We start from the raw sequence: 274,913 nt of genomic DNA on the forward strand, positions 1-274,913 counted from the left end.
TGGCTGCTCTCAAAATGGGGAGCAGCAGCACTGTGTCCTGGGGGTGGCAGGAGTGCCTCACCCCCAGGCTATGGGTGAAGCTCACATCCTGCCTCAGTAACACAGTTTGACAACTTTCCTTCCTCTAAAGAGCAGCTGAAGCCTGTCTGCTCCTGGGGCTGTTGAAGCATAACCAGTGCTGTCCCTGGAGCCTGGGAAGGAGCACTTCAGGACCAAGCACCATCTGACTCTGGCAAGGAGCCTGGGAGCAAGTAAATAGGGCCAGATTAATGAAAGTGGGACTGACCCCTAAAGAAGACCCTGTCCCTCACTTATTACTTAAACCTGGACTTTATATCAGCTGTGCCTGAAGAGAACATAAAAGCTCCATGTTTTGGGATACCCACCAGCCTTCACCAACTGGGTTTTGGCCAACCAACTTTACTTATACAAATTTCCTGGTGTTCTCCATGGCATCATCTGATGGGCAGATAAACTTGTGGCCAAGGGCTGTACCTTTCTAAGCACTTTTCTTGTCCTCTTCTGTTGCTATCAGCACCTAAATCCAAATGCCAACATGCAGGCATTACTGTTGATTGGACAATTCTGTGTTCCTATCCCATCGCTAGTCAACAGCACTGTGTCATCCTACATCCTTAATATTTTAAAATATAAAGAAATTGGGCCTTCTTCCACAACTAGAACTGGTCAGGAGGCAAACTCAAATCCAGAGAATAAATATAAGTTGATGAATATGATGTGAATCGCAGCTTCTCAAGAGCAATGGAGAGAGGGCTCTTCAAACTCCAAAGGCACTACAGCAGTGATTTTCCACCATGGTATGGAGGGAAAACTCCTTTTTTGGCTTATCTTTCCCCCCTGCCTCAGTACTTATTTCTGACAGATGCTTGGGAGTTTGGCCATGTAAACAATCAAGCTCAGGGCATTAGGAAAACATTCACGCATAAACACAAACTTTAATGTGCTTTAATATGCAGGGCAGAGTGTCCTGTTATTGTTTGGGCTGGTCTCAGGAGGTGTCTGTGATGGGGCTTCCTGCCCCTTCCCCGTCACTGCTCCCGAACATTGATGCAGTTGTAAGTGGCCCAACAAGTCCTGAGGATTCACTGCCTCCAACTCCTCATTGTTTTTTTTTTTAAATTTTCTTGCCTAATATCTAGCCAAATTCTGGGATGCCAAATCTTAAAAGCCAGCCTGGGCTTAGAGGTGCTTGTTTTTTCTACATTTCTCTGGAAGAAGAGGAGCAAAACTAGGAGGGAAAAGGGGCTTGTGGATGCCTCAGGCACCCACAGTGGGCTCTACAGTGGCAGTGCTCACTGCTGAGTGGCAGGAGCTGAATTATAGACCAACCAACAGCACCAAGACTTTAAGGGAGGTAGAGGGAATTGTGACAATAAATCAGATACTGCCTCTGTGTTAGTTTTGTGCAGAGTTAGGTAGCTTGGAGGAAGTGAGTTGGGCTTGTGACTGCACTCCTGCTTGCTACAGAAATGAGCTGTGTGTGAGCAGCCCAAAGAGATTTTTAGTTTTATAAGAAGCAAAAGAAAGTGTTCCTTCATGAATTTCCCACTTATGCCACATGAGTTGCTGCTGCCAGATATCCTGGGACACCCGAAACATGTGAAAGTGTTCAGGAGGCAAATAGAAAATATTTGCAGGATGGTCCATGAGGAAGTGAAGCAAAAATGCTTCTGACTTAGGAAATTTGGTCTTGTTACAGACAATGCTTTGAAAATCAGATGATGCCAGTGGGGGTCAGGCCTGCTGCTAAACAGGGGTGCCTGCTCAGAAGGTGCCATTGCAAACTGGGTAACTGAGGACAGAGGCTGTGAGCCAGCCTCCCTTGCTGACCAGTCCCTGGATCAGGCCGAACGTCACCGTCCAGCTCAGTGCAAAGGCCATCAGAACCCCTGAAACCACGCTGATGAGGACTGTGACCAGAAGGCAGAGTTTGTGCCCCCAAACTTGTGGATGGAAAAAAAAGAGAAAAAAGAGGCTCAGCTCCTGGAAGGGTAGGGGGCAAGCCAAAGAGTTTAAAGAGGCTGGAGAGGATGTCTGTTAATTTTGAATAGGAGTCTCTATCTGCTCTTCCCTTTGCAACATTAACCACTTCTATGGAATTTCAGGGAACTGCCCTGCCTTGTGTTTTCAGGTCATTGCTCACTTTTGGTTAAGGACTTGGCCAATGAATTCAAGATTGCTTTGATGTGGCTTCCCAACCCATCTTTCAAAGTTGCCATAGCTTTTTCATGGAGATTTGTTTGCTGTCTGTGATCTTTTCATATTTTCTTATCAACCCTGGCTGACTATTGAGCTCTTCTTGAGTAAGGTTTTGTACATCGCTGTCATTTGTCATTCCCTTTATCACTGTGACTCACTGGTAGTCAGAAATAGAGGGTTTCCAAAACAAACAAGCTGACTGGAACACTGGAAAGGCATTTGATTTCTAGCTGACAGAGATACGTATTCAGTTAGAAGTATGAATTATAAAAGCCATTAAATTAGTCAGCATCCACTAACAAAAACAGCATGATAATAAGTACCAGCCAAAAATAAGTCTTTGGTTTTTCACAGTAACATCAGCAGATCCCATCACTCAAACTCCATCCTCTCATGAGCCCAACATAAAGACATTTTTGACTTGCCTTAAAGTTTAGCCCATGAGAGCCTCATCAGACCACATTTGAGACTTCTGGTTTTGTGTTTACTGAGCACAATACATCCTGGTTATGGCATTTCGTGTTGCTCTTGGGTGCTCTCAGTGCAGGAGCAGCAGTGAGCTGGGACAGGGTGGTGTGAGCAGAGTGAAGACTCCTTATCACTCTAACATGTACGTGTTTTATCTTAGGAGGAATTATATCCTACTCCCTCATGTCTTTTCATACTCCTGCTTCACAAAAAGCTTTTGCAAAAAGATCCTTCAGTATTTTGACAGAGAGAGAGAGAGACAGAAGAGCATTTCAGCTATAAATGGCTATGAATTTGGAAGCTCTGGTTTCTGTTGGCTCTCACCATCATGAGGTGGTAAGAAATGCCTTTGCTAGGGAACATGATTGCTTGGAAAGGTGATCTGAAGAGTGGTGCTTCTGACAACCATGGAATGAATCTACTCTCTGCTGTTACATGTCCTGTTATGCCTGGATGTGGGTGCATCACCACCCAAGCCTCAGTTCTGGGAAAAAAAAGATGGACTGCTTTCAAGTTTACTAGGAGATTAGTCAGAAAACAAGAACTTGGATTTAAGAGAATGAGAGGATGAGAGAGGCAACAAATGTTTCTGATTAAAACAAAAAACAAAACAAAGATTTTCCAAAATGCATGTGAAGAAAAGCCAAAATTGTTGTAAATCTGTCCACTTTTGTCCTTGAAATTGGACAGAGGACTCCATCTCAAGATGGAGGACTGGATGTAGGATTTTTGTGGTACTGCTGTAGCCATTTGAAGTCTTTCACCTGAGAATTCCTTTTGCCAAAGGTGTAGCCACACGCAAGACGTGGCCACAAAGAGTTACTTCAGTAAATCACTATCTATGGATGAAAAATCCATTTAAGCAAAAAGCTTATAAAAAAGCTGGTCTGGTTCACTGGCAGTATGGTAAAGATTTAATGAGGATGGGAAAGCGATCTGTCCAATCTGCGCATAGATGAGCTTCTTCACAAGCAGATTCATCTGCGCAACCTAACTGATGGCCTGTTTGCCTGCACTGAAACCAGGGAGCAGGGACCAATGAGACACAGTCTTATCCTAATTTTGTGATGCTGCAGAAGTACTACAGGGGATGGCTATGCCTCTTCCCATAGATCTTCCCCCTTGGAGGAGTGTGACAGTGAAAAGAAGGGAACAATAGCAGTATCTGTTTAACAGAGACAATATTAGGGCAGTCTTGGGAGGAAAATGCTACTGAGAATACAAAGTTAAAAAAAAAATCGAGACAGACTGGATCTCCAGAACAATTGTTCGCTCCCGTTACCTCCATTTCTTCAAATTCCAGTCTCATCCTCCCTTGTTATTTTTGGTAAATATGCAGAGACAGATCAGCTACAAAGTACTGAATTTGTTCAGTCTAACCTAAAAACCCAATCCACTGGGGAGATATATAGCACAATGATAATTGTGATGGAAAAGAGAAAATGAAGGACAATAATGTCTAGAACTGGCTAAATACAGACTCAGCTGAAAAAAAGGAGGGTAAAATAAAATTTAGGAAGAAACAACTGCTTCTGTTTCTGTATCTGAGAAAAACTCTCCTAGTTTGAAACTGATTTATGGCCATCTGGCTACTGTTAAAATTAATGTGAAACAAATTTATCGCAAAGATGAGCAAATAGTTCTTGGTGCAAGAATTAAAATTTCATCTTGGACTCTGAGCTTGTGTTGCAGCTTGCACCTGTGAGAGAAAACAACATGTCTCCACTTGTGTTAATTCCTCAGGGTTGTAAAAGTGGAGTCATACCTTGGTATTTTTGTGAATTTTTGGGTCACAACAGCTGTTGAAAGTAGTATCTTAGAAACCACCACCCATCTCCCTTTTAAGTGACACACAGATCTTTTCAAGCAGGTTTTGGTTGCATCTACTTTCTTTCTGAATTGTGAATGTTGTTCAGCAACAGAAAGCCAATAACCAGAGGAAAGAGTTCATCCCATACCTGTCTACACACCACCCACCTGTCTGCTATGTAGCCAATGCTCATGGAGCCAATAAAATCCCAGCATTCACACACCACTGGAAGAGGTCCAGCTTCCAGGAGTCCTTGCACACCAGATTAAACTGTAAGGGCAAACACAGTTAGAAGCTCAGGGGCATTCCCCACAAACCAATGGCATCAACTAGAAAGCAGAGGGAAAGAAATCCTCTATCCTCTTAAGCTGACATCTGCAATACATTTTGTTTGGATTTTCCCCAACCTTGTGAAAGTTACACCCCGGAAAATGGTTGCATAATGACACATAAGGAGAGTGAAAAAGGGAGGAAAACTCTGAAAGAACAAATAAAAAGTTCAGGAAAATCTCATCCTCTTGTCATCACCTATCTGCTTGAAATTTAGAGGACACTTGGAGCATTTGTTTCTTAAATGCCGTTTCTAAACACACTTTGACTCTTCTTTTTGGCTTCTGTTGTTAATTTGTTTTATATGTGACATACTTGAAATGCAAGATCTGGAGTCTTAGCTTATGGCCATTTCAATCTATGTCTGACAATTTGCCCATGCACAGTATGGGGCAGGTGGTAATTACTCTGTCCAGTATTTTCAGAGGCCATAAATACTATTAAAGCAATATGATCCTTTTCCTCACGTGCATATACAAATGGAGAATCTTAAAATTACAGTGGACATAGATAATTGCTTGTATGCTCTTTTGAGGGAATAGGAGAATACAATACAGCAAAAACACAACAGAGCAAATTTCTTTTAGATACTTAGTGGTTAAAGAATAGTGTTGTGCCTCAAATGGGAATCAGACCAGTCACTGCAGTATGAGCTGGGGTCTCTGAGTGACCAAACTGAACTTACTGGGGTTCACATGCAACTGACCCACACTCAGGGAACTGAGAGTGGCCCTGAGATTGATCACCAGCCCTTGCATGCCCATCCTGCCCTCTGCCTCCTGCCCTGACCTGCACCCTGGGGAGGCAGAGGACAGAGGCTGCTGCAAGATACAGCCCTGTCTCACAGTTTGCAGCTCTTTAATGAGAATTTATTAGACAATGCTAATGTGTAAATGTGTGATTAAGCAATGGAGACATCCTCAGCCTCCTTTACTTGAGCGGGTGATTAATGTCATGTTCCCACGACCATGATTGCATAAGGTCCTTTTATGTTGTTCCCCATTTCCGCCAATGATGGAGGATTGGAAGAGGTTCAGTGCAGCTGAACATCAAAAATGTGGATTTGGACAAAAATCATTTAAGGGCAATAATATCTGCCTGAAAAATTGCTGCCATCTTTCTGTCTGCAAATCTTTCTAAGCCAGACAAAGACTCTGTAGCTTGGTTAGTGCTTCTGAACAGAGCCTCTGAGCAGGCTGCTGTCCCTGGGTTAATTTTCCCCTGAGGAGCACTCAGTGCCCTCTCTGAGTTTTATGAAGCACAAAACTAAATAATGAGGAAAACAGAGGTGATAAGTAATATAATATTTAAAAGAGCTATTACAAACAAGCACTCTTGAATTACAATGACCAGCATTCCTAGGAAATGTTACAGATCACAAACGGGACTGCCCCTTTGCAATAAACATCTTTTGCAGCTAAGAAAAGATCAGCCCTTTGACTGTGTACAACTGAAGAGTTTACCTATCTCTGTTCAGTCTGGTTTCATTAGAAGCAGAGAAGGGACTATTTCCCCTGCTAATGCTCAAGGAGCTCACGGCACCAGCAGCCTTTAAACCTTGCACCCTCCTGCACACAGACTACTTAGCAGTGCACATATTTGATGCAGTGGTTAACAGCTAAAGACTATCCCAGCCAAAATTGAACTAAGTGCAACAGGAAGTGCATAAACTCTAGAAATCTGCTTTACTCCCTTTCCTGATTCTGCCTACTGTAGTTTCATGCTGGAGAAAGCAAGAAGAGAGCTGCCAGTGTGGTGTTCACATGACAGAAGGTTGTATCTCTGATTATGATTAATGTTATTTCTTCTGGAAAACCTTCACTGTCACCGAGTATTCTCTTTTATTGCCAGGAGGAAAAGTGTTGTCCTACAGTGGGAGTGACCATGAGTAGCTTTATATTTTGCAGGATGTCCAGAGGTTTTGGCTACTGTAATCCAAGCTGTCCTTGAATAATCCTGGCCAGACTCTCTCCTGTGTATGATCTCACCAGTCTTGAGGGAACTGAGTGGTCCATCCCACCAATATAAAGGCAGGTGACTCTTGTCACCTGGATATCCCTGAGTACGATGTCTTTAAGATGTTTTTAGTGTGGCTTTTTCCACTTTGCTAGGGACAGAGCAGGCAGTGAGCATGCATGCAGTTCTGCTGGTGGATCTGAGTGCATGTGAATGGAGGCAGCATGAGAGCTTGCCAGACTGACATCTGTACTGAAAAACTAAACATGACTGTGCAGGGGCTCAAGCACTGTCTCTTAGCCACTGTGTTTCATCTTTACCACCATCCCGAGTACTGTTTTGCCTGATTCCTGTTAGCACCTCACAACACCCAGGCAGGTCTGGGGAGGTGATGCCAGCCAGGCTGTTTCTGGTAGTCAGGAGGGAAAAAATCCCTGACTGGGGATGGTGTGTACAGAGGTGAGCCATTGCCTCCAGCCTTCCCATTTATTAGCACAGATGCAGCACAGCACCAGTCAGCATATAGCAGGTAATTCAGCCAGACGAGAAAAGGGAAGAAAGTTGGAGCAGCTCTGTTAGCAGAGGGCATCTGTGTCCCTGACAGAAGACCCATATCACTCTGCAGTGGCAGGTTCATGAAACACTGTCAAGTGTGACAGGTTTGCTGGGTATAATCAGTAATCCCTTCAGTCTGCAGTAGTGAAGTATTACCATGACTGCTTTAAAACAAGTCAGCCTCCAAAATCTGGGGTAAACGTTCCTGTACTCTGACCTTCATGAGCTTTAGATGTAGGCTTGAAGGGTTGGTGAAATGTGAACAAAGCCAAGCCTACCACACTCCTGTAAAAAAAATTACAGATGAAAGGCATACTGATAATGATTGTATAAATAGCTGATGGCTGCCAAATAATAGCCCCAGTTTAAAGATCTGAAAGCATCATCTCATGAAATCACTCATGAAGACTGAGAACCTGAGGCAAAGAGATCTAGCAGGTTAGCTTTTCAGAGAAACTGGTTTTCAGATCTTTGAGAATTTAGGCTAAAACAGTTTGCTAGAGGTGTCTTAGACAGACTTTCCCATTCAGACTCTCCCACCATGAGCATGCTGACATGTTGGCCTACAAACCTTCTTGCATGAGTAAATACTTCTGCATTGATGTCCTCCTAGTGAGTCATTCTTTCATCTTTGCCACTTAGTGATGGTTTTGGTTCAGTACTTCCCTGTGTATTTGGATCTTATCATAGTTCTGTTTCCTGTGAATACATCAAGAACACAGGCTTTTAACAGGGAGCTCTGAGCATGCTGTCTGTCATAATCATATGCTACTATGTACCTGAGCAGGACTTGTATAATTCAGAGGAATGTGATGGAGAATCACTGGAAACATCCAAGGAAGTTTATAATGTACCCACTGAGATGCACTGCCTGTGCATTGGGGTGCAGGTACATCAGCCAGGCTGAGCCAATCTGGTTTCTTGGTGCAAAGCTCCATCCCCTTTCCTACAGCCTGTTGTGGCACTTGTTAATCCTGTACACCATAAATTGGCTCAACTTGCTACGAGGACAGAGGCCGATCCTATCTGCAGTAGTAGGTTGTAGGGTTCAGTGAAGGGATGAGGAAAATTCAGCACAAAGGAAGGCACAGGATCACATGGCTCAATCTGCTGGGAGAAGGAAGCTGGAAAGAAGAGGGAAGAAGCAGGATGTCCCTGTGGTGATGGAAAAAACATCCATCTTGTAGTTTTTGGTAGGGTTTCACCTGGGCTAACATCAGCCATGTAAAAGTTGAACAGCAGCATCTAGTTACCCCTGGATGTATATCCACATGTGAAGCCTATACTGGTGCTAAATGGCAGATCTGTGCACCCAGAGCTGCTAATAACAGCTGGAGCTTGGGTCATGGGATCTCAGTTCTTCAGGTCAGCACTGAGAGCTGGATATCTGAGAACTGACTGTAGAGGGAGCCTATGCACCTTGTTTTTAGGCTGCTCAAGTTATTTCAAAAGGCTCATGTTTGCACTTGGTATTTATTTGCACCATGAGAACTTATTTTATAACCGAGAGAAACAAAGTGTACTTTATGGTTGGCTCACATACTACTAACACATTTTTCTTAGATGATAATCACACTATATTTGGCAAAACCCTCTAGTTTAAGATTATTTGCATCTAGATCCAAAAGTCACAGCTTGAGCTCATTTCTTCCTTGCACATTAATTACCACTTAGTATTGTGCAACCTAGGAATATCTCCCTTGGTGACAAAGACATCTCAGTGCACAGTTCTTACTCCTCAGCTTTCACCATGGCACAGAGCACAACGTGTTCATGGAGTTTGTCCTCTGAAGGTTTCATTTCTGCAGTCATGAGGTGGCATGGCTTTTGCCAAGACCAGGAGCATGCTGAGCTGCTGTACCACTGGCATTTGGCCTTGTGGGCTGCTGGAGTGCTGTGTGAGCACTCTTTGGCTAGGATGAGGATGCTTGTGCTGCCCAGGGAGAGGGAATTGGCCCTGGGACAGCTTGGCTTGTTGTGAACCTGTGTTATGGTCCCTAGGGTCCTGTTGCTTTGCTCTGACTTCCCAAGGAGATGGCAAGGTCACCCTACAGTACACTTGGGGTTTGTAGAGCCGCTCTTATCAAAGGGTGCACTGATAGCAGGTTACCAAAGTGAGCAGAGGAGTCCAGGCAGCCCTGTAACTCCTGGCACAGAGCCTGGAGGGTGTGCTAGGCACTTCAGGAAAAACACACAGGTTTTTTTAAATGCTGATCAGAGAATTTTCCTGAGCCCACCCACCCATCCACTTCAAAAAACTCCTCCAAGAGCTGTCTGGAAGGGGTAACTACATCTATCAGCAGAGTCAAGGATGGAGCTGGGCAGACCAGCCTTCCCAGCTCTGGGTACAGCACTTGCCGTCCATGGTTAGCCCTGTGTCTCTACCCAGCCTGACACCACAGCCACCTGAACGGGGAAGCCCATGGCTTTTGTTGAGCAGCCCAGTGTGACTGTAAAGAACAAGCCTCATCCCCAAAGGGCTTGCACTCTAAGCCTTAGGTTTGTTATTTCTTTTGCACAGTTGAACTGTTGATACCTGCTGTGATACCTGAGACAAGCAGTGCAAACAGTGTGGGTATTACAAGGCTAGATCCTGCTCAGAGGACTTGAGCCTGGGGAGAACTGAGGCTGGGGTGAGCTGGGGACTGAGGCTGCATCATAACATACATTTCTGCTGCTGGTGAAGGCAGGCCTTGCTGTCATGACACACTGGGTAACTGCACCCAAAGCTACCTGTCAGGGGCTGAGGTGGTGGTGCCTATTTCACTGTTCTCTGCCTGGACACGGTCACTCCTGAGTTGGTTTCAGCACACTGGCTCCTTCTGTCCCATGTGTAGAAGCTTCTTTTGGACCACCAGCTCTGCAGGAATGGGAACTGCTTCATGCCCATATAAGAAGGAAGAGGCAAGTTAAGTAGGTGTCATGTGAAGCAAAGCTCAAAGAAAGCTTGCAAATTCAAAAGGGAAGAAAGAAAAAAAATAGGAGAAAGCAAACCTGCAAGTAGCAAGCAGGTTTGCAATTTGGAAATGTCCCTTTTCCAAGACTTTAAAATGTAGTTAATTACAAGCATTTAATTTTGCAGTAAGGTCTTGGCAGTGTGATTGCTTAATAGGTTCCTAGATTAGACATATCAATCACGTACTTACTGCTGTGCTCAGACAGGGTATCACAGCTGCACAGCTCGAGGTGAAGCATGGGGACACCCCTGGCACCTCACCAGGCTCAGAGCAGGACCAAAAGTGGTGGCAGGGGTTGAGGCTGTCCTGCAGGGATCAGAGCAGGGTTGTCCTCTTCCCACCTCTGCAGGTCTCTGCTCCCGGTGCTGCTGCTCTGAGCAGCCTAGGAGGGAAGGTGACAAGGGAGCAGCACCTCTTATAACTGTTTCCATCATCAGGGGGCTCCAGATCCCTGCTTTCTGGAGCTCTGTCCTGGACCACACCTTTCCCCACTTCCACAGTGGGAACGGCAGCTATGCAAGGTGCCCCACTGGGAGGGGGAGACAGGGGTGCTTCTCTGAGGCGTGGGTGGCTGTCTGAAGAAGATGGTGACCCTCTGTCTCATCAGACAAGACTGCTCTGGAGCAAAGTGTCCTGGCCATGGGAAGATGGATAGGAACAGGGGGGCACAAGGAGAGACTGCTTTTGTCCTTCGAGACCAATTGCTCCCTGTCAAAGTTCTCACCTCTCTGCCCCAATCTGTGACAATCCCCTTTGACTCCCCCTGCCGTTCCTGTTTTTGGCCCAACCCCTTCAGAAATCCTGTTTGATCCTTGAGGCAGCAAAATGCCATCAACCAGAGGACTGGGTTGTCTAAACCCAGCCCTAATAGAATAAAAGATGGTATAATATTACAAGAACTGATTTTTCTGAATTTCTGACAGCCTTGTTCCTTGCATATCACCAAGCAGCTGTTAGGATCACTGGTGCGAATGTGGTCTAATGAGAGGCAGGCAATTACAGAATTCCCCCAACTACACCTTGGCAGAAGACTTCAACTTCAGAGTCATTATGAACAATATTCTTGGATTTTCCACATGGTCCTCAGCTAAATCATCGTTCTAGCACTTTTGTGAAATAAGTGAACACACCTATCTCTCTTGGCATCATAAATTGCTCTTTAAATGACAGAAAACTTGGAAACAAACACAAAACACTTATTAAAAAGAACAATAAAGCAGTTAATATTGACCTATGAAAATTATAATTGGGGATCAATCCTAATTAAGCAACAGATTTAAGGAAAGGCTTCTTGACTCTGGGTTTGAATATTTTTTTCTGACTGCAAAAGGAGTTCAAATGTATTTCGCAAGCTTGAATCTTTGGGGAGTTAAGTATCATAAACACACAGCTGTGATGAAGTTTGTCAGTGTTTGTTTACACAATTGTTATTAGACTGGACATTTATGTTTCTAAAAGAGCTTTCTGCTCAGCAGGAAATGAAGCTATTTCTTCTGCTCAAATTGCTTTAAAAAACAGTCCTTTTGTAGCTGAGAAATGGCACATTGGTCTGTGAGATTTTGTGTTCAAGCCTGATGCCTCTGACATCCAGAGGCATCCAGGTGCTTGGAAGTGATGTGCTGCCCCAGCAGAGGAGGAGGTATCCAACACTACTTGTCATGTCAGGTGCTCCAAAGTCTTCCTTCAGAACAGGCTAAGAGTTCTTGCTCTCAACTTTTATTTCCATTTCTTAGCCTGTGTTGTAAATGTTTGGGTTTTGATAGATTGTAATTTGGTTTTGTGAACATTTGGGCATCTGTCTACACATCTGAGAGATAATTAAATATACTGATGACACAAATCCACTTGCAGCTACAAGTGAGGTAATACAAACACAATAAACACAGTTTCCCAGGGTCTTCAAGGGTAAAGAAAACCATCAAGGAGCAATGGCAAGAAGGTGTCATAGTTTAAGTCCAAAGGGAGCATTTGGACCCAACATTCGTAGACAGACAGTCAACCTCTGCTAGGGAATTTGGACTGAACTCTACCAGCCTATCATGAATGCAGACAGCCCCGCTTCACTTCAGTCCCAGGACTGGTGAAATTTCAGTGGGACTAGCTAGAAGTACACTAAAAGAGGCTGGTCAGGGAAGAGGGGGAGTCAAGTATAAGGACACTAGCTAGCAGGCAAGTTTGAAGCCAAACACATACCACATGAAATAAGAAACAGAGAGCAATGTTTTCTGGTTGAGTCTTCCTATGCTAATTGCCTGTCTGTGCTGCCCAGTGGGCTTTGGTGCTCCCTTCCTGCTGCAATAAGTGCCTTCATAATGGTCTCCAGGGTAAGAAATGAGCCAGTGGGTGGACCTTAGTGGTGGAAGAAGCAGTGAGACAGTGATAGTCACCACCAGATATCCTGTTTGGAGCAGTGGTAATTTGCCCATGTGCTTCAGTGAGATGTTACCCTCGAGCACCATAGGGTTGGTCGGCTCTTCAGCAAGCATCTTTTGAAGTGAAATATCCATGGGAAAACGGAGCCACTTTACAGCTAAGGGAGTGGGTGGAATGAGATCATTGCATGTGGCACTTTGTACGGATGAAATATAAACCCAGCACGGGGATACTGCTGAGCCAGAGCAGGTCCACTTTTGACTCGGGAGGAATTGGCTAAGTGAAGGCAGGGGAGCTCCCTGTGGAGGAACCATTCTCAGTGGACTGAAACTAAGGCATGAATTCAAGCAAGTTAGGTGACTGAAGCTCAGCCTGTTAATCAGATCTAGGTAAAAACAAGGACAAAGTGTAGGCAGCATTCACAGAAGGAGCCACAGTGGAACAGCAGCATGTCCCTCTGCGTGTGTACATGAGGGCAGTGTTTGTGCAGGGGGGGTCTTGCATTTCCCAGCAGGTGATGGCCAAACAGACTCCCCGTGACCTGCATGCCAGGGGCCAGGGGCCAGCCATGCCCACAGCACTGGTCCCACTCTGCTTTCCCGAGACTGAGGCTGCAGAGCTGGCAGCACAGGCAGTTTTACAAAGCACAGGCTGCTCTCAAGGGAGGTATTTCAGAATGAATGACCTTGTAAAATGTATGTCCTGACTCTCCTATGGAGCAAGCTGCCCATTCAGTCAGGAGATTACTGATAACTTCTGAATTATTGGGCTGCTCCCATAAATACAAGAGTAAGTGGACTATGATTGTACTAAGAAATTGTGAGCCTAAATTGTCATTCAATTATCTCTCTGAGTCCCTAAGGTTGAAAGTGTGTGGGCAGGGTGGTTAGTCATACCTGTGGAGACCACCCAGGTGAATGTCTATTCTTAGACACACATGCAACAAAGTATGTAAAACACAATGTATGTAATACACATACATAACACACAATGTATGTAACACCGTTGGGCCAGGTCATAGCTGTATCACAGCCATGTTAATATTTAACTGCATCTGCCCCTTGGTTAGAGCAGAAGATATATTGAGATCTCAACTTTCCCTCCTAATTTCAGGGTGTGTTTCCTCTGTGATCTGCAGCAGAATTGTCCTGTACCAGTGACACCAGTGCTGGTTCCCTGTTCATACAGCATTCAAAACTGGCCTGGAGCCAACTCACGTTTCCATCAAATGAGTCCACATGACACAGGATCTGTGCCAGCTCTGCCTTTACATCGGTTTTAAGGCCAGCCCCAGCATGACAGGTCATAGCCAGCCTGCAGACAGAGAAGGACCTCAGCCAGCACAGATACTATTAGGTCCCTTCAATACTTTTACTCAGCACTAGAAACCTTACAGCCACACTGACCAGAGTCTCTCTGCCTGATATTGCTGCTGGTGGTACATGGACAATCCTGTGCATCATGCACTTCTGGCATGTGGGATATGTGTGGCTTCACTTCTTGTTTTCTTGAATGCCACAGGCCAAAGGGAGTAGCAGATAGAAATACAATTGTCAAGGACAATACCCAGCAGGAGTTTCAGTGAGTTTGGGATGGTAGAGCTCAGCAGAGACTCCTTTCCCAGGGTGGATGTACTTTGTGGTGGTTCACACACAGGTGCTCTGCTGGGCTGATCTATGCTTCCGACAGACAGCAGAGGCATGCCCAAAGCAAAATTAATCTGACAGCTACTGAGCAGGGAGAAATACACCGCAGACTCCCAAACTCTGACCTTATCAAGAACATCCTATAACAATTGTGTGTGCTCTGAGATAATTAAAGGTGGCAATGGTTAAGAGGAAAGCTTTCAAGTAAGTCATATGATAGCACATAACAACTTTGTTTAAACTTCTGTTTGCACTCTGGTTTTCTTGGAGTTCACAGGAACAGGGAAATCTGTGAAAAAGTAATTTTAAGAAATAGCCCCTAAATGAAACTGCTGCATAGCAAGTGAGAAGCTGAAACATGTCTGAAAATTTTCAGAAGTTCCAAAATAATGAGCCAAGGTTTTCAAAGACACCAGGAGTGATCAGAGACAGAGGCTGAATGAGAGGGTGCAGGAATGTCATGTCCCTATAGATGACATATGGTGGAAGTATTAATTTTGCTGTAACAGTCAGTAATGCTGAGTTTCAATATAATTTATCTGTACTTGAAAGTGACAACCACTGGATGAGCAATCATGCTCACTTCTCATTTCTGTGACCTCCTTAGTCCCCTCCTGCTATTTGGCAGTAACATAGACTGCAGTTGCTTGGAGCTTTGCAAGGAAAAAGAAACACAGAATCATCACAGATTGAAAGGCACTTGTGAAGATCACCTGCTCCAGTCCCCCACTGCTCAAGCAGGGCCACTAGAATAGGTTGCCCAGGATCACTCCCAGATGGCTTTTGAGTATCTCCAAGGATGGAGACTCCACAACCTCTCTGGGCCACTTGTTCTAGTGCCACTAGGTGCTCTAGTCACCCTCACGCTAGAAAGGTATATCCTGGTGTTCAAAGGGAACAGTTCAGCCTGTTCCTATTGCCTCTTAAAACATACTTCTTAAGAATGTGTTTTAATTCTCTCCTGGCAAAAATTCTGCAGTCTCCATACACAGAAGTCTGGACATAGCCTGAGTCAATGAATCTCCAGAAAATCTTAGCACAGTATAAACTATCAGGGATCACAGCTGGGACTGTGGTTGCAAGGCCTGAGGCTTCCTTATGTTGGTCACAAGGCTAGAGTTTCCTCCTGGATTGTTGGCTTTATGGAACAGGAGAGAAATGGGAGGGGGGATTTCTTATATTATACACAGAGGTTTTCAAGTTTCTGGTTTTGTCAAGGAGCAAATAGGACTTTCCTGAAAGGTTCATTCTCAGAGGAAGGAAAATTGAAGTGGAGCAGAATCATATATGAACAAAACATTATGTGATGGGAAAACCAGGAGAGAAACTTCCTTGGATATAGAAAAGTCAGTGAATGACTGGCTGGGAACACCTTAGAATTCCAGAAAATAAAGAAGGATCTTCCTTGTTGAAAGCTGACAAATTATTTAGCAGTGCCACCTGTCTGAGCAAGAGCTGTTACGAGGAAGAAAGTGAATGAGGCATTCCTGGTACTTTAGTATAAATTGCCATTTTAATCATGCTGCTGAAAGGAAGGAAGAAGAATGATTTTGAAGTGGAAGGAGGTTGGTGAAGTTGCCTTTAAACCTCCCCCATGCTGGGATGAAGGCTGGGAGAGTGACAGCCAGGGCCTGCCAAGCATGAGGTATGTGAGAGACAGCCTTTCTCAGCTGCACAAACTGCTCCAACTTGTGTATCACCTTGCATCCCTGCTCTGCCACCCTATGCTGGATGGGCAGTGAGTCTGGGATAGGCTCTGCCCTCTCACCCCACGGGAAGGTGGTGAGGTCAGCAGTCCGGCTGCAGATGAGGAGAGGATGAGGTCCATGCTACTGCCTGCTTGATATGCAGGAGCATAAACGTCTCCTTGGCTCCGCTGGCCCAGGAGCAGTTCGCTGTTGTAACACAGGACTGGAGGAGGACAGTAATTTGAGGGGTCAGGAGGGTGCCAGCTGCTGTACTGATGCATAAATGGAAATTATACAGTAATGTTGCTATTTTCATTTCTTAAGCAAACCCAAAGTAAATCCTTTTGCTTGTCTTCAGCTATCATTTTGCTAAAAATACCATATGAACTAATCCTCTAAATAATATTTTCACAAAGTTCATCTCTGAATCAGTCTTCTAAATCTAAGTTTCAAGGAGCTGGCAGTTAGTCCAGGAACTTCTTGTTTACTGAAATTGGTCCAGTCCCCATCTCCTCATCTCAGTGCAGTGGAGCAGACATGTGGGACTGGAAACACTGGCTCCCCTGAAGGATGAATAGTGGGCCTGCATCCAAGGAATGCTACCCACCCTGGCAGCAAATGGCACCATCCCAGACTTTACAAGACATCCCACTTTCCCCTTTCTATGGCAGCTTGCCAGCATGAAGCTGGGGGAGCAGCAGTGCCATCCCTTGTCTGTGGTCAATAATGTCCCTTCATCAACCAGCAGCCTCAGCTCTTGGCTACTGCGTGTCTGCAAGGGCTGAGTCAAGGGTTGCACTCCTGCTGACACCAGCTGCCAGTGGGAGGTGGCAACCTTGCAGCAGGAAGAACAGTCTTTTGCAGATGATGCCTTCCAGCTCCCAGTGCCGAGGGCTTTCTGCCTGCTGCATCATGGTGACACTGCCAGGGACCAACTGTCCAAGTTTCCTGGTCACTGCAAGCCCCTCACTCAGGGTCTTCTGTGAAGACCTGGGTTTGGTGACTGAAAGCTCAGCCTAGAAATACAGCATTCATCTCAGGGACTTCCTTTGCCAGCCACATTATTTTACCTGGGCCAGCTCCACATGATTCAGGTGTTACACTTTCCAGTCGCTGCATGGGAAAATGGAGACAACTATTGCATCCTTTTCACATACACTTAGCTTGAGCAGCCTTTGTTTCATCTCATCTATTTACTCAAGATTTGGGGATTTTAGACCAATGTAAACAATTTCTTGATTTTTGAATTTGTTGAATCATTCTTGCTTTGCATCTTCACATCAGATATGTACATCTTTATGTTTTTTTCTTAAATACACTCAGATACACTCAGGAACATTTGCTAGGGAAAGGAAAATAAAATAAATCCTGTGTAATAAATACACTGACATTTAAAATCAAATAAATGTTAAAACAACTGAGTAACTGAAGTACCCTGTGGTAGGGCCACATACCCAAAAATGTCCATTTTAAGTAGTGTGCTAAGAGCTGGATCATGAACAGAGAGCATTTTCATCCAGCCAAGCGGCCTCATGAGAGTAGTCTCGTCCCTCTTCCTATTAATAAAGCAACCTAATAAAGCAGGAGGTGAGAACCCAGCTGTGAAGAATTCCTTTGGGTTGATATTGTGCAGTCAGGACAAAAAACACGATGTTACAGCAGAGATAAACTACAAAAACTGAGTGAACTATAAATAGATTGCAACTGCTAAGGGTTTCCAAAAACCACGACAGGGAGAATAGAGAAAGACACTGAGAAATTACCAGTTCCCATCCATCCTTCCAGGGTGACTTGAACTTTCGCTGGTCCATTTGGAGTGTGCTGGATCTCTGCTGCTGCTCTGAACTCACCCTGATCCTGCAGCTCTTTTTAGTTTCTGCAGAGCTGTTTCTTGTTTCTTTTTCAATGGCATTAAAAATAATTTGCTATTGTCTTGTAAAGACAGAAACAAGAAGTCTGTTGAGATTAGGTAATTTTTCACATAAATATGAAGCATATATTTATTCTCCCACGTGGACTTTGATCAACTAGATGTTAAGGCTCAGGGGGTATTTTGAACCTGAATTCTCTTCTCCATCAGATCATACGGCTTCTATCCAAAGCTGCCCATAAGATGGGCAGCAGCAGTCTAGGGGAATTTCTCTTTTACTTTCTTCTCATGTATATAAATGCTGGCATTTTTGTTATGCTGGCCACCTTAGTGGTCTTTTACATTCCTGAAAGTTCCCAGCCAAAAAAAAAAATGCAATAGAAAGGCCAAAAAAAGAGGCTTGTTGGGAATACTGAATATAAAAGTAAAACTGAGAAACAGTATGAAAGTAAATAATGGAGTCCACTGTTAAAAACCCTGCAAGGGGATTTCATGTGGGGTTTTTTTTCCTCCTTTTTTTTTTTTTTTTTTTTTTTTTTTTAATGGAATTCCCCCTTCAGAAATAGCTAGGGAAGTATATAGGTAGAGAGGGGACACTCTCAGACCTCTTCATTGCACTAGCACTATCACTGAGAAGATTTAAAAGTTTCATCTTATTCTCATAAAATGGATCTATAAACTTAAGGTCCTTTTATTAGTATTTAGAAATGTTGGCTTCCAAGCTTAGTGGAAACTGAGTCATAGGGGAGGGATGTGCAACAATGAGGAAATCGCAAACAGAACCGATGTGATTTTTTTATGACTTTCCAAGCAGAACTTGAGGCATGTGCTGCTGAGAGAGGAAGCAACCTTGTGATTTACATCTGTCTGATAATGTGAGAGGGAACATTTTCATTTTATTAAGCCTTTACACCCATCTCTGGAAATATACCTTGTTTGTTCCAGTGTGTAAAATATCCTCTGGTGAACTTGGCTTGTCTTATCTTATGGCTGAAATGCTTGCTTATTCTGAGTCATGAGCAAGGATCCTGATAAACATGCTGTGGAATTATGGCATATTTATCTGAACAGGAAGGTAGAGCCTGGTGTAACCTCCTCATTGGCCTCTAGGGCGGCTGAGTGCAAAGAAAAATGATGAGGGAAGCCACATATAGACTGTGAAAATAGGTGTAGAGGAATCCTTTTTCCTCTGGCTGCCTTTTCTTCAGCTGGCCTTGAGGAAGCTGGTGAGCCCTTTCGGTCCCTGAGCCTGTCTCAGATCCTGAGCTGAAATCCTGGTGTTCCCACACCTGTGTGCAGAGACATATTTCTGCTGCTTTCCCTCAGTATGCTGAGAGTCAGGCTATCATCTGCAACTATCCAAATGTGTGGTACCTGATATTCTCCAACAGGCAAAGATGAGTGGTATGCAACCACCCTGGGGGTGAAACAGCACTGGGTTTGGGCAATAAAGCACAGGCCCAGCAGGATCCCATTGGCCTTGAACAGAGACTGCTACACCCCAAGAAAGAGCCTGTGCAAGGAAAGATGTGGGGTGTCAGGGAGGGAGACCTGGTGGCTGTGGAAGGGAGGAGCCTGGGGGAGCCCCAGGAGCTGTTGGCATTTAAACCCCATGTGACACCCACCTTCTATACCTTGGCAGTGGGAGGAAAAGCTGAGGGTGTGAGAATGAGCACAGGCTGCTCATTTAGGATGAGCAGATATAGGATGGCTTCCTCAAAATGACAGATACAGGCTGTCTTCAAAATGGTAACTATTGGTCTGATTATTCCTGTCCTGTGAGGAGAGGAAACAGGAACCTCTTTGCTACTGTTTTATTTCTCCTTTCACTCTCCATGTTTTTTTTTCCCCTCATTTTGATTTTTCCTTCTTTCCCCATGTCTCTATTTTCCTCTGCTGTTTCAGCTGCTGTCTTAGCAATGAGTACAGATTCCCCTGGTTGCTGTGTTCTACAGTTCCAAGTACTACATTTATTTATATTTGCTCCCGGGATCAAGATGGTAAAAATAGCTTACAGTCCATGGAAATACTGAGAGAGGGGAGTTAAATGTTTTGTGTATTGCTTTAATGAATTGCCAAAAGGTGGAAACCCTGTTGGTTGGAATTGACTTTTCCCATATCTCAAATTCAGCCTACAGCTCACTAAGTTGTTCTGGAGGTCTGGGAAAGGACATATTTTGTTGTGTATATTTGCCACCTTTTAGAAAGAAAAAGTGGAAATCTGGAAGAGGAAGAGTGGGATGAAAGAAGAAGATGAAAGTGGGTGTGGGAGGAAGAAGAAAGATTAATAAAGTGAAGGAAAAAAAAGCCAACAGCAACAAAAGCTAAAATACAGGAACTGTCAGAGACAAAGCTACATGTAATTTAGTGTCCTGACTTGGAATGAAACTGTACCATGTGTGGGAGAGGGGAGCCTCAGCAACTCTAACTGCCCCAGAAAGTGGTGTCCCTCTGATCTTAAAAAAATCCACTATTTATTGAATCTCCAAAACTGAGCTCTCTAAAACTGAGCCTTTCTAATTCTTGCCATCTTCTGCTGTGAACCAAGCCCTGCCATTAACATCTGTGCAATGTGCTTTGAGCTGCCACTGCCTGGGTCCCTGTTGCAGTCTCTCCTGTGGGGTCTCCAGTGAGCAGAGGCTCAAGTAGTCCCCAAATGCAGGGCTGTGGAGATCCCCACCCCTTCTCCTGGCATGGAGAGTGGAAGAAAAGGCTGGTGTAGGCAGTCTCCTGGCCCTAGGTGTGAAGCTGACTGATTTGCACCCTTGCTGCTTAGGGCTATCTAATCTTCGCAGTTTTGTCTGGGGGACAAATATTTGGTACAATATGATGCTGCATCAAGTGAGATAACAAGCAAGGTGGATGATTGCTGCCCAAGATTGTTCACAGGCACTCTTTTATTCAGCAAGGGGTGTGTGTCTGTACGGATCTTAAACCCAGGTTGTGGTTTTCTGCATAACTTTATCATGCAACTGCATAACTTTATCAGTGCTGTTTTGTAGGATGGTGCCCTCAAGTGCCTGCAAACTGGGTGATGTCACCGCCCTACTGCTCACAGTGTTCCAAGAAGGATTTTGAGATTTATCAGTGACTATCTGATGCACTGGCAGAGGTTATCCAGGGTGTTGCAGTAAAGTTTTAACTGTCCAGGATTCAGTCAGAGTAGGTATTCAGCAAAATGTCTCACGCTGTCATCCAGGCATGGATAAATGGTAGTCTAGTGCCACATATGTACAGGGACTGTATGTGCTTTCCTCTCTAGACTATATGGTTTTCCTTCCATGTCCAAAATAACTGTGACATTTAGGCTGCTAAACAGAGTTCCAAATGAAGATGCCTGTAATTGTAATTTACTTGTACTTCTCTACCTCTATTTTCTATGCTCCCCTTTCATCACCACTTCTGCATCTGCTCTTTCTCTGGCTTGCTGTCTTTACACTTTCCTGTTCTCTGCATCTATTTTTACTGTTTCTGCTCTTCTCATCAGTCAGCATCTTCCTTGGCTTTTCCCAGTAACAAAGAGCATCATCTTTTTACTGTATGCATAGGATAGAATGTTTAAAATGATGACCCAGAGATCTGTTCTCAAAAATTTAAAGGCATTCTTTCATGAGGTTACAGTTACAGGTTTTAGGTACAAACCCATCATCTTCCTGTCCTTAGATGTGCTCCGCTCTCACAGCACATGAAGCTGAAGTTCCAGGAAAAGAATGCAGAAGCCAAGAATTACTTGCTGTAGAATAAATGCAGTAATGCACACTCTCATGCATCTGTCACTGTGATATTTTACATTTCTTTGACAAACTGGAGTCTTGCAATACACTGATATGATGGGCTGTTTTTGGACAGAGAACTTAAAATACAGGTTAACACTGAGAAACCAAGGTTATCATAACATCACGTATGCCAGGTGGTGGAAATGATTTTACTGAATGGATCCTTGCCTCTATGACCAGCAGTGTAGCTGCAGGGAATGTTAGAGAGAATACCAGAAGTCCTCTGCCTTGACCTTAGTGCTGGTCTCTTTCAGGCTTTCTGGCTTCTGGTCTGACACACTGCAATGCACGTGCTGGTCAAGACCAGAGCATAATGGACTGGGATGTGTGAAATATTGACAGTGGGCTACTAGACCATGCTTTCTTTTAGGGAAGAAAGTAACTCCAGAAGCAAGGTTGCAACAGTGGACTGAATTCTCCCTCAACTGAATCTAGCTCCACTGATTAGCAAAGAGGTGGCCCAGTAATTACACCAATGAGTTTCTGAAACAGGAGGAATGCTGGGCACAGCTATGTTGGTGCATGGCATTCAGGGTGCTAACCCTCATGACTCTGAGTTGAGCTAATATTCTGTAGTGTAATAGTGGAAGGTGTCCCTGCCCATGGCAGCAGGGATGGAACAAGATGATCTCCAAGGTCCCTTCCAACCCAAACCTTTCTATGATTCCATGATAATATTCAACGGGACAGAACCAATATTTTTTAATTGGGGTAAGGCTTGAAGAGCAGTGGGTGTTTAATACACCCTTGGTCTGATCTGTGAGAGCAGCACACAGTCTGATTATCAGGGTCTGTCCCTGTTTCTTGTCTTTATGGTATTCCTTACAAGACAATCTCCTCCCCAGTCCCTGGAAGCTGTTGGAATAAACATCACCTTTGATAACTCAGCATGACTGAATTCCCAGTTAGCCCTGCTGGGATAAAATAACTTCTCTTGTTTGAAACCAGCCATCAGAGTGTTCCTCATATCCTCCTGGACCCAAAGGTAATACATTCATGGCCTCTCAGCTTGAGTACTACAAAATAGCATAACCAGGCTAATCCAAATTCCCTCAAAAGCATATTCTGATGTAAGCACAGGAGTGCACCTACCTAGAAATCTGCATCTTTGCGGAGCTCACACCACAGCATCACTTTTCACGTCAGCTAGACTGTATAGTAATCAAAGCCTTCCTTGATTTGCACCTGTTTTTAAAATTGTACTTCATTTCAAAACCGTAGACACCCATAGTCAAGCCTGTAGGTAACCGAAGACAAGGGATTGCAGGAGACATCTTTGATAGATGCTGTCTCTCTGCTCCTTCTCCCAGGAGAATACCATGGAGATGATAATACCCAAGAGAATACTTGGACTCTCCCAAGAGTCACCATGGATCCTGAGGTTCAGAAAACCCCACTATTGAATCTCTGATTTGATTGATGGCGTTCTGCACAAGATATGCTCACATGCACACAAAATGCACCCTGGTCCTGGCTCCCTTTTCCCTTCTCCCCTTTCCACAAACAGCTGAGTAGAAAAGTGACATAACTTGTTTTCCATTCATTTTTGAGAAAGAAACACTGCCATTTATCTTTTAATTTTTTGAGAGATTTTGTGGAATTAAATATAACAAGGTCATATAAAAGTCTGCTTGAAGAGGTAGATCAAACTTTAAGAAAAAAAACCCTTGGTTTTTGGTCTGTTGCACTTTGTGACCCTCACTTTATTTATGCTACAGAAGGAAAAGGCCCATGTGAATTAGGTGTGTACAAATGCCGAAGTAGTGCCTTAAAGAAGTAATTAAACTTTGCCAGAGTACTAATTTCTATTTCTGGAAGGAAAGACTATAGGTCTTTTGAAACAACTTTCTTTCTGCCCCTGCCATCCTGCAGAGAACCTGCATCACTCACTGATGCTTTTTGCAACAGCTCCTGGGCTCTTTCCCTTTTAACTCCGCTTTACATACTAATTTATCGCAGCCGCGTCGGGAGCTGCCCTTTGCGGCTCGCCCGTCCCGAAGGAGTTAACCCTGTTTATTACATAATCTGTTTAACATTCGGGATGAATAGGAAACGCATGCCCCTCCTCTCCTACAGTCTGTGAGTTGGCTTCAGCCCGCACTCCTCCCCGGCTGTGTGTGAGCCCGGTGCCACTGGCGGTGCCCGCAGCCCCGCGGTGTGTGCCCGGCTGTGCGCCTGCATGTCCGCCCGCAGCCCTGCCCTGCTCCGCCTCCGCTCATGCCCCCGGCGGCATCGCACGCCCGCGTGTCTGTCTGTCTGTCTGTCTGTCTGTGAGTCTGTACGCGCGCATGAGAAGAGTGGAGCGAGGGGAGGCGAGACCGTCACGCTTGTAGGAAGTGCCGGCAGCCGGTGCGAAGTGTGAACGAAAACTCTGCCATCTCTCGGGCTGCTGCAAGTGGACAGACCACCTCACATAATGCCATCTTTTGATGAGGTTTTGAAGGAGGCTGGGGAATTTGGAAGATTTCAAAAGAGGGTATTTTTCCTCCTTAGCCAGACAGGTATAACTTTTTCTTCCCTGTTTGCCAGTGTAGTTTTCCTTGGGTCAGCACCAGACAGCTTCTGGTGCAGGATCCCTGGGGCAGCTGAATTGAGCGAACGATGTGGCTGGACACTGGAAGAGGAACGAAACTTCACGGTACTTCCCCTGCACCTGGGGAACGAGTCCGTCACTGGGGAGTGCGAGAGGCTGGATGTCGCTTGGGACACTTCTGTCAGCTGCACCAGCCCGCTCGCCCGCCATGGCAATCACAGCACAGGCAACCTGCCACTCGCCCCTTGCCACGATGACTGGGTCTACGAAGAGCCCCGCTCATCCATTGTCAGCAAGGTAAGGAAAACACCCACTCTCTAATCAGTGGTGCCTATCCTGCTGTGGAATTGCAGCAGTAAAATGGGTTGCCAATGCAAGGCATTACTTTGCCAATGCATGTTACTTTGCTGTCTGGTTTTCCTTTCCAGATTTATTTAATTCTGAGTCACAAACAAATCCAGACAATGACTATGATCTAGTGCTGGCACCAAGCTTTTAGGGAAAGGTGAGCTGATATGAAAGGTGGCTGTTCAAAGCCAAGTGCCCACGCAAAGTCGAATACCCTGCCGAGATATTGCTCTGTCTGTAGAGGAATGTCAGATTAAAACAAAGAGTTAAGTCCTTGCAGCTGAGGCTTCGGGTGCTCAATTTCAGGCAAACAGCTCTGGTAGTGTGAACTCCAAGTGTACTCTATGACCAGGATCAATGTAGATTATCTCTTCTCTGTATTTCCAGTATTGAACATGTAAGTTTGCAGGTAATAAAAAAACAACAGGTGGCAGACTGCCTATCTGAGATCTGTCAGGAGTCAGCAGAAGTGATTGCGCTTACTAAAGAAAAAAAACCAAAAAGACAAACACACGTTTTTGTGCAAAGCTAATATTCAGCTTTTCCTGAATATCCGTGTCAGAGAACAGCAGGTTATTATCGCTAGTGGTAAGCACTGGCAAATGCAGTGATTTTTTTATGAGGCTGCAAAAGGCCAGTGAAGATGCTTTCCTAGGAGACCCTTTGTGTAATCTGTACCATGGGTTTGCTGTGGTCTGGCTCCAAAATACCATCTGCACACTAGGAGTGTGTATTTTAGAGTCATTCTGATAGCAATTGTCACTCATGCAGTGATGAAAAATCCAAAGTGTGCTTAGAGGGATTGGCTCAGAAATAATCAAGGTGCACTGCAAAATGTGTCAACACTGTTGAGGGCTCTGCTTCCTCTCTGTCTCATGAGCCTCCTGCTGTGCTTTTTATTTTGGCGCTTGCACTGGAGCCGTGTGCTCCAAAACAGGGAGCAGGGCACAGCAGGCAAAGCCCTGAGCGAACACTGACAGGAGACACTTATCCTGTCCTTCCAATTCATCATCCTTCTCCCATCCAGCTAAGACTGCTGTATCCACTGTCAGGCCTCGGGCTGTCCCGAGCAGCAGCTTTGTTCCCTGAGTGCCACGTGCAACCTGAGCAGCTTTAGCCAGGGTCTATATCAGGAGAAAAGAAACCAGAGCAACCCAGTGGCCCTCGAGCAAAGGTTCAGATCTGGCTTTTGTGTATGATCTGTGAAATCAAGGCTGCTCAGAGAGCTGCAAATGACATGCAGCGAGTTGGTGTCAAACTTTGGTCCCTAATAATGATGTGTCTCTGCCCACGTTGGCAGTGGAAGGCAGGGCTGGGTGGGCAGGGAGGGAGGACAAATGATGCCTTGGAGCTGCAGCCTGGCTCTGGAACAATCCATAGGACATGGACATGGTGGGAAGTTTATACTGCTGCCTCTGAGGTACCTCTGCTGGGGGACTGCAAGGAGTTAGGCCTTAAAAATAAAAATATAGAGATTCCTTTTCTGTTGTTGTCCCTTTTTTTTCCCCTTCAGCCTTGCTATAGGCGAAGGCATGTGGGCTGTGTCCATGCTCAGAGTCTGTTTATGGCAGCACTTTGTGTATCTAACAGAGCCACTGTGATTTTCCAGCAGCAATGGGCACAGCTATGGGAAAAGGAAGCCACTGTTTGTCTTGCAGCAATAAATGGGAGTGAAAGGTTCAATGTTCTCGGGCAAATACCTCATCCATCTTCACTTTCTTGCTCTTCTCTGCTGAGGAGACCTTTCAGGGCCAGGAGGGATGAAGGGATGATTGGGCAAGCACTCCCACCCGTGCTCCCAAAAGTGCATATTGGGAAAACCCTGGAGTAACAGTCTGCAAGTTTGGGACTGTCTCTCCCCTGTGCTGGGGCAGCAGGTCCCACCATTGGTGTCACTGTGACTCCTAGAGACATTCTTTCTGGCTCAGTCCATCTCAGATGGAGTCTGCTGGGCTGTGACCTGTGCCACTTGGAACCTTTTCCCAGTTTTGCAACATTTTCTGGATAAATCATATCCCATGAGGCTCAATTTCTTCTAAAAAGGAGGCTTGTGATATGCATGTCCTGACTCAATTGCTCTGAGATCAGCTACTAAAAGGGGCTTGATATCTTGTTAATGAGTTATATATCCAGCAAAGACAATTTATTTCCCAGATTTAATTTAGTCTCCTTTTGCCCAGCTGAGTTTCTAACAAAGTGTGACTTAATTTAGGTTCTGTTTAATTAGCTCACCAAAGACTTCTTTTCTTACCCACCTACTTGTAAATGCTTCATTTTGTCCATGGGTGCAGAAATGTTTCTTTCAGCTAAAGATTTCTGCCATGTCTTGTTGAATCAGCAGTGGAAGTGAGCAGGAAGACAAAATTAAAAGGATGAGTTACAAAACAGTCTCAGGATGTGTGTTCAGGGAGAAGTGGGGGGGAAGTCAGTGTACTGAAGGAGTTCTTCCAGGCCTATGGCAAGCACAGGTGCAGTGTGGATTTGCAGTGTGACAGGGGATTCAGGGGGAAAAAGCAGGCATATAAAGCCTTCTCTTTGGATAGATGTCATATCACACAGGAGGTCTGGCGGCTAAAACACAGGCTATTGCAATAAGTTCACCTTATTTAGCACCCTTCAGAAGCTAAATCACGTGACTGATTTGTGAGGACTTGTGAAACAAATAGCACTGTGGTACCTGACTTCACTGCTCATGCTGCTCACTGGCCATTCTCTCATCTTAGATAGTTGTCTTATGCAAAGTGTTCACAGTAGCATCACCAGAAGGAAGCAAATGAAAAAAGGGAGCTGTGGATTGATACAAAGCACACACTTTGTAAGTACTACCTGGGGTGCCTGCTGCATCACCTGCTGCTGCAGGACTCCCAAGTCTCAGTGCTGGGGTACAGTGAGACTCTGGGAGAACATACAGGACTTCCCTCCTTCAGCATTTGAGGAGAAGAGCAAATTGTGTTAAGAAATCATCACAGGAGCAACACATGGAAAAGCCAGTTACCTTGTTCTCATGATGGTCAATGCAGTACTACTAAAGATTCCCCCTTAAGATCTTCTGGTGTCCAATGGACTCTGAGAATAGGTCCCTACTTCTGCAGTGACATGGCCAAGGGTCTCTGTGCTCCATTGCTCTAGGTCAGGCTTTTCTGTGAGGACAAGCCCGATTTGAGAAAGTTGTCACTGGTGCTGCACACATAAACTGCACTGTGTTAGAGTTGAGCAAACAAGACCTGGGTTCACATAAAGGTTTCAAGATATCATTTTGAGACACATCTGTGACGAGGTGGTGGAGCTATGCAGAGGACCTTGGCCCAGTGCAATCAGCTCTGGTTTAATTCAGTGTGTCTTGCATATCTCCCTGTGAATCTGTGTCAGCAGCAGCATGGGAATGCAGTGGCTATTCAAATTTTTCTTGGAGAGTGAAGCTGACAGGGTAAATTATCAAGGTAAATCAATTCCTGACTCATGCCAGCTGTTGCCATCTAAAATGATGCTGGTCCCAGCCTGTGGCTGGCACTGCTCAGGAGGGGGGGTTGGTAAGAGCAGCAGTTCCTCAGAGCGAAGGGAAGCATTGTGTTTCTGTGCAGCAGATGGAGATGGAGAAACCACTGATGTGCTGGGAGGTTGCAGTGGACTGGGGGGTCACAGCCTCGTGCTCTGGCCAAGGGGTCTGGAGGGGAGCCCAGGTCATGCCCTGATCTCTGTAGCACTTGAAATAGAAAATGTTTGGCCTGCCAAGTCCTGCTGGGTGAGCCTTGTGAAGGGCCCATGTATCCAGGACATACAGAAGTCAATAAACCTAAGTGTGCTGAAGATGGGGTCACTGATCTTTAAGACTGCTGGGCTTCGGCACTATGCAATATTATCCCTGAGAGACAAATCTAGCAATTTGTGACAGGGTGGCTGGAAATAGTGTGCAAAGGGAGAACCATTTTCTTCAGACATTTTTGTCATTGGTGACTCCTCAAGGCATGGGCATGTGACTGCAGTGAAATGGCCTGAGGTGGTGGAGAAAAGGAAGAGGGAGGTCTGTGTGGTCATCAGCAGCTACAGCATGGATGGACATATTTTAGGCAGCATTGATTTCAGCCTTTGTTGGCAGGAGTTGAGCAGAAGGGGCAGATTTCAATATGTCCTGGTTGCAGCAAATCTTCACACTGTAGATGATGCCATTTTGAGACCTAACAATACTTTGTTGCCGAAGTGTGAGGTCTGAGGTGGACAAATGATTATCTGAACATAGCCTATTGCTCCTGTGCTGGGAATCAATCTTCTTACTTCTCTGCTCACCAGCCATCCCAGATAATAGCAGTCAACATTTACAGAAAAACCTGGAAGGAAAAAAATGATGTTTGTCTCATGGTTTTTAGTCCCTCAGAGAAGGAGATAACACGTCAGTCAAATTCAGGGTGGAAAAAGCACAGCTGGGCCTTATGCTATCCTCCTCCAAGGGAATAAACAACTCAATTTACTCTCAAATTGTTGATCTAGTGTGACTGTTGTTATTGGCATGGCAGTATATTCTGTCTTATTTTCACTGTCATGGTGGGATTAATATTAATTAGGGGAGGGAGGGGAATTAATATTAATTAGGGGAGGGGAAAGGGAAAAGGGCACAGAAGGAGCAGAGGAAGCAGCAACTGCTGAATTTCTTATGAAATTCTGACTAAGATTTCTCTGTATGAGAGGGGCTGGAGCAGGTGCTTGCAGGTGTTATGCCAGTGGGGTGTATTTCTTCCACTGCCATCAAACTCACTGGTATTAGTTGAGGGTTCAATTTTTTTATTATTTTGAGGACAGCTGCTGCTTTTTCCCCATTAGGAGATGAAGAGTTTCTCTACCTCCCTCTTGCTTTGTCCCTGAAGAGACAGAGAAAAAGGGGAAGTACAGAACAGGCCTTTTGTGCTAGGACACTCAACAGGTGATGCCAGTGGCAGGGACACAAAGTTAATGGGCTTTTGGTCGTGCACAGGAGGGGAACTTACAAAGCTTTCAAAACTAACCTGTCCCTCAGGCCCTGAACCCCAGTGCCCTGGCAGCAGGGTAGTGGCTGACTGTGGTATTCACATGTCCTCTGAACAGAGAGAGACAGCTTTCTCAGGATTTCTCCTGAGAGAAGCTGTGAGAGAAGCAGAGAAAAGAATGATCAAAACAATTCTTATTTCACTTGCTACTACTTGTTGTGCACATGTGGAATGTGTTATAAAAATTTGTTTACCAAGGAGTAATTTCTTAATTAAACACTAGATAGTGTTTAAATTAATTAACTGATTAAGTCAAAGCTATATCAAACTAACTGTAAGAGTTACCGAGTTTCTTAATAAGTATAGAATAATATAATATAAGATAATATAATAAAACAATCAGCCTTCTGCAATCATAAAGTCAATACTAATACTTTTAATACTAAAGTCTGCCAGAAGCTTTAACAGAAAGCGAAAAAAAAGATAATTTCTCCCTTTCCACCACATGCATTTGCAGAGGGGTTTGTTGCAGTAAGGATGTGGGAAAGATAGCAGTTTGAAAGGCCAGTGGACAAGAGAAGAGAAGAACTTCCCAGCAACAACTAAGGAACATGTAGCAACAGTCAGCATCTCCCGGGTTTCCTTAAACTATGAATATCTCACCGAACCATTTATCACTGGCAGTGCAAGGGTAAACCAAACTCTTTATGTTCACTTGTATGAATGCCATTTAAAATGTGTGTCTGGGCTCTGGACATGCTGCTGCAATTGAGCTGGAGAATCACGGTAAAATTCTTTATTGACCATAGAGTTTAATCCATTGCCTTGTAATTTAATTGTAACAGGCAGTAAAGCTCTTCAAAACCCCTCCCCAAGGCTGCGACATTTTGAGAAGCTTTTAATGGTATGTTGTGATTTAAAACAATGTATTTTTACAGGGATATGTGTGCTGAAGTGAATAAAGGTCTCTCAAGTACCAGGAATGACAAGTTTGTGGTTAGTCAGTAGGTCAAACTGAAATGGAATGTTTGCCTTGTTCCCAAGCCATGAAGAAATGAGAAGTTGCCACAGTCCCGTATTTCCCAGTCATTAGTCATGTACAAGCTCATCCTTACAGTGATTACACCACTAATGAGCTACAGGGAGCCAGTGAAAAGCCTCTTCCTTCTCCCAGAGAGATCTCACTTAGGTGGTTTGCTGCTCCTTTATAGATCAATGAAGCACCCAGCGCTGTTCCTTCCAGTCACACCACTGCTCCTGTAAATCTGAGCATCTCGTTGGTGTCTAAGCCTCAGCACATGTGCAGACATTCATGACAGGCGTGTATTTCCAACCAGCAGTGGCTGGCTGCATGGACTGCAAGGCTGGCAGGGAGAACAGAACTGTTTTCCCCATCTGTTAAGGACACTGCAGAGGAATGTCTGGAAGGAGCTGGTTCCTGCTGCCTGTCTGTCTTGGCAGCACCTCATTTCTGCTTACAATGGCAGCTCATCGTCAAGGCTAAGAGAGAAACAGTGGGGAAGTGGATTGTTTCCCAATTTGGGCAGTTTTTTAGTCAGCTGTCTAAATGGAAAGGGTCTCTGTTCAGGTGCACAGGGGTTTGTGTCCTAGAGTAGATAGAAATCTTGTAGGTGGGGCCAGGACTGAATGCAGTGGTGAGTTGCAGGGCTGTGCTGGGTGCCTGCACTAGTGCAGTGAGGGCTTGGCTGAGAGCACAGCAAAGCCAGGAAGAGGACGTGCCCTGAGCTGGAGCTGGCCAGCTGAGCTAGGTCACTTGCTTTGTGATTGCCTTGAGGAGCCAGCTCGCTGGTTTCTAACAGGGTCTGTTGGGGTGTAGCCAGTGCTGTACGGAACAACAAATAGGGTTAAGATCAGGGGAAGAAAACCCTAAGGCTTTGATTTACTTTACATTTTCATATCTTTCTCTCCCCACCCTCTGGCACTGCAATAAATGCTTTAGCATTTTTAGAAGTGTAAATGTCAGCCCATGCATGGACAGGTGCATGAATGTTCAGAAACAGAGAGGAGGCACCACACCACTACCTTTTGTGGAGGCTGCTAGCAAGGAACGTGGGAGGTGTTTGGGAGGGATGTCATACAGGCGGACTAAGGACTAACTGGAGGCAGTCTGAAAGTGTGGGTAAACTGTTGCAGATGATTTTTGTCCAAAGGATGCATATAGGGATAACTTTCATATACAACCAAACCAGGTCACAGCTGGAGCAGTGAAGTGGGTCTGACAGGTGGCTTGGATAAAGAAAAGGTTTCTGCAGGGTGTTCAATTCTCTTTTAAAGGTTACATTCCCCTCTAAAGGTTATGTTTGCAAATGAAAAACAAGACATTAGCAGCATGATGACTTCATTGCTAGGTGCTATGTCAAGCAAACAGAAGTGCTTATCTATATCAGAATTTATTTAAATACTTAAAAAATGACAAAGTTCAGGGCTACCTTCAGAGAACAGTTAGTGTATTGTCACCAATCTTCAGAAAGATCCCCCAGCTCCTTAGAAGTTTCCTGTATGGTACTATTTCCCAGAATATATACAATATTTGACTATACTGTTAGTGTAGAGATGGTTTCAGCTGCTGCATAAATCATAGGAAATTGGTGTACAGATGAAAGAATCCTCTCTGTTGCCTTCCCCTTCCTTTCTGGCATGCAATTGTTCTCCTGCCTTCTTTCATGATAATTTATTCCTTGCTTGTTTACAGTAAAGAGAGGTAAAATCATTTAAAAAAATACTAGTTTTGAAAAGGGGTCAAGGAGAGTCCCAGCCTCTGGCATCAGCACAGGCAATTGCATTGTGATTTTTAAAAATCTTCTTTTAAAGGTCATTCTCATAAATCCCCACTGTTTTCCAAAGATACATCTTTTGATACCATTTGCTAGCATTGTCATAGCTTCAAAAAGCAAGAGGTTAAGCAGCATTTGAAATCTGAAAATGCTGCTCCATGTTCAGTCTAATTTAGGAAAGCATTTCTATTGTCCTTGAGTATGACAGCTGAGAGCAGGTTTTATTCCTCTCAGAGGTTTCTGCAGCCCTTGCTCAAGATTTACATAAGTGGAAGCCAAGTGCTCATAGCTTAACTTGGCTGACAGGTGGCCAGTCAGGCTCCCTGGAGTAGCGGGGTTGACATCAAAACCATTACTTTGTTTAAAGTCAGTGGAGGTGGGATATCTGTCAGGTTGGAGACCTGTGAGGTGCCCCTTGCATGTCCTGTGTAGGCACCTCTGAGATCTCAGGCCCAGATAATTCTCTGGGCATTACAGCAGGCAAATGAGCTGGGATGGATCTTGGGCACATGACACAAAATTTTAGGATCTGGAGAACTGTGAATAGCTGAAGAGGCTGCTGTCTCTCTAGCCCACCCTGTGCCCACTCTGCTCAAGCAGAGCGCTTGAGCATTGGTGTTGTCATGTGCTGGTGAGCACAAATGTGGCACATTGTGTGTGCTTCAGTGACCAGCACCTTATTGACAATTTAAAAATTTCTTATAGCTCACATCTGAAAGCAAAAGGGTCTCTCTAGGTAAATGCTGGCACCTGCTGCTGTCTGTGGCTTCCTTTGGTCCTGAGGTCTCATTGTTGCAAAGATTACCCCAGGTATGGATTGAAACCTCCCAAATCCCATATGGTCTGCAGTGGTTAAATTTCTTTATTCTTCATGAACAACTAAAGTAATTTCCAATGCCATGCTGCCTATAGAATTACTTCAGTTTTAGTTTAATTCTAATTTTAGTTCCTAGTCCCTTCCTTCCTCTCAACCACTTTCCCCTTCTCTTTGCCTCCACTCATCCCCACCCCCATCCCTGCTAGTAGTGCTAGGGAGTTACAGATACTGCAGTATAAGGAATAGAAAAGTCTGGGAAAGCTACACCAAGAAAATACATATTCAGTGTGTCTGCAATTGACCTGAGATCTGTTTTCAGTTTCCTCGGAGACTACATGTTTTTGCTTTTATCTAGAAGGCACTAAGAAGAATAACTAAACTAATAGATTTCTATAAGATGCTGTTTTCACTGGCAATAGCTGTGGACCCTTATTCTGCAGCAAACAAAGTCAGGACTTTGCCTTGGCACCATATTTAACGGTGATGTTTGCAGAAGAGTGATTTACTTTCCAAATCTGGACAATTGATGTATGAAAGGCAGCATCCTCTTGGCAAGGAGCTCTCCCTGTTCATGAGCACTTTAAGAGTGCTTGCTGTGGGCCCACTGGTGCTCTGGTTATTGAGCAAGCAAATAACTGGTGCAATTGGTTATTGAGCGAGCAAATGTGAGCTTCCCCTTCCCCTTCCTTTCCCTCTTCCCGTGTGGATCTATGCAGTTCTGTAATGTTTTACCCTGAGGGTGACACCTGGGTGTTTATGCCTCTCCCTTGTTCCCACAGTATGATCTTGTGTGTGGCAATGCCTGGATGCTGGATCTCTCACAGGCTATCCTCAATCTGGGGTTCCTGGCTGGCGCATTCATTTTGGGCTATGCTGCTGACAGGTACAGTATGAGCTCATACTTTGATTTATTGGGAGGAGAAACCACTCTCAGTATCACCTGCAATAGGCATGTGTCAGCATTTTGCAGGTTTAATTCTCTTGGGATAAACATCCCCAAACGGAGTTAACAAAACCCAGCCAATGTAATCTTTGCTTTGATTTGGGCTGGAAACTATATGCAATTGTACTTACTGGTCCTGTTTGGAGCTTAAAATGCCATGAAATGAGCTTTTCTTGTGGTTTCCAAACTTTTCTGTGCACATCTGGACACAGAAAGGGCAAAAGGACACAGAAACAAAAAGGAAGCATTCAGAGGAGCTTTCTGACTGATGTTTTCTGAAGGATATTTAATAGGCACCATTGATTATTTCCACTTTCTTTTCCTTTTTCAACAGATACGGCAGAATCCTCACCTACCTGCTCTCCTGCCTGGGGGTTGGAATATGTGGTATCATAGTGGCATTTTCACCAAATTTTACTGTATTTTTGATCTTCCGGTTTCTCCAAGGCATGTTTGGCAAGGGAAGTTGGATGACATGCTACGTGATTGGTGAGAGCTGTTACCTTCTTTTTTCTTGGTTAGGGGAAGTGAGGGATTTTTGAAAGACAAAGACTCTAGCTGCATCTGCTTGTCATAATATTTTTTCTTGGGAACAAAGCACTGGCCCTGGAGTCAGCAGACAAAGAGTAACCCAAATCCATCCTGGTTAATGCATTTGTCCTCCAATGATTAAGAGGTGAGCGAATGGATTATTCATATATAAAGGTTTTGTTATTACATAGAAGATCACCAGGATGATAAAAAATCTACAGAGCAAGCCCCAAATAAACCGGATACACAAACAGGGACATGGTTTATTTTGGCAATCTGAATGTCTTACACAGATGCTCAGAGGAGTTAGCTGTTTCTCCTCACTGGGAGGACAGCTTGGCTGGCTGCTTTCATTCTTTAGCTAGGAGGCTTTGCTTAGTGTCAGGCTGGACACCAGAGTTCATATTAGGATTATTATTTTCCTGAAATGGGAAAAGACAGGGAAGCGTTGTTATAAATAGCATCAAAGCAGCGGGGATACAGAATCTTTGGTAGATTATAATTTATCAATCTATAGGAATGAAGCTCCTTGCACAGCAAGCTTCCTTTTGACGAGGAAAGGATATTGTTGTGGTGTCTTGAATGACTGCCAGGTTCAGTAAGGCAGTCATAAAGAATGAAAAAGCCAAACATTGAGCAAGGCATCCTGCAAGAGATGTGATGTCAGATTTACTTAAAAATAAAACCAGTCATGTGGTGATCTACTGTTATAAAACAAAACATAGTGATAACATCATTATATAGGGCAAAAGCTTGTATCATTGCTCTTGTCTATGAGGCCTGTGACAAGTGTTTGAAATTCCTGGTGGAATTTAGATGAATGGGAATGGAATTGCAACCAGACATGAACACTTACAATGAGACCTGTGAGCACTGTGGTGATGTACATGCAAACATACCAGTCTAGCCCTTTTAGTACCTAAAGCCCAAAATAACCTTGTTTTTCTGGGCTAAGTTACACTGCTGAGCAGCTCCTGTCCAAGATCCAGGGGAAGGACCAGAAGCTGCTTTTCCTCTTACTTCCATGCACATGGCTTAATTTTAAACTGAGATCTTGAAACTTTGGCAAGTGCTCTAACCAACAATATGTTTTATGACAGACCCAGGGCTTCCTTAAAATGACCAAGCTTTAACAGAAGGGAATATTTTTCAATGCTCAGATCAGGCTGCCTGACTTTAGGGAAAGATTCAGAGATCCTGAGAATCTCAGGTACACTGTATTACTGCAGACCTAAGCAAGGTGCCTAACTCTTGGATAGAGTGATTCCTTCCAAATCCCTTCAGGGATCGCCTCTTATCTCCTGGGATCTCTCAGAGTATTTGCCATCCTAGTATCTTTTAAGAAACATACATATACAGATCATAGGTAGGTTTGTACCAGGATGGTGGTCACTATTAATACATTCCCAAAGCTCTTGATCTGTGCTTCAGGCTGCCCCAATAACTTCCCTTTGCTTTTACTTACAATCCAGCTCTTTTGGAGGCAGTGCTAATCAGATATCTTTAGGCAACAGAGTTGCCCCTAGCTATGCAGACATGATGGATAGCCAATAAAAATGGTCATGCTGTCATATCTCTCTGGATTGCCAGACAAAACAAGCCATTGTTACTTGTAAATTTGTGCCTCCTTTAGCAAAATAAATAAATAAATTTAAAATAAAATGTTTTCTGTGTGTTGCAAACCAAAGTAAAATCCTCTGCTTTTACTCTGAAGGTGTTGTAGTGGAGATAGTTTTGGAACAAACAGGAGACACTTCATGCAATTCAATTGTGGATGTCATGGCCATGGGATATTGCCTGAAAAATGAGCATAGATTTCAGAGCTATTAGACACATTCACAAAATTAAAAATCCACCAAATTATTTTTAAAAACACCAAACAACAAAAGCTAAAACTTTCTTAATAAATAAACAAAGCAGACTGGATCATACCTTACCCTCAGAACAAACAGCATGTTATGGTTAAATTCTCTTCCTCATAGATGTCTTGTCCATATTACCTGCTGTGAGCAGCCTCTGCCTGAAGGATCCCCTTGTCTGGGGCATGTGCCAGAAGTGCACCAGGGAGAGTGCTAAGGATTTCCCACCAAGCATGATCATGATGCAGTCTCAAACCCCTGTTGTGGCCCTATGTGATTCAGTAGCAAACGTGAGTCAGAAGCCCCTCTGGCTGAAGAAGGGTGGGTGAGTTGATGAGGAGATGTCACTTGTGTTTGCCCTGGACAGCCTCAGTGACATGCCTACACTGCTGAAGACAAGATGCTGTGCTAGACAGACCTGTGGCCTCATACAGCATAGCCTTCCTTGTATTTCACCTCTAATAATTTATTTTCAAATTGGGTTTGTTTCTGTGTTATTTATTGTGGCTTTGTCTCTGCTTAGTGACGGAGATCGTTGGTTCCGATCAGCGGATGGTTGGAATTGTGATTCAGATATTCTTTACCCTGGGAATTATAATTCTCCCTGGAATTGCATACTTGATTCCCACCTGGCAGGGGATCCAGCTGGCCATTTCACTGCCCAACTTCCTCTTCCTGCTCTACTATTGGTAATGTTGCAGTCATTGCTCTTGTCATTATTGCTATTGCTATTTGAGCACCTTGAGAGTCTTGCTGTGGCTCCAAGTCCCACAAGTGGAAGATGTAGGTTAGGAAGAAGATATTTGCATATTGTTGACTGTGTAATTTGTAATTACTTTGTAGTGAATCAGAGACATACATTACTCTAGTTTTTCTGACCAGTTTGCCTCTCTGGTCAGCCACAACTGGCCTTTCACAGAACTCTGCTCTGTTTATAAGGTTAACTTGACCAAAGTTGTTTTTTCCCATCAGCCATGAGACCCCACTTCTGCCTCACATTATCTTAGTTAAAACTTAGTTAAAGTTTGACCTTGCCCTCAGGCCCCTGAGCTGGGCAGTACAGCTGATGAGAAAGCAGAGCTCTAAGCTGTGGTAAACACCTGTCTCAGTGCAGCCATCCAGTGGGATGGATCCCAAGAGACTAACCCACAGAGACTCCTCCTGAACACTGCTTCCTTAAACACTGCCTGCTGTGAACTTTAAAAGAGCGAATCATCTTAACCCTAGGCTAGCAGAAACTGAAGCACCCATCATATTGCTTGGTGTTCAGTTTATAAAAGAAGCATACCTTTGTGTGTTTGTGTATCTTATAGCGATACAGCCAGAAGCTTCCTGATCTGCCTCTATATGTTACTCTGTGAGTCTAGTGTTGGCTTTCATTGTTGCTGTTCTACAGGAACATTCTTTGCTTGTTGGTTATACTTTTGACAACCATTGTGCAGATACAATATTAAGATTTCTGATTTTTCAGCTTTGCAGAGTATTGATGTAGTCTTTTTTCTTCTTTCTTGCCCACTAGGATCAAATATTTTACAGAAGGCTGACTGGAAAAGCAGTCCTCAAAAGAGTTTTTGTGTACCAAAGACTGAAAAATCTGTGTTTTGTGTTAACACAGGGTAAAAGATAAAAGACTTTTGTTTACTTATGATGTTACAAGGTAAAAGCCTTATTCAAAACTTTTGTGTTCTTACAGGGTGGTTCCTGAATCTCCACGTTGGCTCCTGACACGCAAAAAGGGAGAGAAGGCATTGAAAATCATGCGCAACATTGCAAAACACAATGGGAAATTTCTCTCACCCCATTACTCAGAGGTACAGTCATATGTTTGAGCTAGAGGTTTTTTCTAAGCTTTCTTAAGCTTTGGAAGTTTCAGTGGTGTTAAAATGCATTCTCTCTAAGGGATAGACAACACTTGAAGAGTCACACCCGAACAGTTTGCTGTCAGCCACACAGCTACTTTGTTAATTGCAAGATGGGAAAAGTGAACTGTCTGGAAATATACAGGCTGAAAAAAAAGGGTTTGCAAAACAAGGAATCAGGTCTTTCTTTTGTAACACTCCTACTTTAAAAACTTGTGGAAAATATCATAAAACAACATGAGAAGCAATGGTATTTCATAGCAGTTGCCATTTTATCTGACAGAGAGAGTGGAGATAGCATTATCCACTTTCCTGGCTCCTTTTCTAGAAGTTCCTTTTACATCTAAGAGAAATAGATTTTCAGTATAAATTTGCTTCCATCCCAACAGGGAGAAAACACAATGCAAACTTCACAAATGAGGAAGCTCTGTCTGAGATCACTATTCAGAAAGTAGGATGATAAGTGTTACAGTCCTTTGGCCAGCAGTTGTGAGAGAACTTGAAAGGACTGATGCATTTAATGCAAATAATGCTGTTGTGACATTGCAACATTTGGCTTGTTCTTTTGGTAGCAAGTGTCTGGCTCTCAGACCATGACTACTGCAGCATTGGACTTACGGTTCACTAAGAACAGATGTGGTTAACTGGAGTGATCACTAAAGTCCCTTTCAACCCAAAACATTCTATGATTCTTGTACTGGGTGCAGCACTCCAGGTGTGGTCTCACAAGGGCAAAGCAGAGGTGCAGAATTCCCTCCCTTGCCCTGCTGGCCACACTGCTTTGGATGCAGCCCAGGATACAATTGTCTCTTTGGGATCCAAGTGTACATTGCTGGGTCATGTCCAACCTCTCATCCACCAGAACTCTCAAGTCCTTCTGGGCATGGCTGCTCTCAGTCTGTTCATTCCCAGCCTGTGCTGATACCAGGGGTTGCCTGGACCCAGGTGCAGCACCTTGTTAAACCTCTTGTTAAACCACATGAGATTATGAAAGGACCTAGAGCTGTTGGAGTGAGTCCAGAGGAGGGCTGTGAAATGATCAGAGGGCTGGAGCACCTCTTCACCTCTCCAGAGGGAAGGCTGAGAGAGCTGGGGTTGTTCAGCTCAGAGAAGTGAAGTTTTGAGGGAGGTCTTAGAGCTGCCTTCCAGTACCTAAGGGAGAGTTACAAAAGAGCTGGAAATGGACTTTTGTCAAGGACACGAAGGAACAGAACAAGGGGGAATGGCTTCAAACTGAAAGAGGGCAGCTTTAGATTAGATATTAAGAAGAAAATCTGCACTGTGAGAGTGATGAGGCACTGGAACAGATTTCCCAGAGAAGCTGTAAATGCCCCATCCTGAATGGTGTTCAAGGCCAGGCTGGGCAAGGCTTTGAGCAATCTGGCCTAATAGACAGTGTCCCTGCTCATGGCAAGGGAGCTGGAACTAGATGAACTTTAGTGTCCCTTCCAACCCAAACCATTCTGTGATTCTATGAATCTATAGTCTTTTGCTGGGGCATATACACCAGTGTGATTCCCACATCCAGGTCAGAAAGTAGTAGGAAGTTTGTGCTTCTGCAGCTTCTGCAGCTTCCCCTCCATGTTCAGCCCTGCATTCCTACACCCACTTCCTCTCTAAACATCAGCATTTTCAAAGCATCATGTCAGAAAGATGTGTCTTCCCTTGCTTTTTGTTTAAAGTTGTATTTATTTTTTTTTCAAAAGTATGCATGCTCATGACCTTAAGCCACTCACAGCTGCAACAGATTAACCTCCACACATCCACAACAGATTAACCTCCACACATCCAGATTTGTACTGGATCTGTTCCTAGGACCTTTTTAATATAAAATCTCTGTCATCCTTTTGCTGTGCCCAGAGGAAAGCGAGCATCTCCAGAAAGTGCATGGGTAATGGATCAAGGGTATTTCTCACATTAACTGATATCAGACTTCTCTTTCATGAAGCAGCTCCAGAATTTCAGGCTAAGGGCTGCAGGCGTGGAGGCTCAGGAAGAAGTGAGAGGCATTATCCCTCAATGCACTTGGGCTCAGATTTTCCACTATGTCTGTATCAATTTCATCAGCCAAGTCCCTTACACAGCTCTGGATGTTGCAGCTTTGGGTTTTTGTTGGCATGCAGAAACCACAGATGACTTTTATATGAAAAAGGATAAACATTTGCTGCTTTTGCTTTGTGAGTTATGACACTGGTGTAGGTCAACCCCAACCAGAACTTATTAAATTAATTCTAAATTATAAACTCTTTTTTTTTTTTACAGTTGCTCATATTTATCCTATCATGGAGAGTTTTTTTCAAACTAATTTTCTAATTCTTGATCTCTGTCCAAAACCAGAATGAACTGCAACCCTCTAAGTAGAACTGCTTCATAAGAGAATTGTGGATCAAAACCTGTCCCTTTATCTACAGATTTTTTCCTACCCTATAGAACATATCTAGACATATATATTTCTCGCATACATTAACTTACATATGTAAATGTTATATACAACCATGTATGTACAAACCTGCATGGCCCATGAAGAATTAAGCATGTGTAGAACTACGTACATAAAAATAATTGTGGGCAGATCAATATGTAATTTTGCTGGAACATGAAAATGTGAGGGAAGTTATAAAAGATTCATCCAGGGTTTTCAAATAGTGTATCTTTGGAAACATGGGCCCTGTCACTGAATTCCTGACTGCACTGGTGTGAATAGCAAAGCTCTCCTTGACTTCAAAGAACAAAAAGAGGATTTTTACCCTTGCAAAGTGTTGACTCTCCATAGTGCTTCTTTTCTTCATCTATAAAAAAGTGCTCAGTCATGCTTGGGTTATTTTGACTTTATTAAGACATAAAAATACAAGTGGCAGTTGTACTGAATTTATCTTTAGTCCTCTAGAAATCTAAAACCATATTTGCACAAAGTCACAACTGATGGCTGGCAGCCTGTTCTTATAAACAACAGACATGGCAGCTTTATAACCATATTATGAGAGAGTCCAAGAGCAGTGCAGAAACCCAGCAACCTCAGCCTGCCTCACTAAGGACTCTGGCATGCAGCACAAGTGGCAGTGCTTTGAAGAAAACTTTTGGCTCTGGTTACAGAAGAAAAGTGAGAGGGAGTAGAAAGGAAGTTCAAATAAGTGTGGAGATTCTCTGTCTTACTTACAAAGCTTTGTGTCAGTCAGTTATGAAAAAGTCATATGTAAATACATCCAGCCAAATCTCACTCAAAAGCAGGTGTGCTACCTTATGATATAATAAAACAAATAAAGGGTGAAAGCTTTGGGCTCAGCCCTGGCTGAGCTGATGAGACCCTTGGGCAATGCCTTTGGCTTTACCTGAGTTCTCATCATGGATCTGCATGTTACCTCGAGCTTCTCTGTCTTTTCACTCCTGTCTCCCCTCTGGCCTGGGCTCCTGCACCTCTGTGAGCAGCAAGTGCTGTGGTAATAAAGAGGGGTTTGCTCTTCTCTTTGCCCTCTTAGGCCTCCTCTCAGGAGGGGTCAATAGCGGAGAGTTAAAGCAGCAAGGCTGCCTAAAATCCTTCTAAAAATGGCACAGCAGGTTTAACCCCATGTTCCCCACAGCTGCTTTGAGAACTGATAGCAATCCCAGCTGTGGCTGCCAGTTCTTGGGCAGTATCATGTTTGATCCCTGCCTAAAACTGCCTCTGCCTTATCTTCCTTGTGTCTTCCTCACTCGCCAAATGACCATATGAATGAAGGGTTTTCACCTGGCTTGGTTAAAAACTGCTGGCCAGAGTTACAAACAGTCTAGATCAATGTAACTAGTCCCTTTTTGGCCCTGCTTGTATTCTGCCTCTGTAATATCTACAGCAGTGAACTTCAACGGGTAAACACAGGACTGTGTGAAATCCTGCTCTTTTGTTAGTGTTAAACCTTCTAACCAGTAATTGCATGGAGTGTCTCATTGTGATTGTATTGGAGGCAGCTGAGAACAGATTTATTATACTTTGTAGGCAGTATGAGGACCATTAATTCATACTTAGCAGGTTATTTTTTTCAGGGTAAAAGCCACGTTCAGCACAGTGCGTGTGTATTTTAGGACCCTCTGAATTTCACTGGTTGAATATTTCATAGCATTCAAGCACTTTTACAGATCTGCTCTTTCTCTCACTCCCCTTTTCTTCCTGCTGCCCAGCTGTGCTGCCAGTGATGTTCCCAAGCCCATTGCCTGCTGCTCAGCCCCTCTCTCCCTGCTTCCCTCAGCCCATTGCTTTGCCCTGTCTCCTCCTCCCTGCCACCCCTGGCAGAAGGCAATTCTGTGCCCAAAGGCCCTGATGTGACAATGACTGCTTGTTACCTTCCAAGAAAATCCAGGTCAACAAGGAGGAAATAATTTTTCTGTTCTCAAGTTACGATAGGGGATTTTCAAATTGATTTTTGCACAATCATCTCATTAAGGAAAGTCCACAACCATATCCAGTTATTAGCTATTCCAACACCTGTGCACTGCTCTGGAATGCTATGAGCAGTAAAATGGCTTGTCAGCACCTTTGCTCGCTGGACTGGAATATTGCTGATCACTGTATTTACACAGAAACTCTGTCCCAGTGCCTGCCTGACTCCTGATAGCTGACTACTGCTCACTTGTCTCCTCAGATCACTGTTAGCAATGAGGAGGTCACCAACCCCTCCTTTCTGGACCTGGTGAGGACTCCCCAGATGAGAAGGAACACACTCATCCTGATGTATGCCTGGTGAGTGCCCATATCATCCAGCTTGTTACCTGGGCGGTGGGTTTTGAGGAAAGATTTCCTTGTGACTTTTAGGGTTTCTCCAGCTGCCTGCAATCATTTGTTTGCCTCTCAACACTCTTTTCCCTCTGCTGTTTAGGTTCACAAGTGCCCTTATCTACCAAGGGCTTGTCATGCGCCTGGGAATTATTGGAGGAAACCTCTACCTAGACTTTTTCATCTCAGGAGCTGTGGAGCTGCCCTCTGCTTTCCTAATTATAGTGACAATTGATCGCATTGGCCGGCGCCTGCCCTTCGCCGTGGGCAACATTGTGGCGAGCATCTCATGTCTCATCACTGCCTTCCTGCCAGAAGGTAATTCCCTTCCCTGGGTCAGGCTCTTCAGGTCAATGGCTTCCCTCTGGCACCTCCTGAGCAAGGACAGTGAGCCACATAGAGCTGCAGGTAAAAGTAAAACCATCTGGTGATATAGGCAGCACCCAGTCACGGAACAGCACACTTTATTTGCATGTAGATGGCCCTGGCACATGGAATAGCCATATCTTTGATGGGTTGTGAACAACAGCTGGGAGTAGTCTTAGAGAAAATGTATATAAAGGCCCTGCACTCTCTGTAAAGGCAAATGCAAGGGAAGAATATACAAACATAATGGGAAAATACATTCCCTGACATGGAACACACTTAGTGATGTAAGAAATCAGTGATTTTGGTGAGTCATCTTGGTAAGTCTTTGCCTTTACAAATAAAACAATGGAAACCACAACACAATGTAAGGGCTGTGGTAGGCATCACAGAGCTTGTTGCCTTGCCCTCACTCTCCCATGGGTTTGGACAATGCTAAGAGGCTGGGAGAAAGATATGGCTTTTGATTAAGCCATTCTTATCTGGTTTCAAGGACAGAGAAAAGGTCTGGTATTGCACAAAGGATTCCCAGCACTTCTCTCCTTGCTTTAAATTGTTTTCCCTACCACAGTTTTTGGAGGGTTTTTTTTGTTGTTGTTATTGGATTTTTGTTTGGTTTTTGTTTGTTTGTTGGTTTTGGTTTGTTTGTTTGTTTTTTATCCCTAGGGAGGCATTTGAGGTGCTTTGAAATGTACATAACTATAGGATTATGCTTTGTCTTACTGTAGCTGGGGACCAGCAGCTCAATGGACATCAGAAAGGCTTATTCCTCCCCAGAACTGTTCCTATCAAAGTGAGGGACAGTCCTGGACATCCTAAGAGTTTTTAGTTTCTCAAGGTATATCATGGGGCTGCCAACAGCCTTCTCTCAGTAGGAGAGGACAGCCTTGGGATTAAGATACTTTCAGTTGGACACTTGAGGTCTAAGTCCTGCTTTAAAGAAGTCTATTTACACAGATGGAAAAAACTGCAGCTCTCAGCTGTGAGCCCCATCACTCTGTGTTGCTCACACAATTCCAGTCCCCTGGCAGAGGGAGGATCCACATGGACGTCACCATCACCTTGGGAGTCTGATGGACTGAAGGGATGCCATGGAGATGATGTGGAATTGTTTTGTTCTTTCCAGCCTTTGTTTCTCTTATATGTTTTTGAAAACAGATCTCTTCAGGGCATAAGTAGTGTCTTGCAACATGGGATGAAGTTTGATGGTGATTTGTTTGGTTGTTTTGGAAGGAAAATAAACCCAAGTGTCTCATTTTTGGTTCAGAGAAAACTGAAATGTTTTCTTGTTCTTCCACTGAAGGTTTGAAAAAACACAATCACTGCCAGAGCCCTCTCCAGTAGCAGAGCTCCCCTTTGTGCCAAGTTCAGGCTTGTTGTTTCACTTGCCTCCCTGTCTGCCTAGTCATGGTTAGACCATGCAGGAGACTGTCCTCTCCCAAGAGCATGACAGAAGTGCTTGTCACATTCCTTGTCATGCACTTCCAGAGAGCCCCAGATCTCCAGAGAGGGGTTGCTCAAAATGAGAGGGGCAGCTCTGCTCTGCTGTGTGTGGATGACCACTGCATCCCTGCTGATGTACAAGGGCTTCCTGTTGATGTACTCAGGGCAGTGGCTGCTCACCAGAGCTTGAGTGGAGCTAGGAGAGCTGGGCAGAGCCAGCGGGGCAGTGCCAGGTACAGCCTATGCCAGGCGTGCCAGGTATGATGGGAGGGAAGGGGAGGATGACCAGGACTAGCATAATTAGGAGTTTGTCTAATGTGGAGTGGCTAGAAAAATCACAAAGGGTAGGTGGACTGCTCTAGGGAATATTATTTTACTGCAGCCTCCCTGGACATTTCTAAGAGATGTGTAGATGTGGCACTTAAGGGGCATGGTTTAGTGGTGGAATAGCAGGGTTGAGTTAATGGTTGGACTCAATGGTCCTAAAAGTCTTTTCCAACCTAAATGATTCTATGAGTCTATGCAGCTTTAGAGGTACTTTCCTTGTGGCCAGAAGGCTTTGGGGGGTGACTCAACAGTGTTTCTTACAACATAACATCTCTGTATAGAAAATTACTCCTTTCTGGAACGCAATTCGGATGCCGTCATGGAAGCTTATGATGGTTATTCTCCCACCCATGCTGTTATGTCCCACTAGCATCTTGAATCAATCAACTCTAGTGATTTCTAACTCTCCAAAGCAGTCTCACGTGATGTTTGAAAGCAATAAATGCCAGTATAGATTGATACCTACAGCCGTGGTCTTTCAGTCTGATTTGCAGTGTTCCTGTGGTATAATTTCTGCTGAAAGGGTCTGGGGCTCTCAGAAATGCTCTGCAGGTGTGGCAGAGCACACTTCATGCAGAAGTGTTTCTTTTTGTATGAACAGATATCCCATGGCTCAAAACAACAGCTGCCATGCTGGGAAGACTGAGCATCACAGTAGCTTTTGAAGTTGTCTATCTAGTGAACAGCGAATTATACCCTACAACACTGAGGTACGTAAAAAGATCCAGGAATCTTTTAGCTTTTCCCTGTGCTTTTCTCCATTACCTGTTTCACTGTCCTTTGGTTAAACTTGGTTTTCTCCAGAGTTTCCCACTCTGAATAGCCACTGCTTAATGTGGATGGTATAAACTGAAGAGATAATTTTGGAGCTAAGTCTACATTCTACTCCTTAAACTGCTGGTTATGCTGTTTGGTAGCACCTCTCTAATATCTGGTACTTTTTGTCTTTTGCAGAAACTTTGGTGTTTCCCTGTGTTCAAGTCTGTGTGATCTTGGTGGGATCATAGCCCCATTCCTGCTTTTCCGACTAGCAGCCATTTGGTTGGAGCTACCTCTAGTTATTTTCAGTAAGATTTAATTTACAATATACTTTTGTTTTAAATATCCTTCTCCTAACAGAGCTTTTCTTTTGGGGTAAAAGTAGTATGTGGCCTTATGTCCCTGCAGAGCAGCGTTTCTCCACCCTTATGCCTAGAGCAAGAGGCTGAGTAGCAAATGGGTGAAACATGATTTCTCTGTACAAGTGTGGAGGAGCTCAGGTCTGCTTAGGTAACTGCTGAAAGAGCAGAAATTAAACTGGATGAAGTGCTTTAAGGCTGAGAAACCTTTCAGCTAGGCTCTGTAATTGCATGGGAGTCTGTGGCTAAACCAGACTTCTAGGAGGTAGATGTGATTGGAAAAAATCAGAATGAAAAGAATAGAATAAGAAGGGAAATTTGCAGTGACAAACTTTAGCTGAAAACAAAATTAGAAACACAAAAGATGTTTTAAAAGACTAGCATTATTTCAAGAAAAACATAGATAGAAGTACAGTGTTCACATTATCTAATTATTAAATTCTGCTGCTTCTGAGGGATATATGAATTCCCTCTGTCTTAAGTAAACAGCTACAAAATCAGAGTGAACTGTGGAACAGTCAGGGAACATTTGATTTTTTGCTCCAGCCCTTCTATTTTTGACTTAATACATTATGTAAATTATATCTATGCAGGAAATTATTCCAAAATATCCATTCCTAATTCAGATTTTGAATGCTGTTCCCCAAGGAGGAGTTTTTATTCTGAGCCACATAATTTACTTTGACCATGGATAAAAGAAGAGAGTATTTGGGAAAATCTCAGTGGTTTCAGGAAACACAGATGCATCTACATGACAGAGCCCTTTGAGAAAGGGCAGATTTGTTCTACATGAGAAATAACACCCTGTTTCCCGTGCTTTTTTTATACATTTGCCCATATGTACTTATCTCAGGTTTTTGACTTCTAAGATCTCCCTTTGGGGAGATCAGGCTGTAAATGAGCTCCTAGCCCTCAAGTGATTTTGTAATAGGCTAAATTAATGTAACATAGAGGTATTTGATTAGAATAGGTTAATCAGAAATCACTTCAAACTCAATTTGAACAAACTTTTCTCAGTGGATAAATGCTGAAAATACAAGTAACAATGTTCTTATTGCTTTTGTGTTTCTTCAATGTCCATTGTAGGTATTCTTGCAGCTGTCTGTGGCGTCCTAGTATTGCTTTTACCAGAGACAAAGGGAATCTCATTACCAGAGACAGTGGAGGATGTGGAGCAGCTTCTAAGGTATGAGATACTTACACTTGGGTGAAACCTGAACTTTGCAATATCACTAAGGAAGACTACTGAAAAATGTATGGTGATAAAATCTGTATTTTTCTCATAGAGACACAAAACTGTCCTATGCATCTCTGGAAGCAGAAAGCAGCAACATTGCACAAGAGAGGTGCTGCATATCCTGCAACTCTCTGCTTGAGAAAACCAGCCATTACCTCAGTCAAAGCATCCTGTGAAGAAGGGCCCCTTATCATGGATGCAATCCCACAATTTGTGAAGTCATGTAAAAATCACATATGAGATGGATTTAAGCTGAAGAGTTGTAGGCACAGCTTTCCCACTCCTGGCACACAGCCAGCCAGACTGCCTTGCAGATATGCAGGGAATATTTACTCCTTGGCTAAATAATTTGAAGTCCTAGTGCCATAAATTATTTTCAAGGAGAGGCTTTGAATATTGCATTAACAACTTTTACCTGATTCAATGTACAAACTAAAGAAGCAGAAAATTTTCAAAAAAAAAAAAAAAAAATAAAGAATGTTTCATTACAGCAGCTTGGACTACAACTTGAACAACATATTTTCCTGTTTTTTCACACTTATATTCCTCTCCCCTTCTGTTTCAACAGTCATTTTGGAAAATGTGGCAAGAAACGGAAACACCGGGACACAAATTCTTATATTTGACTTTTGAAGGACAACACTGAGCTAAGAACTTTGTTCCCATACTGGGAATTTGGTCTCCACCTGTTACAACTTCAAAATTTGCTGCAGAATATGGATTAAACTTCATGTTTTCCTTCTAAGCACAAGGACATTTAACACAAGTAGTGTATTTTTCTATGAATATTGAATAAATACTTTTTTTTTCTGAGTACACTGTTTGCAAGAAGGGACTGTGATTCTTAACAGAACAGAACAGCTTTAAAAATATGGAATGTCCAGCTTAGTGACCTTGTATTTATTTCTGTATCTATTTGAGACTTTTGTTTATTATTTTGTTAGGGTTTACATTTGTGTGGGAATGATTTAAATGGTAGTTCTTGTTTAGATGACCTTGAGGAGGAGAGGATGACTATTTTAACTGGTCCCTCTGAAGAATCTGGACCAATATAAGGTATGATGGCTGAAGAAAGAGGGCACTGATTAGGGTGACACTTTCCCTGGTTGAGAGGGATGGAAATCAGCAGTGTGCATCAGCAGAACCTCTCTCTGGTCTGATTGTCATCCACAGGGACCCTTTTCAACAAAAGCCCTTCTTCCCTCCTTGTTCAAGGGCTTTCTCAAATGTGGAAGCAGTCCTCCTCACCTTTCCAGGGCTTTATGTAGGTGTCATTCCCTGCACAGAGCATTAGCTCTGCAGGACAGATTGTCCTGCTGCCCATTAGTGCCTTTCCCCAGACACAGCTGGGGTTCATATGACACCCCGCATCCCTCCAAGGGAAGGGCTTCTGCCGGCTCTCCTCTGTTGAGTGCTTTTTCAAACACCTCTTTCAAGAGCATGCTGATTTTTTCCTTTGCAAATCATGCTCTCTGCCCATCCCTACAAACTAAATTCCTTCACCCTCACCACTGCCAAGATGACCTGCAATTTCTGCATTCTGTTCATTATCACTATTTGACATCTTTCTGTCTTGGGGATAATTTTTTTGGGTTGTTGACAGAGATTTCAAGCTGTCTTGGGCAGGGATGAGCCAGAAGCTTTGGTTATGAAGGGAAGTAAGTGTCAATTGGTCCGCTGAAGCTGACATGTAACAGAATAACTCTGGCTCTGTAAGTAGATTCCAGGGACAGACTGCCTTTCCTTTCTCCTGTATGACCTTCATCAAGAATTGTGTCCTGGCCACTGACTGGTGAACAATACAGTCCTTACAGGGAAGGACTTGAAAATATGTGGCATTTGAAAGGTATCCTGTTACCAACAGAGAAATAAATAAAAGAAAGTCAGTGAGATACTGTAAAGGACCTTATAAGCTCACAAAAAAAATACATGTTTGGCACAGGCAAACAAAGGGCTGAGTTTGGAAGGTTCATACCACAGATCTGTAGTACTATGGTACAGTCAGTGAAAATGAATGACCACTGCTCCAGTCTCACCATCCTAGGAGCACAGGAGGGTTTCCTATGGTGAAGAATATGCTGTGCTTTTCAGCAATTCCCAACTCTCCCTGCCTTTTCCCAGCAACTGTTTTTATCACCAGCCCTTCTGGGGGAAAACAGGACCTTTAACAATAATCCCAGCCTAATGTTTGCACACTTCAGGCAGTTAGTGATAAAGGCCTGTCTTTCAAGGCTGTTTCTAACTCACTCTGAGACACAGTAAAGGTCAAAGGTATGCTTAGCAAAAGTCAGTAATGACTTAGAGATATGAAACTAAATTAACATCTCACAATATATACAGCTAATCTAGAAGACACCACACAAAACTGGAGCTACTGCTACAAGGAGAAAACTTCTCCTAGACCAATACAATCTTCTGTAGATAGCCGAAGACGATAGCCCAAGGCTGGCTGGCAGACACCAGCCCTGAACTGGAAATTCTGGGCTTGCACTGGCCAGGTGCTGTGTCTCAGTGCAGGCCCCCAGCCACAAAACCCAGCCCAGCCAGCCCCTACTGAAGGCATCTTGGAGAACCAGGGTGAAGTGATCACATGTGATGCTGGATGAGCTGAACCACCCTCTTCCATTTAGTATTTCTTCTTTGTGTTTTTTTTTTTTTTAATTGGTGTCTTAAACACTTCAGCATCTTGAGAAAGATTGCAGAGATCTTTTAAAACTACGACTTTCCAAATAAATCTGAATAATATTTGACAGCTTCTTCAGTTTGTGGACAACTAAAACATGTTGAGAAATGAGAGATGCAAAGACTTGTTTCCCCTTTTCAGATTATGCTTTGTTTTGCATGTGTTGCTCACAAGATAATGTAAGTGATAAATTTCAGTAGGTAAAATGGCTTGGGGCAGTGTCAGAAGTTTGAATATATTTATTTCTTAAAATTTTGTTCTGTAAACGACAGCAGAAAAAAACCTGTGCATATGTTTTGACTTCTAATCTAGTAGTACTAAGCAACTTCAGCTGGAGTTTGTATTTGGTAATTGCTCCTCTGCTAACTCATCCCTAAGAGGGATTTTTTAAATTGAAAAATCCTTCCATCTCTGTGACACTTTGTGTTCCTCCTGAAGGTGTAGTGGGTACGTAATGTGGTACATCACCAGCAGTCTGGTAATGGTGGGGTTCCACTCTTGTGGGTGAGAGATGACAGATGAGGTGGTAGTACCAGATGAAGAGCTTCAGCAAGGGAGAACCCCAAGCAAAACCAGTTGCGTGGAGGTGGATGCAGATGGGCATGCAGACCACAGGAAAGGCTGTTTGTTTAAAAAAAATAGTTATTCTAAATTCATATGTGCCTCCAACTGCTTCATACTTACAGGAGAGTCCTACAAGCTTCTCAGGAGACACAGCACTGTTCTCCTAAGATGCACGTGTTGACACCAAAATGGCTGTTGTGGCCCAGCTCACTCAGTGAGAGGCACCTCTTCAATGAGGGCCTGAACTCTGTCAGCTAGAATTGTCCTGCACGTGTATCCTCCAGAGGCACAGTGAGAGATGTGAGGTACACAAGAGACAAAGGGTCACCATACCATCACCAAAGGCACACGAACAATGTCACCTCAGAAACCCAGCTGTGTTTTTCCTGCTGGCAAAGAGGCTTCTTGGAACAACAAACAGATGGAAGTGCTATTTTGAGTCAAATGTGCCACTGCCACCACATGTGCTGGGTTACTTTATCCAGTCTGTGCAAATGGTTACCACAAAAAGTGGCAATTTTTATTGCCCCTGACAGTCTTGCAGAAGGAAAAGATCACAACTGGCACTGTTTGAAGGGTTATGAGGTGGGACTTTCATGGCCACTCAGGCATGTCCAGGCATTTCTAGCCAGTTTGGTAAGGAGAGCAGGGCCAATGGTATTCTGTCTACAAGCCAGGTATTAACCATGCTGTCAAGAGTTCACATCTGAAGAGCTTAACGAATCAAAAGCTGCAACACAGAATTTCTGTTGTCAGGGAAGAATTGTACAAATCTCTTGGCTGGCTTAATGACCAATGTGGATATATACAGAAAATATGCAGGAGGGTATTTGTGCTCAGTGGATCCCTCTGACAGACAGGTGGGTGGTGTCTGCTTTATCAGAGCTGCTCCTGCTCAGGAAGGCAACGCCCTGAGATGATTTCATCTCCCACAGTCAGACTCCAGATGTAGAAGCTTCAGAAATCACCCTGCTACCTAACTATGCTTAATAGTTCTCTAGTTCTCCTCTCCCTTTTTAAGGCACTGGGGGAACAAAAACAAACCAAACCAAAACTCCTAGCATGAAAAAAAAAAAAAAAAAAAAAAAAAAAGAAAAAAAAAAGAAAAGACAACTTCAAAATGGCATGCACTTTGGCTTGTCTGGGAGTGCAGAAAATGGACAGAACAAAGCCGACCCCAGGAAGTAGCTGTTTTACTTGGAATAGACTCTGCACACCCTGGGGATGCCAGAAGGAACCTGTGCAGAGCTGGGGGTCTCCAGATGCCTGTGGGGAGCTCCCTGCTTTATCTACCAGAGAGGCAGGATGTGAGCGGGAGTTCATGGTCAGCAATTGTTTCACTTTGGCAAGCATGTGTCAAGCTTTTCCTGGGAAGCATTTTGAAAGGTTTGAGCTTACACTCCCTATAACCACATGTGTACATCATCTTCTTTTAGAGGAGAAAAATGTACACCTAGCAATTATGTAGTCAGATAATGTTATACAAAGAAATAAATGGGTACTATGGGTACACAATTTTATAATATGTAGATGCATTGTCACTATTTGTGGTACCTATTGATAGCTATTTTCTTTTCTTTACTAGGGACTAACTTCAGGGTGAGGCGAGGCTGGTTTTTTATTCATTGTTTTATATCTTTGATAGACCATTTATACTTTTGCGACACATGTATTTCCATGACGATAAAAAATATGAAAACACAAACCAAATGTGTTTTCTTCCTTTTTTCCCCCATCCCATTTATTTAATGCTATCAGATATATCCAATAAAACTTCACAGGCATATAAGATATGTACTGTGAGATTCTTTGGTTTGTAGCATCAAATTGGTAATAGGTTCAGACAACTCATAGAAAATAAAAAGTATTCTCATTTCTTCATATGTTAGAAGCAGAACATCTTGAAAATGATAACCTTAAAAGAAAATGTCATTGTAGAGCTAACAAAAAATTAAAATGCATGTGTCCAGTTACAGTAAAGGTTGGAATTTTCAACATGTTTTTCAGAGGTGGGTAAGTCTATCATCAGACATAGCAAACAAACTATAGAACATATAGAAAGAGGGTGACAGACTGTCAGCTGGGCTTCTTGGCAATGACTATAAATTTATAGCAATTTAAAATGGATGATCATATTTATTTTGCTTTCTTATGAATGATTGTAGCTTTAATATTGCACTTGGAATCTTAAATTTCTGACGTGCATGCTGCTTTCCAGGAGAGGGCAGTCCATACCCAGGATTAGTTGCTTTCCATCACGCTTTTAATCCAAGGAATATAGTTGGAGACTCGAACATAAACACCAGGTTTCATGGGTTGGGCACAGCCAAGGCCCCAAGAGGTGACTCCATGTTGGACAAATTTATCTTGGTCCAGACAGACTAGAGGTCCTCCACTGTCCCCCTAAACAGCAAAAGAACAGGATGATTCCTTCTTTTCAGACCCATGAGGCCTTCCCACAGGAGGCACAGAAATAGAAGTACCTCCTACATGCAAAGGACACAGTAGTTATAAAGAAACACTGGAATTCCAGCAAGGCAAGAGTTTTCCATGCATTTTGTTGAACACTTTTATAATAAAAGCCCTCTTCATGTCACCCAGGCATTACATTTATTTTTGAAGTAAGGGGATTTATTGAAAAAGAATCTGCCCCGTTAACTTAAACTGTGCTTCCTCCCCCAGTCTCTTTTCTGAGTTTTTCATGGGTTTCTGTTGTTACTAGATGATCCAGTGGCACTGATACTTGGAAGTTCATAGTTCCTCTGGCCCTTGTTTTGCCTGCATGGCAGGCTCCACTGCATCCTTCCTCGACTGCTAACTGAGATATTGTTAACTGAGCCAGCTTGGACATTGGAGGTAGTCTGGTTGAGGCTAGCAAGGGGGACTGGGTAAAGAAAATCTGACCTTTTGTCATTCTAAGTTGGTTTCCACACACATGACTTGTGCAGCTGTGTGTTACCATGTGCTCTGGAGTTCAGGCTTATCTGAAAAATTGCCCCACTTCCCAGCAGCAGACAAAGGAGCAAGGAAAGAGAATACATGGGCATTTTTCAGCTCAGATACATCCTGAGGATAATTTTGGGCCTCTAAAGCCCAAAAAGCAATGCCCTATTTGATTTGAATGTGCTTACAACTGACTCTCATGCTCACAGACTTTCTTACCTGGCAGGTATCTGTACCACCATGAATATTCCCAGCACAGAGCTCGTGCTTTTTAACTCTACCATTCAAAAATTCAGGGCGGTTGCATATTTTATTCTCGATTACAGGAAAACCAGTTTCCTTTAAGTAGCCAGCACCAGGAGTACCTTTGCAAATAAAAATAAGGCAAAAAAAGAATGAATGACAAAGGTAATAATCATATTCACAACACACAAGTATCAGGATATGGATAAGCAGTAAAATCAGCATAGTGTGCACTGTGCATATACTTCCCAGGCCCAATATGAAGATATACCAAAATCAGTAAGCATTATCAGTATTATGGTACTTATCACCTTCTACCACCCACCACTGACCTTCCTGTTCTCACAGTACATCCGTGTGGATCCAGTACCCACAGATACTTGTGGAAGCCATTTTATTTCTCTATATCTGAATTTTGTGTGGAAGAAATTAGGTAGGAAGCAAACAGTTGAAAATGTCATGATGGGCAAGGAGGCAGAAAAAGTACCCAATGCGCTTCTTTACCAAGACAGAGTGAGGGGTTTTGAAAATGAGGGTTTTATTTGTGTGAGATGCAAACCAGCCTGGTTGGGAGGAAGAATCACTCAAGAGGATGAGAAAACTCACATTTATGTGATTAAGAAATAACCTAAATCTAGAAAAACTTTCCATCAATTGGGCAAAAGCCCACTTTGGGGAAAAGCATATGGACTGAGAGAGAGAAGTGACTCCTTAGCTCTGCTTCTCCTCTTATAGCAGCTATTTAGAGGGTTTCAGTTTACATGGCATTGAACAATTTAGGAGAATCAGTGTCAGAGAGATAGTGGGAAGCTTGGCAGCACATGATGAATTTTGATGAAATAAGTTTTTCATCATAAGTTTTTCTCTTGTGTGAGGCACAAGAGAGGGCACACTTTGGATACCAGTCTGCAAACATGGAGCTTTTAAATGTATTAATGCTGTCTCACCTTTTGTATCCCCCCAGCCCGTCACATAACAGTCCTCTCTTCCTCCTAACACAGAGTTTTCTTTTGGTAAACAAACTGGGATTACATGATTATTAATGACTGCTGGTCTGAAATGAACAGAAGAACAATCATTAGCACAATTATACTTAATACTAGGTTCTAATTTAGGTTTCTAAAAAGATTCTATATATATTTAGCCTTTTATCATTTAAATCCTTAGTTTCAGTTGAGGTTTTTTTCTGACATACAAAATTGCTTTTTAGGCTCTAAACCCACATAAAGTGATACATAAAAGTGAAAAGTCTGAAACATAAAAAGAACCAACATTAATCCAGGAGAATGTTTTGACTTAGTCTAATGCATAGCCAACAGAACCTAATTACAAAACAATTACAAAGGGTATAATTTAGTGGCATTTAACACCTAGGTGTTAGCTTGCTCTTTCTGCATCCAGTCTGATTTTAAATCACTTTCTGTCAGGACGCTTAGCACACAGCAGAACCTAAGTCCATTTGACTTGCCTTTGGGTGCAGCAAAAGCTCATTTAGAAGACCACATTTTTAAGCTGACCCTGCATCTGTTTCGGACATGCACTGCAGCCACAGCACTGAAAGCCCAAGCACCACACATTCACATCTGCTTGCAGCTGCATGGACAAATTCCTTTGGATTGCACAGTTCCACAAAGGGCATTTCCGATGAATGAAAATGGATGCAAAAAGGGTCATACTGGGCATTACATCAAACTCTTTGCCTGCCCACTGGCCAGCCTTGCTGGAAGAGAAAATCTCCCCACCACAGCATGGAAACAGCATCATGCTAATGTTGCAGGTTTCAATCATCATTACCTTACAAAGGTACAAGCATGTAGAAACACAGACTGAAAGCTCCTCTAGGCATTACCTCCTCCTATTCTGCTGCCACTGCCTCACCTTCCAGCAGCTGACACCCAGTGCATTTCCAGCCTGGCTAACTGTTCCTAGCCCTCCTCCCCTCCCAAAGGCAGCCTTTCCCCTTCTGAAACCCTGGAGCCTCTGCAGAAAGGGAAGAAAGAGGGGGTCTCAAATCACTAACTGAACACACAGTATACAGAAACACTCATTTCTACAACACCAGCAACCACTTTTTAGTCATCTTGTCCCACTGGAACAAAGGAGTGCTTCAGGTAAGAAGGTACCTGCTCAGTTTGAGCAGAGCAATATCTGCTCTGCGTGGCTCCTTGAACAGCTTCTCTACATCACGTATTTGTACTGATGGCTCTGTTGCTAGTTCTCTGTGTAATCCAAGGTATACTTTATATGCAGCTGGTCGTGAGGACCTATTGGAAATGATTGCACATGGTGAGCTGATGAATACACAACCAGAACAAAGACCATTTACAATGTTATTGAGCACCTTGTTCTATCAAAGCCAGATAGCCAGCTTTGGAGTAAACTTAATCCCTTATAATGGCACATGAAATCAAATTGGCAGGAGTTATCACTTTCAGTCTGTTTTACAGTCAAAATTCAGCTTTAATGAATGACAAATAGACTTAGCTCAATTCTCAGCTGCTTGCAAGCTGTTTGCAACCAGCTTGGGTTAGTTATTGGGTCTCTTGGGTTAGTTATTGGTTCTCTTGTCTCTCCTGTTATTTTCCATCCTGTGTAAGAAGTTGCTGGCAGAGATTATAACAGATACTTACTTTTCTAAGCAGTGGGCAGCAGTAAGAACCCACTGAGGATCTATCAGAGTTCCCCCACAGAAATGCATGCCATAACTGTAATAGAGAAAAAATTCATGAAAAGGGCAGTCGTTTAATATGGGGAAGTTAATCCTACTTGAATTTATCAGGTAATATTTTTAACATGTGTGCCTTTACAAACTAAAAATATTATTCCACAATTTAATTAAGAAATGTTTTGCTTTCCTTGAACAGTGTTTCTTACAATAACAGTAAGGTTCTGTGTACATTTTTAGGAAGCCTTGTATGAAAACACCTAGATGTTAATTCTTAGTCAGCGTTTCTATTACTGGAAAACCCTGTGTGCAGTGAGATTCACCATTTTAGAGATTTTGACTTTTTCTAGTCCTTATCACAGTCATAAAGCTCTGCAAATGGCCTTTATTCCTTCTAGTTTTATTAATAATTTTGCCAGTAGGATCAAATGTTTACATGGAAGGACTCATCAAGACATGTACTAGCCATCCTGTTGCTTTTATTCACTGGAAATTGATTCTATTGTAGAATATAGCAACAGATTTAAAGTAATTTTGCCTTCTACTGAAAATGTTTTTGAAATTAACAATTAACAACTGATTTGACGCAAAATAAAGTGTTCTTGGTTGTCTAAATGACCTTCTTTAAGAATAGCACACACAATGTTTAGCCTTGAGCTATTTTTAAATTAAAATCAAGTTTAGAATGCCTGAACCACTTACTATAGCATTGTATGAGAGGCAAGGGTTTTTTGCATGTAGAGTCTAATGTAATGGGGAATAACCATACCTGGTACGGAGACTGATCTGCCAGGGCCAGGAGTGTGGATGCGAAACACACCCTGCGACAATCCTTTGAGCACACAATTTTGGTCTGAACTTGGATTTCCCACATTCATACTGAGGAGGAGCTTCAGAATAAGAAAAAAAAACATCACTATAAGGAACTGTGATTTAGTGATTTGCTATACATTCACTATGAACTCAGTGAACCAGAAGGTGAACCTGTTACATTTGTCACTTCAGCTTCTGATTTTCTTCAAGTAATTCTATACCATACATCACATATATTTTGTTAGGTTACCTTCCTCTGGAACACCTAAAAAAGCCTAGTAATTTTTTTTTTTCACATACAGTTCTCAATGGCCAGCAAATTACACACAAGTAGCTCTACAGTCAGATAGAAAAAAACCAACCAAACAAACCCAAAACAAAAACAGAAGGGGAAGGAGAAGAAAAGAGAGAGAAAAAAGAAATAAATTCTTCCAACATTTTAAAATGGACTCTTATGGATGTCAGCAGTGCTGAAGTTGCACTGGCAGATGTTTTAAACTAATCTTGGTGGTACAGCACATGAAAATCTAATGCTGTCTCTGAGGAACAAAATTTTGTCAATTCTTATCTTTGGATCATTTGGCACTTCAGATGTCTCTGAGTTATTAAAAATGTAGTTCTTATTTGGCCTCGGTGAACTGAGTCTTATCAACACAGAATTTAGAATTTTGTCAGCAAAAAGAGTGAATTAATGAAATTTAAAGCCATGTTTCCTCTGTTCTTCAGATTACCTTCTCAGCAAAAAAAAAAAAAACCCAGTACTAATTTAAAGAAGAAATTGATCATCAAAATAGAATACAATGTGAAAATGTGTGTTTTTTTCCTTAAGAGTTCCAGCCCAACACATTCACTGCAGTACAATTTTCACAGGTCCAGTGTGTATACAACAATGTTCTTTTTCTTGTTTGCTCCATTTTTGGGTTTTGATCTGAGCACATTTTCTTCTGCTTACCGCTGAGGGGATAAAGCAGCAAGAAAGTCATCCTTCTTTTGAGAACTACCTCTCTTCCTACCATAGTTTTGGTTGTTGATAGATATGAAAGGACTGGAAACCAAAATGTTATAAAACTTCATCATTGTACACTTTGTTGCACTGCCTCATTCAGAGCTTGATTACTACTAACAAAGACAAAGGGCATTTGGTTAAATATTTAGGGTCAGATGCCTTTTGCAGATGTCAGATATGGTACAATATCAGAGGAGGGACAGTCTGGTTGTCATCCAGAACTGAACCAGATCCACATGAGCAGGGAGTGTAAAGATTTTGCTGGTATAAGAGCATGCCTTGTTCAGCAAGGCCACACACAGAATTATGCCAGGAGATTGGGCTGGAGCAGGGAAAATTTCTGCTGGAACTGCCCATTTTGAATCACATGGCAAAACCCCATGAGCTTCAGTGGCCTCTATAGCTTGTGGTGCATTTGGGGCTTTCAAGGAAGATCAATCTTAAGTCTTCAGACCGAGACCTTGAACATCACTTCCCAGGAGCCTTAATTTTTAATCTAAATCTACTGTACTTAGATCAGTCTTTCAGACTAAACACCAAATATTCTCCAGCTGCTATAAAAAGGTACAGGAAAGGGAGACACTAGAATTTAAGGGAAAGGGAGACAGTAGTCTTTAAAGGAATAATTACGGCACTTGGGAATGTCACAGTACTCCCAGGCTTTTCTCGGGTCTGTTGTGTAGCACCAAGGTCCATTCACATCTCCATCAGGATTCCTGCAATACTGTAACAAAGAATAAAGGCACCAGTTATTAACCAGGGAATAAAAAGGCCAAACAATTAAAGTTTCAAAATAAAATTAAATTAAATTTGGGATATATTTTTTTAATTTCCATTCTTATAAGTGATTTCCAATTCCTTTTTTCAAAATTTATTTCATTTTTCCATTTGCTCTGTGAGTTTGGAAAAGGATAATAAAAGTCAGACTTCTTCAACTGTCTTTAGACATTAAGCTTCACTAGGGCAGCCTTGGATCTCTGAGATCTCAAAAATTAGGAGATCTGGACTTCGGATGAAGCTTTCTAAAGCACAGAAAATATTTACTCCTGCTTTCCCTGCAGTTAATAGGAGCAGTAGGATCAGTCCTGAGGTCTTTCCACATCCACTCTGGCTGCATGACTCAGGGACAAGTGGGTGTTGTGTAAGCTGTTCTTGCTCAACCTGATGATGCCTGCCTCTGGTGATGCAGGGCTGCAGTGTTCCCCCTCATGCAGGAACTGGTTAGCTGAATCACTCTCTGGGTTTTCCCTGGGCATACTGACTGATCTCTGCTCAGCACAGACACCTCACACAATTGCATGCTACCAGGTATCTTTTCTAGTTCCCTTCCCTATCCCAAAACATATCCCATGTCTTAGAAAAAAGGAGAAAATATTTGCTACCAAGAGCCCTTGAGAAATACAAGAACCAAGAATTTATGACAGGCAGCTTTTTAGAGGGAGTTTGCCCAGTATGGAATTCAATACAGGGTGTGTGATGCCATCAAAGAATTGACTAAAGCAAGTTAGTCATCTACCTGGTAAAAAGATAGTTCAAGCTGTCAACATCAAACAAGCTCTTTATATCACATAAAAAGCTTGTCACAAATCAGGCAAATACTGTAAAAGGGCTGTTACAAATCTAAAGAACTGGTGATGAGTACATTTGTTAGGACTAGGGAGATGAAGGTTAGAAAGGGCGATTGCCTTCCAGGACAGTCAGGTACACCTATAGCCCTGAATAATGGGCTGTGGCAGAAGCTGGAGGGCTGAAGGGGAATTACTGGGGCATGGGGGACTACAATTCATCAGCTACATGTCTCAAGGAACCTGCACCAAACATTGGATCCATCACCATCTCACCTGTCCCTGGTACTACTGAGACCTATGACCCCAGGTGCTCTTTCTGTCAGAGGCACTGCCCACAGACTAACTCTGGTTAGTCCTCAGCAGCGAGGAGAAGCAAAAGCCCATCTGAAGCCCTTTGGATGTGCTGCAGAAGCACTCAGTAGAGCTTCTGGGCATCTCTGTGTCCCACAATGACCACACTGGTCATGTCAACAAGAATTATCATGATCAGGTTTTTGGAATGAACCGATGAAAATAATTTAACAAAGACCTGTCACCAAATGCTCACTGAGGGACCCTGAAAAAGACAGGCAAAACTCAATGACAACAAGTATTAAATGAACAGTTGTTTACATTTTTTTCCAGGCCTGCTCTTGGATGAGTTGTGGGAGTGAAATAGTCATGTCTGTGAGGTCTCTGAGAACTCCACTCCTGACAAGTCCTGCCCCTTGCAGTTTTTGCCACTGTGCCACGGTAGTCTACACCATTTTCAATAATGCATTCTGTGAAAAATGAAGGAAAGGAAATGGTTGTTAGCTGTGAGCTGTTGGGCCACTTCCATATTTGATGGTGGTGAAGCAGAGATAAATTTGAGGACATACTACTACAATTTACATGTCCTACATATTATGTAGATGAGGAAAGAAGGGCTACATAGTGTCAAGGATGACTAACAATGATATTTTAATTGCCTTGCATCTTAAAAATTTTCTTCATGATCACAAAAGTCATAAATCAAAGAAGCTTACTTTCAGTCAATCCTTCAAGACTCCAGAAATCTGGACTACAAAGACCATGCACTCATAAAGTATTTTCCTTGCAGACACTGATATCTGTCCAATGCCACATTTACAGTAGGTAAACCGCAGTAACACGTCTTCAGCCAAAAATTATCAACCTTCTAACCAGTGAAACGTGTCATAGCAAAAAAAAAAGTTAAAAAAAGAAAGCTGCAGTAGTCTAGTAATCTAACCATCTACTGCATAACAGTGTTGCATCTAAACTGAATAAAAAAAAAGACAGCTGTCCTCTGATGGTAAATGGAACCCTAGAAATGTGAAAATATGGCGCAGGAAAAGACTTTTTGGAGCAGATGTCAGCAAAATGCCATCACTACTCCATTTTCTGTCATTGCTAGTTGTCCTCCCACAGTAGTATGAAGACTAGTAGTCATCTGCTTCCTCGTGTTTCCTATATTGCCAGATGTAGCAAGTAAAAGATGTGATATTAGCCTAAAATTTAATGCAGAAACCCTGCTATAAAATTCTACAAAAGTGCTCAGAAAATTAAGAGTGTGGATACAATACTGTATTAAATTCTGTATTTATTTAGAGTTTCTTGTATTTCATCCTCATTAAATTCTTGAAGTTGTTTCCATAAAAACCAGCTTCCTGGTTATGAGCATTTCTGGGGAAGCTGAAAGTATTCTCACCAGGGTTTGTTTCCTCTGTTGTCTGAGGAGGCTTAGGTACAGTCTGTAGCCCTTGGCCATCACACTTCTTCAGGTCACAATACTCCCACCTCACACTGGGGTCGGTGGTGTAGCACCATGGACGGCTGTCGGCATCTGGGTTTCTGCAGTAATTTTGGCTCAGGCCCCTACAAATGCAAACATATTATATTCCTATCCATGCCACTGCCCTGGGGAGAGCTCAAAAGAACATTTTAGAAAGCAGATCTGCTTCAGAGTTAGCATATATCATTTATCATGTACACTCTGTCATGGCCAGTTGAAATAGTTTTTACAGCAGAAAGAAATCAGGATACATACATTAAATATTTAAATATACCAAATACTTATTCACTGATTAACACTTATAGCAGAATATAATTTAAAAATCCAGATAAGTAAATGCATACATGTAGAGCAAAGATAGAATTAATTTTATTTTTTTCAAATGTGGTAATAGCTTTTAAAAAGGAATAGTTTTTTGCATTTCGGAAAAAATAAGTGATAAATATTAGAAATAAAAAAAAAATCTACCCCCTTCTCAAAGTTTTAATGACTTGCAGACTAGGAAGCAAAGACTTAAACTCATGAATAAATTAATGCATAGAAACAGCTCATTTCAGCATAAGAGAAAATTTATTATTACTATTAATTGTCTTAGAAGCAATGTAGAAACACACAGTTAATTAGTCTAAAGTATAATAGTGACGCCTGTGGTTTCTTTCAAGATGAAGTTAATAAATGTTTCCATGATAAAAAAAGAAGAAAAGGAAGGGATTATTTTTATCTAGTACACTCCCTTCCCAGCTTTATAATCATTGTTGTGCAATGATGATGCAAATCAAAACAAGTTCATAAATGACCATTGCCCAATGAAACCTGAAAATGGGAAATACACATACGCATTTGGGAAGTTCTCTGCCGTTTTGTTGTGCCGGTGAGGTGACATTGAGCTCCAGGCTTGGCATTTCTTCCCCGAGAGAGTGAAAGAAGCTGTACCACGATAAGTCACCCCATTGCCCTGATAGCACTCCTCAGTAACTTCAGCCTGCTCAGGCACATCAACAGCTGTAGTGAATAAAGAAACCAATCTCTTGCATCTTGATACTTTATGACATTTATACTTGAGCATAGAAAGACAAGAGAAAACAGCAAGCCAGAGTATTTAATTGACCACCACAGCATGCTCTCTGTAACAGAATCCTTTTCAGACTGTAGATCAAAAGGAAGATTTCAAAAGATGTTTGCAAAAATTTCATTATATGCTAGATTAAAAGCACTTGTACTTAATTTTACTGTCACACATGCGGTTTTATTTCAGATAACAAGCCAAATAGTTAACATACAGATCAAATTTTTTTCAGGATGGGGACTGTCTGTGTCTTTGCCATACACCTATGTGTGGAACAAGACTACCTTGTGTAAGGAGAGTTTTCTTCTCATTGTTTTCTATGGAGTTTTGGTTCAATGCTCCTAAATTATCTTAGGTATTGCTACAGATTCAGTTTTTAAGGAACTGGCATGTAAAGCTAACTAACTTTTCCATGGAATATTTAAAAATATATCAGTGAAGGTAACCACCACTGGGCAAAGTGAAAAGACTTCTTTTACTGCAATTATTTCCTGATCTGAGTCAGGAAATCCTTACTTAAAACCTTTTGCACTTAGCCACCAGACTGAACACACCAGCCTGGGCTCCACATCAGACCCAGGAGTTCAACTAGGCATGGCAATGCCAGCAGTGAGAGTAACAATGCAACTGAGCAGAGTCACACAAGATTTTTCAAAATAAACAATGATGACCCTTCACTTCCACTTGTCTCCTGTTCTTACCAGGGTCCTCTGGCTTGGTACTATCACAGGAGGGGATGTTGCAATATTCCCACCGAGCAGATGTGTTGGTGGTGTAACACCATGGCATCTTCTCACCATCGGGATTTCTGCAGTAGTTTTCATCTAGGCTCCTAAAACAGAAAACTTGACTGATAAAAGTCTCTCGTGGAAATCTATTAAAGATTATGAACAAATGGAGAATCTCTTGCGGCCTAGTTTACGGTTGTATTTACTGATGCCATCTGTTACATGAATAATTGTAATTCACCGGTGTTTTGGATGTGCTAAACCAGATACCTGCACAACTGATGGATGAATTAAGAGACGGTAATGCTTTGAGGTCAAGAGTAGCACAGCAGAAAGAATCTATGGTGAAAGAATCTAGTCCCAAGGAAATATCATAATTGTACCATTCTTACTCCACATGGTTTCATCTGAGCAACCATACAGTAAAAGAATGAAATGGAGAGGGAAAAAGTCAGTCAAGAAGAGCTTGAAAGTTGGAAGAGAAGACACCTGTATTCAAGAACAAAGAAATGTAAAAAGAAATGTATGAAAAAATTGAAAATATGAGATCCAGCAGGTGATAAATGCTGGTGTAACTGAAGAACTTTGCAATATAGATGAAGAAAACTGAAGTAATTTTGAGACTTGGTATTTCTCATGGACACTGAATAACAGAGGAGTTTCACTTACTGGCAGGGATAGTTTTCAGGAGTGCGAGCATGTCTGTGGGGAGACTGAGAGCTCCAGTGCTGACAGGTATTTCCTGATTCAGTAACAGATACTGTGCCTCGATAGTCTTCTCCTCTTCCTGAGAGACACTGGCGTCCTGGTGCAGGAGGTGGTGGGGGTGTTGCTGTTACAGAAAAGGAACTGAAATTAATCAGTGCCTTCTATATATAGTAAAAAACTAAACCAACAAACCACGCTGATCTTTATAATTAGGTGGGCTTCTTAGATTTCTTTGCAGGTAAATATCAAAATATTTGAAAAGTCCGAAAGGCAGAGAAAAGATCTAATGATACCTTTCTTAACTTTTCTTTCTCCCATTTTGAGTTCTTCACAAGCAGTCAGGCTGCCAGAAGGGCATTTGCATCTGCCCCTTTACAGCAGCCAGGATACAATACAGGATACAAAAGTCAGGATATGAAAATGCTAGCAGCCTCATCAGAACAGAGATGGAAAGTGAGCAAGTGGTAACACTGTGAAGAAAACTGGGGTGAAAGTGTCTGGCCCATCAGTGACACAGACAGATGCACATGTAAAATAGACATACTCTGACTGGTGAGAGACAGCAAGGATGAGGTCTAGAGAGAAATTCCAAGGAAAAGTATAATGGCAAGGACAGGTCTTTAGGGGAAAAGAAAACTGGGAAGGTGGAGAATTGATCTGGAAGAGCAAAACAAAAGCCGAAGGATTTTCAGGAAGAGTGAAACTTCTTGGTATCAAAAGAGGAACATCAGAAGAAACACCAGAAATGCTTGGTCATAGGAAAACACATCAAGGAAGGGAGATGAGCTCCAGACAAAACCATTAGAAATGCCTATGACAGAAATGTCTAGCCTCAATAAAGCTATCAGAGGTTCATTTTAAGGTGATTTTTTTTTCTTTGAGGTAAAATTCAGCTGTCTTTTATGCTTTTCTTTATATTTGGGACCTCTTCTGTTTGTTCTAGATCCTCACACCACTCTGACAGGAAGAAGCTTAGAAGCCAGACTCACTGCAACGAGGAATGTCACAATATTCCCAGCGTTTAGTTGGACTGGTAGTGAAACACCAGGGCCGAGGTTCTCCATCAGGATTACGACAATAATTATTCTTCAGATCCTTCTCTGGAAAACTGAACCAGAATATAAGATTTTAAAGTTTTAATATATGCTACTAATAGCTGTAACAATTATCCTGTCTGGTGTAGGGTGGTCTTCAGCCCACCACTGACGATAAAGAGACCATCACAGGACCTGACTCACTTTTCCGGGAGGTATCCATGAGAATGAGGTTGCTGGGAGTCCCAGCGCTGGCACTCAAGTCCAGATTCTGTTGTTGCAACTACTCCATGGTAGTTTTCTCCACTGCAGTGCATGCACTCTACTGTAGGAACAAGGCAGAATAAGGACGAGAGAGACAGAAAGTCCCCGATGAACTGGTCCAGAAACATTCCCACTCGTCTCACACAAAGCACAAGAGCCTGATCAGAGCACAAGGCTGAAGTACAGTCATTTTTTTTTGGCAAAGTAAAAGCTTATTTTCCTTGGTAAGATGACTTTAACTAGTTGATTACATGTGTAGTATTCCATTGAAAGAAACCCCAAACCAACATTACAGACTACAGGCTTTAAAATAGATAAATTGAATCTATTAGGATATAATTTAAAATCTGTTCTTTGCTGCTGTCACATTTTACTGAGTTTTGCACTAGCATATGTCATTTGGTTCAATTTTAATTTTATGATATGAATACAACTATGTGCCTTTTTTTATCTAGGGGGAAAAAAAAAGACACTGCATTGCTGCTTTCAGGGTCTTTTGATATCTTCCTTGTTGATGTTGAAAATGTTTTGGAAAGTTTTGTGTTGAACTAAATTCAAGTTTGAAACAAATGCTCAATTGAAAAAAAAAAATGTCTGTATAACTTCACATTCTTGAACATGTATTGTGAAAATTGGAAAGAAGTCAGTATGTGTATCCTGACCTTCACACTCAGGGATGTTACAGTAGTCAAATCTGGTATCAGGATCTGTTGTGTAACACCAGGGTCCCTTTTCATCCTGATCAGGATTTCTGCAGTAGTTTTCCTCCAGTCCTGCTTTGGGATATTTTTCAGGTGTGTAACTGGAACAGAATTAAATGGGATTAAAGAATAAGGAAAGTGTCCCAATTATTCAGCTGAGGACTCTAAAAATTAGATCTTTATCTGAGGACAATTTCGTAGATGTTGGTCTTTAGGGGGCCCCTAATAGTTACTGTGTGCCGTTGCTGAAGTATTAGAAGTGCTACAATGATAGACTTCAGGAAATACAGTGCCTCTATGGCCAGCTATGCCCTTAATACTTGCATTTTCTTTAGCTATTGTTTTCCAGCTCAGGCAGGGTACCATGTTATTGCTCAGGCAGGGTACCATGTGGCATGTAGTGAACTGCTTCTTCTGGGAGATGCAATGAGAATGTATTTGCTGAAATGTGAGAGTCCTCTGTAACCTGAATGCTATAGCATCTGAATAGAAGGTTACTAAATAAACCGTTAGGTGTTTCTTATTAAATACAAGAAATACTACCTTGTTAATTGTGGATTCACTGATAAAATTATGCACTTCTATCTCATCTGCCACATGTTATACCTTTGGGCAAGAGAAGAAGTTCTTGCTCTGGTGAGATTACTGAAAAATTCTAATTTCAGCAGAACCAGATATTTCCCTGTCTAGTGTTTTGCTCATGTAAAGCTCATAAAATGTAAATGCAACTGTCAAGGCTGACAGTGTCTCTATTGTTCATGTAGCACCACTTAGAGGTCTCTGAGTAACAACTCAGATTAGAGAATTGTTTTATTCTAGATAGGTATAGAAAAATATTTTATAAGGAGATTTCTAACACCAAATATTGCTTACAAGACAAATTTGCACATATGTATGGCTTAACAAAATTTCAGAAAAACATAGAAACAGATATGAAAAGACCTTACTTTGGTTTATGTGGGGCATTATCAGCCCACTTCTGGCACCTCACACCTTTCTGAGTTTTGGCTTCTGTTCCTCTGTAATCCACTCCTTTTCCCTCCTTGCATTCTAGAAGATAAACTGAAATGATATGTGCTTAATCAGTATCATGGCATATCCATTGGATTCTAACATACACAAAATCTATTTTCATGCCAGCACACTTAAATATGTTTGATCATATTTTGACTTATGTTATCAAAGCTAGACATTTTACATTGTGAAAACCTTCTAGATAGATGATGTCTAATTTGACTTAATTTGGGACTGAAAAATGTATGTGAAAGCAAAAGAAGTTCTACACCAGAATTCCGGAGAAATAAGTGTAACACAACCCAGTTATTTTGGGAACATGCCTTTGTTGATTTAAATAATAAAATACACTCTAAACATTTAAATAGATACTATAACAAAATAGAAACACATTCTCTTTTTCTTACTTCCTATGAGATTATTATAGTTTTGCACAGTAATTAAAATCAAATCTTTAAAGACAGTCACCTGAATTCAGCTGAAGATAAGACAGCTGCAGTTTAGGGACAGTCATTGTCAGGCAACGTGTCCTCTGGCTCAGAAAACCAAGTAGGAAACTCATTTACCATTTCCCTGGGGAAGCAATCTGCCTTTTAGGTTGTGACCTGGTTTGTCTCAGTGTCTTTAAGTAGTGTCCAAATCGAATACTTGTAGAGACTGAGTTTTGCAACAGTTTTTCTCAGCATCAAAGTTATAACAAAGCTGACATACAAGCAGATGATTAATAGAAATCTGGAGAAATAATGCCATTTTACACAGACCTGTCTTGCCCACAGTGAAAAGAACTAATATTTGTCAGCATATGATGCCAAAATATGGTTCAGCTTTTCTGAAGGTTGGTATTTTAGATCTGAATTTATAGATGAACCCTTAGGAATGCTTTTATTTCAATGTATATATAGAGGCAAGTTTACTCTAGAAATTTTAGCTGGAAGCCATTTGGATCCCTCAAACAATTTTGCAATAAAATAACATTAAGCCCCTCAATCACTGAACATTGAATCAGTCAAGTGCTGACTCTTCTTGTTTGTGTAAACTTTTGACCGTTTATATAACCTTTAGGGCTTTTCCTTTCTGATGACAAATTACTAACTTTGATCCCCAAACTCAACCCGTGTCCCTTGGATTAACTATTTCCAAACAGATAGGTAGGTAACAATTCTCAAATGCAGCTTTAATTCTTGTTACTTTTACTGTACGTCAGAGAAGATTAACTTTCTCTTTTATAGCACATACTATAGAAAAAATAACTTCTGAAATTGTCAGTTTTACAGTAATTGTCATCCATTTCATTGAACACAATGATAAATAGCAACTAGGCCTCATCAAGTAATTGCTTTGACTGAAAAAAATACTGCAAATACAAAAATTAGCAACACAGACACCATCTGAAACATACACAGTAGGTTGTGTTTTTGATGTTTATGATACCAAGGTCCATCTTTTGGTTTCTACAGAGAGAGGTGCAGTTTTCAGAAATTTTGTTTTTGTCAAACAACAGTTTTTCACACCTTTATTGGTGTGGTTCTGTTATTTCAAGAAACTAAAACACATGTCTATGGCCCCAAAACATGTAGTAACAAATCCCCAATGAGTATTCCAGTACCAGATTCTAACTTCAGTCAAACCAAGGGATGTCTCAAAAATAAATCAAAATTGCAATCTAGCTCCTGATTACAGTAAGAAAAACCAATACAATTATTTACATATAACTTAGTCATTTGGTTTTTTAGCTTTGTTACTTGCTAGTTGATTCACTCAGTTTTCCTTCTAAATAAGAACTGCAGAAGACTTCTTAGTGTTAGTTAATTGTGATGTATGGAAATTCCCGCCTGATTCTGTGTATAATGAAAGAACTAATGTTCTAAACATTTCTACAGAAAAAATGCAGCTGGCCAAAGGCTTCAGTAAATATTAGGTTGAAAAGGACCCTCAGTTGTCTTTGGTCCATAGCCCCAGAAATAGCACATTCAGGTTCTAAAGTGAGTGAGACTGCTCAGAGCTGTGTCCAGCCAATATCTGCAAGGGTGAAGGCTCCACAGCCTCTCTGGGAAATGTGGCCCAGTACTTACACACCAAAAATTACTTCCTTGTATCCACAGTGCCTGAACAAAATCTCATTTGGATGTTTGGCTGCAATCCAGCTAAAGCTGTTGAACTACCATCTAAAATCTCCTTGCAGCTGCAATACACACAGCATTGTCTTATCCCACAGGAGGGATAAGCCATCAAGGTCAACACAGAAGTAAAGATGAATTTCTCTGGAGCTCATGGGTATTTACTGTCAATTTATTGAGATTCTTGCCTTTTGCTTAGAAACTGGCCCATTAAAACCACTTCATGATTTTCAGCAACTGAGAATCTGGTTCATTTTAGTTTTTGATGCACCTTTCTTTGTTGAAGGAGATCAAAGTTTTGAGATAATATAGTTTCCAATTTCTGAATATTTTCAAATTAATTAGTACTTTTTTCAAAGCTACAGATCAGCAAATGGTCAAACACAATGTTCATTAAGTCATTTAACACAGAACAGAAGTAATTCTCAATCACACCATCTTATATCTGAATGATCCCTAAGGAGATCTTTTCTCCCTTATGTATTACTAAAGTCAGGGGACAGCACAATGAAATTTATGTTACATTAAAAATAAACCACATTCATTCTTCCCTGTATACAGCAAGAGCTCCATCCTCAATAATGTAATTCAAAAATAGTCTTAAAACTCAATTGTTTCCTTGCATCTGGCATAAGGTGATAATTTTTGAAAAATAATAAAAAAATGGATAGCTGCCATTCCTCAGAGACACACTTCCTATTTTTGGAAAGAATTAGAGACCATTTCTGTCAAATAATCCTCATCTACGACAAAATATTCATAAAATATGTACAAAAGGGGAACACAAAAATTCACCACGTCAATTAATTATGCCATAAAAATAAGAATAGAATAAAAATATCAACATAAAAATAAGAATAGAATAAAAATGTCACCAAATTAATTAACTGAAGAGTACAAACATCAGACAACAATATACAAATACTATAAAAATAGATAATTTTTATCTGAACCACAGTCCAATAGTACAAAAAAGATATAGACATACTTCTTTTCTCGTAAAGAACTGCATTTGCTCTTCTGAATATCATTGCTGTTTTGGTGTTCTCAGTCAATGTTAAACACTGTTGGTCTTTACTGGTGAATAAGAAGGCCCTGTTAAATTTAAGAGGAGAGAGCAATGTAAGAAACAATACTGAATATTTGCTTATTTTCTTGAAAACATTTTTGTGTATTCAGTTGTCATTTTATTAAACACTACAGTTCAGTGGTATTTAAGACTGAAAAATGTGTTCAAATCACTGAGTATTGCAGCTCACATTTTCAGTAATGATTTTCACTTCTAAGTGTTCATATTAAACCTAAGTTGAAAGGGAGCTACAAGAATAAATTATAACAAGGGATTTATAACTTGCCAGAGGTTCAAGAGACCATATTGAAGGGGATATATACATAAGGCACCTTGACATTATTTCAAAAATATTAGTGGCCATTCAAGGCATTAGACACTCCACAGTATGCAGCAGTTACCAAGGAGCAGATAAAACACAGTCCAGGACCTTAAATTATCTCGTGGTAACTCTTTTGAGAGCAAGCACTTTATAAGTCTTTTGTCTTTTCAGCAGAAAAGGCTGCAAACTGCAAAACTGAAGCAGATGGTGTAGCCTCTAGAATAGCATCTAAGGAAACCTTCTGACAGGCTAAATAATTCCTACAGCTGGCTCTTCTGAACAAAAAAAAAAAAAAAAGAGCAATAGCAGCATAGCATCCAGTGGGTAGATCCATGCCAAGAAAGTTGTTACCACCAAGTAAGCCAATTTAGCTGTCAGTAATGTTAAGTTTGTAAGTAGGAAAGTAACTAAAGAGCACGGCCCAATTCACCTCTAAAGTGGGATAGCAAGTTTGAAGTATTGACCTGAACAGATTGCTCTGAAGCATTAATGTGAGGATGCTGCAGTGCTGGCCTGGTCTTAAGCTCTAATTAACATTTATCTTTCTTCCCTCAAATCCTTCCTGCCAGACAACACCTGTTCTTGCTAGATTGTAATAGATCTCACGTAGCTAATTAAGGTAGCATTAACTTGATGTCCTTCCAGTGCCAAGAGATGGCAGGCTTAGACCCCAGGGCAGAAGCTAAGGAATGATACTGTGTCTGAATATGCCTCAAAAGGGAACATTAATTCCCTGCAAACTGTAAATGCGTAATCTGAATATACAGACTTGCCCTCTCTGCCTTCCTCCTCTCCTGAACCACGTGCTACTGCAGCTCTGCCCTCTTTGTGCTTTTCAGAGTGAAGCTGGATCAAAGGGAATTGCTGGTATTTCATACAGTCAGCAGACCCCTGTCATCCTTCAGGGTTGTACCTTTTTAAAATAAGTCTAATTTTCTCTTTAGAGTTAAAACACAAAGTTACAAAACACATTTAAGAAGCCAGTACCAGTGTATCCCTGCCTTGATAGAAGCATTAAGTAGAACCAAGTGCTTGAAACAGCACTGCAGGCAATCACTCTGCTGAGTTCAAGAAGGCGTGCTGCAGAAGTGGTAGACTGGGAGAGGAAACCCTTCTGCCCTGTATGTGTGGACTGCCTCCAACCGCATTAATGGACATCTCTCCTCACTGCCTCAGTTTCCTGCTGTACTGCTAGAGCTCAATGGGCTGCAAGGCTTTGGCACAGGAGATCCAGAAGCCTCAGGCTCAGAGCAATAGGTTCCAGTGGGGCAGAAGCCTGAGGAAAGACCAATAATACAGGTTCATCAACACCTTTCATGCTTTCCAGCCCCTTGAGCCTGGTTAATGCAAGTGCAGGGAGAGGACTTGGCTGAAAGAAGGGTTTAGAATCATGAAGGTTTGGGTGGCCATCTCTTTCTCAAAGTAAATAGAAGTTACCGAAGTCCAAATTCTAGTAAAATTCTGAATAATGGATATATCTGCAATACAACCAATGCAATGAAAATAAGCAATGCTATTATTGCTGTCCTAAATTTCCAAGAAATTAATTACGACTCCTTGTTGCAGAAGGAGTGCAAGAGTCTTGATAAAACCATGTCAAGTTGGTTTGCAGCATGTCAAGCTGTGCACCAAGATATTGTAATATTTTTCAATAAAAATTCAACATAACTTTGTTAATTTCTCTATTTTTCTATCTTCATCTATATGTTCATCTATATGCAGAACAGGCATTCTGTTTCTGCGCATTTTTGTTTTTCCAGCAAACCTCAAACTCCCACATAGTCATAAAGAAACCCTTGAAAGTTCAGACTGCAGATAAAAAAGGCGTATTGTTCCATCACCTGCAATGAAAGACATGTAGGAACCAGTGGTAATTACCTGCAAGGAAACTTTTCTTCATTTTCACATTTCTCTGCACATTCTTCATCACTATTTGCTCTATAAACTTGCTTCATTGGGTTGAGCAACCAAGCTCCCTCTGTTTTCACATAGCGGTCTAGGATGCTTCCTTGTACTAAGTGGAAAAAGAGAGAAAGGAGTGAAAATGGGAATGATGATTTGATTTATTTCAAACTCCCATGTTAAATTCTTTGTCACCTAGTCATGTGACATCATAATTTAATTACTGGAATAATTGGGTTAATTGTGACAAAATATGGGTAAATCTAAAATGCCTTCCTGGTATGGCAAAAGGTAGCATCACTGAAAACCCAGTGTAAGGCAGGACAGAGAAATGGCTTGAACAGTGATAACACAAAGCTATGGGATAAAGTAATGGGAGGGAGCACAGAAGATGACCCAAGGAGCAAAAAAAAAGTGAGGTGTTTCAGAAAGAAAATATTTGCCATGCATACTTTGGACAAAGCAGAGAAATGGCGCTCAAGAAAGATGTGAAACAGTGTTTGTCCATTGCTGTCCGTCCATCCACATGCAATGACTTGAGATTCATCAGTCACCTCCTTTCAAAGGCTCCTACTCTTAAAAGAAACAAACCACCCTCAGTCACTGGGGTTGTCAGATGTTCAGTTTGCAATAACCCTGTACTGAACTTAATAATCAAGGCAGCAGTTGTTGCCTTCCATTGCAATGAATAAAACTGGTAAATAAATTCACCTAACAACCTCTGGGCTACAGCTGCTTGTCAAATGTATAGGATACTAAAAAGTACAGCTATTTTTAATGATAAACTCAAAAAGTGTTCCAGAACAGTCCTCCTTGTAAAGGACTTTGGCATTTAGCATTTTCTTGTTACATCTCTGCATTCTCAGAATTAGTGCATAGCACAGTGACTTTCATGACTTCCAGCTGCAGGGTCATGGAGTTGCATGAGTCCTGTGATTTTTACAGTTTCTTTATCAGTGGCACATATGACTCTTCTGACAACTGGCCCTGGGAGTTACCTGTTCTGTAGGGTTTCAACCCCAAACAGACACCCTGGCCCCTGGTCACTGCAGGACATCTCAGTCCTGCTCTGTGCTTTTGTGCCTGGCCTTACGCAATTGCTGAATAGAAGGCAGACAGGGGATGAACCAGACCATGACTGGAATCTCAGGAATAACAGCCAGGCTGCAGAGAGGAACTTCTTCACTTTCTCTGACCCCTGTCTGTCTCAGCCATAGCCCAATGTCAGCAGGAGGGACAAAAAACTCCTTGTCCCACTCAGACCCATGCCTGTGAGCACTGGGTTGTTTAGTGATGTCTTTCGAACTGAGAAAGGCAACAGCCCCTACCTTTCCTGAGTAACACTCTTAAGTGTGAAGCAGGCTCATAAGTGTCCTGGTATTAAATTCTTTCACCTGAGAGATAGCTCAGTCTGCAACTGGGTATTTTCTTAAAGAACATTTTGCATCTACAAGTTGAAGCCGGTAAAGTAGGGATAAAAGCCAACTTATGCTTCCTCACATTCAAATGCAAAAGCACAGAAGTTACTGCAAGGTTTTTTCTGCATTTAGACAAGGGGAGAGTTCGTCCCTAAGGGTTGGCAGTTACTTTAACAGTATGCATGGAAGAAAAGGATAGCTGCTGGAAAACAAAAGAATAAGTGAAAAAATAGTCCAATGACATTTCCACTAGTTATTTCAAAACAAAAACATTGAGAAGAAATGAGTTTTGAGACAAAACATTAAACTAGGTTAAGACAATATGATAGAGATGCTGCAATGCTCTCCACAAGGGAAAGAAAAACAAGCAAAGAATTCCTATTATGGTACAGCTTTCATGCAAAGTTAATTCTGTTCTGTTTTGACATTTTGCAACAATATTGTCATTATTAATACAACATTTGATTTTAGAACTATTGACAGGGTCATAATTGATTTGGGTCATAAAAATATTTTCCCCTTTTTATGGCAGGGCATTATTGTAGGGAAAATAAAAAGGAAAATATGCAATCAATAAAAAAGCAGTAAATTTTCATGCTACCATTTTCCCTATATGATGTTTTACAGTCTCAGAAAGATGTATTGCTATCTTATTCAGAAATGTAATATTTACTACCATTTGATAAAAGATTTGCAAACAAGAGTATAGTATTTCAGATAAAAGCCCAAATTGTATATTTTTCTCCCTCATATAAAATTCCTACTTAATTGAGGAAAGTATTTGATTTTACAGAGGCTGTTCTTTTGCAGCTTAGAAACTAGAATTTAAACCAAGAAAAAAATTCTTAGCATTAAATAACAGATGTTTTTTACACTGAGGCATGTCTCTAATATTTCCAACTGAAATCTACCCATATATTTTCCTAACTGTTACTTTTTTTTATGTTTTAAAACTGTACATGTAAAATTTATTGTAATGTATTGTATTGTATTGCACATTTAATTTACTGTATCTTTATATATGCATTAGCACACTCATAACTGTATTTTTTACTACAATAACAACATATTGTGTGGTTATACAGATGCCTGCAAGAAGCTGTGTGGTCTGAATCTCACAGTTCACTGGAGTTTAAGGTTTTCAGGACAGAGAATATTCATATGTATGAAACCCATATAAATATATCTAAAGAGCCCAATTCAGTTCTTGTGTATCCCAACATTTTTGTACCATCTTCCACAAACATATCTTTCTGTACCAAAAATATTCCAGAAACTAACGGTGATCAGATTTGGTCTCCCTATCGCATGGAATAGGATAGGGATGTTAAGAATGTGGTTATGAAGAAGACTGAAACTGCAGTGTGTAGAACAAGCTTTCCTTTCCTGTATGATTCTGTTTCGCACAAGCATTAACAAACTTTAAAGCAATCAGAATAAGGATCACAGTAGCTGGCAACAACATAGGAAAAAAAAAATCCCCAAACCTAAGATAAAAGGCTGCTGAAACCAGAGGGAGCCATGCCTTTGGACAAGCCTTTGACAGGCTGCTTCCCAAGGGTGCCCCTTTCTCTGGCCATGGGAAACGTTTGCTGGGAGCCATTAGCTGCCCATGCAGACACCAAGGCTGCTCCTTTTCTGGTGTCTCTAATGAACATAACCCAGGAGCAATGACAGCTCTCACTCTATTCAGCAGCAGCTCTTGCTGCCCAGCAAGCCCCAAATCCATCATGGTCCAGGGGAGTTGTGACACAGGGATTTGGGGACCTACCTTCATCACATGGAGCTTGCAACTGGCTGGCCCCAGTCTCACCTAGGCAAGCAGAAGGCAAAGGACTCTTACCTGAGCTGAGAAAGAACAGAAGGAGAAAGGCAGCTTTGCTAATTCCCATTTTGGGCCAGCTTGGAGGGTGCTGGAAGTTGTGTGTGGCGGTGCTCAAAGTTTTATTGACTTGCACTGGAGTGAGGCAGCATCAAACAAACAAGGCAGGAGGATTAAGTTAATCATTCTCCCATGCTGCTCCCCCCTTGCCGTGGTGTGGCTGTTCAAACAACCTTGAATTGGATGGATTACCAAATCAGATTCAATCATTCCTACTGGATGCTATTAAATGCAAAGGCACTTTCTTGTTTTGCAGGATATGGTTTGTTCTCAAATGGTTAGGTCTTTCTCTACTAGAGAAAAGACAGGAATAATATTGCTGGAAATCATGTGTCCAGGCAGGATCTGAATTTCTCTTCACATTAGAGTCCCAATAGTAAATTCAGCCATGCATACCTGTATTGATTTATAAGGAACAACTTCTATTTAATCTCATGGCAAGCATGATTATAAGATTCAGATATTAATTCTGTAAAATAGTTTAATTTTACTTCTTTATTAAAGAATTCCTTTTCTGCTGTCTCCTTGACTTAGAGTTTTCTTTTTTTATTTTTCTATTTTGGAGTAGGACTTAATTTTAATTTCATTTAAACTTTAGATTTAAGAGGATACTCTAAACCTTAAACATTAGGTTTAAGAATCATAGATAGCAATTTAGTGTTCTTCCTTACCAGACATTAAACCTCACACTGCATGCACAAACTCATCCAGTGAGGGTGTCAGACTTTGTTCATCTGTGTGTTATCCTGATTTCAACATCAGCTCACTCTGCATTTCCCAAGCAGCCTTTACCTTGGAAAAGTTGCACTGCAGAACCATTTCATGGCTTCTCTTGCTTGTTAACTCTCTGGTGTTGCTTCCAAACAACTTACTGAATCAAATGTGCTAGTGACTCATCAGAGGCAGGAGCAGGATGAATACTGGATGGGGAGAACAGACTTGAATGCACACTGCTGGATCATGCAATTCAATCTTCTGCAACTGGAGGCCAAAAGTTTACAGAATCATTAATTGCTTCTAAAAACTAATGAGGCTGTCCACTTCTATGTCATCCTGCCTGCTTTAAGTAGAAGTTACACAGTATTGAGGGCTTGGGATAAAGCTAGGAGTGCAGGAGTAAATATGTGAGAGAGGCATGAACATGAGAACCAGATTAACTTATATTTTACTGATTATGTGAAAAATTTAAAGCTGATCCTGCTTGTGGTCCTAAGCAGTTTTTCTCTGGTTGGATAGTATAATACCATGCTATTTGGCTGTTTACTGTGCTTGAATCTGTTTTAATGCAACTTGTGAACAACGGCAAAGCATGGGATATCTCTAGAGGCTTGGGATATCACTGATGTTAGTCCAGGGAAACAAAGCAGATGAGCCAAGGAGAGGAGCTGATTGGAGCTGGACTCAGCTCAGGGAAACATTTGAAGGGTGACAGGGATAATGGGTTGGATATAATGCAATCACACGTGGGATCAGGCTTATCACATTTTAGGGCCAGTTACTCATTGGGAAAGAAGGGTAAAACAAAGGAGCAGAACACCAAGTAGGCTTTACTAGCTAGCAGGCTTTTGAGAGCTATTTAAGCCTGGTTTAGCTGCACATTTTTAACAATCAACCTCATTTTCAATTCTAGCTCCAGATCTGGTTTGCATCTCTTCTGCTCTGTACCCCCTGACTCCCTGGCTACAAACAGCATCTGCTCACCAATCTCTGTGCCTCCTTCCCATCAGATATTATCACATAGTGGGTCTTTTCCTTATTCCAGTGCAAAATTGGTTTTCTGCTCAGCCCTGCCCTCTCCAGCATCTTCAGCACCTTCCTCATTTTTCTGTATCTCCCATTTCCACTGAGGTAGTCATTGGGTTACTGTGTTATGGTGCACATCTGGTGGTAAAAGTCGAAGAAAAAAAAAACTGCAAAAGTGGGTGAGTGCAGCTGTTTCTGCTGCATGGAGAGGTTAGAAAAGCTGTGAGTCTTAACTGAGTTTGTAAAATTCATCAATAAACACTATGTGTTAGAGATTTAAATCAGATTATCTTTTCCTACTGGTTTTCAAAACCAAAGAAGCTAATTGTGGTAGCCAAAGGTTTGTTAACACAAGCCCAGGATAGTTTGGGGAAATTTGCATGCATCAGATCAGCAAACTCTTTTGCAAGCTTTCCTCATGTTAAAAGTCTATATATACTCCTTCACAATCTATACTCCTACCTTATAGGTGTTGCCAGTTTTAGGCTTGGCTCTGGTTCTTCTCTCAATCTAATTGTCTCAAATCTGATTAAAATGGACCTACATTGGTGTGAATGCTCTGAAGAAAACAAAGAACACTCATATTGCCATTTCATTCAAAGATGGCAATGAAGATTTGAAGAAATCTTATTAATCTCTGTCTAAATGGATCTGATCCTGGAAAACTGGACTTGGGGATATTGTTAGCAATTGTTTCTGGTACAAAAACAGTCATTCTGCAAGTTTTGCACAAGAAAATGACAAAACAGAGGTGTCTTTCATCTGCCACACTGGCACTCCTCACTGTTGTCTTGTGACAAGGATGTGACTTGTCAAGGCATTATGTTTGACAGGATCCTTGTAAACTGTTGATTTATCCTTTTGTGCCTTTCCTTCTTTCCTCTTTCCCCTCATAGATGCACGCAGTATCTAAATCTCTCTCCAGTTCTAATCTTGTGGTGTTTGTTCTCATTTATTTGATCACTGTGAGGATCACCCATAGGTGGAAGTTTATCAGATCTTATTTCAGAGTCAGGGTACATTGGTTAGCACAATGGTTAAAATATAAACAACAGTAGGAGGTTTTTTAAATAGAAGTTGACCCTTGAAATTGGGTTTACTGTAAGTTCAGAAAAATACCCCCACAAAAGTAATTGCAAACAATGTCAGAACACAGAGCACTTTTTTTTAAAAAAAAAAATTCCCTTAAACATAAATTCTCTACATTTCAAAATCAGGAAACATCAGAAAACAGACACTGAGATATCACTTACTTGCTAAGAGGAAAGAATCAAAGGAAAGATTTCATTATCTTTAAATATCTTCAAAGGAAGGGAAAATTTCAAAAGGTATCTCTAAGGTACTGTACATCCACAAGACCGGGATGAGCATGAAGTAAAGGAGTTCATGTAATTGCTCCAAATAGTAAAGCCATGGCATAGAGCCATGAGCAGCTGGGAAATAAGGAAGGTACTTCTACTTTCTTTTCAAATGCCAACAAAAAAAGTAACAAAAGTAAGACCTATATAGCCCTGATCCAGAGGGAGCCAGAGGGAACTTTGGGCAGCAACCCCAGATGGATAATGTGGATGGCTTCTAACAGCAGGTGCTGCTGAACATAAGGTAGGGAGGAGTTTGAGAGGAGCAAAGGTAGCCAAGTTAAAAATAAATTCTCTTCTTGTTCTGCACATGAAAGAACACAGAGGGTAGAACATCTGGTAGATAAACTCATCTCTGTGATTTCTGGTCACAGATGCTAATGGATCCAAGGTAAGGAAAATTACAATAAGGAGATACAGAGAGGATGTTTTTCCAGTAGTGAAAGCTTCTGTCTCTAAAATGTTCATTTGTTCTGGCTGCTGCCAAATGTAAGAAACCAGAAGAATAAAGTCAGACAAATGAGAAGCTAGAAGTGAGCCAACTGAGTGTCACCTTTATAGCAGAAAGATCTAAAAAATTAATTAGGAGGTTTCTGTACTGCTGAAAACGTATCTGGAAATACAGGGACTGTGCAATTACCTTTAACAGAGGTGTGCAGAGCATTAAAGCCATAGAAAATCTGACAGCCAGCACTTAGCACACAGTGTGCTACAGGTCTTTGCACATGGGCGACAACTGCATCATGCTGCTGCTAGACAAGAGGGTAAAATCATTCTTCATTTCCTAGATAGAGAACATCAGAGAAACCATAGCTAAGCTAAAGAATTACAGACAGCAGAGGGATTGTGCAGCTTTGAGTCCTGATTGAGTATCCCAGCCTGTAACATCCAGCACTAGCACTACTTTGGAAAGTGGTTCAGCAAAACTGCTGTGGTGATCTGCTGTAGCCTGCTCCATGTTTCTGTCGGGGGAGCACAAGTCCTGCATCCAAACTTGTCCTTCCGTGATTTTGTTATTCTCCTGCTGTACTGCTGTCACCACCCTGCCTAAAGAGTGCTACCCACTCTTTACATGTGGGGCTGCAAAACACAAACAGGGAAGCAGCATGTAATAGGGCCTGAAATGCAACACATATGTCTGATTGTCTTTTTAGTTCTGCTCTTCTTGGAAGAGTCTGTAAGAAAGTGAGAATCTTTTTGTATTCAGGCTCCTCAAAGACTGGTGCACGCCGGGTCATTGCTGCAGTTCTTTGTGTTTAGCAGGCGAGCAGTTCCTGTCTCTGCTGTTCCAAGTCACAGGACTCAGCTGTGAGCTGTGCTCTGGAGCCCATGCAGAGGGAGGGTTGTTGAACTCTTTATCAGTCCTTCCTCTGACACCTAATGGTGCAACTTAACCCTTTCACCACTCTGTTCAAAATGTTTAGAGTCACTGGGGACTCCTTGGATGAGGATAAGGACAATTTGGCAGCAGAATGGGGAAGAGAAAATGAAGAAGCATAACTATTATTTCTCTTCTGGTTAAAAAAAGCAGACAACAGACTGTGTGGAGAAATTTTGCATTTTACCCAACAGTTGTTCAAGTGCTTCCAAAGACCCCTGCAATTACCTGTTATTTTTAAGGCGCTGTTCTGGTCTTTTTCTACACACTTAGGCAGTTTTATAAAATGATCAGTGCTGCAGTGTTTTGCTAACTGATGGTTCCAGTTAGTGATGAAATCAACTGTCTAGAAATGTCATTGAAATAAGATGAATGTTTATAGTTCTTTACTTCTCTGACAGTTTCAGAAAGGAGGGACAAGCCACCTCCATTTTCCACACAAAGTGTATAATGAAATTTCCAAGTGCATTTTCTGCTTGTCACTTACATATAGGTTTATTTCCATGCTTATTCTTGGGTCATTAACTTGCATAAAGGAGGGATGTTCTAACCAGTTTAATCTTATTGAAAGTAAGCGTTAAAAGGGTACAGCAGAAAATAATGTTAATGTTCCATTCATGGCTGTTTGGAATGGGATCAGTTCAAGACCCTTGAGTCACAGAGATTTTCAACAATATGTCAGCAAGGTGAGAATATTACCTTCAGGTTTAGTTTAATATTTTACAAATTGCATGTGTGGGGGGGGGCATGCATATGTGTGAGTGTGTTTATGTGTGTGAATATAACCTACTATAACATCTTTGTATACAAACAGTTAATAAAAGTGTTAATGCCACTTCTAGTTTAATAGATTTTGCATAAAACTCCTCGATTCTTTAATCATGTTTGCGTTCCTATGCAAAAAGACCTTGTCATTATATTCCGCAGCCTGCATTTGCTGAAGACAACATTAGAAAAATTGATTGGTTCTTTTTTTTCTGACTGTCATGTAAACTCCCAAGTTGAGATCAGGAAATTTTGCATGAGAAATAATGGAAAATTTGCTGATCAGCTTTATGATCTGCTCCTATTATATTTTAATTCAAAGTAAACTACTGAAAGATATACCATTTACATGTGCTGTGTGTCCCACAGACTGTAGCATACCATGTTCTATTTTGGCATAGAAAGTGCAGAAATACGAGTCATCACAAACAGTGGGGTAGAAGGTGGATGAAAGTGGGGTAAAAATTTAAACAGATGATGCTGTCAGCAACTGGATTATCTTAATAACTTTTTCCAAACTTGTTTTTCAAACTCCGCAAGACCTTCCCTAGTTACAAACTGCCCATTAGTCTTCTGACATCTTGTGTAAGATACCTTCTTGGAAAAAAAAAAAGGCTTTTCTAGCACTCAGAAGCTTTGAAGTGTTGCAGTTGTCTACAGGGTTAAGATACAGGAAAACAAAAAAAATCTAGTGGAACTACATTTGAGAACATGACAGAATAAGGACATACAGATCACCAAAGCAGACCCAGACAGATGAAATGAGAAGGACAGTACTCGTGTACCAAGGATGCAGAGTCCCATCCAGTGACAAAGTGCTGTAGGGTCCAAATTCCTACATTCTATGACAATATATTGACACAGTCCTAGTATTCAACTGTAAATATGAAAAAAAGATTTATTCTTTAGGCACATCAAAGACTGGAAAATGCAGGAAATCTTGCCAGAAGTATCACCTGAATAGGTGCTTGAATTAGGACATATGACTGACAGTAAATCAAGAATTCCCAGGCTGCTAGAGAACAGATAAAACTGCAACCATTTTCTCAGCTGGAGAAAATAATGCAAGATATCCAGGCTGTATTCTCACAAAAGCCGAAAAAATATCCCAAGTCACAAAACGACACACAGAAAAGACTCAAATAACTGTGGAATCAAGTCAAAGAAGATTCACAGAATATTGCAAAGTGAAGGCCTGATGGTCTTTAGCTCCTGAGAGCATCCTATAGCAAGAGGATGGGCTGTTAATGAGTCACACAGATTTCTGGGCAAGAAACCTGATTTTCAAATATGAAATAATAACATGAAAATTGTTATTCTGACAGTCACTCCAAATCTAACCAAAGTGCACTGAGGTACAGTGACAAAAGTGTCCAAGAAGAGTAGCCTTTTTTAAACTTTAAAATCAAGAGCAATAGCCTTTGGTTTACATGAAACAGCAGCAGCATTTCAGTGACACAGTGCTGCTTGGTTCCATGGGGAGTTCACTGCACATCTGTCCTGCTGTGATCTGTGCCCTACAGGCAGACTGTGCAAGGCCTCTGCAGGCAACAGCATCATCTAGGGGGTAGATCACCAGCAGGCACAGTTCAGCATCTGCTAGCAAAAGACAGTATCAAATACCAGAAATTTCCATTAGACTGTGCCCACAGGACCTGCAGAATGTCTCACAGAAACCAAAAGAAACAGGAACAATTTTTGGGCCTGGGCAGTTATTACAGAGAATTGGTGCCAATGTTTTTTTAAAGAACAGCACTTCTGGCAGAGCTTTCAAAGACAGCAGTGCAGAAAGCACTGGGGGATAGAAAGCAAGTGCCAGATGGCAGCAAGCCTTGTGTGTGCTCTGGGAAATGGTGTGCTAACAGGTTCTGAAAGCATCCAGTTTTACTGAGCATGAAGCTTAAGAAAAGCCCTTGGGGCTGTAGTACAACAGAAGAACTAGGCAGAGACACACTAGTATTGTACCTGAGCAAGGGGAGTTGGTTTTGAGTTCACATTTCAGGTTTTTCTCTGACCTTGTCCCACTGGTTGAATGGTAACAGCAGGCTGCAGAAGTGGCTGCAGGCTGAACCATGGTCCCCTGTACCGGCCTGTTCAGATGTTCACACAGGAGAAAGTGGAGGAGAGCCACCACCATTTCCAGCATCCCTGGATGAGATTAAAGGGATCTGTGGTACTGTGAGAAACTCCACACTAAGGGCCACATGCTTGGAAAAGGTAGCCGGCTCTTATGGCCGTGGTGGGGATACAGAACTAAGGGCAGACCGACTGGGAGAGCAGGAGCTTGGAGAGAGGAACAATATTCAGGACTTGGAAGGAATCCAAGGAAAAGGTGCTGTCAAGAAAGACTGTTATAGAAGAGCTATTCAAACAAAAGAGATTGATGAATGGGTCAGAATGGAAGCCATAAATTATTAATGAAGATTATTAAGGAGTAAGCAGAGAGTCTGCAAATAATTTTTTTTTTTGGATGTAGCTTTTTTAAAAATCCAAAAATGAGTTTTTGCAGAGCCTGATCTCTGTAGGGTTCTTTATAGCAATAATAAAATACCTAAATATTAGATATAGATTTATAATATACTTTATATCAGGCGATCAACGGGAAGACTTAAAAAACATAGCTATCCTTGTGCAGATTTAGAGGTCCATTTCTATTAGGCAAGTGTACATTTTTTTCATATGTAAGTCAATACATATTCTGTTTGGAAGTGGTATGTTTTTAAATTATACACAGAAAACTAGAACAACAGTTGAAAATTCTGGAATTAGCTTTGGTTACTGACTGGGAGTCTAGGGGTCAGGTGTATTTCTGTTGATTTTTGTTGCTGGTGGGACATGCCCCACTCAATTTCCTTTGGTCACTGCAGTACTTCTTGAAGTATCCCGGACTTTCCTGACACTTCCATTTGCAATCCTTTTCCATTACTCTGGGTGCCATCCAGGCCCAATTCCATGGCTGTGGGAGGCTTGACTAACCTTTGGTTGCTTCTTTCTCCATTTCCTGCAGGAGAGTTAGCCTAGATTTACATAGATTTGAACTCTTTCAAACTTAAGGTATTTTCCAGACAAGTAAGATTTTGTGAAACCAAGGTTGAATTTTCCCAAAATATAGTTTATTTAGATGTGGACTTCTGTCTCTGCTCCCCCTCCATGCTGATTTTGTAACCAAGCTGCATGACATAGCAGGACACTCCTTCCCACTGCTTAAATGCAAAAAATGGTGTGTTGATTTTCCCATCCTAATAGACTTCAGAAGAAATCAAGCCTGTAGTATTATTTTTGGCTGTGATCACAGGAAGCTAGGAAGTAGCTGCCACCTTGTGGCAAGCTAAACGTAAAAAAAAAAAAAAAAAAAAAAAAAAAAAAGAGAGAGAAAAGCCAATAATTACTGTCTATGCTAGAAAAAAGCACTTCTTAATAATCCTGATGATTTACACTAGTATTAAGAGTGACTATTCTTATATTTATTTCATAACATCAATTTTGTCACTAAATGACATGAGAAGGGGAAGAAAGTACAGCAGCAGTAAGATTTATGGTGAAACTCAGAGACAGGAAGAGGTTTTATTCTTTTTTTTTTCATATTCTACGGATGCACATACAAAGAAGAATCCTTGGCTTTGTTTTACAGGTGGAATATTAAAAAGGTGGGTTTGGCAAATGGGGTGGGAAAGGGCATCCCTTGCATATTGCTCAGCAAGGCCAAGTGTGCTTGTGGGAGTTGGGACTGAATGAGGACAGATACCAGCATCACTGTTGGAAGCTGCAGGGATGAGGAATTACCTCCTGCTGCAGCAAAGGCCAGTCAAAGACAACTGGGTATTATTCTCAACCCTCAGCACAGGTACAGTGAGAGCTGGGCACCAGGACACCACTGCGTTGATTTTTAATGCTAGACTGTGAACAAGACTTGTGAACAGCATATTTGCAACAGAACTCTTAAAGTATTTCCCAAGTTAAAAAATGGCCACTTGTTTGCTGACAATAGTGATTCTCACTCAATAGGTCAGTGGAAGCAGGGAAAGAAATTAACCTTTATAAAATACTGAAGAATAAAATATCCCAGAGAGATAAACAATAATGTTTAAAAATATAGGCTTGAAGACTTAGAAAAAAAGATTTATAAGAACATGTTGAAGGACTACAAACTAATGTCTCCAAACGGACTTGATTAAAAAAACAAGCCATTAGAAGAAAGAAAAGATATCTGATGAACCACATCAACAATTACATTCTGAAACAAAACAAGTACATTTTAAAGAATAAATACCTTTCTTAAAAAAAAGATTTTGGAAATTTGTCTACAAATAAAATACTGTTAACCACAGGATATGATAGGGATATTCAGGAGATCTGTTACTCTTTATTAAAGCTTATTGTATAGCTAATAAATAGCACAAAAGGAAAATAATTAAAATACATGCAAAGATGCACTAACTGTACAAGGGGAACAACTGTATTTTGAAAAGTTAAAAAGCAACAATGCTGCAGTTAGTTACAGACAAATTCTAGCTCCAATATCCAACACTTCCAGAACACTTCACAAAAATTAGACTGAATGACATGCTGTTACACTGCCATCCTGTGGCAAAGTTCCTGAGAACACAAGGGTTTTCCAAATGATAACCTGCTTTCAAAAAGACTTAGCGTTCTTGTTCGGAGGACAGGAAAACATCAGCAGAGATTTAGCTATACTTCAGGAGATGTTGCTCAAGAAACACTAATACAGAAAACACAATAAAATTTGTCTTCAGAGGATTTGTGACCTCAGTGTCTGGACACACAATTTGAACCTGTGGCTTCTGAAACCTAGTTTTCTGGTAGTGAAATAAAATGTGGTTACCTTCTTTTCCTCGTGTTGCAAAGTAAATAGACATTCTAGTAAGTTAAACATATTGAAATATGAGGGACTGTTCATGTAACTCTCCTAATAACTTCAGCCAATTTAAAATGAAAAGTAAAATTACTTATTAAAAATTTAGGTCTGTTACATTCGCTGTTAATACCAGATCCCTAGGATTGTGCCACTTCATAATTCCAGCCTTGCTTCAAATCTCTGCATTAATATGATGACTGACTTGATTTCTTTGAAACATTTTAAAGTCTTAAACTGAAAACAAGTTCAAAAAAGAAAGAAGAAACTAGGTTTCTTTAAATGTTTTGCTGAATTTTAATGTAAGATTTTTTTGCTTTTGGCCTATAAATAAAAACTGTAGTACACAGTGAAAAAAACTTTTCTGTATTACAGAATTTTAGCTTTGGGAGAACTGCCACTCACAAGAAGTTGACAATACACAACAAAAACAAAATCCGTGGTCACAATTGGTCTTGTATCTACTCTGGAGAGAACTTTGTGAAGGTAAATGTGGCTCAACAAAGTCAGTGAGGACAAAAAACATTCTTAAACTCTCTTCTGAAAAAAGACTGCTTACTTGCCCCCATGAACTAAGGGCACCCACTTCAGGACTAGAAGACAAGTCAAGGACAGAACTAACAGTGAAATCTTTTTAGTTCAAAGACTTGCAGATCTCTGAGAAGCAGCCACAGAAATTTGGACTGCCAAATAAACACATACAGGCATTTCTACTGCCAGTATTGGGACACACCAACTTTCCAGCATAGCTAGTCCTTATGACTTGCATTCATAGCACTAGAAATTTAGCATGCAAGATGCAATCATCTCAGGATGCAGAACATCTTGCACAATTGTTCTCTAATTATTAAAGAAATTGATTATTGACTTTAAAGTTTTGACCCTTCTTTTTTATTATCAGTATAATATATGTAAATTTCTTCTTTCTGTTGCCCCAACTCAAGCTTCACCTTATGTCAAATCAGATCATTTGCTCAGATACCAAATAGCAGAAACCCGATTATGTTTTGCTATCAAGAGAAAATTACCCAGTGATCAGTTAAACAATTAACTTCTGCCAACATATCACTGCACATTTAGCACTCTCTGAGTTATCCAACCCCAAATCTTGTTTCCATTTTATGCACTCGAGTGACACTTTGAGGCTGTCCCTGCATGTGAACAGATTTTACCTTTTGCTGAAAGTTAGGCTCTGACAAGAACCTTGATCCATTCTTCATCATCCTGGAATTCCTGCAATATTTTCAGAATGCATCTGGTATCTACAAACTGTTCACATGTAACCCACAATATGCCACCTTAGTTCGTGTCCCTTTCTACTTCCCACACATCCCAAATGTAAGATAATGGAAAGCTTTCTCTGTACAAGCCCCTGCAACTGAAATACCAGGTGAACACAGGGAGGACATGCTTTTGAAGCCATTGAAAAACTCCATGCATACATGTTCAATTTTTTTCAAAAGTCTTGGTTTTCTGCTTCTAGCAGAACAGAATTGCACACTTGTCTCTGCTTAAGAGCAGGATGCGTTGTGTTTGTAGTACGCTTTCTTTTCTTTGGTCTGTTCCACAGGCCATCAAAGTACAGACAAAACTCATCCTGTTATTTTAGGGGCTGTACAAGTTCCCCTGCATTCTTTAGGTGCCGCTCCTGACTTGCATTGCTTTTGTAATCATGAGCAAAGTCCAAATATTTTTTTTTTAAATTTCACGGTCAGGAAATGGAAAAAAAATATTTGTGACACTGACACAGGAATACACATTGCAACATCTTTAGCTGTAATAAAAGTGTGATTAGCAGCCTCAGGAACTGCTTAGTATCAGCAGGTCATGTTTTGCACTATGCAAAGTACATCAGAAAAACTGTAAGACATAGGACCTTGTACGAAGTAACATGAGGTGAAAAAGTCTTCTTTACATCAGCATGTCAATCCTTGGCTTACAGTAGCTATCTATATGGAACATTCTTAACTCCAGAATAGTGATTTTTAACTAGTCCAGGTTGAAAGGAGCAAATTTAACATAGACTGTGGAAACCCAGGGCACTGGGAATATTTCTCTGTCTGCTCTGGGGTGTCCTGATCCCCAGGGGAGCACTGACTTTGACCCTCATTCATGGAGAAAACTTCCAAAGCCTCAAGGTAAACTAGAAACCAAAAAAAGTGTGAAATAGAGTGTAGAGATTGTAAAGCGTAGTGTAGTACGTCACATGGGTGAGAAATTTAGGGTTTAGGATTTTTAATATGTTATAGATGCGTTCAAGATGGAGGATATAGGGTGTTGTCTTGAGTTCCTTTCTTCTTTCTTCTTCTTTCTTCTTCTTGGGTTTAGGTGGTATCCTGTAATTGGGTAGAAAAATCCCCATTGCAGGTCTTTAGGGGTCAGTTATTGGGTTAGAAAGGAAAATAATTTAGGTGTCTCTTCTTAATTGGGTAGCTTAGTTTTTGATTAGACTTAAAAGGCCTTGTAACAAGAGATTGTTAGCCATTTCTGTGCTGGTTTTCCTGCACACAGAGTCTGGTGCAGACAGTGTGCTGAAGTTTTGGTAACATAACAATAAACAGAAGCTGAAGACTGAAAAAGTTCAATGCATCTCTCATTCGTGACACAGAACTGCTCCGGGAGGGTCTCCCCTGCCAGGGGATCCCCCAGGGAGTTGCCCAACTTGGGGCCCACAAACTCACAACAGACTTGTTTTATCTATTATTTATGAGTAAGAACTGCAGCGTTGTCATCTGTCTCTACCCCCCAAGAACCCAACTAAACAAGTCAGCTACAGAGGTCAGATTTATTCTCTCCTGACACGGAAAATGGCCCTGACCACTACTTGCTTATAGATGTCAGATGGCACAAATACCTCATGTTTGTCAAAGGTGTAATGGTCACAGAAATGTTAAACACATTGTTTTGAAACAACTGTTCCTGGAAACGTGGCACAAGCTTTTGGTAGTAATAGAAAACCTGTCGATGTCTCCTGCCAGGCTTATTTACAAGGCTTTATAGCCCATTACTGCTGGTCAAAGTAGACAATATCAAATCTGCTTTCCATGACAATGATTAAAAATGACTGGTTTTGAGTTTGCCATAACTGAGCCTCTCAGCTGCCAGGATGTTAATTAGGAAGGAATATCTATCTGCATTTCTGGTCCAATCTCTTGTTCAATGCAAGGCCAACCTAAAAGTGAGATCAGGTTGTTCAAGGCCATTATTTCACGGACTTTGGGGCACTACAAAGGACAGAGAGATAAAAGAATGGAGATTCACTAAGGATAAAAGGAAGAACACCAATGCTGAGGAGTTGGGTTTTGTTTGTGTTATGCCAAGGCAACCCAGGACACCTGCCTAACAAAACCAGAAATATCCCTACCTATCAGCTGAGTGCATGTAAGCATTTGAGAAAGCAGAGGACTGTTAAGTACAAAAAGAGATAGTAGTGACTGTCACTAACAACACATAAGGAAGGAACAGGCAAGCCAGGTTTCCGAAGGTGCATTCTTTTGGAAGCCAGTGTAATTCATTGACAGAACTTGAGGGATGCAATGCTTGGGAACTATGTCACAAACTCAGGATCACAAGCATTTGCTCACCTCTAGTTTCTGCAAATTGCCATCAAATGAAGGCTAATTTTACTCAACTTTACTTCTGAAAAAAACTAACCATGTTCATTGAAAACCTTGCACTGATTTTTCAAACCTTACAGCGCATGAGGGACCTTTGACATCTATATTTTAATCAATTTTTACACAGAAGAAACGAATATACAGGTTTTCAATGACAAATATGCTTAAGTTTATTAGGTAATTATGCCTAAGAGGGAAGGAAAAAAAATATCCCCAAAACACTGCTTAAATCAACTATTAAATCATGCAACAAATAAAAGTTTCTCCCGTATCTGCATAGCTCGAGGACATCCATTTGTGCTGCTTTTTGCAGAAAGCTTGTGTGCATTCCAAACACTTGCCACTTGCCCTCCTGAGCCCAACAGAGCCCATTACCCAGGGACTTTATTCTTCCGCAAGCTACTTTTGTTCGTCTGACCTCTGAGAGCTAATATGTACTTTCGACACTTTTTTTTTTTTTTTAATGGACCATGAAATACCCGTGGGAGGGCTCCCGTTTCTAAGGCTTTGCATCGCTTTTTGTTTGTTTGTTTGTTTTTCTGTTGTTTTGTTTTTTCCCCTTCCCCGCGCCTCCCTGCGCGCGCCGTTTCCTTGGCAGCCGGGATTGTTTTGGGCGGAACCACCGGCGCGGCGCTGCGGAGGGGGGAGCGGGGCCAAGGAAGAGCCCACTGGCGGAGGGAAGGGGGGGAGGCGGGGCGGCCGCAGCAGCCGCCGGGCCACGTCGCGGCCGCCGCGGGAGCGGACGGGGCCGGGTGAGTGATGTCCTCGGCGGGGAGCGGGGCCGCGCCCCGGGCCGGGCCCCTCCGGCCGTACTTCGCCGCTCGTCGCAGCGCACGGCGCCGGGGGCGGGTAGGGCTGGGTAACGCCTCCCCGCCGCTGTTCCCTCCCCCGGCTCCCCTTCCCGCCCCGGGGCGGGGGGCTCAGCCCGGGGCTGGGCACGGCTGCAGCCGCTCGGGGACCGCGGCAGTTGGCGCGCGCGGGCGGGGAGCGGGATCGGGATCGGGGCTGGGGAGCGGGAGCAGGGGCGGGAGCGTGGTCGGGCCGGGCGGCGGCCAGCGCGGGCCGGGGCGCGCGGGCGGGCTCGGCGCGCTCCGGGAGGGAGCGGGAGCGGCCGGCGCACCTGGCGAGCGTGCCCGGAGTGGCCCCGCAGTGACTCTGCCGGGCAGGCGGCACCGGCGGCCTAGGGCGACCTGCGCGCTGTGGCTGTCTGCTCCCGGCGCGGCCGTACGGGGCAGTGCCGCGGGAAGCCCTAATCCCCAGATGGGTGTTGTTTCGCTCCCCCGGCACCCCACCCCCGCTTTTCACGAACTTCATAGGTCACTGGGGTGACATGCGTGGGCAGTTGCAGTGAACATGCAGTGCTTCTCCATGCCTGACACCTTGGGCTCCAAAGCGGGGATGCCTCCCCCGCATGCGGAACGCGCATCTGGATGCGCATCACATCCTCGTTGAATAATTCCGTCGGTTAGTCCAGTTGTGTGGGGTCGGAATGTCCCTTTATATCTTTTAAATCTCACACTACTCTTTCAGGCAAAGCAGAATGCCACATTGAAAATTAAAATAGTTAGGGTGGTCTCTTGCTGAGAACACTTTTTCATAATTAGCATTCTAAGATAAAGCAGAAACTTAAAGCCTAAAAAACAATAAAAGTTGTCTAGATTTCCTTACATAGAACTGAAGTCAGTAATTTTGCCATCAGAGTCTGTTTGCAACTTTCTCTGCACTGAAGGTGCCAAATTTCTGGGGTGAAACCCACAACCTAACAGTTCCTATGAAGCAAAAACTTTCTGATATGTTACTACTAGAAAACTGAGGGTAGCACCAGCTTTTGAAAACATCTTTTCTTATTAGTATGAGTGTAAGGTTTTTACAGGCACATCTAAACTGGTAGAAAACTACTGCACTTTTACTAGGTTTTACATAGGTGTTTATTTTGTCTGTCAGGACTTAAATACTGAATTTTCGTTAATAAAACTAGATTGCTTTTTGATGTCAGATTTTTCAATAGTGAAGAGGAACAGATTCATCTCAGTGTAATTTTGCTGTATGATTCTGAGCTGAAGCTCTTTCATGTCTCAGAGTAATGATCCCTACGTGTAGCTTAATTAGGTGCCTACTAGTAAAACCCAGGATTTCCCTCTATGATCTAAAAGATGAGAAATAAAGAAGGCCTGATGTTCTACTTGTTTTCAGACACTGAAGTTTATGCTCACTTATTGCGACGAAAGAAAAACAAGGAATTTTGTTCAGGAAAATCCTAAGTGTGCAATTATATTTTGTCAGCTCAGTTTACTAAACGGTTATAATTGGGTAGGAAATTTTTCACTTCCCATTGCGTAGTGCAAATTCTGTATGTCCTGCTCATTGTAGTATGAGTTTGATTTATGTATTTTATTAGTGGTCAATAAAAGCGGGTTTTGTGTATGGAGACCCTCGTGGCATGTTTAGCATGGAATCCCTGTATTACAGATGTAGAATATAGCAACTCAATGATCATTGTGAAATACTGTGAAAAGAGCAAGAGGTTAATGTAGAATCACTTTATAAATAGAAATAGAATGTTGGAGAAGAGCTAACTAGGTTATTTTCAGGAAAGTATAGTAATTGTAAGTTTAGGCTTTATGAATTTGTTTTGCTGTTTTTTCCTGCTGGCTGGAATGTCACTTTCCAGGTATGTGTTTTTGTCGGTCTTGGATTGTCTTATATTTACTAACATGGAAGAGCTCCAGTCTGATCAGGCAAAAATGCATTTTACAAAATTAATGATAGCTGAGCTTACTCAGACTGAGGCACGGTGGTTGCTGAACTTTGATGTACAATTAAATCTCTCCTATTCTAAGGTGAGATTACTCTAAGTAAACAGCCTTGTTCTTATCCTTGTTGATTAATGATCTATATTTACACAAGCCTGATAGTTGCTTTAATGCAGCATGTCAAAGACCACAAAGCTCTAAATTGGAAATTACTATTAAACAATACTGCTGTCATTAGAGAACTTTATCTCTGAGTTTTATTGCCACAACAGGGTAGACACTGAATAAATAAACAGTGATGCACTCATTGGTGAATTTTGCTGATTCTTCATTTTACAGAGCCTGCTTGTAGACATGAGGCGACCCTAGCCTTTGGTAAGATGTTTGTTCCATTAGAATCAAAAAAATATCTGTAAGACTAGTATTTTAACCAACCTATAGGTTGCTTGGGTTTTTTGGTGGACTGATTTATTTAACCTTTGACCAGAAACTTATTTCTGTACTTAGAATACGTATGCACTTACTTCATTTTGCTTTTGTGTACTATATTGTCTCTCATATTTTTTGCTTTAATTTTAAGAGCCCTTCAGTATTTCATTTCGTGTTTCTAATTTGTTTTAGAGGGCTTGTTGAAATTATTCAGCTAATTATAAGAGACTTTTTCCATGTTTCTGTGGTCCTCAGTCAGTGATTAAAGTGATAGAATCTGCTGTATTTTTTGAATTAATTTAGTTTTCTGCTCTTCTAAATTATGTACTTTCTAGCCAATTGTGAATTGACTACTTGGAAAGCAGCACTTAGTAACTGTAGTACTTTTAAAATGCCCATTAGATTTAACCAAGTATAAATTGCAAAATCAGTTTTATCTTTCAATGGTGTTTTCTCTTTTAATTTATTGTAAGAAGTGTTATTTTTAAGAGTTGCTGGTTTAGTTGAGACAGTAAAGCTTTGCTGTCAGGAGTCAGAACATGTTTCAGATAGTGAAAATATTGCAACCTCATCAGTGTCAATTTCAGGCATAGTTTGGGTGAATGTTAGGTGGCTTGGACCAAAATGGTGTGAGAATAGTGCAACCACACATCCTGGCAGTGTTTAATGCTATGTGTAATTTGTTGGGATCGGTGCAGTCTGGCTGTGCAGTGAATGTGAGTTACTGGTGTCTAACAGGGGCTGTACCTAGGGAGAACTTGGAGCTGTTACCTGGTGGGCTGTGGGGGACATAGGTACCAGAGTTCCCTGCGCGGAAGGCTAAGGGGAACATCACACCTTCATAGGAACCTACACTTCATTAGTTCTGCTGTTTACAAAACAGCTCTTTGTATTAAAGTTTTTTGTAGAACAGTCTGAATTTTCTTGATGAAAAGATAAACCTGTGTGATATTTTTATTTGCCTTCAAGCTTAGTTTGGATTGCATTTGCAGGCTTTTTTCCACAACTAGGAGGGCCTAAATTTTTTTTTCTTTAGAGAAATGAGTTTCATGTAGTTGCTTGTCTGGTTTATAAAAATACAAATCCTTTATATAAACATAAATATTTAGGGATTTGTAATAAAGTTAGATATGCTGGCAGATACTAACCTTTCTATTGAAAACTCTCAGCCTGCTTCCTCAATGATGCTGTCGGGAGAGGAATCTGATTAGAATGGCTTCAACATAAATGGTTTCATGGGTCATTATTATTTAAATAAACTGTTGGATTTTTTAGAAGGCTGGAGGACTAAAGTCCTGAAAAAATTTGGCTACCACCCAGAAATAGCCAAATAGGTAATTAAATTAATGTTGTTTTTTATTTACCCTCAAGTAATAAGTATCAGAGCTGGGATTTGATAGCAGAAAATTTCTAATAATTTAGGCAAATAGGGAAATACTTTTTTCTAAATAAAATGTAATCCCTAATACTAATTAGCACAGATTTAATTATTAATTTGAAGTCTATGGACCACTTATGTTAATGACAGTTGTTAAATACTTTAAATAGAATGGTGAATTCTGAGGAAGAAGCAGCTGTTGAGTTGAGCCACTTCTAACTGAGGACTGAAAATGCGAGCAGGTAAGGATACGTTGTGTTTGATTTCCTGTACATATTTTATAATTAGAACTAGGTGCAAATGAGAGAAATTATTTCTGTCCTATATAAATCCCTAATGTTCCATTGTCACCTTTTTGAGTTCATGATTATGGCTAATTTTCGAAGTGGTGTTATTTTTTAATTTTAAATTCAGGGACTTTTACAAAAAGTTGTAATGACAGTGGTAAATATGCTGTAGCTGAAGATTCAACAGCCTTTTTCAGTGGTGTTCCAGGTGCATTTTGAATTCTTGGTTACAAATTAAGCATTACCTAAGGGGAACTAGAACACCTACTGCTTCAAGGGTTGAAGTGCTGCTGATGGCAGTATCATGATTCACAGAAAAGCAAGAGTGCCAGCTCCTAGCTCTTACAGGTCTGTCTAAGGGTGGTGCTGCTCTGGTTTCCAGGCCCAATAAGAACCCAGAGCTGCTACTTCTCCTGGAAGACAGCGTGTCACCTCTGCTCATAAACAGGGAGGGCAGTAATCTGTCCTCTGCTTTGGCTAGCCCAAGTTTTGTGCTGATCCTGGTGCATGTGCTCTTCAAAATGTGTTTTCTTCAGGAGACAGGTTAGATGGTGCTGACTTCAGCAACAAGTGAAAGACTTGTGTGTGTCTGTGCAAAGCTGCTGAGTTATCCTTGTATGGGTTATGTTGCCAGTGGAAATTCTTAACTGAATACAAAGTGAATTTTTTGGTAAAATTTCCCCGATAAATAATTCTCATCCTTTGCAATTTTAGAGCATGATTATTCACTTTTTTTAGCAATGGTGATTAATGAGATGGCAAATCATACTCTCGATTTCTTTTTGCAGTTGAAAGTGAGGCGAAGGCAAAAACCAAAGTCCGCTTTGAGGAAATCTTCAGACACCATGCTAGCCTAGCAGACACAAAGAAATCAAAGAAAAAGAAGTTTGACTCTCAAGAGAGTATTGTGGTGAGTTACAACACATGCGGGCTTTGTTTGATTGCCTTCCTTAACAGAAAAAAAGATCAGGAAAATATATTGCAGAAAGGAGATGTAAGCATTAAAAAAAATGGAAGTGTAAAGTATGTTTCTGTGTGTCCCCCTTGGTTTTGGTGTGGCTTTTATTTTCTTCTTTGTGTACCAGCAAAGTATCCTTGTAACTTGGAGGTATGCCAAAATGATGTAGACTATAATGGTGGTGAAAAGAAAGTGTCACATGCAGGCATGCACTTGTTTAATGTCCACCAGTACTTGTTTTTCCATACCCCATTTTCATAAAATTTTTCAAATTCAGTACTGACTTTACTGGGAGTTAATGAAATGTTTGAGGGCTAGTAGAATTACATCTGTGAAAGTATTTAATTTTGAGAGGACTACATCTGTGTAATACAGGTGTATCTGTCTAATACAGCTGTGAATTGAAAAGTGATGAGAAAATATAGTAATATTAAGAGATAATAATTAATGATTCCATTTTCTACTTTTTTTAATCTCAGTAATCAGTGAATTTCTGCATGTGCTGAGCTTTATGTCTTGAGTGGTTCCTTGTTCACATGTCAACTTTTTTTTTAAAGATTTTGACCTTTGCTTGCGACTTGCAGATTAGGAAGGATTCTATCACCCTTTTATAGTTAGATGACATTTTTGTTTGTGGCATATCTGTCTCTAAAGGAGCCTCAGAAATCCCTCTGAGTTATGGTTTATATTGTAGTCTTTTTCCTGAAGAGGAGAATAAAAGTTCAATATGAACTTGTTCTAATATACCTGATTATTGACTTAGAAAATTTGTTATTTGGAAAGAAAGTAAATAGGTTAGAAGACAAATGTTCTGGTTTTTTATTTTCCTCCTGATAGGTTTTATATTTTTAGTCATTTTTCTTACAATTGTGTCCATATCAGATTCTGGAAATGAATGTTCCTTCATTAATACTCATTTAAGACAAATGGGTGGTATTTCATGTAATATCATAAATGTTACGTGTAGTTATATATATTAAGTATATTCAGAATAGATACATCAAACTTAGTATTACTAAATCTTTGGTCTTAGGTTGACAGTTTGAAGTTGGATTTTGTATGGGCTTTTAAAAAATTTATATTCCTTGATGTATATGCTATTTAGTCAATAGTCTATACAAAGAATCAACTTGATGTCTAAAAATAGGACAGAGAGTTAGAAGGTGGGTTTTTTTCCCCTTATTTACTGGTATGTATGTAAATAAAAGGCTAAGTTCTTCCTCAGTTAAGTTTACTATTTTATGAAATGTGAATTTTTAATTCTGTAATATGTAAGTATTTTTGAACACGTAATTGTATGTTCATATACAACTACATATTACTCAAAAATATTTTAAACTTGCTTTGGTTTTAGAATTGGTTTCCATTCCAGAAGTCTCTGATATGAAACACTAGTGTTTTGGAGTTATGTAGAAACACTTAAAGTCACCGGGACCAGAATCAAAACTCAGTGGTATGCAAGCAAATTAAGAAGCATTTTTAGGATCAGTGTGGAAATTCAAATTTCTGGCTTTGTTGAAGCTATAAATGTTACAAATGAAATCACTTAAAAATTAAGGACTTGAGGAGAGCTTGTATTGAAACCTATTACTGACCATTTGGAGTATTTCGTTAAAGCGTGACAAAGTTGCAGGAGCTCAGGCTGGTATTTTCCGTGCTGGTTGTGTTCAAGTAGAAATTTCTGTAAAAGCTTCAGCAAATAAACAGTCATTTCTCTGTGAAAAATAAATGTGTGTGGGAGTGGAAGAGTAGGTAGATGGACAAGGTTGGCTGGTTTTGTTCCCATTTTCTTCAGTTCATGTGATTTAACTGTACAGAGTTTCACATATCTTGAAATAATGTGAAATTTGTCAGTGATGGTTGCCTTCATGTCATGCACTTGCCATAAATGGTCTCCCAGCTTTGATCAAAAACAGGTCATGGTTCAGAGCCTATTTCCACTTGAAATGTTCCAGTCTGTTTCCTTCCTTTGTCTTTGCTCTAGCCTCTCTTAGAGATTAATAAGACTTTTCCCCTTATCGTCCACTGTTTCTTTGAAACCTGAGTTCTGGAGATGCAGGGCCTTGCTCTGGTTTTAAATTACAGAAGTGAGGATAAGGAGAGTGCCTGCCTACTTGCCTGCTCTGCTTTGTGTGCCCGTTGCCTGGAGAGCCTGCCTGGACAACAGGGAAGCAGTCTGCTTGGAAGAGGAAAGATTGATGTCTGTAGGGCAGGATGAGTTTGAAGCCACAACTGATAGGAATGAAGAGCTTGTAATGGAGATGGAAATACGCATCAGCTGTGGCCAGTGAAAGTTCTGCTTTGCTGTTCAGTAAATAGCTGCTAGAACAGTGGCTGTGAAGTCTGAAGGCACTGTGGAAAAAACAAGCAATTGAGACAGAGTCAGAAAGTGAATTTGCTAATAACCCTTCTAGGACAGCCTCCATATTTATTTTTTACCATTTGTGCCTCCTATTACAGGCACAAATCATTCATTGTTTGAATGAGGCAAGCCACAGATCAGACAAAGTCCAGGTACATTAATCTGTCTAAAGTCAGCATGAAAATGAATGAATTTATTTTGTTCAATCTAAATTCTGTGGTTGAAAAGAGGATGTTTAAAAACATTCTACCAGATGAAAAGGTTAGAACACTGTATGGAGGCAAAAATTTCTTTCTTAGACTGTAATCTGATCAGATTACAATATTGGGATGGACTGGCATTGGTAACTTGGGTTTTGTGTTCAAGGCAGGGCTGCAGCAGATTTATCTGGCTAGTAGGCTGAAAGGCACTGAATAATTCTTGAGATTTCCACTGGATTTTACACCTTTGTTTCTTGTGCATAAAATAGGAGAACTGATAATAGTTGACTATATAATTGATCCATACATTCTCTCAATGTTTTCTGTTGCAATTTGGTGGGAAAATTCCAAGCCCATCATCTTATCTGTAAATTAAAGTTCTTCTAGCTTTGAGTGTCTATATTTTATAGCCTTACACAAGCAATGGCAGTAAAATTGGTTTCCTAGTACATTAAGGTTTTTTTAAACATCCCACCCAACAAGCCATCATCACAAGTACATTCAGTAACAATTCAACTGTAGGTTAATGGTCTTGTACAACCAGTACATATCAGCGCTTCAGTGGGCTGGCAGTGTCCATCCCCAGTTTTTCAAGGTGTGCCGGTGTTTTTATGGGCGGAAATTCAGGTACCTCTGTAAATCAGGTTACACAAGTTTCCAAACACCCATGACAAACTCACTCTATATGATGCCAGTTTCCACTCGTGCATGTTTGAGAAGTCCTTGTGAAAAGGTGTAAGTCCTTTGAAAAGTCATTGTCCCTGCTAACACCTCTGGGGCACAAATGGCAGTGATGTGACCTGTGATTGACTAATTGTGGTGTGAGCCTTGAGTGTCAGCCCATGTGTGTGCACCTTGGCTGTCATCCATCCCCTGCTCCTCTCAAGCCAGTAGTGCAAGCAAGGCTGTTTCCAGGGGGGAGTGCTTCCTCTGCCCTGGTGTAATGTGGCCACAGAGCTGCTGTGAAAAAAAAGCCTTATTTGTTCCATATTTTAAGCTGAGAAAGCCAGGTTCAGGTGAGCAGCCCTCTGGAGTTACTCCAGAGAGAGGCCTGTCTTACTGAGCTGCTTTTCCAACCTAACTCCTTTCTCTAATTCAGTTCAGCGTTTATGTATTGATGATTGCTCTTAGTTGATGTCTCTTAGTCCTGTGTTTCAGAGAATCTATACCAGTATTCCCACTTCTGCCAGAATCCTAATCTGAAGGTTTTTATGAACCTCTTGGCTTTTACTTCTTTGTTTTGTAACTTCTTTGCATCTTTCCTCGCTGTTTAATTATGTCATGTAATTGCAGCATGTGGGAGAGGTGGCCTGAATTGAGGTCATACAGGCTATTTATCAGAGGAATTTACGTTTGAACTGTTGGAGCAGCTTTGTGCCTGCAGTATCCGTTAATGTTCCTGAAATTTGCTGTAGTTCGAGATTGCGGTTTGTTTTCATTATGGGGAAATGGCCTCAAGTTGTACCAGAGGAGGTTTAGATATTAGGAAAAACTTTTCCATTGAAAGGATAGTCAGACATTGACTGCCCAAGGAAATGATGGAGGTACCATCCCTAGAGCTGTTCAAAAGGCATGTGGATGTGGCACTTGGGGATATGGTGTAGTGGTGCTGGATTAATGGTTGGGCTTCATGATTTTAGAAGTCTTTTCCAACCTAAGTGGTTCTATGAATCTATGATTTTTTGTTTGTAGGCAATAATAAATAACAAGTTCTAGTAAGTATTTCAAGCCAGTTTTTGCATCAGGTAGATTCCTTTAAGGAGATTATTCTTGAGTATCAGAGTTATTTTATAAACTCTTGACCAGGTCATAGATGAGGGCTTTTTGTTTAGGATTTCTCAAATAATTCTACTTCTTGAACTTAGTGGATTGATGTTTTATCAAAGACAAAAATCAGCAAGACCTTAGTTACTGGCCACTGTTGGGTTTTAATTGTCAGTGTATTTTAATCTTCATTTCTCCTACTTTACAGTTGAAGTTATTCACAGAAATAAAGGTAAGGAAGTGAACAATCTATTAGGAACATTATTCTGTTTTGGGGGTTTTTCTTAGTTTATACAAAGCTTGCTCTTTAATACTTTTATTTTCCTTACTCTGTTCTGTATTTCAAGTTATTTCTATTAAATTTTCCACATCCTCTTGAATCATTGACTTAGAAATAAATATGATGTTAGTAGTTTCTTTGAGCATGTATAAGATGAAAATGAAAGGTCAGTTTTTTCATACTTATTACACATATTGTCCCTGTTTATAAATGTTTGAGACAAACATGATTCTATGACTGGGAGTTGTATCCTGACAAGAAGGGAATAATGTCTTTGTTTATTGAGGAAGAAGGTCTTAGCAAATAAAACTTTGTAGGTAGATATGTATATTTTCTCCAAACTTTTAAATTTGCTTTTGTTGTGTTTTAAAGCCCTTTCTAGACCTCAGTTACTTGCTGTATTCTTTGACATTATCATAGAATCATAGTTTGGATTGAAAGGAACTTTAAAGGTGATCTAACCCAAGTGCCTTGCCATGATCAGGTACATTTTGAACTAGATCAAGATGCTCAGAGCTCCTTCCAACCTGAACTTGAACATATCCAAGGAGGCAGGGAAGTGGCATTATAACGTTTTGTAACCAGAAATAGAAACTTGAAGGAGAGAGGAAAGTTTAAAGTGAGTTTTCTATAAAACCATCAAGAAGTGCTTAAACAAATGGACTAGCTGAAATTTAGTTCTGACAAGCAGCTTTCAGTGGAAGACACTGCAAACAACCAAGCCTGAAATCTGTCTCTAACTTGGATTTTCAGTGGATGAAAGTATTTGTTTTTGTGGTGCATGTAGTCTTCTCATCCTCCACAGTGTAAAACACTGGCATCTGTTTATGGAGTAGACTTGTTGGTTTTCTTTTTTAACTGGATATGTGTAAAAGTCATGTGAAAACATACTGTAACATTGAGGATGAGGTGCCTGAATACCAAATTTATTTTTTTTTTTCAGTGTGAATTTTCTGTTGACTTCCAATCTGTTGCTTGTCAAATTGAAACAACAAAATAACTAGATCTTTGATTTAATTTTACTTTGAGTAATGTTGCTGAAGGAATAACATGAAGTGCGGTGTTTATCCTTGGAACATGATTTTTAGTACAAATGTTTTATGTTCTTTTCATTTATAGCTTGATACCTTTAGAAATAATATTGATCTATCTAAGGAAAGTGTGAATGATGAAGCAATTATAAACAACACCTATAATCCTGAAGAAGAGAGCCCAAGATTTACAAAAAATAAATTGAGAGAGAAAGCGTCAATTGCAAAGAAAATAAACAATGATGTTGTTAGTGGAGAAGAGAACAAGCAGCCAAAGTTGAACAGGAAGAAAAAGAAATCACTCTTACAAGAACGATTTAATGAGGAGGAAGATTTATATGAAGCTAAATTGGGGAGTTTTGAAGAAAAGACTAATGATTTTCCAAAGAAGAAAACAAAAAGTAAATCACAAACAGATGTACCTGATCAAGAAGGTGATAGTAAGATCAAAAATTTCTTGACTGAAGTGAGAAATGTAACTGAATTAGAAGAGGAAGAACAGCTTATTCAAGCCTATCAGCTGCATGTGGCTGAGGAAGAGGCAAATGCAATTAAAACGAAAATGAGAAAGAAACTTAAAGAACAGATGTCTGAATCTACCTCCACTGTTCAAAGGCATGAAGTTGCATTGAATAATGAAGTGGGCAAAAAGAAGAAAAAGAAGAAAGAGCAAGCAATTTTAACTGAAGCTGAAACAAGGTAACGTGGCAAACCCTACATGGTGTGTCTGTGAATCTTACACAAAATGTTTCATTTTAAGATAGGCAGCAGCTTTCTGATAAATTGTTCATATTTTCTAAGTGATTAACTGGATGATTCTGTTACGGAGAAGCAGTACTAAATCTTTTCTCAAAAGGCTGTCACGATTAATATTTAGCTCATGGATTCTTTTCAACTTTTTAAAAAATATTCTTCATTGCTATTTGATATTTGTATACTGTGGAATTCACTCTTAACTAAATTAAGATTGTTTTGGGCATGATTTTTTTTTTAGTGATAAGTGATGCCCCTGATCCAGCAAAAAAGTATTTGTTTACCTCTTCACATAAATGGTTCTGCAGTTCTCTGGTAATTAGGGGAAAAGGAAGAGGGGAGAGCACTGAAAAAGGCAAGACACTAATGGGGCTGGGGGCTGTTATGTTTTCAAGATACACAGATGATGAGTTGGAGAATTTCAAGCGGATTAATAATGGCAATGAGTAATTGTATCAGTATATGCAGTGGACTACAGTTGCTTACAGTGATCTATTACCTTGCAGTGCAATGTCCCTTTCTGAGCTGCAGCATCATCATCCAGAAGCAGGTGGCAATGAAAGTCAGTCACCTCAAAGACTATTTACATCAGAAGGACAGAAACTGGAGGCAAGCATGGAAAAGCAGAAGCCTAAAGCCAAGAAGGTTAAGAAGAAAAGCAGAAAAGGTCTGCCAACAAAACGTTATAATACTGTACTACTTAGCTGCACATTTTTTTGTGCTGCTACAGAAATACTTGTCCATAGTAGTAGCACAGAAGTGATTGAGCTGTTTGAGTTACTTATATTTGTTACTCAGTTGTACCTCTGTTCTTCCAATTCTGAAGCTCATTTGTGAGTGTTTATTTGATAAATCAATCTAAAATCTTGAAAATTCATTTACTATAAGTAGTTTTGAGTTGAGACGGAAATTAGTATGTTCCACTAGTGACAGTTTGTTTACTTTGCTCCATTTTCTAGAAGAAACCACGGATGTTGCTGCAGAAAATGATGAGGAAATGAAGAATTCAGAAATTTTAACTCAGTCTAAATTTGGTTTTGGCGATGATCTTGTTTTGGGAGTTTATATCCATCGATCGGATCAACTTAAAATTGATCACTTGGTATCTCATCCTGTGGTCAAAATCCATATTGTTGATCAGAGAAGTGGCTTATATGTGAAGAAGGATTATAGGTGACGTTTAGTAAACTGTTTCTATTATCACTGATTACAATTAATAGGTATAGTCTTCCCTACAAAATTAAATATGAAAATGAAAACAAGGGGGTATTTTAAGCTTGGGTAGTTGTTCATCAGTTTCTGCATCTATGATATGTGTATATATGCATACCATAAATGAGGGTGATATTTTTTTTTTTCCTTTTGGCACTTCTAAATGCTCTGCACTGCTGTATTGCTTTTGAGACTCCCCAGGGCAGTGGTCACAACATGAAGCCTGACAGAGTTCAAGAAGCGTTTGGACAATGCTCTCAGGCACATGGTGTGACTCTTGGGGATGGTGCTGTGCAGGGTGAGGAGTTGGACTTGATGATCCTTGTGGATCCCTTCCAACTCAGCATATTCTGTGAATCTGTGATATTTCCAACATAGTCCATTCTGTATTCTTCCCAGAGGCAAAATTTCTTAAGTGTCAAAAATATGTAAAAGCCAAGAACATGCAATCAAAATTCTTGTAGTATAAATAGTATCTGCCGTTTATATTAAGAACTTTAAAAATCCTTAAATCAAGTCTAGTTCTTTATATTTTTAATTACTTCAGTTGCTTGTCTCCATTGTCATTATCCATAATTTTCCTGAAACCAGGTTTTTCTGGGGCTTAAACAGTAGACTCCACCGTGATCATCATGCATTAATTTGCTAACAGTAACTTAATTGTTAGGATTTTCAACTTCAGCCTGTAGTTTTTCTATATACATTGCAAATTGTCTTAAATTTTTGGTGGGTTTAGAAAATTTTTTCTAGAATCAGACAAACAGTATCTTACATGTTTCTTAGCTTTCAGTAATTGAAAATACTGTTTTGTTCAAGGTTGTTTTTTAAATGCTCTAACAATTGTAATTCTTTGGAAATCTTCTAACAGCATGAAGGAAGATTCTTCTTATGAACAAGGAGAAATAGAGCACATTCTTCCTATAATGACACAACCATGTGATTTTAGAAAGTCTAAATCAACAATTCCAGAGTGGGAAGAGCAAGTAATATTTAATGAACGTTTTACTTACTTTATTCAAAACACTGAGGAAAACCCTCAGGTTATCTTGTTTTTTGAGGTAAGATGAAATATTTTGCATCCAATTTATTCACATTCTGCTTTTTTGTTTGTTTTTTCATCAGTATCTATTTGACTGAATTGGGTGTTTTATTTCAGTTAAATTGGGTTAGTACCATAGCTTTAAGGTACAAAGTCAAGTGGAGATACCAAAAGTGGGATTTTTTTATAGGAAAGGATCCTGTTTTAATAGTAACAAGGAGCAAAAAGCTTTCTTAGAAAATCAGCTCTCAAACTTCTGGGGAAGGCTGGTAAGATACGGTGGATATCACTATTTTCAATTTCTTGAAATTTGAAAAGAGGTTTAAGTACAAGAAACTCAAAGGTAGAATTTGTCTGCATGTAGCAGCACCTCATTTTACCAATGAGCAAACCGTTGCATTATTTCCATTAACATTTTACACATCCACCTCTCCTGTCCTAGTTTGCATAAAGTAATTATTAATTTGTCCTCCAATACAATTATGTTTAAAGGAAAAAATTTAGGTTATGTATTCAACATAATTTTTAGCTTAGGCATTTCAATATTTGTACAGAGAGATCCTGTACAATTGGAAACTTAATACAATAAATATTTTTTGTTCCTTGTTTTTTTTTCCTCTTTCAAATAGGTTTGACTATAATTTATTGCCATATTGAATTATAATTAATTGAATATAATTTATTGCCATATGTTTCTTAAGGTTTTGTGATGCTTGTAAATGAACATGTTTATAGAATTAAGAATACTTAATTGCTTACCACAAAACTAATTACGTTTGTATGTGAAGATTCTTCATGGAAATAATGTTGGAACCAAAAGTATGATTCCACTAAAAAAAGGCTGTTTAACTTCAGTGTGGTTTATGAAATACAACTTTGAAAAAATCATTATATTATTCTAAGGGCTTTTTGTATACCACATAAACTTCCAGGAGTATCAAAATATGGGAAAATTCATGTCCCTGACAGAAAAATGAAGACTCATAGGCATCCCTGTAAGTGTTCAAGGCCAGGTTGGATGGGGCTTTGACCAGCCTCATTTAGTAGAAGATGTCCAAGCCTATGGCTCACAACTCTGGGATCTTTGAAGGCTTCTTCCAACCCTAATTGTTCTATGACTGATTCAATGACAAAACTGATAAAGCTATTAAAGAAAAACTAACTTTTTGACTGCCATTTTCTGTCTAGATTAAAATGCAGCTGTTTTCTACTGTCAGATTTGTGATCTAAATGATTTCTGAATTTTTAAGAAAATTACACATTATTATTTTTTCTCTTTTATTGAGACGTAAGGGGAACAAGAATAAGTTTTTTTAAGACTAGACTTCTTTTTTAATGGAAGTTATAGTCATCAGGTAAATGCACAAGGACCTGTTATTTCTAATTTTATACTTGTGTGGAAGAAACTCTGTTTTTGTAATTTCTTAAAATTTAAATCTGTTTAATTTAGTGAATTGACCAAGCATATTTTCAGCAGTTTTTTTTTACCATGACATATACATTCATTAGAAATACGTTTATATTCCTGCTGATACTTCTAGGTCCTTGATTCTCCGAGTATGCGTGAAGTGAGAGCCAGCTCTGATGTAAAAATTCAGGAAGGTCGTTACCGAAAAATTTGTTGGGCATTTCTAAAGGTACTGTAAATATTTAAATTAAGAAAAAAAATTCATAAATCCTTTTACCTGAAAATCTCTAACAGTACTAAGGAGGAAAGCATTTAAAAATATTTTCAGCAACAGAGATGGAAGAAAAAAAAGTCCTTGTTTGCTTGGCTGTTCTCTTCTTTTCGTCTTCTTCCACTCCATGAAATCAACACAGTAACAGGCTTGACATTAAAGTATATGTCTTTTTCAAGAAAAGAATGTGTAGAATTTTTGTAGAATGTAGAATGTCTAAAAGTTTTTTGTTTGTTCATAAAGTACAGAAGGTTGTTTTCTTTTGGAGTTTTCTTTGCGTTTATGTGATTGTGAAGAAAATGGCAAATCCACTAATTTCTGTACCTCAGCTGTTCTGTATTCTAGTGACATTTTCATTTGTCCAGTCTTTGAAAAGACTCCCTTAATTATAGAATGCTTTTCATTTTCATTTGCAGAGTTTGAAATGCTGTGGCAATTGAGATACAAATGTGCCAAATGTGAGATACGGTTAATTTAGACTGCACATGTACATTTCTACCCTTTTAAGAGAAACTTGAATGTGTCAGTTAGTTCTTTGAGAGCTGACAAACTTCCGTTTCCCTGAGGATTGTTTATTTACACCTACCCCTGTGTGTGATAGTCATTGACAATCATTGAGCAGTCCACAACATAGAGGAAATGTGAGAAATACAGGAGAAGATAATGGACTGCAAGTATAGGTGAAGGGATGGGAGCCTCTATAGCAATTCCCCACAGAGATTCTTCTGAGCTCTGCCCAAGATAAATCTAGGGGAATCAGGGGTCTGCTATCCCATGTCTGTTAGCAGAGCTCTGGTAGGAACTGTGCATCCAGGCATTCAGTACAGCTTACTCCTGAAGAGAGGGAAGAACAAATTTTCAGCTCATAAATATGAATAAAATTGTTGCCTGTTCTTCATTCATTCTGCATCTGCCTGCATTATCCTTTTAGCTGTATCAGTCAAAGTAGAAATGTCTCAATTCAACACTGATCAGTGTTAATGGCAGTAGGTACTTCTGTTATTCTTCAGTTCAGTAGGGCTGACTCTGTCTCCTCTGAAGTTGGAGAGGTTACTACATTGCTCTATCTTCTGCTCTGAACCAAAGCCTTACCCAATGCACTCAAAGAAGACAGATTTGGAAAAAGCTGTTTGTGGATTGGCAGTTCTTTGAGATTTGGTTGATTTTAGCAAGTAGTAGTTAAAAAAAAAAAAAAAAAAAAGTCTTCCCACTTTCAAGATATTACTGCTGTGAAGCATCTTTTGAAACTAGGCGGCCATCTAAGATTTAGTCTTCATGATTTGATTCTGAGGGGATTAAATACATGCTTAGTTCAGCATCACTTTTAGAGTTAATATATTCCTGCAATGGGAAGTGGATTTCAAGAGTTTATACTGTTAAGTAAGATATTAAAAATTATCAATTACTTTTGTGTTCATCTTTCTTCCTTTTTCCTCTTTTTAATCAACCTTCCAGCTTGTAGGTGCAAATGGAGTTCTAAACGTTGGTGGAAAACTTCGTCTGCAATTGTATTACCCACCTTCAAGGACCAAGTCACATTCAAATGTAGTTGAGGTTTATGACTGGTGGGCAAAATGTCCTAGAAATCGTTACCCATCAACTTTATATGTATCTGTAAAAGGCCTGAAACTGCCAGATCTTGTAAGTTAAATATATAATATATAAATATATTCACAAATACGCAGACTTTTCTGTAGGAACTAGTACCTAGGTAGAGCATGTGAGTCTGTGTTTGTAGGCATGTATATAAAAGCTGTGCTTACATGCAGTATATAAAATACATAATAAGAATGTTACATCTCAAGATAGGTGTTTCAAACTCAGTCCTTCATAGGTATCTTTGAAAAATAGGCATACTTTTCTACCTACAACTTTGAATATTTTGCCACTGGCAATCTGAAAACTTTCAGAGTACTTTCTTGAAGATTAATGTTCCTTCTAATTAGCAGAAGTGCCATTTTTAAGTCACTGATCTCATGCAGGTATAAAAATTCTTTGAGAAAAGATGCAAGTTACTTAACTTTGCATTTAAGATAAGTATGGCGTTTTCTTTTCTCTGATGCAAGTACAATATTGTTGTATTATATAATTTCCCATTTGTATTTAGAGCTGTAATAATACTTTCTTCTGCTCATGTTTGTACTATGAAGGGTAGTCTGTGGAAGCCTGGTGAGATATGCACCCTCTCAGTAGTACAATACAATACGATAGCGGAGTAATTCTAATTTTCAATGACCTTGAGAGTTACTGAAAATAGGAGATAATTGAGTATTTGAAAAAATTGTGATACCATTGGATTGACAAAACTTTGGAAGCTTGGATTACTTTTTGACTCCTGGTTACTTTAAATGACATTTTGCAATGCAGTTTTCATGTATTAGGCTTTTCCAATCTCTGTGTTCCAAATACAAAAATGCAAGACATTTAAATTAAAAGTACCTTTTAACCTTTTTAGAAATTACATTGTTCACTTTAAAATATTTTTTCCCTGATATTTAGTTTTGTTTGCCTTAAGGTTGGTCCTTCTTTTCACTCTATGGCAGCTGTTCAACAGGAACAAAGTAATGCAGCACTGTCGGAGCTGCAGAGAGAAGGATGTGAGCCTTCTTTAGAGGAGAAAAAGGAGCCATTTAAATGGTCAAGATTGCCTGGACAGGTGAAGCATTTTTCTTTGAATTTTAAATGAAAATAATTGAAATATTTACTATATTTTATAAGTATTATGAAGCAAGTAATTAATTTTAAAAAATAACAAAGATATTAAACAAAACATAAAAAAACTTTCATAGATAGTAGAGGAGGCTTAACCTTAACCTCCTCAAATATGGTTGATTTAACCATTTTTTTTACCAGAAGAATCAGGTATTTCTATCTGCAGAATTTGCTAAGAAATTGAAAGAGTAAGAAGTAAGACAGGAAGCCAATTCTCAGACTTCAACTTGATTAGAAATATATTTTCTTGACTTTTCTTTTTGTTTCTTGAAGACATTTTTAAACTATGAAAAAAGAAAGAGCTTACATTGAGGAACCACATAGCTGCTGTGGATATTGCCCTTTACCTTAAACTTTGAATTTAGTTTTGGAGAAAAAGCCATTGGGTCAAAAAGAGGTAATATTCTGGGAGAAAGGAAAGGAGTCTAAAATACCAGTTAAATTTTTTGAGATGTTTCATCTCTGGTTCTGTCTTTAAAAGTCAGATATTTAAGTACAGGTGAGGAATGTTAAAATTATTTGGTAGGAGACCAAAGGTTTGAGTGCCTGTGGTTGGGTTTCTGAGTTCACACTGCAGTCATTAGGTTACTAAAAGGTGTGCTTAGGCTCCTTAAACAGCCTTGACTTACAGTTTAACTCCACAGCTTACATCACTGATGCATTATTAAGCATTACTTAAGATTTAGGAGTTTGTTTCAATTTAAATTTTTTTTAGGTTTTTTTAAATGTGCTAGTTGTTTGCAATAATGGGGCAGAAAGAGATACACATTCATGGGGCCTAGGCCTGCAAGGCTGTCTCTGTTTATAATACATTGAATTTTACTTTGGAATGCCATTAAGATGTTACTAGCCTTTTAGAGCTTCTGCATGTCAGGAGCTAAGAGTGTGCTCCACACATTGGATAATTAATATTCCTCCCACTTGTTCCCTGAAAAGCCAGGCTTGCCGCATACCCAACAAGCACCTGCTTTCCCTGCGAGGTGGAGATATGGGCTGCTTCTGTATCCGCTTCTCTCGTGACGGGAGAACGCTGGCAGCAGCATGTGCAGGAAGGAATGGCTATCCCATTGCTTGTAAGTTTAAATACATTTTGGATTTTTTCTCATAATCCATGTATTTGGAAATTGAAGATTAAGGAAGTTAATTTTTAAATTGTGCATTTTTAGAGTTTCTGGTTTGTAGTTGTGATTAGACGCTTGTTCTGTGCATTAAAGAGCATTGAGGAAAATGCTCTTTCTGTGTTGGTAGGGCTGGAAATGGCTTTTCTTACATGGTTACATATACACAGTTCAATGGAATGAAATGACAGCATTTCTGCCCAGAGGCCTAATGGAAATATTATATCAGTTTGCAGAAGGAACATAGTTTCTGATGATAACATTTTAAGGGAAATAACATTTTAAGTCTCCACCTCACACACTTTTCATGTAAATTTTTCTCCTAACCTGTCTTGAAAGTTAGATACCAGAATGTTAACATCTCCAGACAGAATACCGGAAGCTGCTCTTCCATAGTCCAGTTCAGTCGAAGTACAAACATTCCTTGTAACTCAAATTTTTGACTGCTTCATCACGGTAGCTTCAACTGCATAGTTCTTAAATCTTGCATAAAAGTTTTGAGATTTAGAGAGAGCAGTATTTTAAATGTACACAAAGTAAGTGTTTAAATGCAAGGAACAGTAAATCTAGATTCCTTTATTACACAGCCCCATAAAATTATCTCAGGGTTAAAATATTTCTGATTGGTCAATTCGTTTTCAAAATTTAAGGAAACCCAACATAATCCTATTCTGGTTCTAATAATTCCATGCAAATAAAGTGTTTCTTAAGGGGTAAGACATTTGTGACATCTGTGAACCACTAGATGGAGGTAAATACTTGCTGTCTGTTCATATCTAACAATTATTTCATCCAGTTACCTCAAAATGAAAAGATAAAATGAGTTGATTTATGCTAGCAGAAAATCAGCCTAAGATTAGACTAAACTTTGGCTCTAGTAGGTACATCTGTTTGACTGCAAATACTTACAAAACTTATTTTTCTATTTCTACTTCCCTAGTGTATGAAATTCCTTCTGGACAGTTCCTGAGAGAATTTTATGGTCATCTTAACATAGTGTATGATCTTTGTTGGTCAAAAGACAATCAATACCTTCTTACTGCTTCCTCTGATGGCACTGTCAGGTCAGTATGATGAGATGTTCTGGCAGATACCATCAGAAGTTGAAAAGAAAGTGGTTTAATTCAGTGTTTTACTACAAACTGTGCTATATAATGTTTTAATTAAAGATTTGGTTACCATGTGACTAAAAAAATTGTGACTGGGTTAATCACTTACACTGTATTTAATATTTCTAATGTATTTGTATTTGAAATGAAAGCTTTCCCAAAAACCCTAGTGTCTAAATCTACAGTGCAGTAAAAAGCTAAAGAGCTTTTATTTCAAGAAGACACTGAGACAGTTGTAAAATTCTGTTCCTGGAGAAATTGCCATACTATGAATGCGGTATTAAGTTTGCAGATTTGAACACTAGGCAGTAAATTGAAAGTTTAAGATTCAAGTTATGTGTGTAAATTTACCACACTGCATATATGTATGTTGGTGGTGTTCTTTTGGTTTTTTACACTTAGTAAAGTAATTCAGCTTAAATTGCTGTAAATTTTAATACTGTTATTTCTTAAATTGAATCCTCTACAATTACAGTGTTCTTCTCTACAATGTTAATGTTAAAATATTGATCTGCTCAGATTTAAAAACCAAAACCCTCAAAGCTGTAGATACACATGGCAGTATCACTGGAACACTGTAGTTTTATTGTGAGCAACTTAATTGGTTTTCATAGAGCTTTTTGGGTTTTTTTAGCCCTTCAGATCCCTATCTATTATTTCTGTTATGCAGCTCAGTAATGGTAGAGGCAGTTGCATAACTGAAATGCCAGAAGAATTGTTAAATGATGTGTTGTTGTTGTACGTGTGGAACTGTTTTAGGGTTTTTTTGCTGCTTGTATGTGGGCATAAAAAGAGTGTGTTGAGAGTTCAGCACTTCTTTTTTTTTTAATTTGGGAGTGGATTAAGTAAGTATTTTTTATATTGAGGTTAATATCATTTTCAGTCATTTATGTTGCCTATAAGAAGGCTGAGCTGTTCCTCACAAGTTCTTGAATTTGTGGCAACAAGTTGAAACTGCAGTGGTCTGCCTCCTTTTCTGTGTACTATGTGCAGTCACTGTATGAGTTATTTGTTCCTGTATTTGTTGTGAGTTGCCTTCAGCTCCTTAAAAAGTCTCAGCGCCCCACTGCTTTAAAGTCACTATCAGTTTATTATTTGGATTATCTCATACTGAGTTCTAAGGTAACATAAAGGTAAATTCATGAACTTCTGTGAATTCTTCTTCATATAGTGTTCAGTGTTATCCTTCCCAAGGATATGTAAGCCTTCCCAAGGTTTAGTCCCAGATTATTTGTGAGCAATAAGTGAATTTTTATTTTGTTAGATTAAAACCATTCTAAAAGATAGGTAAATTCCTTGTAACATTTCTGCATCAAATTGCAAATTAAGTGTTGTATTCTAAAGGGTTGCAATTTTTTAATTAATTCACCTCTGAATAAGCTTAGAATTCTTCAATAGCCACCAGATGTAGTTGCCTCACCAGAAGTGGGTGCCACTAAAACAATTCAATAACAGTTTGTAACTGAATACTGTGTGTAATGTGCTGCTCACCTGTATTTAGTGATCCGGGTACTGTTTTATTCTTTGTGGACTCATCTTTGGGGAAGGCTCACTAATAAAATGCATACCATCAAATAGAAAACACTAACAAAATTCTGATCTTACAGCTATGGTTGGCAAAGGATAGGAAATAGATGAATAGTAAGAAGTGAATTTATGTGGTGTAAACATCCTCGAGATCATGATCACTGTGTGGCTGGTAATCATTATTCTAAAATTTTCTGGGATTTTATTTATATTTATTGGCCCTAAATGTTCCTTTATGACTTTTCTTGTTCTAATATTGTTTTAAGTGAATGATACCCCAGAAGAGCTTAATTTGTTTATAACTCCTGAAAGAAAGAAACCAATTCATTTCATGGAATTCTTTATGAGTATTTTAAAATGAGAAATATATCCATTAAGTGAGTAAGTAGTCATTAATTTGCTTTGAAGACCAAATGTTGTGTAAAGTAGTAAATTTTTCTTAATTCTTGTTAGAAAGTACCATAATAAAGTATTAAATAGTAGTGGAACAAATTGGCGGGATACACAAGTATTGCTAAGTGTTTGCAAGCATTTGCCTCTAGAACCAGTAACCCAAAATATGGGCATCAGTTATACCTGTGTGTGTGACTACTTTATACAGTAAAAGTTGTAACTTTGTTTCCTATTAGAATGTGGAAAATAGAAATGAAGGCAGCATCTGCAGTGAGAGTTTTCCCTCATCCTTCATTTGTCTACACTGCCAAGTACCACCCAGTTGCTGACTCGTTGGTTGTGACAGGATGTTACGACTCCGTGATTAGAATCTGGGATGCAAATGTGAAAGAAATCCATGGGCAACTGCTACAGGAGCTTGATGGCCATAAAAGTTTCATCAACACACTTTGTTTTGATGCAGAAGGTATGTACTTAATATTGCTTTTACAAAGAGTTGTCTTTCCAATTGAAGACCAACTTGAGTATTACTAGTTTTCTTTACTTCATGGACGCAGTGTATTCTTCTTAGGAAGAAATTATTTACTGGGAGAGTGCTGAGACACTGGGACAGGAGAAATTGTGGATGCCCCATCCCTGGAGGTGTTCAAGGCCATATTGGTATAGGCTTTTTTCTAGTGGAAGGTGTCCCTCCCCATTTCAGGGAGGTCAGAACTAGATGGTTTTTAAGGGCGCTTTCAACCCAAATCAATCTATGACTCTTTGATAAAGAAAATGAGGTAGTAGTAATTAGATTGTGAGAATTTTAGCTCTAGTCTGAAGAAGTGGGAATGTGATGAATTTTCAATATTGACAGAGAATAGGAAACACAGAGAGAAAAGGACAGAGGTTTGACCATTGTAAGTCATGTTAATTGGTAGGTTGACAGCTGAAAATGTATGTTCTACTGGCATGTACTAGTGGAGGAAGAGTTGAAGATGGGTTAAAATTAAAGTTTGACTTTTTTTCTAGTATTAGTGACATCATTAATAGTTAGGTGCTTCATTTTAGTCACTGGAGTAGGTACTACAAAGAGGAAAGCTGTATTTTTATAAAGAATAAATGTTTGTGCTTAAAGAACAAGTATTGGAAAACACTATTTGTTCTAGTTCAAGATTCTCTTAGTGAATGTATAAGTAAGCATTGAGCTATCATGTGAAGCTCGTTGAGCTGTAAATGTTCACTTTTTGCTGTATTTAGAATGCGAATAAAAATGAAAAAATTAAAAAAAATGTTCTGCATCTCAGTATTTAATGTATATGCTACATCCAGATTTATGGTATCAGCTTATGTCATGCAATATGAGCAAAATGCATTTGCAATGAGTATATTATAGCAAAAGAGATGGAAGAATTGGTATTTGCCTATTCACAAAAATGAGAGAACAAAAGGTTGTTTCTTGTTTTCTGTATTATTGTTTGGTGGGTGGTCTTTTACTTACAAGACATTATTTCTCAGGACACCACATGTTCTCAGGAGATAGCTCAGGACTGATAATAGTTTGGGATACACCTGTCAAAGGAAGGTCTCCACATCTTTTTCAACACTGGAAGGTCAATAAGGTAAACAGGATTCTTAACTAGCATTGTAATTTTTATGTGAACTGTTCCAAATCTAGTAATCTGATTTGAATTGAGTTTTTTTAATACATAACCTTTTGTTAAACTGCAGAGGTGTATTTTCTTTAAAAACTGGTACAGAAGAACTGATACAATGTGCAGTGATTCACTGACTTAATTTTTTTAAGTTGTTTTGCAACTTAATTGGGTTGGGCACTGGAACAGGCTCCCCAGGCAAGTGATCACACCACCAAGCCTGAGAAAATTCAAGAAGTATTTTGACTCTCAAGGCACATGGTGTAATTCTTGGTGCTGTCCTGTGTAGGGCCAGGAGTTTGTCTTTGATGTTCATAGTGGGGCCCTTGTAACTAAGGATATTCTAAGATTCTGTGGTTCTGTAATATTTTTTTTCTATATAAAACATGAAAATACTTGAGGTTTGAAAATACTTGAGGTTTGATAGCACTGTTTTAACAGGTAAATGCTTTGCTCTCTATAGACAAAAATAAAATATATAGGCTTTAAAAACCAGATTTGTTCATATTTTAGAGCCCTAATGTTCAGTCAGCATTTCTGTCATCAGCTTATTTTTTTTTAGAAATTCAGAAATTTAAAAATTCAGTCACAACAGAATCTGCCTCATGGTTGTAAAAAGTTCATGTCTAGGATGTAATGCCTTAATATAGGAACAATCGTTTTCCTTAACCAAATAAAATGAAATGAAAAGTAGTAATGCAAGACAAAAATGGGCAATAATGTGTAAAAACATGAGTTTTAAAAGAGAAAGTTATATAATTTTCTTTATTTTTCCATCCTTCTGTAGGAAATAAAAGAAAACGATATTAAAGGAACACCAGTAAATCATTTGGAAGTGCATCCAAATGGAAGGCATTTATTAATCCATGCCAAAGACAGTACCCTGAGAATTATGGATCTCAGAATGTTGGTATTTTTGGTGACAAATGTGTATTTCCTTTATGTTTTAAAATTTACATGGAGAAATAAAATACCATAATGGTATTAGTTGTGTAGCTGGGGAGAAAAAAGATGTTTTAATAATCAAAGATAGAAACATTATGGTTAGGAAATTATTTCAATACACTGCTGTGTTACAGACCTTTTGGGTGATATTGAGTAAGTCTTTTAGAACAGAATATCTAAAATATCCTAGATTACTTGGGAGCCTAAAGTGCTGTGAAGAATACAATGTTAGTCTTCTAAAGATTGAAATCCCTTTTGAAATGCAGTCTGGGCATGAAAAGAACTTGGAAGTGGTAATATTTGTGTGTTAGTTTTGCTTTTTAAGACTCTGGGAAGGATATTTGGATGATGAAATGGAAATTATTATCATCATAAATACTAAAAAATGCAGTGATCTACCTATTATGGTTTATTAAGCAGGCTGTGAGGTAGTTTTGCAGTTTCTGATGATTTTTTCCTTCTTAATTGGTATAAGCATGATTTTTTAAATGACAAAAATAACAAGCAAGGAGATTATAGACTCACTTGACACTGATAATGGAGAATGACCAGTTCAACCCAATAATCAAATCACAACAGTATGCTACTCAGAGCTTTATACAATTGGATTTTTAATATCTTGAAGGATGAAAATTTTACAACTTCTGTGAGCAACATGTTCAAGTGTTCATTCACCCTCAAAATAAAAGACTTTTTTCTTATTTTTAAACAGAGTTAGCTGTATTTCAATTTATGTCCATTCCCTCTTTGTCTTTTCATTGGGTGGGGGTAAGCAGAGTCTCTCACCAATCACTTACCTGGGTTGATAAGATGCATTTGAACATTCTGTTCTGGAAAGTCACATTAAAGATATGAACAACTTTTCTAAAATGTTTCATCCTTAATTTCATAGGTTTCTTTCTGTTCCTCACCACACAGAAAATCCCTGGAGGTATTTAAAAGATGTGTAGAGGTGGCCCTTAGGTATATGGTTTAGTAGTGGAAGGTACAGTGCTGTGTTAACAGTTGGACTTAATGATCTTGAAGGTCATTTTAAAATGAAGCAATTCTGTTATTGTACTGGATTGAATGTTTGAACTAGCTGAGGAATCTACTGTATTATGGTGCACGTTTCTCCTTTTCTGTAAATGATAAAATATAATGACCATGGTAGAAGCTGAACTATCCACTCAGTTGAAGCATGAAATTGCTGGATTCAGAGAGGGAAGCTGTAGTTTTTTAAGCAGTGTTCTTCTGTTGCTTCTCTTTCTAAAACGTGCAGAGAGTTTTAGTTTGAGAGGGAAAGATGGGCATGCATATTATCTTTAACAAAGGTTTTAATATGGGGTGCAATTTCACAATTATTTTAAGCAAATTTATCCATAGGACGTACCATCTCCTGCAATCTCCCACACCTTTGGCCGTGTATTCCTAGCATTTCTTTTTTATCATTTCTAGAAATCTTTTGATGCAGGGTAAGTCAGATCAGTGAGCTGATCCGACTAAAAATTAGCCTACAAATACAAATGATTAATTTTCATTTTAATCAGCTCTCTGATCAAATTTATCTGATAGCTGCCCAAACACTAGAGAAGAAATGAGGGAGAGCCTGGGAAAATAAGAGTGGAGAGGACACCACCAGGACTGCTACTTTGACCACAGCCCACAGTTACATTGACTTTTAAGTCTATCAATAAACCACAGGGTCAGATACCCAGCAGTGATAATTTTACACGTCAGCATTAACTGTTCATTCCCTGCATGAGAAAAGAGGGGGTGGAGGTCATAGATGAACACAATTCACTTTGATTGACAGCTGGTTGCTCTTAACTTTCCTCTTTCAACTTGCTTTTTTTGATCTTTTTGGATAATGCTGCTGTCCTGTCACTTAGGTATGTGATCAGGGATTTGGTTTTAGTTCAGCCCTCTCCTTGGGGTTTCACATGAAGGTTAGTTTTACATCTTGCAGGGTTCTTCTAATGACATCTCAGAGATACTATCTTTCTTATTCATACAGCTAAAACTCTTATTTGGGCTAATATGGACTTGCTGTGGGATCATCTAGGGTATATTTATTTGGAATATTGTTTAAAATAATTTTCCTGTAATATTAAATGCACTGTACTTCTCCCAGCATACCTCCATTGTTTTTGCAGTAACAAATGTGAAATAATACTGTCTTCTGTCCTTGAGGGCTGTGGTGGCCTATTGCTGTTATTCTTGCCTTAAATTCTGCATTGTAGTACTGCTGCTGGGTTAGTCTCTGTGTTGAACTTTGGTATCTTTTTCCAGGCTATGCCTCATGTTTAAAGTAGCCTCTTACAAGCTGATTTATTCTTCTTTCCATCCTTTTGTGGATTCTCTCCTACTTGATGCCAACACATTGATCATTCTTACTGTGCTGACCAATAATGTTTCACTGAAAAAAGCTTAGGATACCTAAGTTGCAAAATAATATCAAACATATTAAATCAACATTTATGTCTGAATTTTTTTTATTCTACTGCTGGTTTTCTGACCAAGGAGACATTAGTCTGAAGAGTTGAAGAGAGCTGCTGCGTAGGTTTAATCATTCAAGCTCAAGAAGCATAATGAAAACTCTTCTAAGAGAGCTTGAAGTAATAGTGCTAATTTCCCTGTTTTGTGCAAAGCCCAGGATCAAGATAGTGCAAATTACTGCATCTCTATCTGTTGTCTAGATCTGAGGGTTTCCTTTTTCTGCTGAAAGACAAGGACGTACATTTTCATCTATACTGTCAAGTGCATTATGAAGGTTAGGGAAAATAAAGGGTAAATAAATACTGCACTCCGCAAAAAGTGTGTGCTTGCATATCTACTTGGGATGCAAGGTGTACTGATCTTTCTGAGGAATAGAGGGGGAACTGACACTTAAAAAGTTACATTGTATATTCTGAATGTATCTTCTATATTTGCAAACTTTTTTTAGCTTGGCAACAAAGAAATATGTAGGTGCTACAAATTACAGAGAAAAGATTCACAGCACCTTAACACCGTGTGGTACGTTCCTGTTTTCAGGAAGTGAAGATGGAAAGGCTTATGTTTGGAATCCAGAAACAGGTAACTAATTTTTTTATGGGCTTAAGCCAAATTGTCAAAGCTGAAGGGTAAAGGATTTTTTAAAGTTTATTGGAACACTTTTGATACGGAATAAAACTTCAGTGAGATGTTCTTAAATCCTGAAGCTTTAGCTCCACCTTTTAAATAGCTGTTATTAATCTCTGAGATTTAATTCTCTAGAGGAAATAAATAGAGGCAACATTTGTAATATCCAACATGACTGAAGCACCTGAGGCTCAGCTTTTTGTATACTGCAACTCTTTACATGTGGTGAGGATCTTAAGATGGAATGCACAAAAAATGTTTTACATCAGGTAAGTTCTTCTGGTGTGTTTAGATTTGAGAATCAGGCTCTTGTGCAGAACCACTTCATCTCTGTGGTGGGTGGTCAGAGACTGAATCTTTTTGGTATGTGGTATATAAGGTTTAACTGTGAATTAGTCCCCAAGCCAAGGAGTTTCAAAATAGCTACCAAAATCTTTCTGAAAAAAAGTGATGAAAATGTGGGGTAGAGTTTCTTGAACAGGAGGTAAAAGAGATGAACATAAGAGCAGAAAGTAGCAGAATACCATTTTGGATTTGATGACGTTATATTCTGTCTGTAATTGTAATTTATGTAGTATTTTAAAATAAAAAAGGTAAATATTTTTAAGCTGGCAGATAACTAACAGTTCTGTTTTGAATTTCTTTCCATGTTTCCAACTATGTTAGCTTGCATCTTTGCTGCTACATAATTTGCCTGAAAACTTTTAAAAAATAATAAAAGTAAAAGGAAGGAGGAACTTTGTTATTAGTATGTTTTTATTGGATTTTGACTTTTGTGTACACACTGTATTTGCATTTACAGTGCCATCAGCTGAAGAGCTAATTTTATTTATATTTTTAAATAATTCTCTCCTCAACTTTCACTCCTGTTATCAGTATTACATAGCTGAAATCCACAAGTAAGATGGCTATCTTTGTACAATACAAGAGCAAACAAATACTGTGGAACGCCACCTTTCTAGAATGTGCTTATCAGAACGAGAGAACTCATCTAACCTGGTGTATCCTCCTCTGGCATTTCCTGCAGCTATTGCAACAGCACTAGCTTTTCTGACTTACTGAATAACTTAAAAGCATACAAAATTTCCTTTGTCTTATGCCAAAAGACAACTTTTCAATCAGGAAATTGACTGAAGAACATTTATTAACAGTGGCAAACACTGCAGTAATACAAGATTTAACCAACTGTTATTTTGCTGTATCAAATGTTTCAAATATTTTTCCACGGCATTAATAAACTTAATTAATTTCTGCAGGAGATCAGGTGGCGACATATTCTGATCTCTCCTTCACATCTCCACTTCGTGATGTTGCCTTTCATCCACACGAACACATGGTGTCTTTTTGTGCCTTTGGTCAAAACCATCCAATACTTGTATACATTTATGATTATAAAGGTACGGTACAAATTTTCTTGATACTCACCTGTAAGTATTTTATTTTTAGAAGCTATTTGTTAGTATTTGTACTTCTTTTGAGAGAAAAAGATACCAGTCATTTGATGGTAATGCATATCTTTTTCCTGGGAGATGGCAAAACTGGATTGAACATGATCCTGCTCAGCCTGTTCTATGTGATGAGCAGGCCTGTGATGCTGCTTTAAGCAAGGGTTTTGGCCTAGCCAGAATCACCAGAGGTCCCTCAATTTTTTTGTGTTTCATACTGTGTGAGTTTTGCAACACTTTATCATATATAGGCAGCATTATACAAGAGCCCTTTTTGCAATATCAAGGTAGATTATGGATCCAGAAAATACAATTATTTGGAAAACTAATTAGTAGCTTAATTGGAATCTGAGTAGTTTGTGCCAGGTATGTTACAAAATAATGTTGAGGAGCCATATAAAAATGAATGAGAGTGTATCGACTTCTGAGAAATAGCTGTTATAGCTGTGATGTCATTATGTCAGAGACATGTTTATTCCCCATGTTATATTGAAGAGAAGATAGTAATAAATAAATTGGAATTTTTGGTATACAAAATAAAATTCAGATTGTCATTTGCAGGCTTTTTTAATAGTTGTGTTCAATTAAGGACATTTGCATCTAGAGAGTTAATGTGTTAATATATTAAAAATATGCAGATTTTTTTTGCAGTAATTAATATGCAGTAATTTTTTGGTATGAATTATGTTTGCAGGGGACATAGATCTGTAAAGCTAATCCTGTCTTTATACACTGGCTTTTTAAGTAACATGTAGTAGTAGGATTGCTCATATAAATTCTCACTGTAGGTTATTTGTTGAATTGGTTGACTTATACAGAAACATTAAGTGGAGTGACTTTGCAATCAATATTCAGTACTATACTTCAATTAAGTAGGATATTGGTATTTTTAAAAACAAAGAAATTTTTTTGGGTGAAGGGTTTGTTCAGAATTTTTTAATGAGCAGACAGTGAGTCTTAAAAAACTTAACATAGTAGTTTGAAATATATATATTTGTGCATACACATTTAGAGATCACACGGCACAGTCATAGTTATTTGTGTCTTCTGACACACATAACTGCTGACAATAAAGCTTTGCATAGGTTGTGCTCTTTTTTCGTATCGTTGGTTATTATCTTTATGTTCCTTTTTTGGTTAAAAGCACCCTTTTTGCTTTCAGAAAATAGTCATACTGCTACAGTGTTGAAAGTTAAATATACAGTAATACTAATTTTAGTCTCTGACTAAAATACTAATTTTTAAGACTCTGACAAGCATGTGTGTTAGATACACCAGCAGTTTTATTAATATCAAGGGCAGAACTTCCATGAAGAATTCTTTTAACCTTTGTTGGCTTGAGACTGTAGGACAAAAAATTGCAAAAGTCAACTTGTCAGTCAGTATGTCCTGTGCCTGTATAATATGTTTATCAACTTATGAAATATTGCTCAGGCATCATAAACTCACTTGAACTAGGCTGGAAAAAATGTGAAATGTCACCAACTTGAACTCAGTGCAGGCTTTAGAACTTTATTGCCTTTGAAAAATTCCTTTCTCTTCCCACTCTTTCCCCCCACCCAATGCAAATATTTCTGCATGAGGAACACTATTGTTTATAAACAATACAAAAATACCAGTTCTGTATGAGAGATTACTGAACACAAATAACTGGAGTGAGATATTGTGATCAGAAGAGTTAGGGGGAAAATGGGGTAGTAAGGGGAAAATTTCAAGTCACTTTCAGGTTTTCCCTATAGCACTGTTGGTACAGTTTCTGATAGTATTTGACTGAAGACATGGCTGGCAAAATGACTTTTTCCCATAGCAATGTAAGGCTTCACCTGAGACATTAATGTTGGTTATTTCTACAGTTGCTCAACAGGAAGCTGAACTTGTAAGAGATCTCAGTTCATCACTTACCACAGCTGCACCAAGAGGGCCACACTTCTTCAGCAGTTTTTCTGAAATTCCTATACAAAATAACTCAGTGATATCTCCAGCAGATCAGTTTCTCAATGTTGCAAGAGCATCAATGAGAATGCAGAAGGTGAAACAAAAACTTGATTCTGTTATGGTAAGTCAAATTTAATTAATTTCAGAAGTGTATAGTCTTCCTATATTCTGGAACTGGTATACTTAAAAAACCATATGTGTTGTCATGGCATCTGGTCTTTAGAAATGAATACATCTCTCGCTTATACTAATGCAGGTGTAAGTAGCTCTTAAGAAAAGAACAACCATAAAAAACTTAATTTTTAATAAAAAACTGATCACAAGGGATTTTTTTCTGCTAGTGTCCATTGCTGTTTGTCCATTTATGTAAAATCAGGGATCCATAGATCATTATGGATACCTTAAAAATTGTACGTGGCATAAATAGTAGGGGTTTCAGGGAGCTGCAGGGCTGGGGGGAGAGCATGCCCTGTGCTGGGCACAGGTGTTTCAGGCCAGCTCAGTGAAGGACAGTATGGGCCCACTGCACAACTGAAACTGGAACCAAACAGAATATGGCACCTCTGAGAAAATTGATTTAAGAAAGGTCAGAACCTACTGGAGACAGGAAACACCACAGCAGAGGAGAAATGCAAAGGAAAATGTGCTGGGGCACAAGTAAAGATACAGGAGAAGGGATGTGAGGAGTCATGTGAAATGAGGAGATGTGAAAGACACAGAAGGAGGCAGAAAGGTGATGCAAGAGACACAAAACAATGCAGAAATGGAAATACTGGGGAAATAACAGAGTAGGCTTGAAAGGAAAGACAAGAGATACACGAGGACATGCAAAAGAAAACACAGATGATGGTATGCTTCTGAATCGGTTGCAAACAATGGAAGAATCTGTGCTGGACAGGTGCAATCCCCCAAGGGGATGTTGTGTGGTGGAGGATCCATACGAAAGGAGTTGAAAAGAGCAAGAAAAAAGAAGAGTCAAAAAGAGCAAGTCACTATGCACTAGCCTCTCTCTACTGCCCCACCCTTCCATTGGCTTTCCAAAAGGACTGAGTGTAATGTAATTTTGAAATCAAGGAGACTGGGGATTAGAAAGGAGAAAAAAGGTGCCTGAAGTGGAGACAGACAGAGAGGGATGAAAAGTGTTCTCTTTGGTTGGGTGTTTTACTATTTGTCTTCTTTCTCAATACTCAAATCAGTAATTAAAGCTTTTGTAATTGGTAATAAATTTAATTAAGTTGAATTCCCCAACTTGAGACAATTTTGCATGCAACAAGGATGCAGAATGTTCCTGAATAGCACTGTAAAGTTATAATTACTTTTCACAATGACATAAACTACATTTGAGTTTGCATTTGCTGTTTTTCATTTTGAAGTACTTTTGAGTACATGTAGATTTTCTTTGGTAGTTTTACGTTTTGTCTGCGTTAATAACTAGTGAATCACAAAAGAAGCAGATGAGTAGATGAAAGTGGTTGTTGCTGAGGTTGCTGTAACTACTGTCATCATGCTGTAGGGGTTTTACTTTGGATTAGATTTAGTCTGGTTCCTTGGCTTTGGCATCCCCATTAGGCCTGAACTTTGAAACTGTCTGGAAGAAAGCTATCCCACAGACATTCACACAGACCACAGATTTCTGAACTGTGAACTCCCAGTGAACCTCCTCATGAAACAGCACACAGTAGCTCTCATGGATAACAGTAGTCTGCTGCTTCTACCTTTCAATTATGTGTGGCTTTGTTTCTACTTGCTGCTCATTCTGTTCCCCTCACCTACAAAGTGAGAGCTGGTGCTGTCAAGTTGTTTATCAGAGAAAGGCACAACATGGAGAGACTGGACATGTAGCCTTGTGTCTGGGACAAGTACTCCAGGAAGATACTCCAGGATAAATTTTTACTGTTCTGGATGTCTGGTCATATGAAGAAAATGATGGGGTTAGAGAATTTGAGAGTCTTTATCATTGCAGCTGTTTACTCCCAGATTAACCAGTGGTTCTGGATTGTGGAAGACAAATCTGGTTTAGCAGAAGCATCCAGAAGTTCCATGTTACTTTGTGACTAGATGAAATAGACAAGCCTACAGCTGTGTTTGAAAGAATAACTCAGCCACTGGAGTTTTGTAACCCTAGATTTCCATTGACTAGTTTGGGATGAGTGAGTCTGCTGTGAGCAGAGTAATGATCAGTGGTTTTGACTTCAAGAATCCTCCAAGCCCTCTACCCATGTCGGAGATGTCCAAAAGTTCATCTGAGTCTTCTCACTTTGTGAGTTTCCACACAGTACAGGTTGGTGGTTGAAAGAATGCACATCCAGTTTGATATCTGTCACATAGCAGTAGTGATTATAAACACTGAGAGTGCTTCCTTGCAGGAATTTATGAACCACTGAGATATGGGGGAGGAGAGTTCCTTGAAAGGAGTCTTGATGCTAATCTTTTCAGTGATCCAACATGACACTCAGGGGACAGTGGTAGATACTTTTCAAGCAGGGATAGGATAATTTTTTGCACGTGGCTGCAGTATTGCCTGCCTGATTTATCACATTTTGGACAGCCCCAGAGTGAAATATACAACATTAAAACTTAAAACTTGTACTAATTTGTAATTGGGAATTAGTTTTTAATGTGTGTGCAATTCCCTTTCTCATATGAAAAATGATGCGTGTATGTAAGTGCAGGCTTTGCTGGAAGGCTTATTAGAATGCACACTCACATGAATGGTTTGCTAAAGTATTTGTCAAAGTAGAACTTTTAAAAGTTGCCACTCAGCCACATGTGTGAGAATGTGCTAATATTTCTGGGAACAGACAAACGCAAATGGAGAAAGATGACTTTAGGAAACCACACATAGGGTGGCTTGCTGCCCTGTGGTTGAGTTGGAACATTAAAAATCCAGATGAGAATGCAGCTGTTACCTTGTATGTATTTCACAGAATTGTAGAATATGTTGAATCGGAAGGAAGCCCCAGAGATCAAGTCCAACTCCTGGTGCTGCACAGCACCACCCGCAAGAGTCACACCATGTGCCTGAGAGCATTGTTCCAACACTCCTTGAACTCTGTCAGGTTGGTGCTGTGTGACCACTTCCCTGGGGAGCCTGTTCCAGTGCCCAACCACCCTCTGGGTGAAAAAACTTCTCCTGATATTCAACCTAACACAACACAATTCCCCTGACACAACTTCAGGCCATTCCCTTGGGCCCTGTCACTGGTTATCACAGAGATCAGTGTCTGCACCTTCCCTTCATGAGGAAGCTGTAATTGCAGTGAGGTTTCCCCTCAGTCTCCCCTTCTCAGGCTGAACAGACCAAGTGACCTCAGCCACTCCTCGTACAGCTTCTCCTCCCAGCCGTTCACCATCTTTGTTTCTGTCCTTTGGACACTCTCTAATAGTTTATTGTCTGTCTTAGGTTGTGGCACCTGAAACTGCACACAGCACTCGAGGTGAGGCCGCCTCAGTGCAGAGTAATCCTGGTCTTTGGGTCATGTTTGCATGCCCTCGTCACAGATATGTAGGAAATACCATGTTGGGACAAGCATGGTGGCGGCATACCTAAGACCTGGCCTAAGGTCACACCTGTGGTCGTGTTTTGCGATACAAAGGTGCTAGAACACACAAAAGCAAATCTGCCAACATGGGGGTCTCTGGTTTTAACATGTGTCAACTTAACAGCATAGCTACTGGATTTAAAACTAACTTTAAAGGGTAGAGTTTAGAGTTCTGTGACTTAGATACAGGATTGGAAAATGTGATGTCAATACACTAAAGTTTGGTTTAAGCTAGATAGAGAATACTCTGGTCCTGTATAAGCTTGGGTTCTTTGTCTTATGACCTGTGCCCCCTTTCCAGGTCCTGATAGAACCAATAGTTTTTTTATTTTTCTGTTTTTCTTCTTTTTACCTAAACATCAACCTTAGGAAATGATAGTTTCTTTTCTTCTCTTCTGCAGCATTGCCATTCTTAGCCCAGAAAGTAGAACCAGAGTTGACTATTGTGTTGAAGCTTTAGCAATTCAGAAAAGCTAAGACCTTTTTAGACAAAAGGTAAAAATTAATTTCTGTATGAGACCAGAATGCAGAATTAGCTTCTGCACCACATCAAGAAATTACAGAGTAGTGAATCTTGGTGGCAGTTATTATTTATCTCTACCTCAAGGAACTAATACTAATGCATGATTCTGTTAATGGAGGTTTTTGATAGGAAAACATTTAACTCATCTCTGGCTCTTGGAAGTGCTAAGTGTTTTTCATTCAACATTACTATTCATGTTTTTTTTTAATTTCACTTCCAACTAGCAGTTAAAAAACCAGTTTATAACTATCCATAACAAGGGGATGATATATGTTGTGTAGGTGTAGAGAGAAGGGTTTTCTTTGAAAATATCGTATTCTAGCTCTGAAACTCAGCTTTTAGATGTCTGGCCCCTTTGTAGCACTTATGAATAGCATCTCTATATACTCTATAGTACTAGTCTCAGAATCAATTACATGTTGGCTGCTTTATCTCTTGATATATGCTTTTGCCACATTGTCAAGTCTTAGAGCATTCTATTTTTTGCCTCATGCAATTCACTTTTAATGTGAAAACTAGTTTCACTGAAAGTGTGTATTTGCATAATTTGCATAGAGCTGCCCTAACACATGAAAGAAAATGCAAATCATCTTTGTTTAAGCCTGGCAAAAATTATGTAGGTATCTTTATTGTGATGGAAACAAGAAGAATGTTTTAACTCTTAGTCTTACTCAATTCACAATAGTAGTAAACTGTATCTTTGATAAAGTTGTGGTTTATGCATGAAGAAAGCAGAGCCTGTGGTGAAAAATAAGTAAATTCATGGTTGGCTATCTTAGCCAAGTTTGCTCATTGTTGTAAAGGTATTTAGCAATGATTTCCCACATCATGCATTTAAAAAATAATGTCATTTTGTTCTGTAGCTAATCTTATGTCTGCCTGCTGTAGGAGAATTAATTAGTTTTCATAGAATAGTGTACTTCACCTGGAAACAGTTGTGCTTGATTCACTATTCCTCACTTATTAGCTGAGTGCTTCCCTTTTCTGTTACAATGTTGTGCCTTTTTTTCCTCCTTGGGCCTCTTAGAGATTTAAATAATGCTTAAGAGCTAGTGGCAGAAAGGTCATTAAAACTCTAGTTTTGCCTCTAGTTTGGATGGACAGTCTTTTATAGCTCACCTGAATTCAGCTTCACTGCCATCAAGAGGAGGAATTAATCACTTCCTGTAAGTTTGCTTAGACTTAAAACTTCATTTTTAGTATCTCTTTTATTAAAAAGATGTTAATCTTGTTTTTAAGGCCTTGGACAGGAAGGAAGTATTCTAAGAGAATTTATGCTGCATTTTAGAACAGGTGATTTTCTTAAATCCTCAGGACTGCACATTCAGTTGTCTCTTCTGTGTGTCTTGTTGCATTTGATTTCAAAGCATGCTATTTGGCATGTATTGTGAGAGTGTTTGCATAATACAGCAGGAAAATAAAGGGAAGTGAATTAAGTGTTGTACAGGAATAATTTACATAGAGTTCCAAATCTCTTATATAATTTGTTTAAGGACTAGAATCAAGAAAGCTTAGCTTCATAATTCTTCCTTCCAGGATGAACTGCAGAGACATCTATTAAGTGTTAGTTTTCAATAGTTTGCTCTGTCCTGTTCTGGTATTATCTGAAATCTCATTTTTGATAGCAAATTTGAAGGAGAGTTCCATTAAAGTATTTGACTGGAAAGCCTCTGTTGTCTTGTGGTGTAGTGTGCGCTTCACAAGAAATTCATGCAAAGGGGAGATATTCTCATTTATCTAGCGAGAAAGGCTCTCCCTAGAGTTTACAGTGGATTAAAGAAGATGAAACACTGGGAAGCTGAGCTCAAAACATTTGCAGAACAGATTATTTTTTTCTGTGTTTGAGTAAATATGTAAGCTAATGGCTTTCCACCATTTTTTATATCAGAGAAAACTTTATATTAATGAAGCTTACTTGCTTGCATATGTAAATGTAAGAAAAGCAGATTGATTTGTTGTTGCAGTTGTTCAGAGAAACAGGCCTCCATTCTGATAAGGTTTCCCAGCTACTGTTTACTAGCATTCATTTAAATTTGTACCCTGTAGTAAAATCTAGCAGGTTTAATACTTCTTTAAAATCATGTTGAATGATTAATTTGATTTTCTGTCTTGCGTTTCTTTCTGTCAGCTTTGAAGTATAGCCATTACAATTGTGCACTTTTGCTACAAGATTCCTTGTTAGTCAAAGATAGTTTTTACTATAAACTTTGCACATTAGAACTTAATCCATATTCCTGCACAGAAAACCAGACACATTAAGATGAAAGTCAGGCGTAGTGGTGCAGAGCAGTTGGTGGCAGAAACTCTCTGGCCCAGTCAAGTAATTCAACACACATTTTTACTGCTATATTACCTTCCAGTACACCTGCCAATGCCTATGCATTATTGAATTGAATCATATTTATTGAATTGCAGAAGTAATAGTTATATAAAATATATAATTTTTGAGATAGTTAAACCAAAGTGAATCGGTGATTGTCTCATTTCTTTAAACAGAATTTACAAGCCATTAGTTTGAAAATATGCAAAATATCACTGGCCCACCACTGAAGTTTAAGATTCTGATCTAGAGTTTACTGAAGCCAAAGGTAGTGCTCTCCTGATTGGGAGATTTTAGTAGGATTGAGTGACCATATGCTTTTATTCTATATGATGAAATAGGCTTGACTTTTGAAAGGGTCAAGAATTATATTATCTTATGTAAATAATTCTCATGAATTTTAGTATATTAATATCTTGCTTGAGGAATGATACAAATATTTTATTCAAGGCCTGTTTTTCTTCTGCCTTGGCTTTGGTGTATTAAGGCAGTGAGAATATATTTAATAAACAGTAAAATTCTCAATTGGATCAACCAAAAACTTGAAATCATTAAATTTTTTTTCATAGACTATATTGGATAATATGACAAGAGTAAAGTTTGGGAAGGGCTTTTGTTTTGTAATAGTTGTATATATGTATGTAAAGAAAGTCCATAGGAACACAGATTTTAACTACATAATCTTTGTTGCTATGGAGATTAGGACTGGAATTATGTGTAATTTACATATAGGAAGGGCCTGGGATTTTGGTGTTTATTGCTTTACAGAAATCAGTTCTGTGCTAGGATTGGTTTAAGATTTTTTTTTCCTATAGTAGTGAATATCTCTTCATGGATGTAGTGTAGTTTGAGTACTCAAAAATGAGAAATTATTTTGCATATATAAATTTATGAGCATATGTATGTCTTGTTATTTTTATACATGAAGATGCAACAAAATGCTGGTTCAAACAATTCTGTTCCATTGTTTGCACTGCTTGAGAGTTAGTGTCCATTTATAAACACACAATTCAGTTTATTGCTGTGCCAGTAATTTTTCCAAGCCTGCATCTCCAAATACTAAGAAAAAAAAAATATTGAAGTTGTTAATCTTCATCAAATTGAGTTCTAATTTTTTTCCTGGAATTTAATAGTTATTTACAGTAAACAAATATTTCTCTTTTAGCTATTGCATCAGTAAGTGACCCAGGAAATTACACTTCACTTTCTGATTTGTCTTCCTATTACAGGCAAACTCAAATCTCTTGCTTCCTGCACCATCATCTCTGTCACCACACTCCAAGCTGAGACTACCGGGCACACTGAGTATTCCACTGAATCCTCTGTATTCTTTCACTGCTGAAAGTGGTAAGTTTCTTTATTTCTTCACTCTTTGTAGGGAAGGGGTGATCACTTCTATGAGAATTTTTTATTTTCTGCCTCTTAAAATTTTGCTGTGCAGCTCTTTCAGAGTCTAACCCAGTTTTGTTATATGTGATACTCTCTATTAAGTGCAGTGTGATACAATCCAATGCTGATGCATGTTTCTTTGTAATACTTTTTTTTTTCTTTAAGCTGTACATCTATTTATTAGTGTAAGTTTGTAGAAGAGGAGGTGATTGCCAGCTTTTCTTAATTTAATGCTTACTAAAGTATCTTAAACATGGGCACTTAAAAAAGACTAGAATTTAAAAGCATATATACTAATACAGAACCATAGTGCCTGATAGTCTATTTGCAGTTGTTTTTAATCTATTTTTAGATTTTTTTTCCCCCTAAAGATATTTTGTATTGAAAGATTTTGTGAAAAAGGTAAGCAATGCAATTATATACATTTGTGATGCTTACTTTGCTATTAATATCTGTTTCATTGATAATTGCCGTATTTAATAAAAAAATTTATAATTTCATGCCATTTTTTCTGGGCACCTGTAAAATAAGACAGAAAATTGGCACCTTAATTTCAGTGTTTTTGTTTTGTATCCTTGAGAAGAGTAAAAAGAATTCCAGAGGGAGGGTGGAATATATAATGAAATAAAAACACGTAATAGAGATTTAAAATGTAGATAGTAAAGATAGGAATAATCTCTATAATTATATAGAATTATCTCCTAAAGGCAATTTTTTTGCACATGAAGTTATGATTACTTTTTCGAAGCAGCTGGGGAAATGGTCCTTAGCATGGTCTAAAATATAGACCACTGGTCTCAGGATCACTCTTACTCACTAATTCACAATGCAAATGGCCATACACCAATTAACTTCAGTATTTTTATTTTCTACCTAAACAAAAGAGCTTGGAGCCATAATAATATTCATCTGTTGCTCAAAGGATGCATGTTATTTCCACAGTAAATACTGCCTCCTTAGAGAGGCAGTAGAAGGCATATGCTTACATATTTTGAATACTTAAAGTGGACTAATCCTTTAAAGAACATTAACGTACGCTTTTAAGTTGTTCTACATGGCTATTCCTAGTATTGTTCAAACAAAGGAATTTTATTTTATTGAATTTTACTTTATGCAGAAGCACAGATAAAAGTATTGATGGAGACTTCCTAAATAGCATGAGCAAACATAGGTGTATATTACAGCTGTTCATGAACACTCTTGGTGTTTTTGCTTCCAAAGCTGACTGGTACTTCCAAGATGATCCACAGGTACAGGAAAGTATTTATACAAGGGAAGCATAGTAAAAAGGGAAATATAGTAAAGAAGAAGCCATGAGAACAGGAAGATTTTTAAGGGAAGGCAATCATAAAAATACTAATGGGCCACAATTGAAATAGATTTTTCTGTAAGAAAATGTTTTAAAATTGTGAATTACTTCTCTGTCATTTTGTGGTCCTCCAAGTTGTTCTTCTGTGGTAGACTTATTTTCAGTGAAACATGAAAAATATTTACTATCTATTTCATCATTCCCCATTGGTTATAAACTGTGAAGATAACTGCTGATGTTAATAGTGCCTAACTGCCAGTTAAATTTTGCTTTTGAATAATAGAAAATCTGTACTTAAATGCATCTATTGATTTATTGATTGCACTGGAAAGACAAAACCTTTATTTTCTGTGTTGGTTTTATATACAAAATATATTTTCATTTTGTACTTATGTTAATTGGGATGTTGCATTGTTAGCAATTGCCTGTACTAGAGATCCAGCAGATGGTTACATATTCCTGAAGGTTGAGAGTTCAGTTCTGTCACCTTTTACTGTGCATTTAGTGCTTCTTAAAGCAAAATGTAGAATTCCCATTTACATGTGTAAACTGCTGTTAGCAATATATTTAACCACGTAGCTGGTGTATGTGCATGCTCTAATAGTTTTGTAAGGTGATAGCTGTTATCTTGTAGTACAGGCAGTGTAGTAGCCTGAATATATGCAGCCCTTTCTTTCTAAAAGACAGTTTAATTGTCTCGGTCTTGCCTGAGGTAGGAAACAGTGGAAAAACGGTGTTTCCATCTATGTGCTATAAGGGTAGTAGCAGTAAGACAGCAGATCTTTCCAGATGTTTAAATCTTTTCATATCCATATACATTTGAAGAATTAGCTGTTTGTGACTTTATAATATAATACTTCAAATAAAAGTAATATTCACTGCTATGGCTTTTAAATATGTGTGTTCATTTTGACAAATGGGTTCTGTATACCCTGACATATCGTGTGTTTTGGCTTTTCTTCAAGTGCATAATTTCACAGATTTATAGGCTTTAATAAAGCCCCAGTTTCATTCTGCTATTTATTGTGCTATTTCCCCACTTCCCTCAAGAACAGTTAGCTCATGGATGCCAAGGGAGGACTGCCTTTGTTTCCAACCAGTTTGCTCTAAATTAAGTAATTAATTGTTTAATCATCTGATAGAGAGCTTCAGTATCTTTCTCAATGACAGAATATTCTTTATGTGAGATGAGTAAAGACAAGATCATGATATTATTGACCATGGAGTCCAACCCTCCTCCTTAAAGTGGATTCGCCTAGAACTCAGGACTATCCATTTGGGTTTTGAATATCTCTAAAGATGGAGGCTCCAAAACATCTCTGAACAACCTATTACAATATTGGAGTGTTCTCATGGGACAGGATTTTTAATAATCTTTAAATTATATTTAGTGTATTTCAGTCTGCTTTGGTGCATGGGATTATTTCTCCCATAGTTCAGGACTTGGCATTTCCCCTTGTTGAACTTCAGGAGGTTCTTGTTGGCCCATTTGTGTGCCTCGACAAGGCGCCTCTGAATGTCAGCATGTTCCTCTGCTGTATCAGCTCCTCCTCCCAGATTTTTATCATCTGCAAATTCATTGAGGGTGCACTCAGTTCTATCATCCAGGTTATTAATGGAGAAGTTCTAGTGTGGACACCAGTATTGACCTGTGGAGTGCACCACTGGTCTAAAGTCTCCAGTTAGATTTCATGTGAGTGGTTACAAACCTCTAAACTCTCCAGCTCAGCCAACTTCCAGTCTGCTGCACTGTCTGTTTTACACAGTGCACACTTGAGCTGTTCGTCTGTGGCAATGTGATGGGGGACAGTGTTGTAAGTCTTGCCAAATTCAAGGTTAACAACATCTACTGCTTTCCCATTGATTCTGTGCAGTGCTGTGCAAGAGACAGTTTTGTCAAGAGCATGGTTAGAATTACTAGAAAAATGTAATGAATTTTGTCAAATAGTAATTAGCAAATAAGTGCCATAAAGCAGGTACAATACATGAATCCACTTATTTTTATGTGTTATGTATAAAGCATTTCATTAGAGACATTTAATCAGATTTAACAGAATTAATTAAAGAAAATGTGTGTTGTGTGCCTTCCTCTCACAAAGATTGTTTTAAATTTGAGGGAAAGGCATGGAACTTGGGTTTTCTTACCATCTGTCATGATAACCTGTTTGCTGAAATTTTTAATCAAGAGTGTGACTCATTTTACCACATCAGGATAATTTTTGTGTCTGCCTCAGTATAGTTGTGCTCATAGCTATGTCAGTAATTTGGAAAGTTTGCTAGATGTTTGTCTTTGGAGAAAGTCATCCCCTTTGAGTTTTACATTTGTAATTTAAATTCACAAAGTCTTATGAGTGTTCAGTACTGTAAGGAATCTGTCCCTAAAGGTATGTAATATTTAAGGTTGCTGAACTTCTTTTCTTCTTCCTTTGCTTTCCTTTTTTTTTTTTGTTTTTTTTTTTTTTTTTTTTTTTTTTGTTTTTTTTTTTTTTCTCCTTGTTTTCCTTCCATGGTAATAGCATTTGATTAAGATCTGTCTTTGATAGTCAGAATTGAGGTTTTACCTTGCCTGTGCTGTACAGCTCTGGCTACACTCATGCTTAGTGCTAGTTTTATCATACCTGGCCTATAGTGCTGTTCTGCAGCACTGCACTATAGTGTTATCCAGGACTTGGTCTTAAACATTCCTGTCTCTTTCTCTTCATGTGCTCCTCTTTCATAACTTCTTCCAGGATGACCCATTTCCTAGTTGTTATTTTTTTAACAAATAGGAAAGTAGCAAAAACTCCAGATTCTCAATTGCTCTTTCTGGCTGACAGACCTTAAAATCCCCTCTGGTTTTGTTTGCTTTTCCTCCTTAAGACTGTGAGCATCTTTGGACAGTGAAATCATTTTCCTGTGAGACACTGTTTTGGAGGTCTGTGGCATGCCATGAAAGAAATTTCCGGCATCTTTGGGCTTTATTCAACAGTGACTCTTCAGTAACTACCATTATGTTCAGGACATGCTTTCTAAAATAAGTTTTAGGTTTCAAGTCATTGTAATTAACAGTGACCCTAATTGTTAATTATGTTGGAGATTGAAGCTTGACTATAAATACTGCACAGATCTGTTCACTGAAATTTGGACTTCAATAAAACCAGTTAATTAAACTTGCTCTTAAAAATTAATTACGTATGTGCTAGAAACGTGATGGTTCTTGTATCTTTAAAGAAAATCTCAAAAACAAAAAAAAATAAGATTTTGGCAAGGTTGAGAACAATTAGAAATTTTCTCTCCATTAACACAACTGACAGTCAAAGGTGTTTTCCACCTATATAAAGGGAAAGCTTCAAAGTACTCCTTATTGCTTTCTAAAAAATAAACAAAACTGACTTCACATTTAAGTCCTCTGCTACATTTGATAGACTATTTAAAACTGCTTCTTTCAGTCTCAAGCAAATGGTGAAATAGATTTCTTCATCAGATTTCAGAATAGATTTCAGAAATATTCATGCATCAGTTAAATGTTCCTAAAATACCATTTTTATTCTTGTTTTTTTTTTTTATCAGAAAAAGGAGGTACAGTTTTGCTACACCAAGTAGCAAAATTCACATTGTGCAGAGATGCTGCAGAAATACATGTCAAAAGTTGCAGTCACATATGTATGTTAAATCATTGATTGATTTCTCCCCCCTCCGCCCCCCCCAGTATTTCATACTTTCTCCACAACTCTGTAACATCTATCATTCAGTACTGCAATAGCCCTGGAGGAATTGGATGGGTTTGTTTGGGTTTTTTGGCGGGTGTATGCCTTTCACATAGTTCTGTGCCACTCAAGGAAGAATGTCTGCAGAAACCTTGTTCAGTGTGGCCTTATTCTTTTTAGTCTCTCACTAAGAAACTCTTAGGGGAAAGAAGACTTACACATGCTGTAATTGAGCATGTATCAAATGAACAATTTAATTCAATTTTGTTATTCTAATAATTTTTTTTCTAATTTGAGAATAATCATCAACAAAATATTCCAAAGAGATACTAAAAAACAACGGTCTACAGTAATTGAAGAGTGCATGTATGTGTACTATATCGTCCAAGTATAACATGAAATACAATATTTGTAATATCTCTTGAAAGAAGTTGTTGAAAGACATAAGATGACTAAAAGAAGCCATGTGGTACAGGTGGCAGCATTGCCATCTTCCCTGCACTACTGTGCTGAAAATACGTAATTTTGACCTTGGGTGGGGGAATATTTTTGTTTAGAGGGGGTGGCAGTGGCAGTGCCCATTGGAGAAATCTGTTGGGCAGATCCAATAGATCTGAATCCATTGGGATCCAATCCATGCAGGCAAATTGAATGGCACACAGATCACTGGGTACATACTCTTTTTTTTTTTTTTTTAATCCTAGCATATTAGCATTAATACTGTATTTTAACTAATCATATTTTAACATAGAAGTGAAATATCTCCCTATCCACTTCTTAAGAGAAATACCTTGAGTATGTGTAAAAGACTTCTTGCCATAAACATAAGAAAATAATTCAGTTTTGTTTTGAAAGAATATTGAGTGTATCTGTTTCCTGTTGAATTGTAATGTATGCTGCCTCATTAGCTCACCCAGCAGCTTCATTTAGATTTGCAGTGATGGTGAAAGCAATTATCCTGCAGGGCTGCATAGATCAGAGCTATGGAAATGGTGTAGCAATTTGCCATAATGTCTAAGTTCCATTGACATTTTTCTTTTTATCCCCACATCTTCTTAAAATTGGGGCAGAAGCATGTTACGGTGAAGAGAACCAAATACACACCTAAAAGTGGTTCAGAACCCACACTGTTAGTTGAAAGTAGTTTGAGTGTAGTACAATCTGCTGTAGGTAATGATAAGAAACTAATTTTACTTTATTTTATTTATGAAAAAACTTACAAAAGGAAGTAGGTAATGTATAATAATTTCACAAGGTTTCTCAACTTCATTAGTATTGGTGAGTCTGCTGGCCTTTTTTTTTTTGTGATATTGATTGAGAAAATAATGAAGTGATGTTATGAGGCGTGTAAAAAATAGTTTAGTAGTCTTTTCATTGTTTGTCTGATCTGTTTATCTTTTCTGTTTATTCTTAGTACTACTACTCCCTCCTCCTTGTACAGAGGGAGAAATGTAAGTTCCCCCTTCACTAAGCGATATTCCTAATGGCCTTGATGTGGTCAGGCAGTCCAGTGGGCGGAATATGTTTTCATGAGCAGTCTGCTACCCATGAAGTCTGGAGCTGGACAGAAATGCAGAACACTTTCAGTATGTGCTGTAGAGGTGTTGCCAACATAGGAAGTGATACATGAGAATAAATGCTTGCGGAGTGGTTAGCTTCCTGCAAGCTGCAATCTGCTGCTAGTAGATTATGTCATGTGTTTGAAAAAGGGGAATGTGCATCAAGATGGAAGAAATAAGTGCCTAGTACTTGTCTCTCACTTTGCAGTTATTTTTCTATGTTCTTACGCAGTTTGCTGTCTTCCTGCTCTGTCACGTATCTGAAGAACTAATTCCGCCTGACACACTTTTCAGAAATTGATACTTCGAAAAATTCGCAAGAGTTAGTATATTTTTATGGGGAAGAATTTTTTTTAAATGTTACCCTTTTCATTTAATTATTCTAGTGGGACACTGATGCCAAAAAATTAAGAATTTTGCCTAGTATTTTCTTTTACATTCCTAAATGTAAAAATGTGAGTTGCTTTCTGTTATTGCAAGAAATACCTTATTGCTACTTTTAAGAATTCTCACGTTTTCTGTAATTTGTAGGATGTAACAGATTTTAACTCTGTGTCTGGATCAAGTATGTATGTTTTCTTTCTTTTGGAAACTGAATTACTTAAACATCCCCACCACCACTTGGTCTGCAATAATAGATGGCAATAATGCAGAATACTAGCACTTCCTAAGTGAGTAAACTTGACTTATTTTAGTCCCTTGGTTTTTGAGTACATTATTCTATTGTGGGATTTTTTCCTCCTATTAACCAAAGAGAAACATACCTTTACAGTCATGACAAGCCTTTGTTTTTAACTAAAGATTACTGCTTAGTCACTGAGAATTTATTATAATAAGTTAAGTTTTAGATCCAGTTAGCAGATTTTCTCTTTATTTTTTAAAAGATGGTAGGAGAACTCAGTAGACAGAAATCACCAGCTCAACACCACAGATCAGTTCTCAGCAAGGGTCAACTGACATAATTACACTGATGTTTGCTTAAAGTATTTTTACCATAAGCAGAAGAGCATTAAGTCTAAAGTACTTTTTTATATATGTCTTAATTTGAATGGGAACTCCCCTGGGGAAAATGATCATTCATTTTAAGATATTCATATCTCTCACTTTGACTTAAGGGAAATGTGTAAGAGAAGGGAGAAAATAACAAAAAAAAGTTTTGTTTTTTTTCTGTTTGCTCGTAACGCTATGGAAGAACTGAAAAATACAGCTTACAGATATCTTTCTCAAAGTTTGTTTTCTTTTAAAACAATAGGAATATCTATCACAAGATGTTTTTGTTATTTTTTATATCTCCTTCTTTTATAACCTATTTGGCTATACCATTTACATTTTGAAGTAGCTGTAACTCAGTTTCTTCAGTGCAAATAGATTACAAAGGCTCATCATGTTCCAGCTTACAGGTGACTTTGGCAGTAAATAAAAATCAAGAGTATCAGGACACACCTGTGCCTTCGTCATGGCTTACAGGCAGCTTAGGCCATTCTGCAGGGGAAGGAACTTCCAAAGAGCTCTGTGACCCTGCTGTGCTGCCCACATCATTGGACAGCATGTCAGAGTTCCGGCTCAAGGCACAAATACAGGACCTTGTTTTAAGGTAGAGGTGCTGGGTGTTTACATTTATAAAATGAATAGTAAAAATTATTTTTAATTTGAAAACATAAGTTGTATAAATAGATTCATCTAACCACAAAAATGTTTGAATAGAATAGTAAAGACACTGAGACATAACCATTAACATTAATGACAGTCTAGTTCTTCTATTGTAAAAGGTTGCTTATCCAGTTTCTTCTATCTGATTGATAAGATGTTATAAATGTCAGAAGAGTTTGTATTTTCTAGTTAAACTTGCTAGAATTGTTTATAGTGAGATCAAAGATACATATGTTCCTTTTTTATATGTTCTTTCTCATGTTTCTTCTAGGTAAGTTAATTAAAATATTTCTGTAAAAATTACACTAAATACAGAGCACAATAACAGCAATCTTTGAAGATTCCAAAAACTTTATCTAAAGAACACCATTTATATTTACTTGAAATTGGTGTATGTTAGGGTAATTACTGCTGAGCCTTCAGGCTAAAGGAAGTACTCTCAGCCAAATTATACAAGGGTGTGGATTAAATGAAGCATTACTCTCTCTTTGGCAGAAATGGATATAGATTGCAAAATCAGGGTGTGATGTTGTACTGTGGTAAGTCTGTGCCAAAAGAGATTTGGCCTAAGTGTGGCCTTACATTCTCAGTTATGTGGATCCTAAAACTGAATCTAATTCCTAAGTAGAGAGGTCCTGTTAACTGTTTTCACTCTGAGCTTGTCTGTAATTTTGGGCTATTGAGCCACGAGACAACAACATGCTTGAATGAAATTTCAGCTGGTCACAGAATGGGAAACAGTCCTGCCAAGGATTGTACAGTAAAGTATCAGTATCTTGTCCAGCACAAAAGCTCACATCCGCAAGGATGCTGTTTGTACAGCAGTAAACATAAGTGAATAAAATGGGGAAGTTGATCCCTGCTTGTATTGCTTCAGTCCTTCTGTTCCTGTAATTTCCAGAGGAGCTAGGAGGACTGTGCAAAAACCCTGGTAGCAGCCATGGTGCACAGGAGGGAGACATCTCCATCTCCCAAGAGGAAACCGAAGTACTTTGACTTCATTGCTGGTTTTGGCAAGTTAGCAAATTCTGAGTGCATCAAAAAAAAAAAAAACCAAAATCTATGTTTTAAATATATGTTGTCCATCCCATTTTGGTACACATGCATACTTTTTCAACTACTTAAAAAGCCTTTGCTAATTTTGTTGATAGATTTTTATGTGTGAAGCAATTAAGCTTCCATGGGTTCAATGCACCTTGTTACTCTTGTTGAACCACCAATTTCAGTGAGAACAAACCTCCATGACATGATTAATTCTATTAATATAACAACTTTTAAGTTAACTTTGGGTATCTGTGGTCTGTAGTATGCTCTGCAGTAGCTTGTGGTACTGATGCAGTTTGGTCATTGTAATTTGATACGAATCATGTTGGTCCTGTAGAAACTAATGATAGAGGATGGTGGCTTGGCATTAAGAAAGCAAGTACAGAGAAGTGGGGGCTTCCATAGGTGTGTAACTCAGACATTGCTGTTGTCACACAGTAGTTTGCTGTTCCATACAGAGCTGGCCTCAATGTGTTGCCATGATCCAGATGGAGTGAGAGCTTCACTGGAGCCTGCATGCTCATCGTTAGCTTGCTTTCTTGCTCGCTGGAGGTTATAAGGAACTCATTGCTTGTTGGCCTCAAATGAAGCACTAGAATTCTCCTAAAACTCTTGCTTCTGAAAGCTTGTATTTGGGTGTTTTCTGCAACCTTATAGCATGCTGTGAAGAATTGAGGTTCCTTTCTCATGTTTTCCTCTCACAATTAGGGCTCAGTTTCTTCAGTTTTTACTTCCTCAGGCAAAGAGAAACAATTCAAGTGACAAAAAGGCAAATTCAAAAAAACTTTCCCCTGCTCACTTGACGCTGGGCTTTGTTCTGGCTTGCTGGACAGTCCCTTTGCAGAAGGCTCTGGACCATGTAACAGATAGTACTCGACACTGTGTCTCATCTAAAGATCGACTCCAGCATACTGCTTCCCCATATGATTCTAGATATCACATCCCCCTTTCCTGTCCTGTCAATCTCTACTCCAGCTGTCTATCTGTGCTAGCTTCTGGTGCCTCATTGATTGAGGATTTTTACAGATTAGCTGAAGGGTGTTGCAGTGGCATATGTTGATACAGGTCTTTCTGGAATCCTTTCAGTCAGGACTGGTCAAAGGAAGCAGACTGCTGCAATATGCCAAATATGCCAAATAATAACATACAGCCAAATAATAACATACAAAAAATTGGAGCTTCTTTCAAAATACGTGTTGAACATCTTTTGTTGTGACAGATTGCTTAGTAGCAATTTGAAGTGTTGTGAGAATTCATTTGCCAAACTTCTGGTTGTCGCTATGCACCTGCAGAGCATAATAAAAATTCACTTTGTGAGGGGTTGTATTTTCAGGTGAAGACCTTGAATAGGTTTCCTTTTCCTACTCCTTGCATCTTTAAGTTCTCATTACTGGATAATCACATTTAAACAGAGTTCACCTCCGTAGTAAAAAGGGATGAGCCTATCCTTAAAGTGGGGGGGCAGGGGTTTGTGACTGTCTCAATACAGAGAAGGTATCCAAGAGGTGTGTCACCTCTTCTGCTTGTTCTGGAGAATGTTGTAACAGAGTTATGCCTGCTGCTAGTTGAAGAACTTCTATTGTGAGCCAAGCCCTAGTGAAAACCAAGCAGGTGTTTCTTTCCTATAAGGACTCCAAGCGTGTTCTTGGAATTTTTCATTTTTTTAATAATTTAAAACACAAGTTCTGAATATATATATTGATTAAATGGTGGCAACTTTTCACCTTTTGTGTCCACCAGTTCAATCTAATATAATGTATGTTCTGCCAAATTATATTTCCTTCTGATTTGGCTGCTTCTGCATAAAAAAACAGCAACAAGAGGAGAAGAAACATAGTTGTTCTACTGTTACTTGCAAGATTTGGGGTGTAATGCCCACCTAATGCACATTTATAACATACCACATCATGTGTACCTTGATAACAGTACTTCATTAGAAATTTGTTTTCCTTCTGGTACAGAACATAAAGGAAACTTCCAACTTTGTTTACTACTCACACATGTAAAGGATCTTCAGCAGTTGAAACTGTGGTTTCAATTAAGACTCATCCTGCAAATCAGCTTTTCTTACCAAAACAATTTTCAGTGTAAGTTCCAGTAATCACTCAAAGAGAACAAGGTGTGTCCAGGGTTGTCTGTATCACCAGTTCTTGAGTTAATAATTGGCACATAAATGTGTGCAAAAACCATCTAGGAATGTTTACTGAATAAGGCTATTAAAACATATGCTTTGAGATTTCCAAACTTAAGAGTGTTACTAGACAATTTCCTGTGGTTTTCAGTTGTTTGGTCCTTTTGAAGAAGTAAATGTTTGTAGCAGTTGGCAATGAAGTCAGTTTTAAAGAAACTCAATATCATTCATAATGCATAGAAATGGGTGGTTCCTTTTAGAAAAGGCTATGGAGAAGAATTTCCTATCCTTGAATATTCAGACCTTAATCACCTTCCTCTTACTGATGATTATGAAAACTTAGCACTTGTTGCTTTTGTCTGGGTTTTGGCTTATTGGAGATGCTGTATGAGCATAGTCAGTAGGGATTTTAGCTGCAACTGGTAGTCAAACCAGAGAGAATGGGTCATATAACTAGGCTTGCATGTTAAAGTACTGTAGTTTTTAACAGTTTGGCACTACCTATGTGATGATGTGAAAAAAAGCTAATATGGTATTGTATTAAGCATGTACATTGTATTTCATGATACTGTAAAAACTATTTGGTCAAATAGTTTTAAACAAAATTTAATTTTTGTTATTATTTGTGTTTGCATCTTTAGATTTGCTGTGCAAATAGTCTTGCTTACAAAATTCCTATACAAACAGGATACCAATTCACTGGATAGGACTGTTACTTCTACTTTCTTGCTTGCCACTGAGATAGTGAAAAGTCTTACTGTCTTCTAATCCCAGCTGTAGCATTTTGTGTTCCTGATTGAACCTTTTAGAGAATTCTGTTCCCTCCAGAATAATCCAGAGTTTTAGAAAAGTGGTCTTAGCCTAAAGCTGGGTATAGCCACTCTTTATGAATCTGCCTGTCTTGATTTGCCTTTTTTACCTCTCCTCAGATCAGGTACTGCTGTTGTAAATTAAAGGGAGTATTGCTGCCTAATTATGTTGAATGCAAACATTTTCCATGCTTTTTGTTTTTTCTTTTTTTTGCATATCCCCCATCTAAGACCCAAACATTCTAAAAATCTACTGTAAAAGCAGTAACAGGTTGCTGTTGCATTCTAAAAAGCTTTGCAGACCTTGTAGGTAAAGGAAACTGAAAAATCAGTATAATAGAAATCTGTGCCCAGCTGGATCTCCAATGCGTTGCTTTAATGTTGGACATAACATTTCAGTATATTTTCCTCTGTAACAGATGATACCAATATTAGTCTCATGTGCTTTTTCATATGTTATTTACAAGGAAGTATATTCAGATTTTTGTTACCAACGTGGTTGCAGGCCATTATTTTATTTTCCTATACAATTGGGTGCTAGTTAGAAAGCACTTACTTATTCATACGTGTTCTATTCACTGATATGTAGAAAAACTTTCTAAAAGTAGTTTATTCATAAATTTTCTGAAAACTCAAAAAGTGTACACGGGGGAAAAATGGAGTAGTTTGGTTTCACCACACAAATATTTCCATGAAATATCTGACCAGTCTAATTTCTGAACTACAAAATGGAAAGTAAACTTAGGGGTGTATTTTAAAGACATGATCTTCTATTTCTGAATATAGAAATATTTTTGCTATGAACTTTTTTCCTTACTCTTTTGATTTGAGGCCAGATAAAAATCGTACATAATCCTTTCCTGATAAAGTGTCTGCCAATAGTCCTGCATTTTTCAGGTTTGATAATGTATGAATTGTTTGGCTATTTCGTGGAATTTTCTGGTAATACTTTGTCAAAATTAGTACTCAGTACTGGCTAAAAGTGGTAATGTCATAGAGAAAGTAGTGGCTATTCCGGTCATGATAAACACCTGAAATATCAAGCTGACTTATTTTTTCCAGCATACTGCACATGATGTTGGTGATACTATTTTACCTTGAATATAAATGTTAGGAAAATGCTACATAAGCAGTTACAAGATTTGAAAATTTTTTTAGATTTTTTTTCCAATCAAGATGTGATTTCACATTGTGAGTCTTACTGGGTAATATATAAATTCAGTAGTTTATGCAGTAACTGGTTGTTTTTACTTAGCTGACATGACTTTGCATTGCAAAAATGTGTTAATGGCTGAGTTTGAAAGATATTTGTGGTATTCTAAGCATATTTTCTTAGAGCTTTCCACTTGTAGAATGGCAAGCTAATTTGATTTAAGTAACTCTGAGTAACTAGCCATTGCTGAATTCCTGTTGTGGGAAGAACCATGAGAAAAAATTACTTTGTTTTCCTTCCTTGCATAATTTTCATTCTTTGTCTTTTATGTGTAGTTAAGTATGTTTTTTTAAAGACACGAGTAGAGTTATGAGGTCATAAGATACTTGACTTTGAAAGCTGCAGATAGTTAATTCTATTTAACTGTATCACGTAGGAATTACCTGTTTTAATAAATAAAATTTAACTGTTCTACATATTTTTAGAAAGCAGATAATAATAAATCCTGCTTAAGAGCTCCATTTCCTCTGATTCAGAGAAAGTTAAAGTAGGGGCAAAAATATTATTAAAGCCAAAAGTGAAGGTTGCTACTTCAGTACTGGGCATCTACAGCTCCAAGGGACTGCAATTTTTATATTTTTTGAAGTATTTTTTGATCAGAAGCACCATAAACTACATGTAATAGAATACAAAATAACTTTCTTTTCTGTTTTGTTTTAGTTTGTTTGCTTTTAAATAGTCCAGGTGAGCCTAGCAAAACCAGTAATGACTTTCTTAGGATATCTGCAGCACGAGAAGAAAAGTAACTCTTATTAATACAAAGAATGCGTCATAGTCTGTATTTTCCTTGCATCTTTATCTGCTATCTAAAACTTGTAAATAATGCTGCCAATCTGATTGCAGAAAGCTGATGGTATCTGTGCAGGCTTATTGATGTTTGCTGTAGAATCACCTTCTGTTCTCCAAGTTGTAGAAAGAAGCAACTGGATACTATAACCTGTGCTCATTTTCAGTGATATCTACTGCCATTGTGATGTAATGTTAGAAGTTGTCGTAAATTAGCACGTTCCTGATTAGCATGAATTCAATAAATGTTCTTTACTTCAAAAGAATGCTTGGGACACGTGCTACTACTTGCATTGTTTATATATGGTACTGTAGAAACTTAACATTTGCAAGAAAAATGTAAGATGATGGTTTGATAAGATTACTCAGAAATAATTAGGTGGGTGTGTAGGCTGCTAAATGTATTTGATTTTAATCTCTAATTAAAAAGTTGGATTTTTTAATTGTTTTTGTGATGCAATAGTTTTTACTTCATTATGCTTTTTGTAAATAGGGGCCAAATTCTGCCTCTTCATTGTGCCTAAGCACAGAACAAATGTTTTCAGATGAAACCCAAAGCCAGTGACAGACATTTTATCTCTATAGTCCTCCTTGTGGAGGATTATTCTCAGAGCAAACACATGTATGTGCTCTTGTATACCTTGAACCAGGAATGTAAATGATGGCTAACCTTGAATGAATATCTCTATGCATTCTTTTGGCTGATGGGAGATATAATTATGTTGTGGGATCTGGCACTGCCAGAAGCACAGTGTTTTCATGTTAGTGCAGTCTGATTCTGAGGTCTCTTATATGAGGATTGGAATTGGTTGATGTTACAGCAAAGATATCTCTCTGTGGATCTGCAGGTGTGAATTTAAACCTTGCTCTGTTCCACTGCTCCAGTGTTTACTTAACTCTGCTGCAAGGACAAACTACCTGGTCACTTGAGCTGTGGAATCAGACAACCAGGTGCATTAGCTAGAGATAACTGCATCAATCCTTAGATAAGGAAGTTACTGTGTTAAAGCACACTAGAGCAGTTGTGTCTCTCACTTCAGGAAAACTGTGACTTGTTCATGGTTTGTGAACCCAGGGTTCTCCTAGTAGCTGCAGCTGAGACATGCACTGGAAATCACATGCTGTGTTAAAGAAGCTGCAGCACGATGTATGGAACTGCATGGTCCTGAATTGTGTAACTCCCTAGAGGTTTTCCCCTAGATAACTCTTTTTCATACCAGTGTTTAGTAAACAAATGGTTGAAAAGGTAAACATTACTTACTTTTTCATTGAAAGCTTATCCTTCTGTACAGACTTCTCTGTATAGTGTAGTATTTTGAACGGCAAACAAAGCCTGATCTATTGACATAATTTCCTGAGATTATTTTGTTCATTTACAAGTTTTCATTGTATTAATAGGGATGGGGAAGGGAAACAAAAATAAGTAATGCTTTTCCACCTATCAGTACAGCTGTTTCAGCTGAACTTGGAGAGGGTAAGGTGGGAGATTGTTGGGTTTTTTTTTTATTCCTTCCATCTAGATCAATCTCCAGTAACTGGAGGAGTGATGTCTGGCAGCAGTAGAGCTGCCAGAGCTTTTTTGTCTCTCATTTTACTGAAGCGTATATAACATGTAAACAGCTCTCATATCCAATGGGCAAAATAAATAAACAGATGTTTCTCTATATAACTTACAAAAAGTGAGACAGTAAACAGAGAGGGATTCTATTTGTCCTTTAGGTTTTGGGTTTTGGTTTTAAGAGGATAGATTTAGATTAATAAATTGGAACCCCATTTAGAAAATGAGAATGACATTGAGGAGAGAGTTCAGTGTTCTCCAGATGATTTGATAGAAGAAAAAGGTGGAGAAGAGACAAGGAGAGTGCTAGTAATGGCATGAGCTGACACTGAGGTGACTTCTGTCAGTGTAGAATACACTGCAAGAATATTATGGTTGTTCATAGAAGACCTTTGAATTCAGTAATGTTGCCATCACAGCACCTTTGTATATACAGCATGTGGGAACTGCCTGTTTTCAGCACATGCATTTTAAGTGGTTTGCAAGATCAGAGAATCACAGCATTGTTTAGGTTGGAAAAGGCCTACAAGATCACTGAGTTCAAGCTTTACCAAGTCATCTTGTCAACTAGACCATGGCCCTAAGTGTCATATCCAGTCATTTCTTGAAAATTTCCAGGGATGGTGGCTCCATCACCTCCCTGGACAGCCCATTCCAGTGCTTAACAACCCCTTCCATGAAGAAATTCTTCCTGATGTCTAACCTGAGCCTCTCTTAATGCAGTTTGAGACCATTTCTTCTTGTCCTGTCACTATGATACAGATTAAACTTCACTAAAACAGTTTTCAATAAACTTTGGTCCTATCAGTTCTGTTCAGTCTGGAATATGTTCAAAATCATAGGTGCTACACTAAGTTATGTAGAACAGAGTTGGAAGTGGGTTTTAACCTAAAGCAATGGATTTTAGTGAAACATCTGCTTTGCTGGTAAAATGGAAAGGTAGGCTTGTGTTAAGTATCCACTCCTTTCATTTTGTGTGAACTGCATCTGAAAATGTTTGTGGTGGGTTTTAAATGTATTTGTGATCATGTGTTTAAATAAAGGAAAACAGGTTCTTACCCAATATATAAACAGTCTTTTTATATAATGAATTCTGTTTTATTTATTAGAGCATAATTGGTTTGCGCTCTAATAAGCGTAAGAGGATAAAGTCTTTGAGGGAAGATTAATATATATTTAGATCATTACAAAATTATCTTCATTCCCTTACATTATACATAGTTTGAAAAATGAAATTTCAGAAATAATGGAAAGCTTTTACATTAAAAACCTCAAAACTTTCATTTGGAATCTAAAGTAGAGATTATATTGCATACTAAAAGATTCTTTGGTCACACTACACTAGGTGACTGTGCTGAAAACATGATTCTCGTTACTGGAAACAGTTTTAAAGCCTCAGAAGATGAGTAGGAAGAGGAATGAGCTGAACTACACATATTCCTCTCATATCTGACTTGACTTTTTTTTCCCAGTGTTTGTTATTTCATTGGGTGTATTTTAACTACACTGTGTTGCAAGAAACCATGAGACCATGATATAATTCATAAGAATGTCTGCAATAAGAAATACCATTTCCGAGAGGCATTGTTTATTTTCATGTCTTCCAGGATTTTTTGTGGGTTTTGGGACATTAGCAATTAGTATAAACCTAAAGTAAAACTCAGTTAAAAACAGAATAGTGTGTGACTAGAGTAGGTAAGATTTTTTTCTCTCTCTACATGCTTTAGAGGTGTTTGTCAGAAATGTCTGAATATTATAATATTTCACTTTTCTTAGATATATATTTGTCCTTTGCTCTGTGATTTTCTAGGAATTTTCCAGGATGAACTTTTGGATGATTTCATTAGCTATAGATCTATGTGACTGGAAGCCTTAGAGATTTATTATGCTCAAATAATTTAGTAATTACAAAATTAATTTATCAAGAACATTTCAGAAAGTGAGAAAAAGCCTTCTTTTGAAAAGTTCATTAAAACAGGAGTTCTTCTGTAATGAATGTTCTCTTGGCCTTTTTTAAAACAGCATTTTTTTACAAAAACATTTCACATTGGGTGGTTATAGACAGTCCAGTAGGATAATAGTGGAATTATGTGACTGCCTAGAAAGACTTCTTTCCCTATTCTGCCTCTTATGCTATTAGTTTAAAACAAAATCACTAAAGATGCTGTTATTTCAAAGGAAGTGTTCTTAATTATTCTGAGGCATTGTTGCTATGTAAGTCAAATCTGTTTGGCAGTGAACTCATCTACTTTGTGCATTTCAGTCCAACTACTTAGAATTTGATCACCTCACACTGATGAGAGGTGATCTAGAGCAGAGGCTAGCTTTTCAGTGAAAGCATGCAGTAAGACTGGGGACTTGGTATTACAGATACATTTTGGACAGGACAACTGCCTAGCTTCTATCTTCTTTCCTCTTAGGCTGCAGTTATACTGGCAAAGAATAAATTGCCAGAAGTGACCGAGGGGACCTGAGGGTACACTTCCAGTTCTCTGTTCAGATTTTACAGGAAACTACCACAGTTTCAGACTCCTCTGAAGGCAGACAGATACACTGTTTTTCAAACCAGTTATTTGACAGGCTCACAATATAATTGTAACAATTGAGTTACCTGGACCCTAAAGAAGAGCTGTCCTGCTGTTAAATTGTGTCGATGTGAAAATTCGGATCATTTGAGGTAAAAGATTAGCATCTATTGTTTTGAGATGCCTGAGTTGCAGCTAGACATCAGCAGTAAGTTCTCATAGAAGTAGTATGTTCTTCTCATGTAAAATTCCATGTAAAGGAAACCACTGAAGAATCAATGCAGAGTAATAGGAAATGCAGTAATTCAAATATTGATACTTTCATTGGAAAGATTACCTTCTCAAGATACGATTTTGAATATGAAGACAGCAGATAAGAAAGAAGATTGTTGGAGAGTACAAGTAAAACATCTGCATCAATAAAAATGCTTCTCCATTAGTGATTCTGAGGCAACCTTAAGATAGGACAGTCCAGATTACCCTGGGTGTTGGGGTTGTTTTGGGCTTGACCTTACAAGGGATTTAATGACCTTTCTCTAAGCTCAGACTAAGTGAGAGTCCCAGCAGGTCACAGTGTCCTGTAAACTTAATTTTTAGATCAAGTTGAAATGTCCTTCTGGAATGCGGACCTCAGTTTCAATATAGTAGTTAAAAAGCGTGTACAGCATGGATGAGAGAGAACCAAATCAAGCACTGCTGAGGCTGTTAGTCACACCTGCTTGATGTCATTTACATGCTTCATCAAGCATAGGACCATATCAAGCCCATGGCTGTGGAACATTGCTTTAAAATTTTACTGCTTCATTTGGGGAAGAAGGGATAGATATTCCCTTGTTGAATGGAGCTTGTTTTGTGAATGAGGAAGATTTGAACAGGTTTTTTTGTTGGTTTGGGTTTATTTTGTTTGCTTGGAAGTTTTTAATATGACCAGTTTTGAATGCAGAGGCTACAAAAAGGGATGCTTGATAATTAAAAACAAGTAACAGAACACACTAAAGTCTACTTTGGGGTAACTAATAGGCATGATCGTAGAATATTTGTGCCCAGGTGTGCTGTGGTCTGTCTATACCTCAAGCAAAGTAATAAGAATTTTCTGTTTGTTTTGTCTTTAGTTATGGAAAACACTGAGTCTGAACCAGTGCCAGCTTCTAGAATTCCATACTGCGCTCCTTATATCTTTGAGTAACACATTTGCTGTCCTACACTTGCAGCATAGCAGGTCTGCACTGCCCTTTATTGGGGTGTAATTGGAAATATCACTCCCAACAGAGTTTTCATAGAGTTTTCACCTGATAAGCAGCTGAATATAGAGGCTGCACAGGAGTACTGGCATGCATAAACGTACAGTCCAGGAGCACTTGGAAGTAATGTGTGTTTTCCTTAGAAAAATATGAAGGTCAATGATGTTACAGATAAAGTGCAGATTAATGTTGTTTTTAATTAAAACTTTAATATTTTTCCAGACAAACAATTGTTTTTATCAAATATTTAATGTATCTTTTATCTTAGCATGGGTTTGTATGAGATGGCACAACATTCCCATGCTCAAACTGGCTGTCTAAAAAAATTTTTTTATCATGCAGACATTTTATTGGTTTTCAATTTGTTTGTTTTTTCTTCAAAGACTTGATACAACATGTGTATGTGATAGTATATCCATATGTAGTATCATCTCTGTAGCAGTTTTTCTGACTGGTTTTCTGGTTTTGACTTTGTGAGTGTGTAGATAACAGTATTAATAGGAGTAATATCCCCACTGACTTGTGGTTAGTGCTGAAAAAATGTTTTAGCAAATAGCTTATTTTAAAAAAAGGTTGCCTTCAGGACTACTGTCTTTAAGTGTGGGTTGAGTTCAGAAAATGGTTTACATTCTCATCTCTTTCTTCTTCTTAAAAGAGGTGGGGAAAAGTAATAAAAGCAAAGTAAGCCTTTGAAAACAAAGTGTTCCAAAATTTATACAAGATTTTTCTAAATTATAAAGATCAAAATGTTTTTAACTCATACATGAAGCTGAATAATCCATTATTGCATGTATTTGGGATTTCTCACAAGTAGATTAGTCACATGCAGATTTGCAGGAACATGGTTCAACTACAGTTATTTGAGCTTGCAGCTTTTATTCTAGTTAGAAATATCTTAATATCTTAATGATTAAACATTTTTGAGTAAATCTCCTGTGAAAGTCAAAACCACTAGACTTTAGAAAATATACTTTAGGTGTAGTTGTGCAAGTTTCCTTGTGGAGCTGTGCCAGTACATGGGAATCTGAAAAGTCCTCTTTATTCAGATACTGGACTCCTCAAAAGCAGGTTTTTTGGTGTGGCAAATGAAAATGAGTTTTCAGAACTTATTTTTCTTTAAAAACAAAATTTACTTCAAAGCTAGTGTCTCACAGAGAAAATCCAGTGAGCTTAACTCTGTGTTGCCTGGCATTTCTGTACTTGAGAAACTGTTCTCCAGTGAAGCAGTAGCATTTTTCACTGTCATGTTCAACGATTTTCTGATTTTTTTTTTGTATCTTTTCTTTTTAAGATGTTTTCTTAAGTATACAGCTAAGGAGACCAATAACAAAAAGATAAATCCATAGATGATGAAAGGATTTTCCTGAGCTTAGTAGTTAACATAATAGTCTGAAAAGAAAAGAATTTACAAGTACTTGTTCAAGTGTGCTGTGTAGAGGGTGAATAAAATAAACAGCAAGATGTGTTGTGATAGGAACTCAGATGATCAAAGGGAACCACTGAATAGGAATAGTTATTCTTTCAGATAAAATAAGGAAGTAATTCCTTTGTGAGTTTTTGTGATCATTTCTGTTGGAAAACTTTGTATGCATTACTTGGAATTTCAATGAAGAGGAAAGCAATACAGCCTAGATAATAGTGTCAGCTTTGAGCACGAGGTGGCATGTGGACATAGCTTGAGCTACTTCTCCAAATCATTTGAATGGAAATATTGGATTAGTTAACCTTGTGTCAGGTCTGTTAGTTAAATAAACCCTCCAACTGTTCCTGTCTAAAGGATGCATAGTTGTGACTGAAAGATGCTGCTGCTTTTCATTAGAATTTTGTCAAACATACCCTGCTAACATAATGATTTTAAAATAAAATGGTTTATTCGATGGAAAAGGATAACAAGCAGAAAATTCACAGCCTTTTCTTTTCACAGGGTGCTTCAGCCCAGTAGGAAATCCTCTTAGTCGAACACTATTGGGTAGACTACAGAAGGTAAGGAGTTCTCTCTTTGCATTTTTTTTAAATTGATGTTTAACTATAAAATGCCACTATTCACAAGTTCTCATTGTAGAGAGGTGTTTTTTTATCCTGTCTTTATTCAAAAAAGAGATATCTTCAAACCAATTGTCTACATGGCCAAATTAGCTTATGCTGTGGCCAGCTGGTAGTGAGATCAGATATCTGCAAATCAAAAGCTTTATATTTTTTCATGACTTAATTTTTGTTGTTTAGAAATAAATGAATAAGATCACACTTGCATGTTTTTTGTTTTTACTAAAAAAACAGGCATTGATGAGTAGCTGAAAGAAAAGCAAAGAGTAATTTGGAATGAAATTCTCATTGTAGCACCATGTTTTCATTGTTTAATCATACTTCATCTTTTTGTAATAAGTTAAATCATAGCTATCCTCTGTTTACTTAATTGTTTATCTCTTAAATAATGATTGTTAGCTTCTCCTAATTATGTTCATTATATCATTTATTTCTGGTTTCCTGATCACCATAATAAAAATCCAACAGAATCTGTAATTAATCTGCCATTAATTGCAACTATACATTTGATGAACCAGTATTAAACACAAAATGTATGGAAAAACTAGTGAAGAAAGAAGCAGTGATGCTTCTGAATACTGAGTGCATTTGTGTCTCCATGAAGCTGGGCCTGTTGTACTGGAGATGTTCATCCTCCTGCTCCCATGGACAGAATGGCATGGTTTAATATTCTGTTGTAATTGCACTGATTTTAATTCTTGAGAGAAATGTTATAAATGGATATAAATTAACTTGGGTCATTTATAATCTGTTTTACCATTTCAGTTTGGGGTTTTGTTTGGATTGCTTTAGGATTTTTGGACCTACATTTTTTAACAGAATCTGTTAAGACAATTGTGGCAAGCTTGTAAGATACATAGGATTCACCAAGAAATGTTGAAAGTATGTTTTTACATCGGTGTTATGTTAGTTGCTAAATGATTTCTGTTTTCATGTTTTCAAATTTTTAGCCATCAATAGGTAATTTTTTAGGGAAAAATATATATTGTTCAACCAGTTCTGTAGTGTTCTCCACCATAGCAAGCTTGATAAACATTTTCAGGACCAACTGTTTCGTAAAATGCTAGGTTGCGGCTAATTTAAAATAGTTTTTTTTTGAGAGGGCTAAAGTAAGGTTTTGAATATATTTTTTACTACTTCTATTGTAAATGCATTAATATATAGAAATAAATGCAGGTTAACAGAGTAATTAATATCAAAACCTAGCATTTTTAGAAATGGCAAAATAGTTGAAGAGGTTTTGAATCATTTCCGGAGTTGGAGTATTTCACATGTTTTCGAATTGGTCTTTTTTCTGTTTTTTTCTTTTCTCTCTCTCTTTTTTTTTTTTTTTGTAATCCTTGTAGGTTTTACTGCAGCAGCTGTGTTTGCATTTCTGATTTCTGTTTGTACATTGCAGGTTTCAATAAAGTGCAGCCTGGTGCAGTTTTGGTCCTTTCTTCCTCTAGGCAAATTATAGATTCCCATGCTTATTAAATATTTAAGGACTGTAATCAAATCAGGATTGTAGTCATCTGAAGCCTAAGGAAGTAACTTTACAATGTCTACAGACAGATTAATTATGACTGAAGAAGAGTTTATCATTCTTGCCAATTGATACTTTTTAATTTTAATTGAGCTATTAATACTAGTATTGGTATTTCTGTTTCCCATAGACTAAATTTGTAGGTAGTTGTCCTGAGCTAGGACCAGAGAATGAGAACAAAATGCAAAAGTGCTAACAGTATCCGGCTGTTTTCTTCTAAGTCTCATCTTACATAGCATTTAATTTAAAACTTCACTTAGTAAAGAGTAAAGAGACTGCATAGCATTCTTAGGGAAGGACATTATTAAGTAAATCTCTAACCTTTAGGATATTAAGGAAAAAGACAATGGAGCAACAGTAAAATTTCAGATTTATTCTGTAGAATTTTTAAATGTTTTGCATATTAACTTTTAAGCCAACCAAGGGTTTTCAGTCAGTCTCTAGAAGTTAATTTCTTATTCTTTCTCGTTTAAAAAAAAAAAAAAATGATCAAGAAACCACCAAAAACCAAAAGCAGCCACAAAAGAAATCTGCTAAAGGTAACAGCCTCAGAATGTTGGCTATTACACACTGAGGCTCAGATTTACTGGACAGACAAGAGAAGTTGGAATACACATTCATTTTGTCTTTTCTGGAGTGTTTGCATTAGTTTCTCTTACACTATGTCAGCCGGTATGGGGGGGTGGAGTGGAGGGAAGCAGTGCTACTGAGAAGCATCCAGGAAATAGATGTTTGTCCTTCTTCGTGTCCCTGAGTCTGTCACTGATGGGAAAAGGAGGAAGCCTGACTTTGGCCATGTGTGCATACACACTGGAGTTCACCCTGGTATGTAGGGTCTGCATAAAATTAATCTTAGAAAAGCTTATTTTCCAAGTGTTGTTATTAACAAGAGTTAATGGCTAATTAGAAGTGGGATTTAGTCTGTATGTTTATTGTGTTAGAATGAATATGTTTACATATAAGGAAGAAGCATATGAAACTATATGAATAATTTTTTTTTCTTTAAATTTTGATATTGTGGTAATTTAAGTATATTGGTTCAGTAGTAGAAATGAAATCCTGAATTTTTGCAGAAAAGGCAGCAATAAGATATCACTTGCTTTTTCTCAGTGCTCCTTCTCCTAAGGGAATGAGATGCCCAAATCTGTCTAATGCCCAAATCCTGTATACATACCACTATACATCTGCATCAAAAAACCAAAACCTTCATTTGAGCAATCACTGAAATTAAAAAGAAGCCATAAACATTTTAATTTGGGCTATTATCAGGAATCAATAAAACTTGATGCAACAATGTATCAGGTTACTCTCACATGCAGTGGTTCTCTTTTGTATCAGCATCTTGAAACATTTCTGTTTGGTTTTGAGTTAGAAATGTCAAGGTTATGTATCTAAGTGGGTAAGTCATGGATAATCAGTGTGATATTCCATAGTGTATAACTCTTCATCAACTGATGGATCTATTTATCTTCCTCTGAGAATGTTCCTTAATGCTGAAAGCTCCTGACAGCTTTGTTCAACCACAATCAGTGTGACATAGCACACTTTTCCAGCAAGCATTTTGTTTCTGTTTCTCACAGATGGTCTGCCTCCCAAAAAGACCAACTCCTCAGGATAAAGCTATAGCTCCACATCTGTTCCAGTGCAGGAAAAGGATTAGCTTGTTTCCATCCTGCATGAAAACAGGGAGACATTAATATTGTATTAAGAATCATGTATTCATACTATTCAATATGCCTGTTGTTTTTATCAAAATACTGAAAACATGCCTTAATCTTGGGACACGGCATTTAAAAAATGATACTTCTAAGCTGAAAGGCCACTAGTTTTTGTTGGATGTTGCCTGTGGTGTAACTGGTACTTGGCACTACTTGAGGAATGGCTTGGCACTACTCGAGGGATGGCAGGGCACAGCAGAGGCAGCCTTGCTCTGTGTGTGGTAGGCAGCCATGGCAATTGCCCTTGACAGCTGGAGGTAGAGGTGTGTGCAGCCGGTGACATACTCAGAGCACCTCTTCAATTCTTTTTGGATTGTTGTTGCCTTAAAAGTTTAAGGCAGTGTCTGAGAACATTCAGCATAGTCTCGGGGTGACTCATAGATGTTAGCTTGTTATTTCCACACAGCTTGCTCTATTCGAGCTGTTCATGAGTGTTTGAGAGCCACATAAATTCTTTATTAAAAAATGAGAGACAGAGAGATTGAGACACAATAATGGGGCAATATGAGTACCTGAACTAGATACCTAAGTAATGCTGCTAATAATTCTGATGAATCATTTTTGAGCAACAGGAGGCACTCCCATCCCACAGGCTAAGCACATTGCCTGTGCAGTTCTCTTAACCTTGAGAATGGAAAATGAGAATTAGCTGAAACCTGTACAGCAGTGCTGACTAGCAGTAGACCACTGAACAAGCAGTGAACTCTGAACTGCAGCTCCACCAGTCTTTGTTCAAAATTTGTTTATCAAATCAGGCAGTTACACTTCATTTTTTTTTTTTTTTCCCTTCTGTGCATGTACATAATTATTCAGAACTCTTTAGGTGGTAGGCTTAGATGTTCTGGTAGATGATAAGAACTGAGTGCAACTGTTCACTTTTGTACTGAGTTCATCTGTAACTGCTGTGTGTGTCTGTAACTACTGTGGCAGTACCAAAACAATCTGGAGGCTGGATGGAGTTCAGGATAGTCAGTGATTTCTTTCCCATATGGGATAAGCCCAGCTAAATTATGGAAAGCACACTGAGGGCAAGAATGCCTGTTCTCAAGAATGGCATTTATTCTGCTGAGGATTTGCAAGGATTTTCTCTGTAATTTGTAATGATGTTCCTTGGGCCACCATAATAAAAAATTTTAAAAACCGCAAACACTGAAAATAAAAAGAACAATGCATTATAGATTTATTTTTTAAAAGCAGAAGAAGAGAAAGAAGTTTGTGCAAAAGATACATAAAGAATTGGCTATAAAATATGAAAGAGGTGAAGCACATTGGATTAAAAATTTCAGATTTAATGGTTTTAATGCAGTATATCTGTTAGAGGTGGAAGTGTTCACTTCACAAAGCACACATTTAATGCTTCTAAAATATTTTAATTGCTGTGTAATATTTCTATTCTGTATAATAGTGTGTATCCTTTGATGCATACAAAATTGAGGGGAAATTGGTTTCCCCTTTGTGAAGATAGACCATTGAAAAAAAAATTAAGTAACACCAGCAAAGGACTTCCACCTCTTCCCCTTTTTTCCCCTAGTCTGTTGTTCCTCTGCTAATTTTCATAATTTTTCTATTCTAAATCTTTTAGTTTAAGCATTTGATTATTTTACAGAAATCAAAATTTTTTAAGGTACAGGCTTCTCCTCATTATTGTAACATATATCTACTATTCTTCTGAATTAATTGAAAGTCTGAAGAGCAAGGGGTAAGGATAGAACAATTACACTTAAAGTCCTGGCTATTAAGACCAATCTAAAATTCCATTATATGGAAGTGACATTTTTGCATACTGGTTCAGAGGTAAAGTTCACTGCAAAAACTTCTTAAATATCTGCTGTAGTGTTCGCAATGCAAACAAGCTTGGACTGCACAGTCTTCAGTCCAGATGTGTCTTTAGTGTGGTGTACATGCTTGAAAAATTTAATATCTTTTTCTAAACATCAACCAGCCAATAGCCAATATTACTCAGTGTTGCTTAACATCACTTCTGCTTTTTCTTTTTTGAAAAAAGCATTTTGTTGCAGATAATTCTTACTGTCTTACAGGAGAAATGAAAATACAATCATAGATTAGCAAAATGCTTCATATTAAAATTTAAAACAACTTATTCTTCTAGAATGACAGCCTGACTCCACTGGGAGTGGGAGGAGGAAACAGTTGTCCACCCGAGCAAGAGACAGTAAGTATTATGTAATTTTTTGCAATATCTTCTGTACCTGTTATATTGTATCTGCTTTTGAAAGCATGCCTTTTTTTTAGCATGATCCTAAGGACTTTTTTTTTTTCTACTGTAGATTTTGTAATTCTTACAAAGATGTTCATAACTGTGTAACTACATTACTTCTGGGTTTATATAAGTCTTGAAAACCAATATTGTAAAATTTTGTTGAATATAAATTTTTTTTTTTTTTTTTTTTTTTTTGCTTGGACATTGACCCAAATAGAACTTGACAAATTTTTACATTTTACACCAGAAGGAAGTCCACTGCTTTGGGTGTAATTGTGAGTGCTTTACACTCTTCTTTGTTTCTGAGATGCATTTCGTATCTCCTGTTATGGTCATTTTTCTGATCATATGTTGACAGAGAATATAATGGCAATTTCCACATTTTATTTAAATTGTCAGGCTTATTAAACCAGTTCTATTACAGAACACATTGGTATATTAATTTCTTATTTCTGAGAGACAGTGGGACCTGATTGGTTTGAACTGTTTATGGCAGTTTCCATGTGACTGAGTTTTTATAATTTTTTTAATAAAACACAACATTTGCACCAGAAGTGTCTTGCAGAAGACACTGCAAAACAAAGTAATTCTTGGTCTGGCTTTCATTGTTTTTCATGGTGCCAAATAATTAGTGTTGCATTCCTACATTCCTTTTCGGATTTTGGATTTTTTTACCTTAAGTGACCTCATGGTTTTCATGAGAATGTCACTTAACTGAAGTTGGCACTGTTAGAGCACCTCTTACTGGACATGGTCATGGTGCTCATTAGAGTAGTTTAGTTTGGTTCAGTTTGGTTCTGTTCTATAGTTCATATTTCTGTACTACCAACCTGTAATTACTCTTGGCTTTCCTAATGCAGGGAGGAGAGTTAAGATAAAACACATTTCATGGTTTAGCTTCTTTATGTAAAAGCTTCAGGACTTCTGAATGCATATTTAGGTAAATTTCCTGTCTACTGAAAACTATGCTGATACTAATTCTTTGGTGCTGACCAGCTCACAAAACGGCACATAAAATTTACAATGGTAGAATCACTTCCATCTTTTCCCATTCATAACTGATTTAATCTATTTAATTGGTGACATGGAATTCTGAAAATACAAGTGACATTGGCTATATTTTTACACACGCAACTCACAGGTGATCTTGCTCAAAGCAGAAATACAAATATAAAAAGCACTGTGGAATTCAGCAGTCTTAAAATTTAAATGCTTGCATGAATAATAAAAAAGAAGGATTTTTTCTTATCTGTATCATCATAACTTTGCTGTCTCTTTCAATCCTGTTATCCCTCCTATTGCTCCTAATGATCCCTGTTTCTGACCTATACTTAAAATTTAGTAGAGGAATATGAGGTGAAGATTGTAGGTAGGGAAGCAGCATTCTGTTTGTAAAATAGGTCATAATTTTGCTCTTCACTTATGATGAGGGAAGTGAGCAATTCCATTATTCTTTCAGTTCATTTGTTTTCCTTTCATGCTTCTCTGCTCAGAGTTCACAAGGACAGATTTTTGTTCATCGGGCATAGGAAATAAATAAGAAATTGTACTTGATATTTTCATATTCAGGGTAGAAAGCAGGCTTCTAGTAGTTTATCATATATAGTATCCATGGTCCTGATGACTGTTAGTACTTTTTTTCATAAAAGTATAGCTGCACTGAATTTCACTGTCAAATAGTCTCATTATGTGAAATGGAACATAAATGTATTTTTTGCAGATATTTATAAAATTGTGTATCCAAATGCTTATTGCTAAACAAAACAAATGAAAAATAGAAAAGAAGAAAGAAAAAAATGGAGTGATCAAAGCAAAACTTTGCAATGTCTTTTTGTATTAAATTTTTCCTTGGATAAAGCTGTCATACTGTTGAAGTATTTATTCAAACACATATGCTTCATGAGCACACAGAGAATGGGATCTGAAGGTGGTGTAACAATTCTGAGAAAGTGACTGTATGAAGTTTTTTTTTTCCTTTTTGCTTCACAAGCAAATTGCTTATAAAACTAACAGCTGCTGTTTTGAAGCTAATCTTAGTGAATTGAATGTTCTTAACCATTTCTGCAATCCCACAGTCCTTTATCTTGCCTCTCCTGCTGCTTTCCCACCACCCCTGATCCCATTAGCAAAACTTAAGGCAGCCTCAGCTTTTACCAAAGTGCAGCTTTGGTTTCAGCTGCTTTTCTGCAAGAGGAAGTGAATGTTGCGCTTTTTTCTCTGTGGCATGGTTGTGATAAAGCTGTGGTGTTCTTATCTCTCTTTTAGGTAGTGGCTCTTTATGACTACACAGCGCATCGATCAGATGAGCTAACCATCCATCGCAGTGACATTATCCAAGTGTTATACAAAGATAATGATAACTGGTGGTTTGGCAGCCTAGCAAATGGACAGCAAGGCTATTTTCCAGCTAATTATGTGGCTGGTGAAAGTAAGTTTACTGCTGTCTTCCTGGTATACCGGTGCGGGTTTAACTGATGCTCCAAGATTTTACCATGCTGTTCTGCTTATTGTTCTGAAGATAGGAATTTATGTAGTACACACGTGGCATAATGATGACTTATTGTGGTGCAAAAATTGTATTAAGTTAGCTAACCATTGCACTTGCAGCTTATGGAATAAGTCAGCTTATTACTGACTTAATTATCTGTCAGCTGGATTGATCCCTTGTCTCTTCTAACACAGAGCCACTTAATTCAGGCCACAGCTTGGCAATGTTTTAGGGCACAACAGAGCATTTCGCAAACATCTTGGGCTTTTTTGTTAGGCAATTTCCATTAAATCTAGCTTTTGTACAAGCTCTTAATTTTCCCCCTGCTCTCATGGAGAATGTTCAGTTCCCAAATATCTGGATTTCAGTATGAAGTTTTAAAAGAACAGTAATGGCTAAATCTCACATCTGAGCATTGAAGTTGCTACCAGGTCCTTTTTATTAAAACAGTTTTGATTAAACTGATACAGACAAACCTAGGTGAATTTGAACAAATAATATAGGAAGCTTCCTACTTAGTCCACTGCTGTAAAGATGCTCAGTGTGCTGGTGTAAATATTCAGCTTGTGGACACAGCATGTGATTGCACACTACAAGAAATTCATTTGCCTCCCTAAACTATTAAACTAGGAGTTATACTGGTATTTAGAAATCTTTTAACCCAACATTTCTCAAGATGGTTTCCCCCATTTTTTAGTTCCTCCCTATGCCTTTAAAGTGAAATCTAGTATTTAAGCCTCTTTCCTAAAAAACACTTGTACATAACACTGTGCTCACTTGGTGGGGTCAATTAAAGTTAGATTTACTATGCCCTTCCCTATTGTCCTCTCCTTGTATATCCTGTGCATTTTGCCCTGCCTTTCCTCCTTATAGGGTAACTCAGAAATCTGGAGGAAGAGTCTTCAGTGAGGGCCTTAAAAAAAATGTTCTGAAAAACAAAGACAAAACCTAAACAAAATTTTTGAGGCAGTTGTCCAATTGTGAAAAAAAAGGTAAATAATTTCCTATTGCAGTTGATGATCATCTTATTGAATCAAAATAAATATTTAAGATAGGTTTGTTAAGTATCCACTGCTTCCTAACATTATGGACTTTGTCCTTAGGTAAATGTTTGAATGCTTTTATACCAATAAATAAATAACCAATATATAAATCACATTTAAATCTAAACTTACTAGTATAAATAAAGGTTTATGGGAGAAATTTTCATAAATTCTCATACAACATTTGCCTTCAAACATTTTTCACCTGTTTTCGTTCACATCCTGGTTTTGGCTAGATTGTAACGTCATGGTGGTTCACAAATTCTTTCATAGCTCTAATAATGGCGAATTATGGTTCCTCTTTTCAGAAGAATATGAAGAACAACCTTCAGGATTAATACCAGATTCTGCTCCTCTCCTACCAGAAGGACCAACAGAAGCAGAGGAAGGTTTTCTGACACTAGATAAGGTTATTACTATTTATACTAATACTAATTATACTAATTACAAGGTTATTATTATTATTTGAGAAGGAAGAATTCTGTAAATAGAGGTAGGTTGCCTTTGCCACATGGACTGTATTAATTTTTGATCTTTTATGTAAAAACTTCTTATGTGTAGATCTCATTCCAGGCAAGCAGGTATATTTTCAGCAGAAGTTTAATATTTTTCCTGTGTGGAATCAGCTGTGTCATTATGTGGCAATTGAATATCCTGCTTGCTTCCACCGTTCTAATGGATGGCAAATCTCCCACTGACTCTAAGTTTACAGAAGTTACGTGTGCATAAGCATTCCTGTTTCTGTGATTTTTGTTAGTCAGAATATACAGAAGAAAAAGAAACAGGACACGCTTTTTAGTCCAGGAAAAAAAAAACAGACATTTGATTTTTATGGATTGGGTTTTTTTCCCCTGAATTTTAAAGATTCCACTATATGCAAAGCAGGCCAATTGAGTCTCAGTTCTTCAGGGGATTAGAAATTTTTCATGCTTATGCTTCCATTCTGTGAAATAAGACTGATAGTTGTCTTAAAACATGGGATATCTTCTAGGAAAAAAAATACTTAAAAATTACTTCAACAACTGTTAGAATTTAAGAAATTTTTATTTCAAAATCTTTGTATCCTTAATAAGTGTACTTTCCACAACTGTTCATTTTCATTTACTGAAATGGTACTAACACAACTACTTTAAAAGTGTTGTTCAGATTTCTTTCAAATTATTTGACTTTTCCCTGTGCTTTACTAAAATTGAATCTAATATTCTGTGTCTGATTTGTAAGACTCTAAGCATATTCTGTGTTGTTACAGCTTTTGGGGACTTCTCAAATGATTCATCTAATCTTTGCTCCATAGTGTTTACAATTATAGAATTGCTTAGGCTGGAAAAGGCATTGCAGTGTTCAAGGTTAAAACATTCAAGACTGTTTCAATTGGCCTTTTTTGTGCAGCTTCTGTTTTTAGTAGGTGAATATAGAGAGGTAGCATATAATAAAGTATTGAGCACAGATTACTCACCTGGCAATCTTGTTGAAGCCAGCTGTCTTCTTGAAGCCAACTGTATAAATCGAATTACTAAGTGTTTTGTTCCTAACTATACTTGAAAAATGGAATTAATCACTACACTGAGTAGTAATCAATCTGAACTATCCTCTACCTCTTTGTAGCTGAGAAATTCCTAGGCAAACCATTATCCAGGAAATACAAGGATGTACTACTGCCTTCTGTACTGCCTTCTATAAAAGCAGACTGGAATAAATATAGGAAAAATAAGTTACTGAAGATTTCTTTAATATATTGTCTACATGGCTAGAGGCAAGGAGGGTATCCCAGAGAATGTTTTTGAAATCACCCAGTTTCACTCATACCTGGATTAGAAGAGAAAGAAGCACTGTTATACCTATTTTTATTAGACTTGGTCATTGTTATCCATGGTTTTTTTTCTGTTTTAATCTGGTAGGAATTTAGTCAATTTATTGTAGCACAATACTTTTATGTACACCAACTACTGTTACTAACATTTGCAATCCATATTTGTTATTCAGCTTTGTGAGAAGCAACATTTGATTAGTTTTGATTGCTTAGAATTTCTCATGTGTCTATGGCTGCCATATTTTTTAACACTAGTTTTTTTATTACTGGTAGTACTTGTTTTAGTAACAATGAGTTTTAATATTATTTAATTAAAATGCTCTTAAATTGAATTCTGCTTGTACCTTGAGTTAAATTAACTACATATTTAAAAATTAATTGGAATTTTGTAGTAGTCTACGTAGTCTACAAGAAAGACATAATGAATCAAGTGTACAGTATCAGTCCAAAACCAAGCAAATATGTTGCTTTTCATCTTGCACAGCAGCCAAGGGTACAAAATCATACAGAGTCTAGAGGGAGATTGTGAAACAGGTCCTGGAAAAATTATATAAGGGGATATACATATGAGATTAAACTAGCAAAGAATGAGCAGTGGAGAGAGCGTACAAAGCAGTACCTGATGTGAAGTCAATGCACACTTCTTTCTTTTGTTTTTCTTTCCTTCTGCTGTTAATCAAGATCAGGGTGTATTAAGCTGGAATGGAACACATCTACTGTTGGTAGAAGGAAATTTTTGTTTATGCCATGCTTAGTTACCCTGGTGAACTCAGCTACTACAAGACACTCTTAAATGTGTGTGCTTAGGGGTTAATTGCTTTAATAACACTTTTTAGGCTGAGGTAGTGGCTGAGATTTCAAAACCATTGGAATGACTGGGAAACACAATTTGGCAGATTTTTTTTTAATTTCAAGTCACATCAGCACCATATAAACCATCAAGAAGATAGTGAGTTTAACCAAATGATGAATCAAATCTCTGTAACATTATGAAGCCTTGAAATGTAATAGGTTTGCAAAAGCTGCAGAGTTCTGCTTTGAAGAAACAACTTGTCATTCATCTGTTTGCCAGAATGAATGAAGGTTGTACAGGGCTTTGACTTTAGGCAATACCAGAGACTTCTGAGACAAAACTGCTAAGATGACCACTGAGGGGGCTCATCGGTTATGGCAGTTCCTGTCTTGCAGCAGTGACACAGCAACTTTTCTTCCTATTCCTTTCACTTTTTTTCAGTATAAGACCTGATGAAGGGAATTGCCAATTTCCTTTATATGGGAGATAAGAAAAACTTAGTAAAACCCTGTGTTTTGTTTGGGTTTTTTAGGGTTTGGGGTTTTTTGGGTTTTTTTTCCTTGGGGTTTTTTTTTTTTGTTGTTGTTGTTTTGGGTTTTTTTGGGGTTTGTTTTTTGTTTTTTTGGTTTTTTTTTACTTTGCAGAAAAACTTTTAATTTTTTAATCCAAAAATATTTATTGAGTAATATTAAGTAATTAGGTTGTTGCTTAAGTTGTTGACACAAGCAGGAAAATACAAATTAATATTTTAGTTGTTTGCTTTTTTGGGCACAAGAATGGTTTCCCAAATACTTAGTTATACCTAGGTCTGCTATATCTATTCTTTCTGGGTTTTTTTGAGGGTTACTCAAATGTTTAGCACTGTTAAGACTGCAAAACAGTTACTGTGAAAATCATCGTAGCAATTACTTGTGAGATTTTTGGTACTGTTCAAGGCTAAATAAGGCACTTAAAATGTTGACTATGACTATGGTTTTAATTACTGAGAATACCAGATAGTCTAATTAAGAATAGTTTTCCAACTGCAGATATTACACACACATATCTAGGTAATCGTCAGAGCTTTATGAGTGAATAAAGTGGAATTATTAACATTAGAAGAGGGTGTAATACTTAAGATCCAATATTAAGCTTTGCAAATAATTTCTAAAAAAGGTTTAGTTCAAAGAACTTTCTTTCAAAATACTTTCTACCATCAGTTTTGCATTCATAATAATAATTTTATGCAAACCTTGTTTTCCTGCCTTAGGAGTTACTTAACTCTTGAGCCACAAAATTAGGTCATAATCATCTTTAATTACAACATGCATGTAAACTGCCAATTGAAATTTCATGGAGTGAAGTTCTCGCTGCACTGAGGAAGAATTCCAAGAAATAGAGATGGACTTAACAGCTGGCTGCTCCAGTTAATGTGTTGTTTCAGGTTCCTTAAGATGAAGGTGGAAAGGACAGGAATTCAAATAGGGTTCTATTAGAAACCATAGTGGGTTTTGCAAAATTTTGGCCAATCAGAAACATTTCAAAGTCGATAGTGTGTCTTTTTTTTTTTTCCAGAAATTTTCTGCTGGCTATAAGATCTTGTGAACATGTTTTATAATTCAATAGCCTGCCACTCACTGCATGAAATACATGTAACTGGATTCTGAATATTAAATATGCAATGCTATGTTACATGAGAACAGTAGGAATTAGTAATAGACAAAACAGTAAATTTTAAACTCCCATTAAAAGTGTAAGAAAGTATTCTTTCTGGTATATTTATCTTTGGAAAATGATGTCAAGATGTAAATAGAAAAAAAGAAAAGGCTTACTGGCAAGAACCACATTATTATTGCACAATTTGAATAATCTACCCAAAGGTCATCAAAACTTGATTCCATGTATATTTAAACAAAGTTAGGGATTACTACTGTTCACATAAATAATTCATGGTCTCACTCTTCTTCCCCGAGAGGAGGTCCTTGTCAGACTTTGTGACTACTTAGCCCAGTGTGTCTGAAACTAACCTGCCAAGCAATTGATGCTTTCCCCCTGAGCTTGAGCTGTTTACATGTGGGTGATTTTGTGAGCTTAAAATTTATTTATTGAATCTAAAAATATAAAAAGCATGGAAAGCTTGTTCCATATTTCAAAAACAATAGCTGGAAATTTTTCTATTAGTTTCATCAAACACTTTTATACTTTGTACTGTTTCTATTTTCTGCATTAATGTTACCTTTCTTCAGGTTACTGAGGAACACTTCAGAGACGGATTATATTTTAGGAAGAGGAGGGGTAAATAGGAAGATGTGATTGTGCTAATGAGGGAAATACTAAGGAATTAATACAATGAAACTTGCAGTGGATAGAGCTGAAGACCTTTGACATATCATGAAGTCTGTTCATTTTCAAGGTTCAGGGAGATAGCAGAAAAAAAAAGTGATTTTCAAATGAATTAGAAAGTTCTGTAGTGAAGTTCATAATTCTGGGCTTCATTCCTAGCTAATATGATTACAGATCTATCTTTCTGAAGGTATTGACATCTGAAGGTATTGACATGCTCTTCTAGAATCAATCTGCAAAGCTACTGTGTAGTCTTCCACATACATTGTTTAATAGCATTATAAAATAGATATTTTTTCATAAATCCTACTTTTGAAGTAGTAATTACTTTGATTATTCTTTAAGAAATCATTCATCTGAAGGAAATGTTACTATGGCACCATCTATGAGGAATAGGCCATTTTTCTTAATCTTTGCCCAATATTAACATATTTTAGCTTTTGAGTTCTTTAATTTCCTATTTCTCGGTACTCTGTTTTTCCTTTAAAATGCAGTTTGTACTGTTTGAGATAGAATCATAGAATGTGAAGGGGTTTTTGAATGGACCTTAAAGATCATCTAGTCCCAACTCTAAATTTCCTCCCTCTCAATTTGTACCCATTATTCCTTGTCTTGTCATTACAGGCTGTTCTGGGAATGGTACTCCCCATTTCAGTGCCCCCACTGAGGCTCTCCCAATCCACACACCACTCTCTTGCTCCCGCTTCTTCCCCCTTTTCCACTGTACCAGAATGAAGTTGAGAATTGGAGGCACAAAAGGTGAAGATCATGGGTTGTGATAAGAAGAATTTACTGTAAACAGCAATGAGATAAGAAAATGAACAGTAACATCAGCAATATTAATAACAAAAATGTAAAAAAGAGAGAGTGATTCACATCCAAAGATGCTCTCTGTAGAGCCTGCTACAATAAATTAGTGCCAGATGGCTTCTCTCCACCAAGTTTTGGACTGGAAGGAACATCCTTTTCCAACAGAGTCCTTTTTCCCCCAACCCTGGCAATGATGTGAGGTGTGCCCCTCCCAGCTATTGCACAAAATTTAACCCTGCCCTGGCTGAAGTCAGGACACAGAAAAAGAAGTCCCTCTTCAGCTTCTCTGTAGGTTCTCTTCAGATACTGAAAGGTTATGAGATATCCACACAACCTTCTCTTCTCCAGGCTGAACAGCCCAAATTTTCTCAGCCTGCCTTCGTAGGGATGGTGCTCCAGTCCTCTGATTAACTTTGTGACACTCCTCTGGACTTGCTCCAACAGTTCCATGTCCAGAACTGGGCACGGCACTGCAGGTGGGGTCACACAAGAGCAGGGTAGAGGGGCTGAATCACCTCCTATGACCTGCTGGCCACACTCCTTTGGATACAGCCCAGGATTTGTTTGGCCTTCTGGGCTGTGAGCACACATGGCTGGCTCATGTGGAGTTTGTCATCAGCCATCACCCTCAAATCCTTATCCACAAGGCTGTCACTTCTCTGCCCAGCTGTGTGTCTGGGATTGCCACAACCCAGGTATAGGGCTTTGTACTTCACTTTGTTGAACTTCATGAGGTTTGCATAGACCCAGCTCTCAAGCTTCTTGAGGTCCCTCTGGATGGCATCCTTTCCCTCCAGCGTGTCAGCTGCATGTGCAAGTTGAATTACTCTTTCTTAAGTGTGTGTGGTGCTACTTTATTTGTAAGCTGGTAGCTATGTGATCTGTCTCAAGAAATATTTACACCTGTGTCTATAGTATTACTTGAGTCATTGAAAGAGAAGGTATCTGGTTTATAAGCAAATTGATACCTGTTGGGGGAAAAAAGAAAAGGTGACATTTCCTGCATAGGTGTTTACTGTAGGTGACCAGTCTGTTTAAAGATAGGAAGAATCAGGCTGAGCCACTGAGTTGGTCAAGCGGAACCAAAAATGCTGTTAATATGTGTTAAGACACATGCTATCTCAGGACCAAGCTAACCTCTCCCTTCCCCATTTTTCTCCTTGGGTCCTCATGGCCTCTTTCTGAAGAGAATTGAACTTTTTAATGCAAATGTTAATGCAAAGCTGTGCTCCTGTATAAATTCCCAGAGGCCAAATTGATAAGACTGAAAACAGGTGTTCTAAACCATACTGCTTCAGTCTGAAGTATCTTGTCTCCACTCTTCCTCCTTCTCCTCCTTTTGTTATCCATCAAAAACTCATGTAGTGGATTTGATTTCTGAGATGCAGTGTTTGCTGATGTTAAGCCATGACTACAGTTTTCACCCAACAGATTTTTCCTTTTATGCAAAAGAGAGAAATTCATGCCAATGTCTGTCTTGTATACAGAGCCGTGGTTCTTCTAGATTATCACATCTAAGCTAATACTTTTAGATATAAGGGCAAGAATATGGTCAGTCTTGTTCTTTAAAAACACTAAAGAGGGGCAAAAGCAATTGTAAGTTAATTGCATTTTAAATAGGAAGGTCATGGCAAAATAAATATATGTAATTCTGCTAGCAAATTCTGCCAATTGTTCATTTAATGGGGAAATGTGTGGATGGGTGCAGAATAGCAGGGAAGAAAATTATGAATGAGGTGTGGTGTCACATTTCTCCTGAACTTGACTTGTTAGAATAGTTTTGACAGCAGGCATTGGCATTGTTTTGGGCAGTTAAATACGTGGCTGTGAATCTTTTATCCATGGACTGCATAATAAAAAAACAAGATACAGACTTAATACTGAGTGTAGTGTCCTAAAGACGAGCATGAAAAGGCACAGAGACATGTTCATTCTTGCCATCTGTGATCCAATGAGTTTTTAATTAGATGAAGTTCTGTAGAAACAGCTTTTATAGGAGAGTTCCTCTGTAGGCTGTAGAGCAAACTCATTTACTGTCATGGCTTGAATCATCTGAATAGATTTCGTGCACCACTCTATTCTGTTCATCTACCTCCTAGACTGCCAGAGAATCTCTGCAGACCAGTCTTAGGGATAACTCTGCGCAGCCTAGAGGAAAGCACCACTAAAAACATAGATTTGGGATAGGACTATGTCCTTAGTATTTCCTTTAGATGCCCACTGCTTCAGGTTCTTTTAGAAAGTGTGTTCTGAAATACCTGATTGCTCCCACAAGTTGCAGAGGCTTAGTGAACAGGTTTAGTGCTTGATTTACTGCTGTGGATTCTATAGCAGGGATCAGGAACTTGATATGCTTTTGTGTATTTTGCCTTTATTTATATTGCTTTGGTTGCTTCTTATGTGGTAGCAAGAGAGAATGCAAAGTATGAAATGAAAGAGCTATAAAGCAAGCAAGCCCTTTAGAAAAGGAAAATACGTACTTTATTACAATTTTCATTTCTATGATCACAAGGCAAAAAAAACCTTTAGAAAATCCAAGCTTTTACAGTTGACATGAACTAATGTTCTCTTCTTCTGGTGGGCTATATCTGTCAAACAGGGGGAGAATTAGAAGATGGCAACAAAATTGAACACCATTAGTGGCACTGTACAAATGAGCTCATTTTGTTTGGTATTTGTTCTTGTGAATAGAAAAATACTCAGAAGTGTCTGAAACCTTAGGGTGTTTTTCTTTAAAGCAAACATTGCCCTAATAATGTGATATTAACAATGCGATCTGGAGAGTGTCACGGCTCACACCATGCCTGTTCCAGCACCAGCTCTACTGCATCTTAGTACAGAGGCAGTGATGATAGTGCAGAGCTGTTTGGAGCTTCCTGGGAGATCTGCCCATAATAAGTGGTTGAGAGGTTTAGAAATGGACAAAGATGAGATCAACAGCCTCCTCAACTCCTCCATATTCCAGCCTTCCCAGGCTTGCTCCTTACATTGACATGTCCTTAGTGAGTTCCCAGTGTGTGTTACCGCACCTTCTTTGCCAAAGATCTCTGGCATGTTTTCCCAGGCTCCACTTCTTCCTCCTGATGCTTCATCCCCTTCTTTCACCAGCTCCTGCACTGCCTCCTTGCATCTGCCACTGATCCCCTCATTTCTTCAGTACTACTACTTTTTACATCACTAGGATGGGAAAAGAAGGTCGAGGAGTAGGCTGAGAGGGACACAAAGGTGTGCGGGACAGACCAAAGGAGGTAGTGACAGCGAGATCTGATTCATAAAGATCTAGTATCTAGTTCCTCCTTTGTTACATGCTTGAAAGTTTGTAGGAATGAAATAAGAAAGCTGTCATAAACAGCATTGTGGAGTGTTGGGAGTCTGTTTCCACAGACCTAGGAATTCTCATGAGTTGCCATGTGAGATGAACAGCTATTCAAATGTCTCCAATTGTATGCTGCTCTTTCCTTGGTACTCATACTAAAAACCTGTGTTTTAATATATGAAAGGCTATGTGATGAGTTCTTTTTAAAACAGATCATAAGATTTTTCAGTTAAGTAGCTTAATTTAGTGGATACTTTAAGTTTCTAACTGTAAAATAAGGATAATTTTCTGTGTTTAGATGTCTGAAAGTATTAAAAGGTATTAGTCTGTTTTTCATAAAAGGTCAGTCTTCTGTAGCAGCACATTAGGGAATTCTACTCTACCGTTCTTTGGAATGGTTAATATTTGATTATAGTATTAGTACAGTGAGAAGATTCTGTAATATATACTCAAAAATGTGGGTAAAAATGGTTCAACACCATTCACACAGGATTCTCTAAAAAATATTTTGTTTTGACTGTAAGCAGAATGAATTAATGATTGTGTATGGCAAGGAACCACAAGGTTATAAATGCTGAAGGAAGTATTAATTACTTGGAATCATTCCCTTTACAACACTCCCTTGTATTTTTCATATCAGTGGTATTGTATTTCCTTCTTTTGTGTTTACTTTTACCATTGACTTAGTCTCAAGTTTATTACTGTATTAACAAGGATTTTGTGTGTGAAGTAGATGATTTCTCTTCCCAGGCCTGCCAATGCTACATTATTGTATTCTAATAGGCTGACTTTTGTCTAAACTAATCCAGCAATCTGTGTTTTTACAGCAGACTAATTCTAATGACTAATGTTTGAACATGGTTGTTGTGCACAGTGTAAATGTGTGAATTCAGTAAGTCAATGGGAGCTTGATCCTGTTTATTCTAAGTCAGCAGAAAAATAATATTAAACTGATAAAATAACCTGTTCCTGAAGACTCAGGAAGGGCATTTACATTTCCTTATGGGAATTCTTTCATTAAGTTTGAGACCTTTTAGAATTAGGTTTGTTTGTAGAGGGAGCAAGTGGTATAGAGACCCTCTAATTACTTTGGAAGTGAGAGAACCTACTTTTCCAGATCTGGGGAATCTTTTTAGACCTGAACTACAAATTAACCTGGAGTGATTTGAACTGCTTTTGAATGAAACTTGGAGGCTTAAAAAAGGTTTTTCTTGTGAAAACTGTGCAATAAGAAGGCTTTATAGCATTCTACTTTTGTATTTATAAAAGCACAAATAACAATTCTTTCAAAACAATGTGTGTTTTAAGCTGTCTCCAAGCAGATTCACAACCTCTTGTTTCTGCACATACCTGAAAACTGCCTTTTATTTGCAAGTAGTTTTTTTTTTTTTTTAGCAGGGCACTGTTTCCTTGTTTGTAACCACATAGGAGTTAACATTTTATGGCTGATAGACATTCTTTTTCAAACGAGGTATATTCTCTCCTTATTCAGGAAGCTGGTGGGTTTTCTATGCACATGTGTTGGCTCCGTTGTCTGTTGTCTTTTTACCTTCCTGCTTTTATTGTCTCGTTTACAGATGACAGCAGTCAGCAGTAAGTCAGGGGACCTGAAATTTATCTCCAAACATGACACAGATAGAGACTCACCTGCAACACAGTAAGCAAGAAATGCTTAAAACAATTTGCAGTGTTATTCCTACAACTGTTGTTTGAAAACTGTGAGAAATGTTGGAAGGGTTGATTTTTTTTTTTTTCAAGCAAAACAAGAAGTTAGCTTTAGGGTGATCAGTGGGAGGGTGCTTCACGCCCAAAATGTGAAGGAAATAACAGTTCAAAAATATATGCACGTCCCCAGAAGAGCAAGGACTATAATGTATATGGCAATCAAAATTCAGGGATATGTGGTTGCTCACTGGCATCCCTTAGCTATGTATTAGGATTTATTGCTGCAGACTGAAAGGTATTTTTGCACCTTCTAAAAGTTAATTAATGTAAATTCCAAAAGGTTTTCACATTCTAAAAAGATGCCAGCAGCACCTCTGATAATGACACTTGCATTTCTTAAAAATCGTAGCTCTCTGTTGCGTGAAAGCTGTAAGCAGATAAGATCTCAGCATTTTGAACAGGAGCTTCCACAATATCTTTAGCTTTTGCAACCATTTTTGCTTCAAAAATTGATATCTGAAAATACTTCTCACGTTTGCCGTTGTATCTGTCACCTAAGCAAAGTTATTTCACTGATCATTTGCCAGACTGGTTCCCTCCTCGTATAAATAATCTGCATTATGCTGTAGATGCAGAGACATACCTCATTTGAACCTGCCTTTAAATCTGAATTTTGTATCTCCAGCTGTATCTAGATTTGAAAATAAACTGTGAGTGGAAAGTTTAACCCTCAAGCACGATGAGGAGTGGGCTGTACAACTACACATTGACAGAATTCAGTGTTGAATTTTGGTCACAACTATTCTAGTAGTATATACATTAAGGAAGGAAATGCCTTAAAAGCACAGTTACTGTGACAGTTGACACAGTCTGTTAGAAGTCAGTATCAAAAATTTGGGATAACTCAACTCCATTGGTAGGACTTCAGGAAACAATTACTTTGAGTGACCTTTCTAGGGCATCCACTGAAAAATGTAGGACCACAGATTTAAAATGTGGAATCACAAATGATTTAAGAAAATTCAAGAATTTTGAGTCATCGCAAATACAAATTCTCATTTTAATTGAAAGTAGGGCTATCCTGAGAAGATGTCACACTGAAGGAATTGAGCCCAATAATCACTTCAGTTACATTTCAAAAAGGTGAGAGAAGACCCCTACGTGCTCGAATCACTGGAATGTGCTCCCTCATCCTGAACTGTAGGGAGCAGGAGCATCATGGAGATTCCAGTCTGAAATCATGCATGCTCCATGTCGTAGCACTTCACAGCAGTGACCACATTAACCAGGTTTTTTCCAGAAAAGACCCCAAGCTGTCGCCTTATTTTGAGAGCTAGAAAAGAATCCTCTGACACTGCTGATGCCACTAGTGTGAAGAACTATGAATATTTCTGTAGGTATAGGTATTTATACAGCACACATCAGATAATAAAACAGCTCAGAAACAGGGCTGCCTATTCTTTATGAAAACTCTCACTTTACTGTTACCAAAAACATGACCTGCCAGGACTCTAGTTTTCTTCCTCACTGCAGTCAATGTGTCTTGAAATATCCTTAAAAATTCGAATACATGCAAGTGTTGCCATCTTAACTGGAAAAGGTTTTTATTTCAGCATCTAGCAGCAATATCAATGTGACTTAAGATCCAGTCCAGTCTGTACTTAAATAGTTGCTCCACCTAAAACATGCTGTTATTTTCCTGTTTTCTCTGAAAATACACTTAATAGTCATGTCACATTGACATATATTAAAATTTATTTACTGCATAACTCCTAAGAATCAAGTGGTTGCCAAGTACACACTTTCAGTATGGAGAAGTGAAACTTTAATACCTGCACAACTTGCTAAGCCAAATGAATGATTAGTGGTTTGCTTATTAGAACAGTATTGTTCACTACAGCCACAATACCTGCTGTGAAAGAACATGAATGACAAGTTGTTATGAAATGTCTATTTTTTGAGAATTTCTGGGTGAAAAATATGCTTTTGCAATAGGAAAACAAATTCTATACAAAATGCCAGTGGACTTCTATCTTAGCCAAAAAGTTGATATGTCTTCTGCAGACTCTAGAAGAAATAGAGAAATTATGCTAAGTGATTTTAATCTAAGTTTTGATACATCGTCACATCTGATGTTCAAATAATAAAAAGATGAAAATTGCTTCTCAAAGTTAGAGTAGCTTTATATTGGAAGTAGCATAGTACCCTTACCCTTCGAGTAGTAATGGTTGGTGCTACTTGTCAGCACAGCCAGTATGTCCTTAGGTAGGACATAGGTGTTCCCATTGTATGGTTTTCTTGAGCTGCACTAGGTAGTGCTCTGCATAGATTTGCACAAGACCCAGCTGAACCCTGGGTTTTGTACACTGATACTTACAGCACTGAATAATTATGACTCTGTACCCTAGTTTCCTCATTTAGCAGTACTTCTCAAATTGTTCTAGAAATCCTAACACAGAGGTTCTTAGACTCCCAAACCTTTTCTTTAGGATGTTCCAGTACTAGAGCTGCAGCAATCCACGTATTTATAAGCATACAATTTAGCGCTAAAAAAAGTTCCAACTACAGTTGGAACTTCATCAGTTCAGAACTTCCATCAGTTCATTAGCAAGACTGATGTGTAAACATTTTCATCTATAAAATCTGATTACATTAGGACGGTGCAGCACTTGTAACACCATTTTTGTGGAAAAGACACACATTACATTCTTCAGTCTTGATTCATCCATTTGCTTATGTGTTTCAGCAGCATTAAACAGTTAGGTCATAAGCCAAGACCCTTTTGTGCTAGGTGCAATACAAATTTTGAGCAAAGACAGTGCCTTCCTTTGAAAGGTTAGAGTCAAAGTATTGTTACGTATTTATAGTTAAATAAAGTTACAACTTCTGCCAGGAGTGGGAATTCATGGTAGAAGTGGTAACATCTGCATAATCCCTGCCATCATGTGCAAGATCAGTTAGAGGCATCAACTGGAACACAGGAGCTTGACGGATCATTTTGGCACTGTATGAAGGCTGATAAGCATAAATAGACGTTAAAGTGATTTCTGACTCTGTCTTTGTTCAGATATATTAAAATGGAAAAACTAATCTCAGGCACTTTGACTGCATGTCTTATTCTTGTTGCATAAATAAACCAGGAGTCTCTCCTTAATTGTGAGTATTTTGGTGTCTGAGCTTAGGAAAGTGAAAAAAGACAAGTGCAATTGCTTTTATGAGAGGAGGAGACTAGTAATTTGTATTTTTTAATTACATCTGTTTTGTGTTGATCAAGACGAGCTGATTTTTAAGATCATGAGCAGTTCTTTTCAAAGCAATGCTATGATAAAAAGTAGACTAGTGGAGTGGTCTCATATTTTGTCTTCATGTTTTTTTTGTCTTTGATCTGCTGTGGAACAGTAGTTTTTGTAGTTGTTTCAGCATTGTGCTCAAGAGGACAGGCAGACAATTGGTCTAACACATCAGCTGTAGGTGGAAAAAGCTCTAAATTTGGGCTAACTTTGTGTTTCTTTTACTCTTTTTATATCCACTTTCCTCTAGAGGTACAAAGAAAAAGAAGAAAAGGATACAAAGGAATGAGAGAGAAAATCAGCACAACTTAATGAGCGTCGATACTCCTCTGTCATCAGTTGCAACTAATGGTGTTGAAAACGAACCTACATCCTGTGGGGTGGAATTGAAGAAGAAGAAGAAAAAGGCAGCGAGAGGCTCAAACTTAAGCACAAATGGAAGGACAAATATTGCCTTTGAGCTCGAACGCCATGACGCAGAGGCATAATTTATTTTTGAATACTGGGGCGATGTTCATTACATGGGTTGAAGGCTGCAATTATGATCTCTCTTCTAGGATTAACAACAAACAAATAAATTAAAATACTTAAATATGCAAAACGGTACCAGTTGTGACTTATCAATAGTGCAAACCTGTTTTGGATGACTTTTGCCCTGGCTTCCTTGAAATCAACAGAACTTGAAGGTTCAGCTCCTCACTGGACTGGAAAAGAACAGAAACTGTTAAATACAATGTTTCCTAATTTGGTATATGATTAAACTATCACTTAGGCATTTGTGTAGGCTGTAGATCAATCCATTGCAAGCAAAGAATCAAGTAAAAAAGTGTGATCTAGAGCAAAACATGCCCAACCACTATATAAGTTATTAAACTAGCATTTTAAAGTGTGCATAAGTTAAATAGAAGAGTGTTCAGAATGTGGAAGTGCTGACATCAAGGTGTACCTGAAAACACAAGTTTTCAAAAAATACTTTCCTGACATCAAATATGTGTTTGGACTGCATTTTGCAGCTCTGAAGGGAGTTGTGGAGTAACTACCTATGCAACTACACTGTCTTCAGTAGGACTACTTGTTCTTATCAAAATAAATTAGTGTTACAAATTCCAGGCAGTTGTATATTTCAGCTGAGGTGTGCTGCACATAGTAAAGATTCATTGCAGTTTTGTCAGAGTTCCTGGCTGCTTTGGCAGCAGTCTTGCCAAATATACTTTCTTTTGTATGAATGAAATATTTCATATTCAGCTATGCTGTTTGTTTTACTTGTAGTCCTTATTCACTTGTAAGCATCATTACTCTGTTTTTTTACTTGAGTATTATTTTGTGAACTTTTACTAATGACTTCAGTAATTATATACACTGTTAAATAATTTATGTTTTATATTAAACAAAACACTTTCTATCAGTTAGTGTTGGCATTTTTCTGGTTGATGATGTCCAGTTTATTTTTACTCTGCTAGGAAATTCTTTCTCCTCCCCCTCTGAAGCAATAAATAACATAAAATTAGAAAGCCCTTATTTAGTAGACAGGGCACTTGATTCCATTAAAAAAAGAAGTGAAAATAACAATGCTGGGCACTGATGTGTGAAATGCACCCAGATGCAGAGGACTAGTTGCTGTATATGGTAATATCTTCCTTGCAAATGTTTTGAAGCCAGAAAAATCTGTAAACTTTTTTCTTTCAAGTAAAGCACAGCAGCAAATCCTCTCTTTTTGCCCCAGTGGTAGTTGTTATTTGCCAGCAGTCCTAACTTTGCTCTGTCTAGAGTGTGTGCATGGAGCCATGCCTAAATGGGGCTTGCATGCGTGTGCTGGAAACTTAGTAATGTCTCTTTCCCCAGTCAGAGGTGGTGTAAAATTACCTCAGTCCTGGGGCTGCCTGATTCTGTCCAGGCTCCCCACCTCTTATGTCCCTGCAGTGTCTTCCAGCTCATCATCCTGTGTGACATGTGGCATTTAGAGATTTTATAATGGGGAAAAATCTCGACATCTTACATTTCTTAAAATGTCCTAGGTCCCATTTAAAACAAGGGCAGAGCGTGACATCAGGCTCCACATCAGGGAAAGCTGAACAGTAGCCAAGATCTGGGAGCTCATTGGAAAGCATTGTAAAATGTTAATTTGCCATTGTCGACACTGAAGACAGAAATAACACTTCAGATAAACACCATGGAGAGATGGTAGTTCTAATCAAAGGCACAGCACCTCCTTTCATGCTTGCGAACTAGGGCTCCAATTATGTTCACTGCTCTGAAGCTGAATAGAGCTGCTTTGCCACACTTTCCAAATTGAGAAGAGAGGCAGCAGTAGTGTCTTCCAAGGCACAGTTCCAAATAACAATTAAGCACAAGGAATCAGATAAGAGCCAAACATGAAAATGCAGGAGTTGAAAATAAACTTTTCATAATGTTTTCTTGTAATTGCAATAGCTTTTGTTTTGCTTCTATAATTTTTTTTCTTCCCTACCACATGGTTGGTTAGAGACTTCTCTTCCTTTATACAGAGTGTCACTGTGGTGCTAGTTTTCTGCATTCATTTCACAGAAAAGGAACAGAAATATCTGAAATTTAGAAAGGTTTATGATCCTTCAGTATTAAAATTAGAGCCTTCACCCTAAAATCTCTTCAACAAATTATGAGCATGGCACAATGGCAAAGACAGTTTTTACCTTTTGTTCAAAAATACAGTTGATACATTCATTTTTAGAAAAACTGCTTTTTGGTATTAGTAGAGTTTTTATTCTTCAGACATTGCTGTTGGGATTTCAAATTTACAAAGAATGGATAAAACTTTTAAATGCTTTAATGGTTTAAAAGGAAGTTTTTAATTTAAAAACTTTATATAATGCTTCTTGTTTCTGTGTTAATGCAATCTACATATTTTCTAAAATCACTTTGCAGTGAATATCATGTACATTTGCAGAATATTGCATAAGTACTTAGAGGACTTACATTTCAGTGGAAGAAAAAAATTCCAGAAGGATTCAGATTGCCTACTGAAAATTTTCCTTTTTTATTGGATGAAGCATTACGGTGTCCTGCAGAATTGCTCCCTGAGCCATGATGTGTAAAGTAAAATGCAAGAGTTATAAAAGTCTCTGTGAAACTTCCTTAGAGGGTGACACAAATTCATTGCTGGAACAAACCAGATAAAATGTTGCTTTAAAAAGTGTGAATATTATATATTTATAGCTGCCTGGAAATAGCAGCATCGTGGATCTTTCATTGTTCTGGTGTTTGTAGGTTTTGTGTGTGTGGGTTGCACCATAGAGTTGCTATTATGTTTTTATGATAGGGCAGAGATATCGAGAACTGTGTGTAAATCAGCAACACAGAAGAAAATATGTGGCTGTGTTTTTCCTGTGTTTCCCAATAGCTATCAAATTGCATTTAGGTTTTTTCCTTAAAATAATTTGAGGAACAGACATCATAAAACATAATAAGTGTATTTGTGGCATCACTTAATTCAGAAGGCAGTAGGGGATGGATCACAGTCAAACAAGGGCTAATGAGAACACAGAGGAACATGACAACCGAAAGTCTCTGTTGACTAGTGAACTAAATCTGCCGGCTGGACGCAATTGTCTGACAGAGAATTGAATGTCAGGATCATTTAGGGTTAACAATGGCCCATTACAAGCAAAAGCAGACAGCTATGAAAAATAGCCGGCATGGTAGTCATTCTGCAGGGACCATGGATGCAAACTTGATAATGAGGCACTTCATTCACTACATCCTTCTGCTCTAATTACTCAGGTGAATAGGAAATACTTGGTTTAAGGCGGGAACAGACTAGAGCAAAAACACTTGTTTGGTAAACACAAAGTGTGACGGGGATTTTTAATGATCCTTTTCTAGCACGTATGAAATTAGTATGTATGCAGTGCAACCTATTTTATGGATGTGGAAATTGGGAGGGAATAGAAATATTTTCTGACTAGTGGAGGGAGGCCAGGAAGATTCATGTAAAGATTGGTACTCCAGGGTTTTTCCCTTAGCATTCTGTCCAGTGTCCATACTGAATATTGCAAACAAATTAACTTACTTTAAGTACACCTGCACTTGTAAAAATATACTGTGTTAGTTCAGTCAAGGGGGTTTATTGCTTGGAGTTTAGCATACATGCTTTAGGAACAAAACTGCTGCATGTAGGGAATAGAAACAAGAGGAGGTCTAAGAGAGGGAAATAAGCAACTTGAGAAGAAAGCTGCTGCTTGGGGGAGACTTGCAAAAATGTGGCAACTAGAAATTGGAACTTAAGAAGAAGGAACAGAAGATAGCATGTAGGTGTGTTATAGCACAGCTTTGGTTGCTTCAGTCATGTTTTTTAGACTTTAGAAATTCAGATATTTAACCACTTCACTTTTTAAAACATTTGTTTTGTGCCATTTACAGAAACTTTCTGGATGAACTCTCAGGACCCATGAACAACATTCTGTGTCTCTCCAGTAACTCTTAGCTCTCTGGTGTTCTAACTCTGAGCTACAGCCTACGGAATTCCACGTAGTCTATGACTTGCAGAGCTGTTAGGAGAGATGAATTCCCTGATTTCTGGCACAGGTTTTCAGGAGGCACCTTAATAGTTGTTGTCTGTTGCAATAGGCACCTCTGCCTTGATTCAGTCCTCTCCAGCCTCTTCATCTGGTGCAAAACAGCTGCAGCAGAGATTGGAACTTCAAGAATCAAGCTGCTCTTTCAAACATTTAATGTCATAGGATGCCTTTCTTATGTGTAGATATATTCTGCTCACAGTGGTTTTGAAAAGAGTCTTGTCTTTTGTTCATGTGTTATGTGCAGGTTGCTTGCTGCCTTCCCCTTCAGAAGGGTTTGTTTACCAGCACTGGGATGTTTATGTAAAGTCCCAGTCCTGCAAGCTGCTTAGAGTAGATGGACCCCTATACTCAAAGCTCCAGCAAAATCAGCAAGGAACGGGCTTTGAGCCACAACATCAAGGCTGCAATTAGTGTATACTAACTTTAAAGGCTGGGAAAACATTTTCTCTCTTGCAGTCATAGATGAAGGTGTCAACTCTGCATTTCATACAAAACTTCGTCCACCTGATTGTTTGTGAGGACTTTGTCAAGCCAAATGAATTTTCACAGCGTTTGGCTGTGACAAGCAAGTTTACAAGTCCTGTGTAATGCTCAAATGCAAACAATCAGTAGAAACTGCAGATGCCACTTTTAGCGGAAAAAAATGTTTCCACACCGGTAAAGCAATATCAGTAAAATCTATGCTCTGAGCAGACTTCAAATTTTTGTTGCATTTATATCGCCTGCAAAGGCAGGGAGTATAATAAACTAGTGTGTAGCAGCTGTAAATTTTCTGAGGATTTATCTAACCACAAATACATCGAAATGGGGAAATAGGTCTATATTAAACTGTGCAAGATGCTGCTGGAACTCAGCCACTTCTGCAACATCCTGTAATTAATTTATTATGACAGGTCTGGCAAACTGAAACACCCAATACGCTTGCGACAGACTGTTATGATATAGCTGTTTGAAAACTACTGTAGTCACATAAAATGCAGGTATTAAAGGAAAAAGAAGAAAAGGTAGCCCAGTGTTACCATTATTTTTCTGGTATGCAGAAATTTTTCACCAGACTCACATTCACCAGCATCCCTGAGTGTACATGGCAGACTCAGTACCTCTGCCTGCACTAGCTGGGAAGGAAATTGTTGCAGAATATATTGGCTTAGATCCTACTGTTCTGGGATCAGAAGGAGAGTTAATGAAGTTCCATGGACATGTTCGACTGCGGGACCTCTTTTCACACATTTTCTGAGTCAGCACAGGCCTAGCCATGTCTTTTGGTGATGAAGTTAATAAGAGGAGCTGAGACACTCAGTGCTGGTTTAACTTTCTTCTTGGTCAGTCCATATTTGTTTTTCTGCCCATGTTTAAGAGTTTGGTTTCATTAAATAATAGTGAAAGAGTTCCAATGAAATTGTCTGTGAGTTGCAATTCTCAAAAATCAGTTTTTTAATGTCTCTAGTTCTTACAGAAGTGACTAGAACAGGTTTTCCTTGCATTCAGCTGCTTATCCTCAGTTCATCGCCTCAGTTCTCAGGTAAAATAAATACTGAATTTCATCTTTTTCTGGATGTTATCTTCAATGTTGAACATCCTGCTATTAATCCACAGCTAAACATTGCTAATTCAGCACTGCACAACTGTATGATTTGAAGAAAATCCTCCTTCTCCCCATCCAAATTTTTGGTAAGTAGAATAGGTTGGTTTGCTCCCTTGCTTGCACTGCATGTTTTAAAGTGCACAAGTTAAGCCTTTGTATATCCATTGCTGCAGGTGAGCTGTGCAGAGTACATGCAAGTAGTTATCATCACCAAGTGTTACTCACTTGGCAGTGCTGGTTTTTTATGGACCATAATTATTCCTTTAATTTCACCTCAACGTTTTTATTCTGCCGTTGCATCATCAGCGCACTTTTATTTCAGTGTATGTCATCAGGATTTTGACACTTTCGTATAGACACTGTATAAAGCAACTTCATGTTATGTTCTGCATTCATTTTAGAGCTTGATGGGGATACACAATCATGGGTGTAATAGTGACGTCAGCCTGAGCTTCATTAAAATAAATGCCATCCAAAGCCAAGCTTTAGCAGGCTGCATAAGCCTATAATAAGCTTATACAGCGTTGGTTAATCCCCATTGTTGTTTAGTATAATGTCATAATAAAAAAGTGACATCAGGGAAAGGGCAGAAAGGGCAGTAAATGTGCTCTGCAGTGTAGCCAAGCACTCCTGACATCCCTCTTCCTTACGCAAGAGCATGAGCAGAGCTGAGCAGGTCCAGGTTGCAATGGAGGGTGACTGAAAGTGGCTCTTCTGTTAACTGAGACAGAGCTACAGAGCCATGAACATCCCAGGGTGGCTTTCCTTGGTGATGCACTCTGGGTGTGTGCAGGCACGCAGAAGGTGTGGAGCAACACATGGCCCTGCACTGGCGTGCTTCCCAAGAATACTGTTTCATTGGACATTGCAGGTCCTGCTCTCCATGGGAAACATCCTGGAATCAGGACTCCCAGTTTAGACCCCAAAGGCTCTAATTTGTTGCCTGTATCCAAAGGCTTGGATGAGAAAGAGATGGGCTGTCCTTAGGATAAGCAAAGGCACCCTCACTCCTCAGAGCAGGGGCACCCAGGGCACCCTCCACGGGGCTGGTACTGAGCAGGGCCAGGGCTCAGGCTTCCTGTCTGCCAGGGATGAGTACCAGTCAACGAGCTAGCACTGGGAAGGAGGGTGAAAGCTCTAGCCAGCACTTTTGCCTCACACTTGGTTGAAGTGGTAGCTGCAGTTGTCTTTCCTTGCTGTTCTTTCAGTCAGGGTTAGATTTTCTCTGAAAATAGAAAAAGCCCTCAATGGCAGCTCTTTGAGTTCAGTGTCTCTGGCATTTTGCCCTTTGTACTCTTTGTCAACATAGTAGTATGGGTTTTCAAGTCATGTTTGGGAACCTGGGCACCTGGCTCTTGCTGAGACTTACTTGAGGCAGTGTTTTTGATATCAGGTTTGTGGGACAAGTGTTAGAGACTTGGCTGCCTCCAGTTAGATCCCTGAGTAGCCTGAATTCACAAGGAAAAAAATTGTTGGATAATTCTGAGGTTCTGATTGTTGGTCAGGTTTTGTGTTGGAGGAAGAGACCTGTGCAGACATGGTCTAAGATACAATTTCCTGATGGATTGTGCCATCATCTAGCAACAGCTGGATTCAGTTTGCTTCATCAGGAGAGTTAATATTTTTAACAATGCTTAGCACTGATTGTTTTTTCATGCCAGTGAAATGGAAGACAATATAGAACAAGTAATGCTGACAGCCATTACCAGCCATTACCAACACTATAAACAAGGATTTCTCTGAGCCATGATAACTAGGAGAAGAAAGCTGTAAGACTCAAATATCTTCCAGCCTAAATGTACATACAAGGCCTGCCACCAAAGGTGATAAACTTAATATTTAGCTCAGGTTGCTTGTTCTAAGGACACATTTTGCAAAAAGAGGAAAGAGTGACTAGTTCAGCACATTGGGGCTGACATTGGTCAAACACTGTCAAGGTTTGGTCTTTTTGTAGTTGCTTCATTGAGTCGTTTGAACTCCACCGGTTTCCCACACTAAGATCAGTGCTGTAACATCTGTGAATGTTTTGGGTTATCTTTTTTTTTTTTAGTGGTTTTGTTCCTTTTTTTTTTTTTGTTTTGAATGTGTGGTAAATCATATTGGAAATTTGTATAATTGAAGAAATCTATTCCTAGTTCATTTGAACCGTTGGTATGTTTTTCCAGAGCATTGCCATATTTTCCTAGAGCTAGAATTAGCTAAATTTAGATACTTGCCTTCTTAGGACCCAGCAATGGACCAGCACAGCTTCCAAATTGAAGATGCATGTGTTTGTGCCTGCAACACTAGCTGAATGCTGGTTAACCTCACTTGCAGAGTTCTGGTGTGAATTGGAGTTTCTTGTCATAAATTCATCTCCCAGGGTCAGACTGAATCCTGTAAATTGAATAAGAACTCAGCCAGAGAGAGGAAAAGAGAATTTGCTGCCATTTGAACCTGTGCAATACCAACAGAGAAGTGCTCAAGCAGGGCACTGGCAGTCTCTCTGCACAGTGCAGCAGTGTGGAAAACAGGCCTGGCTCTCCGCAGATTTGTAAGCAGTGGCACATGTCACAAGGGATTAAGGACTCCTGGAAGGACATGCAATTTGTGGTGCTGCTCCCATTCTCCCTCCCAGCCACCCTCAGTTCCCTGCTGGCCTCCTGCCTCCTGTGTAAAACTCCAGCTGAAATGGAGAAATGGGATGGGTGGCAGTGTGCCAGCTGCCCGGGCATCCGGTGCTGCTTATCTCTCTGACGGACACCCTGCTGTCCATCCTCAGCGTGACTCACTTCTTGAGGCACTTGTGCCTCCTGCAGCTCAGGGAACTTATTCACTCCTGGAAAAATCTCTGTAAATATTGATATAGCTGCCTTGTTTTACATCGGCCCTTTTGAAGATTGGCTTTTTTTGTGTAGGCAGGTTGGCTGCTGATTTGCCACTATCATTACAACTTTTTTTGACTAGAAAGGTGTGAGTAGAAGTAGCTTTTGCTTCTTCTGTTCTAAGGTGCTAAAGTATCTGCTCTAGGAAGAAAATAATTTGGAAATGCTTTGAAAAGTTAAATTAAAAGCTGTGGTCTGGGTTCTTAGTGCTGTCTGAAAACCAAAAAACACTCTATCAAAAGATGTTGAAATGATTATTTGTTTCCACTTTGCTAAGTTTAATTTACAGCTGGTTTTGTGAGTTTCAACTGAAATCAGATTAGTTAACGTTAATCTGAATCTTGTGTCTAAAAACTCAAAGACCTAATTCATTAGCTATATTTTATCACTATTTACTAAAAAATACCAGCAGTGATTTTACAAATTTTGAAAAGAATAGGATTACATTGTCATAGGAAATATTGAAAATGTTGACAGTTTTTAACAAAGAAATTCTATGCTTATTTAAAGACCATTTTGGGGAAAAACCTTTCTAAGAAAAATACTGATGTTGGATATTCAAATCAACTCACTTATTTGGCAGTAAAACTGGTCTAAGTGAATAGGAGTGCATGACATGACTCTTGATTTCAGTAAGATTTTTGATACTGTCTTATATGATATTTTTTATTACCAAAGGGGGGGAAATATGGTCATCTATCACAAGGATTTGATGCATAACTAATTAAAAAAGAGAAGCTGCATTCAAAAAAGAGTTATGTAAGTTTAGTTATCATACCAGGGAGATATTGCAAGTGAGGTCCCTGAGGTCAGTTCTCTGTCACTTCTATTCACTATTTCCATTAATGAGCTGGATGATGTAGTTGTATTTATAAAATGCGTGTGTGACACCAGGAGTTTGCAGGCTGTTTGTAAGACATGATCAGAATTTAAAACTATGTTGGAAAATGAAAGTAATGGTGCAAATCAGTAAAATAGGTGCCAATAAGATTTGTGCTAGAGGAAGAAGGAACCAAAGACAAAAATACAAAGTGGCTTTCCAGTTTCATTGAAGAAAAATGTGAAAGGTGACAGGTTCAAAGGCAAACTAAGTGAATCATCAACACACTATGTCTGTTTGGAAAAAAGGGTCACCCAAGTGATATTAGCAGAGGTGAAATGTGTAAAATCAGATTATTACTTCTTCCCAAGTTATGCTGGTGAAGCTTCAGCAGGAATACTTTGCTTTAGTTTTGGGCACTGGATACTGGAACTGCATACTGGAACTGGCAGACAAGCTGAATATGGTTCGGGGAACAGCAGTGAGCATGACAAGAGATTTAGAAACCTACAAAAACTGCAAGGGATTGGAATTTTTAGTGTGGAAGAGGTAAGGATTGGGAGACACAATAGGGATGCTTAAGGCTTTGCCAGAAAGCAAGAAATGAGGTAGCTCTGTTTCGCACAATCTATGCCCACATGATTTCATTAGAAATATCATCTATTACTTTTTCTCTCTTATGGAAAAGTTTAGTTTTATCTTACAGCAGTGTGATGGAGCAAAAAAAAAAAAAGTATTTCTGGGTCCATTTAAATTATATGATCATATATTTCCTCTCACTTTGTTATGTGTACTATTATTAGTTGTCTTTTTCTTCCTCTAAAATTGTATCTGTAAGACTCACTTAGATCAGTGTTGGTGCATGACAACCATTGTTTGGAAAGAAAATTGCAGTGAAAATTTTTTATTCATTATCTACTCTGTCATAAATCTCTACCTGGAACAAAAATCCTGACCCTGAATCTTTCTCCAGAACTCATGAGCCCGTGGCTATTCAGTTTTAATTGTGCTTCTCCAGTGATTTATGGCATGACCTTGGGTAAATTGAACCTCCACCTCAATTTCCCTGTCTTTAGCTGAAGATAGTAATATTTCTTCCATGGACAGCCTGAGAGTTAATCTGTGTAAGGCTGTCTTGACAATGTCCAGTCCACAAGCAGAATCTTAAAAGTTTAGTTGTCACATACCTATGACTCAGTAGTTGAAAGGTAGTCTATATTTATAGTGGGACTAAGTTTAGAGGGTTTGGGGATTTTTTTAGGTACTTCTGTAAAATCGTGTTTTTCAGTCTTATGGCTTGGAGAGGCAATTTTGATTATATTATTTTTGGGGCTGGCACTATCAGGCATGAGAGCAAAAAGCTCTGGAAAAGGCCTTTGTAAAGGTGGATTACTCAGATGTAGTTGGACACTATAACTTATAACAATACACTCTGCTGGCAGCTATAATAGTAGAGCAAGCTCCACCGGAGCTCCAAAAATCTGGGATGGGAGTCTGGCCAGAAAAACGGAAAGCCTTGAAGTATGTTCCATGGCAAGGAAAGAGAGGTTACTTCTCCCCTCAGGTTTCTTTCATTCAGAAGTGATAATTACTAACAAAACAGAGAGAAAAGATAAATTCTGGATTAGCTGGCAAAAAAAGGACCCAAGTTTCTGTCCTCTACAAACAGGAATGCCTGCCCAACACATATAATGCTGTCTCGATTTAATAACAAAACAGAAATGTATTAAAAAGTAGTCGAGGAGACCCTGCTTATTTCACAGACCATGAGATAATAATGCCCTATTTATAGATAGGAGGGTCATGCTGTAAATCCAGTATTTATCTCAATTGTAAGCACTCTCTCATTAAGGAGTGGAAGTATCTTTACTTTGAAACAGGACTAATAAACGGTGTGAGCACTTAGGGTTTTGAAAAATATGCAGACTTATATGATGACAGCAGGTAGAGGTATTTCTGAGAGGTATTTCTGGTGGGTCCTGACCTCTGCACCTTCATTTCATTAATTCACTGAGCCATAATTTTAAACTAAAATAAATACTTTGGTACAGCTGGAAATGTCTCTCTGTTAAAGAACTTGGCCTTTTCCCTGTCCATTTCTCTCCTTTTGTGATCTCAGTTAGTGAATGTCCTCACATTTTTTTCTTCATGGGGGTCTCTTTCTTCACAATGCAGAATAAACAAGATTTCTGTTCAGGAAATTAGGTAGTCTGTGAATGCAATGGTTTCGTGGACAGGAGGGAAAACAATACTCAAGAAATTAACTATACCACGTTACCATGTTTTGGTATTTTCCCTACCCTTTCCCATTCCCAAAACTCTCTGAAAGCACCAAATCTACTCCAAGAATTAGTCTGAGAAATCACTTTTTGCTTGCTAGTGAAATGTATTTTCTTCATCAGTGTTTTAGTTTCATGCTTCATAGAGTACATGTGGATTTTATGGCACATGCATTGAATAATCCCATCAGCCATTCAAATAATTTGGGGTTTGGTATCAAATGACGGAAGCTGGACAATCTTTCTAAAGGAGTTGCTGATGCACAGCTCAGTGCACACAATCAGTGCATTTAATTGTCCACAGTGTGCTGTATGCTTGTCCCTGAGAAGGCTCCAAAGTGCTGGAGCAGCTTTAGGGGCAACTTTAATCTCACACCCCTTACCCAGACCGAGCCCCTGTCAACTTTAAAATGTGGAAGTTCTGAAAACAGAGAGGTTTTTGAGCTTCACTGCTGGGCAAGTCTTGCTGGATTCCATGGGAGCTGCTGAGCTTCCCTGCTCTGGAATACCCTGACAAGGACTCCTATTTACTTCTTCCTGAGTTCTGGCAGCTGGACTTCAGAGGGTCTAAACGAGAAGGAGCCCCAAGAGGCTGGGCCTGAGCAGCGCTGGCCCCTTGCCCAGCTCAGTGCAGGCACAGCCCTTCCAGGGTGCCCCTGGGGCGCTGCCCGTGTGCTGCCACGGCCGCAGAGTTAAAGTGCAACTTCAGAGTCTGGCTCCTCAGCCGCTGGTGCCTCTTGTGGGTCATGCTGGCAGCACCTATTGTTCTGCAGCATTTGAAGGGCATCCAAGTTTTGGCATCATTAGATTATTGCCATGGTGCTCAGGCTGCAGATCCTGTACAATAAAAGAGGTTTTACTTTATGTTCAATCATTATTAGCTGTTATCTGCAGCTTTCATCTAGTCTCCATTAATGAAAGAACAAATAATTCCAGGGACTAAATAGATGTTTGACCATTGAAATATATGCAAAGTGATACCATTTATAAATGAGAGGAAGTTGTTTTGCAAACCTAAAATTCCATTTGCTGTGGAATTTCCATTTAACAGTGTGAATCCAGTTAAATCCTGAAATACTACACTTAAGAGAGCAGTTTTCATCATACTTCATCTCCCTTTCAGCTGAAGGCTCCTAATGGCTCATATTTCTAAATCCCATTCTATTTCATTAGAGGGTAATTATCTGTTAATAAATACTATTAACATTGCTGCAAAGAGGAAAACATCAAGCTATTCTCCATGATTTTGCTGACTGAAAAAGAAGGAATGGGCTTGAATTGCAGGGAGGACGATCCAGGTAAGACTTTGAGAAAACATCGTGTGAGGAACTGAGAGGTCTGAAGAAACTGGGCATCTCCATCACCAAAGAGTGTTTTCTATTTTTATAGCCAACAGAATATCCAAGACTTGCTGTTGCAGTCTCCCGGCAAGGGGAATGTGTTCCCTTTCACTGAGTCTGCACGTGGCATTCTTCAAAGTGAGGGATATAGAAGGCACAACTGGCAGAGCCAGGCAAGTGTTACTGCAGCGCAGCCGATGATTGCCAAAGGATTGCATCACAGCCCGGCTTTCCAGCACTTCCAGCCCCGTGGCAGGCTTGTAGCTCTTGGGTCTGCAGGCATCGCTTTCCCTGGCGCTGCTCCTTAGGGTCAGAGTGGGCGGTTTCACTGAGGGCCAGGAATGTGACTGCAGCTCAAGAATCCCCAACTCCTGGTGAGGTGTTTTGAACTGGCCTGTTTGAGGTGAATCAGGGAGGGCTCAGTAGCTCTGACACCGGTGCTGAACTCCTGCTGTACCAGCACAACTAAGCATTTGTCCCCCATTTTCCCCTCTTTTCTCCCAGACCTATGGATTGTTCTCTGTTTACCAAAACTACCTTATTTACAGCTACAGAGGCTTTGGCAGAGCTAAGTCTGGATTTTATCACAGCTGAAGAGCAGCTGCAGAGCATCCTTACGAATTCTCCACCCTGAAAGCTGAGGCACCAAAGACTGAAGGTAAAAACAAGCCCAGATGTTGCCTGAGTGTTTGACTTCTCTGTCCTGCCATCACTCAGCTTTCAGTGGTGGGTAGGCAGCTGTCAGAATTTGTGACAAGTCAGAGGGACAGTTAGTTCTAATTCAAGTTGCTATGGAAAAACTGATGTTGGGGGGAAAAAGAACCTGGACCAAATAAACTTTCTGTGAGGCAAGAAACTGCACTGCTAGTGAGGTTAGACATGCACTCAGCATGTGATTGGAGAAGGGAATAAAAGCCCAGTGCATTTTGAGAGGGGCATTTTGAGGTATCAGGTGATGGAAGGAAGAAACAAGGACCTTTCCCTCTCTGCAGCCACTGTGGTAAGCCTGGTCCTGAAGGGCTGGAGGTACCCTTCATTGACAGGTGGATTCCACAGATGCTTTCAAAGAAGTAAATACATCCTTGTTAATGACAGCTGCAGAGTGAAAAGGAGGCCAATATGTATAATACTCAAATGGTAACAATGGACATTCTCTTTTTAATGGAAGGAGGTATAAATGGCAGGAATGAGATGAAAATGAGAAGCAAAACTTGGGCTACATGTAAATGGAAAAATCTTAACATTGGGATTATGGGATCATCGCCTCAGGGTAGTAGTGGAAGCCTGTAGTTTAGGACTTGAACAACCAGCCAGAGAAGGAGCACGAGGCACCACATTACAGGGTAGAGTCCTGCCTTTTGCACTTGAATTTGCTCATAAGGCTCCTTTGCCACTTCTCCTTGAGGATCTGAAGGAATGTTTAATGTGGACGGCTCAGCCAAACTGCAGCTTTGGGAATTCTTATCTATCCTCAAAGTCTTATCTTTTATTTCAGTTGTTTAGATTTGCTGACTTCCCGTCTACAGTGCTTATCCAAGTTTATTGTTCAGTTTTACTATTCCTTGCTTAACAATTGCTCCTTTACTCTTGACGGTGCCTCTGGAGTGATTTCTCTGTTTATCTTTACCACCTTGTTCAGGTGTTAGAAGTAACATGCTAACCTTGGAGCTGTCTCAGCAATCCAAAGATGCAAATTTTCCGCGCAGATTTGCTGGGGGTTTTTTACTTGCATAGCAGCCTTTTTATTTGTAGCATAGTTCTGAATTAGATATGATTCTTGCATTTCTCTACTCATGTAATTTTGTTCTAGTTTGGATAGCTTTTGGTTTTGTTTGTTTTTTTTTTTTTTTTTTGATTGGTTGTTTTCTTTCTCTGATCCTTTCTAGGCAAAAAAGGGTTAATTAGCCTCAGTAAAACATTGACAGTCACTGGGGACTGCTGCAACTGAGATGAAAAACAAGACTGCACCTGTATGCTGGCAATTTCAGACAGATTCTGGTCAACTATTTTTCTCTCCTGCTTTGTTCTGCCAGCTGCCTTAGTGCTTTGGATGCAGGTGGAAGGATGGACTTTGCTATCTATAAAAAAATTAAATGGTGAAGACCAACTTCCGTCTCACCTCCCCAGGGATCAAAGTGATTGCCACAGAACATGGCAAAGCAGGAAGCAGGCTGCACATGGTCTCCATGTGAAAGAAATAGGTTGAGAAATTTTCCCCTTTTTGCCTCCCTCCTTTCTTTCTCACCCCACCCCCCTTTTTTTTTTTTTTTTTTTTTTTTTTAATTTGGAAGAGACGGTGAAAACATGGAAGGAATCCCAAACTGATTGACTGTAACTGGGGGGAACAAACCATCACTGTATAGCACACACCCTGCAATATCACTACTGCAGTTCCTCGGTAGAGGAGCTATTGCGGCTCCTCCAATAAGCAAAAGAAAGGCAAAAGATTGCTTGGGAGCTCTGGCTGTATGTCTTGATGTGTGCCTATGAAAGAAGTTCTTACAAAAACCGTGTAGATTTATGTCATAATATGCCCTTGTATGATGAAAATGAGTAGTCCCACTTGCCTGTGAAAGTGCCTTCACTGCCTGTTGCGAGCAGCAGAAAACACATGGACTCTTGGAAGGTACGAGATCTATTATTACGACAATATTTTACTATTAAATAGCAGCAAATTTTGCTTGACACAATAGGAACTTTCTGGGGTTGTGCTACACTGTGTCTTACAGTCAGGGTCTCCTTGACATTTCTGACTGCTGCTATGATAGAAACTAACAATAGGTAAAGAGCAGTAGTAAGATCTGAGATATTTAAATGTGAGTGGAACATAAGACTTGGAGGATTACAGTCTCCATGAAAGGGCCTTGTGCAGGGGGAAAACCCCAAAATATCCATTGGAAAAGTTAAAGAGTTATGCACTGTTTGTGTGGGTTTTGAAAATACTATCAGAAGGAAAAGATATCTCATTTTCCCCCTCTTTTTTCAGTGATATGAACAGATGCTTAATTTAGGTTGTTTTCTTGGGTTGTTGTTTTACATCACTTCTCTACAAGCCCACGCCTTCAAAGTGCCATTAAAAAAAAAAAAAGAAAAAACCAGAAGTTGCTAAATGGAGATCAGTGAGTTACAGCAGCTGAAATTAACCCACATGCATATTGCAATGAAGTGTATGGGGACTTTGGAGGAGGTAGCTGGGTTGGGTTTGTGTAATTTTATTTTGAGCTGCCTATGACCTTCTAATGCTAATCTGTCTTTAAACAGTGTATATTTATGTGTATAACATGGGTAGCTGGCTACAAAAATAACACTTGGTATTAAGAAAGATTAACTGAATCCCACATGTCAGGGCATGCACTACCCCAAAAAGAACATCTTGGCCTCTTCTCCACCAGTGCATAAAATACTAACCTGGTTTGCAGGTAGTTCTCACCCGTCCCTACAGCAACAGGTACCCCCACCTGTGGTGTGTGTGAGGCACAATAGGATAATAGGTGGATGGAGGATCTTACCTGCTTTAGTACATGCACCTTGTGCTCCTGTGCCTCTGTGCTGTTTGGCCTCTCTGACGTGTGGTGTTGATGCCACCCTTGACTTTGCGTGGGAGGTCTTGCCAGTACTGGTTTTGCACCACCACTTCCATATGCAGTCATGGCACAAAACTTTGTCCCACGTGTTTCATACAATTAGTGAATGCTCCTGTACCTGTGCTAGCCCAAGGGTGCAAGTGAGGTTATGATTTTTGCTGCAGAGAAAATCAAAGTCTGTAATATCTTTGCATTAGCTCAACCATTGATCTAAGAAGCTGTATCAGGTAGTCTAATAAAAATACTGCTCTCCTTGTAAACCTTGTCTGACTCTGTAGTAAATGAGTTACTTTTCCTGATAGCTGATGAGAATTTGCTTGGTGCTTAAATGAGTTTCTGAACTTTCTATCCACACTGTGAAGTTTTATCTTATGTGTGGCAGAATATTGGCATCATTAAGATAAATGATTCACTGTTTCTCTTTGGTAGGCAGAGTTATATAAAGCAGTCATGATCCTATTCATAATCCTCGTTTTACATCCAGATGCATTAGTAATAGTTAATTTTGTCTTACAGAGGATGAATTTAAGGTTGTGTTTAGAATCTGCATTTTTTACCAGGAGCGCTATTTGTAAATAGGCAATTTTATGCTGTTGTGAGCTCATATTTGACATAATTTTCAAGTTATTTCAAATTGTTCTTCAATGCAGACATGTTCAGTATAAGTGCTGTAGTCTGTGTAAAATGGTGGAGCTGAAACCTGAAATGCTCTAATCTGTCAGCAAATAGTGGTAACAGGAAAGTGAATGCTCATTGCTGACAAAATGAGCACATTTTTACCTCAAATGTAAATGAGCCTGAAAGGCAAGTGTGATTTCCTGAAGAGAACTTCTTTCTTCCTTTTTGGATGCACAAACTTTGAATGGTCCCAGTTAGTGGAGGAGGCCTAAGTTGGATGTTATATTAATTTGCTGTTAGCTTTCCCCTTGGCAAAGCTTTAGATTTAGCCCATGTTGACTGGGCTTGTATATGGGGAGGGGCTGGGAATGGCATCTAGAGGCATGTGTTTTGTAGTGTGAATGCAGATATGTTCTTGGAAGGCAGGTGGTACTGGACATGTCTGATGGTGAGGAGGATTTTGATACTCCACCTACTGAACACATTAATGGATTCCCTAGTTCAGTCCTTTGTGCTTTACACATTTTAGTCTCTCCTATGAAATATTAAGATTTTTTCTAGGCAGAAATCCTGGAGTTACTAATGTCATCCTTGCCACACTGAAAAATGAAACCTGATCATTCAGTCCTGGATCCCTGCAGAAACTTACACAAGACTTTTTGTTTAATGAAATACCTAGTTACCATACTGCAACAAAACTGTGTTCAAGTAATAACCAAATCCATAGGAATGTACAAATGCCACAATGCTGATTTTTCAAAAGTAGAAATTACATAACGAATCTTGACATTGATTTAACATAAAGGGACTGCCATAGCTCTCTGAATCCTATAAAAGTAAGAACAAATGAAGGTGTCATATCACTTTCCCTGCCAAAGGTTTGTTTTGACTGTCAGAGGACAGTAGTACACAACCATTACTTTTTTTTTCTTTAACAGTACTCACCTCTGAGGCTTTCCTTCATATGGAAAAGGCATGTGTGTTTAAGTGATATGAAGCTGTATTTTCTTTCAGTCCCAAAGTGCACAAGTTTCTGAAGTACTGAAACAGTACAGAAGTGCTGAAACAACATAAGTGTTTCTGAAGAGGTTTCAGAGATCTCATCCCTGTCTATACTCTAGCTGCAGTTCTCTTGTAATGCTGTTGAACTATTCCAGTAGCCTTAATATGATCAGATATGAATCTGAGGAATAAATGCTGATCTTCATGATGAAGTAATTGCCTAAAATATAAATAAGTGTGGTTAGTGAAGCTTTGCCTATATTAATATGCTTGTTCACTTTACCAATGCTTAACACAGAAGGGCATTCTGCATATCTGTTCAGTGAAGGCATTTGCATCTTTTCAATTACTTTTCTTAAATGTAAACTATTGGTGTCAAATGTTGCCCATCTTTTGAATAATCAGAAAGTAAAAATTATCATTTAAAGTATAAATTAAAAGATCATTAAGGCTTGGGAGTGTAGTACTTCAAAGTTAGGGGAGTCAGAACTGAGGTTTGACATGCAATTAATTCACCCTCCCCTCACTCCCCACTTTTCTGTATATTCATTACAATACTAATCTTAATTGCACAGTCACATTTATGTGTGTGCACACACTCATGCACATATTTACATCTGGCTCCTAGCCAGTAATTCCCATTGCTCCCAGCTTGCCTTTACACCCACCTTGCCCTGCACCCCTCTGCACTGGTGTTGTGCAGCCTCGTCCTTCCCATGCAGCAGGCTTAGCGTGAAGCAGCAGAAGGGACCAAGGCAGCTCAGCCGAGCCTGGTGTGACATTGCATCCGCCCCTTCAGCACCAGAGCAGGGTGGTAGATGACCAAGTGCAGCCCCTTACCCTCAGAGAGGTGGTGTATCCTGCCCAGGAAGGGAACTGCCAAATGGAGGTGAGCCCCTGGTGCTCCTGTGTTGAATGAAATGCTCAGAAGGCAAGTCTATATGGTCAAGTTTATATGAATCCTCATAGGAATAAGAGTTACAAATTACACTCCTGCCTAAAATTTTGAGTCCCTGATCCACAGTGTAAAGCCAGGAGAGTTTCTTAATTGAAACCAATATAAGAATATTTGAACTGGTTATTACGGTTTGAGACCAAATGACAGTGGGGAGCCTAAATGGGTTTTTAATCACAGTATATACAATGCAAAACAAAAAGTCAGTTAAAGTTCACAGACTCATGCTATGCTAACTAGGCCTAACAGGGCAAGGAAAAACGAGTTTTCCTCAACCTCATTCTCAGAAAAGGCTGAACTGTTTTTGCTACAACTTTTTTTTTTTTTTCTTCGACATTTCTCTTTATTTGTTTTCCATTCTAGAGTGTGTGATCTAGTCATTCTCCTACCTGTGGTTAGTGTTATTCAAAGAAGACACACTGTAACTGAAACTCTGAGTTCCCTCCAGCTAATCCAGTACCACCTCCATTGTCTGAGAATCCTGAAAATAGTTAAAAATAAACATGTTTTTTGAAGTGGACAAGGCTGCCTTTCTAAAATCAGAGCAAAAAAAAAATCTTAGCTAAGAAGAGTATGGGTTTTCATCAGAACCATGTACATAAACAACTACCCTGAAATGTGGTGATAATGTATGTAAATATTTTTCTACTGAAGAACATTCACCAGGTACACTTTTGGCTGAATATCAGCAATTTTGTGGTGGGGGATGATTCTGCAAGGTGTATGAAGATGCAAATGGTTCAGTCTTCCCTGTGTGTAGAAGAAACATCTGACTGAAGTGTCACGTCTGGAGTACAAGTTCTGACTTTTTAATAATCTTAAGCAGTAACTTGCTCAAGCTTAAAATAATCAGGGCTCAGACTATTCATGTTTTGCAATATTTTTAGCAGCCAATAAGTAATTGGTGTGTCTTTTTCTGCACAACCTTGATGAACAATTCTGAAAAATAAAGCTGTGTCATAGATTACACCAGACCCAATGAGAATGCAGCAGTTGTGCAGCCCTGAAAGCTGTGGATTCTCTGATACTCGAACCACGGTGGGAGGCCAGACATTCACAGGATGTCCTGGAGCCTATGATTTTTTCAGTCAAACTTTTTAAGTCCTCCTGAAGAAGATGGCTGCGACACAAGTTGACCAAGCATGTTGTCCGATCAGCATGGACAGCTGTGGCTTTAAACAATGACAGCCATTGTTAGGTCAATTTTAAAGTAGGTCCTTAAAGTTAATGTGATTATGCAAATGTTGCCCTAACTACCATGGCTGTCTTATATCCTTCACAAATGAGTGCATTGTCACTTTTCATTATGTGCATACAGTCCTGGTGGTTTGGTGGTATCATTGTATCTCTTGGAAATGGACCATGTAAAGGCCATTCACTGTTGCCACTGCATTGTGCTTTTCCCCAAGCAGACCAACCTTGACCCACAAATGAGGGTGGTAGAGATTTTCAGGCCAAAACCTGCGTGTGTTATTCACATGATTACTCCCATTGACTTGGCTGGAAACTCTTGCAGCAGGCATGGAAGAATTAGGTTAACATACAGTTGTGAAATTAAGTCCAGTCCACTCTAAACCACAATGTATCTGAACCAACCTCTGACAACAGTTTTGTATTAAATCACTTGCAGCATAAATTGAAAAATTAACACATTATTCATTGGGGGGGAAAAAAACCCCAAGCACGTCAGACAACTTCTGTGTATGATTTTTTTCCATAATGTCTGTATGATTACAACTTGATTACAATTTGATTTTAATCATGAAATACCCTTTTACAGAAATCCGTGATCACAAATGAGGAAGCTGAGAAATCTCGGGATCTGTGTGATCTGGAAGGTGGCAGATTTCAGACGACTCATCAGTTGGGGGACATGACTGATTTCAGACTCTTGGCTGCCTTGCTTTCAATGAAAACCAGTGACTTGCAGTTTCAGTTCTCATCACAGAAGATGTTCTCACAGCAATCTCTTGTTTGGATGGTTTTCTCTTTTTCTAAGTGTGGAGTCTGATGTTTGTCTGAGTTCTGTCCTTTGTGAGTTTCTGTTCTGGTGAACAAGAGTGTCCATAAAGCAAGCACATGATACATAGGTTCAGACTGCTGGTTGGGATTTGGCCCTCCTCAGTAAAATATCCTTCCTTTATTTCTAACAAAATACACTATATATATATAATAGATACAACAGAGAGAGAGATTTGAGCAACATGAGTAAAGGTAAGGGAAAATCATCACCTCCCAGTGAAGTCCTTTGCTGACTTGTAGCAGCTGTCTTATGAACACAAACTTCCTCAGCAGATTCAAGGGCATGGAAACTGCAAGGGCAGCACACTCTGTTGCTTGGTTGTGTTATTCTACATGCAACTTCTCAAAACATCCTCATAACTGCAACACATCAACATTGCTCCAGAACTTTGGTGTCCTTGGCCAGCCTGTGTGTTCAGTCCAGAGAAATCTGGTCAGTCCAAACCTACACATGTAGCAGCTGGACTCTTTCACAGTGCCTGGTTTTACTGGAAAGTTTGGATTAGGGTGTGGAAACCTGCTTTGGTGGAGCAAGGCTGAAGCTGTAGCAGCCTCAGCATGGTCTTCAAGAGAGTACAGAGCTGCCTTTGGGACACTGAGCCTTCTGGAAAAGTTCCTGTGCTCTAGACAAAAGTGGATTTCTGTTATTGGAAATCCTTTGGAAAAAGTCAGTTATGTATGTTAAAGACGAAAGAAGAAGAGTTTGTATCACTAACAGGAAGGCAAATGAAGGTAGCAAATAAATTGCCACATTCACTCTGATCAATCTGTCACATAAAAACCAAGTTGCTCCATTGATGAACTGCCAGAGAGGATGGTAATAAGTATTTTTTTGGATGTCAGACAGACAGCACAGCAAAACTTGGTAGTGACAAAAAGGAGAGGGGACTGCTGGAATAATCAGCATCTTATTTTAGTCATCATACTTGCTGCTTTGTGATCTCTGTGGCAAAATTGTGGTGTGGGTGTGTGTCAGGTTCAGTCCTCCCTGACCACGCTGGGTCTGGCTCTGACATCCCAACAGTAGCTACTCCAGCTGGCTGCAATGAAGGCTTGTACTAGAGAGCCCTAGGTTTCAGAGCAGTGATGGAGGAGTGACTGTCACTTTGGTTCTATAGCTTATCACCACACAAACTGTGTTTCTATTTTTTATGGGTTTTCTGTTAAAGGATGTGGCCACAAATCAGAGGTTGGCAAGAAAAGGATTACTCCAACCTCTTTGATTAAAGAAAGTTAAGGGTGTTTCTGTGTCGGTGATAGCTCAGGAGGGGAGCCTGTGAGTTGCTGCTCTTGGACTGCCACTGTGGGACCTACATGGGGCAGCAGGAGAACCTATCCCCTTCCTGGGCAGGTGGGAAGCTGCTGAGAGGGTGCCAAAGCTGGGTGTAACATGGCCTGTCTTGCCTATTCCTGATGGGCCTTCCAGTCAGGAGTATATCACCTCCAGTGAAAGGCTTTTGTGTACCTCCCTGACTTGAGGATGTTACTTGAGACACAATCAGAGCTTGCTTTTCAGTGAAGATGATCCTGAACCTGGGGATACCAAGAGAACCATTGTGAGTGTGTGGGGCCTCTGCTGAGTGGGAGCAGCAGGAGCACATCAGCCATGGGCAGGGAAATGATCCATGTCTTTAGTCCTGGCCAAGTATGGGCTTGGGTTCTCTGCTGTTATGGAGATTAGAGACTTTTATCAATCCTTTTGGAGCAGTATTTGGGCCTGAACCCTATCAGGGGCATGAGCCTTGGTGAAACAGAGATGAAGTGGGTAGGGGTGCAGCGGGGATGGCCAGTATGAGCAGAGCAGAAAAGAAAAGCAAAATGTAATCTCTTTATTATTTAACTGAAAGGTATTTTAGGCCTTTGACTACATCAAACCACAGCTGTTTCTTAGTTTATTTCTTTGGTGCAAGAAGGCTTGGCTGAGCAAGTAGGAGCTCTAACCTCTTGCAGATTTTCATTTCCCAGCCAGCAGCACAGGCTAGCAGCACCTTTATCTGTACAGGAAGGCTGAGCCAGCACCTTAGAGGTCTCTGCCTTGAGCTGGTAGGAACACAGATATCAAAAACCCTTCACCAAAATAATGATAGCCTCCCTGCACCTTCAGAAAACTCCTGTGCTGATGTACACTGATGAGAGAGTTAATGAAACATGAGAGAGGCAGCGGGCAGGAAAGCACACCTGCAGGCACCCTTTCAAGGCTCTCTGGGGGCTGACTGTATCGGGAGGGCCACGGCAGGCTTGCAGCTGGGCTGGCAGGAACTGGGAGATGCAGAGGTGGTCTCTATGGTTAGTGTAGAAACCTGTCTGGGGACAGCTTCCTGAAACTTTCTTCTTCATCTTCTTCACTTCTCTGACAGATGTGTGCACAGAGCACGTCTTGGAGCTGTGGTGATGAGTAGTGATTGAATCAAGGGGTAAAAGTTGTTTTCCCCATGAAATGAAATTTCCTTGGCTGTGAGTCGAGCTAGGCTGTAAACGTGGATTTGCGCAGTCTGAGAAGTGGAGGCTGTTTTACAAAACAATTAAAAATTCAGCAATCATTCTGATACTCAAATGGACTGTAAAAATGCCTTCTAGAAATGTCATGTATCAAGAGGGATTATAAAAAACAAAAACAAACTCAACAACTCGATCACCAATAATTTATGGAAAAGTAATAGCAGAGTGAATACATTTTGCAGCCCTTAACAATGAGCTGTTTAACCACTGCCAACTTGCAAACACAGCTGAAGGCAGAATTTGGACCTTTCTGGTATATCTTCATTATCTCACCTCCAGCAGTCACTGAGAGCAAAAAAGTCACAAACAGGTTTATGCTGGTAGCAGGGTCTTCAGTGAAAACCGCTGAGACATCAAAGTCAAGTTCAAAGAAAAGAGGCAAACAAAGGGAACAAGTGCATTTGGTCAGGAAGCATGACTTCCTTTTGAATTAAGACATTAGACTGGAGATTGAAGGATGTGACCAGTGTCTTTCCTTGGCCACCCAGGCAGAACTCCACCATTGCTCCTGAGCAATGTCTGCTCTCATGACTCCACCCGTGCTAGGAAACAAGGACACAGGCAAAATGCAGACCAGTGCCTCAAAACCATTCTTTCCCAAACTGAAATATTTTTAACATGCTTATTAAACGCAAAATAAATAAAAAAACAGAAAACAAAAAACAAAACAAACAAAAAAAACCAACAAAACAAACAAACAAACAAACAAAACCCCCCCAAAAATAAAACAAACCAAAATCTCAACACGTTTTAAATAGATTTCTAGGAACAAACCTTTTGTTCTGTGCTTTGCCATCACACCTGTCTCAGATCAGGAATGAGGTAGAAATACAATTAAATGTGGCAGGAGTAAGAGGAGGTTATGGTTATGATGTCCCTGTCACAATATTACAGAAACACCCTTAGCCTGAGTGCTTGCCTGTGTGGGCTTGAGGGAGGGTTGATTGCCATTGATTTAGCTGGCACAGATAAGGATCAAGACTACAAATACAGAGAAAAAAAAAAAACCTGGCTTTTTTGAAGGATTGTTCTCTGCTACAGAATAGTTAATGCTGTACTTGCTCTCTGCTTTACCATCAGCAGATTTATTTTGGCTGCTAACTACAAAGTCTGTCTCTTTCATTCAAGCTCTAATATTTTTTCCCCAAACCCTCAAAATCTGGCCCTTTTTCAGTTTAGGCTTACAGATATCACATGGGTCAGACCTGTGGGAGCTGAAGACCCAGGATTCCCTGTATAGAAGGCTGAAGAATGACAGGGAATTAGCTGGGAAACACCTCACACTCAGGTACTTTTCTTCTGGTTTTGCCCTGGCTCCTTTGCTTCTTCATTTTTAATTAGTGGCATATGCTGAAATGATAATTTAAATTCTTTTCAGAAATAAAAAGAATTCCCACTGACAACATTATTAAGTTATAATTACAGAGGATAAAAAGGTTAATAGGAATTTGAGCCAAATATCTACTCTCCATTAAATGAGAACTTGACTGAACCTGCTTTCCTTTCATTTTGGTAGGTTACTCTAGGCTTAAATGTGTCCAGGATGGCCATACACCTGTGCAAAGAGCCACTTCTAGGACAGGTTGCTGTCACCGAGACCATTTACACAGACCTGCCTCAGGACAGCTCTTGCCTGACCAGTTCAAGATGGAATTTGCCAGAGAGGTGGGACTCCTCTTGGGCCTCTGAAAGATGTGTGTTTCAGGCAGTGAGAAGAGCAGGGTCACACAGGGACATTTCTGTGAGAAAGGCATGTAGGAGGTGGCACTTTGCTGCAAGGGAAATGCAGCCACTATTGGTGGAGGGAAAATAATCAGCTTCCTGGGTCTAGCATCCAAAGAAGGCCTCTTCCTTCACCCATGCTGGGCACCACATGCATGCAGAAACAAATGCAAAGCAGCCTGAATCTACTGAGTGTTTTGCATTTTCAGTGAAATGAGAAATGGGGAAAAGAAACATTTTCCTCTGTATTAGCTCTAAGTGTGACCATCAAGAAGACAATTATTGTTATAGTTATAGATGTTTAAAATGGATTTTAAAGCAACTGAGGGTGTAGGGGAAAAAAAAGCCCACTCCTTTTTCTGGGCACCTGCAGGCTGAACTTCCGTGGTTCCCGGCACTGGGATAATGGTCTGTTTAAACGCAGCCAGGATCTGTGCAGTTACCACTGGAGCCATACAAGGCAGGAGTTTTGCCTTGAAGTCCTGTTGTAAGCTTGGCCTTTTTTTTTCCTTTTTTTTCTCCTCTTTAAAAGCTGTAACACATTGCCTAAGCTGTGTGGCATGCCTCAAGGCAGGCCTTTCCCTCTTCCCACGTTGCACGCCGAGTCCCGCAGGGCTCTCTTATCTTGCACAAGCGGTTTGAGGCGTGAGCCCGGCAGCTCTGGCACAGGCAGGGGCTCCCGCAGACTTCCCCTTCTCCGTAATCCATGCCTGGCCCCGGGGTCCTGCCTGCGGTAACCGCTGAGAAACGGCCTCGGGGTCGGCTCTCGCTGGCCCCCAGCGCTGGGTTGAGAGCCCAAACCGCACAGGAGGGATGGATGTGAAGCACACTAAACAACTGGGAGGGGGCTGCTGCAAGCACAGGTCTCTTCTCACAGTGGAAGCCAAAAGCACACGAGCAGGGACATGTGCAGAGGGCGGAAAAGGCCTTTTTGCTCCTCCTTTTCTGTGCACTGCATGGTTTGAGGGCCAGCTTGTGTGGTTTCAGCTGGGGACTAGGCAGGTGCTGGGTAAGGAGCAAAAAGGGCTGGAAGGCACCTTTGGGGCCTAGCACACACATGGCTACTCTTTCATCATGGAGCTGAAGTCTGCTCTCATGAATATCAGTATGACTTTGAAGCACTTGCATCAACTTACATTTCTGCAATTTATTTTCAAGCTACTCAATTTTTTTTTTTTTTTTTCTGACAGGACGCCTTTTGTTTGTTTGTTTTGTCAGGAATTGCTTTTATCTCTAGCCTTCCTAGGGCTGAAAGACCCTTAGCATGTCAGCTGTGTGAGGCTCTTGCAGGTCTGTCCAATTATTTGCTGTGAAGCACAATGCACCAGGATTTCAAAGTATACTCTTGCCTCTGTTTTCTTAAGACAAGCATGAAAAAAGCGTGTTCTACACTTACAAGAACTCCAGAATATTTTTCTCTTATTCAATTGGTTTCTGACCTGATTGTCCTTAGATGAAAAAATAAATTAGCCAGCACTGTGGGATAAGGGAGTTTTTCACAAAAGGTGCAGTGAGTCTCCCACTGACTGAAGCTGACCTGGACTCTGGCGTCAATAGAGATGTGCCCTGAGACCACAACATGCTCAGTACTCAGTTTTGTGCAGTATTCCTTCCACTTCCTTAACAAGCAATGAGAACCGAGGATTTTGAGGCCATGGTCTGCAAAACTCTATTTCTTGCTTATCTAACTTGGCTGGGAAAAACCTTCTTGGCCTGATTGTTGCCTTTAACACCACCGCCAAAAAACTGAAGACAAACAAGATTAGGAGGCCATGGAGGTTTAAGTAAAAAAGAACACACTTTATTTATCTACAAGGCAGTACATTGTTGTATAAAAAATTAAGTGCAGATAAAGTTGCACCAAATGCTGTTAAGGCAGCAAAGTCAGAGGCTGTTATAAAAACACAAAAAATAAAAAAATAAAATAAAATCAGTGTTTTGCCGTATCAGTAAAGATCTGATATGGCAGTACAAAGAACCATGTATTTCTAAAAACCTGATTCAGTACACAAGACCCAAGTTAGGGAACAACTAGCTAGACATGGAACAAAAGAGACAACATGAACAAGACAGTGTTCTCCCAAACATATGAAGGTGCAATGCATGCTGTTACAAACCAATGAGAAACAAAACAACACATCCACACAAATAAAAATCTCCCAAGAACAGTGTTCAAAAATATTGCTTATAAAAAAGGGGAAAAATTATAAATGATGTAAAAAAAAATTAAAACAAAAAGGTCTGAAATGCTAGTGCATAGTCAATTAGCTAACATCAACATTTGTTTTTTTCCATATAAAGCTCTACTGCTCCTTTTACACTAGCAGCATGTCTACACGCTAAGGTCTGTAGCAGCAAAACACAGTATTCATTTGGCATTTACAAAATTAAATTACTGAATAAAAATATAATTTTTCTCATAAATCTATGTTTCATACAGTAATATTTTTTAAAGCAAGCTAATAATGCCCCCCCCCCAACAGAAACACACAATGTATAATGGCCTAGAACCAAAACAGAAAGGAGTATTTCAAGAGGCATGGATGTTTGAGCATTCACGATCTTGATCAGCTTTCCCCTTTTGCACAGACAAGCGTTTGTAGTAATGCTTTTCACTTCGGTATTTTACACCAATTAATTTTGTTCAGTGATTTAAAATATATCTGTATGAGTACCTGCTCTTTCATTATTACAAAACAAAATAAAAAATAAAAAAAGAAACAAACTAAACCCCACCCCTGACTAGCACATCACTGAAATAACAATACTGGTGTATTAAGTCTGTTTGATCTCAAAAAGTACAAGAAAAATTATCTTTATTATAAGACTGCACTTAAGATCATTAATTACCGATTCAAACTCAATACCTAATAATTTAGGCAAGTATCATTAAAAAAACACAAACTCTTAAGTTGGGTGAAATCCAACAAGAATACATATGCTGAGTGACTAAATGCACTTTGTGCTGCTCCCAACTGTTGTACCACAACAAAGATAGGCTCTTCTCCCATTCATGAAAAGTTCTCATGCAGAGGAACAGGAATTTCCCAGTGGAGGTGAAGTGTTCTCAAAACCATAATGCTTCTCTGTGCGTCGACCCTTTCACATCACCAGAGTCCGGGTGGGGAAGGTGGCCATGTATTTGCGTGCCTGATCTGTCAGAGCCATCTGATCCTCAATCTTCCCGCAGGACGCCGACTCCCAGGTGTTGTTCAGATGCTAAATTAGCAAAGAGAAACAGAATTAGTTTGCATGCTGTGTGATTTATCCATAGTCCCAGCCAAAGCGAGGCCTGCTGACAATTAACTGTCCCATGAACAGGCAGGGGGATGTTGTCCTGTCCCCTGAGGAACTGAAATCTCAACACAACAGGCAAAAACATGTCACCCTGACTTCTCAGTTACTGACCACAGGGGCAGATAGACAAGATGATCTGCAGAGGGGACACCACAGGAGATCCAAACTTTCCTGCTTCTCTCTCAGACAGTGTCTTTTCTACAGCTGTAGCCATAGCTACAGCCTTGCCTTTAATCCTTTAGGAAGGTCTAAACGAGAATGTATTTGGCAGGCCAACTTCACTGTCAACAGAGCACAGACAGGCTACAGCGCACAGTTAAAATAATCAATGTTATGACCATGCACAAATTCCTGCTGAACCTACATTCTAAAAATGCAGCTGCTCTGTCCTGGAGATCCCTAAAGGGACCTGACAAGCCCAGCGCTGCCGAGGATTCCCGCGCTCAAAGCTGCTTTCACCTGTGTGCAGCGATCAGCACCCACCCAATAATGCAGCTCCTCTGGCAAAGGAGGAGGGAGGGGGGCTCGACTCTCAGCAGAAACAGCTTTTTAATTATCATGTAAGCCATTTCACTTCTTGTGGTATTTATGGAGGTTGCAGACACCATTTAGTATAATGCTAAAATGAGATAAACCTATCTGCAGAGGGCTGTGTGTGCTGTATTTATTTACTCACTACACATGTGAGACATTTCTCATTGCCTTGAGCTATAAACAGCAATGAAATTTCAAAGCTCCTGGAATTTACCAGGATACACACTTTTATTTTTTTCTATTGAACTCTCTCACTTAGCCAGTGTGTCTGCCTTTCCACACTGAAACTTTCTCTAAGACCTGAATAAAAACTCTATTATCACACAGTTAGCTGTACAAATAGTCTGCATTCCAAAAATGCACACAATTGTGCTTATCTTTCCACAAGGGAATCCCAGCACTGCTGAATACTGAGAAGGTGTATGCTCAGGATCCACCAGCAAAGACAAGTCAAGAGAAACCTTTCGCAGCTCTCCATTGCATTTGAATAGGATCATCTTTGCAGTACAATAACTACGTAGCTCAAAGAGATGTCCAAAGCCTTCCCAACCTCTAGGACACTGGATGAATCATAATTAGTGGACTGCGAACCATCTGCAGAACTGTCCTGGCATGCCCATGGCTCTTTCTGCCAACTTCTGGTTGTTAACTTTGCAAGAGGATCCTTAAATTATTCTCTGGCCTAAATGTTTACAGAATGCTCTTCTGACTGTAAACAGTGTTATCTGAGACATATGGATAGTATAAGGCTGGGCAACTATGAAATACAGATAATTTCACATAACAAGCCCTAATCAGGGTACTAGTACAAACACAAGGGACCGAGGTTCCTGCCTTGGAGGCCTTACAGTCTGAAAGGGACAAACCCAGTGAATAACTAAACAAGTGTGCTAGTCCTCTGCAAATTTCTGCTGGGCTTCCCTAGACATGGCTTTCTCTTCTCTGTAGGGAAGTTCCAAATGCTGCCTCTTCTCCTGGATGCCATTTTGCAAGCAAAACTGCTGAACTTCAGTAGGAGTTCCCTTTCTGAAGGAGAACCAGGTCAGGCCTCAAATCATTAAGTTTCTGCAGTTTTTGTGGGAAAGCTGCATCTGTGAAGTGAACAGACATGCCATACACCTATTTTCTAGAGCTGTGGAACTTGTGCTGTGGCTGAGCTGAGGGCATATGTCAGAAAGCAGGTGTGACACACTTTCTGTGTGCCACAGACCCGCATGCAACACACCACAGCTCCTTTCATGTTTTGGTTAAACAACTTCCAGCCTAAATTTTTCAAAGGCATCTACACAAGCTGGGAACCTACAACTCCCTACTGATCCTCAGTGAGACTCAGGCACCTGTGCATATTTTCCCCTGCTGTTTTAGACGTATTTGCATGAGGAACCAAATTAATGCCTGGTATAAAGCCATTGGTTCTTCTTAGAAGTTGGATTTTTTCTGTACACCTCAAAAGCAGCTGATAGTTCTCATATATCCATGATTTCCAAGGACAGAAATATGTGTCAAACCAGTATTTCCCTGTGATCCCCCAAAGCTTCAATGGACCAGTCTAGAAATTAGAGATCAGCAGTCCCTTAAATAACTGAAAATATGTAAGGAAAAGTCCATTTGTCATAGTAAGTCAATTTCTGAAAACTATAAGTAACTTCAGGTAAGGAGTGTCCCCATTTCATAAATTAGGCTTAATTGTTAGTATCTACACTGAGCTCTTTGTATTAACAGCCATGTGCTTAGTAGAAAAAAAAAAATCTGTATCCTGATATCACCAACATCTCAGCAGGCTGCTACATGTCACTCATTCCACAGAAAGCCTGGTCTTCATCTTTAGCCTGATGTCAGTGTGGCAGAAGCTGCTCAGGCAGGCAGTAACCCTCTGCCCTCCCACTGGGCTTGGCTGCCCCAGGGAGCACTGGGCAGCAGGCACAGCAAGCACAGGAGGACCAGCTCCACCCCTCAATTGAGCCTGCTTGAAACAACTTCAGCTTTGCTGTAGGGACATTAAAGTTTTCATCCATGTATTATTTTTCCCAGTAAATTACACTATTTACACTTTTTTTCCCCCTCCCTATTGTGACAAACTTATAACAAGAGCTAACTCTGCATCTGGGTGATGACGGTGAGAGCTCTGCTCCAGTGAAGAAAGAAAAATTGGACCCAAAGTATCATATTTTCTGATGCAGCATATTTACTAACACAGTTTTCCATTCTACCCTTGGTGAACTCAGATAACATTTAAGTGGGTATTTTTAATAAACATTTTCTGTCTGAAGTCCTGACTCTCAGCAGCCAACACAAAACAAAGCACAATGCCTGTGCCTTGCCAACCCTGCAGCACAGTGCCAGAGGCACGTGTGAAAGTCATCCTGATGGGAGCAGTTTTCCTTCCCTCCTTGGCAGGGTGTGCTGGGTCCTACAATCCAGGCAGAGTGCCTTTCTGGGCCTGGTCACACACAGCTATGGGATCTCCTTGTAAAAAGGGATGCCACAATGCTTCCTTCCACACCAGCATGGCAGCAAGTACTGACAGGGCTCTGTTACAGGACAGTGGCAGTGCCCCACAGACAGCAGTACCCAACAAATGTATCAGAAGGAAAGAGACTCAAGGCAGAAGGCTACAGGCTGGCAGGAAAACAGCACAGAAACCCTAGCCAGAATACTCCTGTTGCAGAATGCTCATTGCATCCTCCTGACCACATTTACAAGTCTAACTCTGCAAATCTGAAGGAAACAAGATCTTTGTAACCAGACGCCAGAAGGCCTGACCCATACCTCACCAAAATTGATGGACATGTTTTCATTAATCCAGTGGATTCATTCAGCCTAAACTCAGTCATCTAAGAGTGGGGTGTTCATTTTGGCACCTAAATTCCTAGCCAGTGGGGAGTGAAAGTGATTTCCAGAATAAATTCTTTCCACATACACAATTTTTTCATTGCTTCACAGGGTAGGAGACCAGTCTTAATTTTGCTGTCAATTAAAAGAGTTCAAACCATTTCAACCACTACTTCCACTGTATTTTTTTCTTCCAAACACAGCAGTTTCTCTCTTTAAGTTAAATCACGGAGTGGAGGGGGAGAAGAAAGTATAGTGCTACGAGTTCTCATAGGATTAAATTACAGATCCATGGTACAATTCCAGCTTTGTCATTCTCCCTGTCCCTTTTCTTTTACTCTCTCTCCTTTTTTTTTTTTTTTTTAACCTCAATAATCCTACCAATACATCCTTCTCCTGGCAGCAAAACTACCTTATTTATCCTGTAATATGCCTTCAACTGCCCTCAGGCAAATATGAACTGTAAACAAACTGTCAAAGCTGTAACTGGGATATCCAGTTAAAGAACTTTAAATAAAAACTTGGACCATCTAGAGAAAACAGACCAGAGTAAGGGAAGAAAACAATATGAAAAGGTGCTTTTCTAACAGAACTAGTCCTTCTGCTCTTGTAGCCCAGACTGCCTTTTCATGTGCTGTCTCTATAGCTTAAGAAAGCTCCTGTGTTACAACACCTTTTGTGTTAGAAGCCAATGCCAAAATCAAACATTGCTGCAGTCCTACAGTGCTGAGCTCCCAAACTGATGAAAGTCCAGAAGAAATCCTTGGGCAAAGAACTGTGTTAGAAAACAGACTTTACATCTCTGCTTTGCTGGCAGGTAGCTTCAGCAACTCTAGCAAAGCTAGTGGTGTTACAAACATTACCACTAATTTAGCCAAGCTGCTGGTATTTTAAAATAATTTTTAAAAAGCTAGTGGATTTAAAATATTTTAAATGCCCAGGTCTCTTTTTGTGTTTCCCTGCTGCAAAAAGCTGGATTTCTTGTCAGCTTTCCCTTAGATTACATGGTATAGATTGTCTGCAGAATGTGCCACTGAAAAGAAGGCTTGCAACAGAAATGCAGCACTCCTGAAACAGTAAAAAAATGCACTAAACAAAACAATTTCCTAGCAGAAAACAATAGACAGCATATGAATAACATGACTTTCTATTCTGTAAGGATGAAGAACTGGCATGACAGTAAAGACTAATTAAAAACTAAAGTGACCATAAATTAATTTTTTATCTCATTTGACAAGACAGACCACTATTTCTACCCCTGCTGCTGGCTTTCTTCTGGGGCACAGGACAGACTTCTTCTAAACTCTGGGGCTTTCCAAGCTGCTCAGAAATACAGTTTCCTAAATGTGAAAGAATAAGATGGTCCAACTTTTCAGCTTTGTTATAAGCATGACACCAGAGCTAGAAAGAGCTATTTGATGGCATTTTTAAGAGCTTAACCCTGAAGTTCTTGCTCAGATAAAACTCCTGCTCAAGACACATGAGCTTCCCAAGTAAGATGAATGGACTAGATTATGGAAGTGGGCTAATCATCTGCAACTCATACGAGGATATTCTTCCCTTCTCCAGTAATCTTTTTTTTTTTTTCCCCCACAGATCAGAATACATCGCTGCAAATGTGACTAATAGTTAAGCTGTGACTTTTCTTCCTGAGAGACCATCACCAGCTCAGGGCAGCTGTAACTTCCAATTTGTTTGCAACCCAAATTTTGCTGACCTGGGAGGAAAACATGCAATGACTGGCCTGTAACTTTGAACCTTCTCTGGCTCCCTCAGCTGTGGCAAGCATATCTCCTTCCTGTACATATCACTCACTGGGGACAGAAGGGGCAGCACAAGTGAGAGAAACCTCTGGGGCTACCTTCCCCTGCTGTGCAAATCTCAAACACAGCATGCTTCCCCCACTCCCTTGATTAAACAAAGGAAAATATGAGATTTTAGGACCTTTTTCCCTCAAAAAGCCATGGAGGAAAAACAGAGAAAACCTGCTGTTGCAGAAGACCATGCTGCCTTCCTGGCCATTTTTTCTTACAACCAGACGCAAATAAAACAACATTTCACTTTTTAAACTGAGAAAATTAAGCTTCATGACAGCTCAAACACTTGAAAAAAGGTTAACCAAGTAAGTGTTTTAAAATCCTTTAAACTTACTCTTTGAAGAAAAAGGCTACATAAACCGCTGAAAGTCAGGAAATTCGAGCTGAAATGTGTCAGTCTGTGGTTAAAAAAATGGAAAGTGACAGGAGCTAGGGGTTGAAGAACATTCTCTTTAGCTTGCAGGGCTTCTACCTTGTGTTGTTTCCTTTGTTACTGGGGGAAGAAGATATCAAAGCAGTGCTATTTTCTTAAAAGGCTCCATTTCATGGTGTCTTTTGATAGCCTGCAGGGTTAGGTGGAAGGTCTGTGATTTAGCCTACTTTTCTATCTGTTAAAATGTCTATGTTAGGATAGTTTGAATTATGTACTGCTCCAGAACATAATGTGAAATAAAATTTAACTTTTACATAGGAAGGGCCAGAAACAGAGGGGTTTTTATGTAACCTCTTACAAGGCAAAATTCAAGCACATACTCAGTACAGATCATCTTTTTGTCTTGGTACTGGAGTATGTTATCCCAAAACCTTAACCCTTGGAAAAGTTGCTAGTGAGACCAAAATCTCCCATGACATGCAACTAAGTGACAAAAATATAGGGTGCAAAAATACAGGTTTTAACTAACCCCATGAATACAAAGCAGAAATATTTGAGATCCATGCAATGGAGAGTAAGTCTATCCCAAGGCAACATGTGGGTTTGGTGAGACATTCCTGTTCCTGCCAGTCTGACAATGCTCCATGCACAACCGTGAGATTTGTCACATAGGACAAAAGAGCTGGCTGAACCTCCACGCCTTGCCAGAAAGATCTTACACAAAACTGCCTTTACATCCAATGTCTTAGGGAGACTTAACAGGGGATTGAATGAGGATAAAACCCAAACTCTTTTTGGGTCCATGGAGGCTTCTTCTCGCTTTGCTCTGTACAACATGGACAGCACCAAACTCCAGTGGTGTTACATGGAGTTACCTGACCTCACATGCCAAATGATGCAACATGCTGTTCCTGCTAAGTGATGATGAATCACATTGTGCTATCTGATATGGCCATCAGCTGCTATTTACTAAATGGCATATGATCAGTCAGTATCCAAAACGCAGTAAAAAATATCATTAGAGATATGTTTGAACATTTGCTACTCTTGCCTTCTTTGGAACTTAACAGCAAGACAATAAGTAATCAAGAATTTTGATCAGTTTATCCCTTGCCAAATATCTTTGTGTAAATGTAGTGCAAATTATTAAAGCAATGAAAAACTGTGGGCTGGTAAATATACTGCCTCCCTCTTTTCTAAGTTCAAATTTAAAAGAAAATGGAATTTTAGAAACCAATATAAAAAAACCTCCATATTAAAAAAACCTCCTAAGTTTAGTGCTGTCTTTGTTTCTGTCTTCCCTTTCCATGCACAGATCCCAAGGCACAGAGATTGCTATAATTCTTTCTTGGACTGAAGTCAATGAGAATTTGCCTAAGTAAGAACAGTTGGATCACACCCAAAATATTAACTGCAGCAATGTCAACATATGCAGACACCATTAAATTTCACCCACATGAGTTCCTTCATGCTAATGTCTGCTTTCATGGGATCAGTGGATTTAGTCCAGTTATTTGTTTGTGACCATGCATGTGTTCATGTATGAGGGTGAGACACCAAACTCTAAGCCAGGAAGGGCAGAAAGCATAGGACAATAATGTGCTAAAATCTGGTCATGTACAAAAAGCAAACAGTAAAAACAATGACAAGCACAAAGGCTAATGTTTTCCATGGCTTTGCACCCTTTAGACATGCTATGCCCAAGTCACATGAGTCCATTTACACTACACTGGAGGAGGGAAAGCATTAGGGCCAGAGCAGCAGCAGCTTCTGGTGTGAAATAGAGCCAGACTACACATCCTTTCTGAGCTGCACGGGGCCACACTCCTCCCCTCTGACATGAAGCCAAGCAGCTTTACCATTACTTTTAACCAAGACACCAAGTCCAAACCAGAGAGTGCAGCCATTGGCAGACAATACTGCATTGTTATAAAAAGTCTGTATTTCATTCTGAAAAAACTGTCTGTGCCACCATCACAGAAACCCCAAACCTCATTCTTCATTTAAGATTACATTTCAGCTGAAAAGCTCAGTGTTCCACCAGCAGAGAGAACAATTTTACCTTCATACTAGTAAACCAAGAAGCTGCCTACTAACTATTCATTTTGGGGCTTTTTACAGCTACTTTTTCTTTCAGTTCGACACACTTTAAAAACTGAGAGGAGCTGGGAAGTCCTTTTTAACTCAGTTCCTACTTAAGAGAAGGTCCTCTTTATCCAAACAATGAGCACACCTGACTTTTAACATGGTTTTCCTAAGCATGGACTGAAGAATTGAATGCAGAATGATCCACAAATTGACTCATGTAAACTTCCTGAACAAAATCAGCATGAGTGAGGACAGAAGGTTAAACAAGCCCTTTCATTTATAGCAGCTTGTAAAGAAAATATTTTTAGATAGCAGGAAACATAACACCGGTACACCAAAGATCAAAAGATCCTATTTTACAGACCTCTCAGATCCTTCTTTTTTATTACAGCCAGAGTGCAGGCAACTACCACTAACAGGACAACACACAGCCCATGCTGCTTAACTACCTGAAAATCTTGCCCTAAATCTGTGAAGGAGCCCGGAGTTTGGCTGGGGTCACAGTTCACAGGCAGGTGTTGGGATGCAGCAGGGCTGAGCTCATGAGGACCAGCAGCCTCCTCCCAAGCACCCACCAGGGAGCTCCAGCAACCCCCTGCAAAGATGGAGATCCAGTCTCCTTTGCCCTGAGGTGGGTCTGAATTCAGCACTAGATCAGGGGCAGCAAATCTGCAAACCCTTTTTTTGGCTGTCTACCACAGTGCAGCCAAGAAACACAGTTCATGAGGGAAGAGCAGATAAACAACATTGAGTGTGAGTCTTTGGCCCCTACAGATGCCCCCATGTCAAGGGGAGTCCTAGTCCCTGCTCTCCAAAGATGTTTTTCATCAAATGATTCTGCAGCACAAAATACAAGCCTACTCCATGGCAAACTGTGCCAAATGGGGATGTGTGTAAAATTTTACTATCTCCTTTTTTAATGCCTGGCTAGAAATGCCTAATCAAAACCAGCCTGTATTCATTCCTTCCTACTGTAAATAATCCCTAATGTAAATTCTGGAAAGAGGGAGGAAAGAAAAGATTAGCCACGCGGACTATCTGTCTGAAAGTCAGGAACTATGGAGTTACAATTTCCTTCCTGACAGTGACTCACCCTGGGGAATGAGACACTTTCCTTTATTTCTCCCAAGTGGAGAAGGGCTACAAAATCACTTAGTCATGTACCTTGGAAATACAGAAATTATGTTTTGTTTTCTGAATGACTTGCCTTGAGTTTCACTTAAAGTACACAAGAACTGCCAAACTGGCTGCTAATGACTTTGGTGGGCTTTGGCTCACTCCCTGTACAACAGCTCCGTTTTAAAGCACAGCAAATGTGTGTGTTTGTTAATACTTGGCAAAAGCACAGACACATAAACCCCAGCGTCAGATCTGACGTACACTACAACAATCACACGTTTAGCCTTCACTGGGGAAAGGCCATCCTGGTGCTGGGCTGAATGGGCAACACTGGCCACACCTGTGCAAACCAGGCAGTGCTAGAGTCTCTCCTCTCACCGCATGGCCAGTCACAAGTTGTGGCCACCACCACACCTACAAGGAGTCTACAGAAAAAAATGCTCTGGTCCACATTAATTCTTAGTCCTACCAATTCCACACTGCACCCAGCTGAGTTACAACACTCCACACACAGGGCTCTGCCCTGTTTAGCTTCCTGGCTCTGCTGCAGCCACTGTGCCCCCATGCTCCACAGGCAAAGTGAGATCCTCAGCCACATTCATCTGAACATTTCATTCTTCCACACTCAAAACTTAAAATCGGTCTGTGAGAAAGCAATATATATATATATCTGTATGGATGCATATAGGTATTTTTATATACAGAGGATACTTTTATCAAAGAATAATTACCTGTAGAGGACTAGCTAGTGGCCTGTTTCTAGGTACTGCAACTGTTTTGTGAAAACTATCATCATCTTCAGACACAGGCATCTTTAAAATGGAACTGGTAAGAAGATTCTGAGCAGGAAAAGAAAAAAAGAAAAAGGTTTTCAGCAACTCATGAGAACAACCTGAATTGGAACGCATTGTAAGTAAACTCAGGCTGAGTGCAGAAGTTGCTACGCTGGGCACAGCCACAGATGAGGAGCAGATGTCAGCCTGGTGTCCCTGGGACTTGGCTTTGCAGGAGCATTGCCCTGTGCAAAGGTTTTCCATCCAGTGAAAATCCCAAATTCAAGAGTTACAGTAACACTGAATAGTCCTTAAGTCCTGGCAATGCAAAGGGATCTGTGCTCATGCAAGGTCTCCTTTGCAAAAACCACGAGAGAGTGTCTCTGTCTCTTTCACCGGTTTTTAACTCCATGATCTAGTAATTTCTACACACAGGTGCAGGCATCCTCCAAGGGCAGGCTCTTCAAAGTCTGTGGGCTGCAAAATGACTGCAACTTCTGAAACCTTCTATAGGTATCAGAGTGATAATTAAGAGTAGCATTTTGCTTTTTATGCTCAGTACAGGAAAATTACACAGAAATAAGGAATAAAGCCTACTTGTGAAGAAAATCAGAAAAAATCTTCTCTTTCTCTTGCATTTAAGAATCAAACAGATGGAAAACAAAGAATTCCTTTGATGGCGTGAAAACTTATACTTACTGGCACATCTTCCATAGTAGACCCAGGTGTAAAGAGCTGAGTGTTCAGGTTTTCTCCTTCCCAGTGATTTGAGCAAAAGAAATTTCCAGCTTTATCTGTTGGGGACTCCACCTGAAAGCAGAAAAGGCACGATTCAACCATCACATAACTGACCAGGAGATTTCTGTCAGTTGCTTAACAAAATGAACAAATATTCTTCACAGAGGTGCATAATGCATGTTTACAGTAAGATCTTTTACAGCAGCCTTGCTCTTTGCAGAAGAAAAAAGTTCAAGGTTCTCCAAAAACCTCCATCTAATAAAACTTTGAATACTTGCACTCAGTGCTCTGTCAGTATTCAGGAGTTTAATCTCCTAGAAAGGATTGAGAATAAATGTATTTTTAGAACTTTAGTGACAAAGTAATATAATGCAATGTCCTCAAATGTTCAGGTTTCTAAGTCACTCCATGGAGCTTGGTCCCCATGGGGTTCTTCTATACTTTTCACCAATATTTGAAAGATTCAATCTAAATTCATGTCTAATTTTTCTTTTCTTTTTAAGTTTCAAACGAAAACTGCATTAGAACGGCCCAAGCAAACCCCTGCTGAAAACAGCAGAAAGACTTCTATGGAAATCAATGGGAGATGAATTAGACATGCCTAGTGTACTATATGGAACTGACACTAAGATCTTGGGGCTCACATGAAAGAAAAACAGACACAGCTATTTAACAGAAAAGGCATTGCTATAAGTTTCTCAGCAAAGAGTTCTGAATTAAATTGCCTCAGGTAAGTTTGAGATTTACCTCTTGTTTGATTTTCTTCAGCAAAGGGGGTCCACTTTCATGTAGCCCAGCCACTATTGCAGATTCCTCCGTCTCCTGCTTGATAACATCCTGCAGATCTTCTACAAGATGAGTTGGAGTTTGAGGCTGAAAGAAAGAAACGTTATATCCAAGTCCCAGAACATCCCTCTGCACTAATATCAAAGCAACTTTTATCATTGTTTCCTTCTTACCAGCATCTTCAAAGGACCATATTTGATTTCCTGAGCTGCAAGTGCGTTTTTGAATGGAGTGGGTGTTCTTGGAGAGCTTTCTAATATCGACCTCTTGATTGCTGGAGTCCTGAAACTTTAAAAAGGAGAGGAACTTTAAAGGAAGATGCTTGGAAATACTAGCTCTTTACAGAAATGCATGCATACAGACGGTATTGTTGTAAGACTTTGGAAAATATTTCCCTGCCATCCTATTTTGCTTTTACAGCAGAACATCAATTTGACTTTGATACGGTGTAATGGCTTCATTTTAAAAACTGGTGAACCTATATGCATGGTTTGATAACCCACCTCAATAGTCATAAAGTGGAAGTTTTACTCCCAACTAAGAAAAATCTGAGTGTGTGAACAAACAACTCTGCAGGAAGCACAGAATCATAGAATGGTTTAGGTTGGAACAGTCCTTAAAGATCATCTAGTTCCAAACACCCTGCCACAGGCAGGCACAGCTTCCACGAGATCAAGTTGCCCAGGGCTTCATCCAGGGATAGGCCATTCACAACATCTCTGGCCAGCCTGCTCCAGTGCCTCACAGGCCGCTCAGTAAAGAATTCTTTTCTTGTATCTAATCTAAACCCACTCCCTTACAGCCTAAAGCACATGCTGACCCAGCACTTCGGTTGCATGCAAATGTGAAGACATGGACCCTCATGAGTTCGACAAGACAACAGACTTACACATGATTTTCCTTCTGAGCTTTGAAAGTCTGGTCCCTGTGGAACGGGGTGGAAACTGCCATCTTATGGCCGCACACCGGCGTGGAGGTAAGTGCAGGGTTGTCCAGGTTCAAGTTTTCATGATTAGATGAGGTGTTTAAGAACTGCACATGTGGAAAGAAAAAATTAACAGGAGCGTCCAGATTACATGGCAGACCTCTTAAGCTGACATTATTCAACAAAAGAAAAATAAATTATTTTCTTCTGATTGACATGAGTCACTCTCCTGATCCTATGATTTGAGTAGGGGTATGTGGGGTACCTGACTACATTGTGAAAAAATACTCAATGGCTTGGCTCAGGAAGCTAGAGAGGGAAATTCTAAAGGAAATGACATTCTGTTCCAAAGAGAAAAACTTTCCACCACTTTCAGAGCCTAATTTGGATTTTCTCCAAATAAATTTTAATTAAGACCAGTTTGCCCAAGAAACTGGGTGAAAATGAGCAAGGGATGTTTCAAAAACAAACCCACAGGAAACAGGGTTAAATTCCACAAATATTTATATGGGGCATCTAGGGGCTTTTAGGGCAGTGAAAGTGTTGATGATAGGAAAATAAATTTCCTTTCATCTCTCTCAAAAGAAAGTACTTCATTTTCAGAGTATAAAATGAAAGCTGCCACCTGTGATGGGAGCGTGGAATACTTTGGAATGGAAACAGCTGACTGGAAAAGAGGCAGCACTATTTGTTTGGAGAAAATTGCTCTGGTACGTGTTCTACCTAGTAATCTAAATAGTGTTTCTATTTCTAGTCTACAAACCTGTGAGCATAGTGGTATCCTTTATTCTGACAACAATTCAATGTATTCCCTTCTAGATTCTGTCACTTTAAAAAAATGTGGCATGTAAGAAAATCTGGCTTTCCCTGGAAGAATTACATATGATTAAAATAGCTAATAAGTAATGGGAAATACAGTGGGAAATCATTACATGAAATCTTTTACTATCCTTCATGAAATAGTGTTTCTTTGACATCAAAGACTAAAGCAAACTAACACAAACAAACAAAAAATCCAAAACACTTTTAAATAGTGCTACAGCTGTGAAACAAAGCAACCATCATCAGGAATTTCAAAGTGCACCCCAGGCCATTTTCCTCCTCATTCCTATTCCACTCCAACTCTCATGGCCTGGGCAGAGGATGGCAAGCGTGATTTGAATTTTCTGGTTGTTGTCAGTTTGTCTCACAACCTGAATGCTATTTAAATGCAGTTTGGGGTTTTCTAGGTCAATGAATCATACTGTACATGGACAGAGATGGAAAGTATCACAGATGATCAGAAATGTTGAACTCTAGTAGTTGGAGTTAGCAACAAGAGTAAAGCAAGGAGTCACACTCCCCTACAAAAAAGATCCAAAAAGGCAAAAACCCAAAACACAAAAAAACAAGCCCCACAGATGAATTTAAAAGCCAAGAATCAACAGTTAGCTTGCTGATTAACTAAACTCAGCAGTGAAGACTAGGAGCAGTGAGAAGATTCAAACATGGAGTGAAATCAACAAGCACAACGGTAATTAGTCATTTGTTCCAAAGGATTAGTTTCTAAATTGTTAAGACTGGGGTGACTTTTGAGAATTAGTAACATCTGTGCAGAAGTCTTGATCTACCTGCGAGGGAGAGAAGGGCAGGCTTTTGACAGGGGAGCGCTTAGGAGGAGTTGAGCTGCTGACGTCAGCTAGGACCAAGGTGCTACCGTGGCCACTGGCTGAGGGGCTGCAGTGCCCTCTCCTTTTGCGAAGAAGGACCCACGGAGCCGCACTGCCCTGTGAGGCAGATAAGGTCTTTGGTGAGCCAAGAGAGCCCTGACTCAACATGACTTTGCTCAAATTTGTGGTGGGCTGTCCTTGAGGTCTACAAGCACTGGGCCCTCTTTGCTGAAGCTGCGCGACTTTGCCTGAGGGAGCTCTGCTAGCCGGAGTGTCTGTGTCTTCAAAGAATTCAAAACTGCTGAGATCACCCCATGATGAAGGATCCTGAAACAACGTGGGAGGCACGGAACTATAAGACAGTGTATAGTGCCACCTCATGAAAATACAGCGCTAGGATATGTCTGTAACCAACAACAACAACAAAGTCTTTCCCAGTTCAATTCAGCCTGACCCTGTCCACGGGAGCAGCAACACTGTGAACACAATTTGTGTTTTCAATACATACCTTGATCTTATCAAACTGTCTGACATCCTAATAGTGTTGCTGGCAACTGAATCCCTAACGAATGAGTCAAATTATGTCCTTACTATTTGCTTGCCCAGTGTTTTCTGCCTGGTATGATGATGGTGCCTTTTGTTACAAAAAAAAAAATGTGTGCTGTAGACCAAGACTGGCCTCCTTCTAACATGCAATGCTGCTCTGGATGTGCTGAAAGGGAAATGATACCAAATGAAGCAGACATCTCTGCTTCTGAAGGAGGTTGCCACCAACAAACGTAATTCAATGTGCTACTTCTATACATGTAGCATCCCAGAGACTGCAATGACAGTCCACGTCAATGTCAGATACTTGACATTTAAATGTGTGTTTACAGACCTTCACATATGCCAGGGCAAGTCCCTTAAACTTTGAAAAGCTGCTACTGAGGCTACAACTAAAAAATCTAGAAAATGATGCAGATACATGAGTGGCCACACCCAAACCTATGGCACATGCCACTTGAAATATCAATAAATATCATTGCATTGTTTAAAATTTTTCATGGTATCACTGATTGTATTATAAAGAGACTTAAAATTGAGAGATTGTTTCAAGCTCCTACTGTGCACCTTGCCAAAACTCACACTCCCATTCCAAGATGTAGCAGGAAAGGGAGACACCCACAAAAAGCATATGCATCCATGCTTGAGGGCTTCATTTGCAAGCAGCTGAATTTTGTCATGTCAGAAGATAAACTTCAGATCCTGGAGCAACTTGAAGTTACTCGGGAAAAAAATCAATGACCACATTTAGGACAATCCCAGCTCCTCACCCCTTACGCCTTGACCATGCACAAATCCACCTGAGGCGGCGAGTCTACTTACGGAGTCTATTAACTGGAGTGTTTCAGCAAATTCTAAGAGATTCTTAACATTATCCAGGATGTTGCTCTGGTGAACAATCATGCACCGTGCAGGGGATGCACTTTCCTCAGGTAAGCAACCGTGATCCACCGGTGGAGATGGAGTACAGTGGTGATGCTCCCCCAAACAGGAAACAGGTGCACTGTCACCACTGGTCCTGGTACTGTCAGCAATTGTGGTGCTGTGCCAGCCGGGGTAGTTTGATGTGTGGTTCTGTGTCTAAAGGAAGAAGATGGAAAAAAAAAAAAAAAAGAAGAAAAGGGAGGGGGGAAAGGCAGAAGGAACTTAGCAATGAAATTGCACAAGGTGTCAGATGCCACTGGAGGAAAGATAAAAGTAGTTGCATCATCATCTAAAAGCTTATGCCTATGAAACAATTGTCAAGATGTTTCCTTTCATCAGTGCAAGATCTTGTTTTAAGTAATACTGACATTGTATTTGTTATCCCAAAGTTACCTCATAATTTACTTCCAGGATTATAGGCATATGTCATTAATAGCACATAATCAATTCATACTTTGTGATTCCAAGTGCTCAAAAAGTCTGCAAGTCCTTTTCTGTAAGAAGCAAGAGATGGCAGGATTTCCCTACTGAGCGCTCAGCACTGTAGAAGGCTAAACGTTTTTAGAGTTAGAGTTGCTTTTGTCTGGTTATCTCCTTTTCTTCTGCTATCCCTGTCTAATGCTACAGCTTACACCAATGCAATGAAGGGGCTGTCAAATCAACGTGGTTAGGAAAGCAGAAGAACAAATTAACAGAAGTTTCTTTCCAGTGTGATCATGCAACAGAAGAAATTGCAAAACATTAACTAAAGTTAAAAAGTGGCCAAACTAACGTATCATGCATGCAATTCTTTTACTATTCTTTTAAATATTACCCAAAAAAAAAAAAAAAAAAAAGAATCTGCTGGCTATCACCTATCTTCAAAAATGATTTGGGGATTCTTGGCTTTGGTGACAGTGTTAAGTAGTTACACAAGGGTTTTCACACATTAACATCCAATGGCATATACAATGAAGTCTGAGAATTCAGTAATAGCCAGCACTTGCTCCACACATGCAGTTATGAAGAATCTAACATTATTCAGAAGAATAAAACAAATTCTCAAACATGCACCAAGTCTGAAGCTTACAAAGTGTATAAAACACAGCTGAAGGAAAGAATACAACAGAGAAGAAAAATCTAATGCACAGGCACTACATTTTCATCACATGAACCATTGCACACTTTCAGAAACACAGATCCTGTTATTGATTAAAGGTCTGTAGGATTTTCAACTTTTGTACAATCATCATGTTTCCAATATTACATCACGTTAGGAGCCCAATCCTGCTCCCACTTTGCAAAGTAATATACCTGCAAAATTTTTGGATTTTTTTTTTCAATAAAAGAATTTACAAAGCAGATACAGATCACTTATGTGCCATGTTTCATCCCTTAAAAATGGAAATATAGAGCCTTGATTAGTACTGAAGGCAGAGGGGGAGTAAAAAGTTAAAAAGACAAGCACTGGGGTAAGGCTGCTATCCCTCCATCCAAGCACACAGTGACAATCTTACTGGTAATGCCTGCTGCCCTTTCAGTTCATTCTCAGTCGACATTAGTAGCAACTCTAATTCCTTTATTCGCTTTTCTTTCTCAGGGTCTTCATCATTATAGTGTCTCTGAAATTAAGAGTTAAGGGAAAAGAAAAGATAAAGGTCTGATAGGATGTAGCAACTAAAATGCTCATGGTTTGCCGACCTGTGGTTATAACAGCCAAATTAGATTCCAAGATGAAACAAATGTCAATTGTGTTTTCCACTACCAAAGTCTCTGCTGAATTTCAGTATAGACATTTGAAATGGAGAAAGTGAAGGCCATCACACCAGATGTCAACAACTGCATTTAAAATCCACTTCAGAAGGAGCAATTATTAGCCATGTTAGAATTCCCCAACCTTCCCCATTTTTTCTTTTCAGCACACTTAATACGTTAAAATGTTTCCTTAATGTACAATGTCTGATTTTAGTTTATCAAATATTTAAGAAATTGACTCTTGAAATAAGGTTCAAGTTATCTACCTGGATAGCTGCAGCAGCTGGCTGAGGTACATTGACAATATTTACATGCAGTGCTACTGGATACGGGATCTGACCAGGAACCTAGGTCGAAAAGCAAAAACCAATTATTTCCATCATATTATCTGCTTGCATTGTTAAATTATGTTAAGCATACTTTGGTGTTGGGTACTTAATATTTGTAGTCTGTGGAGATGAAATAGCAAAAAAATAAAAATGTTTACAAGAAAAGTAATCAGGTTTTTAGGAATATGATAGCAAGCATTAGAGAGGAAAAGAAAATTCATATATGAAATATTTACCCTTTCTGAACAAGAAAAGATGAATAATTTATAGACACATTTGTAAGGATTTTCTAAATTGAAGTGAAAAAGCAAAAGATGCAATTTACTATCATCTAAAACTCTACAATGCAACTGTCTGAAGCAGGAGCCTGTTTCATTATTAATCATTAATACAAAAGAAATCTGATTAAAAACAATACTTGTTCACTTGGTTCTGACAGGCAACCCACAAACAGAATACTACTAAAGAGAATGTGGGAGATTTTGACAGAGAACACAGAATTAACCAGATTCAATTGATATGCAAAAAATTTAATATTCACAACTCTAAGAAATATGTTAACTGCTCCCAAGACATTAAACCACTGTACCCGGTTCCACCACCTGAATGCCACCAGTTTGAAATGTACTTATTTTCACCACTGAACAAATAAAAGTCAAAGAAATCCTCATCTGACATCAAACACATCCAAGTCCACCAAGATGAAGAAAATCCTTCGTGCTGAAACCAGGCATGGCTAAACTGGACCTATCTGTTCAACAAGGCAAAACAAGCATCCCCCCTACACTGACATTTCCAGGCACTTACGTTCTGCGGCTCAGGGATGTGGTAGTAGGGGTAGTCACTGCTCAGCGGGGGCTGGCTGGCCACCGGCAGCTGGGCGGGTGGTGATGGGTTGTGAGCAAAGGCCATCAAGGGGTTGTTCTTCTGAAAGCCAGCAGCTGCTGAGGAATGGCAGGCTTTGGAGGACTCCTGCAGGTAGCCCTCCTGCTCAACCTTCCGGCGCATGGTTGAGTTCCAGTGGTTCTTGATAGCATTATCAGTTCTGCAACAGAAATACAGATGTTCGAGGAGTTTCAAATATGAGCATTTCCAATTCAGACAGGTCAATGGGCAGGGAACTGCTGTTGGCATTTCTGTTTAAACCCTGAGCTCTTCTCTGACCTTCCTCCTACCCCCATCACTACAGATGCTACTCCCAAGTTCTGAGGAAAGATGCTCAGTATAAAGGTTAGGGAAAAAGAAAAATGGGCTACAGTTGGTTTACATACTTTTTAAACCAATCTTTCATGACTTACATCCTCAAATTGTAAAAAATGACTAATTTCATCTTCACGTCATTCCCATGAAGTGAGGAGACAACAAAGGCTAATATCTCTTTGAGGCTATCCTAAAGGAATGCCAACATCATCTTCCTATATCTTAATATTTCAGTGGAGTCTTATTGTGTCTCATTACTGGAAAGAAAGACTATGGAGAACAGCTGTGAACAGACTAACTTCCAAGCAATTTCCCAGCTGGTCACCTAGACAGCAACAACAACATGCTCTACACACAAAATCGGTAAACAAAACTGTTGGGATTTTTCTTAGCAGAAAAACTGAGATTCAAATCCTCACATATATGAGTTAGGAAAAACAAACTTACCAACTTTGTGAGATTTTTAAGAGTACACTTTAAAACAGCTCTGCTATTTGAAAAACATCACCACTGTGTGTTACCATTCAAAGTAGTATCTGTGATTTGTGGAAGCCAGAAAAATATTTCCAAGGGCTAATTCCTTTCTTGTTATCTTCTAGAAGGTAAAAGCAGCCCAGGGAATGACTGTTTAAAGGGCTATCATGATCTTACGCCTTATATTTAGGTCTATCAAGTAGCAGGAAGAAACGTAGGAAGGGAAACCTCTCCCTTGCTTACATTATTTGCTTGCCCACATTTTGAGTCACTTTTAATCAAGCAAGCAAGACACTGAATCTTTGCATTTATATACAAGCTGTACAAAAGCTTTCAGTGAGACAAGTATTTCCAGGACCAGAGTTTGAAGAAAAAATTTCTCCTATTTTACACATGGTTTTTTAACAGGTCAAATTCATCTGGATGATTCAAGAGCAATTAAAAAAAGTTGAAGAAGCCTTCTCTTAAATAATTTTGAATAAATAGACTGGATTTCATGTTGAAAGCATACCCTTAGCTGAATGTAAAATATGTTCAATTTGCAGAGCCCGATCCTTTCCTGTTAAATCGATTTAAATTTTGATAGTCATCACAGGCACAAATAAGACTGCACAGACATTTAGGAAACTCTTATGGTCTTGCTCCAGTTATTGGCTTTTTTACCTGTGGCAAACATTAATAGCCTGTAAAAATAGCACACTGCTGCGTGTACTGACCAAACAGTGAAGTTCCTCACTGAGAAAAACACACACTGGGTCACTGGCTTCCCAGGTTTTGATTCCAAAATTTTTTCGATTTATACAGTGCAGCCTGAGGCGACCAAAACAGACTGCTCAGACCTGCAGCTTTTCCCCTTTTTAAGCGCTAAAAGCATATGTCATTACCGTCCAGGCAGCAACTTTGCAATCTCTGCCCATCTGTTTCCCAGTCTCTTGTGTGCCTGGTAGATAATTCTATCTTCCTCTTCTGTCCAGGAGGTTTTCTTCACTTCTGGATTCAAATGGTTGTGCCACCTCTCCCTGCACTGTTTTCCAATCCTTCCCTTCAAATGCTTAGCAATGACAGACCAGCGCTTTGGACCGTATTTCTGCACGAGCTCTATTACCTTCAAAGAAGGACATAAAAACTGCCTGTATTTAATGATGCATGATGAATCAATGAAATTTTTTTCTGTGGTGAAGCAATATTTTCAACAACATTTCTCAAAACTGCCAAAGTAAAACTAATAGCAATTAAGGTTCCCCGCTTCCCATTCATATTTTTACCCAAAAGGAAAAATCTGGTAATAGTTAAGGCATTTCTAGACTGCAATTCCACATTACAGTGCTATAAAGCCACAGTAATTTATTTGCATAGCAAACTTAGAAAGCACTACACAAATACAATCTGCCTCTGGCCATAATAATGTTGAGACCACCAAAGTTTCCAGGAGTTTTGCCCCAACACTTGAAATTTGCTCATAAGGCATTAATCAGAGAGAAAGAAAACTGATTACCTACCCTTTGATCCTCCTCTTTAGTCCACGGACCTTTAATAAGTTCTGGGTTTAGTACCTTCTGCCATCGGTGCTGGCACTGAACATCTGTCCGATTCTAGTGAAATGTGAAATACACAAAGTGGATACCTCTTTAGAAAAGATGAAAGTAGAGTGAGAATGCTCTTGTTTACACTAGTTTTGATGTATTTCACTACCAACTAAGACTACTAAACAACACAGAGTGATACAGTAAGTCTGAAAAGAAGGTGGTCAACTATCAATTTGCTCACAGAACAAATAAGGTTTCCATCACTTCTGCATTGAGGACTCCCTCACCAAAACTACACAAATTTTATCTTCCCCACCTGCACAATAGCTGGCATGCTTTCACATGCAGTATTTCAGCAACAGCCAAACACAAAGCAATTTTCTTCAAAATCATACTTACAATTCAGCAGTTTTTTTTTTTGCTGTGCTGAGACATTTTGTTTCATTGTCACATTGGCCATCTACTGTGCAAGTCCCCACCATCCCCCATTTTTGCTTGTTTGATTTTTTCCAACCCTTTCTGAGAAGTAAAAGGAAAAATAAATGTAAGGGTTTCCACAGTAATCTAACTGAATTTCTAAGGTCTCCATTTGTGGAAGTTTTATATCTCCCCTGAAAATGTAACTATAAAGCAACCACTCCCCTTCCCCTTTATCAAGGAAACCCCTTGATAAAGAGTTGCTACTAAGCCTGGAAACAGAAACCAATATCCACTTACAGGAAGGAAATTGGCAATGACTTTCCAGTCTTCTGTGCCATTCTGCTCCACAAGCTTCTTCAACTTCTCATCCTGAATCATAAACACCCCCCCCCCCCCAGATATAATTAATATTGCAATCTGTTATTATCCAAATGTAATATTTTTAAAAATTCGTTCTTATAGCTACTTATGCCTCTACTTCTGCTTTCTGAGCGTAAGGGAGGGTGGTCTGCAGACTTTGCGTGCTTTTAATTCCTAAAGCATAAGATTTTTCTACTCCTTTGGATTTTGGTAGGTTCTTCACTGTGTTGCAGGAGAAAGACTGACTTCTGTGCAGTTCTTTGACCCACAATACACATTCCAATTTTACTCATCAAAGCACTGTAACTGTTATTCTTGGACTGGATTTACAAGAGGAAATGGGTGCTTAGATGCCAGGCATCAGAATAACATTGAAATTCAGTAACACTCAGGCACTCAGCTACCTGGGAACCTCTGAAAATCACAGCCTTAAGCTTTATGTGTCTTGCAAGTGATAGAAGTTCCAGTGATTTGCTCATGGCCTATCTACCTACAATAAATGCACAATAAAACTAACAGCTCCTTTTTGCTCCTGTTCTCTGTGAGGGAGTTTTGCATACTTGTAAATAGCAAAACATTTGGCCCAATCTTTTTAATGATAAGGCCAGAAATATAGACCCTAAAGACAAAAGAAACCAATCTTACGTACTGGGAAAGATCAAGATAGAGTAAAACAAACCAGAAATGCCCCAAGAGATAAGAGGAGAAGAGTAACCCTCTCCTTCCCCAGTTAGCACCTCCCAGTATGCTCCCAGTTCATGCAACAGGACAATGGCCATTGGACTTCATGGCCATCCTCTCCTCCCTGGCCACATCACAACCATGTCCACCTTTGTAAGGGCAGGCTATAATTTAAAATAAATAAATAAAAAGCTTGCAAGGGGTGACCTGCCACTGTTTTTACATCAATACACATTGTTAGAGAAGAGAAAGTCAAAACATAACTCAAGAACTGTATTAATGTATTCCACAACAAACTCAAACCAGTTAAAAGGCTAAAGGAGATCCACCTGACAAAGGAGTTTGATACCACAATTTTCCCAGAGAGTCAGCACAAGAGTATCGCAACTAAAACACATTCTGACCTTGAAAAGCAAAATACATCTTGAATGCTCAGTTTTGGTACTGCTGGATTTCTCTCCTCCAGCTTTTACTTTGCTTCCACTTGGAATCATTACAGTGCAATTAAAGTGCAAAATTCCAGTGGTACAGAAGGACTGCAGCAGTTTTTGCCACAGTGGTTTGCTGCTGTGGGACACTGAACACACATGGGTTCTCGCATAGCAACAGTTTCCAAACAGAAAGAGGCAAGTAGCAACAGCAAAGCACTGCTACAGGTGATTTGGAATCTGCTTCTCCAACAGGGATTACACAGAGTTTCACACATCACATACTTTAACACAGAGCATGGTGGAAATTAAAAGGTTGTGTTTAAATTTTATTTAAAAGGTAAGAACTATGCTCAAAGTTAAATAAAACACTGAATATAGCTAGTGGGTCAAAAAAGTTGTTCTCAGATATGGGACTGTCACTGAAGTAAATTTGCAGATTAGCAATATGGTGAAGAACATGAAGCAATTTGGAGAAGAATGTGATCCACACTCTCTCTTATCTTTCTACATGCAGAAGAGGAATGAACTTGGATTTACCTCTTCGCGAGTCCACCTGGTTTTTCCTAAGTGACGTTTTCCAGTCTTAGGAAGCAGACCATCATAGTCGTGATCATACACCTCAACATCTTCTTCATCATCATCACTACTATATATACTGCAAAAGGAAACACAGCCAGACAGAGTGGAGCATGAGGACTTGAGCCACTTAATTACAAAACACAACCCCCCCCCCCCCACTACAATCCTTACAAAGGTTACACAGATAAAAGTTTTAAAACTTGCACAACAAGATTTTGTTCTGCATTCTGTTGTTCTAGTATTCTGAACTGGTTCTGCTGTTTTTGGTATCCACAGATACCGGCAAAGGCTGGCAACCTTCGTATTACTGTGCATGTTTAGACCTGCTCCTAATGTTAGATCAGTGGTGAATTACACATTTGGCAAACTTTCAACCAATGAAGGTTTCAAATTAAAATACAATGTTTGGGACAATAAAGACAACTAGAGGCTGTGTCCAGTACATGAGTACACGTTTAAGATCTTTAACTCGTGCCATACGTTCTGAAAAACATTAGTGTTTTTGTATTCTTAATACAGCAGATTGTTATACTGCTCCAAAATAAAACTGACGGTGTAGCAAAACAAAAAGCTAAACAATAACCTTGTCTGAGAAAATGTTTATGAGCCCTATATGAGAAGGCACAAGCTTTTACAATAAGTAAAGACAGTAAGTGGCAGCATTAACATGCAATAAGCTCTAATATAAAATATGCCTTCCATTTATGGGTTTGGACAGATAAGGACTGAGGACAAGTTTGTTTAATATCCTGCAACCAACAAATGAATGACTGAACCCTTCTATATTCTCCATTTCTATAACTTTATTACCTCTAATGCATTTCTAAATCCCTCATACTGCTTTTGAAATAATCTGCTCACCTAATTCATGACTAAGGGATTTCCCCAGAGGCTATCTATGGGTAAAAAAGGACTCCATGACTCTTTTCACAAACAGCACTTGCTCTACCTAGCTAACTAAATCTAAAAGAGAGTGTTTTGCAACAAGGCATGCCTTTCTGGTGGACAGTATTTTACTTCTAAGGTATGAGCAGCAGTTCTGATGCTTCAGCTAAGAGATGCTAGCCATGAGTGTTAGAAAGGAGTCACTGTCATTAAGATTATAACCTGTGATATATCTGATGGTATGGCATGCTGTGGTATGTTAAAAGTATGACTAAGACTTTAAAATAAAGTTATTTTGTAATAAAATTAACAGGCACTGTTTATGCTGTTAACCTGTTTTCAGGAGATGACTTTCAATTAAGTTGCAGTGAAGCACGGTGACTGTCAAGATGTGAACACCTCCAAAAGGCAAGCTGCTGAACATACATTCTTTTAAAGTACTGGGCTAATCACACCCTACATCTTCCACCCTGTTTTCTGGCCTGTGTCATGAAAGAACATGCTTACATGCTACACGTGAAAAGTTTTCCACAGCCTGCTGTGATGCGTGTGGTCATCCTGCAGTCTCTGCCGGGTGCCCCTGACTCACCCACCCAGCCCATCGCTGCCACCCTCAACTCGCACCCACCGCGCTGCAGTCCTGCAGCCCCACGATTCACTCCCTATTCCCCAGACCCCGTAACCTCTGGGAGTAAGCCCCGATGGAAGCTCCCACTCTGCACGCACCCCTCGCTGGCAGCTGGAGTCTCCTGTGCTTGAGCAAAAGCTCCCACGCTCCAGCTGCCACAAGCGCGGCTCCGTCCCCGGCCGCCGCTCAAAGCAGATTCACTTTTCTCAGTGACACACAGAGACAGCTGCGCCGCTGCCCATATGCCAAAGGAAGTTTTGTGGCACAGTTTCCAAGTATCATTTTGAAAATGAGTTTTCCGTAGAAGGCAACCAGCAGGTACGCATCCATCGGCGGCGCTTCCTGCGCGGCGGTGAGGGCCGGGCGCCGCAGGGAAACGCCGCTCTGCAGCAGCAGAGCATCAGCGGCCAACACGTTTAAGGACTTCAGTGTGGGGCCAGTTCTGTAACAAGGTTATTTAAATGACTGGAGCCTCGCTGGTACCGCAGAACCGAGCAAACTCCACTGTACTACCTGCGTTCTCCACCAGGAGAAAAGTGCCCGGGGATTCCGGGACGCTCGGTAGTTTCTTCAGTCAACCTGGCCCTCAGCGGTGCTCTAAAACTTTATTTTGCACCTCCGGCTGCAGCCCCGAAGCCTTCCCCCAAGCGGCTGAGCACGGCACGGCGCTCCGCCCGGCCGGGACAGCCGGAGTCCCCCGGCCGCCCATCAGCGCCGCGCTGTTCGCCGAGGCAACCGGCTTGTGCAACGATACATGGGGGAAAAAAAAAAAAAAAAAAAAAAAAAAAAAAAAGGAGAGGTAAAAAGAAAAAAAAAAAAAAAAAAAAAAAAGAGGAGGTGTAGAGGAAATGACTCGCTGCTGTTACCGTGATTGAAGGAATTCGGGCACTAGCCCCGCGGGGCAGAGCCCGCGCCCGCTCCCGCCGGCGCCGCGCCCGCTGGATCAGGCGGACACCGCACCGTGCCGCCCCGGGCTCCCAGCCCCGAGCGGCGGACATGTCCCTGCGGGAGGCGCCCGCGAGACAGCGGTAGCTGTCCCTCTCTTTCGGGAGAAACGGGCCGGGTGATTCACCGCCAGCTCTAGCGACAGTCCCGCTCTGACACTGAAAGTACAGCCCGGCGCTCGCCCAGCGGTTCGCCTCCCGCACCGCAAACCCCTCTTCCTTAGAAAGAACCCACCAAGCCCACAGTCCCACCGGACGGGGCCGGCGCCCGGGAAGCGACAGGCAGGGCTGCGACCTTCTCCCCTGTCACAGACAGCCAAAGGGGAGGGGAGGAGGGGAGGATGCCGGGCTGCAAAGAGAAAAAAGCCTCCACGTGTCCGACCCGCCGTCCCTGGCTAATTAGACAACAACTCCGCTCTGTGCGCCCGCGCGGCAGCGGGGCCACGGACGCGGCCACGCGGCGCTATCGCCCCGTCCGGTTCAGTCCACCGCCTCCGGGGCACCGCCGCCCCTGGCCCCTGGCGCGGCGTTGCAGGGTTCACCCTGGCCCGGGTGAGTGGCAGGCGGGCGGCCACGGGTGACAGCTCCGGCCGAGCGCTCCGTCGGACTCGCAGCCCCCCGCCCGCGCTGCCGCGCTCCGGCATGTGCCGAGTGGCGTGTACCGGGAAAAAGCTAAGCCCCTCAGGCCGGAGTCGCGCTTCCAAGAGCGAAAGGGCCGCACGAATAAAGGAAACAAAAAGTCGAGGGAGCGAACCGAGTCCCCGCACCCGCTGCCCACCTGTCGCCTCACCCGGCCGGGAATGAATGAATGAATGGGACAGGACGCGCTACCTGCCGCCGCCGAGCCCGCCAGACATTGTCCCGCCTTGCGGCTGCGGGGCGCGCAGCTCCGTCGGGCTCTGCGCTGGCTCCTGCGGGCGGCGAGCACTGGCCCCCCGCAGGCGTGCAGCGCGGGGCCCGAGCGCCCCGGCACCGGCGGCTCCGCGGCGCGTCCTGCTGGGCTGCAGCTCTCCCGGCCCCTCCGGAGGAGGGGAGCGCCTCGGCACCGGGGGCGGAGTAGACCAGGTGCACGGAGGACGGGGGGCTGCCCGCCCGTCCGCCGGGCGAGCCGGTTGCCTGCTGCCGCTTTCCCTCTCTCCCGTCCCGCGCCCCGTCTGACAGGCGCAGAGCGCAGCCGGCCGTCCCCCGCCCGCAGACAGCGGGTTACCTGTGCCGGGGTCTCCGGGACATCCTCGCACCGGCCGCTGGGGGAGGAGGACGGGGGAGACCGAGCCCGCGCCCGCCGCCGCGCCCTGCTGCCGGGCTGCGCCTGGGCGCTCCGCCGCCGCGCACGGGAGTGCCGAGGAGCCGCGGGAGGAGGAGGAGGAAACAGGTTGAGATTAAAGAGTAAACTCTGTAAACAGAGATGCCATCAAACAAAGGGCCCTTGGACACTCCCCCTCCCGCCAAATCTGGCGCCCCTGCAGTGCGCAGGCGCCTGGCGGGCCCGTGCCGCTGCGGCGGGGCGCGGGGCGGGCGGACCGGGGCCGCGCGCCCCGCGGGGCCCTCCCGCCCCGCCCATCCCGCGCGGCAGCGGCGGGAGCCACCCGCGCCAGCGCCGCCGCCGCTCCCGCGCCGCGGGCTCTCGACGGCGCGTTCGCAGCCCCCCCGTGCCCTGCGGCTGTCACTGATGGAGCTGTCGGGGTGGGGGGCAGCCCCTCTCCGCCGTGCACGGCGGGTGGGGAAGGTGAGTCTCGCCGTGGGGCGAGAACTCTCGGGCGAGACCCCGCGACCAACCCCCGGCCCATGCAGGTGCCTCTCGCCGACGGGGGGAGGGTGGGCCTCGGCGGGTGCACCTGCTCCACTCCCTGCGTGGCGTGCGGGCTGCAGCGGCTGCAGCCCTCGGGGGCAAACAACCCCCGCTGGCAATAGAAAGGGAACTCGGAGGGGCCCGGGGCTGCCCGGGGCTCGACTGCGGTTGCCTGCCCGCAGGGGATTTCTGCTATAGTTCCCCTTGCTGCTGCCCGGCGTGGATGCTGCCTGCCGCCGCGGCGGCGGGAGGGGCGGCGGGTGTCCGATGAGCTCCAGAGAACACATTTTTTGATACAGAAATGAGTCAGGATGTGAAAAATGGCGAAACATGCAAAGTTCCCAGGCTGCGCTGCTGCTTGAAAAATCATGGCTTTGCAGCGGTTTCGGCGCACTCGCCCTTTCCTCAAAGGCCCGCGGCTCATCAATGAGCTGCCGACGGGGCGGGCCGGGCCGGGGCGGGGCCGCGGGGCCGCTCCCGAGCCCGCGGCGCCGCTGCCGGAGAGCCGTAGTGGGCTGCGAGGCGGGGCGGGCCGGGGCCGTGCGCTGGGCACAGCCCGCGGGCAGCCCCGCACTGCCGCGCCGCGGCGCTTTGCTCCCGAGGGCTCCCGCGTAACGCCAGTCACCGGCTCCGGCACTGCGGGCGTGGGCACGCAGCCGGGGCTGTCTCCCCGAGCGGACGCATCCCTTCTTGGGATCACACCTCGTGCTAAATTAGCCGGAGGGTGCGCGTCGTTCCTGTTTTGCCCCTGCCCAAGCCTCCGGTAGGAGGTGCCGTGCCTACCGGTGTCTGCCTACCTGTAAAATGGGTCTGCTGCACCGGGGACCAGTGTTAGTGCAGAGTGAAGGAGCTTTGTACAGTGCCATGTCTGCAAAGCATTCCTCTGCGAGGAAGCTGGGGGGTTAACACTAATCTGGAAAACTGAAGACTAATTCAGCTCTGTTCAACACCTTTGTATCAAATGCATTTTGGCATCAGCTGAGAACAAGGCTACTCATATCCATTGGATTTTTAAGTTGTTTTGTAGTTTGGGGTTTTTTTTCCCCAGTAAATATGTATTTGGGCTATGAAGGAGACCAGGAGGCCAGAGAAAATACAGAAAGATGTCTTAGTGTCCACAGTGTTGCCAGGTGTTTGGGATATTACTGTTGCAAAATCAAAACTGATAATAAGCCACAGGAGTGTAAATTCTGTGTGTGTAAAATGTTCCTGAACCCTTTACTGAAAGCTATTTAGAAGTAAGAGAGTTTTCTGAATACTGCTCCAACAGTGAGTGTTGCTTACATACACAGAAGGCCCAGAGCTGGGCCTGTCATTAGTGGAGCTGTAAGGAAATGACAGAATTCACTGGTTCTACTGTTAAGGATATGTACTACTTCTCTGTCATGGGAAAAAAAAAAAAATGCATGTTTCACTGAAGTGGTGTGGTCATTTTGCCTACAGTGTCCCAGAGAGGTAGAAAAAAAAAAAAAACAAAAAAACTGTGCAGGTTATCTCTTCCTTCTCCTGCAGGAAACACTTTTCCTTATTGATTTTTGCAAATATTTCAGTGTTAACAGATAAATCCAACATCTTGCCGATGTTAATGTAAATTTGCTGAATAAATGCAAAGAATGTCTATTATTGCTCTCAAGAGAGTTGTTAATATGCACAATTTTCTTCTGACAGTTTTTTTGCAAGGCTACATTTCTTTTCCAGTGACTCTGAAGAAACACATTTTTTCATCCCAGATTGAAAAAAATAATCCACTACATTTGGTTTATAAGTTTACATAAAATTGCAAATAAAACACATCTTACTGTGTTCAAAACAGAGAGAGAGATGACACCTCTGCTCCAGGTTTAAAGGTCAATCTTCCACAACTCACTCTGCATATATAAACCCCACTAAAATCAGTAAGGTGTGTGCATGCCCTCCACTGATGTTGCTTCATTCTTAATGTTTAAAATTTAGCTAGAAACAAGCCACAACTCTACTATTTTGCTTTATTTCCCAAGCATCTGTAGCTTGGGGGACTTTGATGTGTGAGGGTTCTTTATAATATATTCTTGCCAAAGCCCAAAAGAAAAATCACCCTTCTACATCTCAACTTCTATATCATATGCCTTAGCAGATTTCTTCTTACATTACCCTTCCAACTTTATTAATTAGTGATGTCTTTGAGCCTATTTATAGTAATTGCATAAACTGACAGAGTAATTGTAAACAGTGTAACTGCATGTTCTAGAGTTTTCCCTTACACGAATTATATAGGTAATTTAATAAAAGTAATTATATAAATGGTAAATACAAGTTGAATTACTTGATTTCCTGCACCTCCACTACAAACATAAACCTCAAGATGAAGTTTAAAAGCATGTGAAGAAAGTTTCAAGAATCCTGGTTAAACATCAAATCTGTTGATGTCAATCAAATCTAAGTTGTCTTCTTCCTTACTGTTTTCCTGTTGCTATCTGCTGTTCAGCTGGCATGGCTTGGGCTGAGGATTGCCAGTGTCAGTTAACTAGGCATAACCAAATAGAAAAGGAATCATGAAGGAAGTTCAGCTGTGAGAAGAGCAGTAAGCCTGAACACCAGGATTTTCTGAATGTACAGGAGATAGTTGCATACTTTTTTTTTAGACTTTGGAAAATCTCAGCAGCAGTCTCCACCTATGTGTTCCTATTTTTTTCTGCGTTTGTCACAGAATCTGCAAGGAAACACTGTCTAACAACTTGTATGATCACACTTGTTTTTCTCCTGTCAAGTCTTATGAATTGCCACCTTTCCCTCTGGTGCAAATATATCTTAGAATGCATGAAGCATTTTTATAAATATATGTTTATGGGTTTTTTTTTTTGTTTACTGTCTGCATTTCTTTCAGCCTGTGTATCATAAAATAACAAGGAACTTTCACTTTTTTAGTTTCACTTTTAGACTGTAGTTACGGTAAAGTTTCAAATGCAGTTGTGGTATTTTTATAATTGAACATCAGGTGATTTTTGCTATTTTGGCCAGAAATGTTTTTAATAAATATTGTTAACACATCTGAAGCAAAATAAAAATGTATGTTTTCCTTTGATGTAGACTTCCTCACAAGTTCCTCATAAAAGGAGATAAGAAGATTGATTAAAGGTTATGGGGAAGGAGGCAGGAGATGGGGGTTTAGTGCCTCTTTTATCATGTATCGGATTATGTCCAACAGTGTGCATTAATATTTTTGTTCCAGAAACCTGTGCAGGTGTGAGGGCCAGGCAGGTATCTTCCTGAGGGATACCTGCCTCAAAGGTAGCTGGATATGTTAACACCCAGATTTGCATGTGTGCTGGGACTCCAAGAACAGCAAACACTTAGGTGTGAGTGGCAGCCACCTCCCCTGCTGAAAATGGGCATAGCCTCGTCCTGTGTAAGGCCGAAACAGATGGCAACAGATGTGGGCCAGCAGGAGATGCAGCTCCCTCCACGCCATCACACTCATGTTTTCTTGCAGCCAGGCTGGAAAGCAAGAGAAAGGGTAGGAAGCTGACTGGAAACTTTTAGCAGCTGGAAACAAGATCTCTCCTAGGATATGCATCCTGTGCTTAGAGAGAGAAGTAGTGCTTAGTTGGCTCCTACTCCAGCAGTGTAGATGGCGTAGCCTAGATCTTTAAGTCTGTACCTCTGGTTTCTGCACATGCATGTTTAGAGCCCTCTAGACTACTGTTATCCTGATTATACCAGAGCACCTACACTGAAAACCCACTGTGTTCTGGTGTACAATAGAAATAAGATAGCAATGGTTCAGACTTAGCAGTTGATTGCATTATATCTTTTTCTTTATTTATTTTGAAAGTATAGTTGGCCTTAGGTCAGGTAGCAATAAGAATTCAATGATAAGGTGAAACTTAATCAATTGAAATTTTATAGAACTTGATGAAATTAGGATCTTGAGTGAGGGAGCAAAGGTAAACCTTACACTCATCAGCAGAGGCTCTTTTTTGTGGTAAACCCTCTTTGTTTGTGTATGGCTTGAAAGGATAGTAATGCCTGAGGCCTTCCAACTGCAAAAATAGCTTACTATAGGAACTGAACATATGTTGTACAAAAGCTCTTTTTCATTTGTTCTGAAACAGGATGGTACAGTAGGTGCAAAAGGAGGCTTGGGGCAAGTGACACCAGATCTTTGGACACCAGCAGAACCCCATGTCCAGTTGGCTGCCCCAGGATGGTGGGCTCAGTGGTGTTCCAAGCGCAGGGCCTCTCTGAAAACTAGCCTTTCCATGTAATGCCCTGCAACATCACACAGAACAATCTTATTTCTTTTTTAAAACACAGTACTAACAACGAGAAGCAGCCATTGCACACATTGCAGCTTCATCTTTTTAACCTGCAGCGGAGCACTGACATTTGAAGTAATAGAAAATTTGCAATATGGTGGGGCATTGACATTGTATGTTACCAGACTACCTGGAGCAACTTTCCAGCTACTTTCATCACACTTGAGACTGTGTGATTTCTTGACTTTATTTTATTGCTAGCAACTACTACTTGAAAGGCCATCATGGTGTTTATTTATTTTTATTTTTATATAAAATATGATGTGATAAAAATATTAGACAAATTTGATTAACAACAGGAGAGGACAAATAAGTGAAAACATATGCAAATAAGCTTATTTCCTTAAATTATTCCTTTAAGCATGCTAATATGTCAAAGAACAGCAATATGCATGTCAAAATGATAAAGTGAACCCTATTCACAAAAGGAGTGATTTGCTCTATGTAGATGTTTACCTACAAGGGTGTGGTTACTATAATGTATGCCTGGCTGGCAAGCAGAGAGGCTTTTGTTCCGTGGTTGCTTTTAAAAGTGTCCTCTGAGGGAGGTGCACCTTTGCACCAGTTTAGCAGAGAATTCCATCTGTTCCTTCTCTTCCATTTTTGCTCTTGTAAATGCAAAACAACTCGGGTGCTTAAGGTGCTATAGATCCACCTTGCTGTACCTGAAAGCAGAGCTTAATCTATAAATGGTAGCAGTGTAGTTGAGACTAAACACATGGAAATGAGTTTAGTCACTTATTTGTGCAATGCACAACACAGCAAGCTCCTATGGACACCAACAGCTTACATTTAGCCCTCTTTCACTGTCATGCAGCTGGAAAGGCCTGGTTCCCCATTTTTCTTCCCTCTTGTTCTATTGACTTGATAAATTGGAAGGAAATACAAGGCGATTTACACCAGTTTAAATAAAAGCATGAGTAGACTCTTGTCAAGTCCATTGTCTCTAAAATTCATTGATTTCTCCTATTACTGGCAGATATGTAAAGGAGATTTATCCAGAGGTTCTAACTCACTGGTTGCAGTCAATTCTTACATGTTTTCTTCTGGATGTTAACCCATTATTAATCTCATTTTTGAGATTTGTCTTGCACACTTACACTTCTCACACAAAGCCCTATTTCCTATGTTGTCTTTTATTATCTTATTAAAATATTTTGTATTTTATATGCTTATAACCTTGCCCCTTTCAGACCTTCTCCCATCATTTAACTGACTGCATATTGCGAAGTGGAATCAATCTCTTCTTTTTCCACTCTCCTACATACTTACTGTATTGCTGTGGCAGCCTACTGTAGGCTAGCTACTAGAGCTTTTCATTTTCACCATGTCTGTTTTACATCCTCAGGCCCTATGTCACTCCTTTCTGTATTAGTCAGTAGGAGGTGCCAAAATATTGGCAAGAAAAGTAATTTTTTCAGGGCAAGACAGAATTAATCACCTCCATTTCTGTGTCTTGCAACTCTTGTTACTCACTGCTGTTTAAGAGGTAGTCAAATTATATTTGCAGTAAAGCTGTGTATACAAATATAGCAGTGCTCCTTCCTCTCTTCCTTGTGCCCATAAGGAAGGCCATTCCTTCTGCTGTCATTTAATTTCATGAAGTTACTCCTACATCACACTGTTAGCTTTTAAAAAAGTTTGCTGGATCTTAGAAGCAAGACCAAGTGGTTGAATAGGTGATTGCTATCACTTAGATAACGCTGAAGCCATCACTATGTTATTACTAAGTATTTGTGTCCAACAAAGTTTGGGTATGAAATTTGAAAATGTGTTCACCAAATATTTTTTAGCAATAATTCTTCAAATTGCATGTTTACAGACACTGTTTTTTCAGCACTGGAAGTAACTTCTATGACCTGCAAAAATATTTCCCAATGTATCTTGTAAATGTCAATTGACAACATCAGGCAACTTGTGGTTTGAGAGCTTAACCAGATAGAAAAAGGATAGTGAAAAATATTGAAAAAGCTTGTGCTCAGCTTCTTGAAGAGAGGACACCTCAGCAGTGCTGGGTGCCCTCTAAGTTTTCTTTAGTGATTTGAGCCTTTATAAGGTTTACATAGCAAAATTAGCTGGAAACTTATGGAAACTTGGTGGCTAATTATAAAATTGAGATGGTTTAGTGGACCCATAAAGAAAATGAGTAGAACACCAGGTCTGTGGCCAAAGTGACATGCTGGCAGTAGTTGGCTTTGGGTCCTCTGCTGTGCAGTAACTACAAAGATAAATTGTGAAAATGAAATCAGCTTTGAAAGACAGGTGTCAAAGTGGAATTTTCTGTGCTTTCCTTCGCTTCTCCCTTTAGTGAAGTCTGGTGAGTTATATAGAAAATGATACTTGGAAGACTCTTTCATGCATTTAGATACCCTGTTCTTTTTCTGTGCACTCTCTCACTCTTCTGTGTAAAAGAAGCCATTAGCTTTCACATTCACCCTTCCAGTGCTTTCATTACAGTCATTACTAATGACTGCACTTTCTGGACTTGATGGTGTTTGTATCCCTATTCTTTAATGTTTTATTACTTCTGTTTTGTGCTTCCCATATGTTTCCGGGGAGAATTCCCTTCTCTTTTTTACTTGTCTTGTTTCTGCTTGCTCTTTCTCTGTATGCCAATTAATAATGAAGGCTATGCCTGTTTCCCCTCCCTATGGCACAATGTGGTTTTCTCTAGCTCTCACTTTTTGTGAAAAGTAGGCCATCTACTGTTGCTTTCTAGTATGTATTACAGATCCCCCAGCAAATGGCCATGCCATGCATATAGCTCCAAACTGGATTTCACAAGTGCCTATTCTCCTGTTTATTGGCACTTCTTATTTTGCAGGCATATTGTGATGTAATAGTTTCAATAGCAAACTGAAATCTTATTTATTTTTTTCCTTCTTTTGAATAGTAACCAATATAATTGGTTCATGTTCATCTGCCATAAACCAAGTTTTTTATTTTGTAATCTAGATAGTATTCAGTGTTCTGGTTTGCTAATCTAAAACTTTTCCTGAAATGAACATTTTTCATAGTTATACATCAAGCACCTTTCCTCTTTCCCATCCCCACTGAAGTTAGAGGGCAAGAGATGACCACCTATTGATTTAGGCAGCTATTAGTAACAGTTTTTGTCAGTTTAGCACATCTTTATTGTGGGGTTTTTTGTTTTAGTTTGGGTTTTTTTTATTTTCTTTTTTTTTTTTTTTTCATTGTGGTTTTGAACAGAAAAGTGACTTTAAAAATTGAATCTTGGTAGTACACATTCTCCATATGTCTTCTGAGTCATATCTGGATAGTACACTAATGAAAACAAGTTCCAGTGTTGTCAGCACTGTAAAACACAAAGAGCCTTGAAAGGGGAGCTGGCCCATCATCTGCCTGTTGTACCACCAGGTCTGCATTTTGGTTCTGCATCTGATTCCTGAGCTATTTTTGGAGATGCTACAGAAACTGAGCATTGACAGCATGCTCAACTTTTTATCAAAGGTGAACTTGCTCTGGGGGCAATTATTTGGTCTTCAGTTTGATGGGGATATTATTGCTTGATTAGAATCATATGCAGCCCAATACAGCTTTCCTGGTCTGTACTTTCAGGTTAAAGTTGGATATTTCTTCCTTTCCTTCCTATGAAAACTGACTGAGGGGCTTATCATACAACATTACTTTTGTAAAAAAAAATCTTTATCTAGTGACCTATTAGTCTTAGTGCTGCAATAAAATATTTACTCCTTGGTTCATTAAGAATAAAACATGAGTATAATAATTTTATTATGCTCAGTTAATTTTTTGTTCACTTGCAATTACATATTATTTCTCAGTGCCTCATCTCTCTTTTAACATTAAACTGTTATTATTTTTTTTTAATTTCAGTTTTAGGTAAGTTACAGTTTTCAGGGATGTTCCCTTTTCTCAATTAGAAATATAAGGGATTGCAGTTCCTCTGGGGAGTGATTTTTTAAAAATACACCTACTTTACATAAGCAAAATTACAGAACCATTTCATCTTCTTGAGTATCTGACTCTTTAAACTGGTCACTAAGAGAGAGGTAGCCTTCTGCTGGGTGCAATTGCTGTGCAAAAAAAAAAAAGGAAAAATAAAATAGGTAAAGGCACCTTTAGTAGCTCTGAGAATGATAAAATTAGGTAGATCCTTAGTGCTTTGTGGGTAGAAATATAAGACAATTGGAGACAACTCACTTTTCTTTAACAAGACAATTAGGGAACAAGCTAAATTGCTGAGGGGTTTGTATGAATAAATAAAGCATCTGTCCTTACTGATCTATCACTTGTCAGATGTTGTTTTAATTTGATGAAGAGGCCAGTATCTGCTTATGGCCCTGCTCTCTGCTCAAATATAACTGGAGAGCAGGACTCAACTCTTAGGGTGAGGCACTAGAACTCAACAATGGCAAAACACCAGCTAAGTGCCACCATGGATCTGTGACAAATGACATTTCGATAGACATGTAAGAGCTATCTGATTACACTGGAAGGGACATTAAAATTAACCTCAGATGCCCTAAATCTCAGTGTGGTAAGCTAACATACAGGCACAAATTCTCTCCTCCCAGGAGCCAGTGCCTTCTAGAGGTTGAGAATGAAGTTGAAGCCATTTACTCTGGGTTAGAGGAAATATAAGTCTAGAGGAGTTTGGACAGAACTGACAAATATTTTTAATATTTCCAATATAAATGGTTAAGTATTCAATGACAATGCCTAAATGGTCCATCTCTAGTTTTCAGACTTAGTCAAATGAATGTCATGAGCTTATCACAGGAGCTGCTTCTTCAGACTACTTTAAAAAGAGGTAAAAATCCCATACCAGTTCATGCTGTTCAAATTAAACACATTTGACTGAAGCAAATATGTATTAAACCTATTTCTGCTTTATCAGAGGTTGCTTTGGTGTCAAATCATGTGATTTTTTTTAACCTCAGATACCTCTTTGCAAGAAATACAGGCAATGTTGCTGTTTCTGTTAAATATACAGTTTCAGGTACTCCTGATAATAACAGACTTCAGCATTTTTTGTAGAAAAGTACTCACATGATTTTTCTGAAACATATTGTTTTTGTTCCTCACATAAATTCTCATCTAAATGTTTCAGAAACAGCTGGTCATTGTCAACATGGTCTGTACAGCCTCTACCTTCTGTAAATAGGTAGGTTGATATATAGAGCTTCTTGTAGTGTCAGTCACTGGGATGGCAAGTGCTTCTCTGTGAAGTCTGTTTTATTTAGCTGACATAACAGGAGCTGATCTGTACGTAACTGTGCCAAGGAAGGATCATCTTGTCTGCACATTTCTTCCAGTCTCTGCCTTTGCTTCAGGACATTGAGGGCTGGTGATAATGCAGTAGAAATTATATCTTGCCAAAAAAGCTTTGAAACCTTGCCCTATAAACCCTGGCTTTTTTTTTTTTTTTTTTTTTTTTTTTTTTTTTTTTTTTTCTTTTCCAGTAATAGTTCCTCTGGAATTCCCCAGTAAGAAAACATACTCTTAACCTTCCTAGTGACATTTTAGTTGTATTTGACAATCACACAGTTCATAAGTGTTTTGGCTAATATTCTAGCCCAGCTGGCTATTTCTCTCCCTCTAGCGCACAAAGATTGATATCCACCCTTCTAGTCTCCCTCAGACAAAGCTGGTATTATCAGAAAATCACCTTTGTTTTTTTTACTGCCTTACTAAAGTGTCAAAATTCAGAGATTCTCATGCTTTTTATATGCTGTAGGCCACTCTAGAAATAGTGAGGTTTTCAGCAGTCTCTGAAGGCCTCAGGGCCATCCTGTCTTCTATTTTCAGCTTCCTCTCCAGGTTTTAGGGATTACCCATAGCCTATAAAAATATGCTTTTTTTGCTTGTAGCTAGCAATTCACTACTGTTTGAAAAGGCAGGCATGACTGTTTACTCTACTCTGTAAGGTCCTGGTCAGGCAAATGTAGTTCTGTTGGTTTTGACTTTCTCAAAGTTCAATGGCCTGTAGAATTCCCCGACCCTCTTGTGTCTGTGCTTTCTTCCACACCATAAATATGTTAACATTTTTGTTTCGGTAACTGGGTGACAGGTTGGGCTATCCACAGTTATCAAATCTTTCCACAGGAAAAGCTTTGGAGTAATTTACTCCAATACTGTATTAACAGAAATTTTTGTGTAAGGAACAAGTCACAAAAGCTTCACATGATTTCATATAAGAGAAGGAAGGAAGGAAGTTCGGAAGGAAGGGAAGGAAGGGAGGTAGGGAGGAAGGGAGGGAGGAAGGAAGGGAGGGAGGGAGGAAGGGAGGAAGGGAGGGAGGAAGGGAGGAAGGGAGGAAGGGAGGGAGGAAGGGAGGGAGGGAGGGAGGGAGGGAGGGAGGGAGGAAGGAAGGAAGGAAGGAAGGAAGGAAGGAAGGAAGGAAGGAAGGAAGGAAGGAAGGAAGGAAGGAAGGAAGGAAGGAAGGAAGGAAGGAAGGAAGGAAGGAAGGAAGGAAGGAAGGAAGGAAGGAAGGAAGGAAGGAAGGAAGGAAGGAAGGAAGGAAGGAAGGAAGGAAGGAAGGAAGGAAGGAAGGAAGGAAGGAAGGAAGGAAGGAAGGAAGGAAGGAAGGAAGGAAGGAAGGAAGGAAGGAAGGAAGGAAGGAAGGAAGGAAGGAAGGAAGGAAGGAAGGAAGGAAGGAAGGAAGGAAGGAAGGAAGGAAGGAAGGAAGGAAGGAAGGAAGGAAGGAAGGAAGGAAGGAAGGAAGGAAGGAAGGAAGGAAGGAAGGAAGGAAGGGGACCATTTTACTTTTATGTGGAAAGGACCAATACCATTCTTTGTGTTACAAGAAACATTTTCAGGCAATTTGCTACACTACACAATTTTTTAAATGAGTGTTGGAAAGGCCCCATCATTCTGGATTCCTTTCCTTTCTGATACAGATGAGCTGACTGCGCAGAATGACCGCAGGGTTACTGTAGTCAGCAGTGAAGCTCACAAAAGATTCATTTGTAGAATAAGTGTCTTCCACTGGTCTCATATCACACAACAGCACAAAGCCCACCAACTACTTCCTTTGGAGGAGGAAAATGCTCTCTACTTGCAGTTATCTTCTCCATATTGAGGAATGAGATGTGATTACTGCACCACTGCTGCATCACTCTCCAGTTTTTCATCCTTCTTGATACTTTGAAGAGATCCACAGTCTTCAGATGTTCCCTTTACTTTTGTATCAGCTGCATTGGTATGACACTACAGCTTAACAGACTGCAAACCTCTCTCTCTCCTGTGCATGGGGTCTCAACCAACATACCCAGTGCGTTGTCTCCGCTGTAAAGTGCCCTTTCCCTTCCAGTTTTCCTGCTGAGCTTCTGAGGGCAACACTGGCTTATTTTAGCTTGGATTGGCAATGAAGATAATTGTATACTGGCTCTGATAGTAGAAATACCAAGCCTGTTTTAAAGCTCCTGTGCTTGCCATTAAGTAGGAAACCTGCTTTCCAGGGTTCATCACACTTAGAGATACAAGTAATAGAGCCTCAGAAGAATGGCTCTGCATGCTCCTCCTGGGTGGCTTTTGTTCAGCACACAACTGAAAAAAATGACCCTTCTTCTGTAATTTCCTATATTTTGCATTTCTAGCACATCTGTGATCAAGATCATTCTTTAAGTACTGCCTATTGATTTGTTCACATGTGCTTGCTACACTTTTCTGTGTCCTTTGAGTAGCTGCAAGTACTTTTGTAGCATCTGTCTCAAATACTTTGTTAAATGGCCAACTTCCTATTTCATAGGATCATCTCAGTGGTGTTCCTTGACTGCCAGTGGTATGTGAGTAGAAAGCCATCCACTAATCTTTTTCAGAAATAACAATTACTAGGTTAGTCTAAAATTTAATTACTTTCACAGGGTTACATCTTAGCAAGCACTTTGCACTATCCTTTTGTCTGTATTACCATCTCATAAAGCTTTATTTAGACATTAAGCTGTAGCTAAGTTCCTTGGTAGTTTCAAGGCTTTAATTTTTTTTTCTTTCCCCTCTCCTTGATTAGGAAAGCTGTGACTGGTGAACCAATATTCTCTTCCTACGCTATTGCAAACTGATGGATCTCTCCCCTACATCTAACTCTCAGTATAAAAACTTGGTAACTGCCTGTGAGAACTCCTTCTATTTTGGCTATTCTGTAACTTCATCATCATTTTAGTGCTTTGGAGTGCTAAGGCCAGACTTAGATTTTCATCTTTACCAAAGTTAAGGTTGTTCATCTTGAAATCACACTGGAAAGGAAGTGAAAACAGGGTGAAATGTGGCAAAAAGCATATTCTTTTTGTTCAGCCTGACTCATATTAATTTAGCTCTAACTATCCATTTGGGATAAAATCTATATGAATGATACATTTCAATTATTTTTACTTCATCAGTTTAACTGAAAATGTTTTTAAACTATATAGTTTTTCATACAGACAAACCTCACTTGTGTACACAAACAATACTATTTACTTTCATTTAAACTTCCTAGCTACATACACTTCTTGATGTACTGAGTTAGTAAAGCCTACAATTTGAAGCTCTTTGAGAAGTTACTAGATAATTATTAGAGATAATACATGGCCTACCTCAGTGTTTATTGATTAGCTGCTTCATTCCAGTATTGAGGTTTGAGCATACAAACAGTTTTTGGCAAGTTTTCTTAGATTGGCAAAGACAGAAGGTGAGGGTAAGAAATCAATGAGAGGAAGTAAAAGTGTAAAGTAGTCTAAGGAATGGGTTGTTAGATATCGATAGAAAAAGATGTGTATAAATATAAGTATATACATAAATTTAGACAGAATTCAGACTTACTCAGATGCAGCCCTGAATTTGGCTCTTGAGCAGGCTCCTTGCATGTCATATTCCTGATCCTGTTCATAGAAGAGTCAAAAGGATTTTTCTGTTCATCTAAATGAGAAAAGGACAAAGCCCAGAACATAACATGTGCAGGTCAGTCCCAGATATAATGACTGCAAGAATAATGGCCAGCAGAAATTCACACAGGTACAACTTCCTCAGGTGCTCAGGTGTAATCTTGGGGCTGCTGAGCTCACTTGCCAGAGCTTAAAGGACTGCATGCTGCAATTCATGTGCTGCATGATTCAAAGCATATAATCTATCTTCAGCAGGTGGACTCTTACAAGGGTTAATAACATCTCTATTCTTTAGAGGACATTGCAAAAGTTAATCCACTAAAGTTATGACAGTGACTGAAATGATTGTGATGTAAATCAAATGGAAAGTTACTGAGGCAAAAGGGCTCTGAGAGATATCCCTCTTTTAAAATTTTTTTTTTGCTCCACATTTTTTTTCCATGCAGTGGAAGTCAACGGAGACATTAATTTTTCTGATATTTACAGATTTTTATTACACAGTATTTAGGCAGTTTTCTAAAAGGAAAGCAGTATTTATGCCTTTTTTTAAGGTCTTCCACATCTCTGGCCTGAGAAAGTTCAGCTTGGGTTTTTCTGTCAGATACTAAGGTCTGTTTCATTCTGAAACACAATGCAACACAAAGGGTAATGGTACCACTGTAACCTATACAAGTGAGACCTGATTAAATGTGGTGGGACTTCTTCTTTCATCTGGATCATTCCAAACTATTTTTTCCTTTAAAGCTTAATCACCACAAATGCCTAAACTATTTGTGAGAAAAACTTTCTTGTTGATTTTTAATATTCTTATCTTTCTGTTGAGGCTTGAGAGATTTCAAAACACGGGGAGAACCTCTAACAAGGGCACATCTGATACATAAAAACAACAAAGAAAACGAAGCAAACAGAAATTTGCATGAAAATAATGTTCTTTTGAAACAGCAGAGACAAACGTGCAGTGCCATAGTTGCCTCCTAGTCTTACAAAACATCAGTGCTCAGAGCCTCCGTTACAAATGATAATGGCAATATTAATGTGGGTCCTTATCTGAGACCTGCTGAAGTCAGTTAAAGGCCTTCCATTGATTGCAGGGAATATTAGATCAGGCCCTTTCAGAACATATTTTGGTCAACTCTTGTCCAACCGTTATTTCACATAGGAGAAATGGGGTTTATCTCTCTTCTGCACTCTGGGCTTCTATCAGCAGAGTGACATCCAAGTGAGGCATCCAAGCACCAGAAAAGTCCAGGCTGTCCCAGTGGTGAAGTACAGAGGGTGTGGAAGTTTTTAAAGAGTCTCAACACAATGACACATGAGAGAGAAAGGGAGAGTGAAAATAAATCATAGAACAAGACTGGAAGGCAAAGATGTAGAAGAGTATAAAAGCAGTTTTTTCTTCAGTTTTTCTACCAAAAATAGTCCAGTCATGTTAAGACGTGAACAGGTGGGAAAGTACAGCTTTGCAGCTTTAAAATTGTACATTGTTTTTCATCTGTAACACAAAAGGGAGTTTGAAAAAAGTGAAAAACGTTCCAGCAGGTTTTGGAGCAGGAAGGAAATCATGCCAAATTATTGCTGATGTTCAGTCTTTACAGGTGTGCTTTCTTCTTCACCTTGATGGGAAATCCCCTCATTTAATCTCATACAATGTATCAGAATGTCTGTAAGCAACTTCCTACTTGGTGTCCTTTTCTTCTGCTTTTCAAACCACAGTGAGGCAACAGGAATTAAGACCCTGCAGGTTATGGCATATGGATGAAATTGTATCAGCTTGCACAGCATCTCTGGCAGTGGGGTTCTGGAGGGATGCTGGCAGCCCTGTGCAAGGAAACATTTAGCAGAGCAGGGGCCAACTTCAGCTGTTTGCTGAAGTTTTGGTTTGGTCTTCTTGCTCCCATACTTTCCCACAAAATTTGCTTTCCTCTTACAGGGTGTTGCATTTCAGTAGAGAAGTGTTGGCCATAGGTGCGATGAGCATTTATTTTATATTATTTCAAAATAAAGAGGATTCATGGCGAAAAAGACCTTTGAAACCATATTCTATCATATCCTCTCACCCTTATGCAAACAGAACTAGGTACTAATACCACTGTTGCATATTTTATTGTTCAAAAACCAAAATGACTAAAAACAAAAGGAAAGGACAAGCATGACCCAAATGTATAATCATACATGCTTAAGATCGTCAGATTCTTTTAAAATATTGAAAAATCAGAAGACACTGTTAAAATACAAATATTTCAGAAGATTTTATTTAATTTTTAAGTAGTTTGAATCTTATGAGCATTATCTGCTTCCATATGTTATTTTTCTCATAGTATTTAATTTTTATTTAATTTGCATTTTAAGTTTTTTTAAACTTCTACATTAGTGCTACTATGATGTCTGTGTTCTGTTAAATATTAGAGAGAAAAATAACATTTTGTGCTTCTGAGTTGACATCATGTAGCAGAACCATTTCAATGTATAGTCTTTTGATACAGTTGCTTTGATGCTTTTCCAGAATCCTTTTGGAATTTTTTTATTTTTATAAAACATATTGCAATATTTTGACACTTTGCCCCAAATTTGGAAAGGCAGTTTCTTCTTGGCACTAAGATGATCATCAGCACCATTCTCTTCTCAGTTTTCATGCAGTGCATATGAAATCAGATATTCTTGTCCATGCTCATTCCCACCCTGATTGTAGAGTCATAAAACCAACACTACTCCTCTTCCCTGTGCACTCACCAAACCACCTGGGACTAGAGCTGAGACATTTTTCCCTTCCCCTAGGAGTACAGACTCTGGGACCCCGATAAACCTAGAGAGATGGAAAAAACCAGAGCCACATCTTATTCCACATCTTTTTTAGTAAGATACTGTCTTTTTTCTTGTTTTGCGATTTATTAGTATAAAGGACAGAATGGGATCTTAATCTTGTATTAATTTTGCAAACATACCACAAGAAAATGTATACCTCAGAATATCTGATAACAATTCACATATACATTGCTACTTCTGTATGTGCAATGAAAACAGAGAGAATAGCACTGTAATTTAGAAAATGTGAATTGTTGAAGAGATTATTATAAATAGAGATAAATATTCCATTAATTTTATTTTTAATCATTATTGGTTTTCACTGTTTTTTTGCACTCAATAAAGTGTTATAAATTAAAAATTTGACTAGACCAAATTAAGCAACAAGTTAGAACAAGCCTTGAGAAAAGAAGTTTATTCATTACTTTTGATCAATTTCCATATCTTTAGATTTTTAGTGTGATGAGAGATATAATTAAACAATTTTCAACAAAGGCCTGATTCAAAATTTGTGAAAGGTAGTAGGTACCAGCACAATTTCATTAAAATTAATTGGCAAGTCTTCTTCATTAGAAGGAGCAAGATTTTGAGCATGGTGACTTGCCTGAGTTTTTAAATTCAAGCTTTATGTTTTGAGATTAAAATTCCTGTTCATACAAGTACAGCCTGTGAAAAGGTAATGAAGGGAAAGTAGGGTGGAAATCTTGAAGTGCTTGTTCAATTAAACAAGGAAAAAATAATGTGAATTACTGACTTTTGTAATACTTTGGCAAGAAATTACAAAAATGGTTGATCATTTCAATTTTCACATTCTGTATATTGATATACTAAACTGATGTTCAGATTAAATATTATAAAAATAAGTTTTCACTAAAAGAGTGGTCAGGCACTGGAGTAGATTGCCCAGGGAGGTGATGAAGTCACTATCTCTGCAAGTGTTCAAGAGGTGTCTGGATGTGGCACTTGGGGATGTGGTGTTGGGGTGATTATGGTGGTGCTGGGTTGATGGTTTAATGAGATGATCTTGAAAGTCTCTTCTAACCTTGAGCATTCTGTGACTCTGTAAACTGGCAGGGCATTCTACACTTACTATTGCAGCTTTTACTATTCATAGCATTAGCCAAAACCCCAAGGCCTAAAATAAGTCTTGTCACATACTGAAAACAAAGTATATTTCAGAATATAACAGAATATTTCAGTTTGAAAAAAAAACCCAAATATTTAACTTGTCCTGCTGATTTGTGATGAAACAAAGTGTTGGTATCTCTGAGCTGCTCAGGGAGAGACACTTGAGTTGCACACTGGTGGCTGCTTTCTGCAGTCACTTGCATGGCTTGCCAGTCCTTTGTCTTGAAGTCAGTGGAAATTTTGCCATTGCGTAAAATAGGATGACAGCTTAGACTTTTATTTTCTTTTGGATAAATATCTGTCCCAGCATTTCTCTTCATCTCACCACCAGCTTTTACCTCTTCCATCCCCACAACTATATCTTATTTTATATGTCTGCAGCCATTTCATCTCTGACAGACCACTGTGGGCTCAGTCCAGCTGGTTGTGTGCCACATGGACTTCTTGTGATCAAAGTGTTTCCATTTCAGGCAGAGCTGTCTAATTGCGACGCTTCTCACAGCCCCATCTCTCTGTGATCAAAATCTGCTCCTGTTAAGTGATTTCAAGCTGATTCTGGCCAGCCAGGAGGAAGGAGAAAAGAGGAAGGACGTTGGTGTGGTTATGGTGTTAGCCAGAGCCTCTGGGGATGAAGGTGTATTTCCCTGTTCTGCCACAAATGGCTGTCGTGGCTTCAGGCAAATGACTCGAACTACTATACAGGTCCCTAAAATGTTGCTTAGGCAGCAGAATAATGCTTTAAAAGGCACAGTCCTGAAACCACTGATGGTTGTGGCCTAAGCTTCTTCATCTCTCTGCCTGTGTGAGAAATGCCTCAGTGAGAACACGACTGAACAGTTCGGGGCCTGGCTCATGCCTGAGCTTCCCTGGCCAAAGAGCTTTGGTGCTTCTTTGCCTGCTCCTCCCGCTGTGACAGGGCCTGGCTGGTGGGTGTCCCTGCTCCCATGCCACCTGAGTGTGCCCCGGGTGAGGAGACACGCAGGGCTTTCACTGCACCTCGCAGTCGCAGCTTCCAGGGGAATGCTCTGCTCATCCCGCCCCACTTGCCCTGTGCCCGGGGAATGCAGAGGCTGGGTGTTCTCTCAGGTGGAAGCAAGCTCAGGATGCCTGGCAGGAGCTTTCAGCACTTGTTGCCAGACTCCAGCTGCTCACAAACTGAAACCTCATGTAACATCCAGCAGGTGGGCATTGGGCCATTAATATCAACATGCCATGCAACACATCCATGCCTGTTGGGCTGCCCTACTTGCTCACGTAGATGCAAGAGTGGGAATTAAGAGCAGAGATGTTCCATAGCATCCTTTTTGTACCTTACCTCCCAGGGCTCTGCAGCACAGATCCCCACTCAAAAGGGAGGATTTCAAACCCACTTTAAGTTGAATACTATCTTGCTTAAGTAAAAATTTCATTTAAAAATACATAAACAAATTCTCTCTTGGAACAAAAAATATTAGGTCAAATCCTGTGCTTAGTTAAATACATATAATAACCAAGATCCTGGGAATTTTCTTCCTCTATCTTTGTAGAGGAGTCAGAGAACCTCTTAATCTGCCCCAATTTCCTTTACTAAAAGGCAGACAAATATTGTCCTCTATTATTTTAACAAAATGGGTTGGGAAGGATGGGAGTTCAACAACCTGTTTTCAGTGTCTTATAGACTTTTACATTTCCCTATTTTTTTCTTAAGTGAACTCTTCCCCACACCTACTTTCTCACAGGTGTGAGAAACTGATGTACATTTGACCTCCTTTCTCCCCTCTGTTTGTACTCCACCACTGTCAGGTGATTAGTCTAACTTCTCCAAAACTGTCTTTCTGTCTATATTGTTAAAATCTTTTATTTTCATATCCTGACTTTCCTGGTGGTAACTTGAAAAAAAAATTAAAATACAGACTTTCTTTCATTAAGTAAAAGGATGTATTTCAAGCCATGTTAATTAATCTTTGACAAAATCTTAAGGAAGACAAGACAACTGAATTTTTTAAGCCCCATTTGCCAGTGAGGAGGGATGAAAGATTTTATGAGAGCTGGAAACACACAGACAAAAAAAAGACTAAAATATTCTGAGTTTTTAAATCTTTTGCAGTCAGTCTTTGAAGGAGATGAAAACTGAAGTAGAAATATAGAATATTCAATTGCTGGTATCCAAGGGAAAATGATTTTTCAGAAAGTTTGAGAAAATTAAAAAACTAAGTGCAGTTTCAACATACTAGTCAAAATAACTAGAGTATGTTCCTCGGGCACTCCTTGACTAGATGAGAAAGATTAAAGACTGGGTTTTTTCCTTGCTTTCAGGATTGTAGCACAGCTCATGAATGAAATGGATCAAAACCAACTCTCACTTTTTTTCCCCCTTCTTCATTTTAGAGGAGACAAAGTCTGTATATGGAGCACACACCAGGTGCATAGAAAAGCAATATATAGTTTCAGTATGAAAACTATCACCTCTGTGCCTCAGAATCCTGTAACATATGCATCATACTACTTAATCTGGTGTATGTTATGATTGCCACTCTCAGGAGCGTGAGAGCACGAGAGTAATACAAGCAGACTGTGTCCTTCGGTCAGTTTTGGATTGGGCCCTTGGTTGTCCTTTCTGAATTGAGCACTGGCTCACTCAAAATCCTTGCACAAGCCACTTGGGGAAATCTTTTCTAAAAAGTCCCCCACATTTTGAGTTCTTCTTTTTTTTTTAATATAGCCTAAATTAGACACCTGCTGGTAAGTCTTTAAAGCCAGACAACCGTAAACAGAGGCATGCAAAGTCAGTGAATACTTTTGAGTCCCTTCAGCCTTACCTCTGTATGGCTGAATAATTTCTGGTGTGATTTGGGAGGCCCAGATGAGTTATATCAGGGCAAAATTGTGAAATTTATGTTTATATGTATAAATTTTATTAAGTTTGTTTGTTGGGTTTTTTTTTTTTTTGGAGGGTTTGGGTTTTTAAATTTTTTTTTTGTTTTGTTTTGTTTTGTTTGTTGTTTTTTTTCCCTCAAAAAGCTGATCAAGATCTTCATACTGTAAAGACTGAAGGTAACTCCTCAGTCTACTTGCATACCTGTCTATGCAATATGGCCTGCTTGACGAGATGTATCTCTTGACCAAAGACAAAAGCAATGTATATTTAGATTCCATAACTTTAGGCACTTAAGACTGAGCTGAACCTCTCACTGCAGTGTTATTGCCAACAAGAAGACACGATTTGCAACTTAGTTCAAAAATGCAAAGGAAGGTATGAGGAGAAAACACATCAAAACATTGAAAACTGAGAAATCCACAATAAAAAAGAATATGATTCATGAAGGTATGATGTTACTTTCCCTTATTGGTAAAAATGAATCACAACTGTGTGTGAGAGCTAAGTGAACAGAACAACTGTAAACACTGCTTTCTTTTTCCTACCTTTTATCCTGTTCTTGTACCTATGAAAAAGGTTGCTATGAAAAAGAAATTACATTTTCTGAAGCAATATTCACAGAGGCAGAGTCTTCACAGCACTCAGACAGCTAACCTGGAAGTTAACCTAGGTTCACTTATTTTGTTCAGTTGCCCAAGCTTTTGGTCAAAGTGAATGAGACTAATTTTTAAGGTTCAGCTCACCTGCCCTTTTACTTAAAGCCAGAATTTTTGCTTTTTTGGGCAAGTCCTCTACTCAGCTAAGATGGAGAGGTGGTGTTTTGTCTGAGCAGGCTTTTGAATCTTTGGTTCTGAAATCTCGTGCTTAAAATTCTAGTTTGCTATGTTTAATCAAACATTTTTGTGTCTTGGTGCCTGTGAATAAGCCTGGCCTTTTTTTTTCTGGGCAGTCTGTGATCAAAAAATAAAGAGAAGAAGTAAGGGTGATTTGACTTCGAAATTAAGAAAAAGTATAGGTATGATTCAGTAACTAAAAGAAGTCTTGCCCCTAAACTTGACCTTAGTGGTTATTGGCCTTTGATATAAAATCCTGAGTATGTGATATAATACCACTGTTCAGTAAAAAACAAAAGTAAAATAAATTCTATTGAATAATTGATTTTTTTTTACAATAAAAGATGCCATATAAACCAGAAATGTGTGTATATATTTTTTTTTTCAATTCTTATAAACTCTCATAATACTCCCAGGTAAAATATTCACACAACATGGATGGATATATTAATATTTGAACAGGTAGAGCCAGATCCATGGTCTCTTATAAATCAGACAACCTTATTTTTCCCAAGTAGTGCTGCATCCATTTTTCCCTCACTGAGGATCAGTGCTACTGTAAATTAATGATGAAAGTGTGGAGCTACTTCCAGAAGACTACTGCCACTAAAGTAGAAACAATTGCAGTTGTGAGATTATCGTTCAACCTGATCTTTAAATACTTCATTCTTCTAGGGAAGTGAGTAAAGTCTTTCAGAATCTGTCCAAAAGGCTTTTATCACCCATCTGAATACCACTACCACTTTTATTATCTGAAGTGGTCTTTGAGTCAAATCCATAGGTCCATTTATAAACTTCACAATACCATATGCCTCTTCAAAACTACTCAGCACAAGCAATATCCTTCCACCTCTGATTTAACAGGAGAACCAGAATGGATCCCAGGCTTGGCAAGAGGGTTGAGAAGCAGTATACCTCTAAAATGCAAGATAGATGTGACTAGAATGCTTTTAGGGACCCATAGTATTAGCACAGGTAGTGAAGGCACCATCAGAAATGTCCCCAACTCAGAATAAACCAGTATTTCCTTTTTCTCCCTAGCCATGTAATATGTCATCTCTCTGCTGTACTGGGCAATTTCTACTGTACTGTCTTAGTCACTATGGAAATATGAAATACATCTGGATCCAGTAGACTCAAGGCAGAATCACATCCACTTGAGGTACTTTTTTTGTTTGGTGGGAAGTCAGTGATAAACAGATTTGAAACTAATTCAGCCAACCTTATTTACCTGATAGTGACCACATCAAGATTCTGCTTCTCTCCAGGAACACTACGTAGACAATGACAAACATTTACCGTGGTAGAAATACAGCCTTCTGCTTCTTCCTTCTGTGCTTATGTTTATTACCTGTTAAAGAAATGAATTAATTTGGTGTGAAGTGAGCTGTTCTTGACACACCCTTGTTGGTTTTTTAAATCACTTTATTATCTTTAAGGCTGTTGTCGTGGATTGTTCAATAATTCATTACGGTATTTTTACAGACTGATTAGTTTATGATGCTCAGCATCTTCACATCTTTCTTTCTCCCTTTGTAAAAGACTTCTGCCTTTTCTCATTTAATAGAGCTTCCCTTGTCCTCCCCAGGTTCCCACATGCAATCACTAATGTTTGGGAAAGTATCTTGGTTAGTTCCAAAATCAGCTAGTTTGGCTAAATCAAACTTTTTCTCGTTTTGTCTAGGGTAAATTTCATCTACCTCTGCTGGCTAAAACATTAATTTAAATTTGTTCTTTAACCTGCTTTTTCTGTATTCTGTCTGGCACTCTTCTGTCCTTCTTAAAATATATTTTTTTATACATGTCTGATTGCAATGTATCTTTCATGTTTATGTGTATGTGAAGCCACGCTTGCTGGTTTCCTACATTATGTAATGGATCTATACATTGTTTTCTTCCTCTTTCTAATACATTAGTAGCTACTTTTTTTCCTTGAATTTTGTGCCTCATGATAATTTAAATATATTTTCCATCTGAGATTTTTCTGATTTTTCCCCACTTGATCATACTTGGAAATAACACTTATAAAATAATATGCCTTTCAAGAGTGCTTGTTGTAGAAGTAGAAATCCTAACGTAAAGGCCAGGAAATACAAGTTTAAGTACTTAGCTTGCAAAATAAGGTTCCTAAAGAATGAGAATTAAAGCAACTGGGAAGCAGGCAGCAGTTGTTGTACAAAAAGAAAATTACTTCTTCCTTTCACTCAAAACTTAAAACCAGTAGCTGCATATTATATGACACTATGAACTAACTGAAATATATTGGATAAAATATTTGTAATATCAGGAAAATATGGAAAAAAATGACTGATGTTATTAGGAAAATAGTGTCAATATTATATAAATATTCTATTTTTAATATAATAATCAATATAAAATTTCTAATTTTTTCCTATAGAAGATTATATTTTAGGTTTGACGTACAGATTCTGTAGCTGTATCATGAGATGTGTTGTGCTTATCATGTAACTGACCTAAAATCTTTGAAAAGTATCATATGTACTTCTCAAATAGCTTCTGTGAGTACACATTGTCCCTTGTATGGTCATGTATCTTTCTTCTGTTTAGAAGCCTAGGCTTTTATAAAGAGTCTGTGTTTTCTTTTAAAAGCTGCTGTGATATGCCTTTGAGCATGTTTCATTTGCTGTTTTGACTGGCTTGACTTTTCACTTCAACAATTCCGCTGAATTACAAGTCTTGCATTAATTTTAATTCATCCTTTTGATAACATTAATAACAAAGAAGTCAGTCTTATCAGGGGTAAGAATCAAGAAGGATTAAGAAGCTGAAGCATGAGGGACAGAATAGAACATGAATCAGGTCTGCCAGATGGAAAATGAAATGATGAAGAGAGAAGAGTAGGGGGTAGCTCATGAAATAGAGAATAATGAAATTGTTGAATTTTGTGGGAGTTCACAAACGATCAGACTTGCCTTCAGACTTCCCAGCCTTTTCTGAGAGGCACTGTGAGTACAGGCACTGCAGTTCTGGTATTGATGACACAGAAAAAGGTGTCTATGTTCCTGTTCTGCATGAAACTGGGAGCAGGTCACATGTGGTGGCTATGGTGAGATCACATGTGATGAGCCTGTGCTGGGCTGGAATGCCAAGTGTTCAGGGATGCCTACAGTGAAAGGCGAGGAGGTGCATGACCTAGCTCCAAGCCCTTTCCCACCCATTCCATGGGGCAGTGGTGCTACAGATGAAGGAAAAGATGCTTCACCTCCCACCTGTCACCACATCCTCCCCAAGATCCCTCTGCCTGTTCTCTGGAAATACATGCTGACCTTCTTGCCCTTGGCCACAAGGAAATTTTTTTATGTGGCCTGGAAGAAATACAATTGGCTGAAGGAGATGAGTATCATACAACCAAGGGCAAAGACTAGCTATGAATTTCTGGGTGCTGTTCTGGCCACATTAACTTGAAATAGAGACTGAATTTTTAACATGTTATTATTCATAACAGAATTTTCAAAACACGGAAGGGCAGTTAATGACTAGTCCCCAGTGAACATCAGTGAGGACTAGACACTCAACTCTCAGCTGCACCTCCCTTCTGCATCACTTACAGGGCTGACAGAAAGCTAAATCAGGGAAGAGGTAGACTAAGGAGAGTTAGTGGGGTGAGTAGGAATAAGAAAGGGAGAGCAGCAACAGCAGAACATACCCAGATCTTTGGGTTAAAGGACTATTATATTTACAGGAACTGGCAATCAGCAATGGAAGTATGGATGCAGGACAACACTTCTGTGTGGTTCTGAGAACAGAAGCAATTTTTTAAACAAAAGAGTATTTCAGATAATTGCAAGTTTTATGTGTTGAAATCAGTTGTTGCTTCATTAGAGTGTTTGCAGTGTGGCTGGTCAATTTGCAGATATATAGTTGTACACATATGTATATATCCTTGGGAATCAAAGTAGCTTTCCTCTGACTTCTAGTGTTATGTTTAAAACAGCACGATGGTTGTTACTATAATACAGCTTTATCATGTGCACTATTTAAGTCTGCCAAAATAAATGGGGATGTAAAGGAAAAAGAGGAATGGTGGCTGACTGAATAATGTTCAAACTGTCAAATTTCTCATGAACAAATTAGCTGATCCTAATCTAGTTGACATTGGGAAACCATCCAGGACTTTTTTATTATTTGGGGTTTTTGATATAACTTTTTATTGGAACTGAAACTGCTGCTTCCTTGGCTCTGATTACATCCTTCCTCACCACAGAGTGCTTGGTACGACAAGCAGAGAGAAGTCTTATTTTTATGTATCCTGCCTGTGCATCAAGACAAAGGGTTTGAAGAATAGGATAAGAAAAAACTCTTTGCTGAAGGCAGCCTGGAGAAGAAAGCCTATGGTAGGCTGATGCAGATGTGAGCATGCTAAAGCTTTGCAAGAAGGTTAGGCTAGAGCTGGGCCATTCCATCATACAAAAACAGTAACAATTTTGTCATGATCCTTCTGAAACTGGTCCTTTCCTTTTCCATCTTCTTGGAATGTAGATGGGAATGTAGAATGTGCTCTTATTTTGTCCTTGAACATCTTGGAATCAAAACCCTGACAACTAATGCACAGAAGATAAGTTCTGTTGTAAAAGACTTCTGTTGTTATGTGGGTGAGCTGTGCCAGTTTTAAATTGTCATGGGAAATCTCTGAATGTGCATATGATATGCTTAAATGTGTTGCTTGGGAGAGCTCTTCGGAAGTCTGTCCTTCAAGTTTTGTTCCTGTTCCAGCTCCAGCAGGCTGGTTCACCAGCTCAGCTTTCTGGTTGAAGAATGAACAATTTGTTACTTAAATACCTCTGGGTTACAGATTAAAAGTGAGGTTTGGCTAAGTATCAGTATGTGGTTGCTGGATGCTGGGGAACTAAAAGACGACAACCAGAGGGAAAAGAAGGAATCTCATGTCTTCTGTTCAGAAACAAAGACAGAGAAAAAAGAAAACCCTTAAAAGGGGAAAATTAAGAGTTACAGCAACCACATATTAGAGCTAATTGCCCGGACACTTTACGAAATTTGATTTCAGTGTGGGGGAACTTAATTTGCTCTTGGCAACAGGGTAGAATGCTTAATTCAACTTAACAAAAATACGTTTTTTGAAAGAGGAAACAAGACTGACAGAATTTTGGCATGTCAACAAAAAGCAAGAATACAAAAAGAAAAGGATTAGTGAAAAGAAGATCAAGAAAGGATCAAAAATATATTGGCTACAGTCCAGGAAACATTTGTTACATTTTATAAGCAAAGCTATTCTTCCAAAGTGTGTAGAACAGAGGAACTAGCTGATCTTTACCTAAAGCGATATTGGCCACCCTGTGTGCTAATGAACAGATGTCCCAATAGGAATCAGAAAAGCGTTGATCTCCTTACGGTAACCGAAATGGCATAAACTGCCAGGTCTACATGCATTTTCCTAAATGCAATGGAAAATTTAGTATGGACTTGGACATTTAGACTAATTTATAAGTAAACAACACTGCCCATATATTTAACATAATACAATAAAATTATTTTACATTTAGTAAAAGCTTTCTTGTTTTTTACTTCTATTTCTTGCAACATAAGGACCTGAGCCACTCCATAAAATGGTCAGCCTAATAGAAGAATACCTTTTCCACGTGATGTTCAAGTGTACTGTGCCAAAACCAATGCCACAGGACAGCAAGAAAGTAAAATATAGATTAATTAAAAGACATCAGTCAAATCAACACATGATGGATTCATCAGGATGTTTCAAACTGAGAGACCCCTTATTTGCTAATGGCCAATGCAGGTGTGGAACACTGAGCTAGATCAGTCTTAGGTTTCACCCAGAACAAATATTTTTACAGTCCACTCTTACACTCTTAAGACCTGATTTTGTATGCCATATTTTTCTAACAAACTTGGGAAAAATTTACTCTTAGCTCCTATGTCCAGATGAGGCTTGCTAACTAAATAAATAAGCATTCTGTTATGAAGCCAAAGAGATTAACTCAAGACCTGCTCAGATTGGTTTAGTTAGAAGTTAGCCTATTCAATATTGCACTGAAAGGGACTAGGAGTGTTCACAGGGTCAGCAATAATACAAGCAGCAAATAATCCCAAACCTGATGGTTTTTTTTCAGGTGGTTTCAATCAGTGATGTATGCCTTGAAGTAGAATGAAAACACAGTGCAGAATTACTGGAAGAATTGTCTGACTGTTGGTGCTGCCCACCCAAAATTTTCATGTTACCTATGTATAATAGGATACAGAATAAACAGAGTAAAAAAATTCTTCCTGTGGTATAAACTAGGAAGGGTATAATTTATGTTATTCAAATAATTTCTCTGCAAAGCAGATTAAACTTGATGACTTTCCAAAACTATTCAAAGCTATTACAAAATTGTATTATGTAAACTTCCAAAAGTGTTGCCTGCAAAATTTGTCTGAATACTTTGTTACTACTAGGATACATTTTTTACTTTGCCTAAGTTCATATCAACTGGGGAAAAAAAAACATTTAGGACAGAAGACTGTGGGAACTGTCAAGAGGACTAGTAATTGTATGCCAGAGTCTTTTACTGCTAAACTGCATCCACATGGACACTGCTAAATGCATCAAAGTACTTTGATTTAGCTAAACTCAAACGACCAACAACTGTCTCTTTCTGATATGGAAAAACTTTTTTTTTTGTTTTCCGTTTGTATTACCTCATTTGGAAAGGGATTCATGCTTGACTGGGAAGAACCTTCTCATACATGACAGAAAGTTTAAGCTATTTTTATTTGAGCAGTGATACTGGTGTAAGCAAGCGACTCAACCTTCCTGTGTAAGTAAGGCAGGAATCACAACTCAAAGGCCATGGAAGTAACCAAAAGTCATAATCTGGTGGCATTCTGGTGGTCTACTAGCATGGGTTCTGTTCCCTTCACCCAGTTCCTGGGAGATGACCATCACCACCAGAATTCCAAGTAATTTACTTGGATCAAGTAGAGAATGAGATAGAGCAGTCAAGATCAATTCTCTGCACTAGAAATGGCCTTCCAAGATAAGAGGAGCAAGTAATGTAAGCGATCTTACCCAGTAGAGCCCACTGGTATGGCTGTTTAGAGGCTTAAAAAGAAGAAGAAAACTACATCACAGATTTTTGATATGAAAAGTTATCAAACTATTTATTCACAAGTGAAAAAAAAAAGTTTTTGAAACAATTGGAGATTGTTGATTATTATCAGAGGTTTTAAAATGGCAGTGAATCATCAGAAGTCACTTGCAGTGACTCATACTGTGGTCAGAGCTTTCATATGTCAAACAGGTATTTTTCTCAAATAATACCTTCTCATGTTTCTTTGTTTATATTCAGTTATTCAGGAGATTGTCTTTGTCTTTAGTCTTCCCCACGAATCCATACTATGAACACATTCACTTCAGTTGGTCAGACTATCTAATTGTGCAACATGACGTTCTGTACCTCTTCTGGTTCAGCTATGGTAAGCTTTGCATAGGCAAAGACAGCTCAACTCGCTTTTGGACTACAGTGTGTAGGTACACAAGAAGAACTCTCTTGCTGATTCCTAGGGGATGGGTTGTGTGGGCTTCTGCTCAAGCACTGAGAGCAGATTCTCTGCCTCCTGCAATCTGTCCCTAAATCCAGTGTCCACTGAAGCCCACTCATGTTTGACTTTGCTGAGCTTTGGACCTGGATACTCCTTTAGAGTGTAGCAGCCATATTGTTATTTGACAATGCCCTCAATAACATCATCAGGATGATTTGAGTTGTCTGGAGCGATGCTAAGACACTTTTAGGAAGAAGGATGCAGTTGTGCTCCAGACTTCCTTCCTTAGCTCCTTTACCAATCACCTGTGCAATGGCAGTTATTAGAGGTCCAACAGCAACTAGGTGGGTAGGATTTCATTTTCCTGTAATGCACTATTTAGCATGGTACCATGCTACCTGCTTCCTTCAGGATATACACCTAAAACCACTTCACCCCATTTTCAATAACACCTGTTAGTTATTCAGTAGAATTTTTTATTTTGACTGTACTCAGTCTCTGGGGAAGAGTCTTGCTGCTGATTTTAAACATAACTTTCCATTTGGCTTGAGTTTTAGTATTCTTTTCTGTATTGTATATAACATGTCTGTCTTTGGAATTTTTCATTATTTTTACTACTAGTGAAGAATTGTACCAAACAAATGTGATATATTAATGTTATTCCTTACAGACACATTTGGAAGATGTGATCATATATCATGAAAGGACCAGAGTTTCTCTGAATACTTCCTTAGAAACTAAAACCTTTTTTAAAACCAATTTTTAAAGTTCCTGTATAATTTTTTTGGAATAAATTCATTCTTGATTAATTTTAGTGGTGTTCATAGTATGGACTCATGGAGAAGACTAAAGACAACGAAATATCCTGAATAACTGAATATAAACAAAGAAACAAGAAGGTATTCTTTGAGAAAAATACCTCTTGGACATATGAAAGCTCTGACCACAGGTAATGACTTCTTTTTAGAGGAATTTATTGTTTGTTTGGTGATTTGGGGAGGAATATTCTTTACCAGTACAATACAGCATTTTACATACAAGGCCTGATCGTTTATAAAGGTTCAATTTAAAATAAAAAAAAAAAATTAAAGCTGTAATGCAGTTTTGCCAGCAGTTGCCCCCACATTTCTCCCTCCTGGCATTTTTGGAGAAATCAAGGATTTGCCACAGGTGGAGTAAGGGTGTCTTGGAAACGGTTCCTGAGGCACCCCAGTGTTCCAGCTGGGCAGAGGAGTCAGGAGCACTGGCTAATCTACAGCAGTGTCCAGGCTGACTCCCTTGCTAATGCTAGTCTTGTTTACAGTTCTGTCCTTTGTTCAACTCCCCAAAGCTTACGTAGAGTAGCACTTGAAGAAGTGGCTGGACTTGAGGAAGCAATCATTTTGAGACTCCTCTTCTGGTATGATAGGAACAAAACTGTGGAGGCTTGTAACAGTGTGGTCTATGGATGTGTTATCTCTGTTCTGGTGTTTGACAGGCTTTTGATGCTGTGATGACTCATAAAAAAAAGAGTTGGCAGAGAAGCCACGATGGGCCATGTGCCCCACTGGTGATAGCAATGAAAAAACAATGTCTTGGACTAAAAGTTTGTCTCAGCCTTTGTTTCAGAAGATACCTTTTGTTATCACTCTTTGCTTTGAAACATATATTCGTACAATTAGTTGTGCTCAATTTTGGTCTTGTACAAATATATTAAAATACTTCTGTGACAGTTATTCTTTTTTAATTGGACTTGAGATTTTTGTCAGTAGTCTAGAGAAAATTAATAATGCTAATCAAACTGAAATGATAATCAAATTTTCTGTGTGCCTATATTACAAGTGCTGTAATTGTACATTGTATTTGTTTATGCAAGTAAACATTTGAATGTTTAGAACTGATGCATACACATATCAACATATTCCTTAGCTACTATGTACACATACTTAATTGCATTTAAAGATGCATTTGGTGTATTTGCATATGCTTATTGAATAGCTTACTGCATGCTGAATATTTCTGATTTGCAGGGAGGTTTTGTGTTTGTAGTTAATAGGTGGTTCTATAAGCAAAGGAATTGATGGCTTCCTACAGATTTGAATCTTTTGTGCCTTAGCCATTTCGACCTGTCTCAACAGTAATTTTTTCATAGCTGACCTGTCAGGATTAATGTGCTCTATGGTCAGCCAGCGTGTGTAGGTTCATTGGACAACAAGGCAAATATTTATTGGAATTGCTGAGTTCTTCTTCCTTTTGCACTTCTGCAGTATTAATGTATGATGGTATTCCACTAAGGAGTTCAATTCCAAGAAGCACTTAAGATCATAATTATCTTTGAGATACTTGCCACATTTTTAAATGTCCAGAAACTGGTTAGTGAAGTCAGAAGGTATGGGGCAGGAGACATGCAAAGACCTCTGGATACAATCAAATGCACAATCAAATGCTCATCACCTTAGGAATTCAAGTTAAAAAAGAAGAGTAAATTTTATGACATTTCACTTACAGTATCTATTGTAACTTTTCAACAGCTCTAGGACAGAGTTTGCCCCAGAACTATGGTTACCCTGGAATCCACGTCCTGATACTAGGTTCAACTGAAAAAGCAGTAACTAAAACAACAAAATGTTGTATGGCTTTACTGTTGCAAACAAAACCTTCCAAATAAAGAGCAGTAAATCAAAGGTTTTGTCTACTTGGTCCTAGAGAAAGCCTGATGTAACAGAGCAGGGAAATCTTACAGTCACATGATGATATGGGCTATAAATACATTATTCTCACACAGTAGTTCCTCTGATCTAGCCAGAATCACCTATAATTCTCTTTGCTTGGGTTGTTTTTACCTTGAAAAAATTTCAAAATTTCTGGTACTTTTGTATCTCCTTGGCCTAACTTTAGTCTTTTTTTTTTTTTCACTTTTTTCTTGTTTCTAGTATTCAAGGTCTCTTAGCACCTGTTGACTGTCTCATTTCCCACAGTTTGTGTCATCATGTGATAACACCAGCTGAAGGGCTGCTTCTAAAACAACAACCACAAAGGCAGACTGTGGTTTTGAAAAGGCACGTTTTGCAGAGGGTGACATCCAACACTGTCATGATGCCACCTGCATCTATATTTGAAGTAGTCTCAAAAGTAACATGAATCATGTCTGATTTTGTGTGTCAGAGGTCCAGTGTAGAAATTTGAAAAGAAAATTAGCTGCTTTTATAAAGAAGTTAAAACACTGAAGTCAGTTACCTCCACTCAGATAATTTGAGGCCCTAACCATATCATCACATACCATGACTTCTACTCCTTAGCTTTTTCCTAAATACAACAGCCCCAAACTCTGTACCACATTCCCATCCTACCTTGTGATCCCAGTAGCAGCTGTACCCACAGAAGGTGTTTTTTCTTGGAGTTGCCCCTTATTCAAGTAGAGTGAACATCTTCTTTCCTAAGCCTTCATTCCCTGCCTTCAGACATATTGAGTGAAGCAGGAAGTGACACCTGCTACCTACCTGAGAAGAGAACTCACCACCCTTAGGGATGACTTATGATTGGGCAGCCACAGTCAAAAACTCCCTCTTTCCTCCCCAAACAGCCAGACAAAACTGGGATAGTATCAGCAGGTGTCTTTCAATGTTCAAATACTTCAGCTAGAAGGGCTGGATCTTTCACATCACTGCTTTCTCCTAGAGGATATGATACCATTTGAAAGAAAGATACTGCCAGAAAGGCCCCCAAGCCATGAGAAATACTAAAAAAACAAACCCAACCAAAAGATGCATGATGACTATTTAAAAAATACTTTCTATTATTCCCTCACATGAATGGGAACAATGAATGGCCTCCTCTGCCTATCTGAACCTGTGAAGAAATTCAATGCCATAAAAATTAATTCTGTACTTGAATCCATACTGAATAGGCACCTCCATAGTAGGCTTTGATATGCCTCTCCCCCACCTCATAGTTCAGAAACAAGTTTGATTCTAAGACAGTTCCAGAAGACAACTGTGTAGAGTTGTGACCAGAATAATTCAGATCAGAATAATTCATTCTTCCGTAAACGCTCAGGATTTTCAAGTCTCAAAATGCTACTTTGTCATATTATTACAATTACAGTGATCCCACTCGCAATTGCACCAGTTGTGAATGTTTCCTCAGATGTTACTTTCCCTGGGATGGACAATACCTGTCCTTTTCCTCAGCAAGAACAGTCAGCGCAGCTAGCGGCTAGCCTGCTTTTAAGGATAGCTACCACACCCCATAAACAAAATATGCAAGAAGTGGGATGCAGGTGAAAATACACATCTTGGAGATCCTGAGGCTATGGTATATGAGCTATGCTTATTAGATACTCAGTAGTCAAGACAAATAGATGGGAGGAGTGGAGTATGTGGAGAGGCGTGTTGCATAAATGGCAGAGAAGTAAACTGTAGATGAAGAAACCTAAGAGAGTGGCTGCAAGCTCAGATAAAGGTCACAGAGTTTTTCTTACACATGCAAGTAAAACAGGGTCAGAGCCCACACTCGTGCACCCTTCTGCAGTTTCTGGTACTTCTACAGTTTTAGCACACTTTGATCCTTGACAATTAGCACTCCTACCCCAGAAAATGTGTGGGTATCACTAAGTGGACAGCACGTTACACAAACTTTTCCCATTAGTTCTGGATAAAATAAATCTGGTTGGGATGGGGTGGTGGGGTTTTTTGGATCTCGATTCGAGCCATGTCACATGTTTTCCAGGTCAATGCACAGTTTCTAGTCTGGCTTACCCATAAATGTAGTCCAAAAATCCTGTTGTAGAAAGGGAGCCAGAACAGACTTGTCAGGGGCTATTGGCTGCAGGCCTCAACCTCTTTTTCTGTCTTTCAAGCATTTACTCAAAAGATCAGGATAAAACAGTACATCTAAAAGCCATGAGTCAATTCAAATAATAACTGCTTCAGATAGTATATGTAGGAAGCCAGGTTATGTGATAACATTAGACTCTTGATTTAAAGTCTTTAAAATTTTCTGAATTCCTGGACAAGACAGAAAAAAATGTTTGTCAGAAAGGAACAATAAACTTGCACAGAAACCAGGTAAATAATTTGTGTGAAGATGAAACCTGTCTTAAGGTTAAAGATAGTTAGTTCCATTATTACTGAATGCTGGAGCTAAGTTGTAAATCAGCAGGAACTTGTGTGTGGGTTATAAATGAACATAAAGTATTGTCTTCCAGCTCTCACTGTTGATACCAGGAAAAGCCTTACAGTCTTCTCTGGCTGTTGAAAGAAGCATAATGAAATGCAGTATTTCTTGTTAAACAAATTACACACATTATTTTTGGTAATTACTTGTCTTTTGTACACAGGCAGGAGGTTTCACTCACCTTTTTGTAAATGTTTTCTTGGTTTTGCAGAGATCGATGTTTCATTTTGGGATTTTTTAAGGGGAGACATTTTGATTTTTCAGAATCAGGTGGGGTTTTGAGAGCAGAGATGGAAATACTGAAATCAACTCATTTTTGTTTCTTAGTGGGAGGCCCACAGGAAAGAGAAAAAACAAGTTTCCTCAGCCCGGACAAGTTTAGCAAGATAGTGTGAGCTGGGAGCTCAGACATATACACTGATCATCTGCACGCCATGTATTTGATGAGCATAGAGCCCTTATTGTTGATGGTGTACAAATCCCCCCAGGAATTGCCACACTAATATTGCATAACCAACCACTTTGTGCTCAGTAGAAAAAAATTACACTAATGAATGGGGGCACTCTTTGAAAAATATCATCATGTGAACTCTCATGTCCACGAATCAAACAATGAAAAACAATTAAATATAGCTTTAAAAAAACTATTTACTGATGGTGGCTTAGCTCTAATCCTTTATCAGAAGGGACTGTCCTAAGTCATGACTGCACCATTAAGGTGATGGTGTTACACAGCTGCCTGCAGATCACCCACATTTGTGTGTGTGTGTCCCAGGCAAACAGATCCCTGAAGGCCACACTTGCTTCTTCCCGTGATCTCATCTGCCTTTCCTGTCACTGAGTCACTTCAACATTGTTGTTCTACCTCCAACCACTTTGCCACTTGAAAGGCTAAGTGTGGGCTTCACTTCTTGCTTTTCCAGGCTAAGTTTAGTTCATGAGAGGCTGTTGAAGTGCAAACAGGTACCATGGAACTGGAGTTCACTGCAGTTAAGGGTGAAGCCAAGGTCACTGACAAACAACAGCTCAAGTCACAATCACCATTAATATAAGAGCTTTGCAACACATGGGAATGTACCTGTAGCTGGTTATACTCACAGAGGATGGATGGATGGATGGATGGATGGATGGATGGATGGATGGATGGATGGATGAATGTACAACATGATCCCCAGAATAAGCATGGCAAAACAGCTTCCCTTGCTGCTCATGCCTTCCCAGCTCATGCTTTCCCTAACTCCTATCATCAGAAAGCCTAATAAAGAGTAGTTATAATCTAGCATTTGCACACTCTGGCAACTGAGATCTACAGTTTTAAGCACAAGCTTACCTTTCTTCACTCACCTGCTGACCTGCGGTTATACAAGTCTCTCCATATTTGGTTTTTCATCAGACATTTATCCCTCAAGTAAAGAGGAAAAACAGAGTAAGCAACTATGTCAGTGCTGCATAGAACTGGCAGAAATAATTGATTTTTTAAAAGTAATGATTAAATCAATTTGCTTTCAAAAGGTTTTTAAAGACTTGGATTCTTTATTATTACAATTGCCCATTTTCCTTGAAGATCTGGTTGTGAGGAAAATGTGTCTAGAAGAAGCTATTATTCCCTTCTTGCCTGGGGCTGCAATTATAATGCTAGGCCAGATATTACCTATTACCTGCCTGCTTCCTGTTATTTTTGGAATGATCTTAAACAAGGTGAAAGTGCTTATTCAGGGTGCGGGAATAGGAAGGTTTTATTTCACTTATCCAAATATAAACTCTGTATTTAGCCAGTATTTTACATGACAAGCTAAGGACCAAAATCAATTCATCTTTATGTGAATCTTACAATAATGTCAAATAAACTGGATGAGACCCTGAAATAACAAGAATTACACATCCTGTGGGAATCTGCAGATGTTGCATTGTTGTTCTCAGCAAATGCTGTACACCATGTAGCAGTGCCTGCAAGCAGCTCTTTTTTCACTTTCTAACCCTCACAAAGTATTTACTGTTCACAGTCAAGTGTGTTATGTCTGTATTAGGCTCAGACTATAAATAGTCACATTGCTTATAAATGGAACAGATTGTTTGTTTGAGTATTCTCATGAAATACATCTTTTTACATCAAAGCAACACATTCACCCTTTCACCAGCTAAAACTTTCTCCTCAATACTGCTGATGCAGAGATCACATTTAAACTATATTGAAAGTCTGTCTGTGTTTTGCTTTTTGTTGCTGGTGTAAAGTACTGTAAGAGACAAATTTAGCTTCCAGAGAGACAGGATAGCATAAAAATTAGCAATCTGTTTGGGTAAAACTGAATGTAGACCTAGTTTTACAGATTTTGCCCTTGCTGAAGGAAGTATATGCAATAATTTTGACTTTCCTCAATTATTATTTTCCTTTCTTCATGTATATATCTTTTTTTATGGCTATATTTTTCCTCCATTCTCAATTGATTGATTTCTCCCTGGTTATTTAGAACAGAAAAACAGCACAAGATTTCAATAACTCATTTTGTGCCTTGGAAGCAGTGACTAACCATGGGTTCTTTAATTTACTTTGGTAAGTAATACAGTTTTCTACTATTTCACACATAGCTTAGGATTCTTTTCAGAATGAGAGCAAGACATAAAAGACAAAAAAAACAGTTCCTCTGGGTCTATACCTGAACAGAATTTTTTTTTTAGAAAGATATGGTAGTTGCATACAGGTTATAAAGTGAAAGTGTTTTGACTGGTCATAAATACATATGTGTTTATTTTCATCTTTGAGATACCAATGTTTTACTGCTATTGCTCTTGTGTGTCATTTCTGGAGAAGAATCATGCTGTTCTCAGTAGGGTAAAAATACAGGAAAAAATACAGATAATCCTTTTTCCAAATAGCCTACAGCCTGAGACAAGCATGTTTTTTCTGGTTGAAGAATAGTGACTTTTCAACAAACAAGAAGTTTTCTTAAAAATTTCAAATCAATTGATTGCAAAATACCTCTTTTTTCCTCTTTGTTTTGAGAAGTGATTTTTTTTGATATACACTCAAATATAATATGTCAAGTCTGCTTTAAAATACTGGAAATGGACATGTCTTTATTGCAAGGTGATAGTGCTCATACAAGCACACAGTAGTTGCTACGTCTCTGTATTTTTGTAAATTGGCAGGCTTCCTCACCTGCCAAGGAAAAAAGTCCAGTACCATGCCCAGGCCTCTTTAAGGCCCTTCCCTCAGGCACAGTTCATTACCTGAAATGCAAACCCTACCAAACAGCAAAACACAAGATATTTCCCCTGACTAAGGCCCCTACAATCAGGAGTCCATGGACACAGTTGAGTTTCTTGGTCCTTAGCAGAACTCACTTGATGCCTTCCCCTTTGGTCAAATAAAGGCTCAGGACTGGCTGGTTCCAGTGTTCCTCTCCCACCTCCTCAGGCTCAAAGGGGCCCTTGGTTATTTGCCTCATCTTTGCTGTATTTCACTTTTTTTTAAATACGGTCTTGCATTTCCACAGATAACATCCATTGACATTTTCTCACTGCCTGAGAACATAGATAAGAAACTTGCTATACCTATTATTATTATCTTTTGTTGCTCAGCTCATGGTTTCTCTGGCAGTAATAGGGTGTCTAATACAATTTACTCCACTGGAATTCAATGTAAAATTTTGTTCTTTTGTTCTACCAAAATCCTCTTATTTGTATATTTTGTTGGTCTGGTTAGTGTCAATTTGATTCATGAAAGCAAATCCACTTATCTCTATTGACTTCCTGAAGGTTTGGACCAGGCCCCAAATGAATTTTTATAAAAAGATGATCAGTTTCTTATAGTTAGACAGTACTAGTAGCATTCTGCTGTAGCTTTTATTAGGAATGAAATGTGGATTTCCTCATGACCGCAGATGAACTAAAGTGAAGTAGGAATATTTTTCTGTTACTATTGCAAAGGATGCCCTTACTCGTCCTGATGGTAACATTTCTGATCATTCTAAACTTTCCTTTAACAGAATTATGTGACCAATACAGAGGGCTGGCACTGCATCATAGCTGTAAATTATAACCTCACATTTTTCAAATCTGGCAAATTACTGATGCATCTATCTAATACTTCACCAGAATAAGGGTTTTGAGTGGCAAGTAGACATTTTATTATTAAATTTATTGCTACAGGATTAAAATGTATTCTTGATTAAATTTCACTTAATATGCTTTTATACCTTGCAAAGTAGATGACAGTGACTTAATTCACTCAACTCTAAATCCTGCAGAGTGTCAATTATTAAACACTGAATAGAAGAATTTCAGTAAGTCCTGAATATCCTACCGTCAATTGAAGCAATGTAGATAGTCTTTGACAATTTCTATTAAATACTTCAGACTACAAGAATAATTTATGTCAAATAGAAGAGCCATTCCACAAGCAGTGAAGGGATGAAACACAAATTCTTTTGCACTGTATCTGTTGTCCCCTAACTAATATTCACAGCTGCAACCAGAACTGTCTCTATATCTCTGAGCCATCACTGGGCCCACACTATGACTAATGTGAAACTCTGCGTACACACAGAGCATGTAACATTCACTTTTTTACATGTTTTTTCATCGGAGGAAGCACTAATTTGAGTCCCTCTCTTGCATCTTGCCACTGAATTTAGGATGATTAAATATATGAAAATTGTTTTTTTCATAAACTTTGCTTCTATAAAAGTTTGCAAACCCCCCACCCCAAAAAGCCTCCACAAAAATTACTAACGTAGAAGGGAAATTTGGTTAATTCTTTATTTCCATGAGTGAAGGGCAAAGAGAGACTCTGTTGCTGCAGGGATCTTCTCCATTCCAAGATGATGTAGTTGATATTGTAAGTCAGAGGTGTTAGCCTCTGGTGTTAGACAAGTATTGTCTGCAGGAATGGTTGGTGCAAGGTACTGGTATGAAGTATTGTGGGAACAGAGACAGAAAGAACCATTGTGTCCATGCATGGTTTGGGAAAAAAAAAAAAATTAATGCTAACTGAATTTGGCTTACACTGCAATGCTGTTGTGTCTTTCAGGGAATTCATTCAGTGGATACAAACATAAAACACACATGGACTTTAATACAAAGATGAAGTCCACCACATCTGCAATCAGCAACAAAATCAAACAATTATAATTTTAAGCACACTAAGCAAACATTTATATAGTTAACCTGTCCTCAGAGACAGCTTAGAAAGTGAGAAAATATTCCTTTCTGGTCAGTTTTTTTGGAGGTAGCATGATGTTTAATTAGAACATCCTCATCAGTTCAGCTTTGGACACCAGTATTGAAATATTGATTCATAAGGCCTAATCCATGGTTGCTTTTATAAAGCACAGATATGAAAATGGGGAGATGAGTAAGATATCTCCAGTTAAACTGAAATCATGCTGTCACCCACAAGGTAGCTGCTGCAGCACCCTAAGACCAAAAGCTTACATGCTGCTGTTCATAATATATGGGTATAAACGTGGAAACTTTGGACTGGCAATTTTATTTTTTAATTGGTGTTTCTCCTTTACACTTTGTGGCTAATGTTTTCCTATTATCGAGGTCTTGCATATTTTAAGCACCCACCCAATTCTGTGGTATTATGTATTTTTTTTAAGGTCTGAGTGACAAGTACATTGATATAAGTGAATCATCATTTTGCAGGCATAAATTTTTATCAGATCGGTTTTCTAATAGATTTATACATTTAAGACAGGGCATCTGCCATAAAAGATTAGCTTCTGGAAGATAGGATGTTGTTCTAATAGCAAGTGATAGAATTTTATACTTTAAACATGTGAAACAAACTAGATAGTAAATGAGCATCTTGTTAAGTAGTTTCTGGTTATCAGATAAGAAAAAAAGGAACTAAAAGGATATTATTGTGCAAGATTTCCATTCCCTGCTAGAGTCACTGCTTTGTGCTGCAGGACTGCATTTGACTCTAGGATACACCAAATATGACGACAAAGCAAAAAAAGGCAAAATAAAAGAGCATCTGAAGTGCATTATATCCTGTGATTGCAGGATGAATTAGCAATACCTACTACGGGATTCTTCGGTGTGCAGTACATGAGAATAATTTGAGAGGTAAAGAGGGACTTGATAATTTCTTGAAGAATCACCCTTTGAAAGTGAAATTTTTGAGGGGAGAGGAAACAAAAGACTTTAGTCAAAGACTGACATATAGTATCAGTCTGAATGAAGCCACGTTTCTTATTCATCAAATGATGATCCCTGACACACTTAATAACACCACATAAATCTTTTGAACCTGATGCATCCCAGTTTTACAGATTCAGTTCTGAGTCTCATGTGGGAAGAAATGTGACTCAGAATAACCATGGAGGTAGTGGATTTCTGAGAGAGGTAAGTACAGGGTTTCCCTGACTCAGTGGCCCAAAATATATAGCTGGGTTTGTCAAAGGCAGGTCCCAAAAATGTAAAAGTGCAGAACACAGAAAACAAAATCAGAGTAATTCTAACATAATTCTTGGACTTTAACAAGCTGTCTTCCCAACAAGCTAAGTATTACTGTGCCTTCCAGAAGCCCACATGCGTCAGCATTTGTTTTTTATTTAAAGTCTATAAGAAGAGATCAGTAGTGGAATGTCCCAGTCAGATTTGTGTCATTAATTACTCTATATAGGAAAGTGATGATTTCTTAAGCCCTGCTGTGATTTGAATCTATAGATACTTGTGTAATGTCTCTCAAAAGACATTTACCAGGATCTAAGTTCCCTTTGATATTTTTTTTCTACAGATGCAGTAGAAAAAGGTTCCACTGCTGTTACTGAAAGCTTGATTACATCTATATGTCCAATCATTACAGACAAATTGATGAAGTCATGCTTTATGGTAGTAGCCAGAATCCATGACAAACTTTTAAAAGTGCTTGATAAAATGATGTATATAATCATACACAACAGAATGCTGCCTATATGCACTATAAATATATATATGTGTCATTATAAATTGCTTTAGTGTGGACACATGCATCATATTCAATCAAGTCATAATGACAGCCTTCTGTTTTGCATCTTCTTTAGGTCTGCGGTTCCCTTAATTTATCCTGTCAGTCACTTGTAACAAGAAAAGTAGATGGAATCTCTAACATGAAAATTTTCATACCTTGCAGAATTTTATATAGACTTTAAATATTTACTGTGATCATGCTTAAGTATTCTTGTCATCTACACAAGGATGTAAACTGTTTGAATCTTGTTAATTTTTTTAGCCATGACAATTTATTTGGCTTATGAACTTTGTAGTCTAATTCTGTCCTGAATGAAAATTGTGTACTTTTACCAGTTTAAAATTTGCCTTCTTTCAGTTTCAAGGAAATTGAGAAAAGCTGTTACAATGAGCAAAAAAACCCCCAATGGTTATTTCAGAGCCACTCCTAGTATAAACTTTGGTCATGTTCCATTTTATACATCTTCTCTGCAAGACTCTTAATCCTTCCTTTCCTAATCCTAATCTTTCTTCACATATTTCCCATACCCCTGATGATTTTCATCACTTATTTCTCTCTGTACCAACAATAAACTTCATAGACCAACTGGAAGTGAATGCCACTCTGTTGTAATAAAATATTGGTTTTATTCAGGGGTAAAACCTATTTTCTATTGGTTTTACCCCTGAATAAAACCAATATAGGTTTTCATTGAGTGCTTCACAGTGGCTTTAGCTACCATGCTCTTGGCAACCATGTAGAATTTGAACTCCTCTCCCAGCTGTGTGGTTCAAGGCAGTTCCCCTCCTTCCAGAGACTTCACTGCAGATGAGAAGTAGTCTGAGTGCCAGCAGGGAGGCAGCAGGGTGACAGGGGAATTTGGGATTGAAATCAAAGCGTTACAGAAAGTTGAGACGTACCTAAAGCCACTGAAATGTTTTATTCCTTACTGTAACAGAAAGTTTACATACTTGTGAGGAACACAAATGTGGTCAACTTGGCAGTTTATGGTTTATGGTTGGATTGGACTCAATAATCTTAAAGGTCTTTTCTAGTTTTAATGATTTTATGTTAAACTATACAAATAGGTCACTTTTCCAGACTGAATTGCCATTACATTACTGTTTGCCATCAGCTGCCATCTAACTTAGCTATTAATAGATCCTGTTGACACTGTGTAAGGTCTTGACTTAACATAAATCACTCATATGTGAAACTTGTTCTGCACTGATCCATTCCCAAAGAAATAATAAATATATTTAACAAGCTCATTCATACTGTGGAAAATTGGAGACACTTGCTATTTACCATATGTACAAAATGATAATTTATTAATACTCTTTGTTTTCTAACTTTTAAATCAGCTTCTGACTACATGGCATCATTTTAGACAAAAATAGACGTGTCTTTACTGGCTGCAGTTCTTTTGAGCTAGTCAGATCATTTAGCAGCTGGAAATGTGTTTACTAACCTTGATAATATCTGTATTTTAGAACTTAACAGCCACACCTGGTAGTGTGGTAAAACATCTGGAATTATGCTGGTTTTTTCCTAGCCTTCCTTGACTTTGGTTTGAAAGGACAATACAATATTGAAATAGACTGAATGTTTTGTAACTAAGACTATTCAACTACTAAAAAGCTTGGCAGTTTCACTTTAAGGAGAAATAACATCATATGAAAGTCTTTCCACTTAGCTAAAATGAAATTATTAAGTATTTTATTAACTGATTCTTACCAAAAAAAAAAATTAAAAAAAAAATCATAGTGCTGGGGCTGGGAGTGCCCAGCAGATTGCTGAAAAAAAGAGATTACCAGAAATGCTGTCACCTGGATCGAAACCGGTGATCTTAGTTCACTTCTTAAGGCACACACCTTAAAGTAATTTATAATTTCAGTGGGCAGGAAGCAAATGAATGCCAGAAGTGACCTGGTTAGTCATTCCTCAGTCAGAGCTGCTGGAGCCAGACTGACGAGATTCTCTGATGGTGCTTTAATTGCTGCTGAAGGAATAATGTTTAGTTATAGAAGACCACTTTGCTATCAGATGAATACTTTTCATGAACATTGCATTCATGCACAAGTAGAACTAACTGAGGTATAGCTAGGGCTTGAGAACTAAAGCTTATTATTTCTTGAACATCTTTCCCTAAACATTCACATATGTCTCAGAATTAAGAAAAGGTAAGGAATAATCACAGTGTATTTATGACTCTTTGAAGATACTCGTGTAATATGAAATAATTGTGCTCCTCTAAGAAATTGTTGTCTTTGGGTTCTTTTTTCCTTATATCTTGTATGATATAACCCATTACACTTTAAATGAAGAATAGCAACATTTCAAGTTCACTGTTAATGCCAAGGAAAAACTACATAGTATACAATCTCCTCCATTGGCTTACCTTTATATTCACCTTTATATTTTTACAACTATTATTTATTTTCCTGTTTTGAACTAATTTTGAACTATTGAAAACAATGTTACATTTGACTATCAAGCAAATAAAATGAACATCCTATCTGAGGAGGTCAAAGTCACTCAAAATCACGAGAAGTAATGAAAAAAAAATTCAAACATGAAAAATTGATTATTTGATAAGCAGCTGGTGATTTATGTAAAAAGCATCAAAAAGAAGGATAAAAGAAATATCTATGCAACACAATGGTCTCAGATGTGAGAAATGAGAACTGTCACTACCCGAAAGAAAAAAAAAAAGCTAAATGTACCTGATTAATATTTACTGGAGTTTTTAACATTTGAAGAATGGGATTGAAGTAATTTCAGAGGCTGGAAAATGTGTCTTTTCCAAAGTAAAGCTATTGGAGGCAGACTGGTATATATAGTTGTAACGATACAGTGGTTCATGTTACTACACTGAAGGCTCAGAAAGCAGATGCTGGAATCAGCTTTTGAATTTAGAAGTGTGCTACCCTGGCTGTAGTAATAATGGATGATAGCAAGTCTCCACTTTTGTATCTTTGACTCATGTCAAGAGATTGGGACAGGTGAGGATTAGCTCAACTACTGTCAAACCTCTGCTACAGAGAACATTTGGGACACTAAAGGTCAACAGGACACGGGTATTAAGCAGAAACCTTTGTTTCCAATTCTGTTTTAATCCTAGCACTGAATGAAAGTCATTATATAGAGCCTAAGCCTGTTCAGCCGCTAATTTCTCTGTAGAAATTAGTTAGAAATATGCAAATAATATAAGGAAATAATCTGCAACTTTGCATACTATTCGTATATGAACACAAACTTTAGGCTTATAGTTAATACTCCCTGCCTCTGGCAGTGACCAGGAAGGATGTGGAGTGGTAGATAGTAACAATTTTGGCATGTGGCCAAGGACAAGACAATAGTTAGGTGGCAGGTACAGAAACAGGGCATGTGTATTTGTAGGGATGTGTAGCTGTGTGCTGGGGTATCAGAGGATACCTGGAGCATGCAGCTGGCTGGAGGGGAACTCAATTTCTGGTATTCTCAAGACTGGATGAAAAGATGGTAAATAAATTATTGAAGGTCTTAAAGATGAAGACACCTGACTTCAGAAATATTAATGGTGTCATCTGCCTAGCACCTCCCGAGCTCACAGATGAATGCAAGTATCTGCAGGGGAACAACTGGGCTGGCAGATATGGAAACAGCTTCTGTCACAGCTGGAGCTCATGAACTGGGATCTCTATCCCAACTCTCTTTCTCACCAGAGCTTAAGGTCTTGTCTGCTTGTCCTTACTTGTCTGCCCCAGCAAGAGGAGCAGCTGTATGGACACTCCTTGGCTATCCAAACCCTTGGCAGTGCAATTGCTCCTGCAGGCTGAAACTCGGCATTAGAAAGTCACAGTAATGTGCCAATATAGTCAGATCAAGGCTCCATGGAGCCTAATGCTTTGATCTTTTGCTTAACACTGCCAACAGCAATGCTAATTATTACAGCTTGCATTTACCTACAGCAGCTCATTTAAGCCTGTCCACTCGTCAGTCCCTGGATTGTAATGGCTACTCGTCACCAAAAAGTCAGGTCAACTGGAGCTGTTTCAGATCCAGAATTCAGATAGGCCTTGTACTTAATTTCAAAGCCTTTCAAACCCTGTTCCTGTGGTGGTACACAGATCTTACACTTACTTCAAGTGTGTTTAAATAAGCCTACCTTTGGGTGAATTCCGGCCTATATGGAATACCCCCTTTTCATCAATGATG

General features: G+C 39.5%; 4 protein-coding genes across 10 annotated transcripts; 2 read left to right on the top strand and 2 right to left on the bottom strand.

Moving 5' to 3' along the window:
• The first annotated feature begins 24,018 nt into the window (after positions 1 to 24,018).
• SLC22A3 (solute carrier family 22 member 3) lies at positions 24,019 to 48,328 on the top strand. Of its 3 annotated transcripts, none has more exons than XM_053973371.1 (11): positions 24,019 to 24,479; positions 33,880 to 33,983; positions 34,378 to 34,532; positions 36,957 to 37,122; positions 38,127 to 38,244; positions 42,906 to 43,003; positions 43,140 to 43,354; positions 45,774 to 45,882; positions 46,127 to 46,239; positions 47,377 to 47,476; positions 47,577 to 48,328. In XM_053973371.1, exons 1-11 carry the CDS (start codon positions 24,066 to 24,068, stop codon positions 47,701 to 47,703), a joined length of 1,719 nt encoding a protein of 572 aa, XP_053829346.1. In that variant the 5' UTR covers positions 24,019 to 24,065; the 3' UTR covers positions 47,704 to 48,328. The 3 variants fall into 3 exon arrangements, 2 of the variants coding, with proteins under 2 accessions (XP_053829346.1, XP_053829347.1); XM_053973372.1 differs by having other exon boundaries at positions 48,096 to 48,328; XR_008436235.1 differs by lacking the exons at positions 45,774 to 45,882; positions 47,577 to 48,328 and having other exon boundaries at positions 47,377 to 47,466.
• A 4,156-nt stretch (positions 48,329 to 52,484) lies between these two features.
• Positions 52,485 to 76,072, bottom strand: LOC128805577 (plasminogen-like). 2 transcript variants are annotated; one of them, XM_053974367.1, is made up of 19 exons: positions 75,973 to 76,072; positions 72,688 to 72,823; positions 70,407 to 70,513; positions 67,235 to 67,349; positions 66,249 to 66,388; positions 65,527 to 65,644; positions 65,278 to 65,396; positions 64,250 to 64,412; positions 63,554 to 63,684; positions 62,623 to 62,788; positions 61,703 to 61,869; positions 60,625 to 60,773; positions 59,075 to 59,168; positions 57,395 to 57,515; positions 56,591 to 56,665; positions 56,084 to 56,224; positions 54,908 to 55,014; positions 53,937 to 54,082; positions 52,485 to 53,177 (listed from the first exon to the last, which is right to left on the bottom strand). In XM_053974367.1, the coding sequence occupies exons 1-19, from the start codon at positions 76,019 to 76,021 to the stop codon at positions 53,016 to 53,018; spliced, it is 2,406 nt and encodes an 801-aa protein (XP_053830342.1). In that variant the 5' UTR covers positions 76,022 to 76,072; the 3' UTR covers positions 52,485 to 53,015. The 2 variants fall into 2 exon arrangements, with proteins under 2 accessions (XP_053830342.1, XP_053830340.1); XM_053974365.1 differs by having other exon boundaries at positions 65,527 to 65,647.
• Positions 76,073 to 91,193: 15,121 nt separating this feature from the next.
• On the top strand, positions 91,194 to 175,524 carry AHI1 (Abelson helper integration site 1). Of its 3 annotated transcripts, none has more exons than XM_053974257.1 (25): positions 91,194 to 91,209; positions 94,476 to 94,547; positions 95,381 to 95,502; positions 101,276 to 101,886; positions 102,447 to 102,607; positions 102,900 to 103,113; positions 104,021 to 104,210; positions 105,733 to 105,828; positions 107,326 to 107,511; positions 108,386 to 108,526; positions 109,523 to 109,655; positions 110,641 to 110,764; positions 112,966 to 113,195; positions 114,227 to 114,330; positions 115,151 to 115,269; positions 118,235 to 118,365; positions 119,667 to 119,807; positions 121,709 to 121,911; positions 129,405 to 129,522; positions 151,000 to 151,058; positions 156,472 to 156,534; positions 158,848 to 159,010; positions 160,422 to 160,522; positions 170,742 to 170,821; positions 174,370 to 175,524. In XM_053974257.1, the coding sequence occupies exons 2-25, from the start codon at positions 94,538 to 94,540 to the stop codon at positions 174,605 to 174,607; spliced, it is 3,738 nt and encodes a 1,245-aa protein (XP_053830232.1). In that variant the 5' UTR covers positions 91,194 to 91,209; positions 94,476 to 94,537; the 3' UTR covers positions 174,608 to 175,524. The 3 variants fall into 3 exon arrangements, with proteins under 3 accessions (XP_053830232.1, XP_053830231.1, XP_053830233.1); XM_053974256.1 differs by lacking the exon at positions 91,194 to 91,209 and adding an exon at positions 92,837 to 92,873; XM_053974258.1 differs by lacking the exons at positions 91,194 to 91,209; positions 94,476 to 94,547; positions 101,276 to 101,886 and having other exon boundaries at positions 95,434 to 95,502.
• Positions 175,525 to 201,741: 26,217 nt separating this feature from the next.
• Positions 201,742 to 229,784, bottom strand: MYB (MYB proto-oncogene, transcription factor). Of its 2 annotated transcripts, none has more exons than XM_053973264.1 (16): positions 229,762 to 229,784; positions 226,056 to 226,173; positions 224,344 to 224,415; positions 223,600 to 223,692; positions 222,985 to 223,205; positions 221,234 to 221,471; positions 220,364 to 220,444; positions 219,869 to 219,964; positions 218,262 to 218,519; positions 216,855 to 217,220; positions 215,209 to 215,351; positions 214,493 to 214,607; positions 214,281 to 214,406; positions 213,495 to 213,605; positions 212,754 to 212,861; positions 201,742 to 203,181 (listed from the first exon to the last, which is right to left on the bottom strand). In XM_053973264.1, the coding sequence occupies exons 1-16, from the start codon at positions 229,782 to 229,784 to the stop codon at positions 203,065 to 203,067; spliced, it is 2,286 nt and encodes a 761-aa protein (XP_053829239.1). In that variant the 3' UTR covers positions 201,742 to 203,064. The 2 variants fall into 2 exon arrangements, with proteins under 2 accessions (XP_053829239.1, XP_053829238.1); XM_053973263.1 differs by having other exon boundaries at positions 219,860 to 219,964.
• Between the last annotated feature and the right edge of the window lie 45,129 nt (positions 229,785 to 274,913).

This window comes from Vidua macroura, chromosome 3 (genome assembly GCF_024509145.1).
Source record: "Vidua macroura isolate BioBank_ID:100142 chromosome 3, ASM2450914v1, whole genome shotgun sequence".
Taxonomy (NCBI): domain Eukaryota; kingdom Metazoa; phylum Chordata; class Aves; order Passeriformes; family Viduidae; genus Vidua; species Vidua macroura.

Coding starts and splice junctions, on each gene's coding strand:
- AHI1 (XM_053974257.1), top strand. Junction 104,211..105,732: donor AGGTTATCTTGTTTTTTGAG/GTAAGATGAAAT, acceptor TGATACTTCTAG/GTCCTTGATTCTCCGAGTAT. Junction 129,523..150,999: donor TTCTTTCACTGCTGAAAGTG/GTAAGTTTCTTT, acceptor TTCTTTTCACAG/GGTGCTTCAGCCCAGTAGGA.
- MYB (XM_053973263.1), bottom strand. CDS start 229,784: ATGTCCCGGAGACCCCGGCACAG. Junction 220,445..221,233: donor ACATCCCTGAGCCGCAGAAC/GTAAGTGCCTGG, acceptor TTTTCGACCTAG/GTTCCTGGTCAGATCCCGTA. Junction 218,520..219,859: donor AAGGGCAGCAGGCATTACCA/GTAAGATTGTCA, acceptor TTCTTCCTTTAG/ACACAGAACCACACATCAAA.
- LOC128805577 (XM_053974365.1), bottom strand. CDS start 76,021: ATGGGAATTAGCAAAGCTGCCTTTCTCCTTCTGTTCTTTCTCAGCTCA. Junction 64,413..65,277: donor TTGTGACATTCCTCGTTGCA/GTGAGTCTGGCT, acceptor TTTCTGTAACAG/CAACACCCCCACCACCTCCT. Junction 54,083..54,907: donor GGGCTGGGGGGATACAAAAG/GTGAGACAGCAT, acceptor TTATTTGCAAAG/GTACTCCTGGTGCTGGCTAC.
- SLC22A3 (XM_053973371.1), top strand. CDS start 24,066: ATGCCATCTTTTGATGAGGTTTTGAAGGAGGCTGGGGAATTTGGAAGA. Junction 33,984..34,377: donor TTGGGCTATGCTGCTGACAG/GTACAGTATGAG, acceptor CTTTTTCAACAG/ATACGGCAGAATCCTCACCT. Junction 45,883..46,126: donor TTATACCCTACAACACTGAG/GTACGTAAAAAG, acceptor TGTCTTTTGCAG/AAACTTTGGTGTTTCCCTGT.